This window comes from Artemia sp. Qi Xiang Cuo, chromosome 11 (genome assembly GCF_049724085.1).
Source record: "Artemia sp. Qi Xiang Cuo chromosome 11, ASM4972408v1, whole genome shotgun sequence".
Classification (NCBI taxonomy): Eukaryota; Metazoa; Arthropoda; class Branchiopoda; order Anostraca; family Artemiidae; genus Artemia; species Artemia sp. Qi Xiang Cuo.
The window spans coordinates 23,885,007-24,173,364 of record NC_142804.1 but is presented as its reverse complement, the minus strand read 5'-3'; the positions used below and the strand labels follow the sequence as shown (position 1 = coordinate 24,173,364).

Below are 288,358 nucleotides of genomic sequence, written 5' to 3'. Positions count from 1 at the left end.
TAATCTTAAAAAAATAAACTTCAAAAAGTATAAAAATGGGGGGATGGTCCCAAAAGTTGAGGGGAGGGGGACCCTTGGATGTTGGACAGAGGGAGCCTTGGTGGCTAGGTTCATTGGTGGTTAGGGTCATTGATTGTTATGGTCCTTGATGTTCAAATCCAAAATGGTCTCACTAACCTCATATCGTGTGCTTGTTCATTCTAAGACACGTAAAACACGTTGAAATAAAATTATCATGCTAAAAAAAACTCCAAAAAGTATAAAAATGGGGGGATGGGTCCCAAAAATATGGTGGGAGAGGGCCCCTTGGAGGTTGGAGAAAGGGGACCATGGAGGTTGCGATCCTTGGTAACTAGGGTCATGGGGGGTTGCGGTCCTTGATATTCAAATCCATAATCGTCTCACTAATCCCATATTGTGTACTTGTTCATTCTATGACATGTAAAAAAAAGTTGAAATTAAATTATCATGTTAAAAGAATAAATGACTAACTTTTTATATTGACGACATTGCTTAAATGGTACTTGTGTAATATACAGAACACAATCGAGAAGTAAAGCTAGGTTAATTCTCATTGCCATCTTGACACCAATGGCTCCATTGCCAAAAACAATATTTTATATCGTCCACATCCCATATTGTGCACATGTCTGTTATAGCGACCAGAGATTTTCACCCCAAATCATCCTCTAAAATGTCTCAAACTGTTTCGCCAAAATAATTTCTAAAATGTCGATTAATTTGTGTCGCCCAAAAAATCGCCTAAAATGTTGATTAATCTCTAACGGTTCCTATGTTTGCCAACTGTACACTGTCACATTTAAAATTCTCAGGAGTCTGGTTCAGTAATATATTCAATCTCTATTAATCTCCTTGTATGCTTCATCTCTCCCCCAAGTGAAGCCATTCCCATCTGAAGGGGAATCATTCCCCTCTGAATCTGTTGAACTTAAAAACATCTTAAATCTAGGTTATCCAAGAGATGAATTCAAGAGTCAAGATGCGTTATAAAGGCTTCGAAATAATAATAATTCCTGAATTTATCGCTAAGCCTAAAGAAAATGAAGCCTTATTAAAATATAATTTATATCTCTTTAGAGTCCCGCATAATTCCTAGAAATCAAGTGATGTTATTTCCGACTCCCTGATTGGCATAGAAAGAGGTTGTGGTCTTGTACGTACACGGATTCTAGTCCTCTGATTGGCTGTAATCTCGTACGTACAGTATGTAAATATGCATTTCTACTTATGTTCCCGAATTGGTACCCTTGGCTTATACCCTTATCACTGAAAATTGGTTATTAGTGTTCTAATATTTGCTAATCGTAATATTCTAATCGAAATGTTTACTTTTTGTTTTTAATTTTTTTCCCTTGGCGATCAAAACCCCAATTTTTTCCCAAAAATATCGAGACTCTTTTTCTTTTTACTCTGAGCTACATTAATTACTGGGACACCAGCGACAATTTTGAAAATTGTCTTTTTGTAATTTCATGGAAAAAACGAGTCCCACTCTTCACAAATTTCGATAAGCATCTGTCTTATTGCTTCTTAAAAAAGAGGCACCTGTTAATTATATGGAACGTACCCAAGAAGTGAAATTAGGATCCTAATGAAATATATCAAAATATGATAATAGTACAATTCTTTAGTTTATATAATAATATAATTTGGGCTATACAGTTTCACATTAGGGGGATGTGGGGGTGAAGTAAGCTAACCTTAACCCAACCCCGCTAATGTGCAAATATATAGCCCACGTTATACAAGTCCAAATCATTCTGCCATCCGTTATTTGTCTTTTTGGCTATGAAACTATGTTTCATAGATCATGCATTATCCTTATTATCCTTGGCATACTTTCATTTCCCGACCTATCCTCAGGGGCTGCTTGGACCATGTTAAATCTAAAGGTATGGTTTTGGAACCTTCAATTATGTTAAAAGAAATGGCTATCTCAAACTTTTGATTGAGCAATATTCGGGAAAAAAGGACGTGGGAGTAGTGTGTTATATAAAGCCGCAACGGGGACTTGAATATGTGTGCAGTTTCAAGGGGACAAGACCTCCCAGATAGGGACATACTATTTTCGGGGGCGAACATGACTTGTCAGACAGGTTTTTCTAGGTTCATTACCCAAACTATAGAGATTTCCTTGGTATAATGTGTTCAAAAGTATAATGCACTTCCTTGAAAAATAACCCGTTTCGGCCCGAAGGGTATATAATCATATTTTTGTTATAAATTGACGATGTAACAACACTTTTCTTAACAGTTTGAAAAAACTATTTCAACAAGCTGATTACCTGCCTTTCTTGATAAATTATTCGTAGTGAAATGGAGAGCTCCAAGAGAATTTTGGTATGTAAATGATTTTTTTTCTTGGTTTATAATGAAAAAGAGACTTTTTTCCTATAGCTACCTTTAATTATCTGACATATGAGTTTCTGATAGACAGCCGAGTAGGAAAGATATTTATCGTATAATTCACACGCTTCTGTTGGTTAATACCCTTTCAGATAGCTAAAAGCCATTTGGATAAAACGCATCATAAGTGGGTTACAAAAATAACGTCTATTTGAGATTTAAAATTGGTTTAAGAAACGAACAATGTGTGTCTTTAAAATGTGCAGAATATCTTTAATGTGTGGAGTGGGGGCTTTGGTATTGAGGAGGGGGGATGAGGAACCCCATTAATATTCTGAATAAAAATCTGACGGAACTAACACGCAAAACTGTGTTATTTTTTATGCACAACGTATTTAAAATATAGATAGGTTAGGGGCCTTCTTAGACTAGCAAAATTCTTTCTTTTATATGATTTACGAGCTTGAGAAAATGGAATTAAACCCCATAAGTTTTAAATCGTGTCTTACATAACTGAAAAAAGCATACATTTTTTTCTTTTATCCTCTTTCGTGAGAGATTATCTCACAAATTGTGTTATATTTTATATGTTGCATCGTGTTCGTATTATTAACTGATAGGTTTGACTTCTTCCTCCTCTTCTTAGGGAGTGATGTTTCTTTTTTACGAGTTAAAGTAGATTTGAAATTATGAACAAAAAAATTTATCCCCATAAGTTTTAATTGTGTTTTTTTCCTAGTTAAAAAAACATACATTTTTTTCTTTTATCCTGTATGATGAAAAAGAGATTGTGTTTTTGTAAATAACAAAGCACAAAAATAAAATCAGTTTTAAAAACAAAAAAATGCATATTTGTATACAAGGTGATGAATTACATAGCTTACGATCGTAGCTTGCAACCTTAAATGACGTTAAAAGTAAAACTATATAATGACGTCAGTTCCAACTGGGGTTGGGACTTTACTAAAAAAGATAAAGTTGTAAGCTTTTTCAGGTGTTTGATATATTGTAGGACAGACTGTGTCAAAAACTGAATCTTAGGAATATTGTTCACAGAGACATTACATTTGAGACCATAGAAACGCCTAACAAAAAGATTTAATTAAATGGAAAACATATATACAATTCTCTGGTTTGCAGTAACAGCCAAACTGATGGTGCAGTAAGACCAAAAAGATCTAACCATAACACTGGAAAATATAACAAAATATTTTTTGTCAGGTTTAGTCCAAAATCTGCACTTCTGTTCCGCAAGATTTTTTTTTATGATAAGCAGCTGAATTGTGACTTCAAAGAATATTCTAAGAGTATGATTTGCTTTTCATTTTCTTTAAGCTTGTCACGATTAGTCCTAACTTTTTCATGAAGTCACATATAGTTAATAATTCTTGAAAATTTTAAAATGAAATAATTTATTTCATCTCTCAGTTCAAAGTTATAATATAAAATACAAAAATATTTAAAGTACCTTAGTAACAATAACTCTGCTTTTTTAATTTACTGAAAAAGAGTAAAATGGTATGATGTCATTTGCCATAAAATATTTAAAGTATCTTAGCAACAATAACTCTGCTTTTTGAGTTGACTGGAAAATAGCAAAATGGTGTGACGTCACTTTCCATATGACGTCATATACCGATATAAAATGATTGGTAAACGTAAAATCACCTTATTAGTTAAAGTCCGGTATTAGTGAAAACATCTTTAACTCAAGGATGGCTTTTAAGATGAAAATCAATAATACAGAAAGTGAATCACATGAAGAAGAATACAATTTTGGTGGTCCTGATAATATGGAAGCTACATGTGGTAGCCTCACCTTGAATACATTTCCCAGTTTGACCAAAAATATCATTAGAGAAAGAAAAGGGGTATGTATATCAGATTCTATTACTGCAAGGGCTCCAGTGCGTCCAGCCATGCTATCTGATATGGAAACAGAAACAAAAGTTTCAGGTATATCAGATTCTGTTACGTTTCTGGCAATGGTGTATGGAGTTGGACATGAAAGGAAAGATATTTTTGACATAGATATATCAAACATTGTCGCTACAAAGGTTCCAGCGTGTCAAGCAATGACACCAAGTGTTGGAATAGAAAGAAAAATGACATACATATCAGACTCGACTACTACAAAAATTCCAGCGCGTCCTGACATACTAGACAATATTAGCACAGAAAGAAAAGTGGCTTGGTTACCAAATTTTACCGCGACAAATGCTTCAAAGCGTCCAGTAGTTTCACCTGATATTGGAACAGAAAAGGATGTGTTATGCATATCAGATTATTTTGCTACAAAGACTCAAACGGGTCCAGCAATGCTGTATGATCTTGAAACAGAAAGGAAAGTGGCATACACAAACGGTTCAGTTGCTGCAAAGGCTCCAACATGTCCAGCAGTGCCACATAGAATAGGAAAGCCAATGATAGCTCCCAGAGATTCAACATATGGCTTAGAGGATGTGAACCTACTTTCTCAATCCAAAAGCAAAGGTAGTAAGCGAAATATAAGACAGGCAATTGCAACACAGAATCCAAATTTGTCCCAAACAACTGACGGAGAATGGGAAGAGCTGATTGATATTGATGGGGAGCTTGAAATCACGAATACTTATGTAGATTATATGCCTGCAAAACTTAAAATTGGGCACGCACACCCAGATCCTACCGTTGAGACTGCAAGTCTTTCAAGTGTTGAGCCTCCTGATGTTACTTATAAATTATCTCTTCCGAGTGATGTCATTGAGCAGCAAAAACTTTCCACCCTTCAGCTTGAAGCGATCACGTATGCTTGTCAACAACATGAAAAGCGACTTTCAGACGGGAAAAGAGTCGGTTTTTTACTTGGCGACGGCGCTGGTATGGGGAAGGGGAGAACGATATCTGGAATGATTTTTGAAAACTATATTTTGAAACGGAAGAGAGCATTATGGGTGTCTGTCAGCTCTGACTTGAAGATTGACGCAGAGAGGGATCTCCGAGACATTGGAGCTGACAAAATCAAAATCTATGCACTAAATAAGCTTAAATACAATGATGATGTTAGTTCTTCAGCAAATGGAAGTATCAAGAAAGGAGTCCTCTTTAGCACGTATACATCTCTCATTTCTCAGTCATCTAGTGGGGGTAAATATAACACTCGTTTACAGATGATTATAGACTGGCTTGGGCTAGATTTCGATGGACTTGTTGTATTTGACGAATGTCACCGGGCAAAAAACCTTATACATGAAACTGAAAGGGGAAAGCCGACAAAGACTGCAATCGCTGTATGTTATCTCCAAGAAGTATTGCCGAATGCAAGGATTGTCTATGCCTCTGCCACTGGCGCAACTGTGCCTAAGAATATGAGATATATGAGTCGCTTAGGCCTATGGGGTGATGGAAGCTCTTTCCAAAAACCTGGTAGTTTCTTTGATTCCATTGAAAAAAAAGGAGTTGGAGCAATGGAACTTGTGGCAATGAATATGAAAGCAAGAGGTGTTTATGTAGCCAGACAGCTTTCATTTGCTGGTGTCGGTTTTGATATCCAAGAAATAAAAATTAATCCACAGTTCATTCAAGTCTATGATGAATCAGTGGATTTCTGGACTGATATGAAAAAATTGCTTCAAAAAGCAATTAATCTCACTGAAAACTGTGCGGAAGATCTCATTTGGCGCGAATTTTGGTCTGCCCATCAAAGGTTTTTCAAATGTATGTGTATAGCTTCAAAAGCTGATGAAACAGTAAAAATAGCTAGGAAAGCGGTAAAAAATGGCAAAAGTGTTGTCATTGGCTTACATACTACCGGTGAGGCTGGAACCCGAAAGCTGATAGATCAAAAAGAAGACAGAACGAGCTTTGTATCGACTGCAAAGGGTATCATCCAACTGCTTGTTGAAAACCATTTTCCAATCCCAAATCAAGTTGACAATAACCAACAAGTGCTGGAAAAAAATATTTTAGAAGAGCTGAATGTATTACCAGATAAAAGTAGAAAACGCAAAGCTGCTACACTGGCAATACTGAAGACTAAAATGATGAGGTTAGATGATCCCATTTCTGATATGAAAAAAGAAATTCTACGAAAATTGTCAGAGTTGGGAAAAAAGCTACCTCCCAACACGCTGGACCTACTAATTGATGAACTTGGGGGCCCAAATGAAGTGGCTGAAATGACCGGTCGAAAACGTCGAATAGTTAAAGACAACCTAGGAAATGTCACGTACGAATCTCGTGCTAATGCCGAGGTAACAACAGATATGTTGAATGTGCGAGAACGAGAAAGCTTTCAAAATGGTGATAAAAACATTGCTATCATCAGTGAAGCAGCAAGTAGTGGTACTTCTCTGCATGCTGATAAGAGAGCTTTGAACACAAAAAGACGAGTTCACATCACCCTGGAACTTCCATGGAGTGCAGACAGAGCGACACAGCAGTTAGGTCGAACTCATCGCTCGAATCAGATACATCCACCTGCGTATATACTCCTCGTCTCTGACCTTGCAGGTGAGCGTCGATTTGCGTCTATTGTGGCTAAACGGCTGGAATTCCTTGGTGCTCTCACTCACGGGGACCGAAAAGCAGGAGCGGCTAGCCGTTTATCCCAGTTTAATTTTTATAGCGAATATGGCAAATTAGCTTTAAAACTATTCATGAAAGCTATCGAGTATCAAGAAGAAGGAGATGTCAAGATACCTGATAATTATAATGGTAACTTTATGGAAGATGCCCGTGCAGCTCTTGTCTCGGTTGGAATGTTGCCTTATTTTGAAAACCTGACTTGTAAAGATAAAATTGCAAGGTTTTTGAACAGACTGTTAGGTGTGAAAGTGTGTTTACAAAACGCCATGTTTGAATTTTACATGGACATTTTAGCACATGTTGTGAATAAAGCAAAAGACAAGAACAATTATGATTATGGTATTCTGGATCTCGGAGAAGTAAAAATGCTTGAATCTAATTGGTTTTATTACAGACATGCCATTGGTCCATCAAAAGTTGTATTGTGCAAAGTTGAAGTTGACAGAGGGATAACATGGCAAACGGTGTCTAGGTACGAGATAGCAAGCGACAATCATGAAGGATTTTATTTATTGAATAAACCTCGTCAAGGTTGTAGATATGGACCAGTTCTTGCAACCAGAAGAATCAAGAAAAAGCTGAATGATGAAGAATTGTTTGTTATCACAAGGCCTGCAAGAAGAAGAAAACCAGAAAAAATATCGTTTGCCGATTTGAAACAAAAATATCATCAGGTTCATGCCGATGAAGCAAAGGAACACTGGGAGAAACATTACGAGTATTCCAAGGAAAATTGCTTTCATATCTATTGGAAGGGTTATTGCAAAAATGGTGATTGTATTGAAGGGAAGCGTCACTGTAACTATTGGATTCTTAAAGGGGATATTTTGACTATTTGGCCAAAGATAGAAGCTATTGCAGAAGCCCGGAAGAAAATTCAAGTAGTTCGAATAAACATACAAACTCAAAAAGATATTGGAATCCTGGTTCCGACGAATGTAGTATCAATTCTCATAGAGAAGCTTACGGAGAAGGCACTGTCAACAGAAACTCAACTAGAATGAATTCAATTCATCCTTCCTGTTTGTTCTCTACTGGATAACATAGTCTATAGGATTTGTACTCTCCTTAGAGTCGTTGTGATTCTGGATTTTGCCCACAAATATTTTATCCATGCTGTTCCAACATTTTCACAAAATGGATGGTTTTCATTGCATTCTCATTCATCTATCCGGATTCATTCATCAACTTGTCTAATTTTACATGACGTCATAAATATTAAAAAAAAACTTCTTTTAAAGCGTTTCCCCAGCAATTATATATTGCTTTAATTGTGTTGATATCCGGGTTACAGCGGTAGCTAGCAAACTAGTAAGAGACGATTCCATCTAATGTTAAGAAATATAATAACCAATAGCTCTTAAAATAGATTCAGATCAAAACAAAAAGAACATAATTAAAACCGCCTTGTCCGAAACCCCCATATACAAAATTTTCTGTCCATTGGCTTGAACAGCAAGGGAAATATATTGGCTTGGAAATCAAGAAAACTGGCAGCTACTACAGCATTCTGCCTAAACGGCAACTGACTAAAGTGACACATTTTAAATGAAGTTGATGGGGTTAAAAACCTTTTGTAATTAAAACAAATTATTTTTAAAATAGAATCAATTTTCCGCTAAAGACTCTATTTTTATGGCCAAAATTTATCGATGCCGTCATATTCATAGGTTGTATCTAGGTCGTCTCTTACTATTCCAATTAAGAATACCCCATAGGCTTTTTCTGTTTGTAGTTTCACTGTATCAAACAGTTCGTGGTAACGAACTGTAAGTAAGGAGCGACCCAGCTCAATGGTAACCGAAACTCTAAAACGGAATTTTGATACCAATAGATACGTCAAAAGAATCAGATTTTAATTCTGATTTCAAATATGTAAATTTTATCAAGTTTAATTTTACCTATCAAAAGTTACGCGCCTGAGAAAATTTGGCTGATTTTCGAAAAAAGGGGGAAAGACCCCCTTTTGTTTGTTTTTTTCCCAGGGGTGATCGTATCGACCCAGTGGTCCTAGAATATCGTGGGAGGGCTCATTGGAACGGAAATTAAAAGTTCTAGTGCCCTTTTTAAGTGACCAAAAAAATGGAGGGCAACTAGTCCCCCCCTCCCACGCTAATTTTTTTCCCAAAGCCATCTGATCTAAATTTTGAGACAGCCATTTTGTTCAGCATGATCGAAAATATTATAACTATGTCTTTTAGGATGACTTAATCCCTCGAAGCCCCCAGGAGGAGGGCTGAAAGTTATGAGCTTTACTCAATGTTAACATATAGTATTGGTTATTGGGACCCGGCTCAATGGTAACTGAAACTCTAGAAAACGGTATTTTGATACAAATAGATACATCAAAAGAATTGAATTTTAATGCTGATTTCAAATATATAAGTTTCATCAAGTTTATCAAGTATATAAGTTTAATTTTACCTATCAAAAGTTACGCGCCTGAGAAAATTTGGCTGATTTTTGAAAAAAGGAGGAAATACCCCCTAAATGTTATAGAATCTGAGTGAAAATCACACCATCATATCGAGTATATCAGAGAACCCTACTACAGAGGTTTCAAGCTCCTATCTGCAAATATGTGGAATTTTGCATTTTTTGCCAGAAGAAAGATCACGGGTGCGTGTTTATTTTTATTTTTTTCCCCAGGGGTGATCGTAACGACCCTGTGGTCCTAGAATATCGTGGGAGGGCTCATTGGAATGGAAATTAAAAGCTCTAGTGCCCTTTTTAAGTGACCAAAGAAAATGGAGGGCAACTAGGTACCCTCCCACGCTCATTGTTTTCCCAAAGTCACCTGATCAAAATTTTGAGATAGCCATTTTGTTCAGCATGTTCGAAAATATTATAAGTATGTCTTTTTAGATGACTTAATCCCCCGAAGTTCTCGGGAGGAGGGCTGAAAGTTATGAACTTTACCCAATGTTAACATATAGTATTGGTTATTGGGAAGTATACAGTACAGACGTTTTCAGGAGAGATTTTTCCTGGTTGGAAGGGGGGGGTCGGGCAGGGACGTACGCCGGGGGGGGCCTCCGGGCCCAGCCCCCCCCCCCAAAAAAAAAAATCTCACGATTTTTTTCATTTTCCCATAATTTTTAGATTTTTCTCACAGAATTATGGGTTTGAAGGATTTGCCCCCCCCCCCGAAACAAATTGGCCTTCCCCCCGAAACAAATTGGCCTTCCCCCCGAAACAAATTCCTGCGTACGTGCCTGGGGTCGGGGGTTATGTAGGAGGATCTTTCCATGAAGGAAATTTTCATGGAGGAAGGGACATTGCTATGAAGGGGACGCCGGACTTCCCAGCATTATTTAAAAAAAAGATCAGAAATTAAATATAAAAAAAAACAAGTCTTTCAACTGCAACAGCAGCAACATCAAAACTTTAAACGAACAGAAAATATTACATATATGATTGGGTTCACCCCCTAGTCAATACCTCACTCTTTAAGCAGGAGATTTTTTAGTAATTTCATAAGAGCTATTTATTCTAATTAAAGGCCTTTGTGATTAAGCGGTCATTTTTAAAGAATTGGAACGAAATTTGAACTTTCGCTTAAAGAGCAAGGTATTGACTAGGGGGCGAACCCCCTAATATATCTATTAAAAATATATGAATATAGAAGTTCGTTACGTAAGTTAATTCGTAAGTTACGTATATTTATTACTAATAAAAACGTTCGTAAATAAAATGAAAGAAGTTTTGAGAAAGCCATTTAACCAAATAAAAGTAAATTAATATGAAAATTTTGTTTTAATTGTTCATGTACTGTGAGCCAAGATCAAAGCCTGCATTTATTCAAAAACGTTCAAAAATTAAATAAAAAAACAAGTTTTTTTAACTGAAAGTAAGGAGCGACATTAAAACTTAAAACGAACATAAATTATTCCGTATATGAAAGGGGCTGTCCCCTCCTCAACGCCTTGCTCTTCACGATGAAATTTGACTTTTGTACAACTATATTTTTTTTTAAACAATAAAAAACTTCATCGTAAAGAGCGAAGCTCGAAGGAGGAGACAACTCCATTCCTATACAGAATAATTTCTGTTCGTTCTAAGTTACATTTTCACTCCCTACTTTCAGATATAAAAACTTGTTTTTTCTATTTAACTAGTAAAAGACGATGAAAAATGCAATAATAATAACCGATACTCTAAAAAACAGAATTTTGATACCAATAGATACATTAAAAAAATGGGATTTTTATGCTGATATTATTAGGAGACGTCATTACTCCTTGTATTATGACCTCAGAATCATGACGCCATAACCATTTTCATCTAAGGTAAAATGATAATATAGCGTTTATCTATTTACTTTACATTATTAAGGACGTATCTTACATATTAAAAAATTATTTCCGCTAAAAACTGCATTTTTGTGGCTTATCTTCATGAAGGCCAGCTATCCTAACCACCAGTTACAAGCACGTATGCTTACCATTCTACCATCAGAAAAAAACCCATATATAGGAAACTAACAGTTTCTTGGCTTGGATAACAAGGGAAATATATTGGCTTGAAAATCAAGAAAAGTGGCAGTGGCTACTACGATATTTTGCATCGAGTGCATCTTTTTTTCTTTTGTTTTCTTTTTTTCCAAAGAGAGCTTCGCAATGGATCATCGTAGAGAGTTGTTCAATGGCTCATTTTCAAGGAAATTGCAAAATCTAGTGCCATTTGTGATTATTTTTTTTTTTAAATATAATCAATGTTTCTACTAAAAATTGCATTCTGTTTTTTTTTTCACTCAGATAGCTGGGCACTGGAAAATACGTAATTTTGTGATTAAAAAATACATTCAAAATAAAATCAATGTTTTTATGGAGAGCTGCATTTTCATATGGTTATAATTCAGTGACAACCAGAGATGTTCCATTGCATACCTAGTGAAATATCTAAATTACGCAATAGTTCGAATGAGGCCTCTTTTGATTTTCTAGGGCCGGTGGTTCGATACCATCACCCCTGGGGAAAAAATAAATAAATACGTATCCGTGATCTTTATTTGGACAAAAAATACAAAATTCTGCTTTTTTAAAGATAGGGACCTGAATCGTCCCCATAAAAGTTGTCTGATATGCTGAATCTGTTGATGGGACTTTCATTAAATTGCTTTAACTTTTTGAGGGTGTTTCCTTCTTTTTAAGAAATCATGGAAATTTTCTTAAGTTTGTAGCTTTTAATAGGTAAAATTGAATTTAATGAACTTTCATTTGGAATCAACGTAAAAAAACAATTCTTTGATATCTATTATTGTCTAAATTCCATTTCTTAGAATTGTGGTTACTATTAGGCCGAGTCGCTCTCACTTACAGTTTGTTACCGCGAGATATTTGATAATTGTACTAGGTAAATATATATTTCATCAATGTTACGCTTTACATTCGACTAACGTAATAGTAGGGAGGCCCTAATTAATATGATCAGTAAATAATCTTTTCAAGAATTATTGATCGAGACTAATGGCGTCAAAGTTGATTTATGTTGTGGTGTTCGTCTCGATTCAACGACGCCAGGGCGAAGTTTGCACAAGCACAATAACGAGGGAGAGATGTGTTAGTGTAGGACACGTGAAAGAAGCAGATTTCCGAGAACTTGATTTGCATAATCGAGGGGAATTATTGATTCACGAAAGGGGAATTTATTTCTTGTTTCTAAGGGGAATTATTGATACATGAAAGGGGAATTTATTTGTTGTTTCTAAGGGGAATTATTGATTCACGAAAAGGGAATTAGAAATGACATCACTTGTTTCCTAGGAATTATACGGGACTCTAAAGAGATAGAAATTCTATTTTTAAATATGGCTTCTCTAATCTTTAGGTCAGAGAGATAAAATTAATATTCTATCGAAGCCTTAATAGTGTAGCTAGGAACACCTATGAGATGAAGAGATTAACGCGGGAAAGGGTTTCCTAGGAATTTCGAATGTGACACTGCAGGGATACCAAAACAAAAGGAACACGCAGAAATTACGTTTAGGGATTAATTGGGCGAAACAGTTTGAGACATTTTAGAAGATGATTTTAGAAGATGATTTAGAAGATAATTTGGGGTGAAACTTTGTGGTCGTTATAATACGCAAGTTCCATTTGAACAGTATTGTAGAGTCCCCTATCCCAACCCCAAAGGCCCCCCCCCCAGTCCAAAGGGCCCCATCCCCCCGGACCCCAAAAGGCCCCCTGGGCCCCAAAATGCCCCCGATCCCCCGTAGGTCCCAAAATTCCCCCCGAGCCCCCAAAGGCCTCCCGAGCCCCCAAAGACCCCTTGGGCCCCCAAAGGCCCTATGATGGTGTGATTTTTCATTAAGGTTCTATAAATTTTAGGGGGTCTTTCCACCGTTTTTCGAAAATCAGACAAATTTTCTCAGACGCATAACTTTTAATGGGTAGGACTAAACTTGATGAAACTTATATATTTGAAATCAGCATTAAAATCCGATTCTTTTTGATGTATCTATTGCTATTAAAATTCCGTTTTCTAGAGTTTTGGATACCATTGAGCTGGGGTTGCTCCTTACTTACACTTCATTACCACGTAATGTTTGAATAATTTAAAAAACTTTTTCCACAAAATAAGTTTTTCAAAGAAAAATAAAGAGCTACTACATTGAATCAACGATGAGCTGAAATAAAGTTGAATAATTGCATTAAATGTAAATTTTCTAACATTTATTTTAGAAGTAACTGGTTTTTAACAAGTTTTCTTTCAAAGTTAGGCCGATATTCTACAACCATTAGCTTAATACGATATCTCGTGAGAGAAAAAAAAAACTAACAAATAAACACGCATCCGTGATCTTTCTTCTGGCAAAGAAAATATAAAATTCCACATTTTTGTTGAAAGGAGCATGAATCCTCTACAGTAGGATTCTCAAATACGTTGAATATGATGGTGTGATTTTTCATTAAGGTTCTATAACTTTTAGAGGGTCTTTCTCCCGTTTTTCGAAAATATGTCAAATTTTCTCAGGCGCATAACTTTTAATGGGTAGGACTAAACTTGATGAAACTTGTATATTTGAAATCAGCATTAAAATCTGATTCTTCTGATGTATCTTTTGCTATCAAATTACGTTTTCTAGAGTTTTGGATACCATTGAGCTGGGGTCACTCCTTACTTACACTTCATTACCACGAAATGCTTGATTAAAAAAACTTTTGCCACAAAATAAGTTTTTCAAAGGAAAGTAAAGAGCTACTACATTAAATCAAAGATGAGCAGAAATAAAGTTGAATAATTACTTAAATGTAAAATTTCTAACATTTCTCTTAGAAGTAACAGGTTTTTAACAAGTTCTCTTTCAAAGTTATCCCGATATTCTACAACCATTAGCTTGATACGAAATCTTGCGAGAGAGAAAAAAACTAACAAATAAACACGCATCCATGATCTTTCTTTTGGCAAAAAAAAATGTAAAATTCCACATTTTTCTAGAAAGGAGCATGAAACCTCTACAGTAGGATTTTCTAATACGTTGAATATGATGGTGTGATTTTTCATTAAGGTTCTATAACTTTTAGGGAGTCTTTCCCCCGTTTTTCGAAAATCAGCCAAATTTTCTCATATGCCTAGCTTATGATGGGTAGGACTAAACTTGATGAAACTTATATATTTGATTAGCTAAACCGAATTTAGAAATAGAAAGTCACAGAAAAGATTCAATTTTCGGAAAACCATGGCCAGCATCAATTCTTAGAAAATCGAATCTTTTATTTCCATTAGAATGAACCCTCTCTCGACGGTCTGTATCCACTGGAACAATAGGATCACCTATGGAAAAAAAGCAAATTATGAAATTCCATATTTTTGTAGATATGAGATTGAAAATGTCTTTAAAGATAGACCAACGTATTCATTTTAAGAATAAAGCTCTCTATTGATGTAACTGTTCCATTTAGGGGTGACTTTGAAGGTCTTATGCAAATGTAAGAAGTCTTATATGAACTTGTTTCCTAGACCTATATAGCATTGTTAATTTAATTAATGGAAGATATATACCGTTATTACTGTATATTATTAAGGGCTTGATGGTTTTAACTCCAGTGCACATCGAAATATAGATACCAATAAATAAAGTGATGAATACTCCAAATAAACTCGCCGGTTCTTCAATGACTAATGTAAGTTTAAATAGCTTTTTAAGACACGATAGAATTTTGTATAGTGCTGATAGACAGATGTCGATTTTCTAAGAATTGAAGCTGGACATGGTTTTCCGAAAACCATGGTTAATCCTACCCATTAAAAGTTATGCGCCTGAGAAAATTTGGCTGATTTTTTATAAACGGAGGAGAGAACCCCCTAATAGTTATATAACCTTAATGAAAAATTGCACCATAATATTCAACGTATTAGAGAAGCCTATTGTAGAAGTTTCATGCTTCTTTCAACAGAAATATTGAATTTTACATTTTTTTGCCAGAAGAAAGGTGACGGATGAGTGTTTATTTGTTATTTTTTTTTTCTCTCGAGATGTCGTATTAAGCTAACGGTTGTAGGATATTGGCCTAACTTTGAAAGAAAATTTGTGGAAAACCATTTACATTTAAAGGAAATGTTAGTAATTTTACATTAGAGAAATTATTTAATTTTATTTTTACTCATCTTTGATTCAACTTAGTAGCTCATTATTTTTCTTTGAAAAACGTAGTTTGTGGAAAAAGTTTTTTTCCTGGTTTAATCACAGACATTAAATCTCATACAGGCTTTTATCAAGGACATTAAATCTCATCCCGTATGTAAAAAAACATATTCAGCTAATTGATGAATTTTAGACATAAAATTATAGATATTATGAAAAATAGTAAGTAATCCTGTTTATTACATTTATAGAGCATCCCTCAGTAAATTCATGAAGACTTTTAGTAGCTCTTTACTTTTCTTTGAAAAACTTATTTTGTGGAAAAAGTTTTTTTAATTAATAAAACATTACGTGGTAATGAATTGTAAGTAAGGAGCAACCCCAGCTCAATGGTATCCAAAACTCGAGAAACCGGAATTTTGATAGCAATAGATGCATAAAAAAGAATCGAATTTTAATGCTGATTTCAAATATACAAGTTTCATCAAGTTTATTCCTACCCATTAAAAGTTATACGTCTGAGAAAATTTGGCGGATTTTCGAAAAACGGTGGAAAGACCCCCTAAAAGTTATAGAACCTTAATGAAAAAACACACCATCATAGGGTCTTTGGGGGCCCGGGGGGGGGGGGTCTTTGGGGGCTCTGGAGTCCTTTGGGGGCTCGGGGGGCATTTGGGGGCCTGCGGGGGCTCGGGGGGCATTTAGGGGCCCAGGGGGCCTTTTTGGGTGCGGGGGGATGGGGCCTTTTGGGTTGGGGGGGCCCTTTGGGGTCGGGGTAGGGGACCCTACAATACTGTTCAAATGGTACTTGCGTATTATAACGACCACAAAGTTTCACCCCAAATCATCTTCTAATTCATCTTATAAAATCATCTTCTAAAATGTCTCAAACGGCTTCGCACAAATCATCTTCTAAAATGTCTCAAACTGTTTCGCCCAAATAATCCCCTAAACGTAATTTCTGCGTGTTCCTTTTGTTTTGGCATCCCTGTGCTGTCACATTTGAAATTCCTAGGAAACCCTTTCCCGCGTTAATCTCTTCATCTCATAGGTGTTCCTAGCTACACTATTAAGGCTTCGATAGAATATTAATTTTATCTCTCTGACCTAAAGACCGGAGAAGCCATATTTAAAAATAGAATTTCTATCTCTTTAGAGTCCCGTATAATTCCTAGGAAACAAGTGATGTCATTTCTAATTCCCTTTTCGTGAATCAATAATTCCCCTTAGAAACAACAAATAAATTCCCCTTTCATGGATCAATAATTCCCCTTAGAAACAAGAAATAAATTCCCCTTTCGCGAATCAATAATTTTCCCTCGATTATGCAAATCAATTTCTCGGAAATCCACTTCCCCTTCGAGTCCTAGATCGATACGTCTCTCCCCGTTAATGCGCATGTGCAAACTTCGCTCCGGAGTCATTACACCTAGACGAACAACAACAAATCAATTGACCTTGACCCTATTAGACTCGATCGATAATCCTTGGATAAATTATGTTAGCTTGGGGTTTAAACTCAATTATAGATGGCAGCATGGTGTTCGTCCAGGAGTCATTAGGTCATTCCTACTCGTAACCCACTGCTATTTTACTAGGCTTAGGCTTTAGGATATATTTGAGAGAGTGAACTTCTTTTTAAATCAATAGCATTATGTATCTATTTAAAGTTGTGGAATTAAATTGTAGATTGAGAAAACCAGCGCTTTTCTTATAAATAACCTATATGTAATAAATACATACCAGTTCCATTACCAGTACCATTCATGAAATACGTTTAACTTTCACTCAACGAAAATTGTAATATTTACAGTATTGATGGTGTGGCAGGCGGTAGCAAAATCTACATTTGCCGCCAACCCCTGAGAAAAAACCTAGATCCTGCTCTGATTAGTACCAGTAGTAGTATCAGTAGTAGTAGCGGTAGTAGCAGTAGCAGTAGTAGTAGTAGTAGTAGTAGTAGTAGAAGCAGTAACAGCAGCAGCAGTAGCAATAGCACTAGCAGTAGTAGTAGTATTATTAGCAGTAATAGTAATAGCAGCAGCATTAGTAGTAGTAGCAGCAGAAGTAGGAGTAGTAGTAATAGTACCAGTACTAGTAGTAGAAGTAGTAGTAGTAGTAGTAGTTGAAGATAGCATGTCAGCTAATTTCTGCTTGTTTTCACTGTTTTATTTGGTCTTCACTTTACAAGGGAAAATTCAGTTAAAAAGAACTTATTTCTGTGCAAATTTAATTGAAATACGTCCTTTTAACCACGTTTTGAAATATTGCACATTTAATTACGTAAATTATTTTTAGTATGCATCCTTAATCATAATACAGGTCGTCTGTTATGAACGAGCTTGAAAACCACTATGAAAAAAATCTCTTTCAATGAGCTGTCTTTTCCTCTGCTCTCAAATTAAAATATGGCTTTCTATGGACTAAGTGCCAGTATTTACGAAAATGTCAATCATTTAGCCTTCAGAGCAATTAAATGGACCTAGATAAAGGAAAGTAAAAAAGGAAAAATTAGATTAAAAAAAACTATCTTAAAAAAAAGTTGGGAATGACAGCCTACTGATGTTTTAATAATTTCTCATGTGCTATCTTAGTCAATATTACCGATTTATAATTAACTTAGAATTTTTTTTTTCTTGTACATAGAAAATAATTGTACTTTAACAACTTACTGTTTTAAAGTATTAAAAAAAGAACATAAAAGCATATATAACAAGGTTACTCTTTGACCCTGGTAAGAAGGAAGCGGAATCCCACGGAATTCACATTTGCCAAGAAATAAAAAAACATAATTATAAACACATTATTTTGGAGCTTTAGACACTGGCAAAAAATATCTAGTTTGATTCAGTAGTACCCTTACTCTGCTTTCAAAGGCACCCATAGAAAAATTAACATAGGGAAATTAACATTGGATTTCAAAGGCACCCATAGGAAAATTAACATTGGATTTCTAATGTAGCCCTCTAGCATCACGGCATCCCCGTTTCTAGGCAACATTCCCGCCCTCTGGCGTCATGTGACACACCCTTTTTACCTGTTACTAGGCAAAAACATGTCTAGACACGTTCCCAGGTAATTGAAAACCCCCGCGATGCTTTTCCAGACATACCCCCAGCTAGCAAAACTCTCCCGCAATGCTTTTAAAGACAAATTTCCCAGGTGTCAGAAAACCCCTGCGTTGTTTTTTCTAGACAAAAATATGTCTAGAAACATCTTCCAGCTAGTAAAACTCCTCCACATTGCTATTAGACAAAATTCCCAGGTGGTTGAAATCCCCCGCGAAGCTTTTCTATTAAAAGCCAAAGAGAACTTCCCCCATCAAAATATACTATATATAGAGCGGGTGGAGACATTTCCCTATCAGTCTCTTTCAAAAAGTTGACAAGCGCATAAGCATCTTAAATAATGGATAATATCTACAATCATGTAACTGTCTATCTCTCTATAGTTACCCCCCCCTCCCCCCCAAAAAAAATTCTTTATACTTTGTTTTGTTTCAAAATATACTCTTTTTTCCACAATATAAACCCTCCCTCCCACCATTTACCAGAATTTAATTCGTTCGAAAAAAAAATTATTTTACCCAAAAAGTGTTTTTTCTCCTTCATGCATTTAAAAACCTTAGAATCCATCAAATGTTTAAAAATCTTTTCGTGTGCGCATTGTCTAAATTAACAAAACAAGGGTGTAACCCTCTGGTAAGGGATGTCTGGTAAACAAGGAAGGGTTCTTGTCAAGCTTATGGCATTGTATAATTCTAGACGATCTGAAAGAAAGGGATCGAATTGTCTGCAAAATAAATGTGTAATAGTCACATTTTAGGCCTCGAAATTGCATGTAAGGAGAGAGGATGGGACAATAAAAATATTTATTTTTATTCTAGACAAAAATCTAGTTTTTAAGCTGCTTATTGCATTTAAATAGTAAAAACAATATGTATCCCTTCCCATTAATAGGGTCATACGGATGCCTAGGCTACAGATAAATTATTCTCTAGCATTTTTTCCCTTTAGTGTTCGATTTATTTTCAATTTTTAAAATTTCTATGCATAAAGAAACGATTGTGTATTATTTCCAAGCTTGTTTTCTACGCTTTTCTTGAAAATGAGTGACTTATTTAAAGGTGGAAGGGGGGTAATAACAAAACTATGGCTTCCATATTTTACCTTCCCGGAAAGGAGAGGTGTGGGTCCACTTAAATGCTCTTATTTTCAAATTCACGGATTTTATCTGTTCTTTAGATGATTAATAGTTTAAGAGGCTTTCATAAAAATCATTCTTCCACTAATTTCTTTTCTTCCGTAACATTTTTATTTTCTACTAAATTTTCTCTTCTTTTCAGAGTTTCCTTGCCCTTTGCTCCTCCCTAAAAACGTACAAAAGTGGGCGAGGCAACCCCAGTAAGGCCATCAGTAATCAGATATACTCCTCCTTCCGGACGGGCACTGCCCATGCAACCCTTGGCTCCTCATCAGGAGAAGCCAGGCCCTTCCAGGGCACTGCCGGTGCAACCATTGACCACCCAACTTGTATTTCCCTGAGCCCCCCTCGTTAGTTAAGGTCTCACCCCTTCCAGAAAGGCCCCAAGGCAACCTGGTAGAAAATTGAAAAGATAGTGGGCGGGTAACTACAAAATGGCGACCCCCGATGGCCCATCTGTGTAAGCCAGTGACATCGCTGCCGCATCCGCACATCCCACTGACATTGCTGGCCTGGCTGCACAAGAGAGTGAAGTCACCGCCCCGTCCATCCTCCGACATGCATTCCCAGGATCATCAGGCACTTAAGTGCAGCCAGAATTTGGAGATGTAAGCATTTTTACCTCTAATTTCTACCTGTTTATAGAAATACCTAACTATTTTTCAATTTTTTTAGGTCTTTATTTTCACTTTTTCCTACCTTATCCTTCCTGGGTAGTAAAAACATTTTCCATGCCTCTTTAAGCCCTTGAAGGATTTCTTATTCTTTTTATCTTTAGTTTTCCCCTTGTTTTAAAGACTCGGAAATAAGACTGTTTTTTGCAATCTTTTTAGCCTTTTCTTACCACTATTTTTTCAACATAACAAAAGCCTGTCAGAGACATTTAAAATGTTTTTAGTCCACTACAGAAATTCTTCCCCATTTTCGGGCTTTGAAGGAGGGTTTTAAGCTAATAAGAGCCTACTCGTTTTATATGTATGGATTTTTGCTAGAATATTGAAGCTTCAGAATACATCCCTACCTTCCCTAATTTTAGAAGACTCTGTCCCTCAGAAATAAGATTGTTCTTAACCATTTCACTCTAATAAAGACGTTTTTCACTTTTTTTACCTGTCAGAGAGGCCATTCAGGCATTGAAGGAGTTTTTTATTCTTTCTTATCTTAATTTTGACTTTTTGTTAAAGGTCTCTAAAAAAAGCTTGTCAGAGACACTAAAAAGTTTTTTTAGCCCAGTAGAGACATTTTCCCCCATTTTCTGGCTTTGAAGTAGGTTTTTAAGCTAATAAGTGCCTACTCGTTTTATATGTATGGATTGTTGCTAGAATATGAAAATTTCAGAATAAGATTGTTTTTTCTGCTTTCAAGTGCATACTTCCTGGTCTTAGGAAATAATTATCGGTGTACCCCGTATAGCTTCATTCATACTGATTTTTCTAGACTAGCCAACTTTTCTGTCTTTTCTCGATACTTTTGTCTTTTTTCAGGCTCCATAACCCACCCCCGGTTCCGAGTTTCAAGGGACTTAGAAATAAGGCTTCAGCTTTTAAGCGCATACCCACTGGTTTTTGGTGTCATCTGTGCCTTCCTATAATAAGACTCTTTTAATTCATCACATTGTTAGCTTTTTTATTCATTTAAGAGCGTACTCTTTTGTTTTACCTGTTTGCTTTTTTTCACGCGGTCGGAATATTGAAATTCCAGGTTACATGTCCCCCTTAGTTTAATAGAGATAATGACATTTATTCACCTTTTCTAGCCCTATCGACTCTTTTATTTGCTAGCTTTTGGGGGGATTATTCGCTTAGAAGGTTTCGGGGTTCCAAATAAAGGGTGAAATGGGGACATATTTCTTAGGCCGATATTGACCAACTTGTAGCCCAATTTATTGGCGAAGGAGCAGTCGAGAAAACCTCTGACGATTTGATGGAATAGGCCGGGACTCTTTTTGAAATAATCCCCCCTTCGGTAAGTTTTCCATAACTATTTTTTTTAAATTCAAAAGGGTATAGCAGTAGTTTGGGCAAACCTTTCAATAAGTCATAATACATACAAAAGATGCTCTACGGAAGGGACATCACATTTATATCAGTAGTGAGGACACAAGACACCTTTACATTCCAATAAGTAGTGGAGTGGCTTCACTTCAAGAGGGCATGGTACCCCATTATAATGCAATGATACATTCCAATGAGAAGTGGGGTGGTTACAGTTTCAAGAGGGCATGGTACACCATCATAATGCAATGATACATTTCAATGAGTAGTGGGGCTCTATAGCTTTTATAACAGTTCTCTCTTGTTCTTAGGGTAATAATTTCTAGTGAGCTAATATGCTCTTATTATTTTTCTAGGTTTACACAGCGTCATCTCAAGAGCACATATTACCGTCACCATTGCAATTTCACTAGAGTATAAGGAAAAGTGAACACGAGGGGGGTTTAAGTGCAGGGGCGAGTCCGGCTAGTGTATTTGATTTAGAAAGTTTTGTGAGCGATCTCCGCCTCAGCAATGAATTTTTGGACAATTTATTACATAATTTACCTGCTAACGAGGTCGAGAGGGTGCTAGAAACACCCGCCCCTCACAGTGATATGGGACAAAGTGGAGCTGGCTCGCCCCCTATGTTACCAGAGTTGTATTTAGCAGATACCGCTTTGCACAATATTCATGTATATAGAGCCGAATTTTGTGACCTATTTAATGCCATGTCATTTGGTACCACTCAAACAGTCCAATAGGAACTGCACACCTCTGCGTCAGCATGATTTGGGCACTTCTCGAAAAACATTTACGGGAGGCGGGAGGACGGGATTCTTTAAAAAGCATCCATCACATTTAAAACTATTTTTTAATGCAAGTTTGGGTGTGTTGCATGACCATCATATTCAAACAAGAATGCCGACGCTACACCCAGACCTGCATAATTATGAGGGTGTGTTTTCGGATTGGGTGGATGAAATTTTTAATATGATGGAGTGCTATAATGAAAATGAGAGTGGTTTATCGGTTTTGTTCTCAGAAAACTTACAATTAAATATTACTAAATTTAAAAGGGAATTTGCCTTAAGGGATGGAAAGGGGAGTGCAAAATGAAATAGTAATTTAAAAGCTACTAGGGGTGTACAACGATTTCGTTTTGACACGGGCTTGGAGTGTTTTAAATGTTCCGTCCTTGTTGCAGGACATAAAACTCCATTCAATGATGCAACTGACACAAACTTAGAAGACTGGGCAGTAAATGGGATAGGAGATCAGATTTTCCAAAAGTAGATTTTACTTGTTTAAGGGGCCAGTATCAAGTAACGTTTAAGGGGATTGAAATTTTTGAAAAGAAAAATGAACACTTAAAAGCTGGGGTTACAGTTTTACAGTGTGATGAAGAATTTGAAAATGAGGAACTTAGTAATAAAAAGGGGGTAATTTATTCGGTAAGAGCACCGTCCATTGAACCAGTGAAACACTGGGTATGGCTTCTCTACGAGTCTGCCAAAGATCCTGAATCAATTGGTCATTTCTTTCCAATTCCTAATATTAGCAGGGTTTTAAATGAAGGTAAAAATTATAATCAAGAGAAGACTTGTCATTACTGCCTAATGTGTCTATTTAGATTTTATACAGAATTGGAATTAAATAATCACTTGAGATACTGCAAGCGTCATGGGTACCAGTCGGTGGAAACGGTTTATGGCGACAACGCTACCTTGAGGGTCATAATCTTCCAGAAAAAACTGTTGCAGAGCAACAAGGTATCATTGGAGAATGAGGCTACTCTCATGGATGTGTTGGATCCGTCAAATTTGAATCATGTGAAAAAACATGACGCCACTGCGATCTCTTTTGGGCACGCGCGGAGAGATTCAAGTAATACCATGCAATTGGTAGATTTTTGTGAGATGTTGGTTGGAAAAGATTGTGTTGGCACAGCTATAGTTGCTCTCGTTAAAACAGCAAATGAGGGATTTTCATGGCTACATCATACACACTATCCAATGAATCTATCACCAGAAGACGAGTTAGCTATTAAAAATTGAGACATTTGTTGGGTTTGTAAGAAAAAATTTAATGAGGGGGATGCGAAAACCCGGGACCATGGTCATTTACACCAAGTAATTTCATCAAGATGAAGTAACTTTCGGGGGTTGCGCCTAAATCGTGTAATTTAAATGTTAAGCAGCAATACTCTCTACTGGTTTACATGTACAATTCCAACTATGATTTAAAATTCATATTACCACCGTTGGCACGTTTGCAGAAAGGTGAAGTCGTAGATGGCGTATGGGTAGACGGTTCTTTTTCTTATAACATCATACCGAAATCATCTGAAACGCTGCTAGTCTTAGAATTTGAATGGCAAACAAAATGATAATGGTAATACTTGTTGGAATAAAATCTGTTTCCTTCATTCTTTTAGTTTCTTCCCTAAATCCCTAAGGCAACTCATTCAAGTACAGAAAAGTGACGATTTTAATAGTTTCCCCCTCCTCAAACAGCACTTTCCAGATGATAAACTTTATTATTGATTAAAGTTTAAGGGCATGTACCCGTACGAGTACTACAGCTCAGCCTCGAAGCTAAATGAGGAAAAATTACCACCCATCGAATAGTTTTATGATTCACTCCGCGATCGTCAACCCACCCCTGCCGATTATGAATTTGCCAAAAGGGTTTGGTGGTTTAAAAATTGGTGGGACTATTCTAAAATGTACCTGGCTAGTTATGTTTTGACGTTGTTGGATATTGTCAGTAAAAACACGGACAAAATTTATCAAGAATTACGGTTGGATATAGGGTATTAATTTTCCACTCCTCATCTGGTGATGGATTTAATTCTTAAAATTAGTGGAGCAGAAATAGGTCTGATTTCCGACGTGGATCAGCACTTATTTGTAGAGACATTAATGCGAGGAGGGTATGTTTTTCACGGAGATCGTATCCTTGGAACTGACCCGACTGGACAACGCACCAGTGAAAAGTCAGATGCCGTTTTCTTGGATATGATTTCCCTTTACCCGTAGGCAATGTCTCACTTTTATTTGTTGTGTAGGAACTACCAATGGCTTGACAATCCTTCTGCTCCAGATTTCCCCAATATTCACACTGTTGATGAAAATGGACCACAAGGATGGTTTTTCGAAATTGACATTGAAATTCCTCTAGAACTTCATGACTCGGTAAAAGACTTTGTTTTCCCCTGCATCAATAGAGCGGTGCATAGGGACTCGCTGAGTCCCTACAATTTATCATTAGTAGAAAATAATGGCATGCATTGGACACCTTCAAAACAAAAGCTTTTTGCCGACCTGGAGCAGAAACGGAATATTGTTGTACACCGCGTTCTTTTGCAGTGGATGCTCTCCAACGCTTTCAATGTCACAAGGATTCATAGAGCCCTCCAATTTAATCAAAAACCTGACATGAAGACGTTTCTTGACATTTTTGTCAACAAACGGTCTCAAGCAAAAACAAAAGTTGAAAAAGAGATCTTTAAACTCATTTTGAATTCGGCCTTTAGAAAGATGTGTGAAAGTGTGTGAAACAGGAGTCGTTGTGACGTTGTGACTGACCCCAAAGAATATGACCGAATCATTGCAGATCCGAACTTCACATCATTCACGATAATAGACTCCAATCTGGTCCTTTTGCATAGGAAAAAAAAAACGTATTCAATATTTTTTAAAAAAGAACATTGCCGCTGGCAGTGCCATTTTAGAAATATCGAAAAAAACTCAAGTTATAGTTTTATTACAATGTATGTAAGCGCCAGTGACCGAGGAAGGGACAAGTTCAAGTTTCTGATGGGGATACCGATTCTTCATTGTTAAAAGTTAAAACTAATAATTTATTGGAAGATTTGGAAAATGGAGAGTATATTAGCTCCCGGATGGAATATACGAACTGGGATAAGTCCTGCTATCCCGAGCTGGTGAAACACCAGGCCCCAAATCAGTTGTTAAAATTAAAATCAGAAACAGGAAGTGATTTTGTATCCCATGGTGTATATCCCAGTCCGAAGGTGTACTGCGTGGAAACGCAAAACGAGACTACCAAAAAGCCCTCAAAAGGGGCGCAATCATACTAGGTAAAGGAAAATGTCACCATGAGTTTTTATAGAAACTGTATAGAGCAAAATTTAGTTCCAAGAGCGAGTGTCATGTCCATTCGCTCTTTAAAATATAAAAACTATACTGTTCGAGTAAAGAAATGCCATATCCACTATATCGGATAAAGTCTATGTACTTGAGGTTGCTCTGAGAGTACTGCCACGTGGCTATTATCTGACTTCACATCGAGTTGAATGGGTAGATTTTAGAAAGTAACTCAGTCTAGAGAAAGCTCTATAGTTTTGGGGGAGGGGGCAGTCTGTTGGGGGGGGGGGGAGGAGGCCGTCTTTTCTTTGGGGGGGGGGGCATCTGTTGGGGGGAGGTGGTCATTTTCGTCAACTGCTCAACACTGCCCTTTTTTATATCTAGTCGTTTTTCCGTTACAAGCTTGGCACTGCCTAATTTTTTATCGTTGCGCAAAGCGGTAATTTTCAAGTGTTTATTTGGTTTTTTATTTTTAAGTTTTATTTTACCTTGCCACTGGCCGTCACGGGTGCCGGCTCTTCCGCTTTACACACTGGCGGCCCGATCGTCGTGTTTTTTAAAATGTTTATGTTGTTGTATTTATGTGAATTAAAGAAACCATGTATTCTATTTCCTTTGAATATTTATTCAACAGATTGAGGGTAGGATAGGTTAGTTGCATATTGACATTGGAAGAGCATATATCAATTTAAAGCACCGTTCAGATCGTCTCTTTGCGGAACGTCCAGGTCTGGCAAAACAACACTTTTCACGAAAATCATTCAAAACCGTGATAAAATGTTTTTATAGAACCCTTTAAATATCTATTATTGCTAAAGTATATGGCAAGAATCTTATGATAAAATAAAGAAGATTGATCCAAGCATGAAAATTTATACAAGGACTTGACGTGTTTACTACTATTGCACCAAAGTCGTGGTTGATTATTGACGATTTCGCTGACTCTATTGAAGAATGGTCGTGGGGAATGTTACAACTGTTTACTGTCCGGTCCCATCACGAAAAATTTTCTGTAACTATTCTTCTCCATAATCTCTTTCATCAGAGTCAATTCATGAGAACACTTGCATTGAATTGTACCTACTGTATCATTTATAGAGTTGTTCGTGGTTTAATTTCTCTTATAACTCTAAACCAACAAATTTATCCTGGCGAACCTAAATTTTTACTTTTCGCATACAATCAAGCAACTAATAAACCTTATGGTTACATATTATTAGACCTGAATCAAAACCCGCCCGAAGAGTTACTTGTTGTCACTGATATTTTCGATAATGAAATTACTGTATATCTACCCGTGAATAGTAAAAAAGGTCATTAGTCGCAATCATGACATTGAAGAAGCTACACAAACAACGACATTTATTTTCTGTGCTAGCCAATTCAAAACCACAACTTTGTTTAAATTTAACGGAGGGTAATGTTAAGCAGTCAGATCGTGTTAAGCAACAGACAAGGCAACATCGATCACTTGTACGTGCTCTAGCTTGCAAAAAGAAAACAAATTGTAAACGAAAACGTCTTGTTCAAGCGGGTGGTAATTTCTTTTCAGTGTTACTACCAATAATCGCAAGATTTGTAAACACTATTCTCTAGAAATGGCTAAACCCTACAAGTTGGCACCAATTGAATTCATTCATTCACCAAAAGACAATATTGAAGGCAATCTTCATAAACTTCTTAACAATGAAAAAATTTCCGATGATGAAACATTAATTTTGTTTCAAAATGCCCTTTGCCGTGTCAACAAACAAAAACCTTATAGTGAAAAAACGCTTAAGGTCTAATTCACTGATCAACCTTTTGATAATAGCAAGACATTAAAAAAATAACATTTACTAACAAGTGTTGTAGACATGCTGTCTCCATACTATCGCGAACAAGGTAAGAGAATCTTGATGTATCTCGCTGAAAATAAGCAAATTGATGAAAAAAAGAATGAAGGTTATAATCCAGGGCAAGTTTTACAATTTAATTGATTTATAATCGGATCGAATTGCGAATCGTAAAAGAGTTGAATCCTTTGATAGCCATTATATAAGTTTTTAAAGTCATCAAATTGTCCTAAAATTCTTATCGGAAATAAACAAATTCTAAAGAAATTAAAAGAACATAGTCCATTAAAGGTAGAAGATGATTTTAAATCTTTCTTGGAAAGCACACCTACTGGCAATTTGACACCGGTAACTAGACAGAAGCGAAGACATATTGATTCACCCAGTAGTGAACAAAAGGGTAGTGGACGGTTACGATCAATATGGATCAAATTTTGAAAGGTGCTTATGAAAATATTGGAGAACCAGGAAGTTTAAGTTCTCCAACTACACTTTCCAAAGTCACTGGTATTGACACTAAAACTGTACAAGACTATCTACAAAAGAAATCCAGTTATACTCTTCATCGAAATCATAGGACTAGGGGTCGTGACTATCAAAAAACTAATGCTTTTTTCCCGCGACATATATTACAAGCAGATGTTTTGACTCAAGACGTGTTTTAAAGACGTTATAATTAACCCTACAAGTGTATTTTACTTGCAATAAGTGTTTTTAGTTGGTATGCATATGCAGTTCCATTGCAGTCAAAGAGAGGCAATGAAGTTACTAAAGCCTTTGAATCCATCTTTGAAAAAGATTCATATTGTAAAATTCAAACAGACCGTGGGAGTGAATTTGTTAATCCCTTTGTAAACAAAATTTTATTGAAGTATAATACAACACTCTATCATAGTCATAGTCCTATAAAGGCCGCATTGGCAGAAAGTTTAATACGAACTATTCGACTTTAAATTTCAAGATAGGGTACATTGAAAAATACAGCTGCATTTATTCATGATTTAGATAAAATCATGAAAATATACAACCAATGTCTTCATCGATCCTTGTTGCATACTAGCCCTTAGGAAGTTCATTATAGTGAGACTAAACATTTCCTTAAGCAATATTCTAATGAAAAGGCAGGAAAGAAAAAATTCAATGTTGGTGATACTGTTCGAATCAATCGTACATGCAATATTTTTGAAAAGGAAAATTGCTTGTGGTGCACTGAATTTTTAAAAGTGTCAAAAGTCTTAGATACTAAACCTATAACATATCGTGTTCATGATTTGAAAGATGATGATATACTTGGTGGAGTTTATGATTAGGAATTACAAAAAGTTAAAAAGAGTGGAATGTATCAAATTAAAAAGGTATTAAAGACTCGTACTCGCCAGGGCAAGCGAAAGTTGCTTGTTCGCTGGCTAGGATACAAATCTGATTTTGATTTGTGGGTACCTACTGAAGACTCTCATAATGTCTGAAGGTTCTTATGTGAAATTCATGTCCAATGTTTCCGATCCTCTATATGATGATTCGAATAAAACGAGCGATAATTGGACAAAACTTTCCCCTGCCATTAAATTTGATGGAAGGTATCACGTGCCTCTTGTAGATTGTATTCTTAAAAACAGATATGATATCCTAAGAAAGGATCGTACACATAAGATAAAAACTAGACCCTATGATTGGCCAATTGTTAGCGATCAATATGTGATTGAAAATATGCATTCATTTGAATACCCCTTTGCAATATCATCATATCAGGAGTTTGGGAGTAAGAATGAATTTTGTCGTGCAATCAACAAAAAAAATTCCACTCCTAAAAATGGTGCCTTTCAATTTAATTTTTCAAAGGAAGAGGGGAAAATCTACATTGGTTCACCCATTGACAATGAAAAGGTTATTCTCAATGATATTCTAAGAGAAGGACTTGGTTTTAAACATAATGTAATCAAAGGGAAAAGTGCAGGAAGCATTAGTGGCATGAATCATCTCATTTTTGCAGAGTATCCGCCCGCCTTCTCTTCGAACAGTTGTATATTTCTTTATGCATCCTTTGTCGAGAGACCAAGAGTTGGTAATACCAATGTCCCCCTCCTACGTGTTCTTGAACGAAAAACCTCTAGTGACCATATCGGTCACTACAATATAAGGCACCTTCAATACGTTCCAGTCAACACTTCGTATTTTGAGCCCTTTCAGTTAACATTAAGAAGCGAATTGGGTGATGCTCTCGCAGTAACAAAAGGTGTGGCTGTAATTATATGTCATTTTTGACCCATTCAGTGAAATGGCTAATAGAACTCAGTTTGTATGTCCTGATATTGATTGGTATGTTGCTACTCTTGGACAACGCCCCTTGGGACATGGAATGGACTATTATAGGGATCGTTCGTCAATTTCCAGGTACGGTCTCGAAAGTTGCTTTGCTAAGCTTTTTCGCTCTTCACTACCCTTGGCTAGAAAATTTATTGCACCGGTTGCAGCGGATTTGGCGTCCTCTATATTATAAGATTGGGGCTCTGGGAAGGATATTAAAGAAAGTGTTTCACAAAACCTGAGGTTGAGTGCACGATCCCTTGGCGAGCGATTGAAACAACGGGAAAAGGTTTAAAAAGGAGGAGAAAGACCTCATCACTCATCAGTCTCAAGTCAACCGGGAAGCGTAAAGCATCAAAGAAAGTAAAAAGATCCAAAAAGGATTTCTTTTCCTAAGATGGCATATTTACGATATAAAGATTCTCACCCTTCAATAAATTCATCGCTGAATCGTTTCTATGCTGAAAATTTAAATGTCAGTGTGAAAAACGGATATTTTGAAAGATTTTATCCGCGACAACAGCTCTCTGAAAATGTCCCTTTTAAAGTTTATTCCAATGAAGACTACTTTATCGATTTGAATTCAACATTTATAGATTTAAATGTTATTGTTAAAAAATCTAACAATGAAAAACCAGGTGCCGCCAAGGGGTTATCCTACGAAAATTGTGTACTAAATAATTTTTTTTGACAAATAAGTGTATTTTAACGGATATAAACGGAATATTGGTGAGGACGAGCAATAATCTTTCAAATTATGCAAGTTATATACAATTCATGCTGATGACACTAGTGTCCTATAAGCAGTCGAGAGGTATGACTATTGAATATAAAAATAAAACATATACTGATACTACCAATATTCTTAGAGAGGCGACAACTAAAGATATACATTTAGTCGGGAAACTAAATCATAAGATATTTAAAATACCTCAATGGCTGCCTCCTAATGTAAAGATTGATATAAAGCTGCAACTCGCGCTGTCAAATTATATTATATGAAAAGTACTGGACGCTGCATCCGATATAACAGTCTCTCTCACTTCGGCAACACTTCATGTACGAAAACAACAAGTTATGAGTTCTCTGGCTTTGGCGATTAAAAAGTTAAGAGCCAGTGGAAATAATATCGAATTGCTCGTGTCTAATGCAATCACAAATCAACGTCATATTGCTACAGGCACGTGTACCTATACCGATTCGTCATTTATCAATGGCGAAATTCCTTCAAAATTGGCATTGGCTTTTGTAAAAAGCGCTAGCACTGTTGGATCATGGACAGATTCCCACTTAAATTTGAACCATTTAGACTTTCCTCGCTTTTATGTAAAGTAAATAGAATCCCACTCTACAATTTATCCTTTGATAAATCCTATAGGACCCTCTATGAATTGACAATGCAATCCCTTGATCGAGATTCTCAATTATTCGAAAATGGCGTAAGTGAAGAAATTTTTACGAATACGTATGGCATTATTGTATTAGATTTGTCTGGTACTCAAGATATGAGTATTGTCCGGACGGGAAATGTACGGATAGAGTTTAACTTTGCCAAACCATGGGAGGAAAGCATTTAATTAATTGCGCTAAATCAATTTGAAACTTATTGAGAAATTACTCATAACGGCAGTGTTTTATTAGACTTGGCGTCATGAACACGGAACAAATAACTGATGTATTTAACATGGACCCCCACATTTCCAAATATAAATCTTATTGCATACCTTCAGATTTCCTGGAGCATATTCAACATGTTTACCATACCCTAATCATTGTTAATAGCAGTCCATCCAGTGTAAAGACGGGGCATTGGTCTTGCATCTTTCAAAAAAGAAGCAATATAGAACTTTTCGATCCTCTTGGCTTACCGCATACATTGTGCACACCTAGTATTACAAATTTTTTTGGGCAGAATGGAAAATCTACTATTCAAATTTGGTAGAGGATAAAAGCTCTATCAACGAAAAGCTGTGGTTTTCATACCCTAGTGTGTTTTATTTCTCGAAGTTATGGACATGCTTACATGACATTTATCAAGATTTATGGCGACAATCCTCGATTGAACGACTTTCTAGTTGAAAATACTCTTTTTTACCTCAATAATATATATTTCAGTGCCCTAAAAGTGAAATGCTTCAAAAATGTATTTAAATTTGTTTATTAATAAAATTTGTGTACAAACACATTGTCCTTCAGATTTCTTCTTCTACGTATAGGTAATCATCTGAAACGATAAGTGCAGGTAGATCGTCAGGATTCAGCATGTATTTGTCTTGACGTGCAAAGTCAGGATCACATTTTCTACAATATTGGGTTACTTCATTTTTATTTGAAGCAATGTCACATACAAAATTCTCATTTGAAGAATCACTTTCTGTAACAACCAAATAAAAGTCTGCAGGTTTAAAATCAAAGTAGCCAGTATCTTAACAACGATGTCGTAGAAACCGTCTCTTTTATTGTTCCAGCAATTGAAGTGTAGACCAGGTTCTTCTTCCCAAAATAATTTAAAGCCACGACGATACCAGTCTCTTAAAAATACACTGAAATCACTTTTAAAGTTTTTCCCAATCATGCGAGGGTAAGTATATTCCCATCGATCACATTTATCCTAGTGGCAATTGGATTATAAGAAACATCTAGTATGAGAGTCAAAAATCTCCACAAGACAATAATTGCAGTCTTTAATTTGTAATGCATATCCTCTATGCAATTTAAACGAATTGCATAATTTACCCTTTTCATTATAGTCATCAGCAAAATTACAATTTTCATAGGATGACCAGCTGCCCAATGTGTACTGGCATAATGGGCATGTGTAAAACATTTTTCGATGTTGACTGGTCCACTTCCAAAAACAAACTGACTCTCAAACATCATCTTCTAGGAGTGTTACAAAAAGCTCGTCTATATAATGGTTAAGAAAAAACCACAATATCATTTTGTTTTGTCTCAATCAATATATCCATAAATTGAATAAAAGCCTGGGGACCTCGACGACAAAGCTTCATACAATAGTCCAAAGAAAGGGAATCGGTTCCCATTATATCGTTAAGCATTTCTCCAGAAAATATCTTTCTTTGAAGAGATAATTCCAGAGAGTCACCATTTAAAAAACTAACCAAATTTCTAATTTTACTAGATTACGCATGATTTTCTATTTTTCAAATCTATCCATTTTAACACTCTCAGTGTCAAATACAGACTGTTTTCTATAAATTGTTCTCTTCAATATATTTCGGCATTGCATTAAATCCATCTTGTAGTCTCTGTATATGCACTATATTCACCTTAGCTGCGAAGCACAATTGTTCTTCCGGCTTGAATTTGCTCAATGTTATAACATATCTATTATACATCGTGTCCCATTCTAGGGTTAGTCGAGAATCCCTTTGTAATTTCTACAGCCACCTCAGGCACTCTAGGTCCCGTTTCATTAACACTTTCAATATTTGATAGTGTATAAGTATCCATGTTGACTGTCCCACTTCCAGAAAGAAACTGATCCTCGATCAATAGTTTCAACCACCTTAGAACGTGTCTAGAAATGTTTTTGTCTAGTAAAAGGGAAAAAAGATGTGTCACATGACATCAGAGGGCGGGAATGACGCCTAAAAACAGGGATACCATGACGTCTGAGGGCTCCGCTAGAACTCCAATGTTAATAGTCCTATGGGTGCCTTTGAAATCCAATGTGTATTTCCCTATGTTAATTTCCCTATGGGTTCCTTTGAAAGCAGAGTAGGGGCTCTACTTGAGTCCAGTAAGTTCAATTTTAATGTTTGTATTAGCTAAATACGCGTTGAAAAAAATAAAAATTAAGGCCACACGTTTTTGAAACTTGGGGTTTCCATTTGCATAAATTTTGAGGAATACCCCTTCCTTGTTCTGTGTTAAGGTAATACTAAATAAAACTATTAAATCAAAGCCTCAAATTAAATATGGTGTTTATGTTCACCGATTTCATTCCAAAGAAGACCCGTTTTGATGTTGAATCCAGTTTGAACTAACCTATAAGTAATGAAGGTTAATAATATTGATTTTAATAATTCTGTCTTTCTACAGATAAATTTTCCTTATGCCGGTATTTTTATGCAGATGAAAAATGGATGCTCTAAAGTTCATCAGTCACATTATTAAGGAACCAGGGCCTTATCAACCTATTCTGGCTATAATCAAGGGTTTCAGGAATGGAGCTGTGTAAGTATAATTTGCCAAAACTTGTCTTGTCCTTCCAAATGTTTTTTTTTCAATTTTGGATGGCAATTTTGAAAGGAACAGCGTAAAATCCATTTTCATCAGTAAGCTCCACTAATAATTCAATAATTTGTTCGAGACCCACTGAGTAGAACAAGAAAAGTTGAGAAATACAGAGTATAGAAAACCAAGGACAATAGATAAATTAGGAAATAGAAAATAAACAATCCCTATGACAAAATTACAGCAGTAAATATTTCAAAAGAATTGAACAACAAAATGATAAGGACCTAATCACAAAGGAGTATGTTCTTTTAGTTTTTGATCGAACTTCTTATAAGACACCAAATTTGAGTTGCACCACATTCGTGAACAATTCCTCAATTTCTAAATCATTTAGACATAAACAGTCAATACTTGTAACAAAAAAAGTAGGAAAATCGTATATATCGCATATCTTGACCATGAACGATTGGGTGCCAACCGGTAGAAAAAGAATCGATTAGCTGCAATGTGTTGAATAAAGTTTGGCAAGCCAAACCCTTACGGGAACATCGATCATGATTTGTACTCTAGTTATTTTAGTGGTTTCATCTCGGAATTTGTTTGATCATGATTACCGATGAATCTTGAATAATACTCTATATAGATAAACACCACGTGCTTACTGCTCTCTATCTTGACAATGCTGGGACATTGAAACAAATTTTGAAAGAAAAATTGTAAAGAATTTAGTTTAAACTAACATTTATATTACATACAAACGGCATAAAATCCACAAGAACTGAGACATTTGCAAAAGACAGTGTAAAATATCCCTTTTTACCTCGTTACCTTTGAAATCCGTATTCGCGGGAGACAAGCTTTGGATGTCCTAATAAAGAACATAGCTGACTATATTAATTTCAAGACTCTTACCCTGTTTTGGCTAAAATGAATGGACCATTGGAGTAATACTAGCATAACCATCTCTTAATTTACTCTTAACATCAGCAAGCGCAGAAAGACCAACAGCTTATACAGAAGAGCAAATACTAATACCTAACCGATAAAGCAAAGGGGCCAAATTGACCAAGACGGAATCAAAAGATCAGTCTCCTCAGATCAATTTCCTCAAACAAAGTAAAAACATGCTGACATGATTTAACTAAGCAATTTTTGAACGACTAAACGATCAGCATATGCAATATCCAACAAATTAGTTAGACGTAAAAAAGACGACGGATAAATGCGTGGCAACACCAAAACAAGACACGTATTAACGAGATGCCATTGCAGAGCCACCCCTCCTCCTTGCAAAACCCCAAACTAAATTGGCATTCTACCGAAAAAAGTATGTCCTGACGATGGTCAGATTACTTCATTCGTATATCGAATGAAGAGCGAGTATTACTGACAAATTTCTTTCAAGCTGGGTAAAAGAAGACAATAGTTAGTAATGAAAAACCAAACGGGAAGTCTTTTGAACCATTCAATGTGAAAACCAATTATCAGAACAATCTTTCCATGTTTCTAATAAAAATGTATAGTATAATAAATTCTTGGAAACGAGAATTCACGAAAAAGCAATATCTGATCATTGGCTCTGGCTCCTTCAATTCTTCAAAGAAAATGACAATTCTACAAAACTATAATTATGAAAATTAGCAGAATATCATGAAAGTAGTGTGAAAAAAATCCCAACTAACTAGACTGGCTGCATACTATCATGGAATATGTTGCCCTAATACAGTAATTTTAAACAAAACTAGACCTCCCGTGTCAAGACCCCATGGACTGTTGCAGCAACTATAACTATGGGTTATAGCAATCGAGCAGCACATGAAACTATATCTAATGGGTAATAAATGTGCGTGCTCCATTGTCACGTTTGTAGATGCGTTGTGATTATTGTAGGTTATTATTTGTAAGGTCAGCATGTAATTAGAGAACTTCTGAAATAAGTTCTGTGCGTATAAAGTAATTGCTAAACTATGTGTCTGCATTGTTTTTGTTTTTATCTGTATTACGACTGAATGCCATTTATTGCGGTTAGTGAACATTCGTGAAACGGTTCATTGTACAAACTTTTATTCTTAATGTACTGTTCATTTTCGGATATTGAAGAGTGCATGTCTTCTTACTTACTTTTCATGGTTTTAAACGTCAATAAACTCTTAGATCGCATTGTTTTTCCATTTACAAAAAATTAAACAAGAAAAACGGGTTTTAATTTATATAAAGTTTTGAATACAAACACTTATTTAAGCAAAAATATTCTGAATATTTGAATTCAACATCCAGGAGCCTTTCTCAGCGGAAAAAAAAAAATTCTTACATCAACATAAAAAAACATACTAAACAAACAAAAGAAAAAATATAAATAAATAGAAAAAGAAAACTCACATATGAAATAAACAATTCCATTCACTGGCGTATAAACACAATCGAATGTTTATATTGATTGGAACACGCCTTCTCACAATATATAAATGGAAATCTATCAAAAAATAAAAATATATTTATACTTAAACTAAAACAGTAGAGGTTTGCTAACTCTTGGCCCATAACCCCTAAATACATGTCCCAAGTTCATCACTCAATGTTTAAATTATAAATTGAACCAATTCGTTTGATTGAAAACTTAGCTGTAGTTTGTTTACCTTTCCCAACATTAAGCCCACGCTGACTTTTTTCCACAAGGTCATCTTTCGTATCCGAACTATTATTAAAAATAGTACTGGTTGAAAACTGTACCTGGTTTTTAACTAAACTATTATACATCTAATTGATCCTAAAATCCTGTTCATCTCTATTGATATTAATACCTCCATATATTATTTTTTTTATTTCTATAATTTCCTGGAAGCTTTGTAAAAGTCCTACAGACGTTTCTACTATTTTTGTTTGATCAAATAAAATAATGTGATTAGGAAAATTATAAAGATGTTCTGCAACAGCTGACTCAAACGTTTCTGGTGTTTTGTTTTGTTTTAGAGCGCAATATATGGCATTCTTGTGTTGCTGTAGCCTATTTTCTAGAATCTGTTGTGTTCTTCCCACATAAAATTTACCACAAGAGCATGGAATTTTGTATACTCAAATTGGTAAATTGTATGTGGGAAGAACACAACAGATTTTAGAAAATAGGCTACAACACAAGAATGCCATAGATTGCGCTCTAAAACAAAATAAAACACCAGAAACGTTTGAGTCAGCTGTTGCAGAACATCTTTATAATTTTCCTCATCACATTATTTTATTGATCGAACAAAAATATTAGATACGTCTGTGGGACTTATACAAAGCTTCAAGGAAATTATAGAAGTAAAAAAGATAATATATGGAGGTATTAGTATCAATAGAGATGAAGGGGATTTTAGGATCAGTTCGATTTATAATAGTTTAATTAAAAACCAGGTAAAATTTTCAACCAGTACTATTTTTAATAATAGTTCGGATACGAAAGATGACCTTGCGGACAAAGGTCAGACTGGGTTAAATGCTGGGAAAGGTAAACGAACTGCAGCTAAGCTTGCAAGAAAACAAATCTGTTCAATTTATAATTCAAACATTGGGTGATGAACTTGTGAGATCTATTTAGGGGTTATGGGCCGGGGGTTAGCTGACCTTTATTGTTTTAGTTTAAGTACAAATATATTTTCATTTTTTGACAGATTTCTATTCATATAATGTGAAAAGGTGTGTTCAAAACAATATAAACAGTCGATTTTGTTCATATGCCAGTGAATGGAATTGTTTATTTAACATGTGACTTTTCTTTTCCTATTTATTTATATTTGTTCTTTTGTTTGTTTAGCATATTTTTTATGTTGATGTAAGAATGTTTTTTTTTGTTTTGTTTTTTCGTTGAGAAAGGTTCCCGGATGTGGGGCCGAAATATTCGGAGTATTTTTGTTTAATTAAGTGTTTGTATTCACTGCTTTATAGAAATTAAAACCCGTTTTTCTTGTTTATTTTTTTTTAAACGTCTAAAATGCAACATACATCAAAATTTGAAATTCGAGAAAAAGTTTAAAAATCAGAACTTCTGTTTTAAAATCAAAATTTCCAGTACTATTTTCCAAAATTTATGAGAAATATAGAAATTTTGCTTAGATTGTTAAAGAGAAAATACGAAGTTCTATCAGTATTCAAAGTTGTTTGATTTCTACAAGATTCAGCCTCGGTACTTAGACAAAATGCAGGAATTTCGCAGAATCAAAACTCTAAAATAGAAAAAATCACAAGATTAATTTTATTTCTGGGAAACCAACATAAGCTGCAGCTCCTGAAGAGCAAGATCTTCCTATCCGTGTTGGAAAAGAATTCCACCTTGAATCGAAAAAACGTTACCTCCAGGATATCAAGAAAATCGAGGCGTGATGACAACTTTAGAAATCATTTCTTAATGTACAGTTCAGTTTTGGATATATAGAAGAGTGCCTGTCTTCTTGCTTACTTTTCATGGTATTAAACGTCTAAAATATAATAAACATCAAACCTTAAGTTTTGGGAAAGAAAAAAGGGAGAAAAAAAATAAGAACTTCCGTTTTGAAAGCAGGATTTCCTGTATTGTTTCCCAAAAATTTATTTCCCAGTCAATTGATTTTTAAAAAGTTAAAATTCGAAGCTAATGAGTTTTGGTTAGACAAAATGTGTAGAATTTAAAGAATCAAAACGTCAAAATAGAAAAAGCTACTGAATAAATTTTATTTTTGGAAAAGCAGTGTTAGCTCCAGTTCGTAGAAGGTCAGGATCCGTCTATCCACGTTGGGAAAAAATCCATCGTATCTGTAAAAGAAAGTTACCTCTAGGATGTCCAGGAAGTTGATACAGAACTTTAGAAATTATTTTTTAGTGTATAGTTCATTTTTGATACAGAGGAGTACATATCTTCTAGCTTACACTTCGTGGTATTAAACGGCTAAAATATAATAAACATAAAAATCGAAGATTTCCAAAAAATCAAAAATTGGAACTTTTGTGTTTCAAAATCAGAAATTGTGTTATTATTTCCCAAACGTTTATGAAAGATACGATAATTTTGCTAAGGTGTTCGGAGAGAAAATTCAAAGTATCTTAATTAAAGTAATGAACGTTCTATCAGTTCTTAATCAAGTTCTATTAGTAATCAGAGTTTTTTGATTTATTAAAATTTTTGCTTTGAAGCTAGAAAATATGGGGAATTAACGAAGTCACCACTCTAGAATAAAAAAAAACTCACCGAAGGAATTATGTTTCTGAAAAACTAATATCAGTTCCAGTTTTTAAAATATCTGTCTATCTGTCTTGAAAAAAGATTTCGCCTTGTCTAGAAAAAAAAATACCTCTAGGATACAAAAAAAAATCGGATGCGTCATGACAACTTTGGAAATTATTTTTAAGTGAGCAAATTAATTTTGTATATAGAAGTTAATGTCATCTTGCATACTTTTTGTAGTATTACACGATGAAAATACAAAGGGCATCAAATCAAAAATTTCGAAAACAGCCCAAAAGTAGAATTTGGCATTCGAGATTGATTTTTCCACAATTATTTCCAAGAAATCCTAAAGAGATAAATAATTTTTTTCTCTTGTTTTGATCGATATAACTTGATGTTGCGCAGGGATATGGCACAAAATCATCCTGAAAAATTTTACTTTTCGGCTAGAAAAGTTTTGTTTACATAAGGAAAAAACTGTTTTTGTTTTTTCTGGAAAACTTTTGAAATTTTACAAACTTCATTGGAAAGTTTTTACTCCTTTCCAAGATTCCCTGATTCAAGAAAAATTTATTCGTATATCTTACCTCTTTAGACTTAGAGCTACAGACCACATTACGAGACAAAAAAAGAAGAAGAAAAAAAGCTGCACAAACAGTAGCATTGTTACCTGAACCAAACATGAATAAAAAGTAAGGAACACATAACAATGTTGCCATAGCACTGTCAATATAATACAATAGCGTAAAATTTGAACGTTTTTATGTTGCCTAAGAGATACTTTTAGCTGCTTAGATGTTTTGGTCAGACCAAGATTGGTGCAGGTACAAATAGTGCTCCATCATCACTTCTTTTTTGGCATTATTGTGCCCCCTTGCCGTCGCTCCACTGGAAGAAAATAATTTTTAATTCCTTCACTTTAAACTTTTGTTGTGTGCCAGTGCCTTCGATTATATATCAGCTTTAGTATATTCTATTGAACACTTTCTAAGAGTTGACACTTTTTGTCAACTCTCTTTTTCTGATAGCATATCTCCTTCTGGAGACCAGCTATTCTAGACCTTTACCGCCTTTTTATGTTTTTTTCTGGTTAAGTCAGTTCTATAAGAAGAGTTCCAGATCATATTTAATGCTTTTTCCCTGTGGTTTTTTTCTTTCACAGTGAAGAATGAGAATACTGAAAAGTAAATTATAAGAAATTTTAGTTTTGGTTTCTGGAAGATAAAACTTTACTTTTGTGTGTTTACTCAATGCGAAAATTGAATTGTCTGCTGTGCTTAAAAAAATTTATTTCCCTTTTGTTAGCTTATATGCCTTTATATGCTTAATATGCTTTTGCACTGCTTATATTCTTGAGGCTTTATTTACACAATCGTTGATTTATTTTTAACTTTGTTTGTACTAATAGAAAAATTCACAAAGATAAACACAAGTAATGGTGAAGACCTTATTAAAAATGACTTTTTCATCGAGGAAAATGATTGATTAAAATTTTGATGATTAATAAGTATTTTTTTTTCAGTTTTTTCCCTATATTTCATTGAGGATAATTATTGCAAAATATTTTTGTAAGTTATATTTGAATCACTGTCTTGGGAAAAAGTTCTCACTCCGCATAAATTTGTATTTTCGAATAAAAAAAAAAGCGTGTATACAACAAAATGACGGAAATCATTTTTGATTTGATACAATTTCTTTTTGGAGAATTTTTGTTGTTGCGATTACTACGAACTCCTTACTTTAACAAAAGAAAAATATGCCGTATATTCTCTTTACTGAAATACCTAGGCAAATACAAACAGACCTTGAAAAAAGTTCCACCAGATGATTTTGCATAAAGTTCAAAACTAGTAATAGATCAGTAGTTATATAATATTTTTAATTATTTTCATTTTAATGTTCCTGGCCTCTCCCAGGCCATTCAGCGTGTCCCCAGGTGGTGATAGGGGAACGCCCTACATATATGTAGGGTACCTCCATAGGAGGCACGGAACAAGGAGGGACGTTGTCCCTGGGGGTCCATAATAGAAACTGGGTTACCCTTCCCCGGGGTCTTAAATACAGGCGGAGGAGGAAGAATACCCCTGAAATGTGCACTCAAAAGGGCCCACTGGTTTGTCTGTAAGTCCCATGAGTTACAAACCTTCTCCCAGTAATGGGTTAAATTGCTTGGTGATACAGAACACCATCGCGGGAGGATCCTCTATAGGAGGACAACTGCGGCAGGGCATAAGATCCAGATCTATGAACAACGGCCTCTGCAAAGGGCTGCCTCGACCCTTTTGGGGTACCTGCAAGACTGGGGACCTTGCGGGCAACTCTATTCCCACTTGAGGACTGGCGCCCCTCGTGGAAATTATAGCCTAGTAAACAACACAGCATTTGCACGGGATTCTGACTAATGGACAATTCTTCTGGGCTTGGTATTTTTCGACGGGCGTCTTCGGGCTGAAAAAAACCTCTACCTAGCTAATCTATCTATTATGGACTGCCTCCCCGTAGTAGCACAATATTTGTAGTCATGAATATATAACGAGTCGGAGGTAATAGGCTTGAAATTGTCTGTGCAGGATTTCGACTCTTGTTGATAGACGAGCATCGCCAAGTGCTGAAAACCATATTGTGACCAAGATGGACCCAGGATTGCACAAAGCCTCCATTCATGGAGGTCCCAGGGACCTCTTGCTGTCCGGTTCTAAGCCGGCTTAAGCACTTCGGTGTAGACTTGAGAAGATATGTGATGCCCGTCGTGCACTGGTATCCGGGATCATTGCTTTTCCTGTGGCGAAAATAATTTCAATGATTTAAAGAACATGACAATTGGAACTTGGAATGTTACAACGTTGAGAAATGACTATCGTATCGACATTTTGACTGACGAATTCAGACGATTTGAACTGGATTTATAAGGAGTTTCAGAAACTCATATCTCAGGGGTAGGAAGCATGAAATTAGGTGATGCAGAATTTGTTCACTCAGGCAGAAAGGATGGGGTACATAGACAGGGAGTAGGGCTCATGATGAATAAGGAAGCTGCTAAGTCTTGTTTAGGCTTGGAAGGTATTAATAATAGAATATTAGTTGCTCATTTTATGACTAAAAAGTGCAGGGTATAAGTCATAGTAGTACATGCCCCTGTAGAACTGACTGATGGAGATAGTAGTGACTCAAATGAATTTTACCTACAGTTACAGGAGTAAATAGACAGGGTCCCAGGTACAAATATGATGTTATTACTGGGATATTTTAACGCCCAGGTCGAAAGAAATAGGGATAGATGGTATCCTATCCTAGGTAAATTTGGTGTAGGAAAAGAAAACAGTAATGGATACAGGCTTTTGCAATTTTGTAGGTATAACAACCTAGTTATAACCAATACGTAGTTTGGTCATAAATGGCTCATAAGTTAACATGGTATTCACGTGATGGTAAGACAGCAAACCTTATAGATTATGTTATAGTAAACCGAAGACTGCCAGTATCAATACAAAATACTAGGGTATATAGGAGTGCCGTTATTGACGTTAAAAGTAAAGATCACTGTCTAGTAGTGTCAAGGGTTAATTTAAAGCTGAAGCATCGGAAGGGTAACTACCTCCCTGGAAGTTATGATTTTGGTAGACTCCAGGATGAGAATTTGAGAGAAACTTTCCAGGAACAGTTGAATATCAAACTTGAGAGTTTAAAATTTGATAATTTGGAAGATGGTTGGAATAATTTTAGAAAAATAATTTATGAAGTTTCTGAAGGTTTCTTAGGGAAGAAAGCTAGAACTGCTGCTAAGAATATTAGTGAACAAGCTTTATGTTTAATAGAAAGGAGAAACTACTTGTACAAGAATTATCTGAGTGATAGATCATATGAAAACAAAAAGGAATGTAAATAAAGTGGAGAAAGCATTAAAATATGAACTAAGGAAGTGTGAAGTGGAGGCCATGGATAAAATTGCCGAGGATCTGGAAGATGCAGCTAGACGGCATAATAGTAAAATATTGTACTGGCCTGTTAACAAATTGAGAGGGAGTAGTCAATCCGGACTTGGCCCAGTTAAAGATAGGAATGGGACAGCAATTAGCGATAAGGAAAAAACTAAAGAGAGCTGGGCCGAACATTTTGAGAATTTGCTTAACCGAGATAGAGTTGCAGGAAAAGATATAGAGGAAAATGAAAAGGTTTGTGATACCTTGGATGTGAAGGAAGATTTGTATGGTGAGTCGGAATTAGCGACAGTACTAAAAGTATTAAAAAATGATAAGGCTCTAAGTGCTGATAGGGTGGTAAATGAGTTTCTTAAATATGGTGGCTCTGAGGTTAGAAATAAGTTACTTAAGATTATGAATATAATTTTTGAAAAAGGAGAAGTACCTAAAGATTTTAGGAAAACCTTAATTCAGCCACTTTATAAGAAAGGTGATAAAATTGAGTGTGGTATTTATCAAGGTATTAGTCTGGTCTCTTTAGGTAGTAAATTACTTAGTAATATGATACTTTTTAGTACTGAGAGATGCCATAGACAAAGTTTTAAGAGAAGAACAGTGCGGTTTTAGAAAAAGTAGAGGATGTGTCGACCAAATTTTCACTCTTAGGCTAATAATTGAGGAGTGCCTGAGTTTTCAAACTCCTTTGGTCCTCCGTTCTATAGATTATGAGCAAGCGTTCGAATCTGTTAATAGAAGAGCTTTAGTAAAGATTTTATCCTTGTATGGTATACCAGACAAATACATTAAATTGATTAGTGCTATGTACGAGAATAACACTGCTGCGGTTAAGGTAGGAAATGAGGTTAGCTGCTGGTTTTGTATAAAATCAGGAGTTAAGCAGGGTTTTGTTCTATCCCCCTTTATATTGATTATTTTGATGGACTTTGTCTTAAGGAGCACAGGAAAGGCAATGGGAGACCACGGAATCAAATGGGGAGGTAAAAATCTCCTGGACGTAGATTATGCTGATGATTTAAGCATCCTAGATGAAAGTCTGAGCAAAATGAATGAAGTTTTAGAGGTTTTGCGAGTTCAAGGTGCTAGAATAGGTTTAAAAAAAATATTAAGAAGACTAAGTCACTAAGGGTAAGAATAAGTGAAGATGAAAAGGTGACGTTGGGTAATGAAAAGATTGATCAGGTCGGCAGCTTCACTTACCTTGGTAGTATTATTAGTAAAAATGGTGGGAGCAGTGAAGACGTTAAAAGTAGAATAGCCAAGGCTCAGGGTGTTTTTCACAGTTAAAACAAGTTTGGAAGAATAGGATGATAAGTCTGCAAATCAAGATTAGAATATTAGAAGCTACAGTTATGACAGTGGTCAAATATGGCTTTGAAGCATGGACACTCCGAAAATGGATGAAGATTTGCTAGATGTTTTCCAGAGAAATTGCTTAAGGATTGTTCTGGGTACCCGGCTGACTGACCGTATTTCAAACAATAGGCTATACGAAAAATGTGGTTCAATACCGCTCTCTAGAGCTATAATGAAAGGAAGGTTGAGGTCGTTAGGGCACGTTGTGCGGATGAAGGATGACAGATTGCCGAAGATTGTTCTTTTCGGCCAACCGGCTAGGGCTAAACAGAAAGCAGGTCGTCCTCGTCTGGGGTGGGAGGACGTCATAAAGAAAAATTTAAAGGAAATGGGAACTTCGTGGGCGGGTATAAAAAGGGAGGCTTTGAATAGATTGGGGTGGAGGAGGAGCGTACGTAGCTGTGTTGACCTCAAGCGGCTTGGTGCTGCGGTGAGTTGCTATTAGTAGTAGTAGCAGTAGTATTCCATTTGATATGGATTTTGATATGGACTTTCACGATTTCCAATTTTAAATCTTTGTGACTTCTAATTTTCAAGATAATTTTTTTTTTTTAAGTATGGGCCAAAGATTCGAGCTCCTCATGCTTTGGTTATGCCGTTTCTTTTCAAAACTGGAAGGTATTTAAACATTCAATATAGTTTTTAAATATTGAGTCAAATATTTCCACTACAGGACTTAAAATTCATAATATTTTGATTGTGTATGGTTTTCTTTTCAACGATTACGATATTGATCTGTGTGTATGCAAAGTTTCGGCCTTGATTACCTTAGTGTCTGCCCTGGACGATTACATGCGGTCATTGACCATTCGTAAAAAAGATCAGTTAATGGATAACATCGGCTTTGTGGATTGTCCTGGGTCTTCAGCTTTCAAAAATGATCCCGAGCTTTAGCGAGGTTATATTTTTGAAAGTCGAAGACGCAAGCTAACCCACAAAACCAAGTTCATCTGTTAACTGATCTTTTTACGGATAATCTATGACCACACAAACACACACACACATATATATTATATATATTTATATAAACGTTCCCTTGAACGCTTGTTATCATCGTGTTACATTTCCTTTTTTTTTAGTCTTACCCTTCAGATTTTCATAACCCGTGTCTATTTTAATTTTTTGAACAGTATTTGGCGTAAATCGTCACGTTTCTAGCTTGATCGGTTTAGACCAGGGCTTCCTAAACTTTTTTGATTCACATCCCCATTTATGATTGCAAGTTTCCTGGTGATCCCATATAAATATAATTGAAAGACAAATAAATATTTTCTTATGATTCATTTATTAGGTAACAATTTACATATACACATGAAAATATATAGTTTTAGTATTCGTTTAGAAACATACAAAAATCTAAAATAAAAATTCCACAAAAGTTGAAAAATTTCTTTCTTATGCTTAAAAAATTATTTGCCCTATTTGACATCAAAACTGCATTTTTTGCAATAAAATAAATAAAAGAGAATTCTGAGCGTCTTAGTTCAATCGAATATATTTGAACACAGTCGTTGGGTGGTAAATATTAAATTAAAATGAAAGGAAAAACTTTAGTGAGAAGGATGTGCCTGTTTCTTATTACATAAAAAATTAAATCTTGGTGGAATGCTTAACATTGCTGGGGTAAGGCCTCTTCAACGTTTTTTAGCGATGAACGATATTCGGGTTTGATATGTGTTAAAGCTCAGAAAGTAACTTCACATAAATATGTAGTGTTGAATGGCAGAACAACATATAATGCCATATCTGTGATTGTGGGAAAATTAGTTCTAGTTCTGATCCAGAATTCAGTCAAGGGCTTTTTTGGAAATTGTTGTTTTAAGTTTGAATCACTCGAAAGCTCAGCAAATCCCACTTGAGTTTTAAGTGGCATGTGATCAATCTCAGTTAAATAAATACAAAACGGATTTTGAATTCAAGCTACTTTTTTGAAATCAATATTTAATATAAAATATGTACAGAACTAGGTTTCTAGCACTTTTAAGTGATCTACAATAATTTTTGCAAAAAAAGTTTTACAATGATTTCGGTACTTATTAAGAAACTAGAAAACACGCGACAAGTAAAGTTTCGTAAATGCTAATGACATAAAACAAAATAGTAAAATATAATAGTTCAGAAAAAAATTTGTGTTATATATTTGCACATTAGGGGGGGAGGGGGTAAAGCATAGCATATATTCAATGCGTAACCTAACCTAACCCAACCTAGGTACCTTTTATTCCCCCTAAACCCCAAAAAACTAAAGCTCAAATATTATTTCCGGAGTGAGAAACCCTTTTTCTATAAAGCGTCTCATATAAGTACCGGGTAATGCCTATCTATATTCGCAATACAATTTTCGGGTGTTTTCTGGATTCTTAATAAGTAACATGATTTCTCTCGATTATAAAATTGTCAACACTGGAAAATATTTCGAACCATTTTTTTTCTATCCTATCTTTCCAAGTTTTAGTCTTCTTAACAAAAATTCCAATTTTAGCGTTAGAAGTAAATATATCGCAATTTTTTCCTTGAAGAGACAAGTTGAGATTGTTTAATTTCGTCAAGATATCCGACAAATAATACAGCTTGAATAGCCCTAAGTCGTTTTGAAGAAAAGCAATAAGTTCACTTTTTTGTTTGATTATCAATATATGAAATCTGACTTTTAATAATAATAACCTTCTTTAACTATTGCTATTCGACCACTATCTTACTTCTTCATGTAATAATAAAGTTGTATAGACGGAATCTATATTCTTACAAAGATTTGAAAATAAATGATTATTCAGGGCATGGCTCTTAATAAAATTTTTAATATTAATAGAATTTTGAATCACCTCTTTCAATTACGGTGCTAATTTTTTGCTGCCAGGGCCTCTTGGGGAGTAAGGCAGTGAGTAAAAGTTATATGGTCATAATGAGTAGCTTGAAAAAGGATTTAAAACCAATGTTTTTGCCCGTCATCGATCTTGCACCATCTGGGCATATTCCACAGCAATTTTTCCATTCTAGACCTTCAGTCTTCAAAAATTCAATCAACTTTACAATATACGTCTTTTCCTGTAATATATTATGAATATTTTACTTTAATATTTAAATATTTAACTTTAAAATCTCTTGTGACCCCACGATTTTCTTACGCGACCCCATTCATAGTTTGGGAAAGCCTGGTTTAGCCTATTGCTCGGTGCAAAAAAATAAATAAATAAGTGTACATATACATGCATTGAGTTTATGCATGTGAGTTTAGCATTTAAATAACATAATTAGCATATATTGACGCGATTTTTGCATTTGAATTATCGTTTCTCTGCCAAAGTCAAAATTGCACAAATAGTAACAGCAAGACTGAATAATAAGAATACATAATAGAGCTCATATTTAAATACAAATTGGTAAGCCATAATATTAAATGGCAATTTTCAACCCACGTGAATAATTTTGCTGTGTCCAAATATGTGTTTCGATTAAATACCCAGGCCTCTTTAACCCTGTAAACGCAGAGGTTTTGAGTATGTGTTTCTTTTGGCTGAACCGAAGCCCATTTCTGAAAAAAGTAGATGGTTCTCAGGTAGATACTCTATTTCTGACTATCCCTGCTTTATAGATTAGTGATCTTTTTGGAATCTCTTCCCTTATCTCTGTTAGCAGAACTGTGTTTCCTATAATTTTTCATTTAACGTATTAATTCTAGACTGTAGTTGCACCAAGCTTGTTTTTAATGTGCTTGATTTCAGAAGTCGTCGTTGTATCATTAATCTACAGCCATAACACGGATACCAGGCGTTTTATTGTTATACCTTTATATTTCAGTTCCTTTGGTTCCGTGACGGTTAAGCAATTACTTTTTTCTTACATTTTCTTGGATGTTTGTTTTCGTATCTATGCAACAACGATGCCCTGGAGTTTCTATTCTTAACTATGTGCATTTCCACTTTTTTCTAAAATTCCTTCTTTTGTTACTGAGAGAAGTATCCTGCGATGTTTCTTTTTGGCTTCCTCTTTCTTTAGGAAAACTTTCACTTTTGTCATTCTGAATGAAACTCTAAGAAGCTAGTTTTATTGGACTTTATTCCCGGAACTTCTTTTCTCCGATATTGTGCACGTTCCTTTTTTTATTTGAACTTTTTTTTTCGTGTTGAGAACAAATCTACTTATCAGTTATAATGATAACAAGATACGAGAAGAAAAATGAGGAGAACTATCAGCTAGTTGGAGATTGTCGATAGCTTGGCAAAAACCTCTAATATATCGTCTTCACTACAAAAGAAATATAAGAAAAGGGAAGGTTTAAAGGCAAAGAAAACCGTTAGAAGCCGAAAAACTTGAACAACTGAATCAGGAAAAATTAAAAAGCAGAGTTAAATATATCATAAATGAAGGAAAAGAAATATGCCGAGGTCCTTGCCCAAGCCTCTGCGTTGCTGGAATTTTATCACTGGCTAAAATCTCTCAATTTCAGCTATTGATTCAATTCTTAATATTTTTAAGATAACACTGCCTTTCCATGACGATAAATAAAGAGTTCAAATAAACCCATTTTAAAGACAGTGATAAATTTCACAAACAAAATACTAGATATATCATTCTGACATACTACTGATGTATGACTGATGTCAATACATCGGTAGTATGTATTACTACTAATGAAAATCACTGCATCTGTGACAAAAATATCTTTTTTTTTGTGAAATTTATCACTGTCTATTATAAGGATTTATTCCTACTTGAACCTTTTATTTATCGTTAATTTTCTACCTTGTTCACGCTTTAGTTATTCAACCAATAACTTTTCTGGTTCCAAACCCCGGGCTGAGGACCCTGCAAGTTCAGCTTGAATGTTCTAAGTACCCCTAATTACCGGCTCCATATCCTTTTGTAGATTACCACCACATTTTCCAATAACTAATGTAATGTCATTAGCCCTTATCAAACAGTTCGTGGTAATGAACTGTAAGTAAGGAGCGACCCGGCTCAATGGTAACCGAAAGTCTAAAAAACGGAATTTTGATACCAATAGATACATAAAAAAATCAGATTTTAATTCTGATTTCAAATATATAAGTTTCATCAAGTTTAATCCTACCCATCAAAAGTTACGCACCTGAGAAAATTTGGCTGATTTTCGAAAAAAGGGGGAAAGACCCCCTAAAAGTTATGAAAACTTAATGAAAATCACAGCATCATATTCAGCGTATCATAGAACCCTACTGTAGAGGTTTCAAGCTCCTATCTACAAAAATGTGGAATTTTCCATTTTTTGCCAGAAGAAAGATTACGGATGCGTGTTTATTTGTTTTTTTCCCCAGGGGTAATCGTATTGACTCAGCGGTCCTAGAACATCGTAGGAGGGCTCATTGGAACGGAAATTAAAAGTTCTTGTGCGCTTTTTAAGTGACCAGAAAAATGGAGGGCAACTAGGAAACTGTCTTTCTCGGTTTGTATTTGTGAATCTATGTATTTGCATGTGTGTCTCACTCTTTTTGTTTGTATGTCTGGGCGGGTGTTTGCTTATTCCAGTGCATGTATTTCTCAGTTTGTGTGTTTGAGTCTATGTATTATTATGTGTCTCACACTCTTTTTTATTGTTTGTCTGGTTAGGTGTTTGCAAGTCCCAGGGTTTGTCTTTGTTGGCTTGTATGTCTGAAGTGCCTGTCATTCACTATTTATATGTCTGAATCTATATATTTTAATGTATTTTTCTCTCACTCACTCTCCTTGCCCCTGAGTTTCGGCAGATGTTTGCCTCTTACAGAGCATATCATTCTTGAATTTTATGGCGACATCTATGTATTTTTTATGTGTCTCTCACTCTCTTTGTCTGTGTGTGTCTGGGCAGGTGTTTGCTTATCCCAGCGCTTCTCTCTCTCGGTTTGAATGTCTGAATATATGTACAGAATGGGAGGCCAAGTAGCCCCACCGTTTTTATACCGCCTATTGTATTTACCTGTTTTTGCTATGCAAATTTATTGCACCAGTACTAAGAATATCAAACCTAATCGGCCTGTTGCATGAAATTAAATTAACTGAAAGTAAAGAGCAACATTAAAACTTAAAACGAACAGAAAGTATTCCGTATATGAAAGGGGCTGTCCCCTCCTCAATGCCTCGCTCTTTACGCTAAAAACTTTGGGGGAAGGGGACCTTACAACACTGTAGGGACCTTACAACACTGTTCAAATGGAACTTGTGTATTATAACGGCCATAGAGTTTCACCCTAAATCATCCTCTAAAATGTCTCAAACTGTTTCACCCAAAAAAATCCCTAAAATGTCGATTAATTTGTTTTGCCCAAATAATACCCCAAAAGTAATTTCTGCGTGTTCCTTTTGTTTCTGCATCCTTTTGCGATATCCTATTTAAAATTCCCAAGAAACCATTTCCCGCGTAAAATATATTCAATCTGTCTTGATCTCGTTTGAATTTCTGAAAATATATCTAAGGTGTTCCTAATTATACTATTATGGCTTCGAAAGAATATTAATTTATCTCTGACACTAAAGACCAGAGAAGCCATATTGTTTCTTAATTCCCCTCGTGTTACATTATAATTCCCCGTCAGATTATGCAAATTAATTTCCCAGAAATATAGGCTGATCTTGTCCCCTTCGTAGATCAATAACACGGTCTATGTGTTTAGGTACCATTAGACTCGACTATAGATGGCAGCAGTGGTCCCCCCCACCCCACGCTGGTACTGTCATTCATACTCCTGCAAACCGCGGTTTTATAAGTTTTTTTCTTATGGCTGTTTCAAAATATGAAAGATTCACAGTATTATCATATTTTCGTCAGTGTTGCTACGTTGTGCAGTGAAAATACATAAACGAGACTAGTTAGTCAAATTTGGCAGCTTTTTCATCCGCAAAATTCAAATATTAACAATTTGTTGATTCTAAAAGACAACTACATCTTCAGAAGAAAACTACATTCTCTTTAGGTGTTTGGTGCCACGTGTTTTAGTTTGTTTTATTTGCGGATTTTTTTTATCCACGTATGTTTTTTTAGGTTGGTGATCGCTACTGCCAAAAACTGACAAAAATTTTCACGTATCCAATCTAAGCAATCAGATTACATTTTCACTGTCCTTGGAACTTCAAGTGATCATTTCGGCCTGTGGCAAAGAAAATCTGAGGATACGGTACAAAAACATTAATAAAATAGAATAGAAAAATAAAATGGAGTCTCAAACTAAACTTTTTCTTAACACTGATCAGCCGTTCAAAGTGAAACATATTTTGTACATGATTCAAAGTTTTACATTATATAGTACACCATAGTAGTATCTTATATAAAGATACTTTTTTCAATTTTGGAGGGAAAATCAAAAATACTCAGAATCGAAAATAAAAGGGATCTGCCTCAAGGGAAAGGCTCAGAGGCCCTTTGTTTCCCCATTTCTGAGGGCAGAGGGGGGGGGTCAATTTTGGAGGGAAAACCAAAAATACACAGAATCGAAAATAACGGGGATCGGCCTAACGGGTAAGGCTCAGTGGCCCTTGGTCCCCCCTTTTCTGGGGGCAGGGGTGGGGGGGTCAATTTTGGAGGGAAAACCAAAAATACTCAGAATCGAAAATAAAAGGGATCTGCTTCAAGGACAAGGCTCAGAGGCCCCTCCTTCCCCCATTTCTGAGGGCACGGGAGGGGGGTCAATTTTGGAGGTAAAACCAAAAATACTCAGACTCGAAAATAAACGGGATCGGCCTCAAGGGCAAGGCTCAGAGGTCCCTTCCTTCCCCCATATCTGAGGGCAGGGGAAGAGGGGTCAATTTTGGAGGGGAAACAAAAATGCTCAGAATCGAAGATAATTTCCATCCGTCTTAGTTTTTTTTAACGATGTTCCTTATTTCTAGTTGAAAATGCTTATTTTTTAATTTAATTGGGAATGAAAATTCAAAGTCTAACATAAAGAACAAGGTATTTCGGAGGGGGTAGCTAACTTCATATACGGGATAATTTCCATTCGTCTTAGTTTTTAACGATACTCCTTATTTCTAGTTGAAAACGCTTATTTTTTTTAATTTAATTGGGAATGAAAACTCAAAGTGCCAGAATGGTTGAAATCCACTAGCTCAGAAGTTGGGTCTTAGTCCACCAACCTGAATGGTTGAAATCCACTAGCTCATAATTTGGGTCTTAGTCCACCAGCCTGAATGGTTGAAATCCACTAGCTCAGAATTGGGGTCTCAGTCCACAAGCCTGAATGGTAGAACTTCACTAGCTCAGAATTGGGGTCTTAGTCCACCAACCTGAATGGTGGAAATCCACTAGCTCAGTATTGGGGTCTTAGTCCACCACCCTGAATGGTGGAAATCCACTAGCTCAGTATTGAGGTCTCAGTCCACCAGCCTGAAGGGTGGAAATTCACTAGCTCAAAATTGGGGTCTCAGTCGACCAGCCTGAATGGTGGAAATTCACTAGCTCAGAATTGGGGTCTTAGTCCACCAGCCTGAATGGTTGAAATTCACTAGCTCAGAATTGAGGTCTTAGTCAGTGTTCAGATTGGAGCGTTGGGGTTCGACTATCTGGGCTTTATTTGTCAAGACCTGAATGCTAAGTGATGGACATGAGCACGATTGGGACCCCATTGTGAAAACGGAAAACAAAATACAAAAAATATATTGTTGGTATGTGTGTAGAGCATGGCATGGTTATCGCTAGGGGCAACAGTCTAACCGTTGACGGTTTTAGGTATCCGTGAATAAGTTTCTAAGGCGAGAGTGGAAGTTGGGACAAATTTTTGGAGGTGCCCACCTCACCTGCCCAGAGTCTCAGGCAAGTGACCCTAAATTTGAAAAAGTGGAAATTGGCTCAGATTTTCTAAACTGAGCTGAGACAATGAATAGATACTATTGGGAAAATGATTGGAGATGCTGGGCATCCATGAACAAGTGCTAAATTGAGAGAGGAATTTGGGACAATATTTGGGGGCGCCCACCTGCCCAGAGTCTCCGGCAGGTGACCCAAAAATTTAAAAAAACACACAGAGACGACAGACACAAAGAGACGCATCACACACAGAGAGGACAAACACACAGAAATGACACATAGAGACGACACATACACAGAGACGATACACACGCAGAGTCAACACACACAGAGAGATGAGACACACACACAGAAATGACAAACACACATAGAGACGACACACACAAAGAGACGTCACACACACACAGATACGAAACACACACAGAGACAACACACACATAGAGACAACACACACACACACAGAGACGACACACTCAAAGTGACGACTTACACATAGAGACGACACATACACAGACCCAACACACACACAGAGACGACACAGATAGAGAGACGATACACACACACAGAGACGAAACACTCACAGTGACGACTTACACAGAGAGACGACACACACACACAGAGACGACTAACACACAGAGACGACACACATTTAGAAACGACACGCACACAGTGGGGGGCTTAAAAAGGCAAAAATGGGTGAACTACATGAGTTTATCTGCCTTAACTTGAGAGTAGTTTGTTAGAAATGCGTCAGGGATAATTAAAAAATCGGATGCTAAAATCAGACAAACAAAAGAATTGTAGCACCTGATTGGCTGGTATAATTTTCATGGTATTTCTAGTCGCTTAAGATTAATCAATGTTGGAGTGAATGTTGGACATCAGCAAGCAAATACGTGGGAAATTTTTTGTTTGTGGGGGGCTTAAAAAGGCAAAAATGGGTGAACTACCTGAGTTTATAAGACGGTTCGTGAAAATCCCAAGGTTTTTTCTGATTTTTTGGACAATACCCATACTCCTATTGATGAGGACTGATGGTTTTAATTCAATATTTTTTTCATGAAAACAAACTATTTTTTTTACAATTTTTTTTATTGACTTAGAATTTATTCAACTTTTTGTTAGAGTTCTAGTTTAGTTTAGTTTTAGTTAAGAGTTTAGAGTTTTACCTTAGAGTCTTAGCTTAGAGTTTTTGTTAGAGTTCTAGTTTAGTTTAGTTTTAATTAAGAGTTTGATGTCTTACCTTTGAGTTTCAGTTAGAGTTCTAGTTTAGTTTAGTTTTAGTTAAGAGTTTGGTGTGTTACCTTAGAGTCATAGCTTAGAGTTTTAGTTAGAGTTCTAGTTTAGTTTAGTTTTAGTTAAGAGTTTAGAGTTTTATCCTAGAGGCTTAGCTTAAAGTTTTTGTTAGAGTCCTAGTTTAGTTTAGTTTAGTTTTAGTTAATAGTTTATAGTTTTATCTTATAGTCTTAGCTTATAGTTTTTTTTAGATTTCTAGTTTAGTTTAGTATTATTTAATAGTTTAGAATTTTTAGATTATAGTCTTAGCTTAGACTTTTTGTTGAAGTTCTAGTTTAGTTTATTTTTAGTTAAGAGTTTAAAGTTTTAGCTTAGAGTCTTAGCTTAGAGTTTTTGTTAGAGTTGAAGTTTAGTTATGATATTTCTAAAGTCAATTAAGATGAAGAAATGTCGGCGTGTAGGTTAGACATCACCAGGCACGTGCGAGGGAAATTTTTTGTTGGTGGGGGGCTTAAAAAGGCAAAAATGGGTGAACTACATGAGTTTATAAGACGGTTCATGAAAATCCCAAGGTTTTTTTCTGATTTTTTGGACAATACCCATACTCCTATTGATGAGGACTGATGGTTCTAATTCAATATTTTTTTCATGAAAACAATCTATTTTTTTAACAAATTTTTTTTTTGGATTTTTTTTTTGTAATTATGAAAAAAAAATTTAGACGAGGTTACGAGCGCGCACTTAACACCGTCTAAATTTTTTTTTTCATAATTTCCTGAATTAAATTTCTCTAAGCTCTAAGCTAAAACTCTAAACTCTTAACTATTACTAAACTAAACTTCAACTCTAGCAAAAACTCTAAGCTAAGACTCTAAGCTAAAACTTTAAACTCTTAACTAGAACTAAACTAGAACTTACACAAAAACTCTAAGCTAAGACTCTAAGCTAAAAATTCTAAACTCTGAACTAAAACTAAACTAGAACTCTAACAAAAGGTTGAATAATTTTGAAGTCCAGAAAAAATAATTTGTTAAAAAATAGTTTGTTTTCATGAAAAAAATCTTGAATTAGAACCAACAGTCCTCATCAATAGGAGTATGGGTATTGTCCAAAAAAACCAGAAAAAACCTTTGGATTTTCACGAACCGTCTTATAAACTCATGTAGTTCACCCATTTTTGCCTTTTTAAGCCCCCCATCATCAAAAGATTTCCCTCGCACGTGCCTGGTGATATCAAACCTACACTCCGAGATTTCTTCATCTTAATTGACTTTAGAAATATCATAACTAAACTTCAACTCTAACAAAAACTCTAAGCTAAGCCTCTAAGCTAAAACTTTAAACTCTTAACTAAAACTAAACTAAACCAGAACTTCAACAAAAACTCTAAGCTAAAGACTCTAAGCTAAAAATTCCGAACTCTTAACTAAAACTAAACTAAACTAGAACTCTAACAAAAACTCTAAGCTAAGACTCTAAGCTAAAACTCTAAACTCTTAACTAAAACTATACTAAACTAGAACTCCAACTACAAAAAATAGTTTCTTTTCATGAAAAAATATTGAATTATAACCATCAGTCCTCATCAATAGGAGTATGGGTATTGTCCAAAAAATCAGAAAAAAACTTGGGATTTTCACGAACTGTATTATAAACTCATGTAGTTCACCCATTTTTTGCCTTTTTAAGCCCCCCACCAACAAAAATTTCCCTCGCACGTGCTTGGTGATGTCAAACCTACACTCCGACATTTCTTCATCTTAATTGACTTTAGAAATATCATAACTAAACTTCAAATCTAACAAAAACTCTAAGCTAAGACTCTAAGCTAAAACTTTAAACTCTTAACTAAAACTAAACTAAACTAGAACTTCAACAAAAACTCTAAGCTAAGACTCTAAGCTAAAACTCTAAACTCTTAACTAAAACTAAACTAAACTAGAACTCTAAATAAAAAAAAATAGTTTGTTTTCATGAAAAAAATATTGAATTAAAACCATCAGTCCTCATCAATAGGAGTATGGGTATTGTCCAAAAAAATCAGAAAAAAACCTTGGGATTTTCACGAACCGTCTTATAAACTCATGTAGTTCACCCATTTTTTGCCTTTTTAAGCCCCCCACCAACAAAAATTTCCCTCGCAATTGCCTGGTGATGTCAAACCTACACTCCAACATTTCTTCATCTTAATTGACTTTAGAAATATCATAACTAAACTTCAACTCTAACAAAAACTCTAAGCTAAAACTCTAAGCTAAAACTTTAAACTCTTAACTAAACCTAAACTAAACTAGAACTTCAACAAAAACTCTAAGCTAAGACTCTAAGCTAAAAACTCTAAACTCTTAACTAAAATTAAACTAAACTAGAACTCTAACAAAAACTCTAAGTTAAGACTCTAAGCTAAAACTCTAAACTCTTAACTAAAACTAAACTAAACTAGAACTCTAACAAAAACTCTAAGCTAAGACTCTGAGCTAAAACTCTAAACTATTAACTAAAACTAAACTAAACTAGAACTCTAACAAAAACTCTAAGCTAAGACTCTAAGGTAAAACACCAAACTTTTAACTAAAACTAAACTAAACTAGAACTCTAACTGAAACTCAACAGTAAAACATCAAAAACTTAACTAAAACTAAACTAGAACTCTAACAAAAACTTGAATAATTTCGAAGTCCAAAAAACAATTGTTAAAAAAATAGTTTGTTTTCATGAAAAAAATATTGAATTAGAACCATCAGTACTCATCAATAGGAGTATGGATATTGTCCAAAAAATCAGAAAAAACCTTGGGATTTTCACGACCCGTCTTATAAACTCATGTAGTTCACCCATTTTCGCCTTTTTAAGCCCCCCACCAACAAGAAATTTCCCTCGCACGTGCCTGGTGATGTCAAACCTACACTCCGACATTTCTTCATCTTAATTGACTTTAGAAATATCATAACTAAACTTCAAATCTAACAAAAACTCTAAGCTAAGACTCTAAGCTAAAGCTTTAAACTCTTAACTAAAACTAAACTAAACTAGAACTTCAAAAAAAACTCTAAGCTAAGAATCTAAGCTAAAAAATCTAAACTATTAAATATAATTAAACTAAACTAGAACTCTAACAAAAACTCTAAGCTAAGACTCTAAGCTAAAACTCGAAACTCTTAACTAAAACTAAACTAGAACTCTAACTAAAACTCTAAGCTATGACTCTAAGGTAAAACACCAAACTCTTAACTAAAACTAAGCTAGAACTTTAACTGAAACTCAAAGGTAAAACATCGAACTCTTAACTAAAACTAAACTAAACTAGAACTCTAAAAAAAACTCTAAGCTAAGACTCTAAGGTAAAACCCTAAACTCTTAACTAAAACTAAACAAACTAGAACTCTAACAAAAAGTTGAATAATTTCGAAGTAAAAAAAAAAGTTGTTAAAAAAAATACTTTGTTGACAGGAAAAAAATATTGAATTAGAACCATCAGTCCTCATCAATAGGAGTATGGGTATTGTCCAAAAAATCAGAAAAAACCTTGGGATTTTCACGAACCGTCTTATAAACTCATGTAGTTCACCCATTTTTGCCGTTTTAAGCCCCCCACCAACAAAAAATTTCCCTCCTACGTGCCTGGTGATGTCAAACCTACACTCCGACATTTCTTCATCTTAATTGACTTTAGAAATATCATGCAAAATATATGAGCCAATCAGGTGCTACAATCCTTTTGTTTGTCAGAGTTTAGCATCCGATTTTTTAATTATCACCGACGCATTTCTAACAAACTACTCTCAAGTTAAGGCAGATAAACTCATCTAGTTCACCCATTTTTGCCTTTTTAAGCCCCCCACTGTGTGCGTGTCTTCTCTCTATGTGTGTCGTCTCTGTGTGTTTGTCGTCTGTGTGTGTGTGTGTCGTCTCTCTGTGTAAGTCGTCACTTTGAGTGTGTCGTCTCTGTGTGTGTGTGTCGTCTCTCTATCTGTGTCGTCTCTGTGTGTTTGTCGTCTGTGTGTGTGTGTCTTCTCTATATGTAAGTCGTGACTTTGAGTGTGTCGTCTCTGTGTTTGTGTTTGTGTCGTCTCTGTGTGGATGTTGTCTCTGTGTGTTTGTGTTGTCTCTATGTGTGTGTCGTCTCTATGTGTGTTTCGTATCTGTGTGTGTGTGTGACGTCTCTTTGTGTGTGTCGTCTCTATGTGTGTTTTGTCATTTATGTGTTGTGTGTCTCGTCTCTCTGTGTGTGTTGACTCTGTGTGTGTGTATCGTCTCTGTGCATGTGTCGTCTCTATGTGTCGTTTCTGTGTGTTTGTTCTCTCTGTGTGTGATTCGTCTCTTTGTGTCTGTCGTCTCTGTGTGTTTGTTGTCTCTGTGTGCGTGTCGTTTCTCTGTGTAAGTCGTCACTTTGAGTGTGTCGTCTCTGTGTGTGTGTCGTCTCTCTATGTGTGTCGTCTCTGTGTGTATTGTCGTCTCTGTGTGTGTGTCGTCTCTATGTGTAAGTCGTCACTTTGAGTTTGTCGTCTCGGTGTGTGTGTGTCTGTCGTCTTTGTGTGGATGTTGTCTCTGTGTGTGTGTGTTGTCTCTATGTGTGTGTTGTATCTATGTGTGTTTAGTATCTGTGTGTGTGTGACGTCTCTTTGTGTGTGTCGTCTCTATGTGTGTTTGTCATTTCTGTGTATGTGTCTCATCTCTCTGTGTGTGTTGACTCTGTGTGTGTGTATCGTCTCTGTGTATGTGTCGTCTCTATGTGTCGTTTCTGTGTGTTTGTCCTCTCTGTGTGTGATTCGTCTCTTTGCGTCTGTCGTCTCTGTGGGTTTTTTTTAATTTTTGGGTCACCTGCCGAAGACTCTGGGTGGGTGGGCACCCCCAAATATTGTCCCAAATTCCTCTCTCAATTTAGCACTTGTTCACGGATGCCCAGCGTCTCCAATCACTTTTCCAATAGTTTCTATTCATTGTCTCAGCTCAGTTTAGAAAATCTGAGACAATTTCCACTTTTTCAAATTTAGGGTCACTTACCTGAGACTTTGGGCAGGTGAGGTGGGCACCTCCAAAAATTTGCCCTAATTTCCACTCTCGCCTTAGAACTTATTCACGGATACCTAAAACCATCAACGGTTAGACTGTTGCCCCTAGCGGTAACCATGCCATGCTCTACACACATATCAACAATATATTTTTTGTTTTCCGTTTTCACAATGGGGTCCCAATCGAGCTCATTTCCATCGCTTAGCATTCAGGTCTTGACAAATAAAGCCCAGATAGTCGGACCCCAACGCTCCAATCTGAACACTGACTAAGACCCCAATTATTAGCTAGTGAATTTCAACTATTCAGGCTGGTGGATTAAGACCCGAATTCTGAGCTAATGAATTTCAACCATTTAGGCTGGTGGACTAAGACCCCAATTCTGAGCTAGTGAATTTCCACCATTCAGGCTGGTGGACTGGGACCCCAATACTGAGCTAGTGGATTTCCACCATTCAGGCTGGTGGACTGAGACCTCAATACTGAGCTAGTAGATTCCCACCAGTCAGGCTGGCGGACTAAGACCCCAATTCTGAGCTAGTGAATTTCCACCATTCAGGCTGGTGGACTAAGACCCCAATTCTGAGCTAGTGAATTTCCACCATTCAGGCTGGTGGACTGGGACCCCAATTCTAAGCTAGTGGATTTCAACCATTCAGGCTGGTGGACTGAGACCACAATACTGAGCTAGTGGATTTCCACCATTCAGGCTGGTGGACTAAGACCCCAATACTGAGCTAGTGAATTTCCACCATTCAGTCTGGTGGACTAAGACCCCAATTCTGAGCTAGTGAATTTCCACCATTCAGGCTGGTGGACTGGGACCCCAATTCTAAGCTAGTGGATTTCAACCATTCAGGCTGGTGGACTAAGACCCCACTTCTGAGCTAGTGGATTTCAACCATTCTGGCTGATGGACTGAGACCCCACTTCTGAGCTAGTGGATTTCAACCCTTCTGGCACTTTGACTTTTCATTCCCAATTAAATTAAAAAAAATAAGCATTTTCAACTAGAAATAAGGAGCATCGTTAAAAACTAAGACGAATGGAAATTATCCCGTATATGAAATTAGCTACCCCCTCCGAAATAACTTGTTCTTTATGTTATACTTTTACTTTTCATTCCAAATTAAATTAAAAAATAAGCATTTTCAACTAGAAATAAGGAGCATCGTTAAAAACTAAGACGAATGGAAATTATCCCGTATATGAAGTTAGCTACCCCTCCAAAATATCTTGTTCTTTATGTTAGAGTTTGACTTTTCATTCCTAATTAAGTTAAAAAATAAGCATTTTCAACTAGAAATAAGGAGCATCGTTAAAAAAAACTAAGACGGATGGAAATTATCTTCGATTCTGAGTATTTTTGTTTCCCCTCCAAAATTGACCCCTCCTCCCCTGCCCTCAGAAATAGGGGAAGGAGGGGACCCTTAGCCTTGCCCTTGAGGCAGATCCCGTTTATTTTTGATTCTGAGTATTTTTGGTTTTCCCTCCAAAATTGACCCCCCCTCCCCTGCCCTCAGAAATGGGGGAAGGAGGGGCCTCTGAGCCTTGCCCTTGAGGCAGATCCCGTTTATTTTTGATTCTGTGTATTTTTGGTTTTCCCGCAAAAATTGCCCCCCCCCCTCTGCCCTCAGAAATGGGGGAAGGAAGGGCCTCTGCGCCTTGCCCTTGAGGCAGATCCCATTTATTTTCGATTCTGTGTATTTTTGATTCTCCCTCCAAAATTGACAACACATTGAAGTATTTGCAAATTGGGTGTTTGACAGCTTTCCCTAAAAAACCATTCCTAAATACGCAATTTGACTATTTTTTTGCAATGTTTAGGAACAGGTGGGGAATCCCCGCTCGTAATTGCTAATCACCTTAACCCTTTTTCTCCATCGTCAAGTACATGCTCCAAAAATATTTCATTCAGAGATTTCATGTTAAAAAATTATCCTATCACTAATTACCCCTTTTTTGCAAATGCCAATCAAACGCCAAGGAACGTAATTTCCCCGAACACATCAAACTGTTTCCAAGGCAGATTATCTTTTTAAAATGTTCACGCGTAAGTGTATTGTCTCAGGCATGGGTTTTTCTTGCACAATTCATGTGTATATTTTCATGTAGGTTTGAAGGGGTGAATGTAGGGTTGAAAGCTTTATATAAGATACTACTCACCATTCGTTAATTAACAAATTATAATTAGCATTTCTGTATCGATTACTCAATTATGGTTTCTCTCAATGCTTTGCCCATGTGGAAATGCTAGCTTTTAGTTCTACTTCAGCTCCAGGTGCAGACAAAACTTTTTCGAATGTCTTTCATCGATTATCAAACAGTTCATGATAACTAACAGTAAGTAAGGAGCGACTCGTACTAATAGCAATAATAACTATAAAAGTTTTTGTAACAATATAGGCTACTCATCAAAAGTATTGGCTTGTGTGTATGGTAACTCTAAATTTGTAAATTTAATTAACGTTAAAGTTTCCACCAAAAGCTACGAGCCTGGGAAAACCTACCTGATTTTCGAAAAGGGACAAAAGATCCCCAAAAGCAGACATAACTGTTAGCCTTAAGACTATTTCGAACCTTTTTTTTGTAACTATCAGTGTACATGGGGCTATAAAAAGGTGAAGGGGCCTGCAAGCCCTCTAATCAACCTTCATCATCTCCATCAGCATGTCCTGAAAGTTTCAAATTAACACCCTCAGCTGTTCCTTAGACATTGCCAATACGCTATTTTGACAACCGTCCTGCATATGATGTGATTGTATTTGACATCCCCTCAATATCTCCTAAAAGTTATACGTTCATACCCAAAGCCTTTTTGGAGACCCAAGACCAAAGATGCCCCCTTTTCCTATTAACAAATCTTATACATTAAACTTTATACTCGTATATAAACAAAGGAAAACTTACATAGATTGCAGCCCTTGCCCAGGGGCTCTGGAAGGGGTATGTCATCCCCAAGGGCATAGTTATTTGACCTTTAGACTCTTTTGAACAAGATGGATATTTCAAAATCTTTATCGGATGTCTTTGGGGATAGGACAGCTACAAAGGGCGAGGGAAGGGGCTGGTTATGCTCCAACCACTTTCCAATTTCCCCCTCAGCAACCCTGTAAGCTTCAATTTAATGCCCAACGCCGTTCTAGATTTTGCGGACACACCTCTTTGAAGCACTGGATGCACATAGTGTATTTTGATTCAGTTCGACATACCCTTCAACATTTTCCGAACTTTGAACTTTAACCCTTAGTCTTTATGGACACAGCCAAAATGAAAATTTTCCGCTTTTCCCAAATGATTCCCTGTGTGCAAACAATGGGCTAATTCCATAATTTACAGTCGTTATCTCGGGGCTGTAAGGGCATGGTATCCCCAGAGGCATTGTTACTCGTATTAGAATTTTTGACTATTTTGAACAAAATGGCTTTACCAACATTTCAATCAGTGTTAAGGGGAGTCTTTGGGAACATCTAAGGACGTCAAGGGGGAGGCTGGATACCCTCCAATCACTCTTCAATATTCCCCCGACAAATCTTAAAAGTTTTAACTTAATACCCTTAGCCGTTCGTTAGGTATTGTTGATACGCCCTTTATCAACCAGTATGCTCATAGTGTGTTTTGATTTTGTTTGACACCCCTCTCAACGTTTCATTAAAGTTTCACGTTAGTGCATAGTACTCTAAGCCTTTTTGAGCCCAGGATCAAGCTTGTCAGCTTTTTCCAATGAAAAGCATTATTTATTATAAACAATGGACAGCTTCCGAAACTTACAGCCCTTCACCCCGAGGCTTTGGGGGGTTATGTCAACCTCGGAGTTACAGTTTTTCAGCGTTTGGACTATTTTGAGCAAAATAATCATCTCAAAATTTTGATCAAAATAATCATCCCAAAATTTTGATCAAAATAATCATCTCGAAATTATGACCAAATGTCTTGGGGGGGGGCTAAAGGGGTTTGAGAGGGGGGCAGGTTGCCCTTCAATCACTTTTGACTCTTAAAAAGGTCATTAGAACTTTTAATATCCAATGAAATGAGCCCTCTTTGAAGTTTATGCGATCACTTTATCCATACGAAATGGTTCTGGGGAAAAAAATAATACATGGATGCCTTCTGGCTCTTTACTATAGCCAACGCTAGAGTCTTGTCCCTGACAATCAAGAAAATGCTATAGCAAAGTGGCGTTCTACCATTACGTGGCGCAGAAATTAATCTCTATTCTCCCTTCATTTCCAGTAATATTTTGGACGAAGCCCGTAGTATCAGTGCTTCGGAGAAGAAGCTCCCTTTTTATTGTAGATTTTTTTTTTCTGTTTAAGATTAAATATTCGAGTAATTTTCTTACCGGGACGAAGAGTAAAAAGGTGGGGAAGGGGCATCAGTAGTGCCACCAGGAAAGTTCTCAGAAGGGGGGAGGGAGAGCGAACGCTACCGAGAACTTTGCTTTTACATAATATTTAAATGGTACTATTTCTCATTTTCCTGTTTATATATTTTCGTAATGTCTTCTTGTTTCCATGGTTTTAACGTTTACGAATATGTACTTGTCGATTAATAACTGGAGCTGTTATTCGGTGCAAAAGTTTTCTCTCATATATCTACATTTGGCCTTTTTTACATCCTTAAAGATAGATTATGGATATCCTAACTCCATCCTAAGATGGAGTACGGTATCAAAGGCTTTCATAGCTCTGTCAGAACATTTGCAAATTCCAGCTGTAAGGACATCAACTTCGGACGATTGTCAAACAAAATCCCTTTAATCGCTTCAGGACTGTCTTAGCGTGACAGTAATTTAAGTATTCTGCGAGTATATTTATTAGCCTCTTTCTGGATAATCAGAACTGCTGAAAGATACAAAAAGTATGCCTCACGGGGAAAAAACGCATAGCCATAGAGGCTTTGGCCCTAAACATATAAATTTCTCATTGTTCAAGAATGAGTCTTAGTAAAATTAAGCTATACGTTGAGCTCTGCTTAGTTCCTGCTCAAAATCTTTGAAATTTTCAACTTAGTACCCAAAGCCATTCCAGAGATATTGCAAATAGGTTTTTATGATGACATCGTACCAAATGGCGTCTTTGATTCACCTTGCTACCTGCTAAGAACTGAATAAATTCTAACTGTCATAGAGGCTTATAGTGAAAAACATTTAGGCGTATACGAGACATGAAATTTTGACCCCTTCTCCTAATACAAAATTTAAAGCCCTCTTTCCTTTCTCTTTTCATCCTCTACACTAGCTGAAAGTTTTAACTCCATCCCCTGGTTTACTTCTGAGACATTGCAGACACGGTAGCGTTTTTTGATAGCCTGGATGCACGTTTTTTATTTAGGCATATCCCCCCCATTATCAGTTCAGCCTCTACTTCTCCCTTGAAAATTCCCTGATAGTTTCAACCCCAAGCCGTTCTTGAGATACTTTAGATGCATCAATTTATAACCTGGCTAAACATAGAATTAGGTTAAAAACCGTTTAACTAACTCTCCTCCCCTAACACGAAAGTGTGAAACTCTTCTTCCCCTCCTTCCCCCGTTTCTTTCCCCAACAGTACCTGCAGGTTTTATCTTCATTCCCCAAGCCGTTCTCAAGATATTGCAAGTATGTTATTTTGAAGACCTTCTTACACCAACTATATTTTATGTGACCTTTCCCCCTAACCAACGTTTTAAATTTGAAGTCCACTTGACCTCCCCTCTCCCACACTGCCTTAAAGTTTCAACTTGGTTCTCCGATCAATGTAAGAGATATTGTAGATAATTTGACAATTCTGGGACGCATAGCGTTCTTGATTTACTCAGGCGCGTTTGTTGTTTCCAAATTAGCAGCCAGAAATGCAGGTTTACCAGGTCCCATCTAGCAAAATCCATAGGATTTAGCACAGTAATGTCTCTTTTTTTGTGAATCCTTTGAAAGAACTGTCAGACACAGGAGGAAAAAAAATTTGACTTTCTCTCAACTGGAACTGATTAAACAGGAAACGACATCCATAATATTTTTTGAAGCTCGGTGAGGTGTGACCTATGATGACGTCAAATATGTATTTGTAATTCCAGGTAGCAGAAAAGGGCACGTAAGTAGTAGTATAGCATCAACAGACACCGAGTTAAGACCTATTGCATACATAACTACTGTATATACATAATTTATTCATTGTTATAGCCTACATATGGACAGAAGACCCTGCAGAACATAGTACATCATATATAACTCAACTCAGGACATAATTATTCTGTAATACAGACGAGACACAATGTATTCTGTAATACAGCCAGGACAGAATTTTAGATTTGGGTCATTGACCTACATAAAGACAGGTAACAACCGGCATCTCATTTGATTAATTCTTGCCTCGGCATGACTATCAAGGTAAATACAAATTACAATTATGTGAATAAAATCAATTTCCAGTTATTATAATACTTAATATTCAAGTCATAACAATTGTATGAATAAAGGTTTTGTCTTGTGTAAATACTGTTTAGTACAGGAGTATGCATAAAGTTGAAACTAATAAATTCATATATACTTTAACCAATGGTACGACAGCCTTGGTCATCCATATCCCCACCTCCAAGGAATCGAATTCCACCCCTCCTCCAACTTTTTGCACCCCCTCCTGTTTGTACTTATATTTTTTTTTACTTTTTCTAACTTTTATTCATTTTCCATTGAATTTTTTCAACTTTTTTGTATGTCTTAAAATTAAATAAAATATACTTAAAACGAAAAAAGTCACATGAAATATTTTCTAAATACGAAATAAAGATGAACCAGATATGTTAGTCGTGATTTTTCCAATTAGAAAAATAATGTTTCTAGTAATGTTTTTTTTTACTTGAACTCTATGGCTGGTCATCGACACTACCTAGATTATTGTATGTTTCGATCACCATTTTTGTTCATTGGAAGGATAAACACTTGCATCACATTAAAAAAAAGTGAAGATGAAATACTTGAAAAAGTGTGTGCACATGACAAAGTTCTCGTTGCGTTGAATGCTGACAAAGACAAACATTTGAAATAGGAAACAAGTGCTAGTGGGGATCCCATTGGAAATGTGCGTGTACATTGTTGTGACAGTGAGAGATTAATTTTCTTTGGAGTACCGAAAAGATTCAACATTGTTGATGGTGGAATTATGAGAGTATAACTGCCAGAGATGATAGCTAAGCAATGATCTATCTTTGACTATTTCTGAGACAGCAGCTTTCTTACCAACGGATTCTTTCAGGATCCGGTAAAGCTTGCGGGCATCATGTGAGCGTGCTGCTTTCTCCAACGACACGGCAGCATCTTCCCACATTTGGCGGCGGTCCAGACGAACAGAGCGTTTTACCTGTCTTCGCAGCTCTTTTGTTTCTTCTTTAGGGCCGTCCATCTTTTGTCTTCACTCACCGACTATTGACAGGGTCCTAGCGGTAATCCAGTGCTGTCGTGTGATTTTTGCTCGGCCGAGGATCTCATTGACAGTCTCTGTCATCAATGTTTTAAAGGTCTCCCATCTCTTCTCGGGGGTTGGGTTTTCATCAGAACTGAGGGCGTTAAATCGGTTAGTCAGTTCCAAATTGAGGGCCTGCCTAACTTCTTTGTCTTGGAGCTTACCAATGTCGAATCCGGCCTTGGGCTTGTTTTTTCTCCGAGTTGCAAGACGTAGCAAAATTTTTGCAGCAACAAGCCTGTGGTCAGACCCAGATTGCGAGCCTGTGTCCGCGCCGTTGTAAGAGCGAGAGTCCTGTACGGAGCTTCTCCAGCGCTGGCGTACGAGAATGAAGTCTATTTTAGCCTTAGTGACACCGTCATTTGAATGCCAAGTTAAAAGGTGGCTAGGTTTGTGCTGAAATATGGTATTGGTGACAACAAGGTGGTTCATCAAGGCGTAGTTTACCAACCTTTGCCCATTGTCGCATCTGTGACCTTGTCCAAATTTTCCCAGGACTTGTCTTGTGGTTTGGTCAGACGGACCAACTCTTGCGTTTAAGTCTCCAGCAACAATCAAGTAATCACGAGCGGCAACAGAAGAGGTCATATGTCTCTAACTCTAAAAAGAATCCGACTATGTCTGACGTATACCACTTGTGAGCTGATAGTAGTGTCTATGTCTGACTGAATCGTGATAAATTCCCACTTCATGTGTCTCAAACTCTAAAAAGAATTCAATTCATCTAGACATAATTCACCTATTTCAGACTCTAGTATACTACTTATGAGCTGATAGTAGTGTATGTGTCTGACTGAATTTGATGAATTCCCAATTTACCTGTATCTCTAATTCTAAAACGAATCCGATTCTTTCAAACCTAATTTCAGACACTAGTATAACACTTGTGAGCTGAGAGTAGTTTCTGGGTCTCACTGAATCATGATATATTCTTTGCTAAGGATATTAGATGCATTTTGACCATATTCATCCTTATTTCTCAAAACTAAAATTTAAGTTCCTCAAAATGATCTAACATTGCTAAGGATATCAGATGCAGTTTGACCATATGCATCATTGTTTCTCAAAACTGAAAGCTGAGTTCCTCAAAATGATTTAGTATTGCTAAGTATATCAGATGAAACATTTTTTTTGAAACAATGTGACGAACAATATTATACATTATTAATGTCACTGAGTAACTTCAGACATTTTGAACCTGTTCAATAAAATAATTCGTCATGTTCTCTATTGATAGTGTAGCTTTTCTCTTTTCCTAGTTCGCGACCAGTTCAATAATCATAAGTCCATTTTGAGTCATACACAATTATTGCTGTGATGTATCTTACAAGATTAATTCGCGTATTGACATTGGTATTATTGGGTTTATTGACTATATCTTTTGGTATGCGATCACAGGTAGTAATAACGTTCAAATATACTTTATTTTACATTAATTCATCTTTATACACTGTTGTTATAATTTATTCCAATGCCTTTTTTTATTCTGCTTTCGGTTTCACTGTCTATTACCACATTATTTTTAAATAGGTAACAGCTTGGGCACCTAGACAAGATAGTGTTTATGACATTAGTGCAGCAGTAGGCCTTTCTTTTTTTCGTTACTTTCATTTGAATATTTATATTACAACGGATTTGATAGGATCTATCAACAGGTAATATGTTAACACCAACAGTAGCAAGAAGTTGTCTCTCATCATCGACGATTAGTTTTATGTTTGCATTTTCTTTGAGCACTAACATCTCTTGAAATGATACTCTTATGCATCCAACATCAACGATGTTGAATCTTTTTGGTACACCAAATAAATATAATCACTCCCTTGCATGACAATGCACGCATATATTTCCAATGAGATTCCCACTAGGATTTGTTTCATAGTTAAAATATTTGTCTTTGTCAGCATTCAACGAAAACGATGACTTTATCATGTGCACATACTTTCTTTGAATTTCACCCTCATTTTTTAAAATATGATGCAACTTTTTATCCTTCCAATGTACAAAATATACAGTTCGAAACATACAATAAACTAGGCAGTGTCAATGAACAGCCATAGAGTACTACTGGGACAGCTGCATACAAATTTGAAAAAATTTAAAAGTCCAAAAAAATCATAAATAAAAAAACGAAAACCATTACTAGAAACAAGATTTTTCTAACAGGAAAACCCACGACTAACATATCTATATCATCTTCATTTCGTATTTCAAAAATTTTACATTTGATTTTTTTTTTTGAGTATATGCCTATTTTAGTTAATATACACAACGGTTGTTGTGAATGTTAAATCACAACGGTTGTTATAGGATTTATCAACAGGTTATGTGTTATCACAAACAGTAGAAAGAAGTTGTCCCCCATCTTCGACGATTAGTTTCATGTTTGCATTTTCTTTGAGCACTAACAACTCTTGAAATAATACTCTTATGCATCCAACATCAACGATGTTGAATCTTTTTGGTACCCCAAAGAAATTTAATCTCTCACTTGCATGACAATGCACGCATATATTTTCAATGAGATCTCCACTAGGACTTGTTTCATAGTTGAAATATTTGTTTTTGTCAGCATTCAACGCAAACGATGACTTTATCATGTGCACATACTTTCTTTGAATTTCACCCTCATTTTTTTAAAATATGATGCAACTGTTTATCCTTCCAATGAACAAAATATACAGATCGAAACATACAATAAACTAGGTAGTATCAATGACCAGCCATCGAGTACTACTGGGACAGCTGCATAAAAAGTAATTGAAAAAAATTTAAAAGTCCAAAAAAATTCTAAATAAAAGAACGAAAAGCATTATTAGAAACACGGTTTTTCTAATAGGAAAAACCACGACTAACATATCTATATCATCTTCATTTCGTATTTCAAAAATTTTACATTTGATTTTTTTAAGTATAGGCCTATTTCATGTCATTTTAAGACATAAAAAAAGTTCAAAAACGCACAAAAAAAGATAAAACATGAAAGATTGCAGAAAGAACGAGGACAATAAACAGCCAGTGAAAAATTGAAAAATTATGCAAATATTTCGGTCAAGACTTCCGCCGCTTGACCGTTCTCAGTGCAGAATAAAACTAATAAGAAATTGAAAAAACCAAACCTTAAAGCAAAACACGAAACTAAAATAGGATGATCCTTTCTCAGTAATGATGAAAGGGTAACTGAATAACAAATATAATTCTAAACTGCATTTCACAATTGCATCTTACATAGAGCACTCATAAAGTCTAATCGCTTGCCCTCATTCTTTCTTCGCGATTTTATGTTTTATCATGATTAGCCAGTGTAGTCTCAGAAATTAAAAAAAGACGGGGGGGGGGGCAAAAGTTGGGGTGGGGCATTCAGGTTTTGGAGGCTTTGACATGGATGACCAAGGCTTTCGTATCATTGAATAAAACATATATGACTTTATTAGTTTCATTTTTATGCATACTCCAATACTATACAATATTTACACAAGACATAACATTTATTCATATAATAATCATGACTTGAATATTAATACTTAAGTCGAAAGTGGTTGGAGACACACCAGCACCTCTCCTAAACTTGTTTTTAATAACTGGTCCTTCTGTCACCCCTGACTTGAATCTGAACGAACGGAAAGAGGGCTTTGAGAGAGTGGCTCCTAAGTGCAGTGTCTAATCAGCAGAATCATTGTTCCTTTTCTCTTGCAAAACGATTAAACAATCCAATCCAATTATCAAACATAGAAGTTAAGGAATCGTTTTAAAACTTCCATTTCTTAGCAATGAAACGAACTAAAAACTGTTTCCCCTCGAACAGATTAGCGAAGAACATAAAAGAGAATGCAATTATATGTTGCATAATTTGCAAGGCCTTTGAATATCAATAAAAGGATTGACGTCAATATGTTGCTTAATTTCAAACCGTTTTCACATTCTTTTGTTAGAATAGATGTCTTATTTTCAAAGGTGTTATCAGAAAGGGTTGTGAGTGAAATTTCAAAAACATCAAGAAATTATTGTTGAAATATTTGATAGGACTTTAAACAATTATCTAACTAATTCCCTAGTGCGTGGGAGGGTATGGCTTGTTTGAGCACCAGCAAGCGATTAAGTTTCTCCGAAACCTATTGTTTTCTTTATTGGTGACTCCCTATTTTTTTTTTTCTGAGAACGAAAACACCCACGTATAATGCTTCTAATGTGAGGTAAAAGCGTATTTAAGGTTTCATCGATTAAAAATTGCTCATAGTCGGGCGCCACTAAAGCGTATCTCGCTTATTTCTGAGTTGAGGTGATCAGAAAAACACAGTCAGTTTGACAACAGTTTCCGACTATATCGACCACGCTGAATCTGAATATGGGTGGTGCCAAAGCTGGAGATCACGGCTTGACCTTGTAAAAGCAAAAAAACACTCTTTTTAGGCCTATAAAACGTGTACAGACTGTTTATTTTTTTCTAAGGTTGTACCACTCCGATGTAGTGGCGTGACATCTCATTTTGTTCCTGACATAGTCCTCTCATAGAATATGTTCGATTTTTTCCGATATCTCGTATAGCCCAGGAGCTATAGGCTAATATTTATTGATTTTCCCCGAAAATCTAAAAATTCAAAGGTTCATTTTCCGCTAAACCACGTATCTTGGACCTTTCTGTAATTTTTGTATATTTCATCCTTTTACAAAATTTACTTTGAGTATTTAGCTTCACATTGCCATAAAGTTCAAAGCTTCAACTGTTCTGTGAAGCCGTCTAGAATTTTTTGAAAAAGTATACGTCAAAATGTATATGCAAAAATACGTTTTTCCAAAATGATGATATGACACATCTTTTATGCTAGAATTTAACGCCAAATCTGAATATGAACTTTACTTTTCAACCAAATATCAACTTCATTTGTTATAGGCTAATTGTTTTACTACTCCACCTTGAGATCAAATTTCCCAGGTACACATTTTGTAGGAAGAAGAAGACGAAAATGATAAAAAGAGCTTTCGTGAAAGAAACAATCTTGTGAACTCTGTTGCTGATTAAACTTGAGGTTGGTAGTGTGATTGAGAAGATGTACTGTTAGTGGTTAGAGCTAAGAATAGGAACTGAACGAAGCCTAGTGCCTGCCTTATATAACTATGTAATGTAATGGACAGGTAGGCTAAATAACTTTCAGATTGCTGGAAATGAGTAATAGGCTTCCAGATGAAGACTCAAGACCAGGTTAGAATTAAGAATGAGTTTTTATCTCAAACTGTCTGATAGACATTTCTATGTAGACTTGGCCTATACTGTAATTAGGCTAAGTTAGATCAGACATTTTTTAGGGTATGTTAGTCTTGATGTTGCTGAGACCACCTTAAACCAATCTACCACAAATCAAATATTTTGGATACCCTACGCCAAATGCTGGGTATATCTAACATTTGGCGCAGCCTACCCTAGCCTACAGTTAGGGATATTACTTGTCTTATGTACTACCATCAACATAATGTACTACTTCCGCCCTGCAGTAGTACACCATGGGATCTGTACCTCAGAATTTGAGTACTACACCCCACCATCAGTACTACATTAAACATGGTGTAGGTCCTATTATGCTATACCTGGAGTAACAGAAACTGAGTATTAGTCTTGAAGATGAAAACTCAAGACCAGTTTGGAATTAAGAATGAGTTTTTATCTCAAACTGTTTGAGAGAGAGTTTGTGACATTTCTGTGTAGATTTGGCCTATACTGTAATTAGGCTAACTTAGATCAGACATTTTTTAGGGTCTGTTAGTATTGATGTTGCTGAGACGACCTTAAACCAAGCTACCACAAATCCAATATTTTGGATACCCTACGCCAAATGCTGGGTATATCTAACAGTTGGCACAGCCTACCCTAGCCTACAGTTAGGGATATTACTTGTCTTATGTACTACCATCAACATAATGTAGTACTTCACCCCTGCAGTAGTACACCATGGGATCTGTACCTCAGAATTTGAGTACTACACCCCACCACCAGTACTACATTAAACATGGTGTAGGTCCTATTATGCTATACCTGGAGTAGTACACTGTTGGTTAGACATATGTCTCAAATTTTGAGGTACAGATCCTCTGGTGTACTACTACAGTGTTGAAGTAGTACATTATATTGATGGTTATACATAAAATAATTAATATCCCTGACTGCTAGCCTATGCCTAATCTAGTCGATGCCTATCAACAACTTAAAATATTTATAATAAATTGTTTGCCAGTTGAGCGAGCATGGCTTGAAAGTGAACTGGGACACTAAAGTAAGCCTCCTGTACTTAGCTTAGTTAAACTGCAATGATATTCTGCTCGATTTGGTAAATATGAAGACTACTGGCATGGTCAGCAATGAAAAAAAAGCAATATGAAATGATTTTTGTGTAAAGTTTGTAAAAAGTGGAGTTTAAAGACAATTTCTGATGTTTTTCTTTCTAGGTCAACAATGGAAGAGCTGAAAGGAAAACATCTGCGCTTCATGCTTAGCCCCAAAAATAAAACAACGATTAATTTCTCTTTGTGCATTATTTGCCAGAACAAGACAAAGAATGAGAAATTGTATAAGCTTACAGACATACGTCGAGTTGTGAGTGTCCTTCAAGTCAGGTGCAAGTGCAATTTAGCTTACAGAGCATTAAAAAACATGAACCATATTTTCATGAGAAGGAGCACAAGTGGCACAAAGCCTGTTGCAAAAAGTTCCTCCGTTGTAAGCACCACAATAAAACTGCTGATCAAGCATCAGCTACTGAAGAAAGCATTCAAATTCCACCAGCATTGCCAGGCAGGACTCAATCCCAAGCTGGGGATGTTGAATTTGACTATAAAACCTGCTGCTTATTCTGTAGTATGAAGGGAAGTACTAAAAATAATTTCTGAAAAGAAAAACAGTCCTTGGTGACTCAAAGCTCACTCTCAGAGATATTAGTGACGTTCCAATTCAGCCCATATTTGTGGCCTGGGCGCTCTGTCGGTTTATTCCAACCAAACTTCTTGATGCCACTGTTATTGACTCCAGCGCAGAATTGCCCAGTTTCAAATTATTTTATGCAAGCCAGATAGAGAGTGAAGTGATACCTATCACTCGTATCGGATATCTACCAGTCATACCAAGTGCTCCGTCTAATCCAGCAGTTGTTGAAGAGGCAATAAACGTTATGCATCGTACAGCTCACGCACTGAAGTTACCTCATACTGTAATAACGTGTGACCTAGCTATCTACGAGATCATTATCGCATTAAAAAAGAAACAGCCTGAAGCATTCAGTGACGTTATTCCAAGAATGGGCGGATTGCATCTGTGTATGAACTTCCTTGGTGTGATTGGGTACCTCATGGAAAGCTCAGGGCTTGAGGAAATATTTAGTAAGGCTGGCATTTTACTCCCTGGAACTGCGAAAAAAGCTATGACTGGAAAACCCTATTACAGGTGTATGCAGGCTCACATCATCGTAGTAGAGGCCTTGTACAGAGTATATTGGAATGCTCTTGAACAGTATTACATTGAATCAGACGAAGAAACAAGTACTTTTGAGGAGCTGTCAGATTTGATGTCTGCGTTTATGAATTGCGGAGGCTCATTCGACAACCTAGACAAACACTTGGAATCAATGAAGCCTTTGATGAACTAGTTCAACAAGTCGCGTGACCAAAACCTTACAATGAAGCTTTGGATGGAGTATATGAATCTTGTGCTGATTCTTCTCCAGTTCCTGATGGCAGAGCGTGGGAGAGACTGGGAAGGTCATATTATGGGTGCAACCCTCATGTTGCCGTATGTGACAGCCGCAGGGCATTATAAGTATACTGCATGTCTATTCCAGTATTTGAGTGACATGAAAACCTTGCCACCTAGCTAGCATGATATCTTTGTCAAAGGACTATTGAACTTGAAGTGGAAAAAATACAAGATGAATTGTGTTTCCCCAGATCATGCACTGGTATCCACACTCAACCTTGAATCATAACAAAAGGGAGGAATAAAGAGAATCACACTAAACTCAATGGCAGTTTCCAAGTGGACTACCACCATACCATTCTGTGCTGAGGTTTCCTCTGCCCTTTGTCGACTTACCGGAATTGAGAGCATGAGTGAATTTGACGGTGAAGGAAGCAAAAATGGAGCCTTTGAGAAGCGCCAAGAAAACCTTGTCAGTAGTGTGGTCTCTGTTGTCGAAGACCATATTGATCCGTTTACATGTGATGAGGAATCATTGGTGAATATCATTTCAAATCAAGTCGCTGATGAGGCAGTGGCAAAGAGCCTCCTGGGTGCACGTGCTAGTGGTTTAAAAGCATTGGAAGCATAGTTTGATGGAAAACCCAACCCCTTTTCCAAGGTTAAAGTAAAGACTATGGATTGCGAAACAAAACAGGCCAAACGATCAACAGCCAAGACCGGTAGCAGCGTTCATGCTGAATTGGAAGCTGTTAAAAGGATTTTGGTCACTGTTGGCACTAGTCAAGAATCTACGCTTGAGATGCTAAGTAAGATCATGCCGCATGAACTTTTGCCCTACGCCCCAGTAATATTTGAAGCAGGAGCTGGTGAACGTATTAAACTTCGATCGGGTACGAAGTCAAGTTTTCTCGTGTTCATTCGTACCTCTGCAAGTTTAGAAAGTTGGTCTAGTGAAGTACCAATTAACACGGTCACGAGAACTTGTGTGGTGGTATATTTCATGCCTTTAATCTGGTCGCAAGTGCCAGACAAAACCAAACCCGTTGAGGCATTTTCTACACTAATCCTTGCAAGGCTCTTAAATCAACTCCCAAAATTTACAACCGAGCTGCATATTGTAGCTGATCGGTATGACGGAGTGTTTGGCCTTGCAAACATGTCCGGGCATCCTATTGTTCTAAAAGACAGTAGTGGTTGTCATGAGCGGAGAGGAAATACAGTGACGAAGAGTTTTATCGTTACGCATGGGGCTAGAAAACTGGGATATCTTGCTTATGCAGTCAGAGAGTAAGGCAAGACTTATCGAATGTATTTTTGAATTGTGGAGCCATGTCTGTTGTTCTGAATTAAGATTTACCATTTACCTCTCTGGCGGATTCAGTGACAGAATGAAGGTCCTAAAACTGGTCCGATCCAAAACGACATTAGATCCGAACCCGGACTACGAAGCTACCTTGTGCAGCACACATGAAGAAGCCGACACGCGTGTGGCTCTCCATGTTGCCGAATACTACAGAAATGGATGTTTCCAAGTAATTGTTGAAGCGAATGATACAGACATTGTGGTCATTCTATTACAGAACTATCGCGAAATATTCCTCTGAAAGTGTGACCCGGGCTATAAACCCGAGCTCTACGTTCAGTTCCGTGACAAAGTCTTTCCGATCCATACAATTGTGAACAGAACATCGTGGGCTGTTGTAGAGTCAATAGGGCTGCTACATTGCATTAGTGGATGTGATACGGTCAGTTTTTTCTTCTCGAAGGGCAAAAAATCATTTGCTACATCTGCTGTTAAATCACAGCTCATTCAAGAAATTGCTGATCTTACACTGAAAGTGTGGAGTGATATCCGAAACATCATTATGTACGAGCCCGAAATCTTGCGTATCTGTACGAAATTGGCTGTATCGGTATATAGCAAAAAACAGTCCGAATTTGATTCTCTCAATGACCTCCGAATTCATTTATTTCCCAGAAAAAAGAACTTGAACAGCTTGCCCCCAACAGATGGTTCTTTCGTATATCACGTCAAGAGAGCTATAATTCAGTGGAGCATTATTCTTCAGGCTGTGATTCCTAAGCCCTGTGTCTTCAACCCACTTGAGTTTGGCTGGACCCATCACGACATTTTAGGAGTCAGTCCAGTGACTTCAGCGCTGACCCCCTGGCCTCTAACTGTCAACAAGGCTTCGACCTTTCGTTACTGTAAAACTGTATGCAGTAAAAAGTGTCCTTGTTTGGGGATAAAGCCATGCGACATTCTTTGCGCATGTGGTGGGCGATGTGGTGCCGACAGCAACGATTCAGACGAGGATTAGCGGGATTTTTTTCGTAAGTTGGGGGAAAACCGTTGGGATGCGCGGGAACTGTATTTTGACAGGCTTTACTTGTATTTTTACTCAATTAATTTCAACCCAATAGTATTTTTATACAAGTATTTTAATAAAAATACAAGTATTTTTATATAGATGTACAGTACTTCAAGAAAATCAGAGCTTATTGCAGATTAAATAGTATATAGCAACTAAAGTTGAAACACGATGACGAAGTCAACACTACCGTTAGACTCGGCGTCAAAATTTTAGCATATAAACATGTCTCGCTGTACCATTTAAAAAAAAAAAAGGCCTACAAAAAATTAATTAGCCTATAAAAAACGAAATTAATATTGGGTTTAAAATTAACTTTGATATTTTGAATCCACGCTAAATTCTAGCGTAGAATATTGTGTCATATGACTATTTGGCAAAGATACATTTTCGCATACATTTTTGGCTTACACTTAAAAAAAAATTCTGTGCAGCTTCAACAAACAGCTGGAGCTTGGAAATATTCGGCAATGTGAAGCTCAATATCCAAGGTAAATTCTGGTAAAAGATGAAAAATCCTAAAAATATATTAAGTTACGAGATACGTGCTTTACCTTGAAATAAACATTTGAATTTTGAGATTTTCAGGGAAAATTATTAAATATTTTCCTATAGCTCCGGGACTATACAAGGTATCGGAAAAAAAAAAAACATTTTCTAAGAGACGACCATATTAAGAATAATATGAGATGCCATGCAACTAAATTGGAGTGTTACAACCTTAAAAAAAAATAAACAGTATGTACAAATTTTATAGGCCAAAAAGGGTGTTTTTTTGATTTTAGAAGGTCAAGCCGTCACCTCCAGCTTTGCCACCACCCATATTAAGATTCAGCGTGGTCGATATAGTCGGAAACTATTGTCAAACTGACTGTGCCTTTTTGATCACCTAGTTGTCACATTATAGAGGTCTGGCGCCCAAGCTGAATAATAGAGATAAAACGCTCCCCCCCCCTCTGTTTGCTATATATTTTCAGATTAAAGTAGCAATTGGCAAAAGATGAACAGCAGTAGTAGCAGGGTCATATCCAGGATTTCGGTTTGGGGGATATATTTGCTGAGGGAGGGGGGGGGGGTTCAAAAAATACAAAACGCAAAAAAATTTGTTTGTATGTATTTTTGTTATTTTTGTACGAGTCAGACAAAATTTTGGGTGGGAAACTAATTCGGAGAACCCCACGCCCCTCCTAGATCTTGCCCTGGTTACTAGAAAAATAATTTACTATAGACGAAAGTACAAAATTCAATCAACAGTGTACTCAAAACTAAACTTATAAGGATATCCTACGATTTTAGGAACAATTTTTTCGGCTATTTTGCAAAACATGGGGAAAGAACCGCAAATTAAATAAAATTTCTCGTTTATGATATCAATTTCGGTGGAATTATTCGTAACATCGAATACAAATAATCAAAACTTAAATCATTATTACTTTTACAATGGGAGAAGAAAAAGCAATTGAGCAGTATAAATATTTACTTTATGAAAAATTAAAAAAATGCAGGGGAAAGAATAAAAGTGAGGCAGATCACAATCAATGCAAAAAAAGAGATAAAAATATAATATTTTGCTCGAGACTTATACCTATCCATGTTCAGTCCAGAACAAGATTAAAAAAGAGTTAATCAAAATCCACAGGACCATATGAAAAGACATGTCTTAGAAAACAAAAACTAAAATGGAAGACTCTCTTTCTGTATTAAATACTAATAGGGAGCTACACTAGAAATTGTGACAAAACCATCGACCAACACCAATAGTTTAGAGAAGATTGGTTTTCTATGGAATCAATAGCGCTGAATATGAATCAAGTGGGAATTGATTGCCCCAGGGGGTGCTTAATGGTCAAAATTTGGCAGGGACGACAAAATTCAAACACTGAAGTGTGAATGAAAAAAAAAGAAATTAACCACAGATTGAACTCTTTTAAGAGTGCTCAGGGAACAGATTGTCTCAGGAAAAAAAGAAATTTTTTGGCTAAATATAAATGGAAAAAAAAATACACCCAGTCAACCAAACTCTTAAACACAAATTTGTAGCTGTCTATATAGAGATTTCTATGTGTTATTCGTGTATTACAAAGTGTATGTTAATAACGACGTTGTTTGTCTCCAAGAACATTTACTGACCGCCTTTAGCGAAAATTTTCTGAGACGAAGCAGCGATCACGTTGTTTTGTGTGTCCAGCTAAAATTACGCGTGGTCGCCCTTCTGGCGGCTTAGCATGTGTTTAAAAAAAAAATATTTCTGGTGCGAGTCCGTGCTTTTCCAATTAGATGACACTTTTCTTGTGGTGCGTCTTGGTAATATTGCATTAATTAATGTGTATCTGCTATATAATGATCGTTCCATTCGTTCACTTCAGAATTTCTCTTGTGCTTGTAATGGTCTTAAAACTTTAATTCAAAAGATATCGGATAACGGGTTGTATTTTGTTATTGCCGGGGATTTTAATACCGATCTGGTTTCTGATAATGTAAGGAATGATCAGCTTTTTGATTCTCTCCCGGCTTATAAAATTGTTCGGAAGTCCCATGATTATACGTATATTCACCATTCAGGTAGTAAATCAGACATTGATCACGCAATTTGTTCTGCAGCTCTTGTCTGCTCGCCAGTTACGGTTCATTTTGACGAGAATGATCTTGATCACCTTCCGCTGTCTTTTTGGTTATCAAAGTCTGTTGTTTGTTCTGGGAGTATGTATAAGAGTCGTGGTGTACGTTCTAAATGGTTTTATAGGCCTGATTGGAATGATGCAAATTTTTCTGTTTATCTTATAACATTGGCTTCACTTCTAAGTATGATTCATGTTCCTTATCAGCTTTTGCAGTGTAGTCAGAATTTTATTTATGCTAAATATGAAATAGACCGATATTATCATTCTATCCTCTCCGCTATGAAAGAAGCTGAAATAATTTCTGTCCCAGTAAAGCGAATCCGAAAGAATACTCAAAAGCCTCTTTGGTCACTTGACCCTAACCTTAAGGCTTGTAAAAATAAAGCTAAATTTTGGCTAAAAACTTGGACAGATTGTGGTCGGCCTAGGTCTGGTAATGTTTTTCTTATTAAGCAGAAGACTAAATTAGAATTTAAGAAGTATCTAAAAATTGCCCGATACCGAGGGCTTGATTTTACATCTTCGCCTAAAGATTGGAGGAAAGTAATTAATTCAAGTAAAACAGACGATTCTTATGTAAGTAGTAATGCTATTCCACCAAGTTCTTGGCATGCATATTATTCAAAATTTTCTCCGTTTTGAATTATTCTGTTCATAGAAAGTTTGGTGAAGCGTTTGTTAAAATTGTCCCTAGTTTTCTAAGTCAGTGCTTTGTTTTGCCTATATCGCAATGTGAAGTTTTGAATGCTTTAAATCATCTTAAGCCGAATTCTATTGATGCTGATGGTATATCTAAAATGCATCTAACTCCCCAATGTGCTGAACTTGTGTCACATCTTGCGCGTTTGTTTCTAATGTGCTTGGCACCTTCTGTCATCCCAGAAAGCTTTTTGTGTGGCAGCGTGACTTCAATTTTAAAAAGAGGTAAACCGCCAACAGATTGCTCTTCTTACCGTCCAGTTTCTGTTTCTTGCAATATTAGCAAGGTCTTCGAGTATATTCTTTTACATAATCTAACTCGCAATATTTCTTTTTGTCATGGAATTTCACTAGGTTTCAGATCTGGTGTGGGGTTTCAACATGTTCACCGTGTCATTTCTTCTATTCTTATTTTCAAGTCTTATAAGTGTAAAGGAGCATATCTCTATACACTTGATCTTTCAAAGGTTTTTTATTCTTGTGCTCACAACCAGCTTCTCTTGTCATGGTCTTCTTTTTGTGATAATTTCTTGTTTATTGACCCTTCACGGTTTGGGTATTATAATGCTTCCCTCTACCTGAAATATTTACAAGATACAACTATCAATTTGCTTCGTTGTGTTATGTTGGGAGATATTTTATCACCAACCCATTTCAAAATTGTGTATTTCTTCTTTTCTGAAAACGATCTCAGGCACTTATTTTTCTGGTTCTACTGATATTTCTAACATTGCCTATGCTGATGACATTCTGCTGATTAGTCGTACTAAGTCTGCTCTTTCTGCCATGGTTTCCTTAGTTTCTCAGTCTTTCCTAAATATTGGTCTATCCCTGAATCTTGACAAGTGCGAATTCTTATCTTATAATCTGTCTTCGACTACTCCTCTGGTATGTAATAAAGTTTCTGTACTTTCTGTCTCTTTCTTTCGGTGGCTTGGTATTACTGTTTCTAATTCTCTAGCTCTCTTCCGTAAACAGATTGTTGCTGATTCTGTAAGAAAAATTCAGTTCAGTTATTCAAAAATTGTAGCAAACCGTGGAAAATATAACAGAAGAGCTCTTGGGTGCTTATTCTCGACTTTTTCTGATCATTCCGTGCTTTATTTTTCGGGTGTTCATTCTGTTCTTAAGCTAAAGGATTTAAAAAAGATTAAAGTTACATATTTCAAATTTTGCAAATTTCTTCTTTCTCTGCCGCCATGGACTAGAAATCGGTAACTAGTTAAAAATTTCTATGTTACGGATGTAACTCAAAAGCTCGGTGACACTAAGCACAAAAAAAGCTTTCTGCAGATGCATTTTGTAATATTGGCCCTGACAACGGTCTTTTACAGTTCTTTTTTTAGTTTAATTTAAATGCTAGTGTTTGTTGAGTCCTTTTTTGTTTTTCTTTTTTATTATTATGCTTATACTCCACTTGTACTATTTGTTGTCTTGTAGTTGTGGGTAATAAATGATTGATTGATTGAAAGTGAAAGTTTGCCTTATTTTTTTCGCTTTCTGACGTTTTCTTGTTTCCTTTGTTTGTTTTTTTTTTTTTGCTTGTCAGTGTGGTCTCATAGACTGTGTATGGACTTTTTTTTTTCCTTAAGGTCTGTTAACTTTTGAACGGTTTTAAGTATAAATAGCCCATGCGTGGCTTACTCTACTATTTAAAAGCAAAAGTACGCGTATGATACATTGTATTCCTTCCTTTATGAAACATAATAAACTGAACAGAATTAAAAACGCGGGAAAGTAACATCTCAATCAATAAGAAAACACAATACAGCTGAAGCAAAAATACAGTGGATTTCTACGGTCTTTGAAAGAAAATAGCCTATAAGAAGAGTGCGTAGCAGTGTTGATATGAAAAGAATCTGGAAAATTCTGGAGCTGATAGTCCGTCCCTTGCGTAGACTTCTGGTCGGGTAAATATTTATCTTGTTTTTGCTGCTGAACGATACTGAATATTAGCTATAAGAATTTTAAAAGACTTCAAATTCAACCCTGTGCCACTAGAAACCTCCAAATACCGACATTGCCACGATATTACTCTCTTCTGTTTATATTTATAGTGTTTTGGATAAAAAAAAAATAACTTCCTAGACCATACTGCTTTTCCATTTACAAAAATTGAGAGAGAAAAAACGGGTTTAATCTACATAGAGCAATGGAATAAAACAAAAAATAAAAAAAAAACACGACAACGAAACTTTAAATAATAAAAAAAAATCCAGAAAAAGTTCTGTTATTGTCTTTTCTTGTCTTTTGTTTTCTTCTACTGCTTTACTAAATTACACCCTTTTTCTCTCTCTCTATTTTCGTTCTTAGATAAAAACTGTAGAAAAGTCTATGCTTTGATGAGTATCACTAGCAAGCAATAGCTGACATAAGAAACAACCGTTTACTAACATTAACTTAGAAGGAAAAATTTTTAATTGCATTTTTACCAGAAAAGGCGATTTAGATAAAATTCAATCAGAATTTAAAGTTCAGTAACCATACTTTATTGAATTTTTGATTCCAGCTCCTAACATTTTATAATTACAGTTAGATTGAAACCAAGTAGGATTTGCAAACGCGAGTGTAACCCTTTTATTTCAGAAAAAAAATATTATTGTGCATGGAGCCAAAAATATCGCTTTTGCTTGTTTAAGAGGCTCGTAAAACTCGGGTCGATCATCTAGAGAAATCTCTAGCACCATCTATTAGATCTTTGTTTCTAACTATAGTGCTGAGCAAATCAGCATGCTTTACTCCCACTATTGAAGGGCACGGTAGTCTTTTTATTTCCTATTTAATTCCTCATTTTATTACTTGTTCACTCTCATTTTCTTACTGAACTAATTTATCCATCTTTATTCTATTCAAAATGTTAGGTAATAATTTCTTTTCATTTGTTCTTTCGTTTTAGTGACATGCACCATTCATTTATTCATCGTTGTTCTACATTTTTTTTCTTTTTGCATTTAGGTTCCTTTGATGGGTACTTCAGCTTGATTATTTATCTGGGACAGTTTTAAATCCTGATGTCCAGCAATAAAGCACTTCAAGCTTAAATAAGAGTCAGCTTTGTAGTGTTGCGTAAGTAAAGAGTGCCTCATGTATATTTTTCTTTCCTCCGCCAGCTTGTGTATAAAATAGGTTTGTGGAAACGTAGGAAGGGGTTCATCCCATCAGAATTTGAAAGTGGTAGTGCCATTTTTAAGGGTCAAAGTTGATTGGAGGATTGGCAGGCCTCCTCCCGTACAATTTTGGTCCCGGGCACCCGTGTAACTTCTCCTGGCACTGAGTCATAATTTTAAGACAGCCATTCGACTCACACTGATCAAAAAAGTTCAAAATCATTCATCTAAGGGGTGTATGACCCCTGTTATCCCAAAGACAAGGACCCCAAATTATGCTATTGGTCCTTTCTTTGCAGGTAAATTTTAATATAAAACGTGGTAATGTAGCACTTTATTAAAACCCAATTTTTACAAAGAATTTAAATATGCATGATTCAATTCAAAAATTGAGCCCGTGATCCCTCCCTTCCAAAAAAACTTGCAGTGCCCTATTTACCCCGGGCATCCCTCTACACTCGCGCTAGTAATCGCAATTTCTAGATGCAATCTTTGGCGACCACTTAGCTGTGACATATAAAAAGTGTGTCCAAATTCCCGAATGTAAATCACTTGCAGGGATCCTATGCATAGAAAGTGCAACATCCCCGCCGTTTCTAAGCTATTTGAAAAACATGTATAATTTGGACAACTTAAGATCCTTGCCACAGGTGCTGCGTGGATCATGTCATCCCGGGAAGCATATTTGATGTTTTTTTTCAACTATTCTGGGCAAGATTCTGTCTAGAAATTTTCATTGATACTATCAAAATATGGACAGTAAACGGGGACAGCATATAAGCGGACCATAGGTATGGACAGTAAAAGTGTCCTTTTAAAATATTAAAACTAAACTGAACGTCACAAATGTGTTTTTCTCAGGACTTTTTTTTTCTCCTGCTAACTTGATTAAAATTGTTATTTTGTTGTTGCTGGTGATGCTGTGACAAACAAAAACACACTTTTCAAAATACACAATGTTTTCAGTAAAGCGAAAAAGGAATTCCAGCCTTAAATGAATTGGAGGATAATCTTTACTCGTGGTAATTTTTTTGTTTAAAATTTGAGTAACTAGGAATTTTTGCTATAATTTTGGAAGTTTTCAAGCAACTTAATGAGATGTTTATAAATAACACCTTATTTTAATGATGCCCATCAGTATATACCATCTATTGAATTTGCGCAGACCTCCGTACCAAACAGTTTTTTCTGGTAGGTAAACAGGTCATTACACTCAGACAAAAAACCGATGTGTGTGATGCTATAAGACTGGTTTCGTTTCATGGGTTCATTAATAGAAGGAATCAGGCATGTGAAAAGGGTAATTACTTTTTTAGTTTACGAGATTTGCGAATTTTTTTTTGCGAAAATATATTTTAGTAAAGGTATTGCGAAGGTTTGACATTGTGACTTGACCTAGCTTTACCTCGCCGATGTGGTCTGTATGATACATAAGTAAAGTTTGAAAAATATTGTCAATTTAAAAAGAAATGGCTGAAGTGTTTTGAGGGGGATGGGTTGCAGAGAGGGGTGAGTTGCACGATGCTTCAAAGGTATTGCGATGGTTAAGAATGTAAGGTATGAAATTTGCCATTTGTTAGCATTGGAAATTATAGCCTTCGGATTTTTTTTTTTGTTGCGAGCGGTAGATTTTACCCAGGGGGCGATATTTCACAGGAAGGACTTAACGTAGGGAGGGAAGTTCCCGGGGGGTAAACTTTCCAGTGGACATTTTACATAGGGGATTTTGCCAGATTTCATTGTACTTTCCAGGATTTGTCGAACTTTCTCTTTGGCGACTCAATTTTACACGTGGAGATCTCCCAGTGGAATTGGACGGGGAAAATCGTCCGCAGGGTTGGTATCGTCGGGGGGGGTTGTCTGAGGGAGATGGGGTATTTGCGGCAGAAGAAACTCTCCGTGGGAGACTTGTTCAGGGGAGACTTCGTCTGGTGGGCGGGTGAGCGTTCCAGGACAAATTTTCCGGGGAGGGGCGATATCGGGAATGATTTGAAAAAAAATCACAGACTAATATAACAAACAAACCGTTCTCAAGTGAACGTGGGCTTAGGAGAAGATCCCAGTCCTACTTGTGCGCCTGAAATTTTCCTGTTGAAATGTTAAGAGAAAATAGACTTTTTTTAAGGGGACGGTCCGGGGGGTGGTGACCTGGCCCCGGGAGGACCTGTCCCGGGAGGCCGTGTTTGTGGGAGGATAGTACCTGGACGAGGGGGGGATTTCACGACATTATCTGAAAAACTATCTGAAATCTAATAAAAAGTTTTTTCAACTGGTAGTAAAGAGAAAGATTAAAGCCTAATACGAACAGAAATCATTCCATATTTGTGGGGGCTACCCCCCTCCTCAATACCTAGCTTTTTACGCTAATGTGTGACACCCAAGTTCATTAAGAACGACTCGCCTGAAACACAAGGCCCTGACATTAGATTAACAAGCATTTTCGAACTACGAATGTTGCTCCTTAATTTTAGTTGAAAAAATTGCTCTATATTTAATAGATTAACGGTTAACCAAAATATTCTAATTATGATGATAATTAAAAATTGTTTTCTGTTCAGTTTTTGCCAAAAACTTTTGCATTTTTTCTGTTAACCAAATGGAAAAGGAGGAAATAATCCGTCTTCAAAATAATACCACGAGAGCGTGCATACATACATAGAGTTCGATTTGACGTTGGGTTTTAATTGATAATATCTGACTTAGGGTCGACTTAGTGTTTTACCCTCGCCAGCAGGGTTGAATAAAATTTTGCACGCTCCTCTTACCGCATAGATTAATCCCACTTGTTTATGGAATAGCAACACGGGTTTTGACAAAGCAAGAAATTGCACTCTAGTCTAATTAGACAAAATATATTATATTTTAAAATTTATTCCATGATAAAGATAGTTTTACGATGTTAAAACACAAACTATTTCCGTGTATGGAAAGTACGGGGGCGGGCGGGGGTAATTCTATGTGCAGACTAATTTATCTTCTGTAAAAAAGGGGGTTTCCAGGGGGTGAGGTTGTCAGAGGGACATTTTACAAGTTTTTTTGTCAGAAACAGTTAGATAACATTTAAATCAAATTTTAGGTCTTTTGTATTAGGGATTTTCTACTAAAATTTTAAATTTAAAAATGAGTATGCTGTTCTATTAGTTAATACAATCATTCAAGGTATTATTATCAAAAATTTGGAAGTGTGTATTTTTCACAGAGTAGCAGTATTTTGTACGGGACTTAATTTTACATGAAGAGGGGGGGTTTCAAATTTTTTTTTTCCGGACAAGGGTTCAAAATATTAAAATAAATTTGATTTATTTACGCTGAGTTATGTTAACATAAAAATTTTAAATTTAAAAAATATTTTGCCGTTCTTTTATTCATTATAATATGTCAAGCTTTTATCATTAAAAATGTGGAATTTTTTAGTTTTGACAGAGTAGATTGATTTTTTCGGTTCATTAAGTTGACTTGAGTAGGTGGGTTTCAAATTTTTTTTTTCCGTAAACGTGATCTATAAATTACTATATATTTTATTTAGATTTTACTAGGGATTTTCTCATAATATTTTTAAATTTAAAATTTATTGTGATGTTCTATTAGTAAATAGAATCTTTCATTTTTTTATCATTAAAAATGTGTAATTTTGCAGTTTTGAAAGAGTAGAAGGATTTTGTACTGGGATTAATTTCACATGAGGAAGAGGGTTTCCAGGGGTGAAATTTTCAGGGGGAAATTTTACCCAAATATTTCTAAAGCACTACAAATAACAGAATCAACTTTAGAGGGCAATTTATCTCTACAAGAGGGGTTATTATTTCCTTACTAAATTTTTATTCTTTTTTAAGGAGGAGGAGGAAGATTCATACAATAACAAACTATTTATTTTTACATCTCTAAATCAGATCAGAAAAATAGAATAACATTTTAAGCTGTCATAAACAATCATACGTTCACTAATTTCTTTTCTTCTGTACCAGGGAGTCATTATTTTATACTAAATTGTTTCTTCTTTTCTAGTAAATCCCCGATTTGACAGACCCAATGAAAAGGGCAAGGAATGATAATGCCACATCACTAAAATAGTCGACGATGCATAACCCATCCATACCTCATCACCTCCATTCCAAGCCGTTAATGCCAACGCAATCTGCCACTCATCATGAGATGCCTGACCCTTTGGGTGATCATATTGAGTTAGAAATATAATTTTTTTGTGACTGTTCAATTTGTAAAGGACATTATCATGATTTTGAGCATTCTAATGATTCTACTACAGCATGCTTAGACAGTGTGGACATAGGGATAGACGAGAAGAATCTGGAGGACATGAGGAGAAGAATCATACATGATATGGAGAGAAATTTATACAAATTGCAAGTAAGATCGCATAAGAATAGATTAAATGTGAAAGAAAAGGGAGAAGAAGATCGAAAGAAGAGACGTGGTAAAGAGGGCTATCTTTACAGATATATCTCAACATATAGTTTAAAAGACTGTGATGAAAACTCAAAGAAAACTGCGCTTAGTTCTAGATATAACATTGAATATTATGATAAAGATGATCTAAGATACGAGAAAAAGTGGTTATTTAAGAGACAACATAAGAGGTTATTCAATAGAATGGATATGCCAGTGATCTATTAAATGACATTGAGAATAAGAAGGAGAGCCCTAATATCACCAAGGAAATTAAAGATATTGTGTTATAGATTTCAGAAATAAAGTTTCATATATTTATTATTATTATTTTCTTAGGCTTAAGGGTCGAGGTTTGAGAATTTTAAGAGACTATTTTCCTCATTTTAATATATTTATTCAGATGACTACTGACTCAATACGTGATACAACCTGATAACCAAATTCAATATTTGTTATCTACCAGAAACTTCATGGAAAATAAGCAGCTCAACATTAACTATTTTACCGCTTGATCATTTTCAGACTGAAAAGATCAAAAGATATAAAAACTTTTTCTATCTTCTACGTAAAAATTTACAATAGAACTTTATATTTCTTTATGTGTTGATGAACTTAAAAACTGCTGTGGAAGATTTTTATTTTTCTCTGGAGAAATTAGAATTGAAATGTAAGTTCTTTAATAAAATTTGGGATTTAGTTAACTTTTCATGATCAAAGAATAACTTTTTATATGTTATACGAAAAATTTGGATCAGTACTTGAAATTTTTCAATCTCTTTGAGAAAATCTGAACTGAAGTGAAAAATTTTTAGTTTCTCTGGTAAAAAATAGAATTTATCTGTAAGTTATTTATTTTTTCATTGAGGAAATTCAGAAGAGAACTTGAACTTTTCTTCACCTCGTTGAGAAAATTAGAAATTAAATGAAGCTTTTTATCTTCCTGGAAAATATTCACATTCATAGTATAACTTTTCCTATCTTCTAGACTAAAATTTAGAACATTACTTTAAAGTTGTTTATGTCTTTCGGAAAAATTAGAGAATTAAAGTGGAGCTCATTATCTTCCTAGTGAAATATTCATGATCAATGTGTAACTTTTTATATCTTCTACAAAAAATTTGGATGAAAGCTTTAAATTTATGTCTTTGGGGAAAAATCTGAATTGAAGTGGAACCTTTTTATATTATTTTGAAAAATATCATTGATAAATAAATAATTTCTTTTTTTAATTATAAAATTCATAAGAGAAGTTAAACTTTTATTCGCTTCCTTGAGAAAATTTTAAATTTTATTAAATATTTTTCTTTAGGGAAAATATTCACACTTGTTTTTTATCTTCATTGAAATTATTCACAATCAAAGTATAAGTTTTTCTTGCAAAATACAAAATAATTGTTAAAAAACCAAAAGATTTCTAACAATATTAAAAATAGTTCTTACAGAATATAAAAGTTCAAACAAACTCCAAAGCATTTCTTAAAAAACATAAATAATTCTTAAAAAATACAAAAAGTCCTATGAAATAAAAAATAGTTATTAAAAAAAGAAAATTATTATTACTCAATACAAAAATACTATACACAACTCCGCAATAGTTATAACAGACTGTAAAATACATTGTGATCAATACAAAATAATTTCTTAAACACACTCAATTTCTAACAACACCCCAAATAGTTATTATAGCATACAGAAAATTCAAACTTATTCCAAAAAATAATTCTTACAAAGCAGAAACAATTCTTTAAAAATAAAAAAAGTTTTAATAAAATCTAAAATAGTTCTTAAAAAACAAAACTAATCTTAAAAATATAAAAAATCCTTTACACTAATCCAAAATAGTTTTAAAAGAATTAAAAATAGCTTCTGCAAAATATGAAATACTTGTCAAAGATCACGAAAATTCTAAAAACACCGAAAGTAGTTCTTACAGAATACAAAGATTTAAAATAAATTACAAAAATATTTATTAAAAAACAAAAATCATTCTTACAAAATACAAAAATATTTTAGACAAATCCAAAATAGTACTAGCAGAATAAAAAAATAGTTGTTGCAAAACTTGAAATACTTGTTACAAAACAAAAATATTTCTTAAAACATCAAAAATAGTTCTTACAGAATATAAGAAGTTCAAACAAAATCAAAATTGTTCTTACGAAACATAAATAATTCTTAAAAAATATAAAAAGTTCTAAGAAATCCAAAATAGTTCTTACAAAACAAAAATTATTCGTAGTAAATACAAAAATACTTTACACAAATCCACAATAGTTCGAACAGAATAAAAAAAAAATACTTGGTGCAAAATACCAAATACTTGCTTCAAGACACTAAATTTCTAACAACACTCCAAATAGTTATTATAGCATACAAAAAATTCAAACATATTCCAAAAATAATTCTTACAAAGCAGAAACAATTCTTGCAATATACAAAAAGTTGTAAGACAATCAAAAATAGTTCTTAAACAACAAAAACTATTCTTAAAAATAGAAAAAATCCTTTACACAAATCCAAAATAGTTCTAACAGAGTTAGAATATCTTCTGCAAAATATGAAATACGGGTCGCAAAGCACGGAAATTGTAACAACCCCGAAAGTAGTTCTTACAGGATACAAAAAGTTCAAACAAAATCCGACAATAGTTCTTAAAAAACAAAAATTATTCTTACGAAATATAAAACAAGAAATTATACAAAATATTTGTAAGTAACAAGCTCTTTATTGATTTCACCTCTTGAATATACAGTACATATACTTAATTCAAGAAACGTGATTAAACACGTTTTGAAACTACATGCTATTTTTATTCCTTTCCTTAGCACCTTTCCACACGAGCGCGGATTCTCCACTGGTTCCTCCACATTGCGAAAAAGTGAGCGGTATGAAAACTCCACGTTTTCAACCAGACTGGTTTTTTAGGGACCAATCAGGAGAGATATGCAAAGTCGACATAACTTTAGTTCATTTTTTTAAGGTTCATTTAGACGAGGTTACGTGCGCGAACGTAAAATCTCTCGGTGGATTTCTTAAAACTTTTTGTATTTTTTAAGAATTATTTCTGTTTTGTAAGAACTGCTTTGGATTTTGTTTGAACTTTTATATTCTGTAAGAACTATTTTTAATGTTGTTAGAAATCTTTTGGTTTTGTAACAATTATTTTGTATTTTGCAAGAAAAACTTATACTTTGATTGTTAATAATTTAAATGAATATAAAAAACAATTGTGACTATTTTCCAGAAAGACACATTTGTACTACAATTTAAAATTTTATCAAGGAAGCGAAGAAAAGTTTAACTTCTCTTCTGAATTTTCTAATTAAAAAAATAAATTAGTTATTGATCAATTATATTTTTACAAATAATATAAAAATGTTCCACTTCAATTCAGATTTTTCCCCAAAGACATAAATTTAAAGATTTAATCCAAATTTTTTTTAGAAGATATAAAAAGTTACACATTGATCATGAATATTTCACTATGAAGATAAGGAGCTCCACTTTAATTCTCTAATTTTTCCGAAAGACATAAACAACTTTAAAGTAATGTTCTAAATTTTAGTGTAGAAGATAGGAAAAGTTATACTATGAATGTGAATATTTTCCAGGAAGATAAAAAGCTTCATTTAATTTCAAATTTTCTCAACGAGGTGAAGAAAAGTTCAAGTTCTCTTCTGAATTTCCTCAATGAGAAAAGAAATAACTTACAGATCAATTCTATTTTTTCCCAGAGAAACTAAAAATTTTTCACTTCAGTTCAGATTTTCTCAAAGAGATGGAAAAATTTAAAGTAGTGATCCAAATTTTTCATATAAGATAGAAAAAGTTATTCTTTGATCATGAAAAGTTAACTCAATTCCAAATTTTATTAAATAACTTACATTTCAATTCTAATTTCTCCAGAGAAAAATAAAAATCTTCCACATCAGTTTTTAAGTTCATCAACACATAAAGAAATTTAAAGTTCTATTCTAAATTTTTCCGTAGAAGATAGAAAAAGTTTTTATATCTTTTGATCTTTTCAGTCTGAAAATGATCATGCGGTAAAATAGTTAATGTTGAGCTGTTCATTTTCCTTGAAGTTTCTGGTAGATAACAAATATTGAATTTGGTTATCAGGTTGTATCCCGTATTGAGTCAGTAGTCATCTGAATAAATATATTAAAATGATGAAAAATAGTCTCTTAAAATTCTCAAACCTCGACCCTTAAGCCTAAGAAAATAATAATAATAAATATATGAAACTTTATTTCTGAAATCTATAACACAATATCTTTAATTTCCTTGGTGATATTAGGTATCTCCTTCTTATTCTCAATGTCATTTGATAGATCACTGGCATATCCATTCTATTGAATAACCTCTTATGTTGTCTCTTAAATAACCACTTTTTCTCGTCTCTTAGATAATCTTTATCATAATATTCAATGTTATATCTAGAACTAAGCGCATTTTTCTTTGAGTTTTCATCACAGTCTTTTAAACTATATGTTGAGATATATCTGTAAAGATAGCCCTCTTTACCACGTCTCTTCTTTCGATCTTCTTCTCCCTTTTCTTTCACATTTAATCTTTTCTTATGCGATCTTACTTGCAATTTGTATAAATTTCTCTCCATATCATTGGTGATTCTTCTCCAAAGGTCCCATATTGTCGTCTAGTCGTGCACACGTTAAAAAATGTCTAAAACTGCTCTAGTAGACTAACTATAATTATCAAAATCATTATAATGTCCTTTACAAATTTAACAGTCACAAAAAAAATGATATATATATATAGAACCTATAACACAAAGGGTCAGGCATCTCATGATGAGTGGCAGATTGCGTTGGCATTAACGGCTTGGAAGGGAGGTGATGAGGTATGGATGGGTTATGCATCGTCGACCATTTTAGTGATGTGGCATTATCATTCCTTGCCCTTTTCATTGGGTCTGTCAAATCGGGGATTTCCTAGAAAAGAAGAAACAATTTAGTATAAAATAATGACTCCCTGATACAGAAGAAAAGAAATTAGTGAACGTATGATTGTTTATGAAAGCTTAAAATGTTATTATATTTTTCTGATCTGATTTAGAGATGTAAAAATAAAAAGTTTGTTATTGTATGAATCTTCCTCCTCCTCCTTAAAAAAGAATAAAAATTTAGTAAGGAAATAATAACCCCTGTTTTAGAGATAAATTGCCCTCTAAAGTTGATTCTGTTATTTGTAGTGCTTTAGAAATATTTGGGTAAAATTTCCCCCTGAAAATTTCACCCCTGGAAACCCTCATCCTAAAGTAAAATTAATACACGAACAAAATCCTTGTACTATGTCAAAACTGAAAAATTCCACAATTATGATGATAAAAGCATGAAAGATTCTCTTTACTAATAGAACAGCACACTCATTTTTCAATTTAAAAATTTGAGGAGCAAATACATAAGACGAAAGACCTAAAATATAATTTAAAAGTTAGCTCACGTTTCCGGAAAAAAAAAATTGGAACCCCTCCTCCTCATGTAAGCTTAATTCCAGTACAAAATCCTTCTACTCTGTCAAAACTACAAACTTCCAAATTTTTAATGCTAAAAACATGAAAGATTCTCTTTACTAATAGAACGGCACACTCATTTTTCAATTTCAAAAATTTGAGGAGCAAATCCCTAAGAGTAAATACCTAAAATTTAATTTAAAATTTATCTCTCTTTTCAGGAAAAAAAAAATTGGAAACCCCCCCTCCTCAGGTAAAAGTAAGTCACTGACAAAAGCAGTCTAATCTGTCAAAACGACAAAAGTCCACATTTTTTATGATAAAAGAATTAATGATTGTATTTACTAATAGAACATCATAATTATTTTTCAATTTAAAATTTGAGGAGCAAATCCCTAATACAAAAGACCTAAAATTTGATTTAAAAGTTATCTCAAGTTTTCGGAAAAAAAACTGGTAAAATGTCCCCCTGAAAACCTCACCCTCTGGAAACCCCCCTTTTTTACAGAAGAAAAATTAGGCTGCACCAAGAATTGGCCCCTCCCTCCACAGTACTTTCCATGCGATGAAATAGTTTTTTTTTTAACATCGTAAAACTCTATTAATCATGGAATACATTTGAAAATAGAATATCTTTCGTCTAATTAGACTAGAGTGCAATTTCTCTCTTTGTCAAAACCCGTGTTGCTATTCCATAAACAAGTGGGATTAATCTATGCGGTAACAGGAGCGTGCAAAATTTTATTCAACCCTGCTGCCGAGGGTAAAACACTAAGTCGACCCTAATTCAGCTATTATCAATTAAAACCTAAAGTCCCATCGAACTCTATGTATGTATGTACGCTCTCTTGGTATTATTTTGACGACGGATTTTTTCCTCCTTTTCCATTTGGTTAACAGAAAAAATGCAAAAGTTTTTGGCAAAAACTGAACGGAAAACAATTTTTAATTATCATCATAATTAGAATCTTTTGGTTAAGCATTAATCTATTAAATATGGAGCAATTTTTTCGACTAAAATTAAGGAGCAACATTCGTAGTTCGAAAATGCTTGTTAATCTAATTTCAGGGCCTTGTGTTTCAGGCGAGTCGTTCTTAATGAATAGGGGTGTCACACTTTATCGTAAAAAGATAGGTATTTAGGAGGGGGGTATCCCACACATGTACTGAAAGATTTATGTTAGTATCAGGCGTTAATATCTATATTTACTAACAGTTGAAAAAAATTTTTATTAGATTTCAGATAGTTTTTCAGATAATGCCGTGAAATCCCCCCCCTCTTCCAGGAAAAATACTCCCACACCCAATCCCTCCATTGACAGGTCCTCCCGGTGTCCGTTCTACACCCCCCGGACCGTCCCCGGAAAAACCGTATCTTTTCAAGTAAAAATTACCACGGAAAAAGTCATTCGCCCACTTATGCCTGGGATATTCTCCTAAGACCACTTTCACGTGAGATAGGGTTGTTTGTTATATTATTATGTGATTTTGTTTCAAATCAGTCCCGATATCCCCCCTCCCCGGACCATTTTTCCTGGCCAGCTCCCCCTACCACCCGAAAAATTCTCCCATGAAAAAGTCTCCCACGGAGAGTTTCTTCTGCAGAAAATACCCCATCTCCCACAGAAAAACCCCCCAGACGATACCAACCCTGCGGAAGATTTTCCCCGTACAATTCCACTGGGAGATCTCCACGTGTAAAATTGAGTCGCCAAAGAGAAAGTTCGACAAATCCTGGAAAGTACAATGAAATCTGGCAAAATCCCCTGTGTAAAATGTCCTCTGGAAGGTTTACCCCCGGGAACTTCCCTCCCTACGGAAAGTCCTTCCTGTGAAATATCGCCCCGGCGTAAAATCTCCCGCTCGCAAAAAAAAAAAAAAATCCGTAGGCTATACTTTCCAATGCTAACAATGGGCAAATTTCATACCTTACATTCTTAACCATCGCAATACCTTTGAAGCATCGTGCAACTCACCCCTCCATGCAACCCATCCCCCTCAAAACACTTTTCAGCCATTTCTTTTTAAATTGACAATATTTTTCAAATTTTACTTATGTATCATAAAGACCACATCGGCGATTTAAAGCTAGGTCAAGTCACTATGTCAAACCTTCGCAATACATTTACGAAAATAGCTTTTCGGAAAAAACAATATCGCACATCTCGTAAACTTAAGAAGTAATTACCCTTTTCACATGCATTATTCCTTCTATTAATGAACCCATGAAACGAAACCAGTCTTATAGCATCACACACATCGGTTTTTTGTCCGAGTGTAATGACCTGTTTACCTACCAGAAAAACCTGTTTGGTACGGAGGTCTGCGCAAATTCAATAGATGGTATATACTCCCATCCTCACATACAGTATAAAAAGTATAGCCTTCCTAAACTCTGAAGTAAAGTTAAAAGAGCCAGCATCTTAATTTATAACAAAATAATAATTCTTGAAATAAAAAGATTTTTCTTTTTGGACATTTTTATTATACTTTACCACAATTTCTCAACTAATGAAGGGATAATTTCCCTATAGAACCCTATTAACAATTTTATAACCAAAAATAGTATTCTTAAATTTAACAGTTGTAGAGATTGTAGAGATGAATCGAGTTTAAGTACTTGTGTATTTAAAAGTTAAAATAAAAAACATAAGTCTACATTAACCCATTTTTTGTTTGGAATTAAAACAAATAATAAATAATGCCCCCTCCCCCTTAACTAATCATCAAATATCTTCTAAATTATAAATTCACATTTCCAAACCAAACGATCCCCCCCCCCCGCAAAAAAAAACAGATTGAAGCTAGGCAAGGGAGTAATACATGATTCCACCCACACAAATATAGTACAGAATCAATCCTGAGATATCAACTTATCGGAGAACCGAGTAAAAAAAATTTGCAACACAATCTCTAACATACTTTTTGAAGATACCAAACGAGTGGCAGCCCCGCGCAGACTCCGGGAGAGTGTTCCAAATCATGTTACAAGCTATCAGAGAGTTAAAGTCAGACCGTATTGAGGGAGTGTAAAGTATTCGTAAATTATTGGAAGTGCGGAAAAAATGAGTCAAAATCTCGGAAATAAACAAATATTATTACATAGGGCAGCAAGAAGCTGGCCATGGAACCTCAAATAATTAAAAGAAGCACAAGACAGAAAATAGAGAGATCTCAAGTCAAGCAAGGGTTTAAGTAGGGAACAATTAGTATGATGTCTAAGGGTCATTGCTTTATAATATAGTTATAAAAGTGGCTTCAGTGATGAGGGAAAAGTTAATATCCAAATAATAAAACAGTATAAAACATAAGGCTGAACTAGGCTGTAAAATGGGAGTCTAAGAATTGACCCTGGAAACGTGTATTTCAATTTTTTAAGGATCCCAAGGCTTCTGGTGACTTTCATTTTAATGAGGTCAATACGAGGCTTGAAGGAGAGATTTTCATCAAGCAAGAAGCCTAGGAATCAAACGCAACGATCCTTAGACCTATTAAGGGAACCCCTCGTTACATGTATTTCGTTTAAACCAGAACATGCCCTTGAAACTCTTGAGAAAATAAGAAAACGTAACTTTCCAACATTTAAGGCAAGATAATTAACATCAAATCACTGATTAACTCTTTCAAAAAGGGCAACCCTGTTTGAACGGAGATTGGACTCAGTCATACTGGGTGTCCCAAGAGTAGTGCTATCATCTGCAAATGCTATAAGTGTATCAGAGAAAAACGAACTCTTGTCACAAATAGTGACAGTTGCAGGTTTACAAAGACGACAGCAAGTGATAGATATTAGATTTTTAACCACATATAGAAGGTCACTAACATAAATTAAAAAGAGCATCGGTCCTATCACATATCCTTGTGATACACCAATCTCTATTTCAGACGGGTCGGAAAGAGATGATCAACCGAGATAAATTGACCAGATAAATATGATAACGAAGAATAAGTACTCCCTCTTTTTTCAATATGGGATAGTTTCCAAAGAAGAATCTTGTGTGCTATTGAATCAAATGCTTTTCGTACATAGAGAAAAAAAGCAGCAGGTATCAGACCAGAGTCAAGAGATGTATGTATATAATTAAAACAATTCACACATGCATGCTCAGTTGAGTGCTTTGCCCTAAAATCAAACTGGGAATCACGAAACAAATGTTTAGAATTAAGAAAATCAAGAAGTTGATAAAGCATAGCTTTTTCAAAAATGTAACTAAACACTGATAAGAGATATATAAGACGATAACAAGCAGAGTCGTTCCGGATCCAGCTTTAAAAAATATAATAACACAAGCATGCTTTAAAGACCTTGGGAAGACACCCTTTTCAAAAGACATAATACGAGACAAGGTTCGTAAGAGCAGAAACGATGACAGGAAGAATGAACTTGACAACCTTAGTAGAAATACGGTCTGGACCAGAAGATGAAGAACCCTTCAAATCATTAACAATTCTGGCTATTTCAACTTCATAGATATGCTCCAAAAGCGTTGAGTTAAGACAAGGAGGTCCAAGATAAGACCTAAAATCATTTAGATAAGAAGACTTACGGAAGAGGCTGTAGTTTTCCCAATATTAGCAAAGTAAAAAGTAAGTGCTTCCTGCACTTTCAGCTCACCCTCTACGTATTTACCATCAATCAAAACACTTGAAAGGACAGAAGGGGGCCGAGAAGATGGCCTGATAACAGAATTGATTACTTGCCACATTTTCTTAATGTCATTACCGCACGCAGAGAATTTCCTATAGTAAAATAACGATTTGGCCCTCCGGCAAAGCGAATTGTAAACTCTTCTATAAGCTTTAAAAATTTGAAGTCGATAATTGCGCGAAGATGGCTTAAAGGACCTGTAAGCCTTCCAAAGGACATTTTTTTCCTCTAGCTCCTAAGAAGTCCAGGAGTCATCCAAGGATTCAAAGGGGTTGTTCTCTTTGATCCCGGATTCAACTGGGGTGCATAACAAGTATCCAATATAATTTTTTTCAAAGAGTCATAAATAGAATTAAAAAGCGAATCTACATCACATTCATTTTCAAAAATACCCCATGAATGATCTATCAACCGCAATCTAAGAAGAGCCAACTCCTGAGAATTAAATTTTAAGACGAAAAACCAGCTCCTTGGTGCCTCCTAGGTAAGACGTCAGAAAAATCATACACGCGAGAAAAAGGTAAATAGTCTGAGATATCACTCATCAATACAGAATTTTGCACCAAAGTCAACGATGAAAAAACATTACCAAGCAAAGAAGCAGTAGTATCAGTTATGCGAGTTGGAATACATGCTGAAGGTAATGTTGGAATAAATTGCATGATAGACGTCTGCCAGACGAAACAGCTCCGTCGGATTCAGGGACTTCGATGGGACGATTTCGTAAGCAACGCAAGGTTGCTCGCAATCACCTCCCAAGTGCCATTCTCCGTCCAAATAGCGCACCGTACTCTCAGATGGTTCGGACACCTCCTGCGTATGCCGACGACAACCCCAGCCCGAATAGTCTACGATTTTGACGCTAAAGCAAATGGCTGGTCTCGCCCGAGGGGCAGACCTCAGACAAGGTGGAAGGATAGCCTCAACAAATTCCTTAAGATAGCTAACATCACTGTCGAAGAGGCCCCATTAATAGCAGTAGACCGGTCAGCCTGGAGGAGCAGAGTTGCGACGCTCTCTACGCCACCCCCAACGTGGCAGGAGCCTTAAGTCAAGTAAGTCGAGTAATGTGCCACAAGCAAGCATAGCTGAGAGAAGGTCCAAGGAAGAAGATGACCTCCGGTCAGAGAAATTAAAATTGAAGTCACCCATAATGATAAGTTCAAATGAATGTTGATGGATTGCTTCCAAAACCTCATCAAGAATCTGAAAAAAAGAGGAAACAGACCCACCAGGAGACCGGTATATATTACCAACAATCAGAAGTTTAGTTTCGATTTTAATCTCAATAAACAAGGGTTCGAAGATTCCTTCTTCATTTCTTGACGGGTCTTGTCTTACAGAGTATTAAAGATGTTCCAAAACATAATCAGCAAGGCCATCTTTAGCCATCCTACTACGGTTCAAATATTCCACCTTATACCCAGGGAGACGCAATAGAGGTTCAGTTTTCGAATTGAGGAAAGTTTCACAAAGACCAAGGAAATCGGGGTGGCCACTACGTACTATTTGTTTTAACTCATCAAAGGAAGAGCAAAGATCTTGAACATTTAGCTGAAGCACAGAAAAACTACCACTTTGTTTGGAAACTTCAGTAGAGTAAGAGGTTCCATTTTGCTTACTCTATGTTCCATCCTGTGTTATTTGTCCCACTTTACGTTCCATGGCACTTTTCCATGGCAGATTACCAGATTGATTATTTGGCAGTGTATAATGTGGTCAAACATGTTTTGAGAGTTTGGTCGTAATAATATAATGTCCTCAAACAGGTTTTTTTTTCTGTTTTTGTTGTCAATTGCACAATGAATGTACGTCATGAGATCACGTGCACATTCTTAAAAAAAACTGATATGATATAAAGTAGTCAAAAACATGTTTTGGGGGCATGCACGAAATTATAAAACTCAACCGAACTGTTTTTTTTTCAAGGTAACATCCGTTTTTTATGAGCCAATCAGAGAGCGGAGGTTACTCCATATACGATAACTTGATTGATGATTGGGATTTGAATAAAAGGAATAGTTTTCTTTACAATTCATATTAGTAAGAGAATTGAATTCAAAGATAATAGTTTATTTCAGAGGATATTAGTAGAGAAAAAATAAGTGGTGCATTTACATTATTGGAGATTAATGATGGTGCCGACAACAGCAGCAACGATACACGAGTACCCAATGTGGCTGTGGAAGTAACCACTGGTTGTAGACTATGCCTTGAATGGGACACTATGTATGCCAGATACGTGATATCATTATGCAAATTTAAGCAGGAGCAGCAGCTATGTTTTGCTGGAAAAGTGAATATTCTCAATATAAATAAACTTCAGTCAGCATTAGATGTCCTATCAAATTATATTGATGAGAACAAAATGCATCAGTGATTATTATTATTATTGTAATTATGTTCAATAAAATTGTTTCTAAATCAATGGCATTTTTTTTCTTTCTATAGTAGACTAGCGTATATTTTTTAGAGTAGAAAAAAATTCCGGTTAGTCTAAAGTTGATTGTGAGAGAATTAGGACTCTTAAAAATGGATAGATTCGAGAAAGAGTGAATCATGGGGAATCTAATTCTTATGGAAAAACGTTTGATTCTAGATGACGATTTTCTAGAATTGTTTATTTAAAGGAAGATATTTTCTCGAGGAATGCTTGTCGATATAATGAAAACTGATTCTCCATCATTAGACTACTGCATGAAAATTATACATCGTGGTCCAATTGCATTTACCCAATTTATTGATATATTGATCACAACACGGCCAAATGATGTTGTGGATATTCTTTTAAACATTATTTTGGAAAATTAGAACTCCTTTTTCATGAGAAATATGATGCTCAAGGACGATTTACTCCTCTCTCTCTCCCTATCTCAGACAATTTTTGTTGTTGCTAGCTTAGTTTCATTGTGGCATTGAGAGTATCAACACATGACAAAATTCTCCATACATGTCCGTTATGTATGTACTCACTGGGCAGCTGGTCATCATGTGAAAATTGCACAATGATTGATGAGTATGATGAAAAGTGTAGATTATGCAACCCGTGTAAATTGCATAGAGGATATGCTGTACAAATTAAAGGTTGTAGGTCCTGTCTTGAAAAGGTGTGTGACTCTCATCCTAGAGGTCACCTATGCTCCAATTGTCATTATGATAAATATGATCAGTGGGAGAATACATATCTCGGTATGATTGTAAAGAATCCTAACCGTGATTTTAGTTTATTGCTACGAGATTGGTATCGTCGTGGTTTTAGATTGTTCTGGGAGGAGGAACCGGGTCAACAATTCAACTGTTGGAACAACAAAAGAATATGGTTTCTACGTCATCGTTGTGAAGACAATGGGTGTTATGATTATAAGCCTACTGATTTTTATTTGGCTGTGCCAGAATGTGATTTGACACTTGAGGACACTGTTTGTGAAATTGCTTCAAATAAGCAAAATGAAACATGTGAATTCTATAGAATGAATGAGAATAGTATCATTGACTATACAAAGAGATATGACAAGAGTGAAGTCACACTCTACTGTAGAAAATGTGACCCTGACATTGCACTACATCAGGATCAGTACACTGTTAATTTAGATAATCTGCCTGCACTAGTTGCTGTCGACAAATACCTAGGAGTAGATTAAATCTAAAGATCATAAAAGTCATTTTATCATGTATATAATTTTTTTTTTATTAATGAACAATTTCCCATACATCTTTATAACATTTTATTCTCAGGACACTAAAATAAATATTAAATACACTTGTAAGTATATTCTCCACTAGAAAGTCGTTCAATCGAGGTAAGTCAACGTAGATGTTGAGAAACTGCTTGTAGGTGTAGCTACGACATCTGAACATGAAAAAGAGTAGTGCATGAAAACCCCATGTCATAGTCGTTAAATTCTGTGCTATTCGATGATTTTGAATAATGGTTTATCCCCTGTTTTAAATAAAATTGCTGATGTATGGAGTGTAGAATTTTGATGATACGCCAAGAGGTTCGAAAAATTCAATATTCTTCGCTGTTTGAAAGATGCAGAGCCAATGACCGGTCTTCAAAGTCGATGGACTGCTATTAACAATGATTAGGGTATTGTTAACACTTGGAATTTTTTCAATGAAGTCCGAAGGTATGCAATAGGACTTGTACTGGGACATGTATGGATCCATACTAAATACGTTGATTATTTGGTTTGTGTTCATGGTGCTAGATCTAGTAGAACACTGCCGTCGGGTGTGATTTCCCAATAGGTTTCAAATTGACTCAGTGATATTAGCGTGATACTCTCAGTCAGAGCATTGGCAAATGTACACTCTAAACGTACATTCCCTGTTCGTACTATACTTAGTGCTCTTTTTAATAGTCAAAAGTGATTGGAGGGCAACTAGCCCCCCCTCCCGGCCTTCATTCCCCCGCACCTCTAGAATAAATTTTGGTAGACATCTATGTTGTCAAGTGTAGTTGATACACCGATAGAATATATGTTTTTGATGAGGACACCCCCCCCACAATTTTTGGGGCCCGGGTTGTATGCTATGCCCTGGGGGTTTATAAGGTTTTTATAGAAGGCGTTGTCGTAGAAACTTTTAAAATTTGCTTGTTCGATTAGAAATTAAAGGGCTAGTACCCTTTTTAATAGTCAAAAGTTATTGGAGTGTTACTAGACCCCCTCCCCCCCCACGCCCATCATTTGCCCAAACACATCCAATCAAAATTTTCAGATAGCCATTTTGTTCAGCATAGTTGATTTCCAGATAGAAAATATATTTTTGAGGAGGACACTTCCCCACAAACCTCAGGGCAAGGGTTTTAAGTTATGCCCTGGGGGCATATAAGGTTTTAATAGAAGACATTGTCACAGAAACTTCAAAAAAGGCTTATTCGATTGAAAATTCAAAAAGCTAGTGCCCTTTTTAATAGTCGAAAGTGATTGGAGAGCAACTAGCCCCCCCCTCACCCCCATCTTTTCCCCGAATACATCCAATCAAAATTTTTAGATAGCCATTTTGTTCAGCGTAGTTGATTTCCAGATAGAAAATATATTTTTGAGGAGGACACTCCCCTAGAACCTTCAGGGCAAGGGTTTTAAGATATGCCCTGGGGGCATATAAGGTTTTTATAGAAGTCGTTGTCGTAGAAACTTCAAAAAAGGCTCATTCGATTGGAAATTCAAAGGGATAGTGCCCTTTTTAATAGTCAAAAGTGATTGGAGGGCAGCTAGTCCCCCCCCCTCCCGACGCCCCTCCTTCCCCCCAACCCCTCCAATCAAAATTTTGAAATAGCCATTTTTGTTCAGCGTAGTTGATTTCCAGATTGAAAATATATTTTTGAGGAGGACACTCCCCCACAACCCTCAGGGCAAGGGTTTTAAGCTATGCCCTGGGGGCATGTAAGGTTTTTATAGAAGGTGTTGTCGCAGAAACCTCAAAACAGGCTCATTCGATGGAAATTCAAAGGGCTAGTTCCCTTTTTAATAGTCGAAAGTGATTAGAGGGCAACTAGACCCCCCCCCCACGCCCATCATTTCCCCAAACACACCCAATCAAACTTTTGAGATAGCCATTTTGTTCAGTGTAGTTGATTTTCTGATAGAAAAAAAGTTTTTGAGGAGGACACTCCCCCACAAGCCTCAGGACAAGAGTTTTAAGTTATGCCCTGGGGAGATATAAGGTTTTTATAGAAGGCGCTGTCGTAGAAACTTCAAAACAGGCACATTCAATTGGACATTCAAAGGGCTAATGCCCTTTTTCATAGTCGAAAGTGATTGGAGGGCAACTAGACCCCCCCACGCCCATCATTCCCTCAAACACATCCAATCAAAGTTTTGAGATAGCCATTTTGTTCAGCGCAGTTGATTTCCAGATAGAAAATATGTTTTTGAGGAGGACAATCCCCCACAACCCTCAGGGCAAGGGTCTTAAGTTATGCCCTGGGGGCATATAAGGCTTTTATAGAAGGCGGTGTCGTAGAAACTTCAAAAAAGGCTTATTTGATTGGAAATTCCGAGGGCTAGTGCCCCTTGTAATATTCTAAAGTGATTTGAGGGCAACTAACCCCCCTCTCACGCCCACCTTTTCCCCAAACACATCCAATCAAAATTTTTAAGACAGCCATTTTATTAAATGTAGTTTTAAATTTTGGAAATTAGGTCTTTGAGGATTACAACTCCCCACAAAGCCCTCAGGACAAGGGTTGTAATTTAAGGATTCTCCGAATCCTTCATGTTATTTTTTATGGAAGGGATGCTTGTATAAACTTTAGAGAGGGCTCATTTGATTGAAAATTGAAAGTTCTTGCTCACTTTTTAAGAGTCAAAAGAGATTGAAGGGCAACTAGCCCCTCTCCCTCCTCCACGCCCTAAATGCATCAGATAAAAATTTTGAGAGAGATATTTTGTTAAAATAGTTCAAAGTTCTGATAACAAAAAACTCCGGTGTCGACACGGCCCACCAGGGCCCAGGGGTAGGCGTTGTAAGTAATGCCCTGGGGCATAACTTATTAAGGGGGGTTTATAAATTATGGGAAGGGGTTTTGTATGGGAGAACACATAGGGAATATGTTATAATTATCCGATTATAAGGTTAAAATACATAATCTGTGATAGATACAAAATTGCTTTGGCACACAAACTCCTTTTAAGGTCAATTCCAAACAGCCGTGATCCCTTTGTGTCAGCAAGTGAAATGTCCTAAGCCCCCCTTATTGGAGCTATTTTTTCAATCCATTCATTGTTGTCAATCGCTGTCCACAAGTTATGCAAGCTGTCTATTGTTCATATATAAGGATTTTATCAAAGAAGTAATCGTATAGACTTTGAAAAAAGCCTCACTCGATTTAAATTGAAAGTTCTAGATCTGGGTTTAAAGTCAAGAATAATCGGACAGTAAGCACCCCCCCCCCCCCATGCACTAAAAAATTGAGAAATTTTTTTCAAACAAAAACGAAAAAAATTAGTTAAAAAAAAAAAATTCCGAAAAATAGGTTTTTCACAGAAAAGTAAAGGGTCTTTTAAACTTAAGCTCAGGAGGTGCAAAAGTCTATTAAAATTCAAACTCAAAACGACCAGAAATTACTATTAAAGAATAAATGAAACCCAAAACGAACATAAATTAAATAAAAAATCATAGCAAAAAACATACAAAAAGTAATAATATAAATTAATAAATATATCTTAAAGCTATTAATGCTTAGATTGAATATTAAAATCAATCTTCAAAATAAAACAAATATTTTTCTATTGAAGTATAAATTAAACTTAAAATGAAAAGAAATTAAATAACAATAAATGCGAACAAACATACAATATATATTAATGTAAATGAATAAATAAATCTTAAAACGAGTGAAACTTAAATTGAATATGCAAATCAAGTTTGAATCGAATAAAAATAGCTACAAACAAGAGTTTGGGTATCGTCTCACTGTAAAAGCCTAAAACCTACTGCGTCATTGGCGCTTTACTGAAAACGAATTATATTACAAATGTTTTCTTTTGTACTTAATATTGAAATTAAATATTAAAATTACAGTAAAATTTTGAACTGATGAGCTTTTGGCAATTAAAATCATTATGCATCAAATATTCAGTTTAATTTATTAGTTCTTTTCAAGATTGGTCAAGACAAATATAGTTTCACTACAAGCAAAATTTGGATACTGCCCCCTTATTTAACTGTTAAAGCCTTCTGCGTCTTTGGTGCTTCACTGAAAACGAATTACTCGTATATTACAAATTTATTATTTTCCAGTTCTTACAGCATTGAAAATGAAAATAAAAATTACAGTAAAAAAAAATCTTGAACTGATGGATCTGTCAACAATTAATATCATTATAGATCTAATATTCAATTTGATTTTGTTTATACTTTCCAAGACTGTTCAAGAATCATATAGTTTTGCCATTTTTTAACTCTGCCATTTTTTTTAACTAATCGTGTTAGTTTGTTATGAAAACATTATATGGCTTCTAGGCATTTCTATTTGAGCGGAAAACCGCACTTCAAACTTTGTGGAACATATGTTTTCTTGCATAAAACACCGAAATATAGTAAAATATCATGTCTTGGAATCTTCCACTACTTGTAAGCAAGAGTCATTGGTATTTTTGATTCCGCACGGTCAATATAGAAGGTTGAGGGTAGGCTCATTCTTATAGAAACCCTATTCCGTCGTGGTATGATTCATATTTTCAACATCTGGCGTCCGGACTATCATATAATTTACCCAGCATACAGCTAACCCGAATCAGTATCAATAAATAAATGAAACCCAAAACGAACAAAAATTAAAATAAATATTAGAGTCAAACTCGAAATGAGCAGAAATTAATATGAGTAAGGTTCAAAACACCTATGCTTTCTAAGAGCCAGAATATAATTTGTACTTTACTGAAAAAATTCAAATGAGTTTACTGAACAAAAATGTGCATTGTCAATTTAATATACATATGCTGATATTTATTTAATTTTTGATTTCTTAAAGTTACAAAAGTGAAAATATTTAAAAGAATTGTTTTCAGTAAAGCGCCAATGATGCAGTAGGTTTTAGGCTTCTGCAGTGAGACGATACCCAAACTCTTGTTTTTAGTTATTTTTATTCGATTCAAACTTGATTTGCATATTCAATTTAAGTTTCACTCGTTTTAAGATTTATTTATTCATTTACATTAATATATATTGTATGTTTGTTCGCGTTGATTGCTATTTAATTTCTGTTCGTTTTAAGTTTCATTTATGCTTCAATAAGAAAATATTTTTTTTCTTTCCAAGCTTGATTTACACATTCAATCTAAGCATTTTTCGCTTAAAGATATATTTATTTATTTATATTATTACTTGTTGCAGGTTTTTTGCTATGATTTTTTATTTAATTCGTGTTCGTTTTGGGTTTCATTTATTCTTTAATTGATAAATTAAATAAAAACTTACCAAGTTTGAAGTTTGATTGTAATTCTGCTCCAAAGAAGGAGCGCCAGCGAAGCTGAGAGTTCAACTGAGATAGACCTTCGCAATCGCCTCGATTGACCAAAACAAACCCAGTATTTTAAAGTCTTTATAATATGCGGTGGTTAAGCTCATGATGAAACGCTGAGAGTTCAACGGGAAGGGAAATTGGGAGGGCAGTTGAACTCTCAGCTACGCTGGCGCTCCATATTTTGAGCATAATTAAAATAAAACTTCAAACTTGGTAAGTGTTTGTTTAATTTATCAATTATACTCCAAAAGGAGCGCCTTAGCTCCGCCTTCGAGTTCAACTGACATTTTAAAGTTCAGCATGAGCTATACCAACACTAATGATGAATAATAGCCCTGTTCATTAAAAGAGGCTGTTGTACAAAAATTCATTTATAGGAAGATATTTCAAATATAACAAATTACAGTGAATAGATTCAAAAGACAGATAACTGCTGACCACTTTCAATTGGTTTATTATAGAACCATGCAAATGTTTTGGCATTTGTCCAGCCTACATATCTTACGATTTGATCCACATCAACTCCTCTTGTTTTAAGGCGGGACGTTGAGGCAGACCGTGTGCTATGAGTACCATAAACACCGATATCTATACCTGCAAGAAATAAAACTTCTTTTATACATCTAGAAATAGATGACTTGGACACAGCAGTATGAGGCTTACGATATGTAAGAAAATGTGCTTCGTTTCTATTTGGATATAATGTCATTAGAATATACCTAGCTAGGTGCGTCACCGGACCCAGGGACGACTCTTGAAAAGGTCGAAATTTAACTACTGATTTGTGGTTGCCCGGTTTCGATGTTTTTAACAATACATTGATTTGAAAATCAAAACTTCCATCGTCATTATGTACCATATTACTAAGTGATAAACTGGCCAAAAACATGAACTCTTTCACAAGCTGATAAAATCAATAAAACTACTAATTTTTGTGTTAGTGTCTTTAATTGAAGATTTTCGATACCCCAAGCTGGCAATCTAAAGAGATCGAATGCACATTTTACATCCCAAATACTTGAAATCTTGGGTAGACTAGGCCTTCTATTAAAGACACCTCTCATAAACTTCTTGGTGATGTGATTACTGCCTAACTGAAGGCTTGGTAGAATTGCCGATAAAGCACTCCTCGCAGTATTAATAGCACTGTATCCAACACCTGAGTGAAAAGGTTCCGTAAGAAATGTCAAAATCTCCGGTAGAGTTGCCTCCAAGGCCTGGATTGTGTTTCTTCCACAAAAGTCGATCCATTTTTCAATGTAAACTTTGTACTGGCGCTTAGTTGAATCCCGCCACCCTTCCATGATAATATCGACTGTGGAGGGAGAATATCCTTGGTGGTGAAGCCCTTGCCGGAGACGACGCAAGCCGCTAGGTGTAACGTCTTGGACAATGGATGGTGCAAGGTTGGTTTCTGTGGGAGAGACAAAGTAAAATTATCATTTGGTAGAAATATTGGACTTCCTATTAAAAGCTTTAATAGTAAGGGATACCATTCTTGTGTGGTCCAATTCGGAAAGATCAAAATACCAGTGGCCTGATCTGTTTCCACCTTCTGAAGGGTCCTCAGAAGTAAACTGAATGAGGGGAATGCATAAAAGAAATAATGCTTCCAATTCATTGCAAATGCATCTACGAAAAAACATTCTGGATCTGGTTTCCAAGAAACAAATGGTTTAATCTGAAAATTTAATCTAGTCGCAAACAAATCAATATCTACTGACTGACATACCCAAAAATTCAAAATATTAAATATTTCAGAATCCAATTTCCATTCCTTTTCATTATCAAATTTTCGTGGTGCCTTATCCTCAATGTCAGCAACCCCAGGCACATGTTCTGCAGACATCTATCCTTTGCCCTGCGGTACTACCTGCCAGACCTTATTTGCGAAATAATTACAAAATTTAGATTTTGATCCTCCCATTTTATTTATATAAGCTACTGTGGTTATATTGTCAGAACGCAGCCGAACATGCATGCCTTTAATTTCATGGGCAAAACATTTTAATCCCAGATAAACGGCCTTCATTTCTAAGACATTGATATCAAATCCCTTCTCTTCTGAGGACCATTCACCTGTGGCCGTTTTCATGGACCATTCATCCACGAGTGCCCAACCTAGTTTCGACGCATCACTACACAAATATTTGTCAATTGATCTAGACTCAATTGCTTTAGAAGCATGATTGGCAATATCAAACCACCATTGTAGTTCCGAATTTATATCGGATGTTAAAATTATCCTTGCCGCAAAATTACCCTTCGCGTACCTTAATGCTTGAGTTTTCAACGATTCCGCTTTTCGGTAATATAAAGGCCCTAATTCTACTGCTGGAAATGTTGAAACAAGAACGCCAAGAGTTTTAGCCAATTCTTGAATTGTAGTCAATTTTTGACTAAGAATTTTTGAAACCAAATGTATAACCTTTTTAATTTTTCTTTCCGGCAGGAAAATATGCATGGATCGCGAATCTAACAAAAAGCCCAGATTTTCGATTTGTTGGCTTGGAATAAGAACTGACTTTCCCGGGTGGATCACAAACCCCAGTTCTGACAGTAATTTCGCTGTTTCATAGACATTATTTTGAGACTCTAAATATGACCTTCCCAGAAGGAGAGAGTCGTCTAAATACGTAACTGACAAATACCCTTTTCTTCGAAGGAGAGAAATAACTGTTTTAATAAGTTTCTTAAGAACCCTTGGGGCCGATTACAAGCAATTTGGAATTTAATTGAAATCATAAAAAAGGTAAAATTTAAAAAAAAGCAAATTTTTATCTAAAAATTAAACCGAAAATTAATAATAAAACTCAACTTAGTCAATAGAGGCCATTTAAAAATTTTTTATTATTAAAAGAACCGCAGACTGAACAATGTTCTTTTTAAAATGGTAATATTTAATGTTTTCATTTAAATTTTTAAGGTTAAGAATAAACCGGGTAGACCCATCTTTCTTTGGGACTGTAAAAACGGGAGAAATACAACGTATTTCCTTTATTTTGAAGTCGGGTACTTTAACAATAACACCCTTATGCAATAAAATATCAACTTCTTTTCTTATAGCCTCTATTTCTTCAAACGTAAAACTTTTGTTTTTTGTTTTCGAAGCTTTTAGTGGTGTTTTCTCAAATTCAATCTTATAGCCTGAGGCCACAATATTCAAAATATTCAAATCACTGGTTATTGACTGCCATTTTGAGATGTACTTAATAATTCTCCCAGCTTTAAAGTTATCAGCCAAATGTTGTGACTGTCTATTGAAATTAACAACAAAATCATAAAAATCAAGGTCAGGGTCTGATAAATAGTACATACCAGCTATTTGCGATCCCTTTTCTGGAATTTCTGGAATTTCTGGAATTTGGACCTCTCCTAACGGTCCTGGCCCTGCTTTCTGCGATAATTTGGACGGGGGGCCTTGTTCTGCCATCGGCGATAACGGTAGGCCCCCCCTTGCACGTTTTTTGGTTTTCCAAAAGATTTTTTCAAATCCGCCATGGATTTAGCTTTAGACGTTGTTTTGGCAATATCTTTGCCAAAAAGATTCTCCGTGACTTTGACTTCAGGGGCACATAAAGATGATGCTACAGTGGGATCTGGGCTCAATTCGAATTTCATCGCATGACGTCTTTTTAGACTTAGATCATAATTGGTGAGGCCAAGCATGTGAACTGCATCTGTAAGGTTTTTGACAACATTTTCTTTGATATGCTCATTTTCTAGCTCAAGAATCGCATTTGCTGCCTCTAAAACACAAAATGTTGAGTGAACAATTGTCCGCTGCACTTGAAGGGCCTTTGCATCCCTCTGTTTAGCCTGTGATGAGAGAATAGCCCAGATTTCACTATTCACCTTTGGAGGAACGATTTTTTCGGTATTCGCAGGCCTAGGGTGGTGCTCAAATAACTCTTTTAGCTTCACTATTTCCAAAGGCTCAGAAAAAGCTCTATTTGCAACTTTGGCAAGTTTCTCATGGATCTTGGGACCCTCTTTGGTACCAGAACGTTCTTCAGAAATCTTTTTGAATAGAGCGTCATTTGACGTGTTTTCTTTTAATCTTTTACCTTTGTGTTTTTCGGAGAAGCTTTCCGCTTTGTGTCCTAAATTTTTGTGGGGCTCTGAGAGCAAGATTTTTCGTTCCTAGAACTAATTTCAGGGCTCCGAGAGCCATACCGAGCACGAGTTTGAAACTCTGGGCTCCGAGAGCCATTTGTTTGATCGCTATCACTCTCACTTGAGAGTACTCTGCGACGCGAATGAGCTTTATATTGCCTGCCACGCCTCTCACGATCATAATCTTCATCGACTAAATTGTCCAACAATCCAATCACTAACTCACTATCACTCATTATTTAATTTGGTCTGAATCAAAGCGAATGCTAACGTCAACTGGGTTTGTTTTGGTCAATCGAGGCGATTGCGAAGGTCTATCTCAGATGAACTCGAAGGCGGAGCTAAGGCGCTCCTTTTGGAGTAGAATAGTAATTTCTGGTCGTTTTGAGTTTGAATTTTAACAGGTATTTGTATCTCCTGGGCTTAAGTTTAAAATGGCATTTACTTTTCTTTGAATAACTTATTTTTCAGAAAGTTTTTGTTTTAATTAATGTAAAGGAAAAAGGCTTCTTTATTAAGCTTTTAGTATTCCAAATCAATGGTACATTGCGTTAATAATAAGGTATTTTGTCATCTTCAATTCTTCTATTTCCGCTGAAAAAAAAAAAAAAAAAAAAAAAAAAAATCGGATCTATTGAACCAATATTTTCAATATTTTACATTCTGAAAAGTAGGTCGCCAGGGTGATTGAATCGAGCCAATGGTCCTAGAAGACGGGAAAAGGGATCATTCGAACAGAAATAACATGTTCTAGTGGTATTTTTAAGTTACCAAAAAGATTGGAGGGCAATTAGCCCCCCCCCCTGCCCATTTCTTCCCGAAAGTCATCGGATAAAAATTTTGAGATTGTTATTTTGTTTACCATAATTGGAGGGTCAAATTACCATGCCTTTTGGGGCGACAAGATCCCCCACAGCCCCTGGGGAAAGGGATGTAAGGTATGAAATTTTCCTTTTTTAAAATATAGTATTTGTCATTGGGAAGTAAACAGACGTTTCTCAGGAAGGGTAATCCTCTGCGGGGGGCTGGGGTAATTTTCCGGGAAGAGGTACACGGTAATAAAATTCCAAGGGGAAGTTTTAGACAGGGGAATTTGCTAGAATTCTTATACGAAATTTCTTTTGATTTGTCTTATTTTCTCAATGTCGACTCAGTTCTACATGTGGAGACTTTCGTAGGAAATTGTCCGGGAGAAATTTTTAAAGGAGTTTTAATTGTCTGGGGGATTTACTCATGGGATTCTTCATGAATAACTTCATTCAGAAGATCTTCATGGGGGAATTTTGCACGGGAGAAACCTTTCTATTGGGGGTGGGGGGATTTCAAGAAAAAATTTTCCCTGGCATGACTAGATGAAAAAGAAGTTTTGTTTCAAATTAAAAATAGCTAAGGACAATTTTCTAGGCAGTACTGTCCACAAGAAATTTTCTGGGGGGAATTTTAAGCGAGGATAGAATTGGCCGGGTGGGGGGATTTTCCACGGGAGGAGCTTTTCTTGGAGAAATTTTGGTGGGGGATGTTAATATTCTATGGAGGAGGGGCGCCGGATTTCCAAGCATTATTTGAAAAAATCAGAAATTGAATAAAGAAACAATTATTTTCAACTGAAAGTAAGGAGCAATATTAAAACTTGAAATGAAAAAAAAAATACCCCCTCAATATCTCACTCGCTACGCTAAAGTTCATCTTTTTTTCCCAATTCCTTAAGAACAACTCCTAAGAAACAAGGGTCGTTCAATTAGAATAAAAAGATCTTTTTAATACTAAAAAACTTTAGCGCGAAGAACGAGGTACAGAGGAAGGAAATCCCTCCTCGTTTACGAAATAATTTCAGCTCGTTTTAAGTTTTAATAATGATCTTAATTTTCAGTTGAAAAAAAACTTGTTTTTTCTTATTTATTTATAAAGAAGAAAAGAATACACTACTTTGTTAAATCTGAATCCTTTTATTCTGGAATGGCTTCTTGTATTAAGATTAGTTTTTCTTCAAAATGAATTGGCATCGTGTCTCGTTCTCTTTCTAGAGATCCAATTTCCGCTGGTAATGAATTATTCCCATGACATGTGAATGAACTCAAGTCCTTTGCCGATTGAGAATTGAGGTACTTGCCCTTCCAATGCTAATATAGAGAAATGCAAGTCTTAGTTTTAATTAAAAATCTTTTGAGGCATTTGATACTTGAAGAATCAAATTTAGTTTTAGTTTTTGTATTTTTGTGCTACGACCTACACATGATATCAGCTTACATTGTATTAAAAAAAAGATGCCCTTCTGACATCGTATTAAAACTTGATATTTACTGCCGTGACGAGTTTATGAAATCAATACCTTTCCTTATTGAGAGTTAAGATACTTATCCTTTCAATGTTGAAATTGAAAAACACGGTTCTAGCTTTTCAAATAAAAAACAAATGTGCCATTGTTTGTTTAAAAAGGAATCGAGTCAATTTTATTTTTTAGGGCAACAATTGTGATGAAGTCTTGAAAGAACTAATAAACTTAAACTGAACATTTGATATACAATGATATCAGTGGCTGAAAGCTCATTAGCTCAAGTTTTTATTTCACCACAATTTGCATTTTATTTTCAATATTGTAATAAGTACAAAAGAAAGTATTTGTAATATAATTCGTTTTAGTAAAACGCCAAATAAGCAGTAGGCCTTAGACTTTTACAGTTAGGGAAACGGGCTGTAGCCAAACTCATGTTTGTAGTGTAAAACTATATGCTTCTTGAAAAGTCTTGGGAAGAACTAATAAAATTAAAGTTAATTTCTTATATATAATGATATCAATTGCTGAAAGCTCATTAGCTCAAGTTTTTATTTCATCTCAATTTGTATTTTTTTTTCCATGTTATAATAAATACAAAAGGAAATATTTGTAATATAATAAAGTGCCGAATACGCAGTAGGCTCTAGACTTTTACAGTTATTAATTAAAAAGAAAAAGTTTTCCAGAGGGAAGTGGAGAGCGAAGTTGAAACTTAAAACGAACAAAGATTATTACTTCACCAACTGCCTAACATATATCAATAAAACTAGTGCAAGTGAACTAGCTGGTGATACTTCCCTATATTCATAGGATTATAGAAAACTAGTGCTTTACTGAAATCACAAAACATATAAGAGCTCTGGTATAGTAAAAGCATTTTATTTAAGGACACTTTGAACAGTATACAAATAAAGTATACAAAGTATACAAAAGTATACAAAGTATACAGATAATGATTGTTCCTTAAATTTTCGTTAACATTGGCATCACTACTGCATAATGAGATCAGTCCAATGATTGACTGTCGTTTAGAATCTGAAAAGGACACTTTATGATTATTTTGTAGACAAATTCGAAATCAACTAATCTTGATATTTTTAGGACTACAGACTCACTTTAGAATTTGTATCATAATTTGAAATTCTCCCATAAAGAAAGAAAAACGAGCAAAAATGGGGTTTTTATAGGCGAAATTAAAATACTGAAAAAACAAAAAGAACCAAAAAGCCTGAACCTGAAAAAAGAACCAAAAAACCAAAGAAAAAACCAAAAACTTAAAAGATGAATAAAATTCAATAAAAGCCAAAAATTAAGAGAATTAAAACCAAATACCTAACAACCATAAAAGCGAGTTATTCGCTTTCATATTTCATAAAAATATGGCAGTTCATTTTTTTTTGGATTTTGTTCAAATCGCGGATATTGGCGAATAACTCGCTTTTATGGTTGTTAGGTATTTGGTTTTAATTCATATAATTTTTGGCTTGTATTGAGTTCTAATCATCTTTTAAGTTTTTTGTTTTTTCTTTGGGTTTTTGGTTCTTTTTAAATTGACTTTCTGTGTTTTTATTTTTTTGTTTTTTTCTTCGGCACTTTCCTTGGATACATTATTTCGTTTCGCGCTGAAGAAGAGAGGCGTTTGTCCTCTCGAAATATTCGCTTTGTTTTTTCAGTATTTTCATTTGGCCTATAAAAACCCCATTTTTGCTCGTTTTTCTTTCTTTATGTGATGTCAGGCCAATGTTGTTTAAGAAATTATCTTTGAAATTCTCCGTTGTATAGAAAGAAATAACTGGATTTCCAGGGTATACATAATGGTTTATTTGTTGTTCATTTCGAATAATACTAAGTGAGACCAAGACTTTACCTGATAAATCAATCGATTATTTTTGTATGCTGTTTAATGACTTTGCACCTATTAAAATAATATTCATTTGTATGCCTAAGTAAGATAATTTTAATTATAAATAAAAGTTCAAATAGGGATAAAATCCTTTTAATAGACAGTGTTTTTTATAACAGTGATAGAAATTCACAAAAATACCAGATATTTCGGTCACATATACAGTGACCGTCATCAGTAGTAAAAACATCAGTAGTTTTTACTACTGATGACGGTCACTGTATATGTGACCGAAATATCTGGTATTTTTGTGAATTTCTATCACTGTTATAAAAAACACTGTCTATTAAAAGGATTTTATCCCTATTTGAACTTTTATTTATCGTCATGGAAAGGCAGTGTGGTCTCCGAAATTATCTACGTCAAATTTTAATTATATAATGAAAGTTGACGGATATCAAGACGTTCTAGATTAAATTGTTCTTGTGAGGCTACGTACTCACTTTTGACTCCTAAATGAATATTCGTGTTTTTTATGCTTCGCTTCTGTGTTTTAAGTAAATTGCTAGTTTCCTATAATCTACAAAACACAGGGAAATATCACAAGTCGGTTAATCTGCACTAGTTTTGTCGATATATGTTAGTTAGGCTGTGAAGAAATAATTTTTGTTCGTTTTAAGTTACAACTTTGCTCTTTACTTCCCTCAAATAAAACTTGGTTTTTTATATTAATCTTTGCCCGTGTTGAATAATAATCCTATACAAGGTGCAAAACCATGATTGAAAAAAAAACACCCGATATCGATACGCCAAATACCGATACGTGCGACAGGAGCACGCCCGATGCCGAAGCTAAATACCGATAGGCTCTATACCGCGTACAACCCTTTCTCCAGGGACTATGGAGGGCCATATCATCATTGAGTCATATTTATTGGACCTTTGAACTACGTTGAACAAAGTGGCAGTCTGTAAGTTTTGATCGAACGACTTTGGGGGAGGGGTGCAGAGGGAAGGGGATAGCTGCCCTTCAATATTTTGGTCACATAAAAAGGGCACTAGCAATTTCAGTTTCCATTCGAATGAGCCACTAGACATCTATATGGTGCTCTGGTAACCTGCAGTATTAAACTACCAAGCAACTACTATAGGAATTGGGCCGTTCTGGCTGAGTGATCAGCGCGCTAGACTTGAAATCCTGTGAACAGGTGTTTGAGTTCTGGGAATGCTGGTTATTTGGTTTGGAACAAGGGTCATTGGAATGACTCTGTAAGCTCAGCCAGAGTCGACCAAGCTCTAAAAGCACGGAAAGCATGCACTACGCAAACCATTGGTCAGCATGCGAAAAAATAAGTATTGTAGAATGAGACTCAATGCTTGCTCATTCAGCTGCACTTAAAAATAAAATATTTCTATGGTAGATAAGAAAAATGACAATTTTTGAGTCTTTGGCTAAATAGATGTTATTAAGTTTTATTTCTTGTTATCTTATACACCAATATTTGATGAAGTTCTACAAAGTAAGACTGAGACTATTTTCATGTCAATCTTCACGTCAGTCATGTACTTATTTACTTTTCCTATGTGGAATAGCAGTGCTCATCAAGGGGAAAGTTTATGGGTCACTTTTTGACCTGAAAGAAGACATGATGGCCCCATTACGAGAGCAAAAGTCTTTTTTTGAAGACGTGGTGTTGAGGGAAGGTTCGATGACTGTATTACACATAGAGCAGACACTTTTGGTCTTGTTAAAGGACATACGATTCACTTTACGGATCGCACACAAATATTTTTATCTTAAGTAAAAACTAAAAAAAAACCTGTGTTCTAAAGTGACAGGCGGGTTCAAAAGAAGAAATTAAAATGTTTCTGTTTTGACAGAGCTGTTTAGTCTGCTACTGTCTAAAAAGTAAATTCAGCATCATAAGTCATAATTAAGATTTCTAGTTGAAATATCTGTCAGTCATTTCGCTAAAAAAGAATCTCTCAAAGGAATCTACTTTAAAGAATGAAATAAGTATTCGCTTGACTATAATAAAAAAAAATACTGGCTAAACTAGGTTCTAAATAAAGCGAATTCATTTTAGAAATTTGTAACATCAGTTGGAAAAAATAGCAATGTCATTGTCTCATCCTGGTGTTTGTGTCAAAAGATCTATCCACCGATGTATGAAATTAAAAGAAACTACCGATATCAAATGAACTGCAGCTACAAGGACGCAGTATAGGTTTTTACAACAAAGAGAAAGCCAAAAATACTATTCTAGGATCAGCACATAAGTTATATTTAAATATTTCTATGCTTGTGGCACACTTAGTAAAAAGTAATAAACTTGACGTAACAGCTATTAAAATTGCAAGGCCTACTTGGGAAAGACGCTTGAACTAGGATAAAAATGTGTTTATTAAATTCGAAACAGTTTATTCATAAGATTTAATATTGATATGCTTATACAAGTAAAAAAGAGTAATAAAAGTGTTTAACAATAATGAAGCAAAAACTTCAACTCGATTATATAGTAAATACACTATTAAACAGCATGCAATGAATAAAAGCCAACATTAGTTAAAAAGCAAGAAATAGCCTCTCCCATCTGATCTCTGTACAGTTCATTTTATTCAAGGGGTACTTTATAAAACGGCAAAATTTTTTAGTACAGGAACTTTTTGTTAGAAAATATAGCAATGCTTATAATTGAGGCGAGTATTAATTTTGAGATAAGTCCAAGTTTGACAAAATCGTCAAAACAGACAAATCATATGAAAAGGATAAACAATTTTTGGTAAAAATCACAGTGTTTAAACAAGTCTTTGTGAAGTCAAGGCAGAACACTCGTTGATAGTTGAGAGTTTATTTAAATACAGCTGTTTATCACTTTGTATTGTAGGAAACAATAATGACAAACTACATGAAAGTACTCATAAAGAGTCTCATTTGAAAAACAAAATCCGTAAATTAAGCGTCAATTTTGCCCTACGATTAATTAATCAATTTATATAATTATTAATAATAATTCTTATATTTTTTATTATATAATTATTTATGATTAATTAATATATAATACAACTAACTATAATAATTATATAATAATTATCAATAAATTGAACACTACGATTAATAATCTAATTGGGGTGATTTAGATGTTTAGACTACCTCAGAATTTCAAAAGTGTTGAAAAATTTATTATTTTTGCCATTAAGCTGTTATTTCCGGAACTTTTCTTAGTCAGCTCCTCCTCATCCTAAAACAACAATTTCAGTTATTTGGTATTCGTTTAAGAACCGTCGTTAATCACAAACACTTATTTTTTTTTAAAAAAAGAGTATTGCTTAAAACACATTGTTTACCAATAATATGGGCCGGCTAAACCTTGAAAACCCTATCTAAAGTTCGTGCATTCTGCGAGTTGACTACTTTCGCGTTCAGTACCAGTATTGCAGAATTTACCTTTTAAAGCACTCAAGAAACGCGCAATCTTATTTTGAATGTTCCCATTTATGTTTCATATTTTGAGATTCTGTCACCTCCTGCTTTTTGTTTAATCAGGTGGCTATTTTTTTCTAATCAGTTTTTATTTCTTGAGTACGTCGAAATGTTGCTTTTTCGTTTTATTGCACTGAAGATGGCTTGGTAGAGCTCCTTGCCTAAGTATCCGCTTTGTTCTGTATTTCTCCTTATTTCTCTTTGTTTTTCATGTTATTTCTTGTTCACTGGCTGAACATTATTTCAGGATTATTACCCTCTTCGTTGTTTTGTCCGTTGGATTTCCTTAGTTTTTTTTTTCTTCTTATCCTTTCATTCATAATCTTCATTAAAACTTACAAAATATTTCAACGATAGCTAGGAAGAAAAAAGTTAGCGTAGTTGTTCAGTATTTACGTTAAAGAGATGCTGACAGCTAAGGCTTGTATTAGGAGCTGTTACTATATAAAGCTTTTAGTGCTTCAGAGTTTAGTATTTTGGTTCGAAAATATTACTATGAACTGTTTCTTAGATTTTTTTTTTCTGTTTATGTTTCTAACGATTATGGCCCTACAACCTTTATGTGTGTTAATTTGATACATTTAAGCCTTGCTACTGAAAATACTAGGTCAATTATTACCTAAAAACGGTTCCTTGAATGCATAGGAACCATTTGTGGAACCAAAGGAACACTCATTTGCGGACATTTTTAATAAACTTTTTTCTTTGTCTTGTAGTAGAAGTTTCCCATAAAGATACGGAAATGTAACTAAATAGTTTAATGGAGTTTAAGAACCAGGATTTCGGCTCTTGACCAGGATCCGATTACAGGAGCCACTATACAAAAACACAGGTTTCTTTTTATTCTATCTTTCTCATGTTCTGAAAAAGACCCTCCTTAAGAATGTGTTTATTGCAACATTCCTTAACAATTAGATTTTTTCTGAAATAGCCAGTATTTCAATAACAATTCGTCTACATTTTCTTTTCGTTTGATGTATGCCATTACATAATTTTATCTTACTTTCTACAAACCAGAAAGGAAATAAAAAGACCATTAGTTCTTTTCTGATACTAAAGAAAGTTGCGAGATAAGAAATTCTGAGCTTTATTTTCTAAATGAGAAAGTAACTTTCCAAATATATTCTCATCTGTAATTTTCAGTAGGAATACAGTTTCTGTTACAGACAAGTCTCTTTTTCAGGTAAAAATTCATATAAAAGACAGAAATGCACAAGGGTGATCACTAATTGCTCTTACATTTATTTTTATGTTTGACTCTTAAATGTTGTTCTTATAATGAATAACAAGGACCTCTAAGGCATAAGAACCTTATATACAAAAATAAAATTTACTGTCTGAGCTTTTTGAAAGCGTGAATTTTATGAGATGGCGCTGTAAAAACTGGGCAAGAAATTGGAAAACTCCAATTGGTTTCTGGTTTGTTCTTATTATTTTGATAGAAAAATTGGCGATTAGGCTATTACACAGCAGTGTAAAAATTGTTGCTAGGCTTACGCAACTTAGATATACGTGTATTTCTTGGATTTAGTGTTTTATTAAATTTAGGGTAGATCGTTTGTATTTAGTGAATGTACCCATTCAAGTGTATTTTTGGTATGCTCTGTTTTAAGTTCGTTTTTCTGATTTCGTTTATATTAAAGGTAGTGGATCACATTACCAAAAAACAGACGGCCAATGAGAGTCTACTTTGGTGGTCATGGAACCAGAACTGTATGCTTGGGCCTTGGAAGATAAGAAGGGGGTAAAGACAACTTGTGGACAGTTCAGCTTTGAGAACCAGCAGTGACAACTGGTTAGAGGAACACCGCTGGGAGAGTTTGAGCAACCTCCACCTTTCTATAATATACGGTGAGCTGGGAGAGTTTAACAATAACCTTCATATCAACTGTCGTCGATGAGTTCCAGTAACCTCCACTAGCCAACTATAGACGGTGAGCTTGGAAAGTGCAGCAGCCACTTCCAAATCAACGGTGCCAGCCGGTGCAAGTTGACAATAGCTCGGATTTTCTACGGCTTTAAGAAGACTGTTCACGAGTGTACTCTAGTATTATATTTTATCTATTAGTTCATTAAAGTAATTTTAGCAACATCTTTAGTAGATACAAATCCTGCCTACCACGCTACCCAAGGTCTTGTCCTCGTGGAGGATTGATCAACCCCCACGGGGGACCAATAAGACGGTATTTCTTTAGAGAAACACACCATGCTTCACAGCAGCATGAACTTAATATGTAGAAAAATGCAGGTCTGCAACGAGTCATCCGCATCCAATTCATTTATTAAAACTTCCTTATTATAAAACAGCCTGTCAAACAGTAAAGACCACCAATTAAATTAATGAATTACGCTACAATATTTTAGGATCATCCCCAGCGGTTAGATAATTTGATCAATATTTATTTTAAGTTGATTCGTATTGACTTATTTGCTTTATTTCCTGATGTGATATTAATCAATTTAATTTTTTGAATCGCTCGATCTACGGCGCATTTTAAATAAGAAGTAATCTAGGTAAAAGAATAAAAAGAATATTTTCAGAAGTATGAAAATAGAACATATTCCATGAGACCTGTATGCAAGACAAAAAAAAAAGAAAGAAAGACAGAGATAAAGTGAGTTTAATTATTGAAAAAGTTAAAAATGGACCAAGAGAACATTATGTAGTGAATAATATGAGAATTAGTGAATATGGCTGAATACGAAGAGTAAATATGAGAATAAAGAAAATTAGTGAATACATAATTGGTGCTGAATCAATTAATATTCATAATAAAGCAAGGCATTTTTGCTTGGGCCCACCCCCTTAAAATACCAAGATCTCTACAATTTTCCCGAAATCCCCTGCATTACTCACATAATTTGCCTGTGCTTTGCTGGCTTTTAGAATTCGAAAGTAAGGGTTATTTGGGTGAATATGATTGAAAAAAAACTTGAAAATATTTTGGAAATAATAAGGTTTTAGATAGATCTGTAAGTTTCCCTCTGTGTAGTTGCCCAATTGATAACTTTTATTTGAAAATCTGAATCACAGGTTGAAAAAACACAAGGTCTAAATAAAATATAAGAAGAAAATAGTGTACTCGTATATAGCTATAAAACCTCCATAGTGTATGTAAAATTATTTAAAAAGTGTGCTCTAGGTTTAATAAGGGATTTTTTTTTTTTTTAAGTAGTAAATTTCGGGATGTTTAGCCAATGGGAGGGGCTAATTGCCTACAAACACGCTCACAAGAAAAATCGAAAAACCATAATAATCGAAAGTAGAAATTTCCAGTAAACCTAAAGTCGGTTCTTCAGTAACTGACTCTTTGGATCTATATGCTGAGGCAGTAGCTTGGTAATTTCATTACCCAAGACATTTAAAGGTATCTAAAAACCAACGGTTTCTTCTAAAACCGTTACACCAGGAAAACAGAAATATCTATATCTAGAATAAAATCGGAAACAATTGCGTTAATATGCAACCTATACTCTCCCCCTTTCCCTATAAGAACAAAAATGTAAAAACATTATAATGAAACGTTTAATTTTGCTAGAAAGTATTTATGCTCTACCTTATATACAATATATGATTGTCATTATGATCAGGCATCATTATGATGCACGGCATAATGATCATCATAATGATGGTCATTATGTTATCTTTTCATGTTTATTGGTTACTGGAATTAGCAGGCCGCTTTCCCAACTTTAGATGTCATTGGGTACCAAAATTAGCAGACTGCTACCTTGAGTTTAATCAAAAAGGAGCACCGGCCTAAATATCGAAGGCCTGATTTTAGTGAGAACCAACAATTTCTACTTTCGGAAGGCAGAACTCCGAATATGCACAAATAGAATTCGCTGCTCTGGAAATAAGAACACAGTTTCTGGACTAGCAATGACAGGTTTGAGTCTCTAGTAAGGGTGTTGTCAATTGTAATATAAGAATTATCTTTACCAAATCAGATACTGGTCCAGGATTTATCAACTTATTCCTGGCTGGATAACCAACTAAGGAAAATGTTTTAAATAGCCACGAAGTATTCAAAAGAGATTTGTACATAGTATTCCATATTTAGTGGGGAAGAGAGGGTATGGAACCCCTAAACTTTTCGTTGCATGCGTCTCTGTTCCAAAACCAAGGGCACTAGCCTTTCTAAAGCACTCTTTAGATTGGCTAATAGCCTGCCTCTAGTAGTTTAGCTTTAAGCCATATTTCTCATTGAAGAAAATAACAATAATTGAAGTAACAGTAAACAAGAAGACACAAAAAAACAAGAAAACTGAATAGGGAGCCCAGCCTTGTAAAGTTTTGATTAGAGCTTAGTTATTTGTTTTATTCCTTTTTTCACCAGTTTCCAGCTATGCAAGAGATAGTTGCACTATCACTTTTCAATATTGAAGTGTGTATGTTTACGTAGTCTCTGTTTTTCTAGGATGAGGAAAGAGGCTGTACCCTTAAACCAAAATTTGGGTACACCACTGACTGTCGCAGGTGAAAATACATATCAAGTGAACTCCCTAGTATCTGTTTTTGTTCTTATGGAAACAAATTTGAATACTATTGGTCAGTATACTTTTAGGGTCGCAAAATTTATATAGATATTCGAAAACGAATTTTAATTTCAACTGCAAATACGGGGACGTCGCTTGTCTTTGTAAGAGAATTACACTATTTATGAATAAAACATACTATCTATGAGATATGCTATTTGTGGATTATTACAAAAATAAATTAAGAACCCTGGGTTATTTGTAACAAATAGTAAATCCGCTCTTAAAAGTGGTGGGATTTTACATTGAAAATAAGCTAAAAGTTTTCATTACCATTAAAACGATAGATAAATTGAAATGTTTGCTACTATACCGTGATTATCGCATGCTAGCCTCTTGCGGTTTGGCAAAAGTAATTTGTAACTCTTTTTATTTATTAAACTTATAATATGAGAAAACATTAAAGGCATAAAGCGATATTGATTTAGAATCGTCTGATCTTTCACATTAACAGATTTACGAACATCGCCTTGATTTTCTTTTATCCTATTTATATTCGGGACTAAAATGGAAAGGGCCCAACAAGTTCAACTGAAAATTTAACACATTTATACATACGAGGCTCAAAGGTGGATCCCACAACATTGTCTTACTGAATGAAAGAAAGTATATAGGAGTAGTAAAGTAAAAGATGAGTATTAGAGATAGCAAAAGTGACTTTGGTAGATTCACTATTATAGTTTAGACAGGGTCCCTTTAGACATCACATGAGCAAACACTTTTCTCTTAGTTTTTCAGCTGCTTCTGAACTGGCACTAGATTTCTTTTCTCCATCTAAGGAGATGCTCCTACTTTTGTCCAAGTTCAATAGCTCTTGGAAGAGCTCTTTGACATTATGGTTTGTTTTAGCTGAAGTTTCCATGAATGCACACTGCCATCTTTTGGCTAATGCTTCTCCTTCTGAAGTTTGAACTTCTCTTGCTTCCATTTCGTCACATTTGTTAGCCACAAGCATAACTGGAATATTTTCCATAGTAACCTAAAAAAAGTATGTTACTGTAACTTTTTTATCTTTTAGACACTTAATTCAGACTGCGTAATAAATTCTATTTTCTTCTCAGCCTATAGATAAAATCGAATCAAGCACAAAAATAAAAAAGAAAAGAAGAAGAAATCCGTGATCCAATCGTGAATTTAAGCCTTCTGTTCGAAGCACAAATGAAATATTTTTATGGAATTTTTGAATCGTCCACCAAATCAGTGTAGATAGAACCAGTATACTTGGCATCATGCCACCCATCTAAAAAATGCTTGTAGATTGTTACAGGTCTCCAAATGTTTTTTTTTTTTCAGAGTCTTATGTTTAAGAACGATGTTATGAAAACACCCAGGATTTTTTAAAGGAGGGGTATCTGAGTCTTAAGGTCAAAATCCAATATATATATTCTGATTTATTGCTTTGTACCCCATTTTTGCTACCCTGATATCAACATAAGAATTCACTTGAAGCATTCACGTATGATGAAATTGAGTTAGGCCTACTGATAAATGTAAGTTTCCATAAATTTGTTCTTTTTAATATAAATATTTTAATTTTCCCGGACAGCGTTGGATTCAGCCATCGCGGGACCTATCAGATTTAGAGATATAACACTAGAAAAATCATTTTCTTTAGGATACTTAACTGTAGATATTTTGCCGATCCTGTCCCATCATTTTCTTAAACTTAATTGGAGTATGTTTTAACATTGAAAGAGAACTTTTTTGCTGCAGTTTGTAGTACTTACTGACAAATATGCTCGCAAGACTATCTACACATTTGGAAACACGATTGTACTAAATTTTAATCAGTTTGCAATTTACAACCGTAAGTCCCTGGGCCAAGGGAGCCTTTTTGTAAGAAAAAAAAAGATTCGTCAAACGATCCCCCCAATACTGGGATTAAAAAAGGGCAAAAAGTTTTTCTGATTGGCTCAGCAAAGTTTAGATCCCCATGTATTTGTATCAGAAGAAACTCATTGCACAAGAAAAATGCTGGTTCCCCCCAAAACAGGCCATTTTCTTGTAGGGACGGCTAAAACCTACAGCCATAAATTTGTTTGCCAAAATGCTGGTTCCCCCCAAAACAGGCCATTTTTTTGTAGGGACGGCTAAAACCTACAGCAATAAATTTGTTTGCCAAAGGAATCCTCATACAGCGCAAAGTATAACTTGGATGGGCACAGGGGGCACAAGCCACCAAAATTTGGGGTAGAGAATGTTCTTCTCAATTAGCTTCGCACTTATTTACGAAAGTATGTAGGTCAGAGAACCCCTAATTATCCCCTAAAACATTAAGAAAATTTCATTTGCCTCAAAACTGGGTCCTAGAAACGACCAATAAAATTTTTTTCTGAACTGCTTGAAACTTGAAACCTCAAATCCCTAGTCAGTTGAACCCAAATGTTTAAAAAAACTCTTATTTGTAGGTACAGAGCTCCTTCAAATTGTTGTCAAAAAGAAGAGCAAAATGTAGTGTTTCTGAATGGATTGTTGTCAACTTTGAAGTTTGCACAATTTAAGAGCAAAATGGGTGCTGTTATATTATTACACCAGTAGGCTCCGGGGTTAAGGGAACCCTAATGTACTACAAACAGAATATTTGAGGTCCCTAGCTCCCTAGTGCTTTGCAGAAAATACAAAACGAAGCCCCAAAAAACAGGACGTCCTCTTGGGAGCAGGAAATTCCATAAGAAGCCAGCAAAATAAAAGGCTAATTTATAAGGCTAATCTCAATAGTTTGTCACTGGAAATGACATGGATAGATTTTAGTAGACAATTATAATTCTATAAAGACTCAAAGAAGCTTGGTTTAAGTAAATCGTTGGTTCTTAGAATTCTAGAGATAACGGAAAATATCCCAAGTTCGTTTGTTTGAGCTAATTTAGTAAATATACTTCATGTGATCTGTAAAGCAATAATTTTGTTCGTTTTTAGTTCCAACTTCATCTTTACTACTGCAAATATAACTTCTTTTTTTGGATTGTTTATAGTTTTTAAATAAGCAGAATTAACTGTACCAAAATTCCCTTCATTACCTTAGGCGATGAAAATAAAGAAATCAACATGATGGTTGTTAAAATAGGACATAAAATACAAGTTATTAATACTACCAGTTACTACAGTTATTAATACATTAAATTACTACCTTCCTTAAACTTTTCCACAACATTTGTGGCATTTTGCCACATAAGTAAAGAGTCAGAGGGATATGGTGTCAAAGGTATCTTGGGAATTTTACAAATGAAAAAAAATTGACCATATAATGTTTTAGAGGTAATTACTTGGCTAAAAAAAAAGGAGAGATAGAGAAGAAGAAAAGAACTGTAATCCTAATCCAGCAATTGAGATAAATGCGCACTTGAACGAGGTTTTACCCTTACTCATCTATCCAATTACCTAGAAAAACGGCATAACCGAACCGTCAACCAAATCGAAATGTCCAAATCCATGCATAGTCGTCATCAATAAATGTAAGCCGTTGTAAATTTACAAGCAAACGTACCTTAAATCTACCGAAATATTTCCAAATAGTAACCTTTCATTAGGGCTCATCAGAAGAATACCACCTTGCCTAAACGGGTTTTGACGCTTTACTTTCTTTACCCGGCAGAGTGGAGCGTCTACCATAAGATCTTTTATGGTATCCCTATATTAGGTAAAACTTGTGAAATACATGCACACTATTAAAACTATTCCAAAAATACATACAAAATAAGATTATTTCTATCCTTAATGGGATCCCTTGGGTCAATGAAACGCAAAAACAATTCTGGAACAATTAAAGACTATGGTCCGGACGTGAGTTATAAAACAAAGTGTTTTTGTTGGTATCTGGAACCAATTATAGATTTAAAGTCCCTCAAGCTGGTTTGGAAACAATATACACATACAAAATTCCAAAAAACAAAAGTTAAAGAGAAATTATATTAAATATCTTTCAGTATTTCTTTATAATTGTTTGTATATTTACCTAAAAGTTCATTGCCAACTAATTTTATTGGCAGAAAAACCTCCTAAAACCAGTTTTTGGCTAAGCGTTTTACATCTATTTTTAAAATCTGTATAATTACTGCAAGTTCTTGCATACCTAAATAATTGGGAATAATAAGCTGAATAGGTAATATTTGAACGTATATTACTTTCGAGGAATGGAAAATTAATTACTTCAAAATTAAAATTATCAGTTTTATTATTTATTTTAAAAACTAATTTATTATTATCTGAAATATTAATATTTAAATCTAAGAAATGGCCCGAGTGTCCTGTCCCATAGCTAGGCTCCAGAATTAACTCTTGTGGATATATATGTTTTGAAATCTCCATAAACTCCTCGCAATTTATTACTAAGAGATCATCCAGATATCTTTTATTATTTGAAAGGTAATATTTTTACATTACTTGGGCTATTTTTATTCATCATATATTCATATTATAATTGACTTAACAACAAGTCCGCTATAAATGGACTAGCATTCTCACCCATAGGAATGCCAATAATTTGTTTATATAAATTACCATCAAACCTTATAAAAGTATTGAGAAGAACAAATTCCAATAAATCGCATATCATATCCAAGCTATAGCATCTTGAACTAAAAGTACTTTTAAAGAGATTCGTCCATCCGGCTTTTTTGTTAAAAGTGTCAATTTTCAAAAATCCGATATTAGACAGAAGAAAAGATTTCTTATTGACCGTTTTAAATTTTTCGAATACTAAATTAAGTGACAGATTTGCATACAGAGTAGTAAAATCAAATGAATAGACTCTTTTAGCTGAAACAATAGCCAAAGAATCTATCAGTTGTAATGAATTACTAACGCTCCAATATGGATTAAAGTTAGAAAAATGTTTGATTCCAGAGCAATATGCTTTAAATTTATTTCTAATTTCTCTTAAAATTAAAGATAGGTCAGTGGCCGCAATTCTGGTTGGACACCTCACTGCCCCAGCAATAAAACGTGGTTTTGTTGGATTTTTATGAAATTTTACCGTCCAATATAAATAAGGAAACTTTTTATGATTATCATTAGTTTTAATATTGAATTTTTTCAAAATTCTATCTTCTATATTTTCAATTAAACTAGTCTCTTCTAGATGAGCCTTTTCGTATGTATTTTTCTATGTAATTCTTTTGATAAAATATCACAGTAGGGTTTCTGACAAATTATAGCAAAATTATTGCTAGCTTTATCAACTGGTACAATTACAAATTCATTCTGTATATTAGTAGAAAGGGGGGTACCAGCCCCACGATTCACCCCTGCTGCCATCTACAATTTAGTTTAACTCTGTCAGTACACCAAATATGGGCATAGAGTCCCTAGGGAGAACACGTGGTTAATGGGGTCATTGAACTAAATTTCCAATGGTCGATTTATTTGTTGTTTTGGTCAAGTGCACGCTCTCAGCGAATGTTATGAGTTTCCAGAAATAGGAAACAGTATTTGTTGTTGTTGTTGTTTTGGCCAAGTGCATGCTCTCAGCGAATGTCAAGGTGTCCAGAAATAGGAAACAGTATTTGTTGTTGTTGTTGCAAGTGCACGCTCTCAGCAAATGTCATGGTGTCCAGAAATATGAAACATTATTTAATGTTGTTATTGTTTTGGCCAAGTGCACGCTCTCAGCGAATGTCAAGGTGTCCTGAAATAGGAAACAGTATTTGTTGTTGTTGTTGTAAGTGCACGCTCTCAGCGAATGTCAAGGTGTCCAGAAATAAGAAACAGTATTTGTTGTTGATGTTTTTCATGGATGTCAACAGCAATTCATGTCTGTTTTATGGTTTTTGTCAGTGAGAATGGAAAAACAGTATTTTTCTCACTTTGATGGAGAATGATTGCATAATCAATCAATCTTGACATCACCTGTCAGAATTGTTTCCGGGGAAGTTAATTAATCAAGAAAATTGATTCCGGGTGAATGTTTTGATCTTAGCGATAAAGTGATTAGCGCGCGAAAGGTTTCCCAGTAATTTCAAATGTGAAAGCACAGAGATGTCAAAAACAAAAGGAACTCACTGAAATTACGTTTAGGGATTATTTGGGCGAAGCCGTTTTAGACATTTTAGGGAATTGTTTCGGCAAAACAGTTAGAAGCATTTTAAAAGATGATTTTAGAAAAGGTTTTAGAAGAGAATTTGAGAGTGAAACTCTGTGGTCGTTATATTAAACAAGTTGCATTTGAACAGCGTCGTGATATCCTCTACCCCGACCCAAAAGGCAATGTTCCCTATACCCCAACACTGAATGAAGACCACAGGCCCCCCAAAGGTTCCCCGGTTTCCGCGTAATTTAAAATAAGAGGTTAGGGTAGGTTAGGTTATGTAACGTTATGTAAGGTAATGTTATGTTAGGTTATGCTATGTTATGTTATGTTATGTTAGGTTATGCTATGCTATGTTATGTTATGTTATGTTATGTTATGCTATGTTATGCTATGCTATGTTAAGTTATGTTATGTTATGTTATGCTATGTTATGTTATGCTATGTTATGTTATGTTATGTTTTTTTCAAAGGGCATTTCAGAGTAAGTTCACTTTCAGTAGTGTTTTGTTATGATTTACCTTGTCAAACTTACATTCTATTGATTTTACAAATTTCATTTTGACTTTCTTTCATTCAAATGCAAGAGTTGGAATATTTAAGTAGTGTTTTGTCTTGGTTTACTTTGTCACAGTTAGATTCGCTTGATTTTTCAAAGTTAAGTTTGAATTTCTTTTATTGAAATGCAAGAGTTGGATTATTTCAGTAGTGTTATGTCGTGGTTTACCTTGTCACAGTTACATTTTCATGATTTTTCAAAGTGCATTCTGAATTTCTTTCGTTGAAATGCAAGAGATGGAATATTTCAGTAGTGTTTTGTCGTGGTTTACCTTGTCACAGTTACATTCTCATGATTTTCCAAAGTTCAATTTGGATTTCTTACATTGAAATGCAAGAGTTGGATTATTTCAGTAGTGTTTTGTCGTGATTTACCTTACCACACTTACATTCTATTGATTTTTCAAAGATCATTTTGTATTTCTTTCGTCGAAATGCAAGAGTTGGAATATTTCAGTAGTGTTTTGATGTCGTTTACCATTTCATACTTACATTTTCTCGATTTTTCAAATTTTATGTCGAATTTAATTCATTCAAATGCAAGTTTTAGAATATTTAATTAGTTAGTATACGTTATTTGCATTCCCACAATTAAGGTCTCACTATTCGCGAAGATTCATTTTGAAATTAACCCGCTCAAATGATCGAATTGGAATATTTCAGTTGCGGTATGTAATGGTTTACAACGTCGAACTTACATTCACTTGATGTTTCAAAGTTCAGTTTGAATTTCTTTCATTGAAATGCAAGAGTGGGATTATTTCAGTAGTGTTTTGTCGTGGTTTAACATGTCAGAGTTACATTCCATTGATTTTTCAAAGTTCATTTTCGATTTCCTTCGTTGAAATGCAAGAGTTGGAATATTTCTGTAGTGTTTTGTCATGATTTACCTTGTCAGAGTTACATTCTCTTAATTTTTTAAAGTTCATTTTGAATTTCTTTTGTTGAAAAGCAAGAGTTGGAATATTTCAGTAGTGTTTGGATGTGGTTTACCTTGTCACAGTTACATTTTCATAATTTTTCAAACTTCATTTTGAATTTCTTTCATTGAAATGCAAGACTTGGAATATTTCAGTAGTGTTTTGTCGTGGTTTACCTTGTCACAGTTACATTCTCTTGATTTTTCAAAGTTCATTTTGAGTTTCTTTCATTGAAATCCAAGAGTTGGATTATTTCAGTAGTGTTTTGTCATGGTTTACCTTGTCAAAGTTACATTCTCTTGATTTTTCAAAGTTCATTTTGAATTTCTTTCGTTGAAATGCAAGAGTTGGAATATTTCAGTAGTGTTTTGTCGTGGTTTACCTTGTCACAGTTACATTCTCTTGATTTTTCAAAGTTCATTTTGGATTTATCTCGTTGAAATGCAAGAGTTGGAATATTTATGCAGTGCTTTGTCATGGTTTACCTTGTCACAGTTACATTCTCTTAATTTTTCAAAATTCATTTTGAATTTATATCGTTGAAATGCAAGAGTTGGAATATTTCAGTTTCGTTTTGTCGTGGATTACCTTGTCACAGTTACATTCTCTTGATTTTTCAAAGTTCATTTTGAATTTCTTTCATTGAAATGCAAGAGTGGGATTATTTCAGTAGTGTTTTGTCGTGGTTTACCATGTCACAGTTACATTACCTTGATTTTTCAAAGTTCATTTTTGATTTCTTTCGTTGAAATGCACGAGTTGGAATATTTCAGTAGTGTTTTGTCATGGTTTACCTTATCACAGTTACATTCTCTTAATTTTTCAAAATTCATTTTGAATTTCTTTCGTCGAAATGCAAGAGATGGAATATTTAAGCAGCGGTTTATTGTGGTTTACCTTATCACCGTTACAGTCTCTTGATTTTTTAAAGTTAATTTGAATTTATTTTAATGAAATACAAGGGTTGGAGTATTTTTGTAGCCTTTTGTCGTGGTTTACCTTGTCAGAGTTACATTTTCTTGTTTTTTCAAAGTTCATTTTGAATTTACTTCGTTGAAATGCAAGAGTTGGATTATTTCAGTAATGTTTTGTTTTGGTTTACCTTGTCACATTTACATTTTCTTGATTTTTCAAAGTTCATTTCGGTTTTCTTTCATTGAAATGCAAGAGTTGGAATATTTCAGTAGCGTTTTGTCGTGGTTTACCATGTCGCAGTTACATTCTCTTAATTTTTCAAAGTTCATTTTGAATTTCTTTAGTTGAAAAGCAAGAGTTGGAATATTTCAGTAGCGTTTCGTCATGGTTTACCATGTCACAGTTACATTCTCTTCATTTTTCAAAGTTCATTTCGAATTTCTTTTATTGAAATGCAAGAGTTGGATTATTTCAGTAGTGTTTTGGTGTGGTTTACCTTGTAACAGTTAAATTCCCTTCATTTTTCAAAGTTCATTTTGGATTTCTTTCATTGAAATGCAAGAGTTGGAATATTTTGGTAGTGTTTTGGTGTGGTTTACCTTGTCACACTTTCATTCTCATGATTTTTCAAAGTTCATTTTGAATTTCATTTGTTGAAATGCAAGAGTTGAAATATTTCAGTAGTGTTTTGTCGTGGTTTACCTTGTCGCACTTACATTCTCTTGATTTTTAAAAGTATAATTTGGATTTCTTTCCTTTAAATGCAATAGTTGGTATATTTAAGTAGAGTTTTTTTGTGGTTGACCATGTCACAGTTACATTCTCTTTCTATTTCAAAGTTCATTTTGGTTTTCTTTCATTGAAATGCAAGAGTTGGAATATTTCAGTAGCACTTTGTCATGGTTTACCTTGTCACACTTACATTCTCTTGATTTTTCAAAGTTCATTTTGGATTTATCTCGTTGAAATGCAAGATTTGGAATATTTATGCAGTGCTTTGTCCTGGTTTACCTGGTCACAGTTACATTCTCTTAATTTTCAAAATTCATTTTGAATTTATATCGTTGAAATGCAAGAGCAGGAATATTTCAGTAGTGTTTTTTTGTTGGTTTACCTTGTCATACTTACATTCTCTTAATTTTTCAAAGTTTATTTTGTATTTCTTTCGTTGAAATGCAAGAGTTGGAATATTTCAGTAGTGTTTTGTTGTGGTTCATCTTGTCACAGTTACATTTTCTTGATTCTTCAAAGTTCATTTCGGTTTTCTTTCGTTGAAATGCAAGAGTTGGAATATTTCAGTAGTGTTTGGTTGTGGTTTACCTTGTCACAGTTACATTTTCTTGATTTTTCAAAGTTCATTTTGGATTTCTTTCGTTGAAAAGCAAGAGTTGGATTATTTCAGTAGTGTTTTGTCGTGGTTTACCATTTCACGGTTACATTCTCTTGATTTTTCAAAGTTTATTTTCAATTTCTTTCATTGAAATGCAAGAGTGGAATTATTTCAGTAGTGTTTTGTCGTGGTTTACCATGTCACAGTTACATTACCTTGATTTTTCAAAGTTCCTTTTGGATTTCCTTCGTTGAAATGCAAGAGTTGGAATATTTCAGTAGTGTTTTGTCATGGTTTACCTCGTCACGGTTACATTCTCTTAATTTTTCAAAGTCCATTTTGAATTTCTGTCGTTGAAACGCAAGAGTTGGAATATTTCAGTATTGTTTTTTCGTGGTTCACCTTGTCAAAGTTACATTCTCTTGATTTTCCAAATTTCATTTTGAATTTCATTCATTGAAATGCAAGAGTTGGAATATTTCAGTAGTGTTTTGTCTTGGTTTACCTTGTCACAGTTACATTTTCTTGATTTTTCAAAGTTCATTTTGAATTTCTATCCTTGAAATGCAAGACTTGGAATATTTCAGTAGTGTTTTGTTGTGGTTTACCTTGTCAAAGTTACATTTTCTTGATTTTTCAAAGTTAATTTCGGTTTTCTTTCATTGAAATGCAAGAGTTGGAATATTTCAGTAGTGTTTTGTTGTGGTTTACCTTGTCACAGTTACATTCGCTTGATTTTTCAAAGTTCATTTTGGATTTCTTTAGTTGAAATGCAAGAGTTGGAATATTTCAGAAGCGTTTTGTCGTGGTTTACCTTGTCACAATTATATTCTCTTGATTTTTCAAAGTTGATTTTGAATTTCTTTCATTGAAATGCAAGAGTTGGAATATTTCAGTAGTGTTTGGTTGTGGTTTACCTTGTCACAGTTACATTTTCTAGATTTTTCAAAGTTCATTTGAATTTCTTTCATTGAAATGCAAGAGTTGGAATATTTCAATAGTGTTTTGTTGTGGTTTACCTTGTCACAGTTGCATTCTCTTGATTTTTCAAAGTTCATTTCGAATTTCTTTCATTGAAATGCAAGAGTTGGATGATTTCAGTAGTGTTTTGTCGTGGTTTACCTTGTCAAAGTTACATTCTCTTGATTTTTCAAAGTTCATTTTGAATTTCTTTCATTGAAATGCAAGAGTTGGATTATTTCAGTAGTGTCTCTTCGTTGTTTACCATTTCAAAGTTAAATTATCTTAATTTTTCAAAGTTACTTTTGAATTGTTTTCGTTGAAATGCAAGAGTTGGAATATTTCAATAGTGTTTGGTTGTGGTTTACCTTGTCACAGTTACATTCTCTTGATTTTTCAAAGTTCCTTTTGGATTTCTTTCATTGAAATGCAAGAGTTGGAATATTTCACTAGTGTTTTCTCGTGGGTTACCTTAACACACTTACATTATCTTGATTTTTCAAAGATCATTTTAAATTTATTTCGTTGAAATAGTCTGGATATAATCTCATTATACAATAAGACCCAATTTTGATTCCCTACGGACTTATCATAGTCAACAGAATCAAGTCTGGATATAATCTCATTATAGAGTAAGACTCAATTGTGATTCCCTATGGACTTGTCATAATCAACATTTTTGAACTTGAAATATTTATAGTTAATTGACCAAACCTGTTTCATGCATTGACTGTAGGAGTCAAGAGCTGATTTAATCGTGCTATATTTGGTTAGCGGGGGTATTCACACCCCCCTTGCCAGTAAGTCCCTTTTGATGCTATTTCGAATGAACTGCTAATCCCCAATCCTCCCGAAGCGGATTTATAATCGAGATTTGTCATGGCTAATGTTACGCAAAAATCGTTCGACGAGTTCAGAAAAGTTTTGAGCGGAAAACTGGATTCTATTATTGCTACGCAGACAGAATTAAATAATAAGCTTGACGGAATTACTTCTGAGATCGCGTCGCTGAGAACGGAGGCTGCCGACCGAGATGTGAAGCTTAATAATTTTGAGAAAACTATCGACGAGTATGTCGACAAGTACCAGGCCCTGGAAAAACAGCTACTACTTATCGACGTGAAAGATCGCCGTCTGAACCTTATTGTGCATGGTTTACCGGCAGAAGAGCCTAACAAGAAAGTTGAAGATAGCGTCATTAAATTAGTTAGAGAAAAGCTGGGTGTAACTAGTGACATATCTATGACTAAGTGCTATTGGATTTCTTCACGGGTCTCAAACATCACAAATAGGCGCAGCAAGAAAAATAGCCGACGCAAGGAGTCCCCCGTATTTATTTCACTAAGCTCGGAGAGTGATGTCCAGTCGATCATGAACAATGTGAAAAAGCTAAAAGGTCGTGGGATTATAATCTCTACAGACCTGCATCCTGCTCTCAACATGATTCGAAACTCCCTACTCTCGAAAGCACAAGAAATGAAAGAGTCGAAACATATCGTTTCATCCAGAGTGCGTCATAAGGGTATTAACTTATGGCTAGAAGTGAAAAAAAGTGATTCTTCTGACTGGGAAAAGATTAATTAGTTTGTTTGTAGTGTATACGCGGACCATTATTTGTTTTATTTGTTTAATGAAATACGTCCGCGATCGAGCGATGAAACAAGTTCATTTTGTTGGTGTGTGTCATGATTGGGAAAATGACCACTAGTCAGTGTTGGTTTTTTTCTTTTCGTTGTTTTTTTCTTTCTTATTGTGTTCAGTGCTCAATGCGACTTCGACTTGTTAATTCTGCCATGCCAGATTATGCTTCATCGTCGCTATTCTTTTTTTCTATTTTCCAAAGGCCTAGAAATAAGGTTGTGTTTTTTGTTGGGGTGTTTTTTTAAGTTTTAGATAAGATATTTCAAAAGACGTGCCGTACTCTTCCACATCAAGGTTTGGTTGATGATTTATTACCGCATCACTACAGACTCCCACCAGACGGTTTGGTAAGCCAAAATGATTATGATTAATTCTGCTGGTGATGGGGCATCGAGTAGGTTGAGAGATTTTGAGAGAGACCCATTAGATTTAATAAAAATTCCTGCAGATTGTGGTTTTTCGGATGAGGAATATGATATTTCTATTAGATCCCTCCCTATTAACAAATATTTACTCCCTAATGAGATTAACAGACATGTTTCTCATGGTAGTGTGAGGGTGGCGAGTTTAAACTGTTGCGGGCTGATGAGTAATTTGGACCATTTATCTTCGTTCCTTCCATGCTGCCGAGTTGATGTATTAGCTGTATGTGAGACTTTCTTAAATGAGTCAACTAGTCACCTAGCGAATATTAACGGTTACAATTTTATTTCTAAGACTAGGAAGGACAGATCGAGAGGAGGCCTTGGTTTTTTTATTCATAATGATATTACTTACAGGATTGTTTCGGATTTTGATTCTATGTATGAAGAAATGTTGTTTGAATTTTTGGTTGTCGAGCTTGATTTTGGTAACGAAAAAGTGTTGTGTTGTTTGTTTTACAGACCACCTAGCTCTTCGGTGCAACATTTCATAAGTGAGCTGGAAGCGTTTTCTTCGATCGCAATCGAGCGAAGTCGGAAGATTATGTACATTGGGGATTTTAATATTGATATAAGTAATGCTGGTCATGATCTTTCATCTACACAATATTCGCCTTCGGCTGCTGATTTTCTGACACTTTGTCTTTCGCTGGGGCTTCTCCCAGCTTGTCGTATTCCAACTCGAGTTGTAAGCTCGACAGCAACGGTAATCGACAATATTTTTCTGAATATAGAATTTGATTCGTGTCATGTTATTATCGATGACACGTCAGACCACTTTATGCTTTTGATGGAGATAAAAACTGGGCGACAAACGGCGACTCTGATCAAAACAACTAGAAGGCTTGATGCTACATCTGTTCAGCGGTTGAATGAACTGCTGCTTAAAATTGACCCCTCTCCGTGCTTAGACTGCGAGGATGTAAATCAAGCTTCACAGTATTTTGTCAACGAATTTACCACAGCACTTAATGTGGCTTGTCCGATGTCTTCAACCCGTCTAAGACGTTACAACAGATCTAAAAAGCCTTTGGTTACACGAGGACTACTAAGGTCGATCCAATCAAAGAACAGGCTGTATAAAATATATCTATCGAATCCCGATGAAACAAATCAAGCCTTTTTTAAAGCTTACAGAAATTGCTTAACCAAAGCTCTCAGGTCTGCTAAACAGCTCTACTATTTGAAGGCATACAATAGCGCGCATGGATCTCCTAAGAAGGTATGGACATTAATAAACGATTGTATCGGCAAAAAAAAGTTGAATTCTTTTCTGGACGAAATGATACCCCCAGGTGGTGATACAGCTGTTAAAGGAAAACTTAACGTCGCCAACATGCTCAACACGCACTTCGCTAAAATAGGTGAAAAGACGTCGGAAGAGGCATCCCAAAAATCAACGCCAAATTCTGCTGATTTCAAAAGTTTTCTACCCTCTTCTACTGACCGATCCATATTCCTCACTCCAGTCTCGTCTGCTGAATTGATGCTTGTACTTCATCAACTCAAAAATGGACACTCAGAAGGAATCGACGGATCTTTTACGAACTTGCTTAAATCGATTATGCCTAGTATAGTAAATTTTCTTGTGCACATAATTAATCTTTGTTTCAAGAATGGTATCTTCCCTTCATGTATGAAGTCCGCCCGTGTCATTGCACTACACAAAGGGGGAGATATACAAGATCCGTCCAACTATAGGCCCATATCTATTCTATCTGCTTTCGGAAAAATTATTGAACGTTGTTTGTACGTGAGGATTGTAAATTTTCTTGACAAGAATAGTTTTTTCAGTAAGTCCCAATTCGGGTTTCGAAAAGGACATTCTACTGAGCATGCTATTTCGGCAGTAACCCAGTTTATTCATGATGCCTTGGATAAGGGTGAAATTCCAGCTTCTATATTCGTGGATATACGGAAAGCGTTTGACACTATTTGTCACATGATTTTAAATGAAAAATTGTCTAATTGTGGTATACGTGGTCCGGCTAAATCGATAATATTGTCATATTTAAGCGATAGAGTCCAGTGTATTGATGGGGGCGATGTTATATCAACGTCTTTGAACCAGTCAAATAAAGTTGGAGTGCCCCAAGGTTCAATTCTCGGCCCTCTGTTGTTTCTAATTTATGTTAACGATATTAGTAATTCAGTTGAGGACCTAGGGCTGACCGTTCTCTTCACAGATGACACAGCCTGTAGTGTCTCTGGAATCGATGAAGATCGTGTCAAACATAATTTAAGTCTAGTATTCGATAGACTAGTAGCATAGTTTACGGCAAATAGGCTAGCTCTGAACACTTCAAAAACAAAGTTTATGGTATTTTCGCGTACGTCACGGGCACTTCCATGTCTGAAGTTGATTAAGTCATCTGTTTCAGGTATGGATATATCACGTGTTGAAATTATTCGTTACCTTGGTGTGCTGGTTGACTCAAATTTGAGTTGGAAGCCGCATATAAATGGTATAAGATTGAAGCTTGGAAGGAGCGTGGGTATTATGCAACGTATGAAATTCATTTTGCCGCTCGAAGCTATGCGTTCTATTTATTTCGCTCTTGTTCATTCTTATCTAAATTATTGCCCACTTATTTACTTGAATACTTTCAGATCCCATTTAATTCCGCTTCAGAGGCAACAAAATATGGCGCTTCGTATTTTAAAAAGTTATCTTCCTTCCCCAGCGTCTTTCCCCAGTAAGTCTTCTACAAAGAGTTTATATTGTTTTTTGAATATTCTTCCTGTTGAACTTGCAGTTACTTTTAACTTGATATTATTCAAGGTTAATCATAATCTCCTGTCACTGCCCAGTTATTTCTTTTCTTTTGATTTGTTCCCAGTTGCTCCGCCATCTTCTCATCTAGTTCGCAGCATACGCAAACTACGCCAGCCGTTGATAATTTCAGAAAGGTCCCGGTTTTCTCTACGAAATAGTGTGGTCGCCGCGTGGAACCAATATGAATCTATTTTTGATTTTGATGTGTCGATTGGAATTTCAAAAAATAAAATAAAATCATTCCTATTGGACATTTATTAGTCAGATAATATTTTCATTATTTTTATTTTTTTTTTTCTCTCTTCTTATTTTTCGATCTCTCTAGGATCTTGATATACTTATTCTTTTCCCATTGGTGGTTGAGGGTTGTTTATTTATAGTCGGGTGAGTGTCTGCCGTGATGTGGTGAGTAATTAACCTTACATTTATTGATTTATTTATATTTGTTTGTGAAGTCTACCATTTTGAATGAAAATCCGTATATTTCTTTATTGTTTTTCTTTTTTTATCTGTGCAAAACGAGCTTGTCTCACTGCCAGATATCTGTATATATTTAGTGTCATTATGTAAGATTGAATAATAAATGAACCTGAACCTGAACCTGAACCTTCTCAAATTTCATTTTGAATTTCTGTCGTTGAAATGCAAGAGTTGGACTATTTCAGTAGTGTTTGGTTGTGGTTTACCTTTTCACAGTTACATTTTCTTGATTTTTCAAAGTTCATTTGAATTTTATTCATTGAAATGCAAGAGTTGGAATATTTCAGTAGTGTTTGGTTGTGGTTTACCTTGTCACAGTTACATTCTCTTGATTTTTCAAAGTTCATTTCGAATTTCTTTCATTGAAATGCAAGAGTTGGAATATTTAAGTAGTGTTTTGTCGTGTTTTACCATGTCAAAGTTACATTCTCTTGATTTTTCAAAGTTCATTTTGAATTTCTTTCGTTGAAATGCAAGAGTTGGAATATTTCAGTAGTGTTTGGTTGTGGTTTACCTTGTGACAGTTACATTCTCTTGATTTTTCAAAGTTCCTTTTGGATTTCTTTCTTTGAAATGCAAGAGTTGGAATATTTCACTAGTGTTTTCTCGTGGTTTCCCTTACCACACTTACATTCTCTTGATTTTTCAAAGATCATTATGGATTTCTTTCGTTGAAATGCAAAAGTTGGAATATTTCAGTAGTGTTTTACCGTGGTTTACTTTGTCAAAGTTACATTCTCTTAATTTTTCAAAGTTCATTTTCGATTTCTATCGTTGAAATGCAAGAGCTGGAATATTTCAGTAGTGTTTTGCTGTGGTTTACCATATCACAGTTACATTCTCTTGATTTTTCAAAGTTCATTTGAATTTCTTTTATTGAAATGCAAGAGTTGGAATATTTCAGTAGTGTTTTGTCATGGTTTACCTTGTCAGAGTTACATTTTCTTGATTTTTCAGAGTTCATTTTGAATTTCTTTCGTTGAAATGCAAGAGTAGGATTATTTCAGTAGTGTTTTGTTGTGGTTTACCTTGTCACAGTTACATTTTCTTGATTTTTCAAAGTTCATTTCGGTTTTCTTTCATTGAAATGCAAGAGTTGGAATATTTCAGTAGTGTTTTGTCGTGGTTTACCTTATCACAGTTACATTCTCTTAATTTTTCAAAGTTCATTTTGGATTTCTTTCGTTGAAATGCAAGAGTTGGAATATTTCAATAGTGTTTTGTCGTGGTTTACCTTGTCACAGTTACATTCCCTTGATTTTTCAAAGTTCATTTCGAATTTCTTTCATTGAAATGCAAGAGTGGGATTATTTCAGTAGTGTTTTGGTGTGGTTTACCATGTCACAGTTACATTCCCTTGATTTTTCAAAGTTCATTTTGGATTTCTTTCATTGAAATGCAAGAGTTGGAATAATTTAGTAGTGTTTTGTTGTGGATTACCTTGTCACACTTACATTCTCATGATTTCTCAAAGTTCATTTTGAATTTCCTTGGTTGAAATGCAAGAGTTGGAATATTTCAATAGTGTTTTGTAGTGTTTTACCTTGTCACACTTACATTATCATTATTTTTCAAAGTACATTTTGGATTTCTTTCATTGAAATGCAAGAGTTGGAATATTTCAGTAGTGTTTTGTTGTGGTTTACCATATCACACTTACATTTTCTTGATATTTCAAAGTTCATTTTGGATTTCTTTCATTGAAATGCAAGAGTTGGAATATTTCAGTAGTGCTTTGTCATGGTTTACCTTGTCACACTTACATTTTCTTGATTTTTCAAAGTTCATTTTGGATTTATCTCGTTGAAATGCAAGAGTTGGAATATTTCAGTAGTGCTTTGTCATGGTTTACCTGGTCACAGTTACATTCTCTTAATTTTTCAAAATGCATTTTGAATTTATATCACTGAAATTCAAAAGTTGGAATATTTCAGTAGTTTTTTGTTGTGGTGTATCTTGTCACAGTTACATTTTAATTATTTTTCAAAGTTTATTTTGTATTTCATTCGTTGAAATGCAAGAGTTGGAATATTTCAGTAGTGTTTTGTTGTGGTTTAGCATCTAACAGTTAAATTATCTTTATATTTCAAAGTTGATTTCGGTTTTCTTTCGTTGAAATGCAAGAGTTGGAATATTTCAGTAGTGTTTTGTCGTGGTTTACCTTGTCACAGTTACATTCTCTTGATTTTTCAAAGTTCTTTTTGGATTTCTTTCTTTGAAATGCAAGAGTAGGAATTATTTCAGTAGAGTTATCTCATGGTTTACCTTGTCACAGTTACATTCTCTTGATTTTTCAAAGTTCATTTGTATTTCTTTCGTTGAAATGCAAGAGTTGGATTATTTCAGTAGTATTTTGTCGTGGTTTACCATGTCACAGTTACATTCCCTTGATTTTTCAAAGTTCATTTTGGATTTCTTTCATTGAAATGCAAGAGTTGGAATATTTTAGCAGCGTTTTGTTTTGGTTTACCATGTCACAGTTACATTCCCTTGATTTTTCAAAGTTCATTTTGGATTTCTTTCATTGAAATGTGAGACTTTGAATATTTCAGTAGTGTTTTGTCGTGGTTTACCTTGTCAAACTTACATTTTCTAGATTTTTAAAAGACAAATTTGAATTTCTTTGATTGAAATGCAAGAGTTCGAATATTTCAGTAGTGTTTTCTCGTGGTTTACCATGTCACACTTACATTCTCTTGATTTTTCAAAGTACATTTTGGATTTCTTTCATTGAAATGCAAGAGTTGGAATATTTCAGTAGTGTTTTGTCGTGGTTTAGCTTGTCACAGTTACATTCTCTTGATTTTTCAAAGTTCATTTTGGATTTATCTCGTTGAAATGCAAGAGTTGAATTATTTCAGTAGTGTTTTGTCGTGGTTTACCTTGTCAGAGTTACATTCTCTTGATTTTTTAAAGTTCATTTTGGATTTCTTTCGTTGAAATGTAAGAGTTGGAATATTTCAGTAGTTTTTTGTCGTGGTTTACCTTGACACAGTTACATTCTCTTGATTTTTCAAAGTTCATTTTGTTTTTCTTTCATTGAAATGCAAGAGTTGGATTATTTCAGTAGTGTTTTTTCGTGGTTTACCTTGTCAAAGTTACATTCTCTTGATTTTTCAAAGTTCATTTTGAGTTTCTTTCATTGAAATGCAAAAGTTTAAGTCTTTTAGTAGTTTTTGGTCGTGGTGTACCTTGGCACAGTTACATTCTCTTGATTTCTCAAAGTTCATTTGGTATTTCTTTCATTGGAAAGCAAGAGTTGGATTATTTCAGTATCGTTTTGTCGTGATTTACCATGTCAAATTTATGTTCTCTTGATTTTTCAAAGTTTTTTTTGAATTTCTTTCATTGAAATGCAAGACTGGAATTATTTCAGTAGTGTTTTGTCGTGGTTTACCATGTCACAGTTACATTCCCTTGATTTTTCAAAGTTCCTTTTGGATTTCCTTCGTTGAAATGCAAGAGTTGGAATATTTCAGTAGTGTTTTGTCATGGTTTACCTCGTCACAGTTACATTCTCTTAATTTTTGAAAGTTCATTTTGAATTTCTGTCGTTGAAATGTAAGAGTTGGAATATTTCAGTAGTGTTTTGTTGTGGTTTACCTTGTCACAGTTACATTTTCTTGATTTTTCAAAGTTCATTTTCAATTTCTTTCGTTGAAATGCAAGACTTGGAATATTTCAGTAGTGTTTTGTTGTGGTTTACCTTGTCACAGTTACATTCTCTTGATTTTTCAAAGTTTATTTTGGTTTTCTTTCATTGAAATGCAAGAGTTGGAATATTTCAGTAGTTTTTGGTCGTGGTTTACCTTTTCACAGTTACATTCGCTTGATTTTTCAAAGTTAATTTTGGATTTATTTAGTTGAAATGCAAGAGTTGGAATATTTCAGAAGCGTTTTGTCGTCGTTTACCTTGTCACAATTATATTATCTTGATTTTTAAAAGTTGATTTTGAATTTCTTTCATTGAAATGCAAGAGTTGGAATATTTCAGTAGTGTTTTGTTGTGGTTTACCTTGTCACAGTTACATTTTCTTGATTTTTCAAAGTTCATTTTAAATTTCTTTCCTTGAAATGCAAGACTTGGAATATTTCAGTAGTGTTTTGTTGTGGTTTACCTTGTCAAAGTTACATTCTCTTGATTTTTCAAAGTTTATTTTGGTTTTCTTTCATTGAAATGCAAGAGTTGGAATATTTCAGTAGTTTTTTGTCGTGGTTTACCTTGTCACAGTTACATTCGCTTGATTTTTCAAAGTTCATTTTGGATTTCTTTAGTTGAAATGCAAGAGTTGGAATATTTCAGAAGCGTTTTGTCGTCGTTTACCTTGTCACAATTATATTATCTTGATTTTTCAAAGTTGATTTTGAATTTCTTTCATTGAAATGCAAGAGTTGGAATATTTCAGTAGTGTTTTGTCGTGGTTTAACTTGTCATAGTTACATTTTCTAGATTTTTCAAAGTTCATTTGAATTTCTTTCATTGAAATGCAAGAGTTGGAATATTTCAATAGTGTTTTGTTGTGGTTTACCTTGTCAAAGTTACATTCTCTTGATTTTTCAAAGTTCATTTCGAATTTCTTTCATTGAAATGTAAGAGTTGGATTATTTCAGTAGTGTTTTGTCGTGGTTTACCTTGTCAAAGTTACATTCTCTTGATTTTTCAAAGTTCATTTTGAATTTTTTTCATTGAAATGAAAGAGTTGGAATATTTCAGTAGTGTTTTGTAGTTTTTTACCTTTTCAAAGTTACATTCTCTTGATTTTTCAAAGTTCATTTTGAATTGTTTTCGTTGAAATGCAAGAGTTGGAATATTTCAGTAATGTTTGGTTGTGGTTTACCTTGTGACAGTTACATTCTCTTGATTTTTCAAAGTTCCTTTTGGATTTCTTTCATTGAAATGCAAGAGTTGGAATATTTCACTAGTGTTTTCTTGTGGTTTACCTTACCAAACTTACATTCTCTTGATTTTTCAAAGATCATTATGGATTTCTTTCGTTGAAATGCAAGAGTTGGAATATTTCAGTAGTGTTTTATCGTGGTTTACCTTGTCAAACTTACATTCTCTTGATTTCTCAAAGTTCATTTTGAATTTCTTTCGTTGAAATACAAGAGTTGGAATATTTCAGTAGTGTTTGGTTGTGGTTTACCTTGTCACAGTTACATTTTCTTGATTTTTAAAAGTTCATTTGAATTTGTTTCATTGAAATGCAAGAGTTGGAATATTTCAATAGTGTTTTGTTGTGGTTTACCTTGTCACAGTTACATTCTCTTGATTTTTCAAAGTTCATTTAGAATTTCTTTAATTCAAATGCAAGAGTTGGAATATTTCAGTAGTGTTTTGTCGTGGTTTACCTTGTAAAAGTTACATTCTCTTGATTTTTCAAAGTTCATTTTGAATTTCTTTCGTTGAAATGCAAGAGTTGGAATATTACAGTAGTGTTTGGTTGTGGTTTACCTTGTCACAGTTAAATTCTCTTGATTTTTCAAAGATCATTTTGGATTTCTTTCTTTGAAATGCAAGAGTTGGAATATTTCACTAGTGTTTTCTCGTGGTTTCCCTTACCACACTTACATTCTCTTGATTTTTCAAAGATCATTATGGATTTCTTTCGTTGAAATGCAAGAGTTGGAATATTTCAGTAGTGTTTTACCGTGGTTTACTTTGTCAAAGTTAAATTCTCTTAATTTTTCAAAGTTCATTTTGGATTTATTTCGTTGAAATGCAAGAGTTGGAATATTTCAGTAGTGTTTTGTCGTGGTTTACTTTGTCAAAGTTACATTCTCTTGATTTTTCAAAGATAATTGTGGATTTCTTTCGTTGGAATATGTTTTGTTGTGCTTTACCTTGACACAGTTACATTTTCTTGATTTTTGTTAGGTTAGGTTAGGCTAGATCAAGTTAGGTTAGGTTAAGTTAGGTTAAGTTAGGTTAGGTTGGCCTACGTACGCGCGCGTACGTAGGCTAACCTAACTTAACCTAACCTAACTTAACCTAACCTAACCTAACTTAACCTAACTTAACCTAACCTAACCTAACTTAACCTAACCTAACTTGATCTAGCCTAACCTAACCTAACAAAAATCAAGAAAATGTAACTGTGTCAAGGTAAAGCACAACAAAACATATTTCAACGAAAGAAATCCACAATGAACTTTGAAAAATCAAGAGAATGTAACTTTGACAAGGTAAACCACGACAAAACACTACTGAAATAATCCAACTCTTGCATTTCAATGAAAGAAATTCGAAATGAACTTTGAAAAATCAAGAGAATGCAACTGTGACAAGGTAAAGCACAACAAAACACTATTTAAATAATCCAACTCTTGAATTTAAAATAAATAAATTCAAATGAAATTTGAAAAATAAAGAGAATGTAACTGTGACAATGTAATACACGTCCAAACACTACTGAAATATTACAACTCTTGTATTTCAACGAAAGAAATTCAAAATGAACTTTGAGAAATCAAGAGAATGTAACTTTGACAAGGTAAACCACGACAAAACACTACTGAAATATTCCAACTCTTGCATTTCAACGAAAGAAAACCATAATGATCTTTGAAAAATCAAGAGAATGTAACTGTGACAAGGTAAACCACGACAAAACAATATTGAAATATTCCAACTCTTGCATTTCAATGAAAGAAATTCAAATGAACTTTGAAAAATCAAGAAAATGTAACTGTGACAAGGTAAACCACAACCAAACACTACTGAAATATTCCAAATATTGCATTTCAATGAAAGAAATTCAAAATCAACTTTAAAAAATCAAGAGAATATAGTTGTGACAAGGTAAACCACGACAAAACGCTTCTGAAATATTCCAACTCTTGCATTTCAACTAATGAAATCCAAAATGAACTTTGAAAAATCAAGCGAATGTAACTGTGACAAGGTCAACCACGACAAAACACTACTGAAATATTCCAACTCTTGCATTTCAATGAAAAAAAACCGAAATGAACTTTGAAAAATCAAGAAAATGTAACTGTGACAAGGTAAACCACAACAAGACACATCTAAAATCGTCCAACTTATTCTTTTCAATGAAATAAAACCAAAATGAAATTTGAAAAATTAAGCTAATGTATTTTTGACAAGGCAAACTACGACAAAACAATATTGAAATATTTAAACTCTTGCATTTCAACGAAATAAATACAAGATGAAATTTCGAAAATCAAGAGAATGTAACATTGACAAGGTAAACCACTACAAAACACTACTGAAATATTCCAACTCTTGCATTTCAACGACAGAAATTCAAAATGGACTTTGAAAAATTAAGAGAATGTAACTGTGACAAGGTAAACCATGACAAAACACAACTGAAATATTCCAACTCTTGCATTTCAACGAAGGAAATCCAAAAGGAACTTTGAAAATCAAGGAAATGTAACTGTGACATGGTAAACCACGACAAAACACTACTGAAATAATTCCACTCTTGCATTTCAATAAAAGAAATTCAAAATGAACTTTGAAAAATCAAGAGAATGTAACTGTGACATGGTAAACCACGACAAAACGCTACTGAAATAATCCAACTCTTGCTTTTCAACGAAAGAAATCCAAAATGAACTTTGAAAAATCAAGAAAATGTAACTGTGATAAGGTAAACCACATCAAAACACTACTGAAATATTCCAACTCTTGCATTTCAATGAAAGAAACTCAAAATGAACTTTTAAAAATCAAGAGAATGTAACTTTGACAAGGTAAACCACGAAAAAACACTACTGAAATAATCAAACTCTTGCATTTCAATCAAAGAAATTCAAAATGGACTTTGAAAAATCTAGAAAATGTAAGTATGACAAGGTTAACAATGACAAAACACTACTGAAATATTCCTACTCTTACATTTAAACCAAAGAAATCCAAAATGAACTTTGAAAAATCAAGAGAATGTAACTGTGACAAGGTAAACCATGGCAAAACACTACTTAAATATTCCAACTCTTGCATTTCAATGAAAGAAATCCAAAATGAACTTTGAAAAATCAAGAGAATGTAATTGTGACAAGGTAAACCACAGCAAAACACTAGTGAAATAGTCCAACTATTGCATTTCAATCAAAGAAATTCAAAATGGACTTTGAAAAATCTAGAAAATGTAAGTGTGACAAGGTAAACCACGACAAAACACTACTGAAATATTCCAACTCTTGCATTTCAATGAAAGAAATCCAAAATGAACTTTAAAAAATCATGAGAATGTAAGTGTGACAAGGTAAATCACAACAAAACACTGCTAAAATATTCCAACTCTTGCATTTCAATGAAAGAAATCCAAAATGAACTTTGAAAAATCAAGGGAATGTAACTGTGACATGGTAAACCACGACAAAACACTACTGAAATATTCCAACTCTTGCATTTCAACGAAAGAAATTCAAATGTACATTGAAAAATCAAGAGAATGTAACTGTGACAAGGTAAACCATGACAAAACGCTACTGAAATAATTCCTACTCTTGCATTTCAAAGAAAGAAATCCAAAAAGAACTTTGAAAAATCAAGAGAATGTAAGTGTGACAAGGCAAACCAAGACAAAACACTACTGAAATATTCCAACTCTTGCATTTCAACGAAAGAAAACAAAAATGAACTATGAAAAATCAAGAAAATGTAACTGTGACAAGATGAACCACGACAAAACACTACTGAAATATTCCAACTCTTGCATTTCAACGAAAGAAATACAAAATGAACTTTGAAAAATCATGAAAATGTAACTGTGATAATGTAAACCAACAACAAAACACTACTTAAATATTACAGCTCTTGCATTTCAACGATATAAATACAAAATGCATTTTGAAAAATTAAGAGAATGTAACTGTGACCAGGTAAGCCATGACAAAGCAGTACTGAAATATTCCAAATCTTGCATTTTAATGAGATACATTCAAAAAGAACTTTGAAAAATCAAGAAAATGTAACTGTGACATGGTAAACCACAACAAAATACTACTGAAATATTCCAACTCTTTCATTTCAATGAAAGAAAAACAAAATGAACTTTGAAATATCAAGAAAATGTAAGTGTGACATGGTAAACCACAACAAAGCACTACTGAAATATTCCAACTCTTGCATTTCAATGAAAGAAATCCAAAATGTACTTTGAAAAATCAAGAGAATGTAAGTGTGACAAGGTAAACCACAACAAAACACTACTGAAATATTCCAACTCTTGTATTTCAACAAAGGAAATTCAAAATGAACTTTGGAAAATCAAGAGAATGTAAGTGTGACAAGGTAAACCACACCAAAACACTACCAAAATATTCCAACTCTTGCATTTCAATGAAAGAAATCCAAAATGAACTTTGAAAAATGAAGGGAATTTAACTGTTACATGGTAAACCACACCAAAACACTACTGAAATAATCCCACTCTTGCATTTCAATGAAAGAAATTCGAAATGAACTTTGAAAAATGAAGTGAATGTAACTGCGACATGGTAAACCATGACGAAACACTACTGAAATATTCCAACTCTTGCATTTCAATGAAAGAAACCCAAAATGAACTTTGATAAATCAAGGAAATGTAACTCTAACAAGGTAAACCACGACAAAACACTACTGAAATATTCCAACTCTTGCATTTCAATGAAAGAAATCTAAAATGAACTTTGAAAAACCAAGAAAATGTAACTTTGACAATGTAAACCACAACAAAACATTACTGAAATATTCCAACTCTTGCATTTCAACGAAAGAAATTCAAAATGAACTTTGAAAAATCAAGAAAATGTAACTCTGACAAGGTAAACCATGACAAAACACTACTGAAATATTCCAACTCTTGCATTTCAATAAAAGAAATTCAAATGAACTTTGAAAAATCAAGAGAATGTAACTGTGATAAGGTAAACCACAGCAAAACACTACTTAAATATTCCAGCTCTTGCATTTCGACGATAGAAATTCAAAATCAATTTTGAAAAATTAAAAAGAATGTAACTGTGATAAGATAAACCATGACAAAACACTACTGAAATATTCCAACTCGTGCATTTGAAATCGAAAATGAAATCGAAAATGAACTTTGAAAAATCAAGGGAATGTAACTGTGACATGGTAAACCACGACAAAACACTACTGAAATAATCCCACTCTTGCATTTCAATGAAAGAAATTCAAAATGAACTTTGAAAAATCAAGAGAATTTAACTGTGACAAGGTAAACCACGACAAAACGCCAACTGAAATATTCCAACTCTTGCATTTCAACGAAAGAAATCCAAAATGAACTTTGAAAAATCAAGAGAATTTAACTGTGACAAGGCAAATCCCGACAAAACATTACTGAAATATTCCAACTCTTGCATTTCAATGAAAGAAATTCAAATGAACTTTAAATAATAAAGATAATTTAAGCATCACATGGTAAACCACATCAAAACACTACTGAAAAATTCCAACTTTTGCATTTCAACGAAAGAAATTAAAAATAAACTTTGAAAAGTCAAGAAAATGTAACTGTGACATTGTAAACCACGACAAAACACTACTGAAATAATCCAACTCTTGCATTTCAATGAAAAAAAAACTCAAAATGAACTTTGAAAAATCAAGAGAATGTAACTTTGACAAGGTAAACCACGACAAAACACTACTGAAATATTCCAACTCTTGCATTTCAATGAAAGAAATTCAAAATGAAAATTGAAAAATCATGAAAATGTAACTGTGACAAGGTAAACCACATCCAAACACTACTGAAATATTCCAACTCTTGCTTTTCAACAAAAGAAATTCAAAATGAACTTTAAAGAATCAAGAGAATGTAACTGTGACAAGGTAAACCATGACAAAACACTACTGAAATATTCCAACTCTTGCATTTCAACGAAGGAAATCGAAAATGAACTTTGAAAAATCAATAGAATGTAACTCTGACATGGTAAACCACGACAAAACACTACTGAAATAATCCCACTCTTGCATTTCAATGAAAGAAATTCAAAATGAACTTTGAAAAATCAAGAGAATGCAACTGTGACGAGGTAAACCATGACAAAACACTACTGAAATATTCCAACTCTTGCATTTCAACGAAAGAAATTCAAAATGAACTTTGAAAAATCATGAAAATGTAACTGTGACAAGGTAAACCACGACAAAACACTACTGAAATATTCCAACTCTTGCATTTCAATGAAAGAAATTCAAATGAACTTTAAAAAATCAAGAGAATGTAACTGTGACACTGTAAACCACATCAAAACACTACTGAAATATTTCAACTCTTGCATTTCAACGAAAGAAATCCAAAATGATCTTTGAAAAATCAAGAGAATGTAAGTGTGGTAAGGTAAACCACGAGAAAACACAACTGAAGTATTCCAACTCTTGCATTTCAATGAAAGAAATCCAAAATGAACTTTGAAAAATCAAGAGAATGTAACTGTGACAAGGTAAACCACAACCAAACACTACTGAAATATTCCAACTCTTGCATTTCAACGAAAGAAATTTAAAAAACACTTTGAAAAATCATGACAATGTAACTGTGACAAGGTAAACCACGACAAAACACTACTGAAATAATCCAACTCTTGCATTTCAATAATAGAAATTCAAAATGAACTTTCAAAAACCGTAATAATGTAACTTTGACAAGGAAAACCATAAAAAAACACTACTTAAATATTCCAACTCTTGCATTTGAACGAAATCAATTCGAAGTGAACTTTGAAAAATAAATAGAATTGAACTTTGAAAAGGTAAACCATAACAAAACACTACTGAAAGTGAACTTATTCTGAAATACCCTTTGAAAAGAACATAACATAACATAACATAACATAATATAGCATAGCATAGTATAACTTAGCATAGTTTAGCCTAACCTAGCATAGCATAGCTTAACATAACATGGCATGGCATAAACTAACATAACATAAGATTATATAACCTAACATAACATAACCAAACATAACCAAAAATAACATAACATAACATAACCTAACCTCACATTTGAAATTACTAGGAAACAGGGGAACCTTTGGGGGCCAGGGGTCTTCCTTCGGGGTTGGGGTATGGGGATTGGTGCCCTTTGGGTTGGGGTAGAGGACCTCACGCGACTGTTCAAATACAACTTGTTTACTATAACGATCACAGAGTTTCACCCTCAAATTCTCTTCTAAAACCTTTTCTAAAATCATCTTTTAAAATGTCTCTAACGGTTTCGCCCAAATAATTCCTAAACGTAATTTCAGTGAGTTTCTTTTGTTTTTGACATCTCTGTGCTTTCACATTTGAAATTACTGGGGAACCCTTTCGCGCGCTAATCACTTCATCGCTAGGATCAAAACATTCACCCGGAAACAATTCTCTTGATTAATTAACTTCCCCGGAAACAATTCTGACAGGTGATGTCAAGATTGATTGATTATGCAATCATTCTCCATCAAAGTGAGAAAAATACTGTTTTTCCATTCTCACTGACAAAAACCATAAAACAGACATGAATTGCTGTTGACATCCATGAAAAACATCAACAACAAATACTGTTTCCTATTTCTGGACACCTTGACATTCGCTGAGAGCGTGCACTTGCCCAAAACAACAACAACAACAAATACTGTTTCCTATTTCTGGACACCTTGACATTCGCTGAGAGCTTGCACTTGGCCAAAACAACAACAACAACAAATACTGTTTCCTATTTCTGGACACCTTGACATTCGCTGAGAGCGTGCACTTGGCCACAACAACAACAACAACAAATACTGTTTCCTATTTCTGGACACCTTGACATTCGCTGAGAGCGTGCACTTACAACAACAACAACAAATACTGTTTCCTATTTCTGGACACCTTGACATTCTCTGAGAGCGTGCACTTGCCCAAAACAACAACAACAACAAATACTGTTTCCTATTTCTGGAAACTCATAACATTCGCTGATAGCGTGCACTTGACCAAAACAACAAATAAATCGACCTTGGAAATTTAGTTCAATGACCCCATTAACCACGTGTTCTCCCTAGGGACCCTATGCCCATATTTGGTGTACTGACAGAGTTAAACTAAATTGTAGATGGCAGCAGGGGTGAATCGTGGGGCTGGTACCCCCCTTTCTACTTATATTAGCTATTGCTTGTTTCATATTTGGATTAAAAAATATTGAGTTTTTTTCAGAATTATTTGGATTAATTCTATATATGCTATTTCGTGAACTAGTCAAAATCAATTTCATCCAATGTTGAAAACTTTCTTTAGTAATTTTCTCCTTCTTGCACTATTTATCAATAAGTAAATTTTCATCGGGTACGTTTCTTTTCCAAACATTTCTTGTAATTTTCATTTTCTAAGGGGGGCTTGGAGGGGGAATATACAAGAGGGAGTATTTTGAACCTCTTATTAAGGGTTTTAGATCCTAGAGACAGCAATGTTACCTTTTTACATTTCTTAGACATCCAATTCCAAGAACTAGTCCAAAAAGTGCCATTTTCGGTGTGGTTTTGCACTATTCGATGGAGCTAATAAGATGGATTTATAAAAGGTACAAAAATAGAGGCAGTGGCTTCTAAATGAGCCATTAAACATCTCTGTAGTCTTGCGGTAGCCTGCTAGCCCTTTCATAAAAAAAAAAAAAAAAAATCAGAAAGAGGACATGAATGCTAGCCACAGAAAAAAAAACGAATTTCCTCTTTTCCAAGGTGCGAGACACCAAGTCTCCGGCTGGGGGTTTTAGACTATTTTAAACTATATTTTGCACTCTCAGGTAAATTTGACCCTCTTTGGAAAAAGCTTATGTTTTGCGCGACAAAATGTCAGAAAACTCTACTTTGTTGTGCCACGATTTCTGTTATCAAACAGTTCGTGGTAACGAACTGTAAGTAAGGAGCGACCCGGCTCAATGGTAACCGAAACTCTAAAAAACTAAATTTTGATACCAATAGATACATCAAAAGAATCAGAATTTAATTCTGATTTCAAATATATAAGTTTAATCTTAATATAATAAGTTTCATTAAGTTTAATCTTACCCATCAAAAGTTACGCACCTGAGAAAATTTGGCTGATTTTCGAAAAAAGGGGGTAAGTCCCCCTAAATGTTATAGAACCTTAATGAAAATCACACCATCATATTCAGCGTATCAGAGAACCCTACTGTAGAGGTTTCAAGCTCCTATCTACAAAAATGTGGAATTTTCCATTTTTTGCCAGAAGAAAGATCACGGATGCGTGTTTATTTATTTTTTTTCTTTTTCCCAGGGGTGATCGTATCGACCCAGTGGTCCTAAAATATCGTGGGATGGTTCATTGGAACGGAAATTTAAAGTTCTAGTGCCTTTTTTAAGTGACCAAAAAAAAATGGAGGGCAACTAGGCCCCCTCCCACGTTCATTTTTTCCCAAAGTCACCCAATTAAAATTTTGAGATTGTTTTTGAGAAGTTTTTTATTGTTTTAAAAATAAAGTTGTGAGACAGAGTCAAAATTTAGCGTAAAGAGCGAGGCGTTGAGAAGGGGAAAGCCCCTTCCAAATACGGAATAATTTCTGTTCGTTTTAAGTTTTAATGTCGCTCCTTACTTTCAGTTTAAAAAAATTGTTTTTTTTATTTAATTGCTCAAAAAGGTCATCGTCTGCTGAAAATTTATCAACAACCTTGATAATCACTGCACACTTTATATAATTATTAGCCAGCAATTCATTAATAAACACACAACTCTCTGTGGCATTCACGTCATACTGTAGACCATAATCCGCATACTATGGAGCTGCTTTTTAAGATGGGGGAGGGGTAGGGGTGTCGTTTGGGGGTGGCAAGGGGGGGGGGCAGTTGCCCCCCCCCCAACAATGTGGAGAAAAAATATATTATACATCCCATGCCCTTTGACTATCCAGACATGGACCCCTCTTGCCCCCCCCAATGAAAATGCTGGAGATTCGCCCCTGGGGAGGGTATCATGATATCGTTTATAGCTTTTCACACCATGAAAAAACGATTGGTCGTCTTAGAATTTGCGTTCCCCGGATTTTTACTCTCTTTGGGCAAAAGATGATGTTTTTTGTACAAAATGACAGAAAACACCGCTTTGCTGGCATGATCTCTTTTAATGCGCAACAACAATGCTAGATGTTTTATTTTTTGTTCAAATGAGCCCTCTCCCAATATTTTACTATCCCTGGTTCATCAGAACACCTCTGGAAAAAAGCGAGAGAAAAAAAGCAGACACGTCAGTGCTTCTCATGCAAAAAAGTAATTTTCCTTGTCCAGGGTTGCGGGGTATTTGTTTGTGTTGTATTGTATCAGGTTAACGATGTTTCTTGACTACTAAGGTCCGTGAGTCGAAGGGTGGAACTGAAATTGTCCCGTACAGGAATTTTGAAAGTGGTGATTTCAATTGTGGGCTTTTTGTTCCGATCCATCACCATTTTTTAGGGGATTTCAGACTTTTTTTTTCGGAATATCAATAAAATTATTTTTGCAATCATCTTTTATTGTCAAGAATAACTGAAATTATAGTTACAATTCCTTTATTCCCTGTTAAATGAATTTCTTTTGTCTCCAGACGGTTGTTTTCAAAAAGGGCTCTTGAAATTTAGGTCACAATGGGCCTTGGTTTCTTCTTTACTAGTTTGCAGCTGTTGCTGCAACCCTGCTTGTGACACAATAATTCCTGAAAACTTTCCAATGGCAGAGCGACTGTAGTTTTACTAAACTATAGAGGGACTTCTTTTTTCTCCGTTTCACGATCTCAATACCGGGAAAAAAGTTCGAACTTTCATTTTTTACTGTTACTGACCCCCACGCCTGTGATTGCGTCGAAAGCAAAATTGTTACTACGAAAGCATAAGTGCTACTCAGCAACACAGTTATGATTCCGCCTTGGTAAAACAGCTTCTAATCCAGAGATTTAAGTTCAGCATTGTTGTGATAACTGTTGGAAAATTTGTCTGTTAATTTAAAACCTCCCTCCTACATTTCTTCTTTTCACTCTCTTCTTCGCATTTTTTTTTTGCTTTGTAATATACGTTGCCATAGTATTCTGCGTTTAATAAATATTCTTTTGCGTGTTTCACTTACCCTCTCTTCGCACGTGTATGTTCTAAACGCTGAAAATGATTGATTGATAAGGACTCCAATACAGAGCGCGATGAGGAAAAATGAAAAGATGATTAGAATATTATTAAGCAATATATTATGAAATTCTCGACGTCAGGGAAAATATTTGTCATTCGCTGGGAGTAAACAAGGGAAAATTGATCTGCTTGTATTCTTTATTCCTTTATGCAGTCTAAAGACTTTAGCTGCTAGAAGATAATGATAGAATAAAGATTGTCTAGTCTTTAATGGTGCAAAAAAGCGACGAATCAACATTTCAGCTGCTGAGTTTTTTTTTTTTACATGCATAGGCAGAAGGCCTGTTCCCCAGCCTTGCGGCAACGGAAAACGAACTCTGGCCCCGTATCACCAGAGAGCATCAAGCAATTGTGGTACCACATGGTTGGCTGATAGGAAAGCTTTTGGATAAAAGTTCACCGAAAAAAAAAATCACCAAGTGCAAAGTCATACCCTAAATCAAAAAGGGTATTCGTCCCTTTATAATTACTTTTTGTCAACTTCTGACCTCTTTACGCTTCTCCTGCTACTGAAGTCCATTTTTTATGATTGTTCTCGGAAATATTCCTGTGTTCCATTGATAAGGTCCCCTAGTTCAATAACGATGAAACATTCGGTAGATTGGTTAATGTCCAGGTCTGTCAAAAATAATTGTTTTACTTCCAGGTTTAAATGTATCTTCCAAATCAGCTTTATCTGTTTTGCAGTGTAACCCATTTTCAAAAAAAAAAAAAAAAAAAAAAAAAAAAAAAAAAAACCTAAATGGCTTCCACAGTTGAGATAGAATGGTAAATCTTGAGCTGCTCCTCCTGCCTAGGCAAGTTTGGAGGTGGTGTTCTTCTAGATGGCAATGAGGGTGGTTTTTCGGCAGCGACATTTTGCTCCAGGTGTCACTTAGCTAGTGGCCAGATTTATAGAGGTGTATTCATTTCATAGATGGTGGAGAAGTCCATTAATGGCTGGGACCAAAAACAGTTTGAGTCAAAGCAAAGACAAAAAGAGAAATTGCTTCCCTAAATTATTTGGGTAAAAACTGGGCTTTAGTTTCATTGGTAATTGTCTGTGACGTATTATCTGAAGCAAACCACATTATTTCTTAAACATATGCCAGAAACAGAAGTCCATGACCTATTTTTGCGAAATATGATTGGTTTCTGTGTAAAACTTTAAGCCAGTGAAAAGAATAAATAGTAAAATTTCACTGGATAAGGTTGTCCTATGAGAAAATTTCAAGCTAGTGAAAAATTTTGGAAATGTTTGAGCGATAGCTACAGCAAAGTAGTAACAGTTTGATTTTATTTCCTCGGTATCGATTTTGTTTTAACTCTGTAGCTGTGAATCCCTCAAAAATTTTCAAATGGTATATCCCGGAAAACTTTCTTCTTCAAGAAAAATGATGAAACATTCCTTGAATATGGTCTCAAAACCTTAAATAAACTTGAATGTGAAATTCTGCTTAAAATCAATTTTATTTTCTACGTCTTGACACCTAATCAATTTTATTTCTTTTCAGAATGCACGTCGCGTAGCCAAATAATCACTATGTAGCCGTTAATCAGGGCTGCAACATGCTGGAACATAATCTCTTTAGGTAGCCTCTATCTTTGGGTGGTTGAGATGGAATCAGATTTTCCTTATAATCAAATACACATCCCAAAACAACAACAGATACTTAGCAGAAGTATTTAAGCTCTTCCCTCGTGAAATTGAAGTAATTCTCAACTGTTGTTTAAAAGTCACTTTCTGTGATAAAGAATAAATCCTTGATCTATGAAACTTTGTTTCCATCTAAAATCTGGATTCTAAAGGTCCACAGTTTTCAATTTCTTTTGCAAAGTCTCTATGTTTTAGGGAACCGCTTAAAAAATTTCAAGTGAATCAGGGTACTTTTGTGCAGGACTTGGAAACGGTGAGAGCCCTTAAAAATCCATCTCCTCTGTCTCCTTGAACCTAGTAAGATTCAAGCGAATTGGGGCCTTTATATTCAAAGGTAGGAGAAGTGACGTACGCTTCTGAAAAGGATCATTTTTATATACCGTTGGCACAAAGTACTTCCCGGATAATTTTCACACCTATTATCAAATAAGCCTGTCTACTTCTCTGCTGAAAATTTGGCAGTTGGGGATGGTCTTGGAGGGGCCCCGAACCCACTTTATGCCTTCAATGATACATATTGAATAGAATTTTGTATTTTTGGCTCAAGCAAAGTACAAAATGACTATCTTTCTCTTAAAAACCCAAGGGGTTGAGGGAAGTGTTTGTTTGGGGGCTAACGGACCACTTTGTGCCTACGATCATACTGATTACATAAACGGGTGTGACTCCGATTCAAACAAGATTTTGGTGCATATCTAGCTACTTGAAAAGTTTTGTTGGAGGGGTGTTGACGGTACCGAGGACCCACCTTCCATCTCCAACCATACAGACTGAACAACCTTGCATGCATTCAATTCAAATGAGGCGGTGCATGACTACCTTTCGACTAAAATTTTGATGTGGGGTATCTAGGAGGGGCTCCTGGCATATTTTGCTCCCCTATCATGTGAGTTGAAAATCCTTGAAAATCCTTGAAAATCTGCCTACCTTTCTGCTACAAAATTGACAAGAGAGGAGAGTTTAGAGGGCCACAGGTCCACTCTTATTATAAACATAAGAAATCTGGGTAAAAAAACAAAAACGGTGCATCCTCGTCACCTCGCTCTGTTCGTCTGGACCGCCACCAAATGTGGGAAGATGCTACCGTGTCATTAGAGAAAGCAGCACGCTCACATGATACCCGCAAGCTTTACCAGCTCCTGAAAGAACCCGTTGGTAAGAAAGCTGCTGTCTCAGAAATAGTCAAAGACAGATCAGGAAAAATCATCAGTTGTCAGAAGGAGCGCTTAGCAAGATGGAAGGATCACTTTCAGATCCTCCTGAACCCATCCCCATCATCCGATCCTTATGCTTTCCCACCTGCCGTTTCTAAAGAACCCTACGACGTCGAGCTGGATACACCGACCAGAGCCGAAATACTAAAAGCGATCAAGACCCTGAAGAACCACAAAGCCCCAGGTGAAGACGGCCTCCCCCTGGAAGTGTACAAACAATGCCCTGAGGTCACTGCTGAACAGCTCCATGGCATTCTCGAAGAAGTGTGGAGGACCAATTCTTTCCCAAAAGATTGGAAGACATCAGTCATTCTCCCTTTCTATAAGAAAGGAGATAAAACCAAATGCAAAAATTACCGCGGAATAAGTCTTATAGACATTGCGGTCAAAATATTTGGGATCATACTCTTGAACCGCTTCAAAGGAGCAAGGAAGGAAAGAGCCCGGTGAAATCAATCCGGCTTTCGGCCAGGTAGAGGCAGTACTGATAATATCTTTGTTTTTCGCCTCATTATCCAGCAGTTTGAAAGGTACAATCTACCCCTGATCTTGATGTTCCTGGACTTCATTGCCGCCTTCGACTCTGTCACTCGCCAGAAACTTTGGAAGATCCTAGAGAATGACAGAATGCCGCTGAAGTTTGTTGAACTGATGAAGGCATACTATGACGCGTCAGTGAGCCGAGTTCGAGTCTATGGTGAAGAAACTGAAGAATTCCTGGTTGAGTTCGGAGTAAAATAAGGGTGCGTCCTCTCTCCGACTCTGTTCAATTATTACGTCGATTGGGTGCTTGAAAACGCACTGTCGTCCTAACCAGGAGTTCAGATCGGACAGAATCTTTCAATGACTGACCTCGATTATGCGGATGATGTTGGCCTCCTGTCAGACCCCATAGAAGCTCAAAATATGCTTGACAACGTGGTGGCCTGGGCAGACCTGATCGGCTTGAAAGTCAGCACAGAGAAAACGAAATTCATGGCTATTAACCACGACACAGGACCATTCACACTAACTGTCAATCAAGTTCAGCTGGAAAAAGTCAACCGTTTTACATACTTAGGCTCTCAAATATGTATTGATGGATCTTCCGACGCTGATATCCAACAGAGAATACAGAAACCACAGACAGTCTTTGCCTCCCTTCGGAAACCCTTATGGAATCGCCGCGAAGTCAGTGTCCGAACGAAATTTCGAATCTACATGGCACTAGTCCACACCGTTCTCCTTTACCGATGCGAAACATGGTGGGTAAAACTACAGCATGCGAATACACTGAAGGTGTTTGAGCATACCTGTCTGCGAAGAATTCTCAGAATACAGCTGCGTGACCGTATCTCCAGCGCGGATCTACGTCGAATGTGCAATATTCAGAGAGATGCGGTGCTCACTATTAAAGAACGCCGTTTGAAATGGTTGGGCCATGTATTACGGAAGCCACCAGAATACCTGACTCGCCAAATACTTCTAGTCGAGCCTATTAGCTCCTGGAAGAGACGCCAAGGAGGACAGAGGAAGAACTGGTGGAACCTGGCCAAATCAGACCTTGAACCTATCGGGGGATTCAGAAAGTTCGGACACAGATGGTCAACTCAGTGGCTCACTTTTGCAGAGCAGCTGGCAGAAGATCGCTCAACATGGTCCAAGAAGGTCTCCAAGATCATCGATGCCGGGCGAGGTGGAAACGCCTGATTCCCGCCACAAGTAAGTAAGTACAAGTAAGTATCCTCAGCACCTTCCTAATAAAAAATTGACGAGCAAGAGGGAAGGCAGGTATTGGAAGGTTCAAAGGCCCACTTGATGCTCCCAATCATACAGAAGCCTTACGTGATTGTGTTTCAAAGAAAGCGCAACGTCCTATTATTTTGCTAAAAAGTCGATGAAGGGAGGGCCTGGTGGCTGCCTTTCGCTTCAACCATACATATTAGAAACATCTATAAGATTCCCCATTAATAACTTGCAACATGGGTACCTTTCTGATAAAAGTCTGGTGGTAGAAGGCGCAGGAGAGACCATGGGTCATCGTTAAGCTCCCAATAGTACAGACTGAGAATCTTTCGTGTAATTATCCTGTATATACGAGGTAGCATGACTGTGTGCTATATATTTGGCTATGGGAGGGATAGATAGCAGTTACAGGGGAATGTGTGCCCAATTTGCTCCTTCAACCCTATAAATTGAGAATCCTTTCGTGACTTCGTGACTTCGCTTAAAATTTGCCTTTCATGACAAGCTTGCCTTTCAGCTAAAAGGTGACAGGGAAAACATAGTGGATATGCTGGAGGAACGATCAGCCCACTCTGTATCTTCAATCATTTTGATTCAAAATCCTTACTCGATTCCAGTTCGAACAGGGTGTCACATATCAATCGTCTTAGGGAAAAGCTGGTACTGTGTAGGTGGTGCTACAAGGGCTTTAGGCCAACTTTGATCCTATATTTATACATGCTAAAAAATTTTGCATTATTTTGGTTCAAACAACGTACAACATATCTATCTTTATGCTAAAAATCTTTGACATGGTAATTGATAATTGACTTGCGAACATTGTGAATGTTGGATAGGTATTGGAGAGTATACTGGCCAGATTACCTTTTCCAATGATAAAGATTGGAAATTCTTGCGTGGATCTAGTTTAAATAAAATGCAACATACCTATCGCTCTGCTAAAAAGTTATTAAGGGGATATTGGAGAGGCCAAAGATCTCCAACAACACAGAGTGCAAACACTTGCATGATTTCGATTCAAATAAGTTGCAACCTGCCTACCTTGCTGCTAAAAAGTTGACAGTGGGTAGACTAAGTATCCCATAAACTTGTCTCTTTTCTATAACAAGTTGGGACTTCTTTCGGTGCACCTAGTTTCTTTTTGCACCAAATCAGAACTTAGCTCATTTTACACGACTTGTTATCAGAGTTTTCTTTTCTAATTTGCACCTCAACAATGAGCTTTTCAACCCTTGAAAGTTTCGAACTGATCTTTTTCATCAAAAATCAAATACCATGCGATTGTGGCAAATATTATATAGGTAGAACACACCAGAATTTAGAAAAGCGCATACAACAGCGTAAAGATGATATTGTCAAAGCTCTAAATTCTAATATTTCCACTGTTTCATCTGATTCTGCATTAGGCAGCCATATTTTTGAAAATCCTAACCACAATATACTTTTTGATGAATCCGCCCTTATTAGAAATGGCCTAGGCATAAAGCAGGTAGTCCAAGAATCAATTGAAATCAGACTTAAGATTAATAATAATATTTCCTTAAATAGGGACTTGGGAGAATATACACTAAATGCTCTATACTCAAATTTAATTAAAAATGACCTTACAAAATATTTTAAAAAGCCAACAGACATTAACACAGAACCGGTCACAAAAAGACCTTTGAGGCTAGCTGCCAAAAAGGCTGGATTAACAATAAGAACGTGTTTTTAATTTATTTTTCTTTCATCTCATTGAATTGCCTTGTTGTACCTCACTTTTTATCAGTCCTGGTTGAACTTCGCTGAAGTAAGGATGCCAGGACTGCTTTGAAAAAAATTTTAATTTTTATTTTTATTTGTCGCATGTTGTTGTGACTCTTTTTTCTTTCATATATTTTTGTCTTGCTGAGGACGGCACTTGGACATAGGGTCAAAATTTTCATTCAAATTATCTCCACTGTCTTGCAAAAAGATTTCCCTATTTTTCTTCGTGCTTTTGTTGTTTCTTTTTCATCAAGGATTTATTCTCTAGCTCATAGAAAGATAACTCATTGATCTATGTAAAAAAAATTATGTCTGAGTTTGAATGTTCGTTATTTGTCACTATCGAACATTCTACTATTACTACCAAGAAAAGAGCAAAGGGTAGGGTCCAATTTCTATACCAACGAAAGAACTATTTCAGGTTGAGAGGATGGCTCGTTGTGATACCATTATTCTACCTCATTCCCAACTTACAAATGAAATAACAAACTCTACCGAATTGTTTTTTAAATTGAACCAAAAAAAATATTTTGGCCCAGTGGAGTGATTGGTTGCCTAAACAGGCTTTGCTTCAGGTTTTGTTATGTTTACTGTTGATGAAACCCTTTCTTCTTAAAAAAAAAAAAAAAAAACACACGCTGAACCGACGAACAGAATGGTAGCACACTTTTGTACCCAAAGGAAGACGATCCTTTCATAGGTCATCTCTAAACTTGTCTTTTGATGATTATTAGAAGATATTTTGGTGAAACAATTTTTTTTTTTTGCATCTCTTAAGCACTTTTAAATTTAGTTCTAAGGTTCGATTTGAAAGTAGTTCCTCCCTGCTAGCTTTTGAAATTTATAATTAAAAGGCTATACTGTCCAATATTCCATATTCTACTATTTACTTAGATTTGGCTTTCAATTATTTTTCCTTATGTATGAATTTCAACAGGCAAGGCCAAAACGGCCAAAGAGCCCCGCTACTGAGTAGGCAGGCAAGTATATAGGCTAGTTTGGTGACATTATTATCAATTATCTAGGTTCTACTACCCAGGGTTGATGTTGTTAGCCTACATTAATATTCTTGTTTTAATTTTCTTTTTTCTCTTTTAACTGAAACTCCACAAAAACAAAGTCAATCCTTTCAATCTAGCACTTGTAGGTTGTAGGTTATCCCATAGTAATAAGATTTGTATCATCGTCAAATATCACGCTACATTCTTAAACTCATCTCTGATAGAGGCTAGAACCACCATTTTATCATGGCTTGAGCGTTTCATATTTCGCATCATCTGGGAAGCCAAGGCAGACAAAATGCCAAATACAGACCAAGGCATTTCATCAAAATTGGCAGACCAAAATTCGAACGTTCAGCACATCAGACTGGCTAGTCATCCCACTTCCCCGATATGTTTGGCGCCTAAACCTAATTTTGGTAAAAACCAGACATTTCAGAAGTTTCTAATTTTAGTTTTAGGTGAATTTGACTTTCCAAACAATAGTCTAAGTCTAGTTTTAATTAGTATCCAAGCATTTTAGATTAGATAAGTAAGTTCATAAAGATCAAGATCATTTTCGGTTTTGCATGTCTTTCAGGAAATGTTCCCACAAATGTAAACCCAGGCTTATCCAGCCTAGCAAAATTCAATTCAGGCAAATTTCAACCTCACAAAACTTAGCTCATGGAAAATTCATCCCTGCCAAATACAACCCTCGGAAAATTTCCACTGACGCAAAATTTATCATTTCGAAAACCAGCCTTGCAAAATCCACCCAACATACATAATTACAACTAGCAAAACTCAACACATAACAAGTTAAAACCTGGGAAAATTTATCTATTTGGCACATGAAAGGCAGCTTGGTCATCCTTTGTTGCCTAAAAATACCCCGACAGAAATTTAAATCCCTGCCCCTCCTTTCTTCTGACACTTCCTCTGTCCATCTTTCATAAAGATTGTTTCTGTCACCATGCAAGAAAACACCGAGAGCCAAGGCTGGGCCCGGGGACAAACTTATTTGCCACCTATTACCTTTTTCATGAAGTTTAACCGTCATAGATGAAAGTGACAGGTGTGACATGGTTTCTGGAAGCAAGGAGCTGTGAACCAGGCATGTACTCAGAATGTTCTTTTTTCAGGAACGGGCCAGATTCCTCAAAAATGGGGAACGATTTAAAAATATTTATGATTATTCAACAAATTGTAAGAATGTCTGGAGTTTGACAATAACTGTGGCAAATGGATCCTCTCCTAGTTTGGGGTAAAGATTAAATTTTCAATACATTGTAATTTTGTGAGGTTAAATTACTTGGTTGAAGTTCTTGTGCGCTAAGTTTTGAACGGATGAAATTTCATATTGGCTGAGTTTTGAGTATGCTCAATTTTTTGCATAGTTCCTCAAAGGCATATATGTCCTCGCTGTTGCATAATGCTTAAGAGTTTAATTTATTGTGCATTGAAATTTACTTGGGTTGAGCTTTTTTGGGCTAAGTTTTTCCGGACTGAATTTATTTGAGGAACGTGAGTTGTTTTGTCAGGTCAAACTTTGCGCGATTTTAAGTCCCCAAGGCCTACACGGTCCTCCTCACTGTACATGGGTGTAAGGATCACATTTTTGTGGCCTGAATCTTTAATGAGGCTTGAATTTTACTTTGGGTAAGTTTTGTGCAGGTTGAATTTCGCTGTGTTGTGTTTTGATCGGTCAATTTTGCCAGGTTGAAGTTGCATACATTGCATTTTGCCGGGTTGAATTTTGTAGGTTGCTTGTGCATGGGATGAGTTTTAAATGCATAAATTGGATTCATTTTATTGGAGGGGTCATTCTGCTAGAGCTATTAGTTGATTTCTGGTTAGTTTACCAGTGGCAATATTGACCGCTCATGATATGCATCAGATTCTTGCTACAGTCGTGTCTTCAGTGCTCAAGTCCGTCCTCTTTGGGATCGAAAATCAGAGCAGCAGTTTACTATTTTTAGGACCCTAAGACAACTAAGTTCATGATTAGAATTTGTTAATTTCAGTAACCTATCAAATAAAACAAATGAAAATAGAGGGTGTATTACTGTCTCGCTGCATTTAAGAAGCCCCTTGTGATCCTTAAATGCCATATCAACCAAATATTTTTTTAGTTCTAAGAAGTTTTAAAATTTGGTTCCAAGGGAAGAAAAAAGGGGTGAAATTCTCTTGATGGGAATTTTCACTTTTTTTCCTCAGTTATAAAAACCGTTGCAGCTTTATAGCCAAACTACATTTTTAATGTTTTATTAATTTACCGGTTAGGTTTTTTTTGTAGGAAGGTGTGAAGGTAGTGAATCAACGAATATTTTTCCTCAGTTTTTTCCTATCTATGCTATGAAATTATGTTAATATAGAATAATACTATTAGCAGGCAATGATCCCGCTAGTACCATCTATGTATACATATGCTATCGTGCTGTCTATATTTCTTGATTACTTCTTCTGAGCAGAAAAATTAGCAATTTTCCCTTAATTTTACATGCCTTTAATTCACTTCGGTGCTAAAATTAGCAAGCTCCTACTCCAACTTGAAAACCAAACAAGTGAAACTAAAGAGTATATACTAAACCGATATATACTCAAAGACAAAGAGAAAAGAACACATACAACAACAGATACGAATTGAACACAAACACGAACAGATACAAAAAGAACAGATACATAATACTGAAGCACAGGTTTTGGTATTACTTTGTGACTCACATTGTGAAACGTTTAAAAAGAAAAATATATGATAAAATTATCTTAAAATAGTTATTCAATAAATTGTATTATTTTATTATCAAAAATTATGATTTTAGAAGACCAGGAGTGAAAAAATAGACGGAAAGCTGTCAAAGCAGGGAGTTATAGCCTTAAAAAAGATATAAATTAATTTTCTTATCCTGAACATAGTATTTGTTTTATTTATTTTGAATTAATATTATAATATATTATTAAATTATATTATTATCAGATAACATAGAATAGTATTACTAATATTATATAATTATAATAATAATATATATTATATCATTATTATATATATTGGATATTATTGCAGTAGAATATTATTATATTATTATTTGTTTTGAAATGATAATTACTTGTCAATTCGTACTCTGTTCTACCGTGACATTGCTGTTTTCTCACTAAAAGTGAAAATATCACGTAGAGCAGCGACGAAATGAAAATTAGTTGTTCTTTCTTACTTTTTCCTCACATTTCAGTTAATTAACAAGAAAGTTCATCACTTGCTTAATCTCTGAAAAATGAGAAGATGCGAAGGATCTGTGGGAAAAGAAAGCAATAAGAGCACTGTAAATAAAATGAGATTATATCATAATACCTCTGTTAATATTCTGGAGGATGAAGATTTAATAATGAAAGAGCGATAGAGCCCAGGTAGTCAATCATAAACTTCTCACTTTAAAAAAAAACATTTTAATTTCAAATGAGATTATTTGTTTCTGAAAAATTGCAACTAAAACAATTTGCAAACTCTACATCTAACTTGATGTTTATATGTAAAGGATAGATTTTATAGTATATATTTTATTTTGCGTTCAAATAACCTTTTTGAAGACCCCTTAAAAAAAACTTCACATTTTTTACTAAGCAAAGGGGTAGACACCATTGAAGACTGTAGCACCTTCTTTTTCCAGTGACACACATTTCATACCGCGCGTACTGACCCTGGGAGTATCTGTCAGAACCTTAGTTGCTAGTGGTCGGAAAAAAAAACAAGATTTTCCATAGGCTTCTCGTGATGTATACATCTTAATCGCACGTGCACAAAAGCAAAGTATAAATCTTGTGCGGTTTTAAATCTGTGTCACTTGTTTTTAATGGAGAGTATATCCTTTGTCGATACTGTATATTCTGTCTACTGTGGTAGACACAAGTTAGAATGCAAAATAAAAAGTAAGACTAGTAGTGGAGCCTTTGTGGGTATCAGTGCAATGTGTTTGTTTGTCAGATTTTTGTTTCTGTTCATGAATGTATTTTGTCTTATTACTGCATTGAGGACTATACAAACAATGCAAACTAAAACTCATCCACTTTGGTTTTGAGTTATTCCTTTGAGTTATAAATGTCAGAATATCTCAGCACTAGGAAATCTTAACCTGAAACTTCCATGATATGTCACGTTCTTCTTACTCTGAATTCTCATTTTTTGATTAAAATACTGAGTGGGATTTTATGATTGGCCAGTTCAGCCTTGAAAATTAACGCATTTCACAAGTTTGCTAGTAAAAAATATGGCATTTTTTACGCATGTGAAACATTTGTTATTGCGCCACTGACACTCCACTAATTGAACCAACCAACTACAAAGACGATTAAATACCTGAGAGGGTATACGAAACTAAAAGAACACAAGAAATTGTATAGCAAATGCTTAGCAGCCGCGTTTTATTTAATTGAACAATGTACTATCATCCGTGTTATGAATGTTAGAATAGTCTCAGCTCCTTTTAGCGGTTAATCTGTAACTTTTAGTGTGGTTTTAGCTTTGTATCTTGGCTTTTTAATTTAATTTTTCGAAAAATATACAACATGACTTTTGCTAATTTTGAGGTTTCCTTCTGTTTAATATGCTGCTCAACTGGTAAGAAAAAGTCAATAGATTATCTAATCAATAATTATTCTTAGTCTAAGGTCTTATTCTTAACACTTCCTATAAAATATTTTACAGACACAACTTATAAAAATCGTTTCGACTATGTACGATAAGCTCCTGTAAAATTGAATTAGAGGCACCGCTCGATTTCTCTCCCAGCTTCTATAATTGTTATCCAAGTTTTTATCAATCAAAATTAAGCTTTCTTGAGTATTTCTAGTTCTGGCGATTAACAATACACTGTCAATGGCACTTGCGGTGCTAAATTACAATTAAACACATGATAAAGCGGCATAGTTTCATCCTTCGTTAGTTTCCCATTTTCTTTTATTAATTAAAAAAACTTCTTCCACAAAATAAGTTTTTCAAAGCAAAGTAAAGAACTCCATAAAACAAAAAGTGAGCAAAAATCAAATCAAATAATCTACCAAGCGTGAAACTACCACAAATCAGCATCGATAAATAAATGAAACCCAAAACGAACAGAAATTACAATAAATAACCTAGTCAAACTCAAAACGAGCAGAAATTAACATAAGTAGGGATCAAAACCCCTATGCCTTCCCAAGGCCAGAACGTAATTTGCACTTTACTGAAAAAAAATAGAAATTAATGTGCATTTTCAATCAAAATGTTAATATTATTTGATTTATTAAAGTTATAAAAGTAAAAACATTTATATTTTTTTCAGTAAAGTGCAAATTATGTTCTGGCCTTGGAAAGGCATAGGGGTTTTGAGCCCAACTTATGTTAATTTCTGCTTGTTTTGAGTTTGACTTGGTTATTTATTGTTATTTCTGTTCGTTTTTGGGTTTCATTTATTTATCGATGCTGATTTGTAGCAGTTTCACGCTTGGTAGATTATTTGATTTTAGTTTTGCTCATTTTTTGTTTAATGGAGTTCTTTACTTTTGTTTGAAAAACTTATTTTGTGGAAAAAGTTTTTTTTAAATTAATTTTTGTTCGTCTTATGTTGACATAGTCTTTTCAGGGAAAAAGAAAATAATACTTTAAATCTTTTCGTTTTTTAAGACTTTATAGTTTGGCCTCCTATTTGTATGCCGGAGAAAAATCTTCAGCAATTTCTAACAAAATATAACCTTTTAAAAATCTGGACACAAATATTAGTGTTTAATTTAGTTTCATACCTCCTCTAGTTGACCTGAAATGGAAAGATACCATTCGCGAAAAAATCTGTTTGCTTTCTTTGAGGGCTTGGATACACTTACGCTATTTTGATTTGGTTAAATTTTAAGAGCAGAAGTAGCCCCGAAAGTTTGAACATTATACCCTCAGTCGTTCTTGTGATACTGCTGAGATGCCTTATTGAGAATTAACATTAACACAGTGCATTTTGATTTAATCTTAAGGCTACATTTAGTTTTTAAACATAATGGGCAAATGAGAGGGTGGGCGTGGGAGGGGGGTTAGTTACCCTCCAACCACTTTCGACTATTAAAAAGGGCATCAGCCATTTCTATTTTAAATTGAATGAGCCCTTTTCGAAGTTCCCCCAACAACTCCTTCGATACGAAGTGCCCTGGTCTAAACAACAACAGCAACAAAAAATAATACATTATACCCACAATAATCTTTCCTATAAAAATGTCAAGCCTTCCAATCACTTTTGACTATTAAAAAGGATACTAGGCCTTTCGATTAGCAATCGAATAAGCCCTTTTTGAAAAGGCAATGCTTTCTATAAACATCTTATATGCCCCCAGGGCTTAAATTACAACCCTTACCATAAGGGCTGTTAGGGTGGTTGTCATCCTCTAAGACCTAATTTCCAGAACTTTCAACTACGTTAAATAAAATGGCTATCTCAAAGTTTTGATTGGATGTGTTTGGGGAAATGGTGGGTGTGAGGGGGACATTAGTCGCTCTCCAATCATTTTCAGCTATTAAAAATGGCACTAGCTCTTTCAATTTCCAATCAAATGAGCCCTTTTGAAGTTTTTGCGACAACACTTTCAATAAAAACCTTATATGCCCCCAATCCATAACTTACAACCCTTGCCCTGAGGGCTGGGGGGTTGTCATTCTCAAAGGCCTAATTTCCAGAACTTTCAACTACGTTAAACAAAATGGCTATCTTAAAATTTTGATTTTAGGAAAATAGTGGGCGTGAGAGGGGCGTTACTCGCTCTCCAATCACTTTCAACTATTAAAAAAGACGCTAGCCCTTTCAATTTTCAATTGAATGAGCCCTTTTGAAGTTTCTACGACAGCTCTTTCAATAAAAACCTTATATGGCCCAGGGCATAACTTACAATCCTTGGCCTGAGGGCTGTAGGGGGAAGGGGTTGTCATCCCTAAAGACCTAGTTGCCAAAACATTCAACTACGTTGAATAAAATGACTATCTAAAAATTTTAATTGGATGTGTCTGGGGAAAAGGCGGGCGTGAGAGGGGGATTACTTGCCTTCAAATCACTTTCGACTACTAAAAAAGGCACTAGCCCTAGGAATTTCCAATCGGATGAACCCTTTTTCAAGTTCTTACGACAAAGATTTCAATAAAGACCTTATATGCCCCCAGGGCATAACTTATAACCCTTTCCCTGAAGACTGTGGGGGGAGTGTCCTGCTCAAAGGTATAATTTCCTGAACTTTAAACTGCGTGGAACAAAATGGTTATCTAAAAATTTTGATTGGAAGTAGTAATCAACCTTATACTTTGCGTGCGCCCCTGTACCAGACAGGTTTCTGGTGGGTATAGTCTGGTTTGATGGGTATAATCTGGTTAGGTGGGTATAATCTGGTTTGGTGGGTATAATCTGGTTTGGTGGGTACAGTCTGGTTTGGTGGGTATAGTCTGGTTTGATGGGTATAGTCTGGTTTGGTTTGGTTCAAAGAGATTCAGAGCTCCCTCACATGGCCTTCTGGATTCTATGGAAGCTATAGCAATTTCAATGTTATTCTATAGAAGCTTTGCATAATATGCTATGAAGGACAAGTTTTTTTGACATAATTTACGTGGACTAGATTTCTATTTCATGATATACAAGTTTTTTTTTAGGGTAAATCCGTGTCAGAAAAACCGGTGTGTCTTTTTTAGCTGCCAATATATTCAATTATTTTTTTGTATATATTCAGGTTTCAAATTAGGATTTTCAACAGTTTGAATAGTTCATTCAACCTATCAGTATCAGTATTTTTGCGATCGTTTACATAGATATGGAATATTCTAGCAGCTTCTGGTGAGTAAAATTTTCTCATTATTATAATAAAAAGAAATTGTCTCGCCATTAAGTTAAGGAAGAAATTCCTTCCTTACACTTTTTTTTTCACCGTGTTGTTACCTCTTTTAAAAAACTTCCTTCTTTTAAATATTAAACGGTCCATGTATTTCAATTTTAGTAAATATTCAAAAAAAGAGAGGCATGTTCACTTTGATGTTGGCTCGTTGTATATGAAAAATTAAAATAGAATTTGCATATTAGTTTCGACAGATATGAAAGGTCGCCTCCCTCCTCAATATCTTGCTCTTTAAACTAAAGTTCGAATTTCGTTCAAATCACAAAGGTTGGTTAAGATATCTCTTTTGAAAATGCTAAAAAAAAATCGTTTTACTCATAAATTCAAATTTCCGGTGGTAATTAGCCCCCCCCCCTTCCCTCCAACAATACAAAATCTTAAAATATAATTATTATATTAGATATAAAACGCTAACTATGCTTTTTTCTACTATGTAAAACAAAAACCCACTCCCTCAATTGCTGTGTTACGATCATAATTTTTTAGTTTTAGTTATTTCGTTCAAACTGTGGCTTTTCACGTAATCCCTCTTAACAATACAGCAATTTCCAAATCTTAGCAGGTAATATCTTGGCTCATTGTCATGAATTGAAACCTGTTTCTGCGATCTTCGTCCTTCAAAGTGAAATTTTGAAAGACGTATTTATTAAGCTAATAATTGTTTAAAGCATATTCAAGCCTAGGTAGCATACTAGGACTCCCAAGGCTGTTCAGTATGATGAATGTATGTACGCGAAGGAACATTTGAGCAGAAAAATATTGATTTGTATAAAGTAGCAGGCATTCTAAAGCACTAATAGATTGAGCGCTACAAGTTTCAGAATCGACTTTATAGGTCAAATTATATCACGGGAAGAGGGTTTTAAAATCCCCCTTCCCTCCAAACTCAAAATTTTCAAAAATTTTTATTTTAAAAGCTTTTTAAATATTTCTAAAGCACTAATAGATTGAGCGCTACAAGTTTCAGAATCGACTTTATAGGTCAAATTATATCACGGGAAGAGGGTTTTAAAATCCTCCGTCCCTCCCAACTCAAAATTTTATTTTAAAAGCTTTTTAAATATTTCTAAAGTGTTAATAATTAAAGCACTACAAACATCAGAATCGACTTTATTGGTCAAATTATATTATGGGGAGATGTTTTTGAAATCCCCCTTCCCTCCAAACTCAAAATTTTCCAAAATTCTACTTCAGAAGCTTTTTTAAATATTTGTAAAGCTTTAAGACATAGAGCACTACAAACATCAGAATTGACTTTATAGGTCAAAATATATTATGGGGAGATGTTTTGAAATCACCCTTCCCTCCTTCCCTTCCCTCTAAAGTCAAAATTTTCCAAATTTTACTTAAGAAGCTTTTTAAATATTTCTAAAGTGCTACAAACACCAGGATAAACTTTAGAGGGCAATGTATCTGTAAAAGAGGGCTTATTATTTCATTACTAAATTTTTCTTCCTTTTTAAGGATGTTGAGGTGGATTCATGCAATTACCCTCTCTCCGAAAAGAGACCAAGATGGGATGATATCACATCAATGCAAGCTGCAAGGCCAACAGTAATCAGATTTGCTAATTCCAATACACGTTCGTTGGACCAGCCAGGAGTCTCTATGCAACCTGGCAAGAAATTCGAGTCAGCCTCATCTGATCAAGATGGAGGGAACACTCCTCTTCACGCCTTGCCAGGGACTTCTGATGTACAAGTGCAGCCAGAACTTGTAAATGTATATATTTTTTTCTTTTCCGTATTTTTTTCAAAAATAAGAAAAAAATTTTCTCAACTGCATAACTTTTGATGAGTAAAACTTAAATTTGTTTCTAAACTATTCTATAATAATAATCCTATTTCATTTTCTTTCATTAACCAAATTAGCAATATATAAAAGAGTGGTTATAACACACAGAAGTAGCAAATAGCTTATCAAAGATTTATAAAACTTTACCTGTAATTTCTCTTTTAACCAAGATGTTTTCTAATGCAAAAAATCCGATTATTTCATTAAAAAACTTCTATATATATATATATATATATATATATATATATATATATATATATATATATATATATATATATATATATATATATATATATATATATATATATATATATATATATATATATATATATATATATATATATATAAACAAATTACTATTTCATTGTTGACAGTTGAACTACCGCTCTTGAACTAGGTTAATCTTTTGCATTAAGCTTTGTGTGTATCCTCTTATCAAATGTCCCATCGAGAAGGTTGAATTTTAATCCTATAGGTATAAAATTTGAATATTAATCGTTCGTTACAAAAGTGAGTTTCAAATAACTGGATTTTTATCTTCGATAAGATATTCACACGAAAAAAGGATTCTTAAAAGTTGTTTTTGAAAAGGATTTGAGACTGAAAATCTAGGGTCGTTATAATACACAAGTTCTATTTGAATGGTATTGTGAAGTCCTCTATCCCAACTCGAAAGAGCACCAACCCTTCTACTCCAAAGGAAGCTCTCAGCCCCCCAAGGGTCCCCCCCGGTGTGAGCGGTACATGTTCCGCTTTTTTTTCCGTATATCCGATAATTCCAATGCTTCACTACATATAAACTGAAGTGTATTTTAACCCGTCAAAAATTATGAGAAAATTAAGAATTTTTGAAGTAGAAATTCAAACATCGCATAATTTGTTTCCGCCGCACGTTTCTATCTGACTTCAGCGCATTTTTATCTGATGTTGTTTCCGCAGCACGTTATAGGCTAATGGAATATAGGCTAAGGGGTTAGAAACACAATTTCAACCTGCAAGAATATTTCGGCGTGTGTGTGTGTGTGTGGGCGTGTTTGTGTGTGTGTGTCATGTGTGTGTGTGTGTGTGTGTGTGTATGTGTGCACATGTGTGTGTGTGTCAGTGTGTATGTGAGTGTATGTGTGTGTGTGTGCGTGTGTGTGTGTGTGAGTGTGTTTGTGTGTGTGTGTCAGTGTGTGTGTGTATGTCAGTGTGTTATTAACAAAATTTGTAATTTATTATACATTGTTTGATAAAAAAAGAAAAAAAAGAAAAGTGTTTTATAATTGTAATAAAACTTTTGTCAAAAAAAAAAAAAACTTAATCCATTCATTTTCTAGTGTCAGGGGGAAGCTGTGAAAACCTCTGCCTTCCCTGGCCCGGGATTTCAAAGTATCATGGGTAATTGTACCCTCTCGCCGGATGATGATGTTAGTGAAGGTACGTTATTTGATATCCCCCAGGATTTTCAATTTACAGCTGAAGAAATGGACAGTCTTATGCAAATTGTAGGGTCTAATTCTTCCGGGGACATTTTTAACGACAACTTTACTATTAGTGAATTGGATCCTGTACAAATAGGTGCAGGACATGAAAATAGTGCTATGTCCCCGGAATCGCGTGAATTTTATTTGTTAGAGTCTGCTCTAAGTCACCTGCAAACATATAGGGTTGATTTTAACTCTCCCGAGGAAAACGCGGGCATTATTTTAACTGACCCCGTGAAAGTTCTCCATAACTAGATTGACAGAATTCGAGCTAAACTTGAGAGTCAGATTCAGAAATGGGGGTGCTAAGGGGGAATTAAAGCATCGGTGAATCAAAAAGTCTATTTACAAAAGGGGACATCCGGGGATATTTTTTATTTTCATTTTTCAACTGGCAGCCAGACTTTTTACCCAGGTCTAAACGAATTTGAGGATAACTTTTTCAACTAGGTGAATAAATTAATATCAACTTTGGATATGTTTAATGAGAGAGGGATGGCTCCACAATTTTATAAATTGAATGCATGGATCTGACTCTCAGTAGATTTAAAAAAAACTTTATTTTAAGGGGAGGGCGAGGTAACAAAATAAAATGCCACCCAGATTTGTCGGCTACAGGAGGGGTTCAAGGTTTTAAATTTGACACGGGGCTGCAATGTTTTAAGTATGCATTTTTAACAGTAGCCCATAAAACATTAAACAAAGAATCGTCAATGAAAAATCTCGACGGACTTGCTCGCAACGGTGGAAAAAATTTCCCTAAAGTAAATTTTGATTGTTTAGAGGGAGAGTATCCGGTGTCATTGAAAGAAATAAGCATATTTGAAAACGCAAATTAAATTCTTGGGGGGGGGGGGGTTGTTCTCCAGCAAGACACGGAATGAGTAGATGGGGGGGAAAAACCAAATATAAAAGGAGTTTTGTATTCAGTGAGGACACCGTCGGTAGATATTGTTAAAAATTCAGTTTGGGTTATTTTTAAACCTTCCTAAGATGCAAATTCTTATTGTAAGTTTTTTCTTATCACCGCACTCAGATGATTCCTATACCAAGGCTTGAAAAAAGGGGAACGTCTTTATTATCCCATGTTTCTTTCCCCATGTAGATCTGAGAGAACATTATCGGATCACATGAGCCATTGTAAAATTCATGGGAATCAAAGAATTGAAATGCCGGTAGAAGGCAAAGACACTTTACAATTTAAAAATTTCCAAAATTCCCTGCTACAAGTGTCTTTAGACTGTGAAACAAGACTGATTGAGGTATCAGATTCACCAAAGCCGAATATAGTCAAGGAACACAAACTAGTTGCGTGTTCCTACGCACACGCTCGTCGTGATTCTAACATTAAAATACAATTGGAGGAGTTTTTTTTTACTATGGATGAGGAGGGCAGCATGGAAAAGCTATTGATATCTTTAATAAAAACAGCAAACGGCGCAATTTCACGATTACGTCACACCAACTACCCAATGACATTGTCAGATAAAGAGCAACTGGCGTTGGAAAAGGGGACGATTTGCTGGGTATGTAGGGGTGCTCTTGCCCCAAAAGACGCGGTCCAGGACCACAACCACCTTATTGACCCCAATTCTACGGGAAAAAGTAACTTTCGGGGATGGGCTCACAATTCGTGTAATTTAAAAATTAAACAGCAACTTTTTCTTCAAGTTTTTATACATAATGCTAACTACGATCTAAAGTATGTGCTACCAGCATTGGCGCGTCTTCAAAGAAATGGAACAGTGGATGATGATGCATGGGTGATAGAAAGCTTTTCCTACAAAATCATACCTAAGTCATTGGAAAAGTTGCTTGTTTTGGAATTTATGTTGAAATTTTTTGAAGCCGACGTTGAGTACACGAATAAAATTCGCTTTTTAGATTCATACAGTTTTTTCCCTAAATCATTGAGCGAATTAATTCAAGTGCAGAATAACGACGACGGTTGCAATGCTTTCCCCCTTCTCAAGCAACAATTTCCAAATGATTTATATGATTTGTTGACGGTCAAGGGGATATATCCTTATGACTATTATTGTTCCATGTCAAGATTCGCCGAGGAAACTATTCCTTCAATTGAATCGTTTTACGACAGTCTTCACGATCGTAGTTGCTCCCCCGATGAATACAGTTTTGCTAAAAAAAAGTTTGGGCAGAGGGAGGGTGTAAAAATGGGTTTGACTACTGCAAGCTGTATTTGTCGACTGACGTGTTAACTCTGTTAGACATTATGTGTAAAAATACGGACAAAATCTATGAGGAATTTAATCTTGATTTGGGCTATTATTTTTCATCGCCTCATCTAGTGATGGACCTCATCCTAAAAATTAGTGTGGAAAAAATCGAGCTGATTACAGATATTGATCAGCACCTGTTCATAGAAAGATCAATGAGGGGGGGGTTTGTTTTTCACGTGGACCGTATCTTGGAAACTGATCCAACAGGAGAGAAGACGGGGACAAAATCGGATGCAGTTTTCCTTGATATGAAGTCTCCCTACCCCTCAACAATGTCCAATTATACACTACCTTGTGGCGACTATAACAGGGTAAATGACCCTCAAGCTCCCCATTTCTCCAACATTAACAGTGTTAAGGAGAATGGACCAGTTGGATGGTTTTTTGAAACTGATGGAGAGATACCAGTCGAGCTTCACGATTCAGTAAAGGATTTTGTTTTCCCATGCATCAATAGACCTATGACTAGGGACTCTTTGAGTCCTCACATTAGGCGTTTAGTCGAGGTGGATGGATTTCATTGGACACCTTCAAAACAAAAACTTATTGCTTATCTTCTGCCGAAAAAAACATAGTTGTAAATCATGTTGCTTTAAAATATATGTGCAACAACGCTTTCAACGTCACAAAAGTTCACAGAGCACTCGAGTTTAGTCGAAAACACTATTTGAAAATGTTTGTTGACACTTTTGTCAACAAACGTTCTGAAGCACAGACGAAGGCTGAAAAAGAAATTTACAAACTCATTTTGAATTCGGCTTGCGGCAAAATGTGCGAGAGTTTTCGCAATAGGAATTGTTTTGACGTCATGACAAATCCTGAACAATGTGCTCGAATTATTGCCGATCCAAATTACACTTCCTTCACAATCATTGGCCTGGACATGGTACTTTTGAACAGGAAAAAAAGACGCATCGTCTTGAATAAAAATATTACTGCAGGCAGTGCGATCTTGGAGATCTCAAAAAAGCTCATGTTGGAATTCTACTACAATGTGGCTAGGGTACAGTGGCCGGAAAAGGGGCAAGTAGAGGTCAGTTAAGGGGACACGGATTCTCTACTGTTAAAAGTAAAATTCTCGAATGTAATTGATGATTTGATGCACGGTGAAATTATTAGTTCACGGATGGACTACACCAATGGGAGTAGTCTTTACCCTGAGCTAGTGAAACGTCGGACACCAAATCAGCTTTTATTACTTAAATCAGAAACGGGAAGTGACTTGATTTCCCGTGATATGTTTGTAAGTCCGAAGGTGTACTTTATACAGACACACGACGAGGAAATCAAGAAACGTTGCAAAGGAGTACCCACGCGCTATGTGGATAAGAATTTCGACATGGACATTTATATGAATTTTATTGTGCAAAATACAATTCCACAAGTCAAATTGCTGGTAATTCGTTCTCTGAAATACAAAAACTTTACTTTAAATATAGAAACAAGTGCCATGATTACTATTTCCAACAAGGTCTATGTTTGTCAAGACGGTGTGACCACCCTCCCCCTTGGTCACTTTTTAAATTCAGACCGGGCCGAATGTGTTACCCATAGGGAAAGTCTCGGTTTAAACAAAGTCCTGTAAATTATTTCCTAAAACCTTGGGGGGGGGCCTCGCGGCCTTTGGGGGGGGGGGGGCCTCGTGGCCCGGGGAGGGGGGGCGGCCGCCAGCGGGGGGCGCACCGCCACTATCAAAGTTATCTTTTTTTTACTTAGAGCAGATTTTTTTTTGTAAATGTTTCATTAAAAAAAAGTGATATTTTTTCAAGTGCTCTAATTTAATGTTGTATTTTTTTCTCTATAAATAAACAAAAAAAAAGTGTATTTATTTAAGTTTTTTTTTCTCAGTGTGCCTATATAAATGTTGTATTTTTTTTATTATAAATAAATTAAAAAAAAGTGTTTTTTTCATGTTTAATGTGTTTTTTTTTCAATGTATTGTTACTTTTTTTTATGCATATAATAAAAGAAAATATGATTCTTTATTAGTCTTCTTCTTCTTCTTTTTCTTGAACAGAGTTGTAGTAGTAGTAGTAGTAGTAGGGAAATTATTTAGTCATTAGACAACTATGCTCTACAGTTAGTTGTTCAGGTGAACTATTGAAGGGAACATGTATCAATTTAAAACACCATTCAGATCGTTTCTGTGTGGACCGTCAATGTCGGGCAAAACAACACTCTTAACTAAAATAATAAAAAAATGTGATAAAATATTTGCGAGAAAGCCGAAACAAATCTACCATTGCTAGAGTATTTGGCAGGAGTCATACGACAAAATAAAAGCAATTGCTGTCACCACCTTGGGATTGGTGCAGATACAATTCATACAGGGACTTGATGTTTTCAACATTATTGAACCAAACTCTTGGCTGATCATTGACGATCTCGCTGAATCTATTGAACAATGGTCCCAGCAAATGCTGCAATTGTTCACTGATCGCTCTCATCATGAACAGATTTTCGTTACTCTGGTTCTAGACAATCTCTTTCATCAGAGCCAATGTATGCGAACACTTGCTTTGAACTGCACCTACTATATCATCTACAGAGTTGTTCGTGATTCTAGCTCGCTAATAACCCTCAATAAACAAATCTATCCAGGTGCCCTTAAATTTCTGCTCTCGGCATACAATCAGGCAACTAATAAACCCCACGGTTATATCCTATTGGATCTTAATACAAAATACACCCGAGGATCTTCGTGTAGTCACAGATACTTTCGACAATGAAATTACAGTATATCTCCCTGTGAACACTAAAAAGACCTATTAGTCGCTATCATGGCACTGAAGAAACTACATGAAAATAGACATTTGTTTTCAGTTCTAAGTACTTCAAAACCTCCGCTTAGGAAAGCCATACTCAAACATGGTATTGGCAATGATTTCATTAATCTAATATCCAAACTTTGTTTAAATTTGACCGACGGTAATGTTCAACTGCCAGAAGTAGTTAAGCAACAGGAAGAGCAACATCGTTCCATTGTACATACATTGGCCTCTAAAAACAAAGGAAAAATTTTTAAAAGGAAACGTCTTCTTCAGGCGGGCAGTAGCTTTTTCACACTTTTACTGCCAATAATTGCAGGACTTGTAAACAGTTTTCTCTAGTGAGAATGGCAAAACCCTATAAATTGACTCCAATAGAACTCGCTCTCTCACCTGTGGAACACTTTGAGAACAATCTGAGTAAATTCCTTGATAATGAAAATATTCAGGATGATAAAAAACTGCTTTTAGTTCAAGATGCACTTCACCGAGTGGACAAACACAGGTCCTGTCGATCGAAGCCCACTGCTGCGGGTATTGATCGCGAAAAATAATCATCTCCTCAAGTATCTGCTGCTGGGGCTGCGGCTGTAAGACAATTAAAGAAGGAGGACTTGTATTCAATTTTATTGAAAATTGTAAGTCTAATGCCCCACTAATATCGTGAAAAAAGTAAACGACTCCTAGTCTATCTCTTGGAAAGTGGTCAAGAACATCTTCAAGTTGAAATCAAAGGGAAATTGATTTAAATTTAGGGCAACAGCTATAATCTACTTGATTTAATCTATGACAAGGCTACAAATCGTAAGGTACTATTATCATTTGATACTCATCGCTACAACTTTAGAAATGCATTAGACTTCCCCAAAAGTCTTATTGGCAATAGACAAATTCTAAAAGAATTAAATGAACATGCATCATCATCATCATCAACAACATTGACATCATTAAAATATAAAGAAGAAGAAGAAGAAGATTTTAAATCAATTTTGGAAAATACTAGCACACCGCTGATAGCTAGACAAAAGCGAAGACGTATCAAGTCAACGTCACCATTGCCACCAACAGCCAGTATACAAAAGGGTAGCGGACGTTACACAACGTGTTTACGTTCAAAATGGTTGAAGTTCTGAAAGGTGCTTATGAAAATATTGTTGAGGCGGGGAGTTTAAGTTCAACCTCCACTCTTTCCAAAGTCACTGGTATTAACGCCAAAAATGTACAAGACTATCCACAAAATGAATCAAGTTACACTCTGCATCGAAATCATAGACTTCGTGCCAATCAATATCGAAAAACTAAAGTCTTTTACCCATTGCATATAATGCAAGCAGATCTCCTGACTCTAAATGAGCTTCAAAGACGTCACAATACACCGTACAAGTACATTCTACTTGCAATCAGTGTTTTTAGTCGCTATGCATATTTTAATTTAAGTGTACTCGCAAAGAGGTGTTGAATTTGTTCGGGCCAGGAAAATTATTCTCCAACAGAGTGCGTATAAAAAATTCATACAGATTATGTTAGTGAATTTTTTCATCCCCATGTTGCGGAAGAACCTGTTAAGCTTTGTTAACAGCACTATCTAAGCCATAGTCCTCTAAGAACCGCAATGGCCGTTTGATTGATAAGAACTATTCGACTTTTAATTTCAAGATATTGTACATTGAAAAATACATCGGCTTTTATTCATGATCTAGATAAAATCATGTTGATTTATAATCAACAACCTAATCGATCATTGTCAAACTTTAAGCCAATGGAATTTCATCATTCTGATCATGATACAATTGACACCTTTCTTAAACAGTATTCCAATGAAACGATTGTCAAGAAGAAAAATAAATTCAATGTTGGTGATACTGTTTGAATTAATAGAACAACTAATGTTTTTGAAAAGGGAATAACTTTTGGTCCACAGAACTTTTTAAAGTGGCAAAAATCCTAGACACTAAACCCGTAACTTATCGTTTCCGTGATACCAAAGATGAAGAGATTCACGGCGGCTTTTATGACTATGAACTACAAAAAGTTAAAAATAATAGTGAAATCTATCGAATTGAAAAGATATTAAATACACGTACTCGCTGGTGTAAGAAACAGTCACTTGTTCGGTGGCTAGTATACAACTCTCATTTTGATTCTTGGAACGATGTTAAAGATATTGACTATTCCCAATGATTTATATGTAACATTCATGTCCAACGTTTCCGTACCTCTCTACAATGACTTGAATACGACAAGTGATTTTTGGACAAAATTCTCCCCCACCATCAAATTTGACGGTGCATATGAAGTGGCTCTTGTCGACTGTATTCTCAAAAATACCTATGATCTCCTGAGAAAGGATCGTGCGTATGATATAAAGGTTATACCAATCGATTGAACTATGAAAGGGTTGAACTCTGTCGACTACGAATGGGTTGAAGCACTTAAATCTCGTGAATATCCACATGCCAAATTGAAATATATTGAATACGATAATATGGGAAATTTGTGTCGTACAATGAAAAGAAAAATCTCATATCGTAGGAATGGTAAATTCCATTTTAATTATTCATTGGAACATGATAGGATTTAAATTACCTCACCTCTTGACACTGAAATAATTATTCTCAATGATAATCTGAGAGCCGTTCTTGGCTTTAAACAGAATATGATCAATGGGAAAAATGCTGGCACCGGTTACGGGATGAATCAAGTTATTTTTGCTGATTATCCACCTGGTTTTGACTCGGACTCTTGCATATTTCTATATGCATCCTTTTTGGAAGCAGCTAGAGTCTGTAATTCAAATGTCCCACTCCTACGTGTTCTTGAACGAAAAACAACTCATGAACTTGTTCATCACTATAACATAAAGCAGCTTCAGTATGTTCCTGTAAACATTTCTTATTTGGAACTCTGTCAGTTAGCACTAAGAAGGGAATTGGGTAATCCTCTAGCAATAAAAAAGGGCTTAGCAGTGATTACATGTCATTTTAGATCCATTGTCAACGATAGCACAATCACCTAAAATGAACAATAGGAGAATTCCATTTTTCGGTCCCGATATCGATTGTTATGTTGGTGGTCTGAGTCCCCGTCAATTAGGCAATGAATGGGACTACTACAAGGGGCGTACTACAATGTCTGGCTATGGTCTTGGTAGCTGGTTTGCTAGGCTATTTCGTTCTGTAGTACCCCTTGCCAGAAAATATGTTGTACCTGCTGCATCAAATTTTGCTGCCTCCACACTACAGGACTAGGGGTCGGGCAAGAATTTCAAGGAGAGTGTTAAGGAAAATATTAGATCTTCAGCAAGAGCTGTTGGTGAGCAGCTAAAATCTCGACAAAATGGGGAGGGATTGAAAAGGATGCGCTCGTGTCATTCACTCATCAGTCTCCACCCAGGCAGGAAGCGAAGGACATCAACAAGGACTTTGAGGAATAAAACAAGGAAAACCAATAAACAGAAGAAGAAGAAGAAGAAAAAGATTGTTAGATTAAAGAAGGATTTCTTATCTTAAGATGACTTATCTCCCCCCACAAGGAATCATATCAATCAATCAGTTCCTCATTGAATTTATTCAATGCTGAAAATGTTGATGTCAGTGTCAAGTATGGCTACTATGAACAGTTTCACCCTCAACAAGCCCTCTCGGAAAATATACACTTTCAAATATTTTCCAATGAAGACTATTTCATTGATTTGTCATCAACATTTATTGATTTAAATGTTGTGGTGAAGAAAAAGTCAGATAATACAACTCCAAATGCCGGAGATGGTCTCTCCTATGAAAACTGTATTCTACACAACATATTCAAACAAATTAATGTATTTATTAATGGAACATTGGTAAGCACTAGCAATAATTTATCAAACTATGCAAGCTACATACAATTTATGATGATGACACCAAAGGCTTACAAGGAGTTGAGAGGACAGTCATTAGGCTATGAATATCGATCAGGTGTTGATACTGACGGTGAGTTGACTACTGCAGTGACCCAGGAGTATCATTTGGTTGGAAAATTAAATAATGAGATATTCAATATATCCCAATGGCTACCCCCCAATGTCAAGATTAAAATAAAGTAACAGATGGCCCCATCGAATTTCATTTTGAGAAAAACACTTCCTGCAGCACCCGATGCAAATGTCATTATCACATCGGCAAGTCTCCACGTCCGAAAACAACAGGTTATGAGCTCTGTTGCATTGGCAGTGGAAAAGCTAAAAGCCAATGGTAACAACATTAAACTTCTTTTCCCCCATACAATCACCAATCAACGTCACATAGCCACCGGCTCTCGTAGCTATAGCGATTCATCATTTATCAATGGAGAAATCCCATCAAAATTGGCTTTGGCCTTTGTGAAGAGTGGCAGTGCCGTTGGATTCTGGAGTGAATCCCCCCATGATTTTCATTTTTTTGGTCTTTCTAGCCTTGTGTGCAAATTGATTGGTATTCCACTATACACTCTATCATTTGACAAAAAATCCTATAGAACTCTGTACGAGTTGACCATGCAATCTCTAGATCATGACTCTCAACTATTTGAAAATGGAATAACCGATTCAATATTTTCAAAAAATCATGTGGTTATTGTTTTGGATTTGTCAGGGACTCAGGATATGAGTATAGTACGAACAGGGAATGTACGTTTAGAGTGTACATTTGCCGATGATCTGACTGAGAGTATCACGCTAATATCACTGAGTCAATTTGAAACCTATTGGGAAATCACACCCGACGACAGTGTTCTTCTAGACCTAGCACCATGAACACAAACCAAATAATCAACGTATTTAGTAGGGATCAATACATGTCCCATGACACGTTCCATTGCATATTATTAGGCTTCATTAAAAAAATTTCAAGTGTTAAATATGGTCTACTCCTTGTTTATAGCAGCCCATCAACGTTGACGACTGGTCATCCGCTATATATCTTTCAAAGAGCGAAGAATAATGAATTTTTAGATCATCTTGGCCTATCGTATAAATTTTACACGCCATACATCAGCAACTTTATTGAAATCAGTGGGAAAACCATTATTCAAAATCAACGAAGAGTACAGGATTTAACGACTAAGACATGTGGCTTTCATGCACTACTCTTTTTCATGTTCAGATGTCGTGGCTACACCTACAATCAGTTTCTCAACATCTACGTTGACTTACCTCGATTGAACGACTTTCAAGTGGAAAATATACTTACCAGTATATTTAATATTGATTTTAGTGCCCTAGGAATAAAATGTTCTAAAGATGTATGTGAAATTGTTTATTAATAAAAAAAAATTATATACATGATAAAACGACTTTTCTACTCTTTAGATTTCATCCACCACTAGATATTTGCCGACAACAACTAGTGCAGGTAGATTATCTGAATTCATAGTGTACTGATCCTGATTTACTGCAATGTCAGGGTCACATTTTCTACAGTAGAGCGTGACTTCACTCTTGTCATATCTCTTTGTATAGTCAATGATACTATTCTCATTCATTCTATATAATTCACATGTTTCAATTTGCTTATTTGAAGAAATTTCATTAACAGTGTCCTCAAGTGTCGAATCACATTACGTCACAGCCAAATAAAAATCAGTGGGCTTATAATCATAACACCCATTGTCTTCACAACGATGACGTAGAAACCATATTCTTTTGTTGTTCCAACAGTTGAACCGCTGACCTGGTTCCTCGTCCCAGAACAATCTAAAACCCCGACGATACCAATCTCGTAGCAATAGACTAAAATCACGGTTAGGATTCTTTCCAATCATACCGGGATATGTATTCTCCCACTGATTACATTTATCATAATGACAATTGGAGCATAGGTGGCCTCTAGGATGAGAGTCACACATCTCTTCAAGAAAGGAATTACAACCTTTAATTTGTACAGCATATCCTCTATGCAATTTACATGGGTTGCATAATCGACACTTTTCATCATACTCATCAATCATTGTGCAATTCTCACATGATAACCAGCTGCCCAGTGAGTACATACATAACGGACATGTATGGAACATTTTGTCATGTGTTGTCGCTCTCACTACCACTATGAAACAGAGTTAGCAACAAAAAAAATTGTCTGAGATAGAGAGAGAGGAGTAAATAATTCCTGAGCACAATCTTTCTCATGAAAAAAGTCCGGAAATTATAAAATATTTTTTAAAAAGCATACCCACATAATAATTTTGTTGTGTCATGATAAATATATCAATAAATTGTGTAAATGCATTTGGACCACGATGTAGAAGCTTCATACAATAGTCTAATGATGGAGAATCAGTTTTCATTATATCGACAAGCATTCCCCGAGAAAATATCTTCCTTTGAATAGACAGCTCCAGAAAATTGTCATCTAGAATCAAACATTTTCCATAAGAACTAAATTCCTCATGATTCGCTCTTTCTTAAATCTGTCCATTTTCTAGTCCTAACTCTTTCACAACCAACTTTATACTATCCAGAATTTCTTTTTGTACTCCACAAAATATACACTAATCTACTCTAAAAAGAAAAAAATACCATTGATTTAGAAACAGTTGTAATGTACATGATTACAAAAATAATAATCACTGATGCAATTTTTTTTCATCAATATATTTTGATAGGACATCTAATGCTGACCGAAGTTTACTTATATGGAGAATATTTACTTTTCCAGCAAAACATAGCTGATGCTCCTCCTTAAATTTGCTTAATGATATCACATATCTAGCATATATAGTGCCCCATTCAAGACAGAGTCTACAATCAGCAGTTATTTCCATAGTCAAATTGTGTACTCGTATATCGTTGCTGCTGCTTTCGGTTCCATCATTAATCTCCAATAATATAAATGAACCACTCAATTTTTCTACTACTAATACCTTCGCAAATAAACTATTCTCTTTGAATTCAATTCTCTTACTTATATGAATTGTAAAGAAAACTTCCTTTTATTCAAATCCCAATCACCAATCAAGTTATACTCACTCTCTTTGAAAAGGTGTATATGCCCTGTAGAAATTTTTACCTATATGCATGGGGATAGTCACTCTCTTTGAAAAACCATACCAGACTATACCCATCAAACCAGACTATACCCATCAAACCAGACTATACCCACCAAACCAGACTGTACCCACCAAACCAGATTATACCCACCAAACCAGATTATACCCACCTAACCAGATTGTACCCACCAAACCAGACTATACCCACCAGAAACCTGTCTGGTACAGGGGCGCACGCAAAGTATAAGGTTGATTACTACTATTGGATGTGTTTGGGGAAATGGTGGGAAGGGAAGGGGTGTTAGTTGCCTTCCAATCACTTTCGACTATTAAAAAGGGCACTAGCCATTTCAATTTCAAATCGAATGAGCCCTTTTTGAAGTTTCTACGACAACGCGTTCTATAAATCCTTACATGCCCCAGGGCATAACTTACAACCCTTGTCCTGAGGGCTCTTGGGGGTTGTCATCCTCAAAGACCTAATTTACAGAACTTAAAACTACGTTGAATAAAATGGTTGTCTTAAAATGTTGATTGGATGTGTTTGGGGAAAAAGTGGGCGTAAGAGGGGGGTTAGTTGCCGTCCAATCACTTTTGACTATTAAAAAGGTCACTAGCCCTTTGAATTTCCAATCGAATGAGCCTTTTTTGAAGTTTCTACGACCACGCCTTCTACAAAAACCTTATTTGCCCCCAGGGCATAACTTAAAACCCTTGCCCTGAGGGTTGTTGGGGAGTGACCTCCTCATAAACATATTTCCTATCTGGAAATCAACTACGCTGAAAAAAAATGGCTATCTCAAAATGTTGATTGGATGTGTTTTGGGAAATGGTGGGCGTGGAAGGGGTGTTAGTTGCCTTCCAATCGCTTTCAACTACTAAAAATTAGGGCACACTCCAATTTCCAAATGAATGAGCCCTTTTCAAAGTTTCTACGACAACTTCTTCGATGCGAAAAGCCCTGCTCTAAAGGAAAAAAATAATAAATAATGCATTGTGCCAACATCGTTCTTACATGCCCCTAGGGCATAAATCAAAACCCTTGCCCTGAGGGTTTTGGGGGACTGACCTTCTCAAAAACATATTTTCTATCAGGAAATGAACTACGCTGAACAAAATGGCTATCTCAAAATTTCGATAGGATGCGTTTGGGGGAATGATGGGCGTGGCTAGTTGCCCTCCAATCACTTTCGACTATTAAAAACGACACTAGCCACTCCAATTTCTAATCGAATGAGCCCTTTTCAAAGTTTCTACGACAACTCTGTCGATACGAAGTGCCCTGGTATGGAAAAAGAAAAAGAAAAAAACAAAAAAATAATAATACACTGTGCCAACATCGTTCTTTACTTAGGCAGCGCTATTGCGCTGCCTATGATTTGATCTTTTAAATAAAAAACAAAGTTTTTTCAACTGAAAGTAAATAGCAACATTAAAACTTAAAAAGAACAGAAATCATTACGATTATGAGGGGGGTTTGCCCAGTCGTCAATACCTCGCTCTTTACGCTAAAGTTCGAATTTTGTCCCAATTCTTTAAGCATGACACCTGCATCACAAAGGCCATTTAATTAGAATAAATAGGTCTTTTGAAAGTATAAAAAAAAATCTTTAGCGTAAAGAGCGAGGTATTGAGTTGGGGGTGAACCCCCTCATATACGTAATAATTTCAATTCGTTTTAAATTGTAAAGTTACTCCTTACTTTCAGTTGAAAACTTTTTTTTATTTAATTTCTGATCGTTTTCTAAATAATGCTGGGAAATCCAGCACCCCCTTGATATAAATGTCCCTTCCCCCATGAAAACTTGACCTTGGAAAGATCCTCCCACGTAACGCCCTCTCCGCCATAAGAAATCCCTCCGAAAACGTCTGTATACTTCCCATTAAACAATACTATATGTGAACAATGGGCAAAATTCATAACTTGCAGCCCTTCCCCCAGGGGGCCTGCGGGGGATTAAGTCATCCTCAAAGACATATTTATCAGATTTTTTACTATGCAGAACAAAATGGCTATCTCAAAATTTTTATTGGGTGACTTCGGTGAAAAAATGAGCATGGGAGGGGGCCTAGTTGTCCTCAAATTTTTTTGGTCGCTTAAAATGGGCCCTAGAAATTTTAATTTCCTTTCGAATGAGCCCTATCAGGAATCACGATGTTCTAGGACCACTGTGTCAATACAATCACCTCGGAAAAAAAAACTTACTTTCAGTTAAAAAAACTTGTTTTTTTAATTTAATTCATAAAAGGTTAAGTATCCTGGCCAGACTTACATAATGCTTTTCTTTTTATATTTCCTGGAAATGTTTCTTGTATGCAATGGTTTAATGTTTCGTGGTTTTAATATAGCAGCCTATGTATTGAAGGGCTAAGTAGACACAATTTAAGACCAAAAAGAGTTTAATAAATACTTTATAAAAAAAATTTAAACCACGTTTTACAAATGTACTAGAAAGGAGTATATAATTTTTTCTTTCTAAAGAATACTTTTGATATACATACTTCAAAAAATTTCTGAATATATTGAATGATGTGAACTCTTTTACTCAAACTTGAAAAAAAATTCTAAAAATTTAAACTTGGTGCACATAAAGAACTGTGAATTCGCCATCCACAGCATTCATACAATTAGTTGGTATGGTAAATATTTAAATATCAATAGGTAGTTGACTGAAAATGCGCACCACGTTTAAGTTTTTAGAAAATTTTTACAAGTTTGAGTAAACGAGTTCACAACATTCAAAATACTGAGAAAATTTTGAAGTATGTATATCAAAAGTATTCCTTAGAACCCAAAAATTTATTTTCCCCTTTTTAGTCCATCTATAAAACCTGGTTTTAAAAAAAATTTGTAAAGTATTTATCATTTTGAACTGGGAAAAGATTTTCCCCATAGACTAACCTTGCCAATAAAAATGTGTAGAGCAACAACAGCATTCGGGAAAAGACTAGTGAGTTTATTTTTATCCTTGAATTGTCACCTTTTGTTACTTTTTTGGATCTCTGAGTGAATTTTCAAAGCTCTTTTTTTTAGTGTTTCGTCCCTCAAATTACTTATGGGATACTTTTTCTTTGGCTCAACATGCTGGACTCATTGCTATATTTTCCCAGAAACTTTGTTGATACGTCGACATGCCATATGCCAAAACCTAGTATCTTCATTAGTAATTTTTCGACAAAAAACGAAAAATAAGTTTTAATTTTCATTTTAAGAACGGGAGAAATAGATCAAAATGCATAATTTCGTCAATAGGGTTTCCGAAGTCTGTTTTTTCCCGCGTTTGCTACTTCCTGATTCTGCTCGATGTCCATCTTGGTTTTGACGGTAAAAAGCGTCCGGAACAGCTTGTTATAACCCTTTTAGATACTATACCGTATTTAAGTAGAAAAGCAGACACAGCCATTAAACTCCCCGTTTCGAGACTTGGGGAGAGCCTTTCTTAACCCGGAATCAAATCCTTGTACGCACATTATGTTTTGGTAATAGACAGTCAATGTAATCGCACCAAGTTTGAATTCTTGGAAAACCATCAATAGTTGTTTGCCCAAATGAGGGTAGAAAAATTAGTTTGAAACCTTCTCCCAAAACTTGGTTTTAGTTTTAAATTATTCATTGACATGACAGTCCATCACCTTAGTTGTTGTATTTCCTTATCTTTACTTTGAACAAACCCCTTTCTTTGACTTTAAGCCAAAAACTTCCGAAACCTCTTCGGTCATAACTAATCTTTCATTTCTGCAATTACCTGGCATGAGAAGCAAATGATAAAAAAAGCTGCAAGTATTTCTATACCAGCGCTTTTCAAGTGGAGGTAGGGAGACGCATGGGATAGGCGGCAACATCCCAAAAAGTGGTACCCCAAAAAGTAGCAGTACTATTCGGAAGTTGACCAAATTTTTGCTTCCTGTTTTCAGAGGGGGTTTCAAGAAGCCAAGACGGGTTTCTTCTAACCCTCATCCCACTACTTTTGGGTTTTAGTTACTTAAAAGTGCCAGCATCTTTTAATTTGTGAGGAAATGTTTCACTGAGAGTAATATTTTGGAAGCAGTGTACAGTCTTGCATAAAATATGTCGAAAAAAGGTACTTCTTTTCTTGACCAACCAGTTTTTGGTTCCCAAGGGAACTACGAACACATACAATTATAAGTCATAGACGATTCTTCTATGATGAAAGAAATTTGTTTCATTGCAGTATTTGGGCGTTTTGGTTGCCCTGGGTAAGACACCATTCACTATAGACAACAGAAAAAAATAGAGAAGAGATAAAAGTGCTAGGACCTCTAAATGGACAAGTCTCTTTGAAATTAGTTTAATAACAGGAAAAAAACACAGCTGAGGTTATTACTAATTCAAGTGTAATCAAACAGTTCATGGTAACAAACTGTAAGTAAGGAGCGACCCGGCTCAATAGTAACTAAAACTCTTCCAATGTATCTATTCGATACCAATAGATACATCAAGAGAATTGTATTTTTATGCTGATTTTAAATATATAAGTTTCCTCAAGTTCAGTTTTACCCATCAAAAGTTGCAAGCCTGAGAAAATTCGCCTTATTTTCAAAAAAAGGGGGAACACTTTAATATTCATAGAATCTTAATGAAAATAACACCATCAGGTTCAGCGTATAAAGAACATTGATTTAGAGGTTTCAAGCTCATATCTGCTAAACTTTAACGCTAAAGTTTTTTATTGTTGAAAAAAAAATAGAGTTGTGAGAAAGTCAAACTTTAGCGTAAAGAGCGAGGCGTCGAGGAAGGGACAACCCCTTTCATATACGGAATAATTTCTTTTCGTTTTAATTTTTAATGTTGCTCCTTACTTTCAATTAAAAAAAACTTGTTTTTTTTATTTAGTTTTTGAACGTCTTTGAATTAATGCAGTTTTTGATTTTGGCTCACCATATATGAATAATTAAAAAAAAGTTTGCATATTAATTTTAATTTTATTTGGTTAAATGGCTTTCTCGAAACTTGTTTAATTTTATTTACGAACGTTTCTATTAGTAATAAATATACGTAACTAACGAATTAACTTACGTAACGAACTTCTATATTCATAGGTTTTTAATACGTGTATTAGTGTCCTTACTTTCAGTTGAAAAACTTTTTTTTAATTTAATTTCCGATCTTTTTCTTTAATAACGATGGGAAATCCGGCTCCCCCTTCATAGCAATGTCCCTTCCCCCACGAAAACTTCCTCCATGGAAAGATCCTCTCATATAACCCCTGACCCCCCCCCTCCAGTGAAAACGTCTGTATACTTCCCAATAACCAATACTATATGTTAACATTGGGTAAAGTTCATAACTTTCAGCCCTCCCCCCCAGGGACTTTGGTGGATTAAGTCATCCTATAAGACATAGTTATCATATTTTCGACCATGCTGAACAAAATTGCTATTTCAAAATTTTTATCGGGTGACTTTGGGAAAAAATTGAGCGTGGGAGGGGGCCTAGTTGCCCTCCATTTTTTGGCCACTTAAAAAGAACACTAGAACTTTTAATTTCCGTTCCAATGAGCCCTCCCACGATATTTTAGGACCACTGGGTCGATACGATCACCCCTGGAAAAAAAAAACAAATAAACACGCATCCGTGATCTTTCTTCTGGCAAAAAATCCAAAATTCCACATTTTTCTAGATAGGTGCTTGAAACCTCTACAGTAGGGTTCTCTTATACGCTGAATATGATGGTGTGATTTTCATTAATGTTCCACAACTTTTAGGGGGTCTTTCGCCCTTTTTTCGAAAATCAGCCAAATTTTCTCAGGCATGTAACTTTTGATTAGTAAGACTAAACTTGGTGAAACTTATATATTTGAAATCAGCATTAAAATCTGATTCTTTTGATGTATCTATTGGTATCAAAATTCCGTTTTTTAGAGTTTCGGTTACCATTGAGCCGGGTCGCTCCTTACTTACAGTTCATCACCACGAACTGTTTACTTACGAATACGTAACTTACGAATTGACTTACGTAACAAACTTCTATACCCATATATTATTAATACGTATATTAGGGAATTCGCCCCCTAGTCAATACCTTGCTCTTTAAGCTAAATTTCGAATTTTTTTCTTTAAAAATGACCCTTAATCACAAAGGCCGTTAATTAGAATAAATAGCTCTTATGAAAGTACTAAAACATCTTTGGCTTAAAGAGCGAGGTGTGAACCCAATCATAGGTGTGAACCCAAACTAGGGGGTGAACCCAATCATATACGTAATATTTTCTGTTCGTTTTAAGTTGTGATGTTGCTCCTTACTTTCAGTTGAAAAACTTATTTTTTTTTATCTGGCGCCCCCTTCATAGCAATGTCCCTTCCCCCATGAAAATTCCTTCATGGAAAGATCCTCCCACATAAATAAACACGCATCCGTGATCTTTCTTCTGGCAAAAACTGCAAAATTCCACATTTTTGTAGATAGGAGCTTGAAACCTCTGTAGTAGGGTTCTCGGATACGCTGAATATGATGGTGTAATTTTCATTAAGATTATATAACTTTTAGGGGGTCTTTCCCCTTTTTTTGAAAATCAGCCAAATTTTCTCAGGCGCGTAACTTTTGATGCGTAGAACTAAACTCGATGAAACTTATATATTTGAAATCAGCATTAAAATCTGATTCTTTTGATGTATCTGTTGGTATCAAAATCCAGTTTTCTAGAGTTTCGGTTACCATTGAGCAGGGTCGCTCCTTACTTACAGTTCGTTACCACGAACTGTTTGACTGAGGCTGAACTGAGACGACCCAAAAATCGCAAGGAGGACAATTCTTTAAAGCACTAATTGTCAATCCGGGTATCTTCGTAAATTCCAGTATTTATAGACCCCTACACTTAAAAAGAGGACGTTCCTTTTTAATTTTTTCATTAATCTCTAGTAGGACGTTCGACTTGTGAATGCTGATTCTAAAATTCAGTTCTCCTTTCTCAAATGTCGATTCGTTTTACGATCAGAAATTAAATGAAAAAAAACATTTTTTCAACGTAATATAAGGAGCAACATTAAAACTTCAGACGAATAGAAATTATTCCGTACATGAGGGCGGTTGCTCCTCCTCACCACCTCGCTCTTTACGCTAAAGTGTTTTAGTACTTTCAAAAAAGCTCCTTATTGTTGTAATTAAACGAACATAGTGTTTCAGCAGTCGTTCTAAAAGAACTGGGACAGAATTCAAACTTCATCGTAAGGAGCGAGGTGTTGTGGAGGAGCAACCTCCCTCATATACGTAATAATTTCTGTTCGTTTTAAGTTTTAATGTTACTCCTTACTTTAAGTTGAAAAAACTGTTTTTTTTTATTTAATTTCTGTTCATTTTTTAAACAACGCCTGGCTATACCTCCACGGAAAAATCCCCTCCCCGCGGGTTTAATCTCTAGGCAATTAAATCCTGGTGAAAATTTGCTCCGTACAATTACCCTTAACATCTCTAAAACTGAGTCGGCAAAGAGAAAGCAAGACATAAGAAGAACTTCATAAACGAATTCTGACAAATCCCCCAATGTAAAATTTCCCCCGGAAAATTCACCCCCTGGAAACTTCTCTCCCCGTGGAAAATATCACCAGCAGAAAATTCAACCCCCCCCCCAACCCCAAAAATGTATGCATACTTACCAATAAAAAATAGTGTACGTAAACAATGGACAAATTTTTTAACCTAAAGACCTTTCCCCAGGGGCTTTGGGGGTTATGATACCTCAAAAGGCACAGTTATTCGGCTGTTCACCTATGCTGAACAAAATGGCAATCTCAGAATTTTGATCCGACTATTTTCAGAAAAAAATGTTGTGGGAGGGGGCCTAGTTGCCCTTCAACCTTTTTGTTCAGCTAATAAGAGCACAAGATGTTATAATTTCCGTTCAAATGAGCCCTCTCCCGATTTTTTAGAACACTGAATTGATACAATAACCCCTCGAGAAAAAAAGACAACACAACAAACCAAAAAACACGCATCCGTGATCTTTCTTCTGGCAAAAAAAAACTAAATTATGCATTTTTGCATATAGGAACTTAAAACTTGTACATCAGGGTACTCTGATACGCTGAATCTAAAGGTGCGATTTTCATTCTATGACTTTTAGGAGGTGTTTCCCCCTTTTTTCAAAAAAAAGAGGCAAATTTTCTCAGGTTCATAGCCTTTTCAAACAGTTCGTGGTAACGAACTGTAAGTAAGGAGCGACCCGGCTCGATAGTAACCGAAACTCTAAAAACCGGATTTTGATACCCATAGATATATAAATAGAATCATATTTTTATGCTGATTTCAAATACATAAGTTTCATTAAGTTTAGTTTTACCCATCAAAAGTTACGCGCCTGAGAAAATTTGCCTCGTTTTCAAAAAAAGGGGGAAACACTCCCAAAAATTCATAGAACTTTGAAAATCACACCATCGGATTCAGCGTATCAGAAAACCCTACTGCGGAAGTTTCAAGCTCCTATCTGCAAAAATGTGGAATTTTGTATTTTTGTCAGAAGAAAGATCACGGATGCGTGTTTATTTGTTTCTTTTCTCTTTTTTTTTAATTTCATTTTCCCAGGGGTGATCGTATCGACTCAGTACTCCTAGAATATCGTGAGAAGTCTAATTCGAATTGAAATTAAAAGTTCTAGTGCCCTTTTTAAATGACCAAAACATTGGAGGGCAACTTGGCCCCCTCCCACCCTCATTTTTTTCCCGAAGTCACCCAATCATAATTTTGAGATAGCCATTTAGTTCAGCATAGTCAAAGATCTAACTAATATGTCTTTGAGGATGACTTAATCCCCCACAGTTCCCGGGGGAAGGGGGAAGGATCAGAAATTAAATAAAAAAACTAGTTTTTTCAACTGAAAGTAAAGAGCAACATTAAAACTTTTGTGATTCGTACAATATTCAAACTTTAGCGTAAAGAGCGAGGTATTGACTAGGGAGCGAACTCCCTAATATACGTAATAAAAATATACGAATATAGAAATTCGTTACGTAAGTTAATTCGTAGGTTACGTCTGAACAAAATTTCGAGAGAGTCAATTAGCCCAAAAAAGGAAAATTAATATGCGAATTTCGTTTTAATTATTCATGTACGGTGAGCCAAAATCAAAGCTGAGTTAATTCAAAAACGTTCAGAAATTAACTAAAAAAACAAGCTTGTTTAACTGAAAGTAAGGAGCGACATTAAAAATTAAAACTAAAAGATAATATTACGTATATGAAATGGGCGGTACCCGCCTCAACGCCTCACTCGTTACGCTAAACTGTTTTATTGTTTTAAAAAATAAAGCTGTGAGACAGAGTCAAACTTTAGCGTAAAGAGTGATGCATTAAGGAGGGGACAGCCCCTTTCATATACGGAATAATTTCGGTTCGTTTTAAGTTTTAATGTCGCTCCTTACTTTCAGTTAAAAAAACTTGTTTTTTTAGTTAATGATGGGTAAGACTAAACTCAATGAAACTTATATATTTGAAATCAGCATAATAAGCCGGTACTTTTGAAATATCTGTTAGTATAAAAATTCTGTTTATAGAGTTTCGGTTACTATTGAGCCGGGTCGCTACTCAGTTACAGTTCGTTACCACGAAGTGTTTGAAAACAACGGAGATGCATCCAGTGGCGAGATAAGGAATTTGGATTGGTTTTTAGGATAGAATCTTCATTTTCTCTGTCGTCTCTGCGTGAAAATAGCTTAAGGCAAGAATGCTTGTCCAAATGCTTTTATCGTGAGTTGGTTATTATCATTAAATTTTGACTAAATTGTAGGATATTTAAGTATTTTTGAGGTATTATTATTCTCGTACATAGCATTAGTTGCTTTGACGTATTTATCTGGAATCTGGTTCGTAGTAATGAAATTTTAGTAAAAGATTGCATGAGCCTATAATAATCAATAATAAATATAGTAAAATAATCTCCTTTATACGATAAAATTATTTGAAAAAAACTACGTTTTCTAAAGAGTTAAAGAGGCTGAGTTACAAGGTCGAACCTTAAAACGTACAGGGATTAGGAGGCACAGTTGGGGGGCTGCCGCACCCCAAACCCCCGCTTTCGCAGCCTTTAAATAAAAAAAATTCTTTAAACTGAAAGTAAGGAGCGACATTAAATCTTAAAACGAACAGAAATTATTCCGTATATGAAAGGGGCTGTGCCCTCCTCAACGCCTCCCTCTTTACGCTAAAGTTTGACTTTCTCACAACTCTTTTTTTTAAACAATAAAAACTTTAGCGTAAAGAGCGAGGCGTTGAGGAGGGCACAGTCCCTTTCATATACGGAATAATTTCTGTTCGTTTTAAGATTTAATGTCGCTCCTTACTTTCAGTTTAAAGAATTTTTTTTTATTTAAAGGCTGCGAAAGCGGGGGGTTTGGGGGGTGGCAGCCCCTTAACTGTGCCTCCTAATCCCTGTAAGTTTTAAGGTTCGACCTTGTAACTCAGCCTCTTTAACTCTTTAGAAAACGTAGTTTTTTTCAAATAATTTCTGCACATTTTTGTACAGTTTATTACTTAGTATTGCTTGACTAACTGTTAGATGATTGTGCATTATTTTTTTCTGTCTCGACAGGGTGTGTTAAAGGTGGATCTTGTAACTCAGTCTATTTAACTCTTTAGAAAACGTAATTTTTTCAAATAATATAAAAAAGAAAATCGAGTTTTTTTTTTAAAATTCAAATTCAGCGTATAAAAATTTTCTCTGACGGTGAATCGAACCCGAGTTTTCCGCCTGACAGTCAGGAGTCTCAACCGCTGCACTAAAGAGACATAATTGTAATTGTTTTTTAGTAAGGGGAATCTTTTTTTGACGCAAGCAAAACTTGATATTCGGTTTTTGGAAAACAGGGAAGAAGTAATCAGATTGAGCTGAAATTTCGAGAATAAGCTCCCAGACCCCAGGAAAGCTTATCCTCTAAATTTCAGCCCGATCAGACAACGTTAAAGGGGGTTGTGGTGGGAAAAATTAACATGGGCTATTATAGGAAAACGAGGTTTTTCGTAAATGTAAATTCGGGGGATAATTTTTTCGGTCTGAAAATATCAAAAGGCCCTAACAGGTCGAATTTTGCTTCGAATGAGTCCTCATTCACCCGGATCCGTTGCCAACTGTGGCCTGTAGGCGTGGCTAAGAAAAAAAAAGAAATGATGAATTTTAAGTGGCTATATTTGGTTTTTTGAAAACAGGGAAGGAGTAATCGGATTGAACTGAAATTTCGAAGATAAGCTCCCGGGCCCTAGGAAAGCTTAACCTCTAAATTTCACCCCAATAGGACAACTTTAAAAAGAGGCTTTGGTGGGAGGGTCGAAAATTCTGGCCCAGTTTACCCCATGAAGATTAAGTCGGAGGAGGATGAAATTTTGCACGTTTCTTAGTTTGAACTTGGGCTACAAAATGCGATCACCGCCGTCTCTCTGCAACCTCTAGGACCTGAAATCCCTTAACATTGTGGTGGGTCGCCTCTTTATAGAGGCACAAGTGTACCTCCTTGATTCAAAATACATAAAGTATATTGCATAGAAATACGCAGTAAAATATGAAGTACAAATAAGACAGATTAAAAGTCACAAATTGACTGAACTCAAATTGCCCTTTCAGCTGGTTCTTTCTTTGTTTGTAGTTCTGACTCTAATGAACATCCTCATCGATACAAAATCTTTTCTCTGTCTCTGCATTTTCCTATCCAGAACGTTTAACTCCGATGAAAAATTACAAGTTATTCCTTACCTTTATGTCGCTGATAAGTTGCCATATCGGTTTAAGCTCCTCAAGGGACTGTCGTGAGGTAACGGAATACACTAAAATGAAGGCGTGACCTTTGGATATACTCAGTCTCTGCATTGCTGGAAATTGATGTGATCCTGTCGTATCTGTTATCTGCAGCGTGCAGACATTCTTGTTCGAATGAATGACCTGGAATGTATAAGTAAATGAAGAGGATTATAGCAGAGTAAAATAGAAAGAGTTATATTTTAGAAAGGAAAAAATAAGGTTTTTTTAAATGCTGAAAGGCATAACTAAGTGTTAATTACACAAGCAGCAAATGACGAAATCATGTTAAAAATCGAAAAAAGCTTTAGACTTGATGCTTGGTAATTTTGCTGTATTAGTTCCATCTGAATAATAGAACTTGTATAATCAACAAGCTCTTGGGAGCTAAAGGGAAGTGATAAAATGGTAGCGACCCATAACTCTAAGAAAGGAATTAAAGGTTGAAATAAATATGAAGTAATATGAAGTTAAGAAGTTAACAGCTAAACATTGAAGTTTATTAGTTTAAGAAAATTCATTCAATTTAAAAAAAGGGAAAAATCCCTTTCGTTTCCTATTATATTTTTGGTTTAATTACATTGTTACATGATTCAGTAAATTATGGATTAGCATAATTGTCTTGTTACTCTTTAGTTGTATGTCATAGGGCGGCAAATCAAAAATTTAAATTGAACAAAAAATTATGCTGTGAATTCAATGCCTCCTTCCTGTTTATCTTTCACAGACGCTAAAATCAGCCGTTCCTTCATTCCATTATAATTTTAATTTGTCTTCTAACCGCAAATTTCGTTGTGCAGCACTTTCTCACTCCAGAAACAATATATATCTAGTCACTTTTTCCTCCTCATAAATTTTCAGATTGTGACCTGAGAAATCATTATGGCATATCAAAACTCCCTTTTTCTTCCTAATTTCAAAAAACCTTTCAAGAGCACACTTTTTTCAGGGGTAATGAATCCTGGCAGGGTTTTAATTTCACCAAGGTAAAATATGTTTTAATATAAATGTGTCTAAGAGGCCTCTGTTTTGATGTAGGTTCTGTTATGAAATACAACACCGTTTTTAAGACGCTGGGGACAAAAAAAAACTTTGCTGTGGAAATAAAAGAAAAATAGAACTGAAATAACCCTAATGGTACGAAGAAGTAGCTTCCTTACGCTAGAAAGCAAATTGCTTAACATGAAAGTCCTCATTTCAATAAAGAAATGGTTTGGCGGGGTGGACCCATACACTCTAGGTTGGGGTTGAAGCGTCTGAATTATTAGACTTCCTTAGTCCTGAGTGCTGTACAATTTTGAACAGACTTGTGATTCGGCTAAAAGAAAACCTTTAGTGACGGCCCTGTCCTTGAATAGTATGCCAAGCAAGTAGGTTAAAGTGATTAGTGCTACGCCCGAGGATAATATTGCTTTGGTTAAGATAGGAAGTGAGATTAATAATTAAGCAGGGTTTTGCCTTATCCGTGTTTACATAAAATATTTTGATGGAGTTTGTCCTGAGAAACAATGCAACGGCTATGGAAGAACTAGTTATCCTATGGGAAGGAAAAACACTCTTAGATTTAGGTTATACTGATGATTCAATTGTTTTAAATAAAAATTCGAGGTTTGGAGAGGGTGTGAGAAATGGTTAGAAAATTGAAGTTAGATGAACAAGTAGCCTAAATTAGGAAAAAGAGGGAGTGTCAGGAGAAGGTCGACCAAATTGATAGCTACAGTTACCGCGGCGGCACTTGAAAGAATGGTGGATTGATGAGGCTGTAAAAGTTGAATAAAGTGAATCATTGAGGTGATAAAAAGTAGAAAAGCCGAGGTGCATGGTATTTTGCTTTTCTTTTTTTGCACTTGAAAAAAGTCTGGAACAATAGGAGCATGTCGACTTAAGAATGGAATACTATAAGCAATGTTAATGGATACTTGAAAGATGTGGTTTAGTTCATTTCTAGGGTTATTATGAAAGAAGACTGTTATGATGTTCAGTGGCAGTTCTGGCCTCTCTCGCACCCGGGGCAAAATTTTTATTAGCTCCCCCTCCCCCTGTCTTCCCCAAGATCTTCAGACCAAATTTTAACAAAATTTTCATTTAGTAGCAGAATTATTTTCAGATTAAGAATTAATTAATAATTTATTTTTTTTAATTATTAATTATTATTTTAATTTAATTATTTCAATTAATATTATTTAATTATGAATTATTATTATTTAATTATTTTAATTATTAACTGCACCCTCTACCTTATTTTAATAAAAATAAAATTGCCAAACTGCAAAAAGATTATAACCGTTAGATAATTTATTTGAAAATTTTGACTCCTAAAATTTTTGCACCGGGGTTAGTGTCCCTCTGCCCCGCTTAAACCACCTCCGGTCATGTTTTATGGATTAAGGATGATGATTTGCCAAAAAATTTCGTTGTTGGCAATCCATCTGAGGTTAACTTAAATCGGATAATCATATGAGAGGATTTTAAGAAAATGAGAAATTCGTGAGTGAAACTAAAGGTGGAAGTTCTTAACAGATTTTGGGATAGGAGAGAAGAAGTGTAGGCATGTGTGTTGATCTCACGCTGATTAGTTGATTTTATGAGTTGTTAGGAGTAGCAATAGCAATAATCTGAGCGTAAACACCTATAATTTTAGAAGTCAAAGCACTTCCATTTAAAATTAAATCAGTCTGAGTTGGAGTTTAATCTTAAAAAATCAAAGCAGTCAGACTTGGAGTAAAAAACGCTAAATATCAAGAATTTCATGCAAATGTCTGAAAACTACTAATTCCCAACTCTACTTAAAGCAGGCAAGCATTGTCTAGAGACGATACTATTTCTAGGGATAAGAGACGAACCAGAGTCACTCTGGGAATTGTTATTTAGAATAAATGTGAAAGTTATATGAATAATTTTTGCATAGATTCATAATCATATCAAATTAACCAGACTAATAAAAAAACAGAATGTGAGACATTATTTGTCAAATAATTAGGCTATCTGGCAGTTCCATTGGATTCAGTACTCCTAACACTGGAGTGAGTTCCTGGAGCTGTTTTCTCTCTGCTATTGCAAGAATGTAAAGATCATATTCTTGTGATCGATATTCTTGTAATGTACTCAAGGAGACAAGAGCGTTGTCAAGATTTTTATCACATACTTTAGCATTCAGCGTCATAAGGGCTACTTATTGAACTTATCCTAACTTTCTCTGATCTAATCTACGATAAAGCGTATTTCTGTGTCATTAGGGTTACCCAGTCAATTAATCCTGGTTTTTGCAAGTGTAATATATCATAATGCATATTAGTGTTACACTCCAGGAAAGAAGAGCAGCCGACCAGTTCACGAAATTGGGTGGGCGGGGCAAAATATATTTTTTCAAAATATGGGGAGGGCGGCAAATTTGTCGATTTTTTAATCTTTTCAATTAAAATACCAAAAAGAGCATTTTTCATTGAAAATAATCCCCCTAAAAAGGTATTTTTTCAAAATCTCAAAGGGGGCAGAAAATTTAAGGAGATAAATGCCCCCGTAATTGAAACCCCCTTAGCCAACCAAAAAGAATGTGACATTGGTTGCACTTACTTGTTCTTCTTTTTAAGGGGCAATCGGGACCGGGTGTAAAGAACCCTCGCATTCTTGTGGGTTTTGGCCTTATTTCCGGGTCTTCTATCAACTTATTTCCTAGCTGATAGAAGGCCGTGACAGAGACACGCCCAGGGGAGGGCCCAGCGTCCCCCGTAATCATAATTTTTTCCGAGTTTCTCGGCACTCATCATATAATAATTGTGCTTGATTATTCTCCCCCGCCCCCCAGAAAAAAGATCCTTGCGTACTTGGCCAGACCCTGACACACTGAAAGGAACATCTGAAAGGATAGTAGGAACATCTGCAAGAGAAATCTTGCAATCCAAGTCCCCAAAAATCAGCATTCTTCTTTAAATTTATCGACATAGTATTATGTACATAGTGTAAGGATAAAACTTTGGTTTTAAAACTACAACCCCACATTTTTTCTTATTTTAGTATTTTTTTTACCAGAGAGCAGACAATGTTTAGAGTCTAGAATTTCTCCAAATTTTTTTATTTACGCCATTGATTCAAGGGATTGAAAAATTCTTTAAACGGAGATTTTAACCCTATGGCCAGAGAACGTAGATTCTGCACTTTTTTCAACTCTACAATTTAGATTGCTGCCAGCAATCTCGAGCACATCTTTAAATACAGGTTCACATGTCTGACCTTACCGGGAGAAGCTTTTCTGGCTACAATCTGGTGAAGATAGAAAAACCAAGAACTGTAATCTATAATGTAGCAAATTAAGATAGTGCGTTCTTTAATGCCCCGATGTGGCGGATTCAAGATTATGATGGGTATGGCTAAAACTAAAAAAAAAACAAAGGAGTGAATGCTTGTTTATTGTTGCTGGTTTATTCAATAGTAAAGCAAAAATGAAATGTTTGGAGACAAATGCGCCACCTCAAGACTGAATTAAAAATTTCGCTTTTCAATAATTTGGAATCGATTGGCTATCTCAAGATTTTTGCCCTGCGAAAATTTTGGCTCTTATTGGGCCAAAATTGTTGCTTCGGGTTAACTTTCAAATAAAACCTTTTCTGCGACTCTCCACTAGCCCGTCAGTTTTGATCTGAAAAAAGAGGGATTCCACTACTACCAGTTCTAAGACATATTTGTCCTTGTCTTCAAAACACGGGGTTTGTAAACCTCTGGTTAAGGGGTTTTGGCTAAGGCAATTCCAAGGCGCATTTTTTATTTCGACTTACCGCTTTGTTTAAAAATTTTTAGGCCTCTTTTTAGAACTACCAAAGTTTTATTTTTGCCAATTGCCCATCTGAATAATAGATTAATAAATTGATAGTTTATTTTAGCCCACGATGAAACAACAACATAGCGGAGTAAAGAGAGAAAAAAAAAGAAACAACGAACAATACTTTAAAAAAAAAAATGACGACAAGGTTAGGTTCACTATATACATTCATAGCTCGTATATTACGCTCAGTGGCAGGAAGTCATAAAGGTGCTGACGGGGTTCATTTTAGCATTAATTTCTTGCTTACATTTCTAATTTCTTGTTACTATCACTAAAAATACTATTTCTGCAGTGAGTACTACTAAGATCAGGGATATTGAAATAAACATCTAAGTAAATGTTGAGAAGAAAGTTGAAATAAACCAAACATACTATGTGCATATGGATTGCTGATGCGGGCGTATCAGCAGTATTTTGGAACGGCTTATCGTATCAAGAGGAAACTTCAAGGGCATCATGAGTGGGATGTTCAGTCGACCATAAGGCAATATATATCTGCTAATACTACTTTAAATACTGCAGCTACTATTGCTACTACTATTAATAGCAATACACTATTACAGCTACTACTGTTTCTATTACTACCACTACTACTGTGATACTAGCACAATAAAGGTTACGCGTATGAAACTAAAAATTTGAGGGGAAATTTGAATTAAATCAAAACACACTATGTGCATGCAGATTGTCAAAAGGGCATATCCCAAAAGTGGATTTGGTTATTAACTTGAAACTTTCAGAGAATACTTAAAGGGGAAGATCAATTGACAAAAAGGTGATCTATGCATGTCACTAGTAACACTATTATCACTGCTACTTTTATTACTGCTACTACTGCTGCTAAACTACTCCAGCTACAATTTCAATTGCAACAACTTGTAAGGCTTAGAAGATTAAGGTGAAAAAGGCGTCAAAAGCGCATATCAGCAATATTTTTGTAACGGCTAACCGTGTCAAGGTGAAATTCCGGGGCGTCATCAAAGGGGCGGTCAACTGACCAAAAGGCAAGATGTACATGCTACTATTACTATTAATACTGCTGCTACTACTATTACTACTGGTAAAAAAAAATACACTAACACTGCGACTACTTCTGCTACTACCATCACGATTACTGTGATAATACGTAGTACTATTAAGGCTAAGTCTATGAAGGTAAAATTTGAGAGAATATTGATGGCCAATTCAAACTAACAAAAGACACTGTGCATTTAGATTGTCAAAACAGCGTATCTTAAGAATTGATTGATGTATTAAGTTAGAACTCTCAGAGAGTTTTTAAAAGGGAATATCAATTGACCAAAAGGCAGTATGCGCACACAACTATTAATACTTCTACCACTGCTGCATAGACTAGTTCTACTACTACTGTTACTATTAATCCAGCTACTACTTCTATTGCAACAACTTGTAAGACTAATATCATTAAGATGAAAATTTCAAGAATTTCATATGAATATACAGGTTATCAAGAGGAATTATTAGCAGTGTCATAACAATGGCTAATTGTGTTAAATTAAATACTAATACTACTGCTGTGCTACTACTACAACTATACCTAAGGATATGAAGGTAGAACTTTCAGAGAATTTCTAGGTGGGAAGGTAAACTGAATCACAACACGTCATCCGTATGCAGGTTGTCAAAAGGGCATATCAGCAATATCTTAGAAACAGTTTTGTGTGTGAAATAAAAACTTACAAGGCTTGTTGTGGGGGATGTTTAATTAACGAAAAGACAATATCTGTATCATAAAATTACTGCTTCTATTCCTACTACTGCTACTACTGATACTATTATCATTTCTGCTACTGCTACTACTGCTAATAAAGCTAGGACTACTACTATTATTTCTAATGCTATTACTACTACTGCTACTGCTATAACTACTGGTACTACTTCTACTGCTACTAAAGCTAAGGGTATTAAGGCGAAAATTTTGGGCAATATTGGAACTGTAATGAACTAAATCGAAACACACTATGTCCACATAGGTTATCAAGAGGACGTATCAGCAATACTTTAGAAACGGTTGATGGTATTAACTTTAAATTTTCATCGTGTCTTGAAGGGGATGTTGAAAAAAAACAAAGGTGCTATGTGCATACTGCTACTACTGCTACTACAAATATTGCTATTACACAAACTAAGATTATTAAGGTGAAGTTTTCAAGGAATATTTAGGCAAATGTCAAACTAAATGAAAACAAACTATGATCTTGTAGATTGTCAAAAGGGTGACAAAGCAATATCAGAATAACAGCTTATTTATTAAGGTTAAGTTGTGGCGGATTTTGAACTAGCCAGAAGATACCATGTGTATACTTTTAATACTACTTCTTCGGTTACTGTAACTAATGACACTAAGGGCTTGCTTGCTTGCTTAAGTCCCATCCGTCCTTGAAGGTCGTCTTGGGGCCTCTTTCTTCGTAACGGCGTGGATGTGCCTTCTGTATGCTTCACGGTCTTTTGCTAGGCGAAGAAGGTCCGAGAGGCGGTGAGGTGCAAAGTTTTCCTTCCACCTTTTTGGGTGACGACCACGAGGACGAGAACCGTGAATTTGGCCTTCGAAGGTGATTTTTGGGAGACGGGACCGACTCATCCGTTGTACGTGACCGAGCCATCGAAGTTCCTGGAGCTGGATCTTCATGAGAATTGTTTGTTGTACTTTAAGGCACTCGAGAAGTTCGAAATTTGAGATTCTATCAAGGTAAGTGATCCCGCCGATGCGGCGGAGGCACTTAGTTTCAAATGCTGCAAGTCGACGGTTGTCATTTACCTTCAGTGTCCATGTTTCACATGAGTAGATTGCGATGGGGATGATCAGGGTATCGAAAAGTCGTGTCTTAAGCCGCAGAGACAAATCCTTGCTTCGCCATATGGGCATAAGGGCCTTGAAACTGGAACTCGCGAGGGCGAGACGTCTTTTGATGTCTTTTGATGGACTGTTGTCGCTGGTAATCAGACTGCCGAGGTAAGGGAACTCGTCAACCCACTGGATACTCTCTCCATTAATTTTCAGGTCTGGCTTAACTGTATCCTTTGGCTTTCGTGAGCAGCACATAGCCTTTGTTTTTGATACATTTATGATCATTCCAAAAGAACTAGTGGCTTCGAAGACGTCGTTAAGAACGGCTTGTAGATCCTCGGGTGTTTCAGCCATTTCGTTGATATCGTTGGCGTAGGCTAGCTTATCTATCTGAACACCCCCTATATGTGCGCCACAATTTGTCTCCACCAGGGATAAAACTGCTGTGAGGAAAAGGTTGAACAGCTCTGGAGACAAAAGGCATCCTTGAAGGACACCTGTGGAAGTCCGGAAACTGTCAGTGAGACCTTCACTAGTCATGACACGACTCCCAAATTTTGAGTACATATCTTTGATAAGATCTACTAGGTTTCGTGGGATTCCGTAATGGAGAAGGATATGCCATAGGCCATTTCTCCAAATAAGGTCAAATGCTTGCCTAAAGTCGATGAAGAGCTGATACAGGTCGAGACCGAATTCTAGATATTCCTCTAAAATTTGGCGGACAGTGAAAATTTGATCAACGGTCGATCTCCCAGGGCGAAACCCGGCTTGGTCTTCTTGGATGACTAAGGATGACACGGCTCTGATCCGTTGGAGTATAATTCGGGTGAAGATCTTGACACTAAGGGCATTAAGTTGAAAATTTTAGAGGAACGTTCAGGGGGAGTTTCAATTAAACGAAAAAACTACATGCATGTAAGTAATAAAAGGGCATATAAGAAATATCCGAGGCAGTGCTGCTCTATCATAGCTGGTAATATCACTGATATTTTAAAGGAGGTAATTTTATAGGAAATTCAAAGTTCAAGTATTCTTTTTAAGAGCTATAAGTAATTGAAGGGCAGAGTTCATAATTTTCCAAACACTTCCAATCAAAATATTAAGACAGCCATTTTATTCAGCATTGCTGAAAGGTCTAGCAACCATGTCTCTAGGATTATTGGGTAGGTCAACCCCCCACGGATATGCAATTTGCCCATTATGCTTAAAAATAAATGTTCCTTTAAAATTAAATCAAAACACACGTGTGTATGCTGGTTGCCAATAAGACATCTCAGCAATATCTCAAGAACAACTGAGGACATTAAGTTCTAACTTTTATTCAAAACTTTATATTTTATTACTACTTCCACACTTAAAATTTAACTAAATCAAAAGAGTGTAAGTGTAACCAATATGTATAAGAGCATAGATAGAATTTTTCGGGAATGGTATTAAGTTTTATTTTTCTGGTCAACTAGAGGAGGTATAAAACTAAATTAAACAGTATTGTTTGTGTCAAGATTTTCGAAACTGTGTATGTTGTTAAAAATTGTTGAAAAAGTTTCTCCAGCATACAAAAAGCAGGCCAAACAATAAATTCTTAAAGAAAAAATCGAGAAGATTTAAACTATTGTTTTCTTTTTCCCTAGAAATGACTGTGTCAATATAAAACGAACAGAAATTAATTAAAAAAACTTTTTCCGCAAAATGAGCTTTTCAAAGAAATGTAAAGAACTCCATTAAACCAAAAATGCACAAAAATAGAATAAAAAAATCTATCAAGCGTAAGACTACCATAAATCAGCATCAATAAATAAATAAAGCCTAAAACGAACAAAAATTACAATAAATAACTGAGCCAAACTCAAAACGATCAGAATTAACATGAGTAGGGCTCAAAACTCCAATGCCTTCTCAAGGAAAGAACATAATTTGCACTATACTGAAAAATTAAATGTTTTCACTTTTCTAACTTTAATCAATCGGTAATTATTAAGATTTTAAGGAATAAATGTGAGCACATGCATATTAAACTGACAATGCAAATTCATTTGTATTTTTTTTTTTTTTTTTTAGTAAAGTGCAAATTTTTTTCTTTCCTTGAGAAGGCATAGTAGTTGTGAGCCCTGCTCACAAACCTGCTCCGTTACCAGGACGGGTCTATATATGGATGACGGGTGATGAAAGGTTATAGCTTGAACCTGGCTTCCAGAGAGTGGAGTTGTCAGGGCAGGTCTGCAAGTTTTCTGATCTTGTCAGTGGCATCTCACCTAACTGGCGGCTTTGTAAGGCTTCTTCTTCATAGATTTTTAATTTTACTTTCCTGTCTCTGTTCTTTTCTAATTTAAACGGTAATATGTTACATTCCACTCCCCTTATGAGATTGGGCTGGTCAGGACCGTTTGGGGCCGCTAGGTTGGCAAAGGGCAGTGAAATCCCGTTGTCAACTTAGATGGTCGGCACTTTAACCGTCTATAATGCTCAATGGAGTACCTGTGTAGGGTTAGCTCACTTCTTAGTTAGAAGTCGTGAGTCTAGAAATTGGAGCCTTCGGTCTAGGATTGATGAATATCAGGTGCGCGGGTATTCTTCTCCTAGTTGTAGCTTAGGTCACCGAAGTTTGCGGCCAGGAGACAAATGATACCGCAAAAAGAGCCCTGCTCATCTTAATTTCTGCTCGTTTTGAGTTTGACTTGGTTGTTTATTGTAATTTCTGTTCGTGTTGGGTTTGATTTATTTATTGATTTGATTGATATTATTTGATTCTATTTTTTCTCATTTTTGGTTTAATGAACTTTTATTTGAAAAACTTGTTTTGTAGAAAATATTTTTTTTAAATTAATTTCTGTTCGTTTTATATTGACACAGTCTTTTTCAGGGGAAAAGAAAATAATAGTTTAAATCTTCTCGGTTTTTTCTTTAAGAATTAATAGTTTGGAAGGCTATTTGTATACCGGAGAAAGTTTTTCAGCAATTTTTAACAACATAACCAGGCAAATACATTAAAGTGATTAGTGCTATGTACAAGAATAACACTGCTGCGGTTAAGGTAGGAAATGAGGTTAGCAGCTGGTTTTGTAGAGTTTTTTAGAGTTTCGGTTACCATTGAGCCGGGTCGCTCCTTACTTACAGTTCGTTACCACGAACTGTTTGATTAGGAGTAAACCAGGGTTGTGTTCTATCTCCCTTTGTATGGATTATTTTGATGGATTTTGTATTAAGGAGCCCAGGAAAGGCAATGATAGACCGCGAAATCAAATGGGGATGAAAAAGTCTCCTGGACTTAGATTATGCTGATGATTTAAGCATCCTAGATGAAAGTGTAAGCAAAATGAATGAACTTTTAGAGATTTTGTGAGTTCAGGGTGCTAGAATAGGTTTGAAAATTAATGTTAAGAAGACTAAGTCACTAAGGCTAGGAATAAGTTAAGATGAAAAGGTGACGTTGGGTAATGAAAAGATTGATCAAGTGGGCAGCTTCACTTACCTTGGTAGTATTATTAGTAAAGATGGTGGGAGCAGTGAAGATGTTAAAAGTAGAATAGCCAAGGCTCAGCGTGTTTTTTTACAATTAAAAAAAGTTTGGAAGAATAGGAAGATAAGTCTGCGAACCAAGATTAGAATATTAGAAGCTACAGTGATGACAGTAGTCAAATATGGCTATGAAGCATTGGCGCTTCGAAAAGCGGATGAATATTTGCTAGATGTATTCCAAAGAAATTGCTTAAGGATTGTTCTGGGTACCCGGCTGACTGACCGTATTTCAAACAATAGGCTGTACGAAAAATGTGGTTTAATACCGCTCTTTAGGGCTGTAATGAAAGAAAGGTTGAGATTGCTAGGGCACGTTGTGCGGATGAGGGATGACAGATTGCCGAAGATTGTTCTTTTCGGCCTATCGTCTAGGGCTAAACAGAAAGCAGGTCGTCCACGTCTGGGGTGGTAGGACGTCATAAAGAAAGATTTAAAGGAAATGGGAACTTCGTGGGAGGGTGTAAAAAGGGAGCCTTTGAAAATATTGGGATGGAGGAGGAGCGTGCGTAGCTGTGTTTGCCTCAGGCGGCTTGGTGCTGCGGTGAGTTGTAAGTAGTAGTACTAGTAGTAGTAGTATACACTCTTTTGAAAATCTTGGCACAAATAGTATTGTTTAATTTTAGTTTAATACCTCCTGTAGTTGACCGGAAAAATAAAACTTAATACCATTCCCAAAAAAACTATATCTCAACTCTTTGACTACCTGTATACTCTTGCACTCTTTTGATTTAGTTAAATTTTAAGAGATGAAGTAGGAATAAAAGTATAAAAATTTGAATAAAAGTTTGAATAGTTTCCTCATTTGTTTTTGGGATATTGCCGCTTGCTGAGATGTCTTATTGGCAACCAGCATACACACAGTGCGTTTTGATTTAATTTTAAAGCAACATTTAGTTTTAAGCATAATGGACAAATTGCATAACTGCGGGGGGTGACCTACCCAATAACCCTAGAGATATAGTTACTAGACCGTTCAGCTATGCTGAACAAAACGGCTGTCTTAATTTTGTGATTAGAAATTTTGGGAAAATTATGAGCTAAAGAGGAGGGTTGATTGCCTTCCAATCACTTTTGACCCTTAAAAAGGGCAATGATACTACTAGCTATAATAGAGCTACGCTGCCTATGATTTTGCTTGTATGCCCTTTTAATACCTGCATGCATATAGTTTTTAGTTTAATTGAAACTTCTCCTAAACGTTCCTCTAAAACTTTCAACTTAATGCCCTTAGTGTCATTACTTACACTAATAAAAGAACTAGTATTAAAAGTATACACATAGTGTCTTCTTCATATAGGGTACACATAAGGTTTTATGGAGGGGGTTAGTTGCCCTCCATCTCTTTTCACTCTTAAAAGGGAACTAGAATTTTACATTTCTAATCAAGTTAGACTCCTCTAAAGTTCATATGACCTCCCTTCATTAAAAACCTTACATGCCCCCGGGGCATAACTTACAACCCTTGCCCCGAGACATTGGGGGATTGTGTCAACCCCGAAGGCCTTGTCATGTGATTTTTGGATATTTTTTGAACAAATGGCTATCTCAAAATTTCTATCAGATGCATTTGTGGAAAATAGAACGTGAGGGGGAGGGGGTATTAGCTGCCCTCTGATCACTTTGACTCTTAAGAGGACACTAGAACTTTTTATTTCCAATCCAATGAGCCCTCTCCAGTTTATATGAAAACACTTTCCATAAGAAACCTTGCATGCCCCCGGGCCATAACTTACAAACCTTGCCCGAAATGGTGGTGGGGGAGGGGGGTGGGTTGTCATCCTGAAAGACTTAATTAATCCTGAAAGACCTGAAACTACATCCTGAAAGACCTATAAACTACTCTAAACAAAATGGGTATCTCAAAATTTTGATCGGATGGGTTTGGGAAATAATGGGTGTGGGAGGGGGCTGGACGTCCTCTAATCACTTTTGACTGTCAAAAAGGGCACTAGAACTTTCAATTTCCAATCGAATGGGCTTCTTTCGTTTTCTACGTTTCTACGACAACTCCTTCTATACGAGCGCCCTGGTCTAAAAAAAAACACACAAAAATATACAATTAGGCATTTTTTTTGCCAGACCATAGCGCCTTTTTTTTTGTTCGTCATAGAAAGGCAGTGTGGTCTGGGAAAAGGATACCTAATTTAAGGTACTTCATCGAAAATGCGTTGTATATATGGTGAAATGAGACCAATTAAGTAAACAATTATAAATTCAACATTTTATTTGCAATTAGAAGACAAAGAAGACTTTCCCACCTTCATCTTCATTGGAAATTTATTTTACATTTAGGTAAGATTAAAGAAGAAAATTAACATCTCAAGACTTTGAACGAACCTTGTTAGTGAACTCCCTCAGAAAAATCTAGTGAATTACCCGGAGGCTAGTTATTTTGTGAATGACCTGGAAGTTAATTATTTGGTTTTGTATAAATATGTTAGTTTAATTTTTAATATTATAATATTTCTACTGATGACGATCGCTGCATATGTGATCGAAATATCAAGACCTTTGTACCTGTTTGCACTGTCTAAATAAATGGATTTATCCCCATTTGAACGCTTATTTGTTCCTCATCAACAATTTAGCTAGAATCCAACGGACTTATTGGTAATTAAATAAATAAAAAAAAACTTTTTAACTGAAAGTAAGGAACGACATTAAAACTTAAAGCGAACAGAAATTATTCCGTATATGAAAGGGGCTGCCCTCTTCTCAGCGCCCCGCTCTTTACGCTAAGGTTTGTCTCTTTCTCACAACTCTACTTTTTAAATCAATAAAAAACTTCAGCGTAAAGAGTGGGGCGTTGAGGAGGGGAAAGTCCCTTTCATATACGGAATAATTTCTGTTCGTTTTAAGTTTTAATGTCGCTCCTTACAATCAGTTAAAAAAAACTTGTTTTTTTTATTTAATTTCTGAAAGTTTTTGAACTAATACAGGTTTTGATTTTGGCTCACCGTACATGAAGAATTAAAACGAAATTTGTGTATTAATTTTACTTCTTTTTTTTTTTGGCTAAATGGCTTTTTCAAAATATCGATTGGACGATTTTGAGAAAAAAGGGGCAGGGGAGGGGCCTAGTTGCCCTCCGATTTTTGGTTACTTAAAAAAGGGTACTAGACCTTTTAATTCTATTTACGATCGTTTTTATTAGTAATAAATACACGTAAGTTACAAATTAACTTGTGTTACGTATTACTTTCTGTTCGTTTTAAGTTTTAATGTTGCTCCTTACTTTCAGTTGAAAAAATCCATTTTTTTTAATTTAATTTCTGATTTTTTAAATAATGCTGAAAATCCAGCACCCCCTTCCTGAAAATTCTCTCCCTCATGACAAATTCCTTCATACAAAGATCCTCCCACGTATGCTCCCACGATACGATCACCCCTGGAAAAAAACATACAAAAAAAACAACAAATAATCACGCAACCGTGACCTTTTTTCTGGCAAAAATACAAAATTCTACATTTTTGCAGAGCTTGAAACCTCTAAAGTAGGGTTCTCTGATACGCTGAATTTGATGGTGTAATTTTCATTAAGATTTTATGACTTTTAGGGGGTGTTTACCCCTTTTTCTCGAAAATAAGGCAAATTTAACTCGTAACTTTTGATGGATAAGATTAAACTTGATGACTCTTATATATTTAAAATCAGCATAAAAATTCGATTCTTTTGGTGTATCTATTTGTATAAAAAATTCCGTTTCTTAGAGTTTCGGTTACTATTGAGCCAGGTCGCTCCTTACTTACAGCTCGTAACTACGAACTGTTTGATAAAATTTTGATTGAGAACAGAACCGGTTTGATTCATAATTAACTTCTTTTTTAATAAGTGGTAGCACATATATTCCAAAATGTACCCTGATTGCACGCGATCGTAACAGGCCTATAAGACATAGGATTGTTCTCTCCCTTTAAATCTAAAGAAACTCTCCCCCATAAGAAAGAATCAGGTACTAACAACGTGGACATGAAAATTTGGAAAGGGCAGATGTAGTAATTTTTAGCTAAAATGTGTCGATCTTGATATCTCAAAAAGCTAGAGTCTATTTTATTTACCAGTTGTATTACTGAGCAAGAAACGTTTTGTAAAACTATTTCAAAGTGGTCAGGTAACATCAAACATAGTGAGAAAAAAATCCATATATAACATTCATACAAAATGCCTAAGTGTGAAACCATCACGAAACTCATACAAACATATAAATCCCATATTTTGGAGAATTCCTTTAGGAAAGATATTTCTGGTAAAATCTGGATGCTTATATAAAAAATACTAAAAAAGTACTCCTTTGGTGAAAAGAGACATTTTTCTTTACCAAAATATATCCATTCGGTAAATATTTCGTTGTATGTCATAAATTTACTAAATGTGTCCCCTTTTGCCCCCTTATGTCCAAATAGTTTCTAAAATGTGTTATTTTTTGCCCTTTTATGTTATTGTGTCCCAGCAGAATGGAATGTGCCCTTTTGACATCAAATGTGTCCAGTTGGCAGCCCTTTTGCAGATGAGCAACTTGCTCCATAGAATCCTCCCCGATACGCTGCAGAAATATGCTCTTGGTCAGCATATTTAGATTTCAGTTACAAAATATTTCTTACGACTCCATCAGAACTAATACGTAGTGGTTCTTGTTGTTCAATTTTCTCTGGTAATAACGTAATTTGCTGGCTTAATAGTAATAATGACAATAAACAGCTTAATTGATAATATTAAATTTTTATAATGATCAAGCCAGAGGGAGCTAGAAGTGGGAGTGGAAGATAATTTTTGTACTATTTATTAAATCATAAGAAGCCTTTCTACGCTTAGGGAAGTCTTTGCCAATAAGATGCTTTTCTCAAGTGTTGATTATAATTTTTTTCCTTTTAATCTCAAAAACATGATCCTGGGTGGATTTACAGTGAAATACCAAATACGTGACGAAAACTCTTAGTTTTCACGGTTCTTAATTTTCTTTAACTCTGAAGTTTTGTTTCAACTTAGAGAACGTGATCCTTATCGGACGCAAACTACCGTGTATAGCATTGCGGCCTTTCTGTTTTTTTTTTCAAATTAATTTAAAAAGAAGAAACTTTACAGAATTAATATTTTTCAAATAAAAGTAAAGCACCACACTAGAACTTAGGATGAGCAGAAATAATGTCCTGTAATAACTCAAACTTTAAATGATAAGAAATTAATGGACAAAACACCCCCTTGGACAAGTTTTTACTTCTTGGGGTGGCTGCTAAAATTATGTCAAATTGTTTGTTTGTTTAGAATAAATCTCTCTCTCTAACTCAAAATGCCGAAATAACAAATACGGGATATCAATAAAACAAAATTCAAGGTAGGAGTTAACAGAGGAGGCCACCCCAGCGCGAGAATACCACAACAAAAATAAATCTCTTTTAATATCGAGGAAACTATCATTTGCACAGTTACTAACCTCTGCTATTAAACATTACTAAAGTACCAAAGTTCAGTTTCCATTATCATGCTTCATAAAATACATCTGCTCTTAGATAGAATTACCTGTCGGTATGTGTCCTCCACTGTAGGGACATAAGACTCCCTAAATATGCCTTTTACAAAACGTAGAACCAGTGACGATTTCCCCACCCCTCCTGCTCCAAAAACAACAACTCGGTAGTCATTACTCTGCTCTGGCATCTTCTAACATGCTTTAATCCCAGTAACGTTTATCCTGTAGATTTCCATCTCCTGGAAAAAGAACGGTTTAATTAGCTGGAAAGATATAGGTTTTCTAAGGATTCATCGAAACGGCAAATCGATCTTTTGGTGATAACCACTGAACGGGGAATGGGGAATTTCTGCAATCGTTTTTAAATCTAGAAAAAAAACTGTCGAAAGTGTACAGAGCTTTTTTGTCGGTCTAATGAAGCTCGTATTCCGAATCTTTGTTCCTTCTAATGAAAGGCATTATTACAAAAAGAAAGAAATTAATTCAGGCGTGAAGTACATTTTTGCAGAATACGAAAACAAAATGAATAATTCAATTAGATTAAAATTTAAAAAAGAGAAATGAAATTCTATAAACCACAAGGTTTGTAGCAGCAGTTGCTAACCCGATTGTAACAGCATCCTATACTAAAATCGTGCCAGATGGTACCATGGCGTACTTTGAGACCTCATTAAAGACCATCAAGGTGCTACAGTATACTTTGCTCACTCAACCCCCTCTTCTCCAAATGCAAATGTAAAAAATTGCTATAACAAATTTGCTTAGTTTTGGTAAGTGAGACGTATCGATTACCATATTTTTCTTCTCGAAAAAAAAAATTGTTCAATTTTCTTTTCACCAGCTTCGGCATAAAGGATTTTGTCTGTTTTGGAATTCCACAATTCCAAAAGTTTAATACAGCCTTTACTTTTCTTTAAAAAACTTCTTTTTTGGAAAGTATTTTTTTAATTAATTTCTGTTCGTTTTAGATTGCAAAAGTTTCAAGTTTTTGAAAATTTCCTACTTCAAAATAATTTTTGTTCCAAAATAAATTAACGGTCTGAGCAAGAACTAATTAAATTAAACTGAATATTTGATATATGATGGTATTAATTGCTGAAAGCTCATCAGCTCAAGATTTTGTTTCGCTCAGGGCCGTATTTAAAGCTTTGACGTTTCTAGGCCCTAGAGTTTTTGACGCTTCGTTTTTACAAGATTTTTGGAGTCCCCAAAACTTCAGGGATAGTAAAAGCCTGAAGGCCTAGTGGGCCTATTGGTAAATCCAGACCTAGCTTCACTACAATTTGCTGAAAACTCATCAAAATTTAATTTTACTACAATTTTTATGTTTATTTTCAATGTTGTAATAAGTAAAAAAGAAAATATTTGTAATATAATTTGTTTTCAGTAAAGCGCCAATGATACAGTAGGTTTAAGACTTTTACAGTGAGATAAGGAGGAAAAAACTCTTGTTTGTAGTGATTTCTGTTCGTTTAAAGCTTGATTCGCATATTCAATTTAAGTTTCACTCGTTTTAAGGTATGTTTATTCATGTATATTGGGGCCTATTGTATGTTTGTTTGCTATGACTATTTATTTAATTTATGGTCGCTCTGGGTTTCATTTATTCTTCAATAGCAAAATATTTTTGTTTGTTTTAAGCTTGATTTGCCTATTCAAATAAAGCCTTACTCGTTTTAAGATTTATTTATTCATTTATATTAGTACCTGTTGTATCTTTTCTGCTATGATTGTTAATTTAATTTCAGTTTCTCTTGGGTTTCATTTATTCTACCAGGTTGGTAGAAATAGGGATAGGTGTATCTTTGCCTAGGTAAATTTGGTGTAGGAAAAGAACACAGTAATGGAGACAGACATTTGTAATTTTGTAGGTATAACAATGTTGTTATAACCATTACAGTGTGTGGTTATAAAATAGCTCATAAGTCAACATGGTATTAACATGACGGTAAGACAACAAAACTTATTGATTATGTTATTGTAAACCGAAGACTGGCAGGATCAATGCAAGATACTAGGGTATATAGGAGTGCCATTATTGATGTTAACAGTAAAGATCACCATCTAGTAGTGTCAAGGGTTAATTTAAAGCTGAATTACGGGAAGGGTAACTACCTCCCGGAAAGTTATGATGTTGGTAGACTCCGGGATAAGAATTTCAGAGAAACTTTCCAGGAACAGTTGAATACTAAACTTGAGAGTTTAAAATTTGATAATGTGGAAGATGGTTAGAATAATTTTAGAAAAATAATTTGTGAAGTTGCTGAAGGTGTTTTAGGGAAGAGATCTAGAACTGCAGCTAAGAATATTAGTTAAAAAGCTTTATGTTTGATAGAAAGGAGAAAGAAATTGCACAAACATGATCTTAGTGATAGATCACACGAAGACAGATGGAATATAACGAAAGTCGAGAAAATAATAAAATATGAACTGAGAAGGTGTGAAGTGAAGGCTACGGATAAAATTTCTGAAGATCTGGAAAATGCATCTATACAGCATATTAGTAAAATTTTGTACTGACGTGTTAACAAATTGAGAGGGAATAGTCAATCCGGACTTGGTCCAGTTAAAGATAGGAATGGTGCCACAATTAGAGATAAGGAAAAAACTAAAGAGAGATAGGCCGAACATTTTGAGAATTTGTTAAACCGAGATAGAGTAGAAGGAAGAGATATAGAGGAAAATGAAAAAGTTTGTGATACATTGGATGTGAAGGAAGATTTGTTTTGTGAGGAGGAATTAGCGACAGTACTAAAAGGACTAAAAAATAATAAGGCTCCAGGTGCTGATAGCGTGGTAAATGAGTTTCTTAAATATGGCGGCTCTGAGGTTAGAAATAAGTTACTGAAGATTATGAATATTATTTTTGAAAAAGGAGAAGTACCTAACGATTTTAGGAAAACCTTACTTAAACAACTTTATAAGAAAGGTGATAAAAGTGAGCGTGTTAATTATCGAGGGATTAGTCTGGTCTCTGTAGGTAGTAAATTACTTAGTAATATTACAATGTTTAGATGGAGGGATGTCGTAGACAAAGTTCTAAAAAAAAAACAGTGCAGTTTTAGTAAAGGTAGAGGATGTGTCCACCAAATTTTCACTCTTAGGTTAATAATTGAGAAGTGCCTGAGTTTTCAAACACCTTTGGTCCTCAGTTTTATAGATTATCGGCAAGCGTCCGATTCTGTTGATAGAAGAGCTTTAGTAAAGGTTTTATCCTTGTCAAGACAAATGCATTAAAGTGATTAGTGCTATGCACGAGAATAACACTGCTGCGGTTAAGGCAGGAAATGAGGTTAGCAGCTGGTTTTGTATTATATCAGGAGTTAAGAAGGGTGTTCTATCCCCCTTTATATGGATTATTTTGATGGACTTTGTCTTAAGGAGCACAGAAAAGGCAATGGTAGACCACGGAGTCAAATGGGGAGGAAAATGTCTCCTGGACTTAGATTATGCTGATGATTTAAGCATCCTAGATGTGAGCAAAATGAATGAAGTTTAAGAGGTTTTGCGAGTTCAGGGTGCTAGAATAGGTTTGAAAATTAATGCTAAAAAGACTAAGTCACTAAGGCTAGAAATAACTGAAGATGAAAAGGTGAAGTTGGGTTACGAAAAGATTTATCAGGTGGACAGCTTCACTTACCTTGGTAGTATTATTAGTAAAGATGGTTGGAGCAGTGAAGATGTCAAAAGTAGAATAGCCAAGGCTCAGGATGTTTTTTCACAGTTAAAAAAAAGTTTGGAAAAATAGGAAGATAAGTCTGCAAACCAAGATTAGAATATTAGAAGCTACAGTGATGACAGTGGTCAAATATAGCTCTGAAGCATGGGCGCTCCGAAAAGCGGATGAAGATTTGCTAGATTTTTTCCAGAGAAGCTGCTTAAGGATTGTTCTGGGTACCCGGCTGACTGACCGTATTTCAAACAATAGGCTATACGAAAAATGTGGTTCAATATCGCTCTCTAGGGCTATAATGAAAGAGAGGTTGAGGTGGCTAGGGCACGTTGTGTGGATGAAGGATGAAAGATTGCCGAAGGTTCAACTTTTCGGCCAACTGTCTAGGGCTAAACAGAAAGCAGGTCGTCCGCATCAGGGGTTGGAGGGCGTCATGAAGAAAGATTTTAAGCAAATAAGAAATTCATGTGCGGGTGTAAAAAGGGAGGCTTGAATAGATTGGGATGGAGGAGGAGCGTGTGTAGCTGTGTTCATGCGGCTAGATGCTGCGGTGAGTTGTTAGTAGTAGTAGTAGTAGTTTAATAGTAATTTGTGGTCGTTTTGAGTTTGAATTTTAACAGGTATTTGTATCTGCTAATCTTAAGTTTAATAAAACCTTTATTTTTCTTAAGAAACTTCTTTTTCGGAAAGCGTTTTTTAATTAATTTCTTTTCGTTTTAGATTGCCAAAGTTTCAAGTTTTTGAAAATTCCCTACTTCAAAATAATTTCTCTTACAACATAAATTAACAGTCTGAGCAAAATAAATTAACCGTCTGAGCAAGAACTATTAAAATTAAACTGAATATTTGATATATAATGATATTAATTGCTTAAAGCTCATCAGCTCAAGATTTTGTTTCGCTCAGGGCCGGATTTAAAGCTTTGACGCTTCAAGGCTCAAGAGTTTTTGCCGTTCAGTTTATGCAAGATTTCGGAGTCCCCAAAACTTCAGGGAATAGTGAAAGCCGCAGGGCCTAGTGGCCTAGTTGGTAAATCCTGGCCTGGTTTCACTGCAATTTTTTATTTTATTTTCAATGTTGTAATAAGTAAAAAAGAAAATATTTGCAATACAATTTGTTTTAGTTAAGCACCAAATACGCAGCAGACTTTATGTTTTTACCGTTAGAGAAACAGGTAGTAGCCAAGCTCGTGTTTGTAGTGAAGACTATAGGTGTCTTGAATAGTTTTGGAAAGAGCTAATAAAATTAAACTGAATTCCCATGATTTTTTGAATAAAATAAGCTTTTTTGGGTGGGTAGGGGGCTCTGGCCATGGAGGGAGGCCCAGGGGTGAGTTCCTATGATTTTTGAATAAGATATCGTTAAAAAATATTCTTGGGGGAAGGGGTGTCTTCGGCCCTTGGAGGGAGGGCCAGGGGTTAGATTCCATGATTTATCATTAATAAGTTTTTCGGGGGAGGGGGAGGCATCTGGTTAGTTTTTGAACATAATATTCTTAATAAGTTGTTCATTGTTTGGAGGGGGCAGGGGTTTGGTCAAGGAGGGCCAGGGATGAGCTCCCATAATTTTGAAATAAAATATCGTTAATAGTTTTTTTTTTGGGGGGGGGGGGTCAGACCTTGCAGGGAGGGCAAGGGCTAAGCTCTGTTAAGTTTTGGAATAAAGTATCGTTAATAAGGTTTTTAGTGAGGGTAAGGGTCGAGCTTATTTGATCTTCGAACTATTTTGAAACTGTCGCATAAAAACCTTATATGCCCCCAGGGCATAATTTACATCACTTGCCCCGGGGGCTCTGGGGGCTATTTTGACCCTGGAGCTTTTTTATCTAATCTTTTTACCTGGCTGTCCCAAAAATTCGATCGGATAGATTCGGGGTCAAGAGGGCAGGGGGGCTAGTTGCCCCTTTCTGGTCCCTTGTATCTGGTCATTCTATCTGTTCCCTTTTGTATCTTAAATAGGAAAATCGAACTTTCAATTTCCCATAGAATGAGCCCCCTACGAAGTTCATATGACCATCCATTCCATAAGAACCTTATATGCCACCGGGGCATAATTTACAACACTTGCTCCCGGGCTCTGGGTGTGTGTGTAAACCGAGGCGTTTTATTATATGATCTTTGATCTATTTGGGACAAAATGAATCTCTACAAAATTTTGGTTGGACTTATTTGGAGGTAAGAGGGTTGGTTGGGGGAAGGCTAGTTAGCATCGGATCACTTTTGAATCTCAATTAGGGAACTAGAACTTTCAGTTTCCAGTCATTTGAGCCCCCTCCGAAGTTTACCTCTTCCACAAAAACCTTAAATGCCCCTTGAGCATAAGTTACAACTCTTTTGCCAGCTCTGTGGGCGGGGGGGGGGTGTATTTTGACCCCGAGTTTTTTTTTATCTGATCTTTGGATTATATCAAACAAAATGGCTATCTCCAATTTTGGATGGGATGCATTTGGGAAAAAGAGGGTGTGTGTGTAAGAGCGGGGAGGGGGGGGGGTAGATACCCTCCGATCAATTTGGACTCTTGAAAAGGTAACTAAAACTTGCAATTTCCAATCAAAGGAGCTTACATAAAAACGACCACCCCTTACATAAAAACTATATATGCACCCTGGGCATAACTTACAACACTTGCCCCCGTATTCTGGGGGGTTGTGTCGACCAAGGAGATTTTTTATTTGATCTTTAAACTATTTTGAACAAAGTCGCTATCTCAGAATTTTGATTGAATGCATTTGGGAATAAAGGGCCTTAGGGGGGGAGGGGTCTAGTTGCTTTCCTAAAACTTTCGACTCTTAAAAAGGGCACTAGGAATTTCGATTAAAAATTGAACGATCCCCCTCTTAATTTTTACTACCATCCCTTCCATAAATACCTTACATGTCCCCGGGGCATAATTTACAGCACTTGCACCGAGTTCTGGGGGCGGAGGGGGGGGGGCTGTGGTATCCCTGAAAATTTTATCTTATGATCTTTGGTCTATTTTGAACAAAATGGCTATATAAAACTTCGATCCGACGCATTTGGGAAAAAGAGGGTTTGTGGGGAGAGGCTGGTTGTCGTGGGGAGAGGTTAGTTGTCTTCGAATCACTTTTGACTCTTAAAAATGGAACTAGAACTTTGAATTACTAATCATTTGAGTCCCCTCCAAAGTTTATACGACCACCTTTTTTGTATATGGCACCCAAATTCCGATTTCCAATTGAATGAGTTTACTCCTAAGTTTGTACAACCACCCCTTCCATAAAAATCTTAAATGTCCCCGGGACATAATTCGCAACACTTGCCCTCGGGTTCTGGGGGGACGTGTTATCCTTTGAGTTTTTTTTTATATGATGTTTGGTCTATTTTGAACAAAGTGATTATTTAAAATTCGATCAGACGCATTTGGGGAAAAGACGGTTGGGGTACAGATGCCATCGGATCATTTTTGACTCTTGAAAAGGAACTAGAACTTTCAATTTCTAATTATTTAAGTTCCCTCCGACGTTTATACGACCACTGCTTTCATAAAAACCCTTTATGCCTCCGGGGCATAAGTTACAACCCTTCCCCGGGCTCGGGGGGGGGGGGGTGAGGTATTTTGACGCCGACATTTTTGTTGCCTGATCGTTGGACTATTTCAAACAAACTGGCTATCTCAAAATTTTGATCGGATACATTTGGGGTAAAGAGGATGTGATGCCCTTCAATCACTTTTGGCTCTTAAAAAGGTAACTAGAACTTTCAATTCCCAGTCTAATGAGCCACCTCTGGAGTTTTTACGACCTCCCCTTACATAAAAACCATATTTGCCCCCGGGGCATAGCTTAAAACACCTGCCCCCGGGCTCTTGGAGGTGGGGTGTGTCGACCCCGGAGTTTTTGTTATCTGATATTTGTAGTATTTTTAACAAAATGGCTATCTCAAAATTTTTATTGGATGGGTTTGATTAAAAATGCTTGGGGGAGGGCTAGTTTCCCTCCGATCTCTTTTGACTCTTCAAAACAAAACTAGAACTTTCAATTTCCAAACAAATGAGCCCTCTCTTATTTATGCGAGCACCCTTCCATAAGAACCATATATGCCCCCCATGGCATAACTTACAACACCTGCCCCAGGGCCCTGGGGGGTTGTTTCGACACAGAGTTTTTGTTATCTGATCTTTGAATTATTAAAAAAAAATGGCTATATCAAAATTTTTATTGGATGCATTTGCGGAAAAAAGGATTTGGGGGCTAGTTGTCCTCCGATCTATTTTGATTCTTAAAAGGGGCGCTAGAAGTTCCGATTTCAAATCGATTAAGCTCCCTCCGAAGTTTATACCACCATCTCTTCCATATGAAGTGCCGCTGAAAAAAAAAACAAATAAATAATAAAACATTGGAGCCTTATGATCTTTCAAACAGTTCGTAGTAACAAACTGTAAGTAAGGAGCGACCCGAGTCTATAAGCGAAACTCTAAAAAACAAAATTTTACCCATCAAAAGTTACGAGCCTGAGAAAATTTGCCTTTTTTGAAAAAAGAGGGGGAAACTTCCCCTTAAAGTCTTAAAATATTAATGAAAATCACACCGTCAGGTTTAGCGTATCAAAGGACCTTACTGCAGAGGTTTCAAGCTCCTATCTGCAAAAATGTGGAATTTTGTATTTTTTGCTAGAAGAAAGATCACGGATGCGTATTTATCTTTATATTAATTAATTAAATAATCAATTAATTTATTTTATAACCTATACAAAAACAGGAGTAAAACTCTTTAAATGAATAATACAAATAAATACAATTAAAAATGATAATAACTCAACAAAAAAAGGAAACTAACATTAAAACAAGAAATCCTTCCAATGGTGGTTCGACGGATAATCTGTAAGCTTGACAAAAGCACTTGACAAGAGCGTCCGGCAAGCTGTATCTCTCCCGCAGTCTACCATTCCTAGTCCCAGGAGGAACCCGAATAAGAAACTTATAAATAGTAGGGGAGGTAATGGTCCCCTGTTTAATTACAAGATTCACACGGAGTTCTGGAGGAAGAAGTGAAGATCCAATCATTGAACGTAGTCAAAGGTGTCTATACATGTAATAAAGAGGTCGAACAACATCAACAGATACCCCCCTTTTTAATAACTCAAGCATAGCCTGAGAATGAATTACAGATCCGAAAGCATTACTAATGTCATATGAGCCAATAGCCAAAGGGCTACCAGACCTTTCAGCATCCTTTATATAATTTAAGATCCTTTAATATCGATGTATGTTTAGTATATCTGTGCTCTTTTTGTCTTCATGGCTGTATTTTTTTGCTTTAATACACTTATCTATCTATCTATTGTACATACACTCCTTAAAGCGTGGTAGTAGCCGAGATGCAGTTGAAACCCAAACTGAAAAGGAGGCATGAGAAACTGCTGTTGAATATGTTCAATAATCAATAACTCAAAATATTCGAAAACCGGAGTTATAACACCAACACATAAGCAATCGGGCACAACGCCTATTGTAAAAATCATCTGAAACAGTAAAGCCATGTGGCCAAAAAGGTAATCGCTGGCAAGCTCAAAATGGCGACCACAAATCCCATCCGAGCCACGAGAAAACTTCTTTTTAAGCTTCGGTATAACCTCTTTAATCAATCTACCTCCAACGATTACCTTCTCGGATCTAGCTCGACTGTTCAAAAAACTTATAATTTCATAATCAAACTTCTTAGCCTGCGTACTGCCAGGGGCTTTAAACTGGGACGATCCAAATTTGCTTTGGAGATCTCGCCCCGGTCGATCCCCTTATTTTAGTGCTTTAGAAATACCTAAGTCTGAGTGGGAGGGGGGGGGGTCATTTTTCTGTATACGAAGCATACATGCATTGGCTAATGAAGTTCAGTATAGGACAATGCAAAAATTGGACGGAAGCCATAATTTCATACCAAGTCCACGCAATGCAGTTTCTTTCCCCAGGGGCAATCGTAGCGAACCATTGGTCCTAGAATATCGGGAGAGGGCTCATTTGAACCGGAATTAAAAGTTCTGATGTCCTTTTTAAGTGACCAAAAAATTGGAGGGCAACTAGGCCCCCTCCCAAGCTCATTTTTCCTGAAGTCAAAATTTTGAGACAGCCATTTTGTTCAGCATATTCGACAAATCTAATAACTATTTCTTTGAGGATGACTTAATCCCCTCACAGTCCTCAGGGGAAGGGCTGCAGGTTAAGAACTTTGCCCATTGTTTACATATACTATTGGTTATTGGGCAGTATACGGACGTTTTCAGGAGGGATTTTTTCTGGTGGGAGAGGCGAAAGGAGGTTACGTGGAGAATATTTCCATGGAGGAAGTTTTCATGGAGGAAGGGAATTTATATGAAGGGGACGCAGGATTTCCCAGAATTATTTAAAAAACGATCTGAAATTAAATAGAAAAAACATGTTTTTTCAACTGAAAGTATGGACCAACAGTAAAACTTAAAACGAACAGAAACTACTACGCATATGTGGGGGTTCGCTATCCAAATTAAAAGAGCTATCCTAATTAAACGGCATTTTTGATTAAAGAAATGGAACAAAATGCGAACTTTAGCGTAAAGAGCGAGGTATTGCCTAGGGGGTGAAAACCCTCATATACGTGATAATTTCTGCTAGTTTTAAATTTTAATGTTGCTCCTTACTTTCAGTTGAAAAAACTTTGTTTTTTTGTATAATACTATAGGCGACGCTATAGCGTTGCCTCTGATATTATGTGCTACTTTGTCTTACCTATACGCTGAATGGGATCAAAGCAGTACACACATCTCTTAGAAAAATTTGCGAAGTTTGATGCACATGCATGTAGGGAACGTTCTGGGAAGGGGGTTGTTGTGCTAAAAAAAAAATCTAATGCCAGAAGATGTACAGTATTTCAATGTTGAGGCTAGTACCAACTTAATAGGCCCCCGTCGATTCAACAAGATACAGGTCTGACCGTTGAATATCGCTTGAATATTCAACACATATTAGATAACTATATGCGCTTAGATGAAATTTAATCTCTTAATTTTACCAAATTCGTTGTATCGCTTAATTTTAATTATAGTTACCTTTCCCTAATTAAGCAATACTAGTTATACATTTGTAAATTTTTGGTTACTATGGGCCGTGGCTCGTCCTTTTCTAACTTGTAGCTGCCACTACGCTGATTTGATCACTGGCCTTAAATTATTCTGTTCACCCGTTCATTTCATCCAATTCTCTTTTTTTCTGTTTACCTCTCCTCGAAAGAAGTGACATTGTAAAATCAACGTAGGCTTACCTTGCTTATATACTTATTTCTGCTTATTCCTTTTTACCGAAAATCCAAACAATTACTTGATTTACATTAATTGTATCCATTTCTTACTATGTTCCTTTTTCAACTCCCAAAGGTACAGTTGTCCTAGTGAATTTTAGGACACTACTAATTCCATGATATTTGAGGTTCCATTCATTCTATGGAAAATCGAAACCTTGCAACTCCAGTGCTTCTTGCAAATGCGCGAAGGTCCCAGGGAAGCTTTCTAGCGGGCGTGTGTAACGTCTTTTTACCTCTTATTACTTTATGGCAGAATTATGCAAGATGGATGGCTTACATCCTGGCTCGGGGAATGGATTTTTATGTTGACTCATAACGTTCCTATGGGATGCCGTTTGTTTGATAAAATTTATTCTTCTGGATTGAATAATCGCTTTTTAGGCCAGTAAAAGCACGGTTTGACCGGGACAAAATTGCAACAAAAGGTTTTTTTTACACCAAAATGTTCAGAAAAGATCGCTAAATACATATCCAAAATCCGCTAAAATCACCCGCCGGAAAAACTCTCTGGGGCTGCTTAAAGAGGGTGGAAGGGGGCGAAAAAATGGTCTTTTAATTTTTCATATTTGGGAAGCTTTGTTTACACTAAAATGTTAAAAAAAAATCGCAGAACAACATATCCAAAATCCGCTAAAATTTCCCGTCGGGAAAGCCTTCTGGGGCTGCTTAAAGGGGGTGAAAGGGGTGGAAAATTGTTTTTTCGATTTTGTTATTTCGGTACGTTCGGAGACTCGATTCTGGTATAAATCAACTCGCTGAAACCGAAAATGATATCACTTTTATTGTAATACTTCTCTAACTTACATTAAACTACAAAAAATAAGATTTTAATAACCACATTGCCAAAATAAAGGAAATAGCTTTTCTTCCGAAGTTTTACAGAAAGATCAGATCAATGGACGCCTGAAATACTTCGAAAAACCTGCAAAAAGCAATAGAGGAAAATATAGAACTTAAAGGAGCAGAGAAGTACCTCACTCTTTTGCTTTGCTAGTCGTCGGGAACCTGGTTATCTGATGAGAATCAAACTTGTAAAAACTAGACTTTAGAAAAAGGGAGTCTACGCATAGACACATACAAACTTGAATATTCTATTCTATACGGCTCAATAAAGACTAGTTACAGTTAGGTTTTGAAAACACAGGCTGCAGAGCGCACACAACAGGACCGCCATCTATCTTCAAAAGTACCTGACTGTTATATCAGCTAGTTTGGCAGACACATTATTATGAGTAAGTAGACTTGATAGACTTGATATGTTGCCTCATCCTTAGGAAGCTAAGCCATATCTTAGGTCAATTGCTTAGCTTAGGTCAAGCTTGAGCAAATTTACGCCAAGAATACAGTAAAGCATATCATGAGCGGGAAAGCACCATCTCGAGCAGTTCGGGCGCATAATATCATTGATAGAGCTCTTGCCATTTTGATACTTGACGACAAGTACAACTCGACGGAACACAATGAAGATAGGAAATTTGAGACCCACGAGGATATTGATGAAGCCCTTGTGATCTTCGAGGGTCTTAATGCTGGCGCGGTCTCTATAGAAGATGTCAATTCGTGTGAAGTTTAACAAACTAAGAAAGAAGAACGAGGAGCTAAGGGGCAATCGAACAGCATGCTTGTGGTTTCAGTACATGGACATGAGTAGAGTAGTACCTTATACTTCCAGGAGCTTATGTTCCTTCCTATGCTATTCCAGGAGCTTATGTTCCTTCCTATGATATTCTAGCCGACTATGTTCCTTCCTGTGCTATTTGGGGAGATTACGTTCCTTGGCACCTTTCCAGAGCATGTACTTATGGATTCTAGCCGACAATGTTCCTTCCTGTGCTATTTGGGGAGATTACGTTCCTTGACACCTTTTCAGGACATGTACTTATGGATTCTAGCCGACTATGTTCCTTCCTTTGCTATTTGGTCAAAAGTATAATAGATATGAACCCTACAAGAAAATCTACGCCTGAGACACTATAGTTACACGTGGACATTTTAAAAAGCTGGCAAGCTACAAAGTGGCCAAGCATGTTATGAAACTATAATCAAGGTTGTATTGCAAAAGGAATTTCACAAGAATGTGCAGCGTAACTTCACGTGGACATTGTTGTCAATTGCACAAGGAATTGCACTTCAGCTTCACGTGGACATTTTTTTTTTTAAGCTGGCAAGCTACAAAGTGGCCAATCATGTTTTGAAAGTATAGTCAAGGTTGTATTGCACAAGGAATTTCACAAGAATGTGCAGCGTAACTTCACGTGGACATTGTTGTCAATTGCACAAGGAATCGCACTTCAGCTTCACGTGCACATTTTTTTAAAGCTGGCAAGGTATAAAGTGGGCAAGCATGTTTTGAAACTATAGTCAAGGCTTTATAAGATAATTAGACTAGCTTTGTGTTATTGATATGAATTGCACAAGAATGTGCAGCGTAGCTTCACGTAGACATTTAAAAAAAAGCTGGCAAGGTATAAAGTGGTCCAACATGATTTGAGAGTATATTCGAAATTATATAACTCAATCAGTCTGTTTTTTGAGCCAACATCCGTTTTTTAGGGTTCCAATCAGAGACATCGGAGGTCACTCAATATACTGTAAGTTGATTGGTGATTGGTTATAAATAAAAGGACTAACTTTTTATTTGTCCTTGAGATTTTGTATGAAATGTTCATACCTTACGATTAAATTTTCATAATGATTTGATATATCATAGATAATACATTGAATATTATTAACTTTAAAGCAATGGATACATAAATTTACAATGTGAGTATAGCTTACTAAATTTCTTAATTTAATTCCAAATAAAATCATTTTACCACCCCACTAGTAAATTCAAATTTCAGGGGGAAATAGCCCTCCCCCACCCCCCTCCCCCCAACAATACAAACCCTACAATATGATGACTATAGTCGCTAGAAAACGTAAAGTACGCTCTTTTTTTCTATTATGTAAATAAAATGCATCCTCCCCTGCTCTGTTTACGAGCTTAATTCTTTAGAAATAGTTATTTCGTTCAAAATGTCCCTTTTTCCATTGTGCATTTAAGATGCGTTGTCTTTTCTCCGATCTAAATAGAACCAGCTGTGTTACAAGAAACGGTCAGTTTTGGAAAACAGGGTCGCACGCTCGTATTATCACAGATTAATAACACATGTCTTTGTCTGATTCAAGACACGTTGACTAGCGAAAAACCCGTGTGAATGACTTGAAATAAAAATTTTTAACAAGAAATCTCTGAATAATTATTTTTGGAGGGTGGGTTGATGGATGCAGGATCTCTTAGAGTACTTTTAGTGCTGTACTATGGGCCGAGTTGTTGGCGAAAAACCCATATGAATGACTTGAAATAAAAAATTTTAACAAGAAATCTCTGAATAATTATTTTTTTTTTGGTGGGGGGGGGGGTTGATGGATGCAGGATCTCTTAGAGTACTTATAGTGTGATAGAGGGCGCGTTATTTAATATCCCGGTAAGCATGTGACTAGAAAAGACTGAAGTTGATTTTTTTTCCAGGACTTGGATATTCAGATGACAACTTAAAAACGAACAAAGCTTATTCATGAGACACGCAGCAGTAACATGAATTTGACGAGTGAAAGCGTTATTCAGTATGCACCACGAGCACTTTGTAGCGAGCTAACTGCAACTTCTATGGTAAGCACCATTTATCAGATAGGTAAGGGGGGTTCAGTTACATGAGGGTTCAGTTGCATGGGGGATTCAGAAGCTGGGGATTCAGTTAAAGAAAACCTCCTCGACCGATATTTTTTTAATGTATTTTGAAGCTATTACCAAAAAGTTGCGATGTCTTTCTCACACCAACTAGTAAATATTTATATAGTCTTTATTTTTCTGTTCAATTATTTTCAGTGTTAGCTAATACAATGTTGGATAGGGGGAATGTCACCTCCTCGACAGAAATTTTTTTTAATGTATTTTATAGCAATAAACAAAACACAGCGTTATGTTTCCCACACCAACTAGTAAATATTTATCAGGAATTTATTTTTTTCTGTTCAATTATTTTCTGTGTAAGCCAATACAATGATAGAAAGAGGGAAATTAAGTTTTGAGTGGGTAAAAAAAAAATTGGAATAGTATTAACTTTGTAAAATAATTAATATTTCAAATGTAAAATAAAGCCGTGTTTTCCAATTAAATCCTAATAATCAAACAACACACAATAAAAAAATAAAATGTTTAATAAAAAAAACCACAGACAACGGGGATATTGTACCACGAAACATGGAGGAGGAGATGCATCTCGTAGATCAAACTGCTTCAGTTGAAAGATGGTATAGTTTCGTGAAGAGCTGGGACCATCAAGCACAGTACTATGAGTTAGACCCCTATTATGCATTTTCATTTTAAATGTTATTACTGATCCGAGTAAAACCAATACCAATATACCTCATTCTTTTATTCTAACTTAACTTGTAGGAATAGGACTTCATTCCATCGACTAAGTCAGTTTATTCATATATAATGGTGAACAAAAAGACTAATAATCCTCCGTATTATTCTTCTTCTTCTAATCAAGCACCCATGCCTCCTTCTCACTCTGGGTCAGTTGACGTCTTAATATCCGATTGAAATTGCATATACCACTAGTCCTCCATACCTCATAATATCCATCACGAGTGATATAGTGGGAGTCATCGATCTTAGGTTTCCGATCTAGACATGAAAATTAAAAGGCTTAAAATATATGGAATTTGTATAAGCTGTAATGGACAAAAATCTTTACTTCACGATCGATCTGATATACATAAAGATAATGTATTAAAAAGACCGTCAAAAAAAATTTTTTTCAGGATTTTATTGATGAGAACGTGGATAACGTATGGTTCACATTCCCATTGAGTGAAGAAGAAGAAGTGGCACTCTGAAATCGATTTGTGGAACCTAGCATTATAAAACCATTGGTACACCAACAAATTCAACCCTTAAGGTGTCGTAGGAAAATACACGGTGAAAATACCCCTTTACACATTTACAATGACTCGAGTGATACAAGAAAACGGATAAGGACACTTGTAAAAGCACAGAAAAAGGATAGACATAGCCTTGTGTATAATACTAGAGATGTTAGTCGCTTTAGTCAATTAAACCTTGCAATGCAATAACCCGTGACATCGTATATGCTAAGCATACCAAAACAAGAAAATGATCCAATCACAAAAGATATTTTTTTTTAAATGTTTCCATATATCATATTTTGGAAATTAAATGCTATCGTTATCATTAAAATGTCAATCAACAATAGATATATTTAAATGTTTCAAAAGTTCAAAACGGTTAATATCCAGCCATAGGCGACTCGAATTTCACTTTAAGCATTTGTAACAATAGTAGTTTTTTTTATTTTTTGAATTCGCTTCCTGGACTGGACACAATACAGATATTTAATTCAAGAAATTATGAAAAAATTGCAAGTAAGTAACAAACTCTTTCTTGAAGTCACCTCTTGTATACACAATGCAGAAATTTCATTCAATAAATTATGAAAAAATTGTAAGTAAGTAACAATGTGTCTGTGTGTGTGTGTGCAAGGCACTGGTTTATTAGACAACACCCATTTTTTTAGGGCCAGTCAGAGACAGCATGCTTATTTTTTAATTTAGTTGGGATGAAAATTCTAAGTCTAGCATAAAGAGCAAGGTATTTCAGAGAGGCAGCTCACTTCATATACGGGATAGTTTGCATTCATCTTAGTTTTTAAAGATGCTCTTTATTTCCAGTTGAAAATGCTTATTTTTTAATTTAATTGGGATGAAAAGTCAAAGTCTAGCATAAAGAGCAAGGTATTTCGGAGGAGGCATCTCACTTCATATACGGGATAATTTCCATTCGTCTTAGTTTTTAACGATGCTCCTTATTTCTGGTTGAAAATGCTTATTTTTTAATTTAATTGGGATGAAAAGTCAAAGTCCAGCATAAAGAGCAAGTTATTTTGGAGGGGGCAGCTCACTTCATATACGGGATAATTTCCATTCGTCTTAGTTTTTAACGATGCTCCTTATTTCTAGTTGAAAATGCTTATTTTTTAATTTAATTGGGATGAAAAGTGAAAGTCTAGCATAAAGAGCAAGATATTTCGGAGGGGGCAGCTCACTTCATATACGGGATAATTTCTATTCGTTTTAGTTTTTAACGATGCTCCTTATTTCTAGTTGAAAATGCTTATTTTTAATTTAATTGGGATGAAAAGTCTGGCGGCCGGAGGGGGCATTAAATAGTGGAATTTGTGAGGAAATTGCTCTACCTTGCACACACACACACACAGAGACATTGTTACTTACTTACAATTTTTTCATAATTTCTTGAATGAAATTTCTCCATTGTGTATGCAAGAGGCGACTTCTAAAAAATAAGAATTTTCAACTAGAAATAAGGAGCATCATTAAAACTAAGACAAATAGAAATTATCCGGTATATGAAGTGAACGGCACCCTCCTAAATACCTTGCTCTTTATGCTAGACTTTAACTTTTCATCCCAATTAAATTAAAAAATAAGCATTTTCAACTGGAAATAAGGAACATCATTAAAAACTAAGACGAATGCAAATTACCCCGTATATGAAGCGAGCTGCCCACTTCGAAATATCTTGCTCTTTAAGCTAGACTTTCACTTTTCATCCCAATTAAATTAAAAATAAGCATTTACAACTAGAAATAAGGAGCATCATTAAAAACTAAGACGAATAGAAATTATCCCGTATATGAATTGAGCTACCCCATCCGAAATATCATGCTCCTTATGTTAGACTTTGACTTTTCATCCCAATTAAATTAAAAAATAAGCATTTTCAACTAGAAATAAGGAGCATCGTTAAAAACTACGACGAATAGAAAATATCCCGTATATGAAGTAAGATGCCCCCTCCGAAATACCTTACTCTTTATGCTGGACTTTGACTTTTCATCCCAATTAAATTAAAAAATAAGAATTTTCAACCAGAAATAAGGAGCATTGTTAAAAACTAAGACGAATGGAAATTATCCCGTATATGAAGTGAGATGCCCCCTCCGAAATACCTTGCTCTTTATGCTAGACTTTGACTTTTCATCCCAATTAAATTAAAAAATAAGTATTTTCAACTAGAAATAAGGAACATCGCTAAAAACTAAGACAAATGGAAATTATCCCGTATATGAAGTGAGCTGCCCCTCCGAAATATCTTGCTCTTTATGCTGGACTTTGACTTTTCATCCCAATTAAATTAACAAATTATAGTTTTCAACCCGAAATAAGGAGCATAGTTAAAAAACAAGACTACTGGAAATTATCCCGTATATGAAGAGAGATGCCCCCTCCGAAACACCTTGCTCTGTATGCTGGATTTTGAATTTTCATTTCAATTAAATTCAAAAATAAGCATTTTCAACTGGAAATAAGGAGCATCGTTAAAAACTAAGATGAATGCAAATTATCCCTATATGAAGTGAGCTGCCCCCTCCGAAATACCTTGCTCTTTATGCTGGACTTTGACTTATCATCCAAATTAAATAAAAAAATAAGCATTTTCAACCAGAAATAAGGAGCATCGTTAAAAACTAAGACGAACGGAAATTATCCCGTATATGAAGTGAGATACCCCTTCCGAAATACCTTGCTCTTGATGCTAGACTTTGACTTTTCATCCCAACTAAATTAAAAATAATCATTTTCAACTAGAAATAAGGAGCATCATTAAAAAGTAAGACGAATGCAAATTATCCCTTATATCAAGCGAGCTGCCCCCTCCGAAATACCTTGCTCTCTATGCTAGACTTTGAATTTTCATCCCAATTAAATTAAAAAATAAGCATGCTGTCTCTGATTGGCCCTAAAAAAATGGGTGTTGTCTAATAAACCAGTGCCTTGCACACACACACACAGACACATTGTTACTTACTTACAATTTTTTCATAATTTATTGAATGAAATTTCTGCATTGTGTATGCAAGAGGTGACTTCAAGAAAGAGTTTGTTACTTACTTGCAATTTTTTCATAATTTCTTGAATTAAATATCTGTATTGTGTCCAGTCCAGGAAGCGAATTCAAGAAATTGTATATTTTAAAAAAGGTCTTTAAATTAGTATTTTTTAAAATTTGAGTCTCGGTTGAAGGATGATTTTAAATACCTAATAAATTTTTGAACTTAAAGGTGTTGTTACTTGTAGTAGCGGTAGTAGTAGTAGTAGTAGTAGTAGTATTTCCTTATTTTTTTCAAAGCAATCAATAATACTCAGTTAATGTAGTAAGATCTTCTCAACTGTTTAATGTTTACAAAACGTCACTCTTACCAAAAATAATTAGAAATTGATGTATAATGTTTGTTGTAAAGCATTATTGTTAAAGATCTTTAAAGTGCCATCTGAGTCACATATGGTGAGGTATTAACCATTTGAACTGGTGAAACATTTAAATATATCTTTTGTTGATTGACATTTTAATGAAAACAACAGCCTTAATTTCCAAGATATAACGTATAAAAAACGTTAAAAATGTAAGATATACATTCAGTTGGTTCTTATGACTTGGACCTTGAATAGAAGAATTTGTCTTGCGAAACTTTGTGTGCTTCCCATTTCAATTTTAAGGCAAATATTTTCTTCTCATGATTTGTTGGATGATTTATCACCATCTGAAAATGTTTGATATGAAAAAAAAACTCTTTATGCTAGACTTTGACTTTTCATCCCAATTAAATTGAAAAATAAGCATTTTCAACTGTAAATAAGGAGCATCGATAAAAACTAAGATGAATGCAAATTATCCCGTATATGAAGTGAGCTGCCCCCTCCGACATACCTTGCTCTTTATGCTTGACTTTGACTTTTCATCCCAATTAAATTAAAAAATTAAAATTTTCAACCAGAAATAAGGAGTATCGTTAAAAACTAAGACTACTGGAAATTATCCCGTATATGAAGTGAGATGCCCCCTCCGAAATACCTTGCTCTTTATGCTAGACTTTGACTTTTCATCCCAAATAAAAAAAAATAAGCATTTTCAACTGTAAATAAGGAGCATCGTTAAAAACTAAGATGAATGCAAACTATCCCGTATATGAAGTGAGCTGCCCCCTCCGAAATATCTTGCTCTTTATGCTAGACTTTGACTTTTCATCCCAATTAAATTAAAAAATAAGCATTTTCAACTAGAAATAAGGAGCATCGCTAAAAACTAAGACGAATGGAAATTATCCCGTATATGAAGTGAGCTGCCCCTCCGAAATATCTTGCTCTTTATGCTGGACTTTGACTTTTCATCCAACTTAAAATAAAAAATAAGCATTTTCAACCAGAAATAAGGAGCATCGTTAAAAACTAAGACGAATGGAAATTATCCCGTATATGAAGTGAGATGCCCCCTCCGAAATACCTTGCTCTTTATGCTAGACTTTGACTTTTCATCCCAACTAAATTAAAAATAAGCATTTTCAACTGGAAATAAGGAGCATCGTTAAAAACTAAGATGAATGCAAATTATCCCGTATTTGAAGTGAGGTGCCCCCTCCGAAATACCGTGCTCTTTAAGCTGGACTTTGACTTTTCATCCAAATTAGATAAAAAAATAAGAGTTTCCAGCCAGAAATAAAGAGCATTATTGAAAACTAAGACTAACTGAAATTATCCCGTATATGAAGTGAGATGCCCCCTCCGAAATACCTTGCTCTTTATGCTAGACTTTGACTTTTCATCCCAACTAAATTAAAAATAAGCATTTTCAACTAGAAATAAGGAGCATCATTAAAAAGTAAGACGAATGCAAATTATCCCTTATATCAAGCGAGCTGCCCCCTCCGAAATACCTTGCTCTCTATGCTAGACTTTGAATTTTCATCCCAATTAAATTAAAAAATAAGCATGCTGTCTCTGATTGGCCCTAAAAAAATGGGTGTTGTCTAATAAACCAGTGCCTTGCACACACACACACAGACACATTGTTACTTACTTACAATTTTTTCATAATTTATTGAATGAAATTTCTGCATTGTGTATACAAGAGGTGACTTCAAGAAAGAGTTTGTTACGTTCTTTCAATTTTTTTATAATTACTTTAATTAAACATCTATATTGTGTCCAGTCAAGTAAGAGAATTCAAGAAATTCTATATTTTAAAAAAGATCTTTAAATTAGTATTTTTTAAAATTTGAGTCTCGGGGGACGGAGGATTTTAAATACCTAAGAAATTTTTGACCTGAAATGTGTTGTTACTTGTAGTAGCGGTAGTAGTAGTAGTAGTAGTAGTAGTATTTCCTTGTTTTTTGCAAAACCATCCATAATACACCGTAAATGCATTCAGATATTCTCAACTGTTGAATGTTGACAAAATGACACTCTTAGCTAAAATAATTATAAATTGCGGTATAATGTTTGTTGTAAAGCATTATTGTTAAAGATGTTTAAAGTGACATTTGAGTCGCATATGGTTAGGTATTAACTATTGGAACTGGTGAAACATTTAAATATATCTATTGTTGATTGACGTTTTAATGAAAACAACAGCCTTAATTTCCAAAATATGACGTATAAAAAACGTTAAAAATGTATGATATACATTCAGTGTTGCTTCTTATGACTTGGACCATGAATAGAAGAATTTATTTAGCGAAACTTGGTGTGCTTTCCATTTCAATTTTAAGGCAAATATTTTCTTCTCTTGATTCGTTGGAAGATTTATCACCCTCTGAAAATCTTTGATATGAAAAAAAAACTCTTTATGCTAGACTTTGAATTTTCATCCCAACTAAATTAAAATATAAGCATTTTCAACTGGAAATAAGGAGCATCGTTAAAAACTAAGATGAATGCAAATTATCCCGTATATGAAGTGAGCTGCCCCCTCCGAAATACCTTGCTCTTTATGCTGGACTTTGACTTTTCATCCCAATTAAATTAAAAAATAAACATTTTCAACCAGAAATAAGGAGCATCGTTAAAAACTAAGACGAATGGAAATTATCCCGTATATGAAGTGAGATGCCCCCTCCAAAATACCTTGCTCTTTATGCTAGACTTTGACTTTTCATCTCAATTAAATTAAAAATAAGTATTTTCAACTAGAAATAAGGGGCATCATTAAAAACTAAGACGAATACAAATTATCCCCTTATATCAAGCGAGCTGCCCCCTCCGAAATACCTTGCTCTTTATGCTAGACTTTGAATTTTCATCCCAATTAAATTAAAAAATAAGCATGCTGTCTCTGATTGGTGTTGTCTAAAAAAACAGTGCCTTGCACACACACACACAGACACATTGTTACTTACTTACAATTTTTTCATAATTTCTTGAATGAAATTCCTGCATTGTGTATACAAGAGGTGACTTCAAGAAAGAGTTTGTTACTTACTTGCAATTTTTTCATAATTTCTTGAAATAAATATCTGTATTGTGTCCAGTCCAGGAAGCGAATTCAAGAAATAAAAAAAAACTACTATTGTTACAAATGCTTAAAGTGAAATTCGAGTCGCCTATGGCTGGATATTAACCGTTTTGAACTTTTGAAACATTTAAATATATCTATTGTTGATTGACATTTTAATGATAAGGATAGCCTTTAATTTCCAAAATATAATTTACAGAAACATTAAAAAAAAATCTTTTTTGTCATTGAATCATTTTATTATTTTGGAATGCTTAGCATAACGATATCACGGGATATTTCATTGCGTGATTTAATGGACTAAAGCGTCTCACATCTCTACCATTATACAGAAGACTATATCTGTTCTTTTTCTGTGCTTTTACAAGTGTCCTTATCCTTTTTCTTGTATCACTCGTGTCGTTGTAAATGTGTAAAGGGGTATTTTCACCGTGTATTTTCCTACGACACCTTAAGGGTTGAATTTGTTGGTGTACCAGTGGTTTTATAATGCTAGGTTCCACAATTATATTGCAGAGTGTCACTTCTTATTCTTCACTCAATGTGAATGTCAACCATACGTTATCCACATTCTCATCAATAAAATTCTGAAAAAAATACTTTTTGACGGTCTTTTTTAATACATTATCTGTATGTATATCAAATCGATCGTGAAATAATAATTTTTGTCCATTACATCTTATACAAATTCCATATATTTTAAGCCTTTTAATTTTCATGTCTAGATCGGGAATTTAAGATCGATGACTCCCACTATATCACTCATGATGGATATTATGAGGTATGGAGAACGAGTGGAATATGCCATTTCCACCGGATATTGAGACGTCAACTGACCCCGAGTGAGAAGGAGGCGTGGGCGCATGATCAGAAGAAGAAGAAGAATACAGAGAATTATTAGTCTTTTTGTTCACCATTATATATGAATAAACTGACTTAGTCGATGGAATGAAGTCCTATTCCTACAAGTTAAGTTAGAATAAAAGAATGAGGTATATTGGTATCGGTTTTACTCGGATCAGTAATAACATTTAAAATGAAAATGCATAATAGGGGTCTAACTCATAGCACTGTGCCTGATGGTCCCAGCTCTTCACGAAACTATACCATCTTTCAACTGAAGCAGTTTGATCTACGAGATGCATCTCCTCCTCCATGGTTAGTAGTACAATATCCCAGATGTCAGTCGTTGTTTTTAATTCCACTATTCTTATTTTCTTCTGTCGTATTTTCTTCTGAGGCTTAAAATGGTAAAAATGGCTTTATTTTCCATGTGAAATATTCATTATTTTATACGGTTAAGACTATGCCAATTTTTTTTACCCACTCAAAACTTAATTTCCCTCTTTCTATCATTTTATTGGCTTACACAGAAAATAATTGAACAGACAAAATTAATTCCGGATAGATATTTACTAGTTGGCGTGCGAAACATAATGCTATGTTTGGTTAATCGCTATAAATTACATTAAAAAATAACTCTCGATAAGGTGACATCCCTCTACCCAACTCTATATTGGATTACACTGTAAATAATTGAACAGAAAAAATAAAAGCTTGATAAATATTTACTAGTTGGTGTGAGAAAGACAACGCAACGTTTGGGTAATAGCTATAAAATACATTAAACAAAATACATATCGGTCAAGGAGGTTTTCTTTAACTGAATCCCCAGCTTCTGAATCCCCTATGCAACTGAACCCTCTTTAACTGAACCCTCATGTAACTGAACCCCCCTTAGCTATCTGATAAATGGTGCTTACCATAGTAGTTGCAGTTAGCTCGCTACAAAGTGCTCGTGGTGCATATTGAATAACGCTTTCTCTCGTCGAATTCATGTTAGTGCGGCCTGTCTCATGAATAAGCTTTGTTCGTTTTTGACTGGTCATCTGAATATCCAAGTCCTGGAAAAAAAAATCAACTTCAGTCTTTTCTAGTCACATGCTTACCGGGATATTAAATAATGCGCCCACTATCGCACTATAAGTACTGTAAGAGATCCTGCATCCATCAACCCCCCCCCCTCCCAAAAAAAATAATTATTCAGAGATTTCTTGTTAAAATTTTTTATTTCGAGTCATTCATACGGGTTTCTCGCTAGCAACTCGGCCCATAGTACAGCACTAAAAGTACTCTAAGAGATCCTGCATCCATCAACCCACCCTCCAAAAATAATTATTCAGAGATTTCTTGTTAAAAATTTTTATTTCAAGTCATTCACACGGGTTTGTCGCTAGTCAACGTGTCTTGATTCAGACAAAGACATGTGTTATTAATCTGTGATAATACGAGCGTGCGACCCTGTTTTCCAAAACTGACCGTTTCTTGTAACACAGCTGGTTCTATTTAGATCGGAGAAAAGACAACGCATCTTAAATGCACAATGGAAAAAGGGACATTTTGAACGAAATAACTATTTCTAAAGAATTAAGCTCGTAAACAGAGCAGGGGAGGAGGAATTTTATTTACATAATAGAAAAAAGAGCGTACTTTACGTTTTCTAGCGACTATAGTCATCATATTGTAGGGTTTGTATTGTTGGGGGGAGGGGGTGGGGGGGCGCCACTAGGTCCACCTGAAATTTGAATTTACTAGTGGGGTGGTAAAATGATTTTATTTGGAAATAAATTAAGTAATTTAGTAAGATGTACTCACATTGTAAATTGATGTATACATTGCTTTAAAGTTAATAATATTCAATGTATTATCTATGATATATCAAATCATTATGAAAATTAAATCGTAAGGTATGAACATTTCATACAAAATCTCAAGGACGAATAAAAAGTCAGTCCTTTTATTTATAACCAATCACCAATCAACTTACAGTATATTGAGTGACCTCCGATGTCTCTGATTGGAACCCTAAAAAACGGATGTTGGCTCAAAAAACAGACTGATTGAGTTATATAATTTCGAATATACTCTCAAATCATGTTGGACCACTTTATACCTTGCCAGCTTTTTTTTAAATGTCTACGTGAAGCTACGCTGCACATTCTTGTGCAATTCATATCAATAACACAAAGCTAGTCTAATTATCTTATAAAGCCTTGACTATAGTTTATTCAAAACATGCTTGCCCACTTTATACCTTGCCAGCTTAAAAAAAAAATGTGCACGTGAAGCTGAAGTGCAATTCCTTGTGCAATTGACAACAATGTCCACGTGAAGTTACGCTGCACATTCTTGTGAAATTCCTTGTGCAATACAACCTTGACTATACTTTCAAAACATGCTTGGCCACTTTGTAGCTTGCCAGCTTTAAAAAAAAAAGAAAAAAAATGTGCACGTGAAGCTGAAGTGAAATTCCTTGTGCAATTGACAACAATGTCCACGTGAAGTAACGCAGCACATTCTTGTGAAATTCCTTGTGCAATACAACCTTGACTATAGTTTCATAACATGCTTGGCCACTTTGTAGCTTGCCATCTTTTTAAAATGTCCACGTGTAACTATTGTGTCTCAGGCGTAGATTTTCTTGTAGGGTTCATATCTATTACACTTTTGACCAAATAGCACAGGAAGGAACATAGTCGGCTAGAATCCATAAGTACATGCTCTGGAAAGGTGCCAAGGAACGTAATCTCCCCAAATAGCACAGGAAGGAACATAGTCGGCTAGAATATCATAGGAAGGAACATAAGCTCCTGGAAGTATAAGGTACTACTCTACTTACATGGTGAAAGTATTGCGCAATTTTACTAGAGCAGAGAGCTGCGGGACCTGGGATCTTTATTTGGATAGCCTTAAACAGATGCTTCCGTACTATGCAGTAGCAGGGCACAACCTCTACGCAAAGTCTGCTCGTCTTCATTTCCGGACTATGGTTGATCTGAAAGAAAACAATCTAGAGCTCTACTCAAGTTTCAAAATGGGTCAGTTTGTTATAAGAAGAAGCGATCGGTACTGTGCTGGATTGTCACCGGATCTAGTCATTGAACAAGCTCTAATGCGCAGTTTGAAGACAACAGGTGGACTAATTCGTGGACGGGGGATCACACAAACTCAACGTCTGATATGGGCTTTTTCGATGCCAATCTGTGCTGAAGTAAATGCCTCAATGCAAGGTTTGACTAGCGTGAGTTACCCAACAATTGATCAACAGGTCGAAACGCTCCAGTGGCGGATGAAGAGAGATACTGATGACACGGAGGACGACCTACACTTTTTGCAAACCCTGATTCCGTTCAGAGAACACGGAGGGCTCCTCAACATCGTTAACGGCATAACTGCATCAGCTAATGTATATGCGGACACCGCGAAAAAAAATTGGAGCCTGAATTCTAGACCAAATGCCTGGGAAGGCAGCTGATTTATTTTCGTTCCGGAAGAAAGACCAGGCTGTTACAATGGCATCCAAATCAGCTGTTACCATCGATGGTGAACCGGTTCATGTAGATCAAGCGGGAAGAATTCGATCTTCGAGACCTTTTGTCGTATGAGCTTTGTACGTATCCCCCATCCCTTTTTGGATCCTATGAAGTTCTGCGTCCTGCCGACAAACCATCTCTGTCAAACGCAGTTCAAAAGGCGTCGGGGGACCATTTGGATGAGCGCTTAGACTCGTGCCACTATGTCGTTGGCGGCTGCTGGCTGCTCCAGAAATTGACTTGGCAACCCAACTCTACATTTGACTTCATTTGCGAAAGTTACGTCAAGTATGTCACCACTAGTTTTGGAAAAGCTTCGGTAGTTTTTGATGGATATGATAATGGTCCTTCGACGAAAGGTATGGCTCACCTCAAACGTTCAAGGAGTATACAGTGCCCAGTGGTAGAATTCACTGGTATAACAAAGTTAACAAGAAAGAAAGAAGAGTTCTTGCAAAACTGCACAAACAAGCAGCGGATAATTCTAGCGATAGGAGAAAAATTGTCCTCAGCAGGTTGTTCGGTACAACATGCCTCTGCTGACGCGGATGTCTTGATTGCAACCACAGTCATTCATAATGCAAGAACTCAGTTGATGTGTCTCATCGGCAACGATATTGACCTCCTTATCCTTTTCCTCTATCATGTCACTGCCACCCACAAAGGCCTGTATTTCAGATCCGAGGCAAAAGCTTCAAACGAACATAAGCTATGGAATACTTGCTCCATCAAAGAAAAACTAAGGGACATGTGTGGTGCAATTCTATTTCTGCACGCGTTTCTAGGCTGTGACACCACTTCGAGATTACAAGGAATTGGTAAATCTGTCAGACTATCATTGTACCGGTCCGATCCGTCTTTCCGTGAGGCCGCTAAGGTCTTTATGGACTCGAAGGCTACGAAAGACGAGCTAATTGTAGCAGGTGAACAAGCTCTTTTGAGAATTTATAAAGGAAAGCCTGGAGAAACTCTCGTGTCTTTGAGACATCGTCTGTTCTTGGCCAAGCTTGCTTCCTCTTCCGCATTTGTCTGCCCTGATCGGATACCTCCCACACCCTCAGCTGCGAAGCTCCATTCTTTTCGCGTGTATTTGCAGGTAATGGAATGGAAAAGCGAGGCTGCTGCGATGAAACCGGAGAATTGGGGATAGCGACTCTCTGCTGAGAATTACATCCAAGTAATGACGGAAAAGAAACCAGCTCTCCAAAGTCTTCTTCAAATTATCCACTGCAAATGCAAATCAGGTTACGATACGGCCAGATGCACTTGCCATAAGAATGGCATGCCCTGCACACTTGCTTTTGGAGAGTGCATGGGAACAAGCTGTAATAACTCTGAACCAACATCTCTAGAAGAAGAAGAATTTTAGTGTTTTGCAATAACGGTGGTTGTGCTCTTTTGTAGTGCTCATTAATGAAATGATGATTCTAAATATTATGTGACCTAAAAATAATGACTATCAAAACTGTGATTTATATATAGACGTGTTAATGTTTTTGTTTTCCAACTGTAAAAGAAGCCGATAATAAGAATGATTTTTCAAATTTCTATGCGTCTATGCCTATAGTTTCCCTTTTTCTGCAGTCTGGTCCTCATACGGTTGATTCTCATCGAATAACCAGGTTTCCAACGATTAGCAAAGCAACAAAGAGTGGGGTACTTCTCTGCTCCTTTAAATTGCCGTTCGAGATTTTCCTGTGTTGCTGTTTGAAGTATTTCAGGCTTCCATTGATCTGATCTTTCTAACACTTCGGAAGAAAAGCTATTTCCTTTTTTTTTGCAATGGAGTTATTAAAATCTTATTTATAGTTTAATATAAGTTACAGACGTGTTACAATAAAAGTAACATCATTTTCAGTTTCAGCGAGTTGATTTATACCAGAATCGAGTCTCCAAACGTACCGAAATAACAAAAATCGAAAAAAGGTTTTTTCACCCCTTTCACCCCCTTTAAGCAGCTCCAGAAGGTTTTTCCGGCGGGTGATTTTAGTGGATTTTGGATATGTTGTTCAGCGATTTTTCTGAACATTTTGGTGTAAAAAAACCTTTTGTTGCAATTTTTTTCGGGTCGACCCACTTTTCTCCGTACATTTACTGGACTATTTATCAGTAAACTTAATTGAAAATCTGACCGTTTCTAATTTTTTTTTAGATTCCTCTGTCTAGATCCAAGATGAAATCTTCGAAGATCATATGATCAAAGTTAAGATATCCCTTTGTATCTTTTAGTGTGGCAATTGATTGGTTTGGAAGAGGTCCGGCGTATTCCTCTCGGAAAATTCTTCCACAAAACTCCCCCTGCGGATAATTCTTACCGGAAAATTCGTGCATGGAAATTCCCTTGGGAAATTTCCCCCCTCCCCGCTCCTGCGAAAAATATCCTCCCTTACAGAAAATTTACCCCAGAAAATACATGACAGACTTCCCCCGTTGAAAATCCCCCGTGAAAAGTTCCCTCCTGAGAATTCCGCTGGAAAATTCGCCCCACATGTAAAATTGAGCAGCCAAAGGGAGATTAAGAAAAATAAAATGAATGAAGAAAAGAATGGATTCTGGAATATTCTACCTCTTTGCCTGTTCAATAACGAATGTAGAATATGTGATGTAGAATCGAATGGTTCATGGTAACGAACTGTAAGTAAGGAGTGATTTGGCCCAATAATAAATAACACTAAACAAAAGAATTTTGCTAACAATTAAGGCAGCAGCAAACGTAGCTGTTTATGGTGATTCCAAATATGTAAGGTTCATTAAGTTTAATGTTACATATCAAACACTACGAGCCTTATTAAATGTGCCTGGTTTTCGAAGAATGGGAAAAATATCTCCGAAAAGGCAAATGAAGTTAGTAAAAATCACACCATTAGTTTCAGCATTTAAGAGAACTTTACTGTGGATCTTCTACGCTCTTGCCGACAAAAATATAGAATTCTGCATTTATTCCCCCAGAAAAAAGATCTCGCAGATGTGTGTTCATTTGTTTCTTTTTTTTGTTGGTTTTTTCCTCCGAGGGGCAATCGTATCGAGCCGACGGTCCGAGAAGATCGGGAGAGGGATTTATTGAACGAAAATTCAAAGTTCTAGAGCCCTTTTAAAGGGACCAGAAAGATTGTGCCACGGAAAAGTGGTATTTTCCACCCTTTTAGGGCATCTAACTAAGATTTCACCCGGTGAAGAACTAAATTGCTGCTAATTTAAAAATTATGAGATAGACAATCAATTTAAAAGTATAAAGATCCTGTGAGCTTCCTAGTTGCGGAGGATCTAATGCCACACGGCTACACATTCTTTCTTGAAAAGTCACGTAGTTCATGCAAGTAAAGGTACTTCAAGTAGGATAACCTTCTGATGTACGCCTAGTGGATGGTACCTAACACTTCTCAGTCAGTGATCCAGGGACCGTTATCTTTCAAGGGATGGCTCATATTTGCCGCAGTTGGTTTGACGGTGGATTCTAAGGTAATCGGGGGCGCTGATAACGAATATTGGGCTGCACAAGTTCGCACTCGCGTTTTACACGAGAGTTTTTGCATATTAAGTCAAATTTGGCCAGTAATGACGTTACACTGCTGTTAATTTTTTTACAGGGTAAAGCAAGTTGAAAACTTTACAAACTTGGCCTATTGTAAATTGTCAGAGCACTTACTTTCACGTGTTTTTTTTTCACATAACCTTTTTTCTAGTTAACCCCTATTTAATTTTGAAAACAAAGTTTTTTAATATACTTTTTCTTAGTTTTTTTTTTGTTTTTTCTGAAATTTTGTCGGCATAAGTATATTTTTTTATGCTTTATTTGAATTCTGCTTGTCATTACGATTCAAATCATGTGTCTCTTTAAAAAAAAAATCTTAATTCTTGAGCAAGTATTTATTTTCTCCAAATAACGCCATAGCTTTCAGAAATTAGCCTACAATGACCAGGATTTTTTAATGTTTTTTAGCTATTACAAAAAATGAAAACGAATCAAACTGCACATTATTCAAACTGTCAGAATGTTTTTTACACGTTGTTTATAAAAACAAAGTCGAGACTTGAATCTGTAAGAATATATAAGCGTTTAAACAAGAAAATCCCCCCCCCCTAAAAAAAGAAAATTTTCTGAATAGTGGCGTTTTACTCAAACTATTTTTAACACAACCTATAATTTTTATCTCACCAAACGATAGATCGCTCTTTTCTGTATCAAATCATGTATTTACATTCTATATAACTAATATTTTTAACCAGAAAAAAACTACTACTACTGTAGTAGTAGATACCATCTGGCTTACGTAGGCTCATATACGAGCCTCAAGGTGGCGAAGCCGTGTGAACGTGTGGTGCAGAGGTGACTAAGGCTGATTTAAGATACTATTTTCTTTAGTTCCCAGCATAACAGGGGCCAATGATCCAATTGGTTGGATCGGGACAACGGCCACTGAGTAGTATATGGTAACTTTCATGATCAGCTGCAAGTAAGGTTTAGACGACTGCATTAGCAGTTTAACATTAAACAAATAAAAAATCAAATACGAGTATTTAAAACTGAACATGAAATGGTGGCTCAAATCTCTTTTTCTTCTTTATCTCTGACCTTGGACTCGTTCTGATTCACATTGTAGAGTAGGCATTTTTGGGGGCCAGCTCCACACTTGCATGCGCTGTCACAGAAACCCATTTTGGAGAATTCGCAGCGCGAACCGCATCCCGTCTTGTCACAGTTGCGAAAAGAAAGCGATGCTAGCCCATGAGGCATCACAGAAACTAGGTCTGGCTTTAGTTCATGATCTTCAAATCTCCAGCCCATATCGATAGTCTGAGGTAAATGAATACGGGGCTTGTGGCTTTGGATCCAAATCAGTGACTGGGACATGCACCTTTTCAAATGAAGCAGAAACGAGATATCAGTTGGTGGTAAACGCTGCAAATCCTCTAATATTGGGTACAAATGTGCTCAGAAGTCATTCAAACTATTAAAGCTAGTCGTACTATTTTCTTTAGTTCCCAGCATAACAGGGGCCAATGATCCAATTGGTTGGATCGGGACAACGGCCACTGAGTAGTATATGGTAACTTTCATGATCAGCTGCAAGTAAGGTTTAGACGACTGCATTAGCAGTTTAACATTAAACAAATAAAAAATCAAATACGAGTATTTAAAACTGAACATGAAATGGTGGCTCAAATCTCTTTTTCTTCTTTATCTCTGACCTCGGACTCGTTCTGATTTACATCGGAAAGTAGGCATTTTTGGGGGTCAACTCAACACTTGCATGCGCTGTCACAGAAACCTATTTTGGAGCATTTGCAGCGCGAGCCGCACCTCGTCTTGTCATAGTTGCAAAAAGAACGCGACTCTAGCCCATGCGGCATCGCAGAAACTAGGTCTGGCTTTAGTTCATGATCTTCAATTCTCCAGCCCATATCGATAGTCTGAGGTAAATGAATAAGGGGCCTGTGGCTTTGGATCCAAATCAGTGACTGGGACATGCACCTTTTCAAATGAAGCAGAAACGAGATATCAGTTGGTGGTAAACGCTGCAAATCCTCTAATATTGGGTACAAATGTGCTCAGAAGTCATTCAAACTATTAAAGCTAGTCGTACTTCCGCCATACACTATAACCACAAGCTGCTTACAGACGTTGACTGAACCATCAACTTTGCACAGATGATGGCTTCTCTGTAAGGGCTCGAACTTCATCACCTAAGGACCCCAATAAAGTTTCCAAAGACTTCGCAGCTCGAAAAAGCGGACCTTTTCAATTCCATACAGAAAGCTTGTGGTGTCACATCCACTCAAGCTGTGGACAAGTCAAGAGTTGACCTTTGGCTGAGCGACTACTGAGAATCCTGACCCAGAGTTCTGCAGCTTTTCTGGAGGAAGTGAAGGGGCTGGAAATATATCTTCTAGTCTTTCATCCTCATTCTCGACAGCCAGATGCTTCTTTGAGGTTGAACGAGCTGTAATCATGGGTTCGATTATCCCCAAGACCGTCATACCTGTCACAAACCAAATGGATGGACTGACAGGCTTAGGGTAGATTCCTAAGAATCCCATTGTTAACTCTTATTCCAAAATCTGCCAGCGTCTAATTTTGTTCTGGTCGATAGCACCTTATGACACTCATGACAGCAACTATATAATCAGATGGAGGAGAGTCTTTAAAAAGCGTAGGTGAAATAATTGTTGGCATGACTGCTAGCCGGACTGTTGCAGAATATAGTTCAAGGCTGTTAACTTTGTACCAGTACTTAGCTGAGGCTCCCTACGACTTGAGGATAATGCTGCAAGTGAGGCTAGATATGGCTGTAGCTCGTACTTCAGCAGCTCACAGAGAGACGAAGTTTGTGTTGAATTTGCAAGATTCAGAGCTCATTTAAGCAGCTCAGTTTCCCCAAAATCTTTTTTTGTGGCTGTTTCTTTTTTCCATCTTTGGCAACAGAGACGAAAGTTTTCAGTTTGCCATCTTTTACTTTCGTAGATGAACCTTCGAGATATGAGCTCATGGCTTCGAAGCCAATGTCTCGGAAGTTCAGCAGACTATTTGCTACGGCTTCTGGAGCTGTATCCCCTGTCATAAAGATGTATAGCTCTGTTCTTGTTGCCCTGAATGGGTTTCCGAACAATTCTACTAAGTTTATAACCCGAGTTCTGCCTTTCAATGTGAGATTCGTAAACTCAGTGGTATCTTCATGATGCTTCAATGTTTTGTCATCCATATTCAGGTTTGCTTTCAGCGATCCGGTGACTGCTGCAAGAAAGGGGAGAGTAGCCAAATATTGATCCCTGGCATTTTCATTCGTTGTTGCACCAGCAATACCAGGAACTCCTCGATGACCTTTGATTTCCAGATTCACGGTTGACTCTAAAGCCAGATCGCATGCAATGTGGCAAAACGGCTTGGTTGTTTTCCTAACAACAAAATTGCCGATTACAAACTCCCTGTGGACTTCTGGCGCTTTTTCAGGCAGGCGTAGCATTCCTTCTAGGTAGTTAAGCGCAGCTGCGGCGTATTTATGGTTTCCATATGCGAAGAAAATTGGAATCACCTCTTTTGTGGTGTTTAAGTGTGATCCGCAGTCCTCAGCTCTTTCAGCATAAAGATAGTAGTTTCCGGTACAGGTAAGATATAAATAATTGATCCAGAGGCTATGATACCTTATGGTAGATCTGGACTCGTTGCACTTCAAATAAAAACGAAGCAATGTTGTCCAACGCATCTTCTATCTGTTTACATGCTTCAGAACTAGTTGTACCAACATGGTGCACCTCACGCAAGACAACTGGCACCCTCGTTGTTGTCGGAATCCTTACCTTTAGCTAGATCAGATAAATATTCTAAATCCTTTCATTTTATGTCGTAGTTTTCAGTACTTTATGCAATAGTCAGTGATCCAAGGCTCGCTATCGTTCAAAAAAAGAGGGGTTTGCTCACATCAGCCGCAGTTGGTTTGAGTACGGATGCCGGGGTAATCTAAGGTGCTTAAAACGAATATCGGGGTGCCCATTCTCGCACTAATGTACAACTTGACGATATTAGCCTATAAAAGAGAAATTAGCCTTTTACGGCTAAGTACTTTATGCAACTAAAACCCGATATGTAAGATGCTTGGCTTTTTTTTATTGCTGTGGACACCAAATTCGCGCATGCGATCGCAGAACGAGGCATCTGTTGTTTTTTTCCTGGTTAAACATATTAGTCGTATAGAATTTAACTACATTATTTGCTTCAGAAAAGGGCGATCTATCGTTTGGTGAGATAAAAATTATAGGTTGTGCTGAAAATATTTCCAATAAAACGCCACTATTCAGAAATTTTTCTTTTTTTTGGGGGGGGGGGGATTTTCATGTTGACACGCTTATATATTCTGGCAGATTCAAGTCTCAACTTTTGTTTTTATTAACAACATGTAAAGGACATCCTGAAGTTTCGAATGATGAGCAGTTTGATTCTTTTTCATTTTTTCTTAACAGCTAAAAAAAAAAAAAAAAAAAAAAATATTGGTCATTGCAGGCTAATTTCTAGAAGCTATGACATTATATATAAAAATTAAATAGTTGCTTAAGAATTAAGGTTTTTTTGGAAAAGAGGCACATAGTTTGACTTATAATGACGAGTAAAATTCAAATAAAGCAAAAAAAAATACTTATATAGGCAAAAATTTCAGAAAAACTGAAAAAACTAAGAAAAAGTATATTTAAAAACCTTGTTTTCAAAATTAAATTTTAAATTAATGCTGATTCCAATTATATTGAAAGTTATCAAGTCTAGTGTCATTCATCAACTTTTTTGGAAAAGGGGGTAAACATCCAAAAAAAAGTCAGGCGATCTTAACGGAAATTCCACCATCCGACTCAGCATATCAGAAACCCTTATTGTAGATGTTTCAAGCTCCTATGTTTTGTTTTCCCCATGGGTGATCTTATTTAATTAATGATCCTAGAAGATCGGGAGAGGGCTCATTTGAAGGGAAATCAAAAGTTCTAGTGCCCTTTTTGAGCTACTAAAAAGATCCGAGGGCTACTAGCCCTCCTCCCTCACCCCCCCCAAAGACATCTGATAAAATTTTAAGATAGGCATTTGATTCAACTTTGTTGAGAGGTCCAATAACTATGCCATTGGAGATGTCTTGACCCCCCCCCCCATAGTTTCTGATGAAAGAGCTGCAAATTACGCAATTTGCCCATTGTTGACATATAGTATTTAATATTGGGATATATGCGGTTATTTTTTGGGGTGGAATTTTCTGTGTGGGGGGGCCTTTCCCACGGAGAGAATTATCTGTGGTGATGAAATTTCAAGGAAATTTTACAAGGGGGAGGTATTTCCTGGCAAGATGGAAAAAATGATCAGAAATTAAATAAAAATAAGTGTTTCCAACTGAAGGTAAGGAGCAACATTAAAACAAACAGAAGTTATAATTCTTTAAGAACGACTGCTCAAATACAAGACTGGTTGAATTTGAATGAGAAGGTTTTTTTTAAGAACTTTAAGTTTTAGCGTAAAGAGTGGGGGTCGTGAAGAGCCAGCCTCCCTCTTAGACGAATTAATTTTTGTCCGTTTTCAATTTTAAGCTCGCTCCTTTCTTTCAGTTGAAAAAACGTGTTTTTTTTTAACAAGTAAGAAGGGCGGAAACTGATTCAAAGACTTACCATGGATTAAAAAGACTAAAATATAAATATTTAAGAGAATATTTTCAGCTCCAAGCCCTCAAAATGAAATATAAAATTTTTAAGGTTAAAAACTGATGCGTGGGATAAGTACAAATAGCACTATTCTTTCGGAAATTTGATGCTCCGGTAGTCACACTTTTTTGGTAATTTTTGTTGGTTTTAAGTTTTAATTATTCATTCATAATGACACATGTTATTTTTAAGTGTGATTTAATTATCCATTTGAATACTGTTGCGGTGAAAGTACTGTCAACTACTTTTACAAGTATTTCCGTTTTTGCTTATGATGAGTTTGCAAATTCATTTTCTATGTTTTGGAGTGACGTAAATGAGCAGCTTTTCATGTACAGTGCATCCTAAACTTCAATAGCTCTCTCACTGCAAAAGATATTGCGAGTCTCACTGCTTCTTTCTTAGTAGCGATATTAGAAAGTTGACCCAGGGCAAGGAAATTAATTTTTAAACTGAGAGAGTAACAATCTATTTTTCAATGCTGGTTGATTATTCTTTAGGAGCTGATGAGCGTGTATAGCATCAGCTTTGTTGTAAAAAAGCAAACGGATTTATAAGATAAGTCCTTTTGAAAATTGCGAGTAACTGACAATATCTTTGTTGTAGTAAACACTAGAAAGTAAATTGTATAATGCCTGTTCAAAAACGTGGTGAATCCTGACTCGTCTAAGAACAAGATGGGGACAAAAAACGCGCCAATTGCTCCTCCGTCAGACTTTGGAATATTGCACCTTTTTAAACCAGAATCACGTAAGAATTATTAATTTATATGATTGAAGAGTCAAAGCGAACCGGTGGTTTGTATTTTCAATTTTTGTTTTACTCGTGTGAATATTTACTTATTCATTCATGATAAAACCTGTTGTTTGTTTGTTTGCTATGATTGTTTATTTCATTTCTATTCGTTTGGGGTTTCATTTGTTCTTTAATTTAATCAAAAATACAAGTTTTTTTAACTTAAAGTAAGGAGCAACATTAAAACTTAAACCAAACGAAAATTATTCCGTATATGAAAAGGGCTGTCCCCTCCTCAACGCCTCACTCTTTACGCTAAAGTTTTTTATTGTTTAAAAAAATAGAGTTATGAGACAGAGTCAAACTTTAGCGTAAAGAACGAGGCGTTGAGGAGGGGACAGCCCCTTTCATATGCGGAATAATTTCTGTTCGTTTTAAGTTTTAATGTCGCTCCTTATTTTCAGTTAAAAAATTTTTTTTAAATTTAATTTCTGAACGTTTTTGCATTAATGCAGCTTTGATTTTGACTCACCGTACATGAATAATTAAAAGGAAATTTGCATATTAATATTACTTTTTTTGCTAAATGGCTTTCTCGAAATTTTGTTCTAACGTAACTTAAGAATTAACTTACGTAACAAACTTATATATTCGTATGTTTTTATTACGTATATTAGGGAGTTCGCCCCCCTAATCAACACCTCGCTCTTTACGCTGAACTTCGAATTTTGTTCGAATCACAAACCCCTTAATCACAAAGGCCGCTTAATTAGAATAGATAGCTCTTTTGAAAGTACTAAAAATACTTTAGCGTAAAGGACGAGGTATTGACTAGGGGGCAAACTCCCTCATATACGTAATAATTTCTTTTCACTTTAAGTTTTAATATTGCTCCTTCCTTTCAGTTGATAAACTTGTTTTTTATTTAATTTCTGAATAATGCTGGGAAATCTGGCGCCCCCTTCATAGAAATGATCCTTCTTCCAAGGAAAAATCCTAAATTTATAGATCCTCCCCCGTAACCCCATCCTCCGACCCCCCCTCCCACCAGAAAAAAATCCCTCCTTAAAACGTCAGAAGAGTGCTATATTGTATTTCTATGACTTAATGTTCCTTACCGTGCTATTTGCGTACATTATGTTTCTTGGTACCTTTCCAGAGCATGACCTTATGGATTTGCTTGGTTTATGTTCCTTACTGTGCTATTTGCAGATACCTCTACACCTTTTCAAAGAGAGTGAGTAGCCCCTCGCATCTAGGTAATACTTCAATGGAAGCTCTACACCTTTTCCAAGAGAGTGATTTTCTCCTCGCACCTATGTTATACTTTGCTTACTTTATGTTCCTTAGCATGCATCAATTAATACGGAGGGTACAAGACTTGGCAGAGATATTTTTTTTAAGTTCAATAACAAAAAACTAAAGATCATCAAATTGGGTATTCAAAAGTGGTCTCTTTGTAAAAATACTAGTTTTGACCCAGAGGCCTTATAATCATGTTACCGTGCTATTTGCTTGATGCTCTACACCTTTCAAAGAGAGTGAGTATCCCCTCGCAATGTCGTATGGATACAGGTTTATGTTCCTTACCATGCTATTACCATGCTTTTCATGAGAAAGATGGAGTTCAAGGATGATTTACTCCTCTCTCTCTCTCTCTCTATCCCACTCAATTTGTTGATAGTAGCTGAGTTTCATTTTGGCAGTGAGAGTGTCAACACATGAAAAAATTTTCCATACATGTCCACTATGCATGTACACACTGGGCACCTGGTCATCATGTGAGAATTGTACAATGATTGATGAGTATGATGAAAAGTGCAGATTATGCAACCCGTTTAAATTGCATAGAGGATATGCCGTACAAATTAAAAGTTGTAATTTCTGTCTTGAAGGAGTGTGTGACTCTCATCCTAGAGGGCACCTATGCTCTAATTACCACTATGATAAATGTAATCAGTGGGAGAATACATATCCTGGTATGATTGGAAAGAATCCTAAGCGTGATTTTAGTTTATTGCTAAGAGCTTGGTATTGTCGTGGCTTTAAATTGTTCTGGGAGGAGGAGCCAGGCCAGCGATTCAACTGTTGGAGCAACAAAAAAGTATGGCTTCTACGTCATCGTTGTGAAGATAATGACTACTATGATTATAAGTCCACTGATTTTTACTTGGCTGTGACGGAATGTGATTCGCCACATGAGTACACTGTTTGTGACACTGCTTCAAATAAGCAAATTACTACTACTACTACTAACAACTCACCACAGCACCAAGCCGCCTAAGGCCAACACAGCTACGCACGATTCTCCTCCACCCCAATCTATTCAAAGCCTCCCTTTTTACACCCACCCACGGAGTTCCCATTTCCTTTAAATCTTTCTCTACGACGTCCTCCCACCCCAGACAGGAACGACCTGCTTTCCGTTTAGCCCTAGATGGTTGGTCGAAAAGAACAATCTTCGGTAATCTGTCATCTTTCATCTGCACAACAGGCCCTAGCCACCTCAACCTTTCTTTCATTATAGCCCTAGAGAGCGGTATTGAACCGCATTTCTCATATAGCCCATTGTTTGAAATACGGTCAGTCAGCCGGGTACCCAGAACAATCCTTAAGCAATTTCTCTCGAAAACATCTTCATCCGCTTTTCGGAGCGTCCATGATAAAATGAATGAGAATAGTATCATTGACTATACAAAGAGATATGACAAGAGTGAAGTTACACTCTACTGTAGAAAATGTGACCCTGACACTGCAGCACATCAGAATCAGTTATCTGTGAATTCAGATAATCTACCTGCATTAATTGTTCTCGACAAGTACCGATACGTAGTAGAATATGAAATCTAAAGAGTAGAAAAGTCGTTTGTATCATGTACATACATTATTTTTATTAATAAACAATTTCACATACATTTTCGAACATTTTATTCGTGGGGCACTAAAATCAATATTAAACACGCTTGTAAGTATATTTTCCACTAGAAAGTCGTTCAATCGAGGAAAAACAACGTAGATGTCGAGAAACTGCTTGTAGATATAGCCACGACATCTGAACATGAAAAAGAGTAGTGCACGAAAGCCGCATGTCTTAGTCGTTAAATCCTGTACTCTCCTTTGATTTTGAATAATAGATTTCCCGCTGCTCTTAATAAGTTGCTAATATGGCGGGTGTCGAAAACTTATGAGTAACAAAGAAAATCAAAAAATTCAATATTATTCGTTGCTTGAGAAATGTACAACCGCTGGCCTGTCTTTAAGTTCGATGATCTACTATTAACAATGATTAGGGTATTGTTAACACTTGGAATTTTTTCAATGAAGTCCGATGGTATGCAATAGGACTTGTACTGGGACATATATAGATCCATATTAAATACGCTGATTATTTGGTTTATGTTCATGTTGCTAGGTCTAGTAGAACACTGCCGTCGGGTTTGATTTCCCAATAGGTTTCAAATTGACTCAAAGATATTAGCGTGATACTCTCAGTCAAAGCATTGGCAAAGGTGCACTCTAAACGTACGTTCCCCGTTCGCAATATGCTCGTATCATGAGTGCCAGAGAGGTCCAAAACAATTACACCGTGATTTTTTGAAAACATTGAATCGGTTACTCCATTTTCAAATAGTTGGGAGTCTAGGGATTGTATGGTCAACTCATACAGGGTTCTATAGTATTTCTTGTCAAATGATAGAGTGTACAGTGGAATACCAGTCACTTTGCACACAAGGCTAGATAGACCGAAAAAATCGAAGTCATGGGGAGATACTGTCCAGGACCCAACAGCACTGCTACTCTTCAAATAGGCCGAATCGAGCTTTGATGGGATTCATCAATTGATAAATAATGAATTGGTATTACTACAAGACCCGTTGGCAATGTGACGTTGATTGGTGATCGTATGGGGGACAAGAAGTTTAATGTTGTTGCCATTGGCTCTTAGCTTTTCCACTGCCAATGCAACAGAGCTCAACCTGATGTTTTCGGACATGAAGAATTGCCGATGTGATAAAGACATTTGCATTGGTTGCTGCAGGAAGTATTTTTCTCAAAATAAAATTCGATGGGGCTAATTGCAACTTTATGTCAATCTTGACATTGGGGGGTAACCATTGGGATATATTGAATATCTCATGATTTAATTTTCCAACTAAATGATACTCCTGGGTCACTGCAGAAGTCAACTCACCGTCAGTATCAACACCTGATCGATATTCATAGCCCAATGACTGTCCTCTATACTCCTTATATGCCTTTGGTGTCATCATCAAAAATTGTATGTAGCTTGCATAGTTGGATAAATTTTTGCTAGTGCTCACCAATGTTCCATTAATAAATCTATTAATTTGTTTGAACAGGTTGTGTAGAATAAAGTTTTTGTAGGAGTGACCATCGGCAGCAGTTGGAGTTGTATTATCTGACTTTTTCTTCACCGCAACATTTAAATCAATGAATGTTGATGACAAATCAATGAAATAGTCTTCATCGGAAAATATTTGAAAGTGTATATTTTCCGAGAGGGGTTGCTGGGGATGAAATTGTTCATAGTAGCCATACTTGACACTGATATCAACATTCTCAACATTGAACAGATTCAATGAGGAACTGATTTATGGATGTGATTTCTTGTGGGGGAGATAAGTCATCTTAAGAGAAGAAATCCTTCTTTGATCTAACAATCTTTTTCTTTTTCTTCCTCTTAGTGGTCTTCGTTATTTTATTCCTCAAAGTCCTTGTTGATGTCCCTCGCTTCCCGCCTGGGTAGAGACTGATGAGTGAATGACACGCACGCATCCTTTTCAACCCCTTCCGATTTTGCTGAGATTTTAATTGCTCACCAACGGCTCTTGCTGAAGATCTAATATTTTTCTTAACACTCTCGTTGAAATTCTTCCCGACCCCCAGTCCTGTAGTGTTGAGGTGGCAAAATTTGATGCTGCAGGTACAAGATATTTTCTGGCAAGGGGCAGTGCAGAACGAAATAGCCTAGGAAACCAGCTACCAAGACCATAGCCAGACATTGTAGTACGCCCCTTGTAGCAGTCCAATCCATGACCTTTTTGACGTTGACTCAGAGAACCAACATAGCGATTGGTATCTGGACAGACAAATGGAATTCTTCTATTGTTCATTTTAGGTGCTGGTGGTGTTGCCGACGATGGGTCGAAAATTACATGTAATCACGACTAAACCTTTTGTTATTGCTAGAGGGCCAACCAATTCACTTTTTAGTGTTAACTGACAGAGTTCCAAATACGAAGTGTTTACAGGAACATACTGAAGATGCTTTATATTATAGTGATGAACAAGCTCATGAGTTGTTTTTCGTTCAAGAACACGTAGGAGGGGGACATTTGAATTACCAACTCTCAATGTTTCCATAAAGGATGCATAATGAAATATGCAAGAGTTCGAGGTGAAACCAGATGGATAATCAGCAAAAATAACTTGATCCATCCCGTTAACAGTGCCAGCGTTTTTCCCATTGATCATAATCTGCTAAAAGCCTAGAATATCCCTCATATTATCATTGAGATGAATAGTTTCAGCGTCAACAGGTGAGGTAATATATATCATATCGTGTTCGTTTGAATATTTAAAATGGAATTTACCATTCACACAATATGAGATTTTTCTATTGAGTATACGAAAAAATCTGCCATACTATCATATTCAATATATTTCAATTTTACATGTCTATATTCACTAGATTTAAGTGCTTCAACCCATTCATACTCGACAAAGAGTGACCAATACAATTGAATCGAATACAATCGAATTGTATAACTTTTATATCATACACACGATCCTTTCTAAGGATGTCATAGGTATTTCTGAGAATACAGTCGACACGAGCCACTTACTGCGCACCATCCAATTTGATGGCGGGGTAGAGTTTCGTCCAAAAATCACTTGTTTTATTCAAGTCATTGTAGTTCGGATCGGAAACGTTGGACATAAATGTTACATAGAAATCATTGGGCATTGTCAATATCTTCAACACCGATCCAAGAATCAAAATCAGAGTTGTATCCTAGCCACCGAACAAGTAACTGTTTCTTACCTCTGTGAGTACGAGTCTTTAATATCTTTTCAATTTGATAGATTTCACTATTATTTTTAACTTTTTGTAACTCATAGTCATAAAAACCGCCGAGAATTTCTTCATCTTTGGTATCGCGCAGACGATAAGATATGGGTTTAGTGTCTAGGATTTTTGCCACTTTAAGGGTTCTGTGAACCACAAGTAATTACCCTTTTCAAAAATATTAGTTGTTCTATTAATTCGAATAGTGTCACCAAAATTAAATTTTTTCTTGACAATCATTTCATTGGAATATTGTTTAAGAAAAGTATCAATTGTATCATGATCAGAATGATGAACTTCCGTTGGGGTTGAGTTGGACAATGATCGATGAGGTCGTTGATTATAAATCAACATGATTTTATCTAAATCATGAATAAAAGAAGATGTATTTTTCAATGTAAAATATCTTGAAAATAAAAGTCGAATAGTTCTTATCAATCGTTCGGCCAATGCAGCCTTTATAGGACTATGACTATGATAGAGCAGTCGCTAGTACTTTTGCAACATGGGGATTAATAAATTCACTACCGCGATCTGTTTGAATTTTTTATACGAATCCTGTTCGAGAATACTTTCTATAGCCTGAGCAACTTCAACACCTCTCTTTGACCGCAATGCGACTAAAAACATTGATTGCAAATAGAATGTACTTGTCCGGTGTATTGTGACGTCTTTGAATCTTATCTAGAGTTAAGAGATCTGCTTGCATTATATGCAATAGGAAAAAGGCTTTAGTTTTTCGGTAATGATTAGCACGAAGCCTATGATTTCTAAGCAGAGTGTAACTTGATTTATTTTGTAGATAGTCTTGTACAAATTTAGTATGAACACCAGTGACTTTGGAAAGAGTGGTAGGGGAACTTAAACTTCCCACTTCATCAATATTTTCATAAACACGTTTCAGAACTTCAACTATTTTGAATGTAAACACGTAGTGTAACGTCCGCTACCCTGTTGTATACTAGTGGTTGGCGGTGGTGGTGGTGACGTTGTCTTGATACGTCTTCACTTTTGTCTAGCTATCAGTGGTGTGGTCCTGCTCCTCATTGTCAAATCAATGTTCCCACTAGGTTTGCTAGTATTTTCCAAGATTGATTTAAAATCTTCTTCTTCTTCTTCATGTTCATATTTTAATGGTGTTGAGAGTGCATGTTCATTTAATTTTTTTTAGAATTTGCTTATTGCTAATAAGGCTTTTGGGAAAGTTTAATGCATTTAGAAAGTTGAATAGATGAGCGTCAAATGATAATAGTCCTTTACGATTTTTTAACCATATCATAGATTAAATCAAGTAGACTATATCTCTTGCCCTGAATTATAATCCCTTTCCCATTGCTATCAACTTGAATATGATCTTGACCACTTTCCATGAGATATGTTATGAGTCGTTTACTTTGTTCAAGATATGATTGGGGCGTTAGATCTCCAATGCTTGACACAATTGAATCCAATTCCTCCTTCTTTAATCGTGTTCCAGCAGCAGTAGCGATGACAGAAGAATCCTGAGGAGATGGTTCTTTTTTGTGATCTATACCACTGGCTCTTGCACAATAGGGCTTAAATTTGTCCACTCGACGAAGTGCATCTTGCAGTAAAGGTAGTTTTTCATCATCCTCAATATTCTCATTGTCAATGAATTTACTCAGATTTTCCTCAAAGTGTTCCATGGATGAGAGAGCGAGTTCTATTGGAGTCACTTTATAGGGTTTAGCCATCTAGAGAAAACTGTTTACAAGTCCTGGAATTATCGGTAGTAAAAGTGTGAAAAAATTACCGCCCGCCTGAAGAAGACGTTTCCTTTTAAAATTCTTTCCTTTCTGTTTAGAAGGCAATGTACGTACAATGGAACGATGTTGCTTTGCCTGATGCTTAGCTACTTCTGGCAGTTGAACATTGCCCTCGGTTAAATTTAAACAAAGTTCGGATATCAGATTAATGAAATCATTTTCAATGCCATGTTTGAGTATGGCTTTCCTAAGTGGGGGTTTTAAAGTGCTTAGAACGGAAAACAAATGTCTATTTTCATGTAGTTTCTTCAGTGTCATGATGGCAACTAATAGGTCTTTTTACCGTTCACGGGGAGATATACTGTAATTTCATTGTCAAAATATCTGTGACTACACACAGATCTTTGGGTGTATTTTGATTAAGGTCCAATAAGATGTAGCCGTAGGGTTTATTAGTTGCCTGATTGTACGCTGAAAGTAGAAATTTAGGTGCACCGGGGTGTATTTGTTTATTGAGAGTTATTAGCGAGCTAGAATCACGAACAACTCTGTAGACGATATAGTAGGTGCAGTTCAATGCAAGTGTTCGCATACATTTGCTCTGATGAACGAGATTGTGTAGAACTAGAGTAATGGAAATCTGTTCATGATGAGACAATACAGTGAACAATTGACATTTCCTGGGACCATTGTTCAATGGATTCAGCTAAATCGTCAATAATGAGCCAAAAGTTTGGTCCAATAATGTGGAAAACGCCAAATTCGTGCATGAATTGTTTTTGTACCAACCCTGATATAGCAATTGCTTTTATTTTATCGTATGACTCCTGCCAAATACTATAGTAATAGTAGATTTTTTTGGCTTTTCCACAAACAATTTTATCACAAATTTTAATTATTTTAGTTAAGAGTGTCGTTTTGCCTGACTTTGATGGACCGCACAGAAACGATCTGAATGGCGTTTTAAATTGATACATGTTCCCTTCAACAGTTCACCTACAACTAACTGTAGACTATAGTTGTCTAATGACTAAATAATGTCCCTGGTAGTACTACTTTGTTCAAAAATAATAATAAAAACAAAATAAAAAAAAAATCGTATTTCTTGTATTATTAACATAAAAAACAGCACTTTACAAATAATACATTACAGAAAAAAAACACATTAAACAAGAAAAATACACTTAAGATTTTTTTTAAATTTATTTATAGGAAAAAACATAAACATTTATTTTAAAAATGCTCTTGAAAAAAGCATTTCAATAAATATACTTTATTTATAAAAAATACACTTAAAATAATATCACTTTTTTACACCATTTTTAATTTGAACACAACAACATGTATATTTACAAAAGTAAAAAAAAATCTGTTCTAAGTAAAAAAAGATACCGTTGGTGGCGGCACCCCCCGCTGGCGGCCGACCGGGTGGCCGAAGGCCCACCGGGCTGCGAGCCCCCCCAAGGTTTTGCGAAATTTGTTTTATTGGACTTTACTCAAACCGAGACTTTCCCTATGACTAACACATTCGGCTCGGTCGGAAGTTAAATAGTGCCCAAGGGGGAGGGGACTAGCCTTAGGGTTTATTAGTTGCCTGATTGTACGCTGAGAGCAGAAATTTGGGGCGCCTGGATATATTTGTTTATTGAGGGTTATTAGCGAGCTAGAATTGTGGGGATTGCACCCCTCCCACCTCCCCAAAGCCCACTCCAAATACATTGATGATATTGTTTGTATTTAAAGGAGACCTATTGTTCAATTATAGTCTTAAAAACGCGATATTTCTGTAAAGCACATAAGAAACATTTAGAGTCAAATAGCCTATACCTGTATGGAATACCATAAAACATATTTTTAAATACGATACATGAAAAAAAAATACAATTTTGATTATTTACTTCATCTATTATTTATTCAGATTATTAATGGTAGGGTTGGACCCCTCCCACCTCCTCAAAGCCCACTCCAAATACATTAACGATATTGTTTGTATTTAAAGGAGACGTATTGTTAAATTATAGTCTTAAAAACTATATATTTCTGTAAAATACATAAGAAATATTTAGATCCAAATAGCCTATATCTGTATGGAATGCCATAAAACACATATTCAACTACAATATATGAGAAAAAAATACAATTTTGATTTATTTACTTCATCTATTATTTATTCAGAATAGTAATGGAGGGTAGCGCCCCCAACTCCCCCTCAAAGCCCACTCCAAATACATTAACGATATTGTTTGTATTTAAAGGAGACGTATTGTTCAATTATAGTCTTAAAAACGAGATATTTCTGTAAAGTATATAAGAAACATTTAGAGCCAAATAGCCTATACCAATATGGAATGCCATAAAACACATTTTAAATACGGTATATGAAAAAAAATACAATTTTGATGATTTACTTCATCTATTATTTATTCAGAATATTAATGGAGGGTAGCGCCCCCACCTCCCCCTCAAAGCTCACACGAAATACATCAATGATATTGTTTGTATTTAAAGGAGACGTATTGTTTAATTATAGTCTTAAAAAGGAGATATTTGAATAATGTATATTTACTTACCATCATAATTCTTTTGTTTTCCATTATAAAAATGAATAAATTTAACAATAAAGGGTTATCGTTTCAAGTTGTTTTTTTCAACTGATCTAGAAAAACTAATTGCATCTTGATTTATATCGAAAAAAATTATGATTATAAGGCCTCCGGGTCAAAACTAGTATTTTTACAAAGAGACCACCTTTGAATACGCAATTTGGTGATCTCTAGTTTTTTGGTTATTGAGCTTAAAAAAAATATGTCTGCCAAGTCTTATACCGTCCGTATCAATTGATGCATGCTAAGGAACATAAAGTAAGTAAAGTATAACATAGGTGCGAAGAAATACTCACTCTCTTTGAAAAGGTGTAGAGCTTCCATAGAAGTATTACCTAGATGCGAGGGGCTACTTACTCTCTTTGAAAAGGTGTAGAGGTCTCTGCAAATAGCATAGTAAGGAACATAAACCAAGCAAATCCATAAGGCCATGCTCTGAAAAGGTACCAAGGAACATAATGTACGTAAATAGTACGGTAAGGAACATAAAGTCATAGACATATAACATAGCACTCTACTAACGTCTGTATACTTCCCATTAACCAATACTATAAGTAAACAATGGGAAAAGTTAATAAATTGCAGCCCTTCCCCCGAGAACTTTGGGGGATTAAATCATCCTCAAAGACATATTTATTAGATTTTCGACTATGCTGAACAAAATGGCAATCTCATAATTTTTATTGGGTGACTTCGAGAAAAATTTCATCGTGGGAGGGGCCAAGTTGCCCTCCGATTTTTCCGTCACTTCAAAAGGGCACAACTCCATAGATCTTGTTGAGAAGTTAAAAAATCAAAGTACAACAGAAAATATTATTTGATATAGTTTTGATGCAGTTTCTATGTAAACTTTGTGCGATGTCCATAAATGTGAGCAGGCCTTACAAAGAAAATTAGAGGAAAATTCAGCTTGGTCGGATTACAAAACTTTGGAAATTGATACAATAATGACCCTTGTCCGTCTTTGCAACAAGTTCTCCTCGTATTTTAAATTCCGAAACAATTTTTTCCTTCAAATAATGGGCTTATGCATGGGCACTGTTTTATATCCTTATTTGGAAAAATTTCGCATGGAATTCATAGAATATTCTGTTTTGAATAGCTTCCACTTAAAATACTCTCTCTTGTTTTACCTCGTTTCTGGTATTCTATATGTCGACGAACATAAAAAGGAATCTCTTACAGATTTGTTTAGACATTTGATCTTTTTTGATCTGAATCTTCAGTTCACAATGGAACTCGAAGATTCAGGTAAGCTGCCTTTCTTGGATTTTTTGATTATAAAAACTACTCCTAGCCTTGAATTTTCTATATATAGAAAGCTGACTCGTAATGATTGATATCTACATTTCTCTGCCGATCACCCTCCTGTGAAAAGTGGGGTAATAATCTCTTTAGTCGACAGAGTTATAAAAATGTGTTCCCGTAATCATATAAATTCTGAATTAAACTATGTCAAGGATACTCTTTTCTGCAATGGTTACCCAATCAAACACATTAAAAATATCATAGATAGGCGATTAAAAAAGATAAAGGAACAAAATAGGCAGCTTGTCCCCCTTGATTCAGCTACCCCGCCAATTGAGAAAAAAACTTTCATTGTTTTACCCTACATCCCAAAACTTGGCGATAAACTTGGAAAAATTTTAAATAAACTTAATCTCTCTGTTTCTTTCAAAACCGAACAAAAGGTTGAACACTTTTTCAACTCAGGAAAGGATAGAACTGACCCTGTACTGGGTAGTGGTGTCTACAGAATCCTGTTTTCTTGTGGGAAATTTTACATTGGTAGGACCCATCAACAATTAGGTGAAAGTTTGCATGAGCACAAAATTTCAATAGATAAGTCCCTGAGATTAAAAATAACAATGACAACTTTGATTCGGCATTGGCTTTGCCTATTTTCGTAAATCCGACCCATCTAGTTCTTTTTGGCGAGGCAACCTTAATATCAACTGTAAATGGCATACCAAAAACTTTTAAAGAGGTAATCGAGATAAAAAAATATATGAACCAAAATTTAGCAATAAATGGAGATACTGGAGATGTTTCATTAAGCCAAATTTACGACAGTTTAATTTTGAAGGACTCAATCAATATTTTCACCCGGTATAACTTAAAAGAACCTATTTGCATATCTAATGAAAACCGAAAATGTAGACCAGCTAAAACTATTGCAAGGCAAAAGATTCTTGCCCAATCATCTTGGTAAATTCTTTATCATTGATTCCTGCATGGTTTTTATTCAGTGTCTGTTCTGTCTTTGTAGGGTAAACTTCGAAAGGTTAGATTTTCGTTTTTTTTTTCTTTGTCTTCTTTTTTGTTTAGCACTTAGAACGACACGGAGGAGGTCCTTGTCGAAATATTTGCTTATTTGATCTTCTTCATGGTTCGCCACTGGCTGATAAAACCCTCGTTTTTTCACCGTTTTTTATTTTATTTTTCATTTTGTTAGTTTCTTTCCTCTCTGAGTTTCATTTGTCTAGGACTACTGAATCGATACGATCATCTCAGGGACAAAAAAACAAAAAAACACGCATCCGTGATATTTCTTCTGGCAAAAAATACAAAATTCCATAATTTTGCAGATAGGACCTTGAAACTTCTACAGTAGGGTTCTCTGATATGCTGAATCTGATGGTGGGATTTTATTAAAGTTCTATGACTTTCAGGTGTTGTTTCCCCCTTTTTTCGAAACGGAGGCAAATTTTCTCAGGCGTGTAACTTTTGATGGGTAAAACTAAACTTAATGAAACTTATATATTTGAAATCAGCATAAAAATTTGATTCTATTGATGTATCTATCGGTATAAAATTCTGTCTTTTAGAGTTTCGGTTACAATTGAGCCGGGTCGCTCCTTACTTATAGTTCGTTACCACGAACTGCTTTATAGTAATCTCTTATCGTTATTTCTGCTGATCTTAATTTTAATATGGGCTTTACTTTTCTTTGAAAAACATCTTTTTCTGAATTTTTTTTTAATTAATTTCTGTTTGTTTTTATTACAAAAGTTTCAAGTTTTCCTAAATTCCCTATTTCAAAGTCAATTTTTTTTTCACCACCAAAGTTTCAACAAAGTATCAAAACGAAAAAAGAAGCGTTAAACGGGGATAAGTGCATTTATTTAGACAATGAAAACAGGTACAAAATTCTAGATAATTCGATCACATATGCAGCGGCCGTCATAAGTAGAAATACTAAAGTATTAAAACTGAAACTAACATACACCGAAACGAAAAAGATAGCTTTCTGGTCATTCACAAAATAATGAACTTCCTGGTTATTCACTGGATTTGTTTCAGAGAGATTTCACTGACAAAGTTCATTCAAAGTCTTGATGTAACTTTTCTTCTTTAATCTTGCGTAGCAGTAAAATGAATTTTCAATGAAGTTGTCAAAGCCTTCTGTGTCTTCTAATTGCAAACAAAATGTTGAGTTTATAGTCGTATTCTTGTTTGGTCTCATTTCCCCATATATGACATATTTTCTACGTAACACCTTAAATAAGATACTTATAAGTACTTATAATTTTTTTATTACATCCCCGGTTCACAATTTTATAACTGTGACATTTTATTAAATTGAGCTGTAATACCATACCAAGAAATATTTCTCTCTGGAAAAATAACACAGAATAACAGCCAAAAAATCGTCAGGGGTTTCTCAACTAATTCACACTAATTTTGGTGTTCCGAGTCCGAATATCAAATTCATTTTGCTCTATCAGGTCTAACTTTTTGAGATACAGCCTAACCGAGGAGCTATACCTATGCTAATATCAGGTGTTTTGCGTTCAGTCATATTTATCCTCGAGAATATATTGAATTACAACATTAAACTTATTTCTCTAAAGTAGATGTATACGTGTATGCGTAATTGCAAGGTTATTTGATTAACCCTTAGTCAATCAAATTGATTCTAAATTTCATTGCCTGACATTAACCTGCAGTTTTCTATCTCTTTCAGTTCATTGATGTAGCTTTGGCACAACGGTCATGCAGGAATGACCTTGACGTTTTCTGCTATATCTGCAGAGATTACACGCTTTCAGAGGACAGGAAGAACATCAGGGGTTTGTAAAGACTTTGAAGTCAAGCTTGGTTACCAGATGAGTCCCGGGCACCACACACGCTGTGCAAGAAGTGCGTGGAATACCTCCGATGAAGGAACGACGGGCGCGAAAACTTCCCTGAAGTTTGGGATTCCGATGGTTTGGAGGGAGCCGTTATACCATGCATCGGACTGTTACTTCTGCGTCTTCGATACTGCTGGCCTCAACCGGAAGAATCTTCAAAGCCCCCAGTACCCCGACCTTCCATTTACCCGCAGTCCAGGAGCTGATTGCAAAGAAATTCCTGTACTAGCGTTCACAGAGCTTCCCGAAAACGACGATGAGGCTACCAGTGCAGACAAGGGAGGATATACAGAAGAGGAGCATAAGGCACAAAATGGTCCGCAGCCCTTTTCACAATGGGAGCTTAATGATCTGGTTCTGGACCTGAGCTAACCGAAGACTTCCTCCGAGCTGTTGGCCTCCAGACTCAAAGAGAAAAGTCTAGCTTCTGAGGACACGCCTATCAATTTCTGTCGTAGAAGGGATGAGGACTACATGGGCTACTTTTGCCAGGAGAAAGACCTCTTGTACTGCTGAGATGTCGCCGGTCTTCTTGATAAACTCGGCGCTCCTCAGTACGATCCGAGTGATTGGCAACTCTTCATTGACAGCAACAACTGCTCTTCGAAGTGTGTGCTCCTCTACAACAGGAACTTGTTCGGATCAATCCCTCTCACGCACTCCATAATTCTCAAAGAAAAATAAAAAGCAGTGAAGTACGTGCTTGACAAAATTCAATATGAGCAGCACCAATGGACCATCTGCGTCGACTTCAAGATGGTGAACTTTCTACTTGATCAGCAGTCTGAATTAACGAAACACCCATGCTTTATACATATGTGGTACGATCGGGACAGAGATCAGTGCTAATAAAAAAAAGAGTGTGAGAGCAGTTAGTACCTGGGGCGAGAAACATCTTAAACGAACCTCTTGTTGACCAGGAGAAGATATTGACCACACCGCTGCACATGAAGCTTGAATTAATGAAACAGTTCATGCGCTATGGACATGGATAGGAGGCTCTTCAATTACCCGTGAACGAGCCTTTCCTTGACTGACCATTGAGAAGCTGAAGGCAGACATTTTTGATGGCTCACAGATACAACAGCTCATAAAGGACACAGAGTTCCAAAACTCGTTGAACACGTTAGAGTGAAGACAGCAAACCACGCCAGTCTCTTCCGCAGCGTGATAGGGCCATGATATAAGCACATATAGGGAAGTTTCCTGAAAACCTTGGGGCAATGACCTACGAGCAGGGAGAAAGGCTCCATATGAAGCTAAGAGAGGTAAGGAAAGGAACATGTGCCAAATGGAGAAGAGGTACCAGGGAAGATGGGACATATTCATGATGGTGGACTACTGCTGGTCACTGGACAGAGACAACCCAGCAGCTGCTTACACACGAGAACCGAAGATACGCATATTTATGCCGTAAACTCTTAAATTTTGAGTCACGTGACGCTCATTCTTTTACAATTATTATGAATTATGCTCATCAAATTTGACAAAGTAAATAAAACTGAATTTTAAAACATTGACTGTTATTTCTTGACGAAAACAGAAAAAATCTTCTAATGATCCGCAGAATTTTTGTTCTTTTACACAGAAACGAATTTTGTTTTAATGTCTGCAGCAAAAAGGATTGCGCAACAATTGTGTTGTGATTACATAAGACGCGTGTCGCCATTACATAAGACCCATGTGTGTATCTTCATTGCGTAAGACCCATGTGCGTACTGTTGTTATGTTACAAGTAGTGATTCCCATGGGTCCTGACGCAATTTTACACAAGGTCGGGTCATCCATATTACACGTGGAGCAGGGATGTGTTGTGTGACGTCATGGAATGCACAGGGGTGTGTCGTTGGAATCCCGCCAGCTCTGTTCTTTTAATAGTAAAACAAGATTCATCAACTTGGTCACGGAAACATGGCGTCATGGAAATCCTATGCGAATCTGCTATCGGCGTCGTGACGTAACAGGGCGTCGTGGAAACCCTATAAGAAACTCTTATGGGCGTCGTGACGTAACAGGAAATGTCTTTAGAATACGGAGAAGGCATGTATTCAAAGTAATTATGGCGACACTACTAAAATGCTTTATTTCTTTGCCTCAAAATGTAAAACCTAATACAATCTTTTCTGTTTTTTTAATATGCCTCGTAAAAGTTAGGCTATGGTACTTAACCTTGAAACACATCACCGATTAATTCTTTTCTAACTTAATTGATGATAACAAAAAAAATTTCATTTTTGGCGGTCACCACCGTGTGATGGCCACATGAACACTTTTCTGGGTCATTGTATTGTCTTGTAATCTAAAATTGGTTTGTAGCCCCTTCAATGAACACAAATTTCTATACTATAAAATGTAGGAAATGAATAAAAGTAAACGAATTAGGACAGGAATGTAGCCAGGAAGTTTGAAGTAGAAGTTTTAGAGAGCCCATGAGCCCACTTTGGTCCTCCACACGTCCAGACTAAAATTTTTGCCATAACACATGTTTAAACACGGTGCAACATGCTTACCTTTGTGTTAAAAAGACCGTAAGGGCTTGGCCCACATATATGTCTCTCAGATATCAGCTACTCCAACTTATACCAAATTCAAATAATGTGCTACAATATTTTCAACCTTGATGGTTATAACAAAAATTTCTCTGAATTCCAACATCTAAGCTCAAAATATGACCTAAAGTTGAAAATTTGCTGCCTCTTATTTCTTCTTCATTACTCGAACGAAATTCACCCTAACGCGGGGAAAATTCTACTCTTTTTTCAACCTCAAGATCATACAATAATCGCTAATTTGCGATTTGCATAAGAAATCACAGAAAAATCGATAAATCCATCCTGATAATAAATCTAACCAATTTCCTAAATTTTCTACCATCCTCAAGGAAAGTAAAAAAAATTCCAATATTACTTCTCACAATATTAGTCTTTATGTTCTTTTGAATAACGAAAACGCATGCGAATATCAAAAGGCTAAAAAATCGCACTTATCAGAAGGCTCAAAAATTCTCCAAGGATATCAAAAATGTTCCAAAACCGTGGGTATGAGGGTAGCTGCCACTGTTGTGGAACAGCATACGCAATCCACTTGTACGAGTTTAGTCTGTTGGACTACATTAAAGTAAACATTGGGTTTATTTAAAAAAAAAATATATACATAATCGATTCCCTGAATCAATGCTTTTGCGGGAGAAAACCGTCCTAATAAATCAAAAAACCAAAAAACCAAAAAAAAAAGAAAGAAAAAAAAGAAAAAAAAAACAAAAAAAAAAAAAAAAAAAAAAAAAGAAAAAGAGAAAAAAAAAAAAAATTAGAGCTCAACTTACCGGACCCGAAAACCAACGAACCTCCAAACAACACCCAACAAAATTATAATAATTATAATAATATTCAGCTGCAACTAAGCCCTCCTCAGAAACAAAACTTAAGTGGCGTGGAATAATCCATTCAAAATATACACATCAAAACAATGGTTCTTTAGAGACTTACGAAAATCCTGCAAACCCCCAACATTCCTCAAATCCTCTGGCAAACTCTCCCAAACTAACGGAACAACATGGCGAATTGATAACCTAGACCTAGACGTGACCATAGCTGGTCTTCGCACCAACTGAGAAGATCGTGTCAAATGATCGTGAGTAGTAGACGCAAGACTAAACATTCCTGAAAAACATGATGGTAACTCCGAAGCTAAATATTTAAACATAAACAGAGCATTATAGAATACACATATTCCTGCCAACGGTAGAATTTTATACTCGCTGTAAAGATGCCTCACCGATACAGATAGGTCAATTTGATTACCATAAAGAATTCTAATTGCCATATTCTGTGTTACGCAGAGCGGATGAAGGTGAGTTACGAATGTTTTCGACCAAACCATACAACAGTAAATGAGATATGGGTGAACCATAGAAAAATACAACATTCTCAGAATTTCACACGGAAAAAGATACCTAAGTTTACGCATAATACCAATATTACGAGACAATTTGCTGTTAACAGATGCAATATGGTCTTTAAAACTAAGGCTTTCATCAATTATAACACCAAGGTATCTAGTACTAGTAGATCTTACAATAGTATGGTGCCCTACTTCTATATTATTAATCCATGGATAATGTCCAGTAATTCTACCATAAATCAAAAAATTCGACTTATTATGATTCAGTTTCAATTTATTTACTCGCATCCACTTTTCAATCGAAGAAATACCTTGTTTCAACATAGTCATCAGCTCATTCTCAGTTCTAGCCGCTACAGTGAATTGGGCATCATCAGCAAAACATGATAGAATTCCTTTAGTACCGTAATTATCAAGGTCTAAAGAACAAGACACATTACTTGAAGCTCTACAAAGGTCATTTATATAAACCAAAAACAACAAAGGGCCCAAAACGGAACCCTGAGGTACTCCAATCGACATATATTCAATTTTAGACGTAACTCCATCCATCACGACACACTGAGTCCTTCCACTAAGAAAACTAACTATGACATTTAAAAAATCACCACGTATACCACTACTATATAGCTTTTGAACTAGTATATCATGATCAACAGAGTCAAATGCTTTAGTAATATCCAAAAATATCGAAGCTATCTTCAGACCCTTGTCTAAAGCATCATTAATAAAAATTGTTAAAAACAAAACTCCATGCTCTGTAGAATGATGACTCCTAAACCCAAACTGACTAGAACTAAAAAATTGTCTATTTTCGAAAAAACTTACCATCCTACTATGAATCAACTTTTCAAACACTCTAGAAATAAATGGCAGTAAAGAAATCGGTCTATAATCACTAAAACAATTCTTATCCCCTCCTTTAAATATCGGGATAACATTCGCGAACTTTAGACAATCGGGAAATATTCCAGCTTTTAAACAATTATTTATCAGTCCTAAAAACTGACTAGATATAACAGGTAATATCGACTTCAAAACCTTCAACGAAATAAAATCGCCTCCTGATGCACCATTTTTCATATTATTTATAACATCAAATAATTCATCAATAGATACAGATTTAAGGTACGCAGACACATCACAATCTTCAGGTAGGAACTGACGAAAATCTCCATCTTGATCAAATACTGGCACCGATGATGACACACGCTGCCCAATAGTAGCGAAGTGATTACACATCTCATCTGCAACATTATTATTCATTCCCATATTATCTGGACGGATCAAGACGCTACCAGGGCAAGTCACCGACTTAATCAATTTCCAAGTCTTACTCGGGTTACACTCAACTTTTTTAAATTTAACCTTATAATATTCTACCTTAGCCAGTCGGAGTGCAGCATTTAACCTACTATTATAAACTCTATATATTACTTTATCATGAGGATCATTGCTCCTTGCTGACAACTTATATAAAAAACGTCTTATATTAATTGACTGTAACAAACTCTTTGTAATCCAAGGTTTATTCGGAGACAACCTTCTCTTCTGTATTCCTGACACTTCACAATATACCTAAAACATATCCTTAATCTTACCATACCAAAGCTCAAACTTCAAATTTAAATCTAATTCTTCTTGTAAAAATTTAAAATCTAACTATTCTATCCTAAGCTTAAATCTTGAAATAGTATTTGAATCAACTAATAATTTCTTAGGCTTAGGGCGAGCATCACAATTAATATTAATATTCTTAAATATACCCGGAACTAATATAGCCAAACCAAAGTGATCCGAAACATCATTTAACACAACACTTGACAAATCATGGGGAACATTCAAAAATACATTATCAGTTACAGATGAAGATGACTCCGTCACTCTAGTACAAATATTTACAGCAGGATGCATCCCATAACCTAACATTAAATTCAAAAAATTCCGGGCTTTTAAATTTGATGCTAACAACTTCAAATCAATGTTAAAATCCCCACACACAAAACACGGCATGTTCTTACGAGTTAGAAGGTCCATTTGTTGCTCTAATAATTTTAAAAAACAATCTACACTAGCTGAAGGGGGGCGGTAACAAACAGCAATAAAAAATGGGTCACCATTCTTATCAACCTCCGTAACAAAACACTCAAAAATCATCTCTTTATTAACACACAAATCATCCCTAACCTTCACATTCAAATCAGTTCTGATATACAGGGCAAGTCCTCCATGCTGATGATGAGTACGGTTCTTAACATGCATATTATAATTTAAAATATCCAATAGTCCAGAATTATTATTCATTAACCATGTTTCAGTAAGTGCAAGAATATGAAAATCAGATAGCATACACAGCTCCGACAAATAATCCAATGTACTATTTAACCCCTGACAATTCAAAAGAAAAATGCCAAGTTTATCCGGTGCCAGTCTAGTATGTAAATCAACTGGGCACTTATAATTAACCTTCGGAAAAACATCATCTACCCCCATATCAAAATCCCTGTGAAGTATCCCTAATCCTAAATCCGAAACACTCAATGGATTATTCTCAAGCCAATCCAAACGATCATTACTAACAATTACCATTTTTTATAAATATATATATATATATATATAAAAAAGAAAAGGAGGGTAGTTGCAACCAAACCTAACCAACTGAATAACTTACTATAACTCGGAGGGTCGGTGGTCCCGTTTCCAACATAATTGAAGCTCCAGTAAAAACACAATATAACCTAAAAATAATAGGAAACATATTAACAAAATAGTATAAATAAACAAACGAATACAAAAAAAGTGAAAAAATTGTCACTAACACTAGCCTGTCACAATACAGGCTTACTGTTTCCATTACTGAATTTCATAAAATTATAATTGAAGAAAACACAATGCTCTACCTGTGTCTACCAATTACCCATTATAAATTCTAACAAAAAATAAACAAATCATAAAAAAATAACAAATTTTAATTTTTTTCCAAAAACAAAAAAAAAAAAAAAAAAAAAAAAAAAATCTTAACAAAATCTTAATTCACCATTCATGATATATAACCATCTATTGGTCACATAACTCAGGGATAGGCTCATCGTAACCAAATTTTGCCGCCACACCACCCCGGTCGATCTGTGAATATGGTGGAACTGTATTGGAAACCCGTAATGAAACTCCTATATAATTTAATCTAGATTTCTTTACATACAACTTCCTTCGAGCTTCACGAACTGATATTGGTGCATCATCGCTAACAGATATATTTCTATGGTGTCCAATAACTTTACCTTTTAATTTCTTTCCGTTCTTAAGCACACTGACCTTCGCATCTCGAGAACCAACATCAACTTTAAAATACGGTTGCTCCTTACGGACATTACCAACAACTCGAAACCTCGGGACCATGGACAGACCTAGACCCTCCAAACACAACTGGTCAAAAAACGTTTCGGCTTGGGTGGTATTTTCGCAGGGAGCATTCCAAACGATAATATTCGTCTCTGTATGTCGATATTCAGATGCCATAAGCCGACGAGACAGATCTGCACTCCCGGTTTCATACTTTTTCGTTGCACTAGCGATAATTGACATTTGATTTCTTAAGTTTAGAACATCAGATTCAAGCTGTGTAACACGCGAACTCGGAGTATTAACTTCTGATTTTAGCTCAGACTGTGTATTTTCCACTGACACCATACGATTTTCTAACATTTTTATACTATCGTTTATAGAGTCTAGTTTTTTACCATTTTCAGTAAGTATTGTTAGCATCTTAGCAAAATCATCCGCCAGGGTCTTCAGTGAAGTGACATCGTTATTCCCTTCAGATGAATTAGGCTAATTAACTCTTATTTCAGACTATTTAAAACCACAGCTGTATAAATAGAGCAAACCGCAAATAGTCTTTCTGTCCAAATCAGAATAGCTATTGGCTAAAATTACAGACTATCAAGGCTATGGCCTGTACCCTAAACCTATAGCAGAATCTTGAAACTGGGATAATCTTGGATACTCTCAAGAGTTAGTGCAGCACCTTGGTATAATTTCAAACCAACTCTGAATACCATGGCAGGCAGTTGTCATACACTACCATGCACTTTAGAAGTTTTTCGTTTGAAACATATGACTCAGAATACTTTTATAGTGTTGTGTCGTTGTTTATCCTGTCAATGTTGCCTCTCTTGATGCTTTCAAAAGGCATTTTGCAAGTTTTTTGTTTGAAAAATACGATCCAGGATGTTTTTTTGTAGTGTTGTATCGTGGTTTATCATGTGTTTGTTGCCCTAGTTGATGATTCAAAGGGAATTTTGATTGTTTCTCATTTAAAGAGTGTGACTCAGGATGTTTTTATAGTGTTGTGTGGTGGTTATCTTGTCTATATTAATTCCCTTGATCTTTTCAAAGTGCATATTAGAAGCTTTTTCGTTTGAAACGTATGACTCAGGATGTTTTCTGTGATATCGTTTCATGGTTTATCTTGTCTCTGTTACCACTGTTAATGTTTTCAAATTGCATCTTAGAAGTTTCTCGTTTTGAAACGTATTCATGATGTTTTTCCAGTGTTGTGCCATGGTTTATGTTGTCTATGTTACCCCAGTTGATGTTTCAAAATGCAGTTTGGAAGTTTCTAGTTTGAAACGTATAATTCAGGATATTTTCGTAGTGTTGTGTTGTGTTTTTTTTATTGTTACTGTTACTTCTCTTCATATTTTTCAAAGTGTATTTTGATTTTTTTTTTTCGCTTGAGACGCATGACTCAAGATGTTTTCAGAGTGTTATGTCGTGCTTCATCTTGTCAGTGTTAAATCCGTATATGTTTTGAAGTGCATTTTGGAAGTTTTTTCGTCTGAAACATATGACTGAGAATGTCTCTATAGTCTTGTGTCGTGATTCATCTTGTCCGTGTTACCTCTCTTGATGTTTCAAAAGTCCACTTTGGAAATTTTTTGTTTGAACCATATAACTCAGAATGTTTTTTTTATAGTGTTGTGTCTTGGTTTATCTTGTCAGTATTATCTCTCTTGATGCATTCAAAGTGCATTTTGGAAATTTTCTCGTTTGAAACGTATGACTTAGGATATTTTTACAGTGTTGTGTCGTGGCTTATCTTGTCAGTGTTACATAGTTTCAAATTAGATTTTGGAGGTTTTTTGTTTGAAACATTTGACTTAGGATATTTTTGTAGTGTTGTATCGTCATTTATCTCAGCATTGTTACCTCTTTTAATGTTTTTAAAGTGAATTTTGAAAGTTTTTCTGTTTGAAACATATGACTTGAGATATTTCTGTAGTGTTGTATCCTGGTTAATCTTATCAGTTTTACCTTATTTAATGTTTCAAAGTGCATTTTGGAAGTTTTTTCGTTTCAAAACTATTACTTAGGATATTTTTGTAGTGTCGTGTCCTAGTTTATCATATCTGTCTTATCTCAATTGATGTTTTCAAAGAGAATTTTGGAAGTTTTTTCGTTTGAAAGGTATGACTCAGGATGTTTTTACAGTGTTTTGTCATGCTTTTATATTGTCACTGGTAACCTAGCCTAGCTTAAACAGGCTATGTTGACTTAAGTTAGGTTTGATGACAACTCCCCTATTCTAACCTAACCCAATCTAGCCTCTTAGCCTAGACTAAACTTTAAACAGGTTAGGTATATGTTCAAACAAAAAAACAATCCAAAATGCATTTTGAAAGTATAAAGAGAGGTAACACTGACAAGCTAAAAAAACGGCAAAACAATACAAAACATCCGGAGTCAAACGTTTCAAACGAGGAACTTCCAAAATAAACTTTGAAACATCAACTGAGGTAAGACTGACAAGATAAACTACGATACAACACTACAAAATTATCCCAAGTCATGTTTCCAACGAAAGAACTTCCAGAATGCGCTTTGAAAATATCAACAGATGTAACACTGACAAGATAAACCACGACACAAAACTACAAAAAAATCATAAGTGAAATTTTTTAAACAAAAAAACTTCCAAAATGCACTTTGAAAGCATCAGAAGACGTAAAACAGACAACATGAACCACGACACAACACTATAAAAACATTCTGAGTCATAAGTTCCAAACGAAAAAACTTCGCTTGAAATATTCATAAGAACTTCATAAAAACATTTTGAATCATGTATTTCAAACGAAAAAACTCCTAAAATACACTTTGAAGGCATCATGAGAGGTAACACTCACAAGATAAACCTCAACAAAACACTTCAAAAAACATTCTGAGTACGGTTCAAACGTAAAAAACGTCCAAAATGCACTTTGAAAACATCAGGAGAGATAAAACAGACAAGATAAACCAGAAAACAACACTATGAAAACAACCTGAGTCATACGTTTCAAACGAAAAAATCCACAATTCAATTTGAAAACTTGAAGAGAGGCAACACTGACAAGAAAAACCCCAAAACAACAATACAAAAAACATCCTGAATCTTACATTCCAAACGGTAAATTTCCAAAATACACTTTGAAACATCAACTGAGGCAGCAGAGAAAAAACAAACCATGACACAACACTATATTAACATCCTGAGTCACACATTTCAAAACGAGAAACTTCCAAAATGGACTTTGAAAACATTAACAGAGGTAGCAAAGACAAAATGAGCCACGACAAAACAATACAAAAAACCATCTTGAATCATACGTTTCAAAACGAGAAACTTCCAAAATGCACTTTTAAACATCAAATGAGGTAACACAGACAATATATACCAAGATACAACATTATAAGAAAAATCTTGCGTCATAGGTTTCAAACGGGAAATTTCTAAAATGCACTTTGAAAACATCAACAGAGGTAACATAGACAAGATAAACCGCAACACAACAATATAAAAACATCCTTGGTCATTCTTTTTAGGCGAGAAAATTCCAAAATACAATTTGAAAACATCAACAGAGGTAAAATAGACAAGATAAACCATGAGACCACACTATAAGAACATGCGTCAAAACAAAAAAAAAACTTAAAAATGAACTTTAAAAACATCAACTGAGGTAACACCGACATGATAAAGCATGACGTGAGTCTACAACAATAACCTAAGTCATGCCTTTCAAACGAAAAGAAAACTTCCAAAATGGACTTTGAAAACATCAAAACAGGTAATACTGACAAGATAAACCATGCCACAGCACTACAAAACATCCGGAGTCATAAGTTTGAAACAAGAGACTTCCAAAATGCACTTTGAAAACATTAACAGAGGTAACACTATCAAGATAAACCACAAAATAACACTACAAAAAACATTCTGACTCATGCGTTTCAAATGAAAAAAAAATCCAAAACGCACTTTGAAAGCATCAAGATAGGTTACACCAACAAGATAAACCGCATTATAACACTATAAAGATATTCTAAGTCATACGTTTCAAACAAGAAAACTACCAAAATGTTCTTTGAAAGCATTAAGACAAGTAACACAGACAAGATAAACCACGAAATAACACTACAAAAACATCCTATTTCAAACGAAAAAAAAAGAAACCTCCAAAATGCACTTTAAAATATCATAAGAGGTAACATGGACAAGATGTACCACGACACGACACTATAAAATATCCTGAGTCATAGGTTTCAAACTAAAAAAACTTCCAAAATGCACTTTCAAAACGAAGATTAACCATGACACAACACTACATATGAAATTTTGGCAGAGGGCCTGTAATACTCTGGTACGATGGTGTGAAATATTCATACTCTTGACTCAAAGAAATGCACCATTTCCGTTAAAAGCTCTCACAAATACCTCTTAATAGAGCTTAAATTTCACAGCCGTCTAATGCCGTAGTGGCGGGATGTATTTAAAAGGTTATTATGATAGGCCTGGTTTGCCAAACTTTAATCATCGGATTGAATGTATAAATTGTAACATGAAACGTCTGAAAATGTCTTAGGAATGATGAATGGTGTGTTAGAGGGTGCTGCAGACCAGTAATTGTGTGGCACTGTTGCGGGAATTGCTTGGAGTGTCACGTTCTAGTAATAAAATGCCAGGTTCCGCTGTTCAATGCCACGTGGATGATAGGGAGCTGGCGTGCAATGCGTTGGTGGCGGGATGTGTTTTGGAGGTTATTATGAAAGGCTTGGTTTGTGAAAACTTAAATCACCGGATTGAATTTGTGATTTTTAACATGAAACCCTACCATCCTACCACGTGGATGGTAGGGGACACGCGTGTAATGCCGTGGTGTCAGGATCTGTTCTTGAGCTTATTATGAAAGGTTTGGTTAACAAAAACTCGAATCATCGATTGAATGTGTAATGTTTAACATGAAAGGTCTGAGTATGTCTTAGGAATGATGAGTGGGATGTCATAGGGTGCCGCAGAGCAGTAATAGTGTTGCAATGTGGTGGGAATTTCACTTTTGCATGAATTGGAGTATATCGTTCTGGTAATGAAATGGCAAGTTCCACTGTTCAATTCTACGTGAATGGTAAGGGACAGAGTAAGCCCGTGGGAGGCGGAATGTGTTTTGGAGGTAATTATGAAATGCATGATTTATGAAAACTTGAATCATCGAATTGAATGTGTGATATTTAACATGAAACGTCTGAAAATGTCTTAGGAAAGATTTGCTGTTTTGAACGAATGTCGAAGCGTTTACATAATCTAACTATCTTGTGGTCCCCTTTCGTCTTTTTAGTAAAAATACATTAAGGACAATCCAAAATATTATCTGGTATCGTTCTCTAAGAAAACATTGGAAACAATAGTGTCTAGAAATAGAATTTCCCCTCCGCACGTTTTGTGTCATCCATGTGGCACCCGGTCACGAAAACACGAAATGCGCTTGAAACAGGAAATGATGACGGAGTCATGGGAGTTTAGCTTGTGACGTCGAAGGAATCTCAGGTAACGTGCAATAAGTTATTTCTAGATTATATTAACCAGGACAAAATACTTAGAATAGCAGGCTAGTTCTGGCGTCTCGAGCTTTGTTCCATTGGAAGGAAATTGAGCTTTCGAATCCCAGTGAGGACAAAGAACAATAAAGAAAATAAAGAAAAAAAGAAAAAAATCCTTTGAACGTTTCGGAGAAAAATTAAATCTCAAAAAAGTATAACTTGACGGTGATATGTCTGCTGCTGTTACGTGAGATGCGCGCTTTCATTACTCAACAATCGCGCTGTCATTACATAAAATGTGTGTCGTCATTATGTAAGATACCCGTGCGTACTGTAGCTAAGTTACAAGTGGCAATTCCAGAAGGGTCCCGCCGCAATGCTACACTAGATCGCGTCATTCATATTATATCTGGAAACAGGAGTCTGTTGTATGGCGTCATGGAATGCACAGGGGTGTGTCATGGGAATCTTGCCAGATTTGTTTCTTTTAGTAATGAAACAAGATTGCGTCAACTCTGTCACGGAAACACGACGTCGTGGAAATATTTTAGAAATCTGCTATGGGCGTCGTCACGTAACAGGGCGTCGTTTAAATCCTATGGAAATCTCCTATGGGCGTCGTAACGTAACAGGACATGTCTTTAAATTCCGGATAGGACATGTCTTTAAAGTGATTATAGCCACACTACTCATTTGCTTATTTTCAGGGTGTATTTGATAACTAATAACATTGATTGGATGTCTGGAAGTAGAGAAAAAGGTGATTTATAGAGTGCAACGGATTTGAGATCGTCTATAAGAAAAGTATAATAATTTTCTTTGATGAAGAAGAAGGAATTATGCTTGAGTCATACTATTTTTAAAGTTTTGGAGTGTTGAAAACTAAGGTATTTAAGTGACGCTGAAGAATCAAAATCAAAGTATTGGTGCTGCAACACTTCTCTCAGTGAAACCAACCAAGGTTTTTGCAACAATTCTCACTGCCCTGGCTGCTTACATTAGGTTACTTTATGATTAGTTTTTTGTTCAATTTTCGATTAGTTTGAAATAAGTTTATTCAGCTATCCCAAACAGGGTAAAAATTGGATGGAACTGCAAATTGAGTATTTTTGCCAGTCGGTCTTTTCTTATACATATTCTACTTTTTTTTTTTAATCAAGTCGTCAAATGACACAATTGGGAGGTGTCAGATCGTTTGAAGATTTAGCTTTCTACTTTTTGAATATTTAATTGAAGATAAATAATGATGAAATCACAGAAAGGGGTGGTATTAATGAGACGCGGAATGTGCCGGAACAAGCGACTTTCCCATTATATAGCATCCCATAAACATCAGGATATGACTACGAGGCAAAATTTCGAGGTGGCCGACATGACCAGCCAGTTATTTTGGCGTTCACAATTTTAGTCTCTTTTTTTATAGCAAAAGTGCTGCTTTTGTAATACTTTGAAAACCACTGATGCTTTGTCTCTATTTATAAACTGATATTTATGAACCTATATTTATATATTTATAAACCTTATTCTATTTAGTCCTTAAGAGACTTCTAAGATACGTAGCATGTTTAATTCAATCTTTACTGAGTCGATAAATGTCAATGGAGATCACTTGTGTTTGCGAAAGATTATAGAGGAATTTTTAATTAGCTACAGATTTTACATACTTTTCGTTATCTCTAAGATAACAATATTTTGGAGCAAGTGCATAGATACAGTTGTATAGTTGTGCTAAAAGGAAGATATTTGATTGAACCATCTCATAAATGGGGTGCAATAATTCAAAAAAGGCTGAAACACCTAGTCAGAACACTGACAATGATGTTAGTGAAGCTAAAGCCAAAGCTTCAGTAAAAATTAAGTTTTATGAGTTTACTTTTACAGTTTCAAACAAATTTTGGGAGAAACTCTTTGATCGGGAAAAGTTCGAAAGTGTTTCGAAGAAACTGGTACAGCTGGCTGAGCAAACTCTGGCTAACAATGGAGACGTTTATATTCAAGATACTGACGGATCCCCCTATAAGGTAATAAATTCGTTGCATTTCTTTTTTAATACTACCGTGATAGTGTTTCTTTTTTCTAAACCAGCCTTGATAAATTTAATCTCGTGCCATTAACGCCATTTTGTACCCTCTTTATAACAGATGCATGGTTTTGTGGAAATATTGCTGCATTTACTATGTGCAAATTTAGCTACATTTATACATCATCTTTTTTCTAGATCATCCTCTAATTTTTTCCTTGTTTATCCAGGGGTATGTCCTCCCTTGATTAGAAACCCCTGATTATAAATTGTGTATTGCCAAAACATAATTTTTAGCAAAACTGTACTGATGGTTACTACAGGAAACGTGAAAGATAAGCTGGCCCCTAATGCCACATGTGGATAAAAACTTGACTCCATGTCGAACTTTTATATTGTGTCAACAAAAAATATGATTTTGATTTTAAAGCAAAAGGTTAGTTTTACCAAAGTTTCTATAAGAAAACTATAATAAAATCAGAAGAAATCAACATTTAATTTTTTCCAGGATAATATGAAAAAACGATTTTCTTATTTTTACAAAGCTGCCGAGGCAAAATTTTATATTCTTTCGGTATTTTTTATTCTTCTTTAGCGGATAAATCCATAAAAGACTAAATTAGTTACTCAGCAACCGTAAATGCCCCGAATCGCAAATGGCAACATTGCAGGACAAAAAAAGCCATATAATGATCCATAGATCCGTAGGATGTGCAATTGGTCGATAGCTACCAATGTGTAAGTTTGAATCAAGGTCATGAATATCATGAAAATATTTACTTTCAGATTTATTTGTACACAGTGGCATAGATTCCCGTAAATTGGTGGGGGGGGGTGACAAAATAAATATTTCAAAATCTAGGGACGAGTATTTTTCAATTTCTCAACAAAAGGAAACTATTTCTATAAAACACAAAAAAAATATTTTTCAAAATCGTGGGTGTGAGTAAGCTTAAATTGATAACGACTTCATTGTCTTCACTTGAGTGTGTCCAAAGGGTGCCTTCATGAAAGTGTAGGGGGTGAACAAGGATTTTTTCCGATTTTTATGAAGATAATTTTTTTTTCTTAAGCTAGAGGGAATTTTTTTCCAATTTTTTAGTGAAAATATAAGAAAGGTGTCTTTTTAAATTAAGAAATGGGGCAATTTTTTTGTTTTTCAATTTTTCTAATGAAAATACCAACGCCCTCCCTGTCCCCAGCCCCAATTGCCGTGACTGATTTTACATGCTCTGACGCTCAAAGTATTTGAAGCCGCTGGTAAAAGCCGTTTCAGAGCAGAGATCAAAGGGGTTCTAAGATTTTTTCTTTTAATTTTGTTGCAATACTTGTAATTTCGGAAAAAAATTGTGTCTATATTGGTTTTCATCCGATTACACAAAAAATTCAATTGCTTTTTCATGAAGAGAAGTTTCTCAAAATCAAAGTTATAAATGACATAAATGGATCCATTATAAATTTATTCTTAAAAAAACATCTAAGAAAATGTATCAAACAGTTATCGAAAAGTATAAGAAAGATCACGGATGCGTGTTTATTTGTTTTTTGTTTTGGTTTTTTCCAGCGGGTGATTATATTGGTCCGGTGGTCGTAGAATATCGCAAGAGCACTCATTCGAACGGAAGTTCGAGTGCCCATTTTAAGTGACGGAAAGCATTGGAGGGTAACTAGGCCCCCTCCCCCGCTCATTTTTCCCAAAGTCACCTAATCAAAATTTTGATATAGTTATTTTGTTGAGCCTAGTTGAAAAAATCTAATAACTGTGTTTTATGAACTTTGCCCATTGTTTACATATAGTTGTGGTAATCGCTAAATATACAGAAAGTTTTCAGGAAGGATTTTTTCTGATGAGGAGGGTCGGGGGGAGGGGCTACGTTGAAGGATATTTCAATGGAAGTATTTTGATGGGGGAAGAGAATTATTCATGAAGGGGGCGCCGGATATCCCAGTATTATTTAAAAAAACGATCAGAAACTAATAAAAAACAATTTTTTTCAACTGAAAGTAAGAAGCAACATTGAAACTTAAAACGAAAAGAAATTATTAGGTATATGGAGGGGTTCGCCCCCTCGTCAATACCTCGCTCTTTAAGCAAAAGTTCTTATTAGCACTTTCAAAAGAACTAATTATTGTAATTATATGGCTTTTGTAATTCAGGGATTATCCTGAAAGAACTGGAACAAAATTCGATTGTTAGCGCACAGAGTGAGGTATTGACGAGGGGGTGAACCCCCTCAAAAATATAATAATTTCTGTGTGGTTTAAGTTTTAATGTTGCTCCTTACTTTCAGTTGAAAAAAAATTTCTTTTTTTATTTAATAGCATCCTGGATTGCCGCCACAATCTGTATACGAACGATTCCAATGAAAACTGTAGATGGCTAATTTTAATCTACCCATTGTGCCCAGTACACAGTACTACGTGCCAAAATGTATGAACAATTTATAAGAGTGGAAACTGTCACTAGGGTCGAAAAATCACTAACGTCATCTAGCGTTAGTATTGGAGGCCCGATCTATTGGGCCCAACCCCTTCGAATTCAATTCCGAAAACTTTTTTTAAGCTTGTAAGAGATGTAGGTATTATTTGATTTATTAAAGTTGTAAAAGTAAATACATTTATATTTTTTCGGTAAAGTGCAAATTTTGTTTTGGCCTTGGGAAGGCATAGGGGTTTTGTGCCCAACTTTTGTTAATTTCTGCTCTTTTTCAGTTTGACTCAGTTAATTATTGTAATTTCTGCTCGTTTTGGGTTTCATTTATTTATCGATGCTCATTTGTGGTAGTTTCACCCTTGGTAGAGTATTTGATTTTGTTTTTTGCTCATTTTTGGTTTAATGGAGTTCTTTACTTTTGTTTGAAAAACTTATTTTGTGGAAAAAGTTTTTTTAATTAATTTCTGTCCGTTTTATATTGACATAGTCTTTTTAGGGAAAAGACTATGTTTTTACTTTTATAACTTATATAAATCAAATAATATTAACATTTTGATTACTAAATATCAGTATATGTATATTAAACTGACGATGCACATTCATTTGTATTTTTTCGGTATAGTACAAATTATGTTCTAGCCTACGGAAGGCATAGGGGTTGTGTGCCCTACTTATGCTAATTTTTGCGCTTTTTGAGTTTGGGTCAGTTAATCATTGTAATTTCTGTTCGTTTTGGGTTTTATTTATTTATCGATGCTGATTTGTGGTAGTTTCACGCTTGGTAGACATTTTGATTTTAGTTTTGCTCATTTTTTGTTTAATGGAGTTCTTTACTTTTCTTTGAAAAATTTACTTTGTGGAAAAACTTTTTGTAATTAATGACTGTTCGTTTTATATTGACATAGTCTTTCCAGGGGAAAAGAAAATAATTGTATAAGTCTTTTCGCTTTTTAAAACTTTGGCCTGCCATTTGTATGCTGGAGAAAAATTTTCAGCAATTTTTAACAGCATACACCTTTTTAAAAATCTGGACACAAATAGTACTGTTTACTTTAGTTTCATAACTCCTCTAGTTGACCTGTAATGGAAAACTTGATACCATTCGCAAAAAAATCTGTTTACTTTCTTTGATAGCTTGTATACACTTACACTATTTTGATTTGGATAAATTTTAAGAGCAGAACTAGCACAGAAAGTTTGAACATAATGCCCTCAGTCGTTGTTGGGAAACAGCTGATATGCCTTATTGGGAATTAGCATTATCACAGTGGATTTTGATTTAATCTTAAGGCAACATTTAGTTTTTAAACATATAAAAATTGGATTTGAGGAAGATTAAAATCAATTCTATAAATCATATACAACAACTTTCTATATAAACCTTATATGCCCCCAGGGCATAACTTACAACCCTTGCATTGAGGGCTCTGAGGGGTTTATAATCTTAAAAGGCCCTATTTCCAGAACGTTCAAATATGTTCAACAAAATGGATATCTAAAAATTTTGATTGGATGTGTTTGGGAAAATAATGGGCATGATCGGGGTGTTAGTCGCTCTCCAATCACTTTCAACTATTAAAAAAGGCACTAGCCCTTTCAATTTCCAATTGAATGAGCACTTTTGACGTTTCTACGACAGCGCTTTCAATAAAAACTTTATATGCCCCCAGGGCATAACTTACAATCCCTGCCCTGAGGGATGTGGGGGGAGGGGCTGTTATCCTTAAAGACCTAATTTCCAAAACTTTCAATTACGTTGAATAAAACGGCTATCTAAAAATTTTGATCGGATGTGTTTTGGAAAAAGGTGGGTGAGAGAGGGGGGTTAGTTGTCCTCAAATCACTTTTGACTATTAAAAAGGGTACTAGTCCTTTGAATTTCAAATCGAATGAGCCCTTTTTCAAGTTTCTACGACAAAGATTTCAATAAAAACCTTATGTGCCCCCAGGGCATAACTTATAATCCTTGCCCTGAGGGTCGTGGGTGAGTGTCCTCCTTAAAATATGTTTTCTATCTGGAAATCAACTACCCAGGACAAAATGGCTATCTCAAATTTTTATTGGATGTGTTTGGGGGAATGATAGGTGTGTGGGGGGGAGGAGGATAGTTGCTTTCCAATCACTTTCAACTATTAAAAAGAGCACTAGCCCTTTGAATTTCCAGTCGAATGAGCTTTTATTGAAGTTTCTACGACAACGCCTTCTTTAAAAACCTTATATACCCCTAGGGCATAACCTAATACCCTTGCCCTGAGGGATGTGGGGGAGTGTCCTCCTCAAAAACATATCTTCTATCTTTAAATCAACTACGCTGAACAAAATGGCTATATCAACATTATCATGGGATGTGTTTGGGGGAATGATGGGTGTGGGGGAGGGGGCTACTTGCCCTCCAATCACTTTTGACTATTAAAAAGGGTACTAGCGCTTTGAATTTCCAATCGAATAGCCTGTTTTGAAGTTTCTAAGATAACGCCTTCTATAATAATCTCATATGCCCCCGGGCCATAACTTAACACCCTTGCCCTGAGGGTTGTGGGTGAGTGTCTTCCTCAAAAACATATATTCTATCTGGAAATCAACAACGCTGAACTAAATGGCTATCTAAATATTTTGAGTGGATGTGTGTCGTTGAATGATGGGCGTGGGGGTGCTAGTTGCCCTCCAATCACTTTCGACTATTAAAAAGAGTACTAGCCCTTTGATTTTCCAATTGAATGAGCCTTTTTTGAAGTTTCTACGACAACGCCTTCTATAAAAAACCTTATATGCCCCCAGGGCATAACTTACAACTCTTGCCCTGAGGGCTGTGGGGGAGTGTCCTCCTCGAAAACCTATTTTCTATCTGGAAATCAAGTACGCTGAACAAAATGGCTATCTCAAAATTTTGATTGAATGGGCTTGGGGGAATGATGGGCGAGGGGAGGGGCTAGTTGCCCTCCAATCACTTTCGACTATTGTAAAAGGGTACTAGCCTTTTAAATTTCCAATCGAATGAGCCTTTTTTGAAGTTTCTACGACAATGCCTTTTATACAAACCTTATATGCTCCCAGGGCATAACTGAAAACCCTTGCCCCGAGGGTTGTGGGGGAGTTCCTCCTCAAAAATATATTTTCTATTTGGAAATCAAGTACCCTGAACAAAATTGCTATCCCAAAATTTTGATTGGATATGTTTGGGGGAACGATGGGCGTGGGGGGGGGGGGCTAGTTGCCCTCAAATCACTTTCGACTATTAAAAAGGGCAGGAGTCCTTTGAATTTCCAATCGAATGAGCATTTTTTGAAGTTTCTACGACAACGCCTTCTATAAAAACCTTATATGCCCTCAAGGCTTAACTTAAAACCCTTGCCCCGTGGGTTGTGGGGGAGTGTCCTCCTCAAAAATATCTTTTCTATCTGGAAATCGACTACGCTGAAAAAAATGGCTATCTCAAAATTTTGATCGGACGTATTTGGGGGAATAATGGGCGTAGGGGGGGGGCTAGTTGCCCTGCAATCACTTTCGACTATTAAAAAGGGCACTAGCCACTCCAATTTCCAGTCGAATGAGCCCTTTTCGAAGTTTCTACGACGACTCCTTCGATACGAAGTGCCCGGGTCTGGGAAAAAAAACAACACATTGTGCCCACATCGTTCTTTACGTAGGCAGCACTAGCGCGCTGCCTATGATTAGAAAAGAGTTCAGTGTGTCAACATCGAGGATATTCTAATGGATGCTTTTACACTATCGAATATTGAAAGCGCTAGCAATGGCAAAATGTAACCTAGAGTAGCTTAAGTAGAGTGGAAACTGCATGGGGTTGCCGACAATAGGACAAGATGTGTGCACGATTTGTTAAACCATTATGCAAATTCAAGTCGGAAGAACAATTATGATCTATGTCTAAAGCGAATATAGTGCATATACGGAGATTACAAGACGCATTAAATGCATTAGCAAAATATATTGAAGAAAATAATCTGAATCAATCATAGGCAGCGCTGCCTAAGTAAAGAACGATGTTTTGACCAAAAAAATTTTTTTTGTGTTAAAAACTTTTTTTGTTAAAAAGTTGTCGTAAAAACTTCGAAAATGGCTCATTCGATTCGAAATTGGAGAGAATGGTGCCCTTTTTAATAGTCGAAAGTTTTTTAATAGTCGAATAGTCGAAAGTTCCACGCCCACCATTTTCCAAAACACAACCATTCAAAATTTTGAGATAGCCATTTAGTTCAGCGTAGTTGATTTCCAGATAGAAATTATGTTTTTGAGGAGGAAACTCCCCCACAGCCCTCAGGGAAAGGGTTGTAAGTTATGCCCTGGGGGTATATAAGATTTTTATAGAAAGCGTTATAGTAGAAACCTCAAAAATTTCTCATTCGACTGGAAAATCAAAGGGCTAGTGTCCTTTCTAAAAGTTGAAAGTGATTGGAGGAAGACTAAGTCGCTAAGGCTAGGAATAAGTGAAGATGAAAAGGCGACGTTGGGTAATGAATAGATTGCTCAGGTGGGCAGCTTCACTAACCTTAGTAGTATTATTAGTAAAGATGGTGGGAGCAGTGAAGATGTTAAAAGTAGAATACCCAAGGATCAGGGTGTTTTTTCACAGTTAAAAAAAGTTTGGAAGAATAGGAAGATAAGTTTGCAAACCAAGATTAGAATATTAGGAGCTACAGTGATGACAGTGGTCAAATATGGCTCTGAAGCATGGACGCTCCGAAAAGCGGATGAAGATTAGCTAGATGTTTTCCAGAGATATTCCCTATGGACGGTTCTGGGTACCCGATTGACTGACCGTATTTTAAATACGGTCATAGGCTATTCGAAAAATGTGGTCCAATACCGCTCTCTAGGGCTAAAATGTAAGAAAGGTTCAGTTGCCTGGGGCACTTTGTGCGGATGAAGGATGACAGATTTTTCAGTAAACTCATTTAAATGTTTTCAGTAAAGTACAAATTATATTCTGACCTTTAAAAAGCATAGGGTTTAGAACCCTACTCAGATTAATATCTCCTCGTTTTGTGTTGACTTATTTTAATTTCTGTTTGTTTTGGGGTTCATTTATATATTGATACTGATTTGTTGTAGTTCTATACTTGGTAGATTATTTGATTCTATTTCGTTCATTTTTATTTCAATGGAGTTCTTTATTTTTTTTTTGAAAAGCTTATTTTGTGTCAGAATTTTTTGGGTTAATATCTAAAAAAGGAGTAAGTTTGTTACAAGCGGAATTCTTAGTTTATAATTGGCAGTTAGAGTGTCAGGATTAAAAATGACTGGATTTGAGAACCAAAAAATCTTACGGAATTTAGTAAAATTGGAAAGGTGGTTAATTTTATATGATGATTTTCTAGAGTTATCTCTTCGAAGAAAAATATTGTCTCAAGAAATGCTTAACGATATAATGAGAACTGATTCTTAATCTTCGTACTATTGCATGACACTTTTACATCGGGTCCCAGCTGCATTTACTCAATTTATAGATTTATTAATTGAAACAAAACAAAATGGTATTGTGATTTTGCATTTAATCACTACTTAGACGGTCAGTTTATAAGTCAACAAAAAATTGCGTCTAAACAAGTTTTGTGACGTCACTCTACCTAGAAGGACATTCATTTTCCCCCGCAAGTTTCTTTTTAGCGGTGAGAGAGTCAACATCAAAAATGTTTCACAGATGTCCATTATGCATGTATACATTGGGCAGGTGGTCGTCTTATGAGAA

At 35.6% G+C, this 288,358-nt stretch overlaps 2 protein-coding genes and 2 pseudogenes across 3 annotated transcripts in view; 2 read left to right on the top strand and 2 right to left on the bottom strand.

Moving 5' to 3' along the window:
• Positions 1-4,082: 4,082 nt before the first annotated feature.
• On the top strand, positions 4,083-7,937 carry LOC148946784 (protein strawberry notch homolog 1 pseudogene; annotated as a pseudogene).
• Positions 7,938-110,375: 102,438 nt separating this feature from the next.
• On the bottom strand, positions 110,376-111,506 carry LOC148946783 (uncharacterized; annotated as a pseudogene).
• A 9,387-nt stretch (positions 111,507-120,893) lies between these two features.
• On the bottom strand, positions 120,894-225,320 carry LOC148946782 (GTP-binding protein Di-Ras2). Its single transcript, XM_089096601.1, has 4 exons — positions 225,187-225,320; positions 214,315-214,503; positions 197,608-197,793; positions 120,894-124,290 (listed from the first exon to the last, which is right to left on the bottom strand). Exons 2-4 carry the CDS (start codon positions 214,450-214,452, stop codon positions 124,015-124,017), a joined length of 600 nt encoding a protein of 199 aa, XP_088952727.1. The 5' UTR covers positions 214,453-214,503; positions 225,187-225,320; the 3' UTR covers positions 120,894-124,014.
• Positions 225,321-279,932: 54,612 nt separating this feature from the next.
• The window catches only part of LOC148946780 (uncharacterized), a 308,282-nt gene continuing 299,856 nt past the window's right edge, over positions 279,933-288,358 (top strand). For both annotated transcript variants that reach the window (XM_089096599.1, XM_089096600.1), the window contains exon 1: positions 279,933-280,218. In XM_089096599.1, coding sequence (XP_088952725.1) covers positions 279,961-280,218 — 258 coding nt within the window. In that variant the 5' untranslated portion in view covers positions 279,933-279,960. The remainder of the gene's footprint in view (positions 280,219-288,358) is intronic.

Coding starts and splice junctions, on each gene's coding strand:
- LOC148946782 (XM_089096601.1), bottom strand. CDS start 214,452: ATGCCAGAGCAGAGTAATGACTACCGAGTTGTTGTTTTTGGAGCAGGA. Junction 197,794..214,314: donor TGGAGGACACATACCGACAG/GTAATTCTATCT, acceptor TATACATTCCAG/GTCATTCATTCGAACAAGAA. Junction 124,291..197,607: donor AACTTATCAGCGACATAAAG/GTAAGGAATAAC, acceptor TACTTTTTTTAG/GTTACTATGGAAAATATTCC.